A 250449-nucleotide genomic window follows, 5' to 3' on the forward strand; every position below is an offset into this window, starting at 1 on the left:
AGGATGCTCTCAGTTGTGTCCCTGTAGAAAGTTCTTAGGATTTGGAGCCCCATCCCAAACTTCTTCAGCCGTCTGAGGTGAAAGAGGTGCTGGTGTGCTTTTTTCACAACACAGCCGGTATGTACAGACCATGTGAGATCCTTGGTGATGTTTATGCTGAGGAACTTAAAGCTGTTCACCCTCTCAACCCCAGATCCATTGATGTCAATAGGGGTTAGCCTGTCTCCATTCCTCCTGTCGTCCACAATCAGCTCCTTTGTTTTTGTGACCATGAGGGAGAGTTTGTCCTCTTGACACCAGTCAGATGTTGTTCAGACCTCAGATAGAGTCGGCAATCAAATGGTTGAGCATGGTGCGATGAATGTGCTGAGCTGTGTATATCACAATGCAAGAAGCATCGTAGGAAAGCCAGATGAGCTCAGGACAGGGAATTATCATATTGTAGCCATTACTGGGACTTGGTTGCACCCAACAGTCTGAGGGATTTAGAGGAACAAATTTGTAGAGAGATCGCAGACCGTGCCAAGAAACAAAGATGACCTTAATCAGTACCTAGAATTCCCAACGTACGCCTTCTTAACCACAGAGTCAACCTGCGTAGCAGCTTTGAGTGACTTATGGACTCGCACCACAAGATCCCTCTGATCCTCTGCACTGCCAAGAGTCTCACCATTAGTACTATATTCTGCCATCATATTTGACCTACGAAAGTGAACCACCTCACACTTATCTGGGTTGAATTCCATCTTCTACTTCTCAGCCCAGTTTTGCATCCTATCAATGTCTGCTGTAATCTCTGACAGCCCTCCACACTATCCACAACACCTCCAACCTTTGTGTCATCAGCAAATTTACTAACCCATCCCTCCACTTCCTCATCCAGGTCATTTATAAAAATCACAAAGAGTAGGGGTCCCAGAACAGATCCCTGAGGCACACCACTGGTCACCGACCTCCATGAAGAATATGACCTGTCTACAACCACTCTTTGCCCTCTGTGGGCAAGCCAGATCTGGATCCACAAAGCAATCTCCCCTTGGATCCCAGGCCTCCTTACTTTCTCAATAAGCCTTGCATGGTGTACCTTATCAAATCAAATGTTCTTCTGATGTTAGCCTTAAACTAGACTGGTGTTTAATATTGTGGATCTGTAAAAGATAAATCAGTTCTGTTTCAAATCTCATGTCACAGATACTTACTGTCTCTACCACACTCACTCTGTACACTAGAGAGGCCACTCAGTCCGTCTGGTTCCTGCCCATGTTTCTGTTCCATATCAGTATTGTAAAATCTAGCCCTACCGTTCACTTCACCTCTCACTCTCCCCATGATGACAGGTTGCAACTAGTCACTACTCTGCAGGAGAAGAGATTTCCCTTGAATTTCATAGAATCATAGAAATCTAGAGCAGATTACAGGCCCCTCAGCTCACAATGTTGTGCCAATCATGTAACCTACTCCAGAAACTGCCTGGAATTTCCCGACCGCATTGCCCTCTATTTTCCTAAGCTCCATGTACCTGTCTATTGGTAATCATTTTCCAATGTTCTATAGATTCAGGATCAGTTCCTGTGGATTGGAGGGTAGCTAATGTTATCCCACTTTTGAAGAAAGGAGGGAGTGAGAAAACAGGCAATTATAGAAACATAGAAAATAGGTGCAGGAGTAGGCCATTCGGCCCTTCAAGCCTGCACCGCCATTTATTATGATCATGGCTGATCATCCAACTCAGAACACTGCCCCAGCCTTCCCTCCATACCCCCTGACCCCCGTAGCCACAAGGGCCATATCTAACTCCCTCTTAAATATAGCCAATGAACTGGCCTCAACTGTTTCCTGTGGCAGAGAATTCCACAGATTCACCACTCTCTGTGTGAAGAAGTTTTTCCTAATCTCAGTCCTAAAAGGCTTCCCCTCTATCCTCAAACTGTGACCCCTCGTTCTGGACTTCCCCAATATCGGGAACAATCTTCCTGCATCTAGCCTGTCCAATCCCTTTAGGATCTTATACGTTTCAATCAGATCCCCCCTCAATCTTCTAAATTCCAACGAGTACAAGCCCAGTTCATCCATTCTTTCTTCATATGAAAGTCCTGCCATCCCAGGAATCAATCTGGTGAACCTTCTCTGTACTCCCTCTATGGCAAGGATGTCTTTCCTCAGATTAGGGGACCAAAACTGCACACAATACTCCAGGTGTGGTCTCACCAAGGCCTTGTACAACTGCAGTAGTACCTCCCTGCTCCTGTACTCAAATCCTCTCGCTATAAATGCCAGCATACCATTCGCCTTTTTCACTACCTGCTGTACCTGCATGCCCACTTTCAATGACTGGTGTATAATGACACCCAGGTCACGTTGCACCTCCCCTTTTTCTAATCGGCCACCATTCAGATAATAATCTGTTTTCCTATTTTTGCCACCAAAGTGGATAACTTCACATTTATCCACATTAAATTGCATCTGCCATGAATTTGCCCACTCACCCAACCTATCCAAGTCACCCTGCATCCTCTTAGCATCCTCCTCACAGCTAACACTGCCACCCAGCTTCGTGTCATCCGCAAACTTGGAGATGCTGCATTTAATTCCCTCATCCAAGTCATTAATATATATTGTAAACAATTGGGGTCCCAGCACTGAGCCTTGCAGTACCCCACTAGTCACCGCCTGCCATTCTGAAAAGGTCCCGTTTATTCCCACTCTTTGCTTCCTGTCTGCTAACCAATTCTCCACCCACACCAATACCTTACCCCCAATACTGTGTGTTTTAAGTTTGCACACTAATCTCCTGTGTGGGACCTTGTCAAAAGCCTTCTGAAAATCCAAATATACCACATCCACTGGTTCTCCCCTATCCACTCTACTAGTTACATCCTCAAAAAATTCTATGAGATTCGTCAGACATGATTTTCCTTTCACAAATCCATGCTGACTTTGTCCGATCATTTCACCGCTTTCCAAATGTACTGTTATCACATCCTTGATAACTGACTCCAGCAGTTTCCCCACCACCGACGTTAGGCTAACCGGTCTATAATTCCCCGGTTTCTCTCTCCCTCCTTTTTTAAAAAGTGGAGTTACATTAGCCACCCTCCAATCCTCAGGAACTAGTCCAGAATCTAACGAGTTTTGAAAAATTATCACTAATGCATCCACTATTTCTTGGGCTACTTCCTTAAGCACCCTGGGATGCAGACCATCTGGCCCTGGGGATTTATCTGCCTTCAATCCCTTCAATTTACCTAACACCACTTCCCTACTAACATGTATTTCGCTCAGTTCCTCCATCTCACTGGACCCTCTGTCCCCTACTATTTCTGGAAGTTTATTTATGTCCTCCTCAGTGAAGACAGCACCAAAGTAATTATTCAATTGGTCTGCCATGTCCTTGCTACCCATAATCAACTCACCTGTTTCTGCCTGCAGGGGACCTACATTTGTCTTTACCAGTCTTTTCCTTTTTACATATCTATAAAAGCTTTTACAGTCCGTTTTTATGTTGCCTGCCAGTCTTCTCTCATAATCTTTTTTCCCCTTCCTAATCAAGCCCTTTGTCCTCCTCTGCTGAACTCTGAATTTCTCCCAGTCCTCAGGTGAGCCAATTTCTCTGGCTAATTTGTATGCTGCTTCTTTGGAATTGATACTATCCCTAATTTCTCTTGTCAGCCACGGGTGCACTACCTTCCTTGATTTATTCTTTTGCCAAACTGGGATGAACATTTGTTGCAGTTCATCCATGCAACCTTTAAATGCTTGCCATTGCATATCCACCGTCAATCCTTTAAGTGTCATTTGCCAGTCTATCTTAGCTAATTCACGTCTCATACCTTCAAAGTTACCCCTCTTTAAGTTCAGAACCTTTGTTTCTGAATTAACTATGTCACTCTCCATCTTAGTGAAGAATTCCCCAATATTATGGTCACTCTTACCCAAGGGGCCTCTCACAACAAGATTGCTAATTAACCCTTCCTCATTGCTCAAAACCCAGTCCAGAATAGCCTGCTCTCTAGTTGGTTCCTCGACATGTTGGTTCAAAAAACCATCCCGCATACATTCCAAGAAATCCTCTTCCTCAGCACCTTTACCAATTTGGTTCACCCAATCTACATGTAGATTGAAGTCACCCAATATAACTGCTGTTCCTTTATTGCACACATTTCTAATTTCCTGTTTAATACCATCTCTGACCTCACTACTACTGTTAGGTGGCCTGTACACAACTCCCACCAGTGTCTTCTGCCCCTTAGTGTTACGCAGCTCTACCCATATCGATTCCACATCTTCCCGGCTTATGTCCTTCCTTTCTATTGCGTTAATCTCTTCTTTAACCAGCAACGCCACCCCACCTCCCCTTCCTTCATGTCTATCCCTCCTGAATATTGAATATCCCTGAACGTTGAGCTCCCATCCCTGGTCACCCTGGAGCCATGTCTCTGTGATCCCAACTATATCATAATCGTTAATAACAATCTGCACTTTCAATTCATCCACCTTATTACGAATGCTCCTTGCATTGACACACAAAGCCTTCAGGCGCTCTTTTACAACTCTCTTAGCCCTTATACAATTATGCTGAAAAGTGGCCCTTTTTAATGCTTGCCCTGGATTTGTCGGCCTGCCACTTTTACTTTTCTCCATTGTACTTTTTGTTTCTACCCTCACTTTATACCCCTCTGTCTCTCTGCACTGGTTCCCATCCCCCTGTAGTGAACTAACCTCCTCACGCCTAGCCTCTTTAATTTGATTCCCACCCCCCCAGCCGTTCAAGTTTAAAGTCACCTCAGTAGCCCCCGCTAATTTCCCTGCCAGGATATTGGTCCCCCTAGGATTCAAGTACCCCCTAGGATTATAGACCAGTTAGTCTGACATCAGTGGTGGGGAAGATGCTGGAATCAATTGTAAAAGATGTAATAGTTGCACATTTGGATAGCAGTGGCAGGATAGGTCCCAGTCAACATGGATTTACGATGGGAAAATGATGCTTGACTAATCTTCTGGAATTTTTTGAGAACGTAACTATGAAAATGGACATGGGAAAGCCAGTGGATGTAGTGTACCTAGACTTTCGGGAAGCCTTTGATAAGGTCCCACGTAGGAGGTTAGTGTGCAAAATTAGAACAAATGGTATTCGGGGTAGGGTACTGACATGGATAGAAAATTGGTTGGCAGACAGGAAACAAAGAGTAGGGATTAATGTGTCCTTTTCAGGCAGTGACCAGTGGGGTACCGCAAGGCTCGGTGCTGGGACCGCAGCTATTTACAATATACATTAATGATTTAGATGAAGGGATTAAAAGTAACATTAGCAAATTTGCAGATGACACAAATCTGGGTGGCAGTGTGAAATGTGAGCAGGACGTTATGAGAATGCAGGGTGACTTGGACAGGTTGGGTGAGTGGGCAGATGCACGGCGGGTGCAGTTTAATGTGAATAAATGTGAGGTTATCCACTTTGGTGGCAAGAACAGGAAGGCAGATTACTATCTAAATGGTGTTAAGTTAGGAAAAGGGGAAGTACAAGGAGATTGAGGTGTCCTTGTTCATCAGTCACTGAAAGTAAGCATGCAGGTGCAGCAGGCAATGAAGAAAGCTAATGGCATGCTGGCCTTCATAACAAGGGGAATTGAGTATAAGAGCAAAGAGGTCCTTCTGCAATTGTACAGGCCCTGGTGAGACCACACCTGGAATATTGTGTACAGTTTTGGTCTCCAAATTTGTGGAAGGACATTCCAGCTATTGAGGGAGTGTAGCATAGTTTCACAAGGTTAATTCCCGGGATGGTGGGACTGTCATATGTTGAAAGATTGGAGCGACTGGGGTTATATACGCTGGAATTTAGAAGGATGAGAGGGGATCTGATTGAAACGTATAAGGTTATTAAGGGATTGGACACGCTAGAGGCAGGAAACATGTTCTCGATGTTCGGGCAGTCCAGAACCAGAGGCCACAGTTTAAGAATAAGGGGTAGACAATTTAGAACAGAGTTGAGGAAAGACTTTTTCACCCAGAGGGTTGTGGTTCTGTGGATTGCTCTGCCTCAGAAGGCAGTGGAGACCAATTCTCTGGATTCTTTCAAAAAAGAGTTAGATAGAGCTCTTAAATATAGCAGAGTGAAGGGATATGGGGAGAAGGCAGGAACTGGATACTGATTGTGGATGATCAGCCATGATCACAGTGAATGGTGGTTCTGACTCTAAGGGCCGAATGGCCTACTCCTGCACCTATTGTCGATTGTCTAAGAGTATCTTAAAAGACCCTATTGTATCCAGGTCTACCAATGTCTCTGGCTGTGCATTCCACACACCCACCACTCTTTGACATCTCCTGTGCGCCTGCTTACAAGCACCTTAAAACTATGCCCCTCGTGTTAGGCATTTCAGCCCTGGGAAAAAGCCTCTGGCTATCCACACGACCAATATCTCTCATCATCTTATACACCTGCATGAATTCCCTGCATGATTTTCTCCAGGCTGAATAAGACGATGAGCTCCCTGTGTATTTGAAGTTCTTCAGCGCTGTGAAATAATTTAGCTGAACTCCTTTGCTGCTCTTTTCAAAGTTTTCGGTCATTTTCACTAATTTCAAAGGACTGTGCCTCAGACAGCTGGGTTGTTGCAATGCGCCTCTAAAGTCTGACAGCAGACTAGCGAATGATTCTTCGATGGAGCAGAGTCAGAAACCAATGAGATGCCGGCCTGAGTCAGGGCTTTGAGGCTCCAGAGAGAGATGGGGTCTAGAGTTTATGAGGAGGAGGAGGAATCAGACCAGCAGGATGTGTCTACAAATGAAACATTTGGAAACTGATTGATTGAAAAAAAAAGTTGGTTAATTTCTCCAAAATACTGGAAGAAATCAGCAGACCTGGCAACAGATGTGGAGAGGAATAAGTAGATAACATTCAGGCCGAACCCTTTCAGCATGCCTGGACTATGTACTCCTCTGCTTAGTCGCTACCTGAACTGCAGAGTTCCTCCAGCATTTTGTGTGTGTATGTCTCTGTACTTCCAGCAACTGCAGAATCTGTTGTGTTTTATATCTACGTTTGTAAGAGGATTTTACTTTGGCATTTGATACACGTTGATATTGAGTATATTGTTTATGGGAGCCGCTTTCTTCGTTAAAACAGCTGCTGAACAAAAAAAACTTAGGTATGGACATGGAACAGGTGCTTACAGAAACTTGTAATGGCGCCGTGATTACCCATAAATCCCTGCATTAGAAATTTCGCCGAAGCACCGATCAAATGCGCAGGCGTAAAGGTTGTGACGTTTCGAATATCACGCATGCGCGCAGTATGGTGGGCCTAAGTAGATCGGCTGCAGGTAAGAGGGAGTCTCCGGGGGTTAGTAGGGGGTTTCAACACCGACTTCGGGTAGTTGCTGTGACTCCGGACTCCGTGACCCGCAATCCCGGGACAGTCCTGCTCTCTTCCCTCTCTCTCAGCCCCACCATCCGTACACGGGCCCCGGGGAGCTTCCGGCTGATGAGGGAATGGGAACCGATGGGTCTCTCAGACAGAGCTGAGCTCCAGCTGTCTAAATGCAAGGATCGGGAACTCGGAGAAAGGGAACAAAATCTTTTACATCAGCTGTTGTGAAAATCACCTTTGATCTGCCTCCAGTCACAAACAAGAGAAAATCTGCAGAGAGGGCACAGTTTTAAGGTGCTTGGAAGCAGGTACGAAGGAGATGTCAGGGGTGTTGTGTTCTTTATACGTACCGTGGGTTACTAATAACAAACCATATTCTGCAGAATTGAACTTTTATTTAACAGCAACAAAACCACGGTTTACACTGCCATGCTTTTCTATCATTCTTCATTTCTGTTCATGCTCAGAACTCTGTCCAGTCACGTCCTGACACGTGATATCACCACAAGGGGTGAGTTTTTTTAGACCGGGTGGTGAGTGCGTGGAATGGGCTGCGGCAGCTGTGATGAAGCCGAATACAATAGGGTCTTTTAAGAGGCTCCTGGATAGGTACACTTCATGTAGAAAAATACAGGGCTATGGGGAACTCTAGGGAATTTCTGAAGTAAATAATGTTCAGCACAGCGTTGTGGGCCGAAGGGCCTGTATTGTGCTGTATTGTATTGTGTTGTATAAATGGGGAAGTCACTTACCCATGACCTCTGGTTGTCGTCCCACCCAACATCAGTGGAAAAAGCTGCTTGCATTTACCCTATCTATACCCTCATACCTTTTGTACACTTCCAACAAATCCTCAAAGCAATGTATGATTTCCTTGTTTATGCTTAGAGCCTTTTTTAGGTGTATAGGATGATGAGGGGCATTGATCATGTGGATAGCCAGAGGCTTTTCCCAGGGCTGAAATGGCCAACATGAGGGGCGTAGCTTTAAGCTGCTTGGAAATAGGTACCGAGGGGATGGCAGGGGTAAGTTTTTTATACAGAGAGTGGTGGGTGCGTGGAATGCACTGCCTGCAGTGGTGGTCGAGCCAGATACAAGAGGGTCTTTTAACAGCCTCTTAGATAGGTACATGGAGCTTAGAAACATAGAGGTCCATGTGCTAGGGAAATTCCAGGCAGTTTCTAGAGTAAGTTTCATAGTTGGCACATCATTGTGGGCTGAATGGCCTGGAATATGCTGTAGATTTCTATGTTATATGTTGAACTGCGAAATAACTTTGGCTATCCTACAATCCTCTGATAATCCCCCGTCACTAAGGATGATTTAATTATCTCTGCTAGGGCCCCAACAATTTCTGCACTACCTCCCGTAGGGTTCGAGGGAGCACCTTGTCATGCCCTGAAGATTTATCCACCCTAATCTGCCTCAGGATAGCAAACATCTCCTTTTCTTTAATCTGTACAGGTCCCATGATTTTAATGCCACTTTTCCACACTCTCATTGACACTGTGTCCATCTCCTGAGTAAATGAGATGAAAAAAATATTTAAGATCTCCCCCATCTGCTTTGGTTCCACACGTGGATTGCCACTTCAGTCTTCCAGAGGACCAATTTTGTGCCTTGCAATTCTTTTGCTTTTAATCTATCTCCAGAATCCCTGAGGATTATCCTTTATCTCTTCTGTGAGGGGAATCTCATGCTTTCTTTCAACCATCCTGAATTATTTCTTATGTGTCCTCTTGCATTTCTTATACTCCATAAGAACCTACCTGCCTATCCTTGTTATGCAACTCCATTTTGTGCTTCACCAGGTTCTCAATATCACTTGAAAACCAAGAGATACAGTTTCTATCTTTACCTTTTATTCTGACAAGCACATACCCACTTTGTTCTTACAAAATTTTGCTTTGAAGGCCTCAATTTACCAAGCACACCTTTGCCATAAAGCAGCCTGTCCCAGTCCACAGTTGCCAGATGCTGGTGTCATAATTTCAGTGTTGTTCCATGCCCTGAACACATCTGCCTTTCCTACACTGCTCCTTGTATTGAAATGTACAGGGCTCAGCATGTTCACTGCACCATGCTCAACTTTTTCATTCCTGAATTTGTCTGAGGACTGAACAACATCTGTCTCCACAACCTCTCCACTATCTGTTCTGTTATTCAGGGCTCTATTCCCCCTGCAACTTTAGCTTAACCCCCCCCCCCCTTACCCCTACCTCCCACCGTACAGCTCTATCACCCCTTTGGCTTTCCTCTCCCAGATCAATAAAAAGGAGGTGCATACCAGGTACAGGCAGATAGGAACAAATGGAGTACTTATGAAGTACAGGAAATTCAAGTGAACACTTATGAAAGAAATAAAAGAAGGCGTGAGGTTGCCCCAGCAGTCAAAGTGAAGGAGAATCCTCAGGGATTCTGCAGATATATTATGAGTGAAAAGATTGCAAGGGAAAAAATTAATCCTCTGCAAGATCAGAATGGTAATCCATATGAGGAGACAAAATAGATGTGGGAGATTTTTTTTGCATCCATATTTACACAGGAGATGGACACAGAGTCTATAGAAGTGAGGCAAAGCAGCATCAACTTCCTGGACCCTGTACAGATTACAGAGGTGGAGGTGTTTGCTGTCTTAAGGCAAATTAGCGTGGATAAATACCCAGGGCCTGACAAGTTGTTCCCTGGGACTCTGCGGCAGACAAGTGCAGAAATTGTTGGGGCCCATGCGCAGATATTTAAATCAACCTTAGTGACAGGTGAGGTACTGGAGGATTGGAGGACAGCCAATGTTGTTCCGCTGTTCAAGAAAGGCTCTAAAGTAAACTAAGAGATTGTACATTGGTGAGCTTGACATCAGTAGTGGGAAAGCTATTGGAACGTGTGTGCAGGAACCGGATATATACTGTAAGTACTTGGATAGATGTGGACTGATTAAGGATAGACAGCATGGCTTTGTGCACGGTAGGTAATGTCTAACCAATCTTACAGAGCCTTTTGAGGAAGTTGTCAGGAAAGTGGATGAAGGCAAGGCAGTGGATGTTGTCTACATGGACTTTAGCAAGGCACTTGACAAAGTCTCATATGGAAGGTTGGTCAAGAAGGTTCAGTCACTCAGCATTCAGGATGAGATAGTAAATTGGATGAGACACTGGCTTTGTGAGAAGCCAGTGTGTGGTAGCAGATGGTTGCCTCTCTGACTGGAGGCCTGTGACTAGTGGTGTGCCACAGGGATCAGTGCTGGATCTGTTATTGTTTGTCATCTATGTCAGTAATCTGGATGTTAACATGGTTAGCTGGATCAGCAAATTTGTGGCTGACATCAAGATTGGTGGTGTAGTGGACAACGAGGAAGACTATCATGGCTTGCAGTGTGATCTGGACCCGCTGGAAAAATGGTTTGAGAAATGGAAAATGGAATTTAATGCAGACAAGTGTGAAGTGTTGCACTTTGGTAGGACCCACCAGGGTTGGTCTTACACAGTGACTGGTCGGGCACCGAGAAGCATTGTAGAAGAAATGAATCTGAGAATACTGGTCTATATTTCACTGAAAGTGGTATCACAGTTCGATAGGGATGGAAAGAAAGATTTTGGGACATTGGCCTTCATAAACCAAATTACTGAGTACAGGAGATGATGTTATGTTGGTGTTGTACAAGACATTGGTGAGGCCGAATTTGGAGTGTTGGGTCCAGTTTTGGTCACTGTTACGTACCCCGTAACTGGGTTGCCAAACCAGCAGAAATGGATCACTCAGTTGGAGTATGGATTACTGGAACTAAGAAAGTTTTATTAAAGGAATAAGCAACACAGTACCCTAATAGTAAGGATATAAATGCAACAGGTTAGCAATGAATAAACACACATGTACACAGAACTAGGATAATAGGATCAATCAAGCTCTGTCGCAGTCTAGGGGTAAAATGATCAATCACAAGTGACAGAGTTCAATTTAGTTCATTTCGCAGTAATCGCTTTTGTGCCGTTGAAGAGAGAGAGAGAGAGAGAGAGAACGAGAACGAATGAATATTCAAATCGGATTCCAAACAGACCTTCGATATTCCTCGCAGTTAGCTTTCGGGCGAGCCCTTTGTAATGTCTTCTGAGGTCACCGACTGTGACCCCTCCGTTTCAGACACGATCGTTCTTCTGCGGTGAACCTAGCACCCAGGCAAGGGCGGACCCACACACCTGGTTCCCGCCGACCGTAACTTTCCACCCTGTGCGTCTGTGGCTGGTCCCGCGACCAGCCCTCCAAAACTCCCACCGACTTGTGGGGGCGCACCGCTTCCAGGGTCTCGTTACCTCGTGGTGTCGTGAGTGGTGTCTATTGCCTTAGCGAAACTGTCCCTTTTTATCCCCCCTGTTGGGGTATCGCCTGTCCATCAGACTTCAAACAGTTCAGGGTTTCAAAGCAGCCGGTCTTGACAATACTCAGACCGGTGTCTCCTTCCGTTAAACTCTCTCGTCTCTTCATTAACATTTCCAAATGTTGCTCCATTGTCTTACTTATCTCTCCTCCTGAAGACAGGTGGCAGATCAACTGACGATCCCACTGCTGATAGCACAGGACAGTCAACATCTCAGTCTTTGCACACCTTTGTCACATCACCAACCTACAGGAAGATGTAAAAGAGGTTGAAAGAGTTCAGGGAAAGTTCGCAAGGATGTTGCCAGGTCTGGAGGACTTGGGTTATAAGGAAAGATTGAACAGGATGGGGCTTTATTCCTTGGAATGTAAAAGATTGAGGGGAGATTTGATGGAGGTGTGCCAAAATTATGAGGGTTATAGTTAGGGTAAATGCAAGCTGGCTTTTTCCACTGAGATTTGGTGGGACTCCAACCAGAGGCCACGGATTAGGGGTGACGTTGAAACATGAAGGGGAACATGAGGGGAAACTTTTTCACACAGATGGTCATCCAGGTGTGGAATGAGCAGACAGTCCAACTGGTGCGTGCGAGCTCAATTTCAACATGTAAGAGGTTTGTATAGGTACCTGGATGGTAGGGGTACAGGGGTAGACAGTTTAAATAGTTCAACACAAACTAGATGGGCCAAATGGCCTGTTTCTGTGTTGTACTTTTCTATGACTCTGTGACAAGAACATGAAATAATATTAATATTCATTTAATTCCTTTTAACAGCTGTGCAGACCAACCATTCATCTGGGCAGAAGATGTTTTCATGGCTTTAAGACTGTGGCACTTTAAATTGACAGTAGATAAAAGAAAATCCCAGCTCTACGTCAGCAAAGGGGGAAACCCATTCATCTGCTCAGACAGTGGGAATGGATTCAGTCGGTCATCTCAACTGAAGGTACATCAGCAAGTTCACACTGGGACAAGGCCATTCACCTGTTCTGTGTGTGAGAAGGGATTCAGTCAGTCTTCCCACCTGTGGACACTCCATTCAGTTCACATCGAGCAGAGGCTGGTCATCTGCTGAATTTGTGGGGAATGTTTCACTCGGTTATCTGACCTAATGGCTCACCAGCGAGTTCACACCGGGGATCGGCTGTTCGCCTGCTCAGACTGTGGGAAGGGATTCACTAAATCATGTAAACTGAAGGTGCATCAGCGAGTTCACACGGGAGAGAGGCCGTTCACCTGCTCAGACTGTGGGAAGGGATTTACTGTATCGTCTCAGTTACTGAGACACCAGTCAGTTCACACTGGGGAGAGGCCATTCACCTGCTCAGACTGTGGGAAGGGATTCATTCAGTCATCTCATCTGAAAGCACACCAGCGAGTTCACACCAGGGAGAGACCATTCACCTGCTCAGTCTGTGGGAAGGGATTCACTTGCTCAGTTAATCTGAAGGTACATCAGAGAGTTCACACCGGGGAGAGGCCGTTCACCTGCTCAGACTGCGGGAAGGGATTCAAACTGTTCACTCACCTACTGACACATCAGCGAGTTCACACTGGGGAGAGACCATTCACCTGCTCAGTCTGTAGGAAGGGATTCATTCAGTCATCTCAACTGAAGGTACATCAGAGAGTTCACACCAGGGAGAGACCATTCACCTGCTCAGTCTGTGGGAAGGGATTCACTTGCTCATTTAATCTGAAGGTACACCAGCGAGTTCACACTGGGGAGAGGCCGTTCACCTGCTCAGACTGTGGGAAGGGATTCAAACTGTTCGCTCACCTACTGACACATCAGCGAGTTCACACTGGGGAGAGGCCGTTCACCTGCTCAGACTGTGGGAAGGGATTCACTCAGTCATATCAACTGAAGGTACATCAGCGAATTCACACTGGGGTGAGGCCGTTCACCTGCTCAGTGTGTGGGAAGGGATTCACAAAGTCATCTGCTGTACTGAGACACCAGTCAGTTCACACTGGGGAGAGGCCATTCATCTGCTCAGTGTGTGGGAAGGGATTCATAGAGTCATCTCAACTGAAGATACATCAGCGAGTTCACACCGGGGAGAGGCCGTTCACCTGCTCAGACTGTGGGAAGGGATTCACTTGCTCATCTCATCTACTGAGACACCAGTCAGTTCACACTAGGGAGTGACCATTTACTTGCTCAGTCTGTGGGAAGGGATTCAATTGGTCATTTCACCTGCTGACACACAGGGAAATAGCCGTTCACCTGCTCTGTCTGTGGGAAGGGATTCATTACGTCATCTCAACTGAAGGAACATCAGCGAGTCCACACTGGGAAGGGGCTGATCACCTGCTCAGACTGTGGGAAGAAATTCTCTCAGCCAAATCAACCAATTGGGCATCACTGAGTTCACACTGGAGAGAGGCCGTTCACCTACTGTGAATGTGGTGAAGGATTTGTGGTGGACATGGACTGTGCCTTTAAATGAGAGAGAGAGAGAAACTGTCTACAGTACTGCTGCCTGCTTCTTGGTTGCCATGGTGAGAGAGAGGCGGAGTTATGTGATGGACAGTTCGATGTTCACAGTTGCTTCTTGGTTGCCATGGTGAGAGAGACGCGGAGTTATGTGATGGACAGTTCGATGTTCACAGTTGCTTCTTGGTTGCCATGGTGAGAGAGAGGCGGAGTTATGTGATGGACAGTTCGATGTTCACAGTTGCTTCTTGGTTACCATGGTGAGAGAGAGGCGGGGTTATGTGATGGACAGTTCGATGTTCACAGTTGCTTCTTGGTTGCCATGGTGAGAGAGAGGCGGAGTTATGTGATGGACAGTTCGATGTTCACAGTTGCTTCTTGGTTGCCATGGTGAGAGAGAGGCGGAGTTATGTGATGGACAGTTCAATGTTCACAGTTGCTTCTTGGTTGCCATGGTGAGAGAGAGGCGGAGTTATGTGATGGACAGTTCGATGTTCACAGTTGCTTCTTGGTTGCCATGGTGAGAGAGAGGCGGGGTTATGTGATGGACAGTTCGATGTTCACAGTTGCTTCTTGGTTGCCATGGTGAGAGAGAGGCGGAGTTATGTGATGGACAGTTCGATGTTCACAGTTGCTTCTTGGTTGCCATGGTGAGAGAGAGGCGGAGTTATGTGATGGACAGTTCGATGTTCACAGTTGCTTTGTAGCGTGTTTATTTAAGCAAGGTCAGATGACTCTCCCAGAGACACACAGTGGGACACCGGTTACGGCGACCGGTCAGTGAAAGGAGGCCAGTGACAGAGGAGTCACTGGGTGGAACTTTCGAGTGCCCACAAGCGAGGGTTGAGGATCGATCAGGGTAATTGATCAGTGGCTGTCATGGTGTGTGGAAGGGCTGACCCTGTGGAGGCTACCGGTGTGTCTACCCTTGCCTGGGTGGTAGTTTACCCTCGAAGACGGTCTCCTTAGTGATAAGCTGCGTTTGGCTAACTCGAGAGTGGATTTGGAGCCTGACGATGGAAGATCAACGGTACCTGTTTACTCGTTCTTCTCCTAGTGTGGTTTTCACCTTGGATCACAAATACCTTCCTCACACACACCAATTCCGTGGATTGAACTGAACTTCCTTACATTTCCATCGTAAGACTTTAACTCTTGCCACCCAAGCTTTAACGAGTTTGGGAATTGTATTTACACACATATAGATGTGTAACACTGCTGACTTTTGATTTACCTGGTTTAAATTACTATATGAAGTAGTTACTAATAAACAGTGGTTTATAATATCAAAACCAGACTCAAGGTGTGCTCTATTGCAGCTGGTTCATTTAAACTGTTGCTTTTATGTAACATAATTGGGGCCTGCGTCCGGGATATGAAGAAATTGGTTGGGGGCTGAATTGATTGATTAATGATCGATCTGATTGGGGAAATCTCCTTTGATTTGTTTGAGTGGAAGATCAGCAGCAATGGAGGTTGATGGGTTTCTGACAAAGCCAACCCCTGAAGCATTGGATGGCGCAAAGAGGGTTGTGCTGTTGGAAATTGCTCACAAGTTAAAACTTCAGGTGAGCACTAAAATGAGGAAGGCTCAGGTACAGACATTAATAGTGGAGTGTTATGTATCTAAGGAAGTGTTTGATGGAGATGTGTTGGAAATGTTTGCTGAAAGTAAACCTACTGGGGCTGAGCTGCAGCTCCCGTTAGAAAAATTAAAAAGGGAGGCTGAGGATAAGCAAAGACAGCATGAGTTACGACTAAAACAGTCCGAGGCTGAGGAAGCGGACAAACAGAGGGAAGAGGCAGAAAGACAGAGGTGATTCGAGGTGGAGGGATGGCCACAAGGAGGTTCAGTGCCAGATCCTGGTGGCAAGTTTAGTGCCAGTCGAGAAGTTAAGTTGGCACCTCCATTTGATGAAGCAGAAGTTGATAAGTCCTTCTTGCAGTTTGAAAAAGTGGCTCAGAATCGAAGGTGGCTGAAAGACAGCTGGGCTGTTATGTTACAAAGTGTAATTCAGGGGAAAGCCCAGCAAGGGTAGTCTGCCCTAACACTTGAAGAGGCAGCTGATTATGACTCAGTGAAAGAGGCTGTGCTCAAGCCTTATGAGTTGGTTCTGGAGGCTTACAGACAAAAGTTTAGAGATTTGAGGAAATCTGGGAACCAAACGTATGTGGAATTTGCCAGTGAGAAGTTTGTGTACTTCAGTCGTTGGTGTACCTCCGATGGGGTAAATGGGGATGTTCACAACTTGAAAGAGTTGGTTTTGATCGAAGAATTTAAAAGGTGCGACCCTGATGAGATGAAGACGTACCTGGATGAAAAGGATGTTGCCATTTTGCAGGAGGCTGCTAGATTAGCAGATGAGCTTGTTTTGACCCACAAGGTTAAGTTTACCTCGGGTGAGAGCTTCCAAGAGAGTAGCTGGGATGACCAGGGTAAACTAGAAGTGGAAGCTGGGACTAGTGATGAAAGCCTGGAACAGGAGGCAGTCCCAGTTGCCTGGGTTCAGGTTGTTGAAGCATCTGTAAATCCGCAGGATGCTGAGCATTGTGTTGAAGCTCAGTTAAAACCTGAAATGTCTGATTTGGTTGGAAAGGAATTCAGTCCTTTTGTGAAGTCTGGATTGGTTTCAGGACCTTTGACCTTGCTGAGGGAACAGTAGTTTGATGAGAAAGTGCATGTTAGTCTGCTAAATCATGTTTTTGGAATTTGAAAATAAACAAGTTGTTTCCCATGATGGGGGAGTCTAGTACGAGAGGGCATGGCTTAAGGATTGAAGGGCGCCCTTTCAGAACAGAAATGTGAAGAAATTGTTTTAGTCAGAGAGTGGTGAATCTATGGAATTTGTTGCCACGGGCAGCAGTGGAGGCCAAGTCATTGGGTGTATTTAAGGCAGAGATTGATAGGTATCTGAGTAGCCAGGGCATCAAAGGTTATGGTGAGAAGGCAGGGGAGTGGGACTAAATAGGAGAAAATGGATCAGCTCGTGATAAAATGGCGGAGCAGACTCGATGGGCCGAATGGCCCACTTCTGCTCCTTTGTCTTATGGTCTTATGGTCTAAGTTTGTGGTTTTGAGAGACAAGCCTTGGAGACTTCTCAAAACAAAGTGGAGTGTTATTTTGACCAGGGGAGACCATCTGCGGATGTTGTCATGGGAACATATGGAACAAAAGGTCTTGGGGAATGGAACAAATGATTTGTTTGAAATTTGGGTTGAGTATCGATCCAGGGTATTGATAAGTGACTCTCACAAGCAGGCACACAGTGGCAGCGGGTGGAAGCCGTTGCAGAGAAGGGGAGAGGAAGGTTTGAAACAAAGAACAGAGTGACAAAGGGTCACTGTTTGGACTCTCCCAACAGCCCACAAGGGTGGGTTTGGTTATTGATTCCAGTGAATACGAATGTGTGATTGTCACATAGTTTGATCCACTGGAGTGGGTGTTTCTGGTTAGGGGAATAACGTTTGTGAATACCACTTCTGTTTTACCCTTACCTGGGTGTGGTAGTTCAGTGGAAGACGGTACCCCTGTGGCAAATCACTGTTGGAGTTACTTCGTATGTCGTGGAACTGGACAAGTGGCTATCACGTTGTGTGACTGGGGCAACCCTGTGGAATCTACCTGTGTGTGTTACCCTTGCCTGGGTGGTAGTTCCCCCTGAACATGCTACCCCTGTGATAAGCTATCTTTTGGTGATAATCCATACATGGATTCTGGTTGAGTGTCCTGTGGTCACCACTTTGGGATTACCTGTAGCTGAATTCGGGTGTGGTATTGTGGTAACCACTCGTGTCAAAAGGATATTCCGTGAAGATCGCTGTAGGAGATACTTCGTGTGTGGATCTGGGAACGACAGAGATAAAACCTGCAGCTATTTTTATCCTGTTTATCATCGAGGAAAACAATGTAATTGCCTTCTCTCGACATTCACCTTTGGGTTACAAAGGTAGGGCTCTCGGTACCATTGACCTCTGTCTCGGGACTGCCGCAGGTGAAGTTTCGCCGAAGCCTCACTTGAAGTATGTGTCTGATATGAAGAAGGAGCTGCAAGGGCTTATGAGCTGGCTGGGGAGGCGGCTGCCAAGAAGAATCGGAGAAATAAGAAGAGGTGTGACCAGAAAGTGAAGTTCTCCCAACTCCTGCCGGCAGACTGAGTCCTCGTAAGGAATTTGGGATTTCCTGGGAAGCACAGGTTGGCTGATCGCTGGTCGGGCACACCCTATCTGGTGGAGAGTCAGTTGCCCGACTTACCGTTTTCCAAGTGCAGCCCGAGGATGGGAAGGGGCCGGTCAAGATTCTCCATCGGAATCATCTGTCGCCCCTGGGGTGAGATGTACAGATGGAACGGGAGCCCCAGGTGCCGGCTACAACCAGTACTGGGACTCTGCGTCCACGTGGGATGGAGGAAGAGCCCACACCGGGAGAGACGGGCCCGCTCAGAGGAGGATGATGACTCGGACAACTGGTGCATGTGGCTGTTCGCTGAGGCCCCCATGATTGAGGGGGAGGCTCCTGGCCCTTCCCCCACTGGGTTAGACGGGGTAAGGGTGGCTACTGATGGGCTGTCAGGGGTACCACAGGGCGTTGGAGAGGATGATGTGGGGCCCGAGTGAGAGATAGAGGGTTCCGAGGTGCAGAGGGGTTTGGGTGACCGCTCGCAGGAGGGTTCGCCTCATAGTTTCCATGAGTCTCCTGTAATGTCGGAGGTGGAGGAGTTCGAGGAGGGAGTACACAGATCACACAGAAGTAAGGACCCCCCACATAGGTTGGCCTTGATACGCCCAGGGAACAGGGTGTGATCTCCACTGTTTCGGGGAGTTATGTCACTGCTCTCTGCACTTGGGTTGGGCTCTGTGTTTTGCAGGAAGGGTTGGCAAATTATCTGAGTGTCATGAGGACATGACTGAATTCTGTGGGGGGAGAATGTAGGCTCTCATTACCATTAACTGTGGTGTTAGCTGTTCAGGCTAACAGAATGGCTTCTCTGTAATGTCACTTAATGCTGTCATGGGTTTCTGTAGCCGAAATATTTGAGTTAGATTATTTAGATTATGAGGACACTCAATCCTCGTTTATTGTCATTTAGAAATGAATGCATTAAGAAATGATACAATGTTCCTCCAGAGTGATATCACAAAAAAAAAACAGGACAAACCAAAGACTAACACTGGCAAGACCACATAGTTATAACATATAGTTACAGCAGTGCAAAGCAATACCATAATTTGATAAAGAGCAGACCATGGGCACGGTAAAAAAAAAGTCTCTAAGTTCCGATCAACACCGGATAGCAGGCAGCAAAAGGGAGAAACTCTCCCTGCCGTAAACCTCCAGGTGCCGACAACAGCCGATGCATTGGAAGCAACCGACCACAGCCGACTCTGAGTCCGTCCGAAAACTTCGAGACTCCGACCAGTTCCTCCGATACAGCCTCTCCGAGCACCATCCTCTGCCGAGCGCTTCGACCCCACCCCGGCCACCGAGCAACAAGCAAAGCTGAGGATTCCGGGCCTTCTCCTCCGGAGATTCTGGATCACACAGTAGAAGCGGCAGTGAAGAAGGCATTTCGGAAGTTTCTCCAGATGTTCCTCCGAGCTCTCACATCTGTCTCCATCAAATCAGGATTGTGCACAGCACCCTACTTGACAGATTACAGGTATCACCACCGGAGTGGCCGCTGCACACTGCGTCATGCTGCCATCTTCTCCTCCTCCTGCCGATACGGGTGGAACTAATCAATGGAGAATTGTTATGCTATCTTGTATGTCTGAGCTGAGTGGGAGTTCACCATCTTTTTCGGGAGGTGAGCGAGGAGGCCAGACGTGTGAGGAGCGGACAGCGGTTCCAGGGTGACGGATACTGGAAGTCGGCGGTTCGGACGGTGGCCAAGGGCTCGGAGGGTCGTTGTGGATGGAACCGGAGGTGTGAGCTCCAACGTATTAAAACATTATGTGCACAGACTGATAAACTTACTGCTTTGGTGCCTTTAGGTTATGTGTTTCTACTAACCCATCACTAAGAAATAACAAGTTGTAATTACTTACTCGCCTCTGGTGTATTGTCTGATATTTGTGTTGGGAGCGTTACACCGTATTTACACCGAAGTATTGCACTCGTGGCAGGGCGACGGCTGTTCACCCTAGACGAACGGGGGTAAATTGGGGCACAGATGTTACACAAACATCTCTCATCAATTAACCTGAGGATTGAACTGAACTTCCTTACATAACATTGCTAACTTTTGATTTGCCTGGTTTAAGTTACTATATTAAGTAGTTACTAATAAATAGTGGTTTTTAACATTAAAAACAGACTCCAGGTGTGCTCTATTGCTGCTGGTTCATTTAACCCGTCACGGGGTATGTAACAAGCCTCTCCTTCTCTAATGTCAGGATGAATTTTATCATATCAAGATCACTTGCCCTGAAGGGTTCTTTGAACTTAAGTGACCTAATTAATTCATTACAGCACCCAATCCAGAATAGCTGATCCCCAAGAGGGCTCAACCATGAGCTGCTCTAAAAAAGCATCTTGTTGGTATTCTAGGAATTCCTCCTCTTGAGACCAATACCATCCTCATTTTCCTAATCACCTGCATGATAATCCCCCATGTAACATTGCCCTTCTGGCATGCATTTTCTATCTCCCATTGTAATTTGTGGAAAACATACTACTGTTTGGAGGTCTCTATACAATTCCCATCAGGGATTTTTTTTTACATTTGCTGTTCCTTAATCCACCCACAGAGATTCTACACCTTCCAACCCTATGCCACGTCTTTCGAATGATCTTATTTAGTATTTTACCAACAGAGCCACACAACCCCACTACCAGCTTGTTCTTTCAAGAAACATGTAAGTATCTGGGAAACAAGAGGACCTGCAGATGCTAGAAATCTAGAGAAATACACACAAAGTGCTGGAGGAGCTCAGTATGTCAGGCAGCATCTATGGATGGGAATCAACATTTCGGGCCAAGATGCTTCATCGGGACTCTTGATACCCACGTATTTGGAATATCAACAAACAAAGACAATAGAAAGTAGTGTGAAATAGGGAAAACCTTTGACAAAATTTAGTCAAGGCTTAAAAAAAACCTGCCAAACAGAGCTCAATTGTTAACAAATACAACAAAGGCAATAAACACTTTCATCAATACCGACATTGACTTTTTTTAATGAAAATATTTCAATCAGTAAAATTTACAAAGATAAATAAGAACTGAAATGACAACTTTAGAAAAGACTATTTACACTCAAACCCACTTAGATTAACACTACCTTGGACAGATGGAGGAAGAGAAATAACACACTTGAAAAAAAAATCACACAACAGTCAGATAAAACTTCGGAGTATATATTTTCACGAAAACTGAACCGGACTTAACAGTCTGTGTGTATATATGCAATTGTGAGAAGAAATACAGACCAGAAACTTAAATGAGAGGCTAACTCAGAAAAATAAATCATCACTATGGAAGAAAATATTAACCAGTGGAATGAGTACGACCCTCCATGGGAGACATCCCAACGATCTGAGCAGACCAGTTGTTGGCAAGGAAGCATCGAGCACCTGACTGAGAGTTGGAGATCTCTTCCCAGAAACAGAGGGGTTCCTTGCAGAAATACAGGACAAGGTGGTTAAGAAAAATAAGAAAAAAATCAAAACTACGTGCAAACGTTGTACAATACAAACAAACAAGGCAATAAATGCGGGGAATATCGAGGGAAATCAGACACAATCCAACACATTCCAGGATCCTGCAGCAGTTGAACTCAATTTGATTACAATCAAGTGGCAAATATCATTCACCAGAATCTTGCTTTAAAATACAAACTTATGAATGACCTTCATCACTTCATTAAGGCAAAATATATTTGAGCCTGATCCAGTTTTAGAGTCAAAATCTCACAAAGTATATGATAATCAATACATTATTTCAGATAGTATAATCCATAATAACCATCCGGATATAATATTACAGGATAAACAAGCAGGAACAACTCCCTCAATAGATATAACCATTCCCACCACACACATGTACCTCGACCAGTGGAGCACCTCACACCGGGATCTTTTTTTTAAAATTACTTTATTAACAATTTTCAATTTTACAAAGACAAAATGTATTGAAGATAAAACAATACCAAGGAAATACAGTACCAAGTGGAGCACGGACAAAACAAATCAAAAACAGAAAACAAAAAGGCTGCCAGACAATTTACAAGATTACTTAAATAAACTTTCAGAAAAAGAGTGGACACAATAGTAACATCACGGTTTCTCTGCAGCAGAAATGTTTAGGTTATGACTGGAGATAACAGGGTTTTGGAGTGCAGGGCTATCCAGTGACAGAAATGTTCTCTCTTGTGAGCCTGGAAGAGAGATTTTCATGGTCTTTTGCTGGGGAGAGATGAGACGACGCGAATAGAGAGAGTGGGCTCTTTTTTTTTGTTTTCTTTACCAACCCTATAGTCAAAGTCAGAATTATAAAGCTCAATCGTTTAATCACATATTGTGTACTGTTTGTTATTTCAGGGTACTGATTTGTAACAGGGGAGACATCGCACAGCATCCACCCAAACGAGATTTCTTAAGCTTGGCTGGGCTGGGGGGCTATCACCCCCTATATTAAGCTGCTAGCTGAAGCGAGAGTTACATTCGGCAAGATGACTGAGTGAATCGCTTCCACATTCACAGCAGGTGAACAGCCTCTCCCCAGTGTGAACCTGGTAGTGTGTCATAAGGATAGATAACTGAATGAATCCTTTCCCACATTCACAGCAGGTGAACAGCCTCTCCCCAGTGTGAACTCAATGATGCAAATTTGGTTGATTTGGCTGAGAGAATCTCTTCCCAAAGTCTGAGCAGCCGATCAGCCTCTAACCAGTGTGAACTCGCTGGTGTCTCTGCAGCAGAGATGACTGAGTGAATCCCTTACCACACACTGAGCAGGTGAATGGCCACACCCCAGTGTGAACTGACCGGTGTGATTGCAGGTGAGATGACCGAATGAATCCCTTCCCACAGTCTGAGCAGGTGAATGGCCTCTCCCCGGTGTGAACTCGCTGATGTACCTTCAGTTTAGATGAGCAAGTGCATCCCTTCCCACAGACTGGGCAGTTGAATGGCCACTCCCCAGTGTGAACTGACTGGTGTCCCAGTAGCTGAGATGACAAAGTGAATCCCTTCCCACAGTCTGAGCAGGTGAAGGGCCTCTCCCCAGTGTGAACTCGTTGATGTAACTTCAGTTTAGATGAGCAAGTGAATCCCTTCCCGCAGTCCGAGCAGGTGAATGGCTTCTCCCCGGTGTGAACTCGCTGATGTACCTTCAGTGGGGATGAGCAAGTGAATCCCTTCCCACAGTCTGAGCAGGTGAACGGCCTCTCTCCAGTGTGAACTCGTTGATGTAACTTCAGTTTAGATGAGCAAGTGAATCCCTTCCCACAGTCTGAGCAGGTGAACGGCCTCTCTCCAGTGTGAATTCGCTGATGTACCTTCAGTTGGGATGACCGATTGAATCCCTTCCCACAGTCTGAGCAGGTGAATGGCCACTTCCCAGTATGAAATGACTGGTGAGCCATTAGGTCAGATGATCAAGTGAATTCTTCCCCACAAATTCAGCAGCTGACCAGCCTCCGCCCAGTGTGAACTGACTGGTGTGTCCACAGGTGGAAAGACCGACTGATCCCTTCTCACACATGCAACAGGTGAATGGCCTCGTCCAGTGTGAACTTGCTAATGTACCTTCAGTTCAGAAGACCGGCTGAATCCATTCCCTCTGTCTGATCAGGTGAATGGGTTCCCCCCTGTGTAAAATGATGGGAATGCCAGTCGGTCTGATGATCGAGAGAATTCCTCCCCACAGTCTGAGCAGGAAGGATGATCGAGTGAATCCCTTGCTCCACTTCTTAAATATCTGGACAGAGACAGCAAAACTGGCGTGTTGTGTTCGAGATTCCAGTAGACAAATTCCTTGTCATTTTTAACCTGTAAAAAAAAAGATTTACAAAATCTATCAAACGGTGTTGGACAGCCTTTCAGATGAGGTCACTTCAGTTGTCAAGGTGTGATCTGGCATCACACTGTTACAGTGAAGTTCAACCCAAGTTGGCGAGAGAAATCATCTTCTAACAGGGCACAGTGCTGGTATCTGGAATGACCATCAAACTCTCTGATGCTCTTCCTGTCTCTCTAAGAATGGGGCATTTCTGCCATCTCCAATCTGTGACCTGGCACAGTCTGACTCTCTCCATTGGTATTATTCCCTGTTCCCACTGAGCTGCATGGATTCTTGGCCCCACAGTAACTGAAACACTCTCACACAAATAGCCAGCAGTGCATTCCACGCACCCACCACTCTCTGTAAAAAAACTTACCCCTGACATCCCCTCGGTATCTATTAACAAACACCTTAAAACTATGCCCCCTCGTGTTAGCCATTTCAGCCCTGGGAATAAACCTCTGGCTATCCACATGATCAATGCCCTCATCATCTTATACACCAAAAAAGGCTCCAAACATAAACAAGAAATTATACATTGCTTTGAGGATTTGTTAGAAGTATACTAAATTTTGAGGGTATAGATAGAGTAAATGAGAGCAGATTTTTCCACTGAGGTTGGGTGGGATAACAACCAGAGGTCATAGGTAAGTGGGGAAGGATAAAATTTATCGGAAACATTTGGAAAAGCTCTTTACTGAAATGGCCATGAGAGTATGGAATGCAGAAGTGGTGAATATCAGCTCAGTTTCACCATTTAAAAGAAGTTTGTTTGGGAGCCTGGATGGTGGGGGTATGGAGGGCGATGGTCCCAGTGCAGGTAGTTTCATTAGACAGATTAAATGTTTCTTTCAGTGTTGACTAGATGGGCCAAATATCCTGTTTTCTTACTGAACTTCTCAATGTTTCCATCACAGATAAGATGGCCAAACTTGTTTGGAAGGGAAAAGTTGGGAGTGACAACGGAGTAGCAATGGCTGGAGCTTCTGGGAGCAATTCGGGAGCTGAGTGATCGACACATCCCAAAGAAGAGGAAGCATTGGAAAGGCAGGAGGACACAACTGTGGATGAAATGAGAAGCCAAAGCCAAGATAAAAGCCAAGGAGAGGGCAAACAAAAGAGCAAAAAATATTGGGAAGCTTTTAGAAACCAACAGAAAACGACTAAAAAAAAGTTGAATGACCTCGGGGGTGGAATTATGATATTGTAGTCATTTAACAGTCTTGGTTGCAGCCAACAGTCTGAGACATTTGGAGGAACAAAATATCTGGGGCCTCAATATCTCTTGAAAACCAAGGTTCCCTGCACCAGTTACCTTTCAACTTTTATTTTGCAGGCACGTACAATCTCTGCACCATCAAAATTTCACTTCTGAAGGCCTCCCACTTAACCAAGTACTCCTTTGCCAGAAAACGCCTGTCCCAACCCACACTTGTCAGATCCTTTCTGAAACCGTTAAAATTGACCTCTCTCCAAGTTAGAATCTCAACCCATGGTCCAGACCACTATTTTTCCAAATTTACTTTGAATTTCATAGCATTATGATCACTAATTTCTGTCACCAGCCCTGGATCATCAGCTCATTGCACACTTCTACGTCGGGAATTCTACGTACTGATTAAGGGCACATTTGACAAACTCTACCCCATCTAGTCCTTTTACAGTATGGGAGTCCCAGTCAATATGTGGAAAGTTAAAATCATTCACTGAATCAACCTTTGTTTCTTGGCATGGTCTGTGATCTCTCCACAAATTTGTTTCTCTAAATCCCTCAGACTGTTGGGTACAACCAAGTCCCAGTAATGGCTACAATATCATAATTCCCTGTCCTGAGCTCATCTGGCTTTCCTACGATGCTTCTTGCATTGTGATATACACAGCTCAGCACATTCATCGCACCATGCTCAACCATTTGATTGCCGACTCTATCTGAGGTCTGAACAACATCTGACTGGTGTCAAGAAAACAAACTCTCCCTCATGGTCACAAAAACAAAGGAGCTGATTGTGGACGACAGGAGGAATGGAGACAGGCTAACCTCTATTCAGATCAATGGATCTGGGGTTGAGAGGGTGAACAGCTTTAGTTTCCTCAGCATAAACATCACCGAGGATCTCACATGGTCTGTACATACCGGCTGTGTTGTGAAAAGAGCACAACAGCACCTCTTTCACCTCAGACGGCTGAAGAAGTTTGGGATGGGGCCCCAAATCCTAAGAACTTTCTACAGGGACACAACTGAGAGCATCCTGACTGGCTGCATCACTGCCTGGTATGGGAACTGTACTTCCCTTAATCACAGGAACCTGCAGAGAGTGGTGCGGACAGCCCAGCGCATCTGTAGATGTGAACTTCCCACTATTCAGGACATTTACAGAGACAGGTGTGTAAAAAGGGCCCAAAGGATATTGGGGACCCAATTCACCACAACCACAAACTGTTCCTGCTGCTCCCATCCAGGAAACGGTACCACAGCAAAAGGACCAACAGGCTCCGGGACATCATCTTCCACCAGGCCATCAGACTGATTAATTCATGCTGATACAATTGCATTTCTATGTTATATTGACTGTCCTGTGTACAAACTATTTATTATAAATGACTATAAATTACACATTGCACATTTAGACGGAGACATAATGTAAAGATTTCTACTCCTCATGTATATGAAGGATGTATGTAATAAAGTCAGTTCACCCTCCCCACTGTCTGTTCTGTCATTCTGGCTCCCATTCCCCCTACAACTTATTTGAACCACATCACCCTCTCCCCACACTAGCACTAGCGAGCCTCACCACTGGGATATTAGTCCCCTCTCACCCCTTTGACTTTCCTCTGTCAGTGATCCCCCCGACAGTGTCTAAAGTGGGTCCACCTGTTGTTGTGCGGGACGGACACAAGATTACTCTGCGATGGCCATTTCACCTCATTCCCCTTCCCGACTCTCACCCAGTTTCCCGTGTCCCGCACCTGGGGTGTACCTCACCTCTCCTCATCTCACATGGGGGCAGAACAAAGGTGATTTTCTCAACAGCTGATGTCAAAGATTTTGTTCCCTCGGAGGGAAATGGAAATAAATCAGAAACCGGACATTTACTTTGGGATTTGTTCCGCTTTGACGGAGAGATCGACGCCAGGTTGATTCAGCGGGGTAACGCCCTCTCAGCTGGTCCGCCTCTACTATTGGTTGTAACTAGTGATTGACATCGCTTCGCACCAATGGGAATAGCGCAGCTCCTGAATCCTCTTGACAGCGGTGGGGAGGGTCTAGTCACGTGATTAGTAGCCCAGCCGTTAAACCGACAAAGCTCGAGCTCTCCAGCGCGCGGGTGACGTAAGACACGGCGCACGTGAGGGCAGATCTCGGTCTGGGGAGCTCATGTGTGACGTCAGGCGCGTGCGTGCACATGTGTGACGTCACCTGTGGGGGAGCGCTCGTATTTAGAAACACCTGAATGGACGTTTCTGATGATTTCGGTGGGACAACAACATTAATCACGGGTTTCATCACTGAATCCAGTGTTGTGAGATGTAAAGTCCCCTGTTATGTGTCCGGCTGTGCTGTGTTGTTGGTGGAGTGGGCAGCCTGGTGTTTGTCTCGATTCGGGTCACAACGCCAGAATTGCCAGCGGGGTCCACACACAGTGTATTAGTCAACAGAAAACCTCTCGTCCCTGCAGTCTCTGTCTCCTGGTAAACTCAACACCCTGACAATGTGGACCATAGACACCCCTTCCTCTCAGAGTCAGGGGATCACTCAGACAGCTGATCACTGAGAGGAATTATATTTATTGGTCATTAAAGTTCACCCAGATTGGTTTGGACGGATTTGATGTGGAGTTCGGGGTGTCACAGTGAAAGGGCCGGACGGCCGAACTCTCTCCGTTGTCCAAACATCCTTCCAGGTGAGGCGACACTTCACCTGTGAATCTTCCGGGGTCGCCCGTTGTGTCCGCTGCTCCCGATGCGGCCGCCTCGACACTGGTGACACCAGACCCTCCGCAGTTGTGCGGGGTAGGGTTGTTTTTATTGGTGGGGGGGGGGTCGATGTTATTGTTCCCTTTTGTGCGGGAGGGGTGGGTTTTGGGGGTTGATGATCGGGATGCCGTTCTTTCTTATGCGGGGGGTGGGCTGGGAGTTTGATTTTTCTCTCTGATCGACTTTCATGCTCTTTCTTTGTTTCGTGGCTCTGTGGAGGAGAACAAAAACTCAGTTGTTCACGGATATTTGCTTTGACAGTAAATTAACCTTTGAACTATCCGCTCCGAGCGGGACTTCCCGGTGTCCAAACATTTTCATTCCGATTCCCATTCCCGTCCCGACGCGTCAACCCATCGCCTCCTCTTGTGCCAAGGTGAAGCCACCTCAGGGTCCAGGATCAGCACCTTGTATTCCGTCTGAATACTCCCTCCCCAACCCGATGGCATGAATATCGATTTCTCCTTCCTTTGAACAAATCTCCCCCTCACCCCTCCCTCCCACTCCCTCTCTTCCTCTCTGACTTTTCACGTCCTCTCACCTGCTGATCACTTGTCTCTGGGTCCACTGCTCCATCCCTTTCTCCTGTTCTCCACTCTCGTCTCCTATTAGATTCTATTTTCTTCAGCTCTTGACCTTTCCCACCTACCTGGCTTCACCTATCACCTTCCAGCGAGACATTTCCTCTCCCGCCCCGATTTTATTCAGATATTTCCCCCATTGCATTTCAGTCCTGAAGGAGGGTTCAACTGGAAACATCGACTGTTGACTCTTTTCGATAGATGGTGCCCGGCCTGCTGAGTTCCGCCAGCATTTTGTTTGTGTTGCTTTGGATTTTCAGCATCTGCAGACTTTGTCGTGTTTGTGATTTACCTCTCCGTTGTCGCTCCAGCCTCCGGCCACTGGTGGCGCTGCATGGACCTTCGGCCACTGGTGGCGCTGCATCGACCTCCGGCCACTGGTGGCGCTGCATGGACCTCCGGCCACTGGTGGCGCTGCATGGACCTCCGGGCACTGGTGGCGCTGCAGCGAACCACCTGCTAAACGCATGCGCGGTGCCGAATGCAGCTGCCGTTGGCGGTTCTCCTGTTGGGGCGGCGGTGAGTGGGAACAAATCTCGGGTTTGTGTGAATCGGGGCCGGTGGATCGGGAAAGTCCCGGGCCCGGGCTCTGTCTGACGGCTGGAGCAGGGGTGCAGTGACAATCTTTTAGCTGCCGGAGCTGTACGAGGGGTGATTGATAAGTTCGTGGCCTAAGTTAGAAGGCCTGAAGTTTACAGCTGTCGTTACATGTACGTGTAGTTCCGCTCTGTGAGTGATCATGCAGAAAGTTTGAAGTTAATAACTGTTGTGGTATTTCTGTTTCAGATAATTGAAAATTGACTGGTTTTCTAAAATTGACTCCTTCCACCTTAGACCACGAACCTATCAATCACCCCTGGTATGTCACACCCAGTGTGTGTACCTGCTCATTTCATGCACTGGGTAACTTCCTTGTCCCATTCATGTAATGAGCAGGTACACAAATTGGGTGTGACATCGTATATATATGAATAGGGCTTTTTATAATGTCAAGCACTAAACCAAGATGCAAGAAATATATGAATTCCAGAGCTCCACAGAACTTTACAACTCCTCCCTTGGAGGATCAGACACCCTGAGCCGATAGGCTGGTCCTGGACTTATTTCATAATTTACTGGCATAATTTACATATTACTATTTAACTATTTATTACTATATTTCTATTACTATTTATTATTTCCATGACTATTATTTCCAAGGACTGAGAGCACCAACTGGAGAGAACCCTTCTGACTCAGGGTTTCCATTGATTCAGTCAGGAGCAAGTTTGGTGAGTCTCATTTACTCAAACACTGGTCCTTTAGACATTACATATCTGTACAAAGTAAGGTAGGGAATAGTTGTGGTGAGACTGAATGTGCCCAGAAATACCAGTTATGCCTCTGTCAGACCCAGTTGCAATCACTCCAGGTCTGGTAATGTACTGTCAGTATCCCAGCTCTTTAAAGTCACTCACGTTCCCTCAGTGTTTGTTCACTTGAAGAACTTGCATCTTCTGAAGTAGCTTTTGGTCTGTTCTGAGTGTGGAGAGAGAAAGAGGGGTGTTTATATTACTATCTGGCAAAAAGAAATAATTGTTTGAAATTACTTGTTGCAAACTCACTCCCCATACCCTGTGCATTCTCAACCAGATTATTGATTTAGATGACATGTAGCAATGGGTGTAACCCTGCGGAACTCCACGAGGCGTGGGCCTGGACTCCAATAACCAGCCTCCCATCATCACCATCTGCTTCCTCCCATCTAGCTGTTCCCAGACTCTGGGCTCTGTGACAAATCCCAGGTCCCTCCTTTCTCTGCCAGTGTAAAGTCTCAGACCATCCGGTTCTGTAGCACCGTTTGGTGAATTGTAATCATCCTGGTGGATATCTCGGTTACCTGTGACAAAGCCCAGGTCCCTCCTTTCTCTGCCAGTGTAAAGTCTCAGGCCATCCGGTTCTGTAGCACCGTTTGGTGAATTGTAATCATCCTAGTGGATATCTCTGTTACCTGTGCTGAGTGTCAGTCAGCGCTCCAGCTGTATTATTGGCCAATTCTTCCAGAGCGGCTGCTGAATTAATTATTTCCCTGGAATTTCTGGCTCCCCCACAGGAGGGGAAGGCAACCATCCCCAATCCGTTATACGCCTTCGTTGCCTATTCCATTGGGGGTGATCCAGGATTCTCCAGGGTGAGACACGGTCGGCCAAACAGCAGCGACCACTCCAACCCTCGTCCCGCCCTGGAGGACCCGTCCGGTCGGGTGTGGCTCCGTGCCGCTGCCCTGTTCGTTCTCCCGACAGCCAGGGATAGGCCCCGTTTTCCTGATTGATTCCTGGGATGGCAGGACTTTCATATGAGGAAAGACAGGATCAGCTAGGCTTATACTCGTTGGAATTTAGAAGATTGAGGGGGGATCTGATTGAAACGTATAAAATCCTATAGGGATTGGACAGGCTAGATGCAGGAAGATTGTTCCCGATGTTGGGGAAGTCCAGACCGAGGGGTCACAGTTTAACGATAAAGGGGAAGCCTTTTAGGACCGAAATGAGGAAAAACTTCTTCATACAGAGAGTGGTGAATCTGTGGAATTCTCTGCCACAGGAAACAGTTGAGGCCAGTACATTGGCTATATTTAAGAGGGAGTTAGATATGGCCCTTGTGGCTAAAGGGATCGGGGGTATGGAGGGAAGGCAGGTACAGGGCTCTGAGTTGGACGATCAGCCATGATCGTACTGAATGGCAGTGCAGGCTCGAAGGGCCGAATGGCCTACTCTTGCACCTATTTTCTATGTTTCTATGTTTTTCCACAAACCCAGTAAGTTCCATTTACTGGTCCAGGGGTATGATAAGTTTGGTTCTTGGTACAGTCACTACCTCCCACTTGGTAGGGTGCACTCTCACTGTGGTCACACCAATAAGTGGTACTGACCACTGCTGGAGAGGTAACTCGTATCCCCAGCCATAGCCTGGAGGGGACCGACGACTCCGTCCCTCAAAGCAACACCTTCATCAACACAACACGGTGTCTGGCCTTCCAGACCTGGATATGGTGCAATTGATAATGCCACCATTACGGCTACCAGAAAACACCATGACTGAATTTACTTCACTGGTATTCAGGGGCACCACTGACATGGGGTTCGTAGTCTTACCGTGCTGGGGAATTTCGGCACATACCCAACGTGCTTCCCGCTCCACTTGCTTAGCGTAGGTGTGGCAGAGGGACAGGAAAGTGTGAACCTGGGGGCTCCCGAGACAGGGGCAGGTCCCCTTCGGGTCATTAAAGTCAGCATTAGCCAGTACGGTTTTCAGTCCTTATCAGTCCGGCCAGTAACGTGTTTACAGTCCATTCGACGTACCCTCCGGAGCGGCCCTTCCCCCTTCACTGCAGTAGGTGTTGTCAGTGGCACTCGGTACAGTCCTTTCCACCTCGGTCCCAACATCTTCCCATCCCAGTTCTTCAGCAGGACAAAATCTCCAGGCTCGATGGTGGGGTCGTCACCCTTAGGCTGGGTTTCGTCCTCTCGGTAGGCCTGTCGTACCTGGGAACGCAAGCTTTGCAGAGTTTTAGTTAATTTGCACAAGTATTTTCCCATCTCCTCCCCCAAGGTCTGTATATCCAATGTTGCAGGTACGTTCTCAGGGAGGAGCGGCAAACGAGGTCGGGGTCCCCATGGGGTTCTCATCGGCTTCCCGTAGATAATTTCTGCAGGTGACAACCCCGTCTTACTTGATGGCGTGATTCTCATATGGAATAGGGCCAAGGGGAAAACCTCCAACCAGGTCAGTCCAGTTTCTTGTGTCAGTTTGGCCAACTTATCTTTCAAGGTACCATTGGCTCGTTCCACTATGCCGGCTGCTTTCGGATGATGGATGCAGTGGAACTGTGGTTTTATAGCAATTTCTTTACAGATTTCCTCATTTATTTTGGCAACAAAATGTGGCCAATTGTCCGAGCTTATCATTCCTAAACATCCATAGCGAGGAATTAATTCTTTCAGGAATATTTTCACAACGCTCATAGCGGTATTATTAGTTGTAGGAACAGCTTCAGTCCATCTGCTAAATACATCTACTATCACTAAGCAACACTGACAACAGTGTACTCTAGGTAATTCTGTAAAATCAAGTTGTAAACAAGAAAAAGGTCCACGAGGTGAGGAGGTAGTTCTGGAACCACATGGCATCCCCTTTCCAGCATTCATTTCTTTTTACAAATTGAGCATGCTGTGGCTCACTCTTCAGCTAGTTTCTGGAGGTCAGGGTGCCGCCAAGATGGTAATAATGTATTAAGCATTCCCTCCTTGCCCAGGTGTGTACAGTTATGTACATAATCTATCAGAATAGGTGAGAACACAGAGGGAACACAGACCTGTCCTGCAGGGGTCACCCATAAATTGGTCTGAGGTTCAAGGTGGCAACCCATTTGGGACCACAGTTTGCGTTTTCCTTCAGGGGCGTCCCCATGGAACTTATGTATTTCCCCCATGTTTGGCATGCCCATCCTTAGATTTTGTCTAATTGGAGCTTGCTGGGTTCCCGAGGCTACTAAAAGTGTGGGGTTCAGGGCTGTCTGTTCGGCCGCTGCATCAGCCCTAGTATTACCCTTAAATATGTCATCAGATTCCCCAGTGTGGGTTGCATATTTAATAATAACCAAAGCTCGAGGTAACTGTGGAGCGGTGAGTAACTTGTCTGCAAAGGAAGCATTACTAATGGGGTGGCCAAAGGAAGTCAGGAATCCCCAAAGCCCCATAGTCAGTGCATAACGGGAATCTGTGTAAATGTCTGCCCTTTAGTCTGTTGCTAGGATACAGGCACGAGTTATAGCAAACAGCTCAACCTTCTGGGCGGAGACAGCTGCTTCCATTACTTCACTGTCCGTCACTATCACATCGTTTCCCTGCTGGATCCACAAAAGAGCTTCCATCCTCATAGAATGTTGCCTCGGGCTTGAGGGGGTATTGCGGAATGGATGGGAGAGTCTGTCCTTCTTTCACGGTGATCCGGACAGGGGGCAGTTGGTGCGGCCGACTTCATGGCCTGAAATTGCCCAGAGATGGGGTACAACGTCTTGGGTTCAGTCAATATTAAAAGAATGCCTTACCTTCACCTTCAACTCCTTCCAGTATCGGAGTTGGCCGGTGGCCAAGCCTTGTTATTCACCCTCGGTGCTGGAGGCTTGTTTCGTCAGGGTGTAGGCAAGGAACCCGAGGCTCTTTGGCTTGAACCCAGGGAAAACCCTAACGGTGGTATGGGGAACCACCAGTCCTGTCTTTCGCCAAAGGAAATCCGGAACTTCGGCCAGTAATGCACAGTCCTCTCTTCCTTTAACATCTCCAATCACCATGCCTGGGAACTTCTGTCCCTCGAGGGGTGCATAATATTAGCTTTCCTCAGTTGAGCACCCCTTAGGGTCATAGCCCAGGGTCACATGAGGGTTGGCTGCTGGCAGAAGGGGTTCAAATGCAGTGGAGTCCAGATAAAGTGCCCACCACTGAGAGGTCGGAAACTGGGGAAGCTGTTGGTTGTTCGCTAGTCCCAGGGAGACACCCTTGTCCGTGCATAGAATCTCGACTTCCAGCGGACTGAGCAAGTCTCTCCCTGCTGGATTACACCCCAGACTGGTGGTGACTGTAAATGAAACCTCACACTGGAATTCCACCTGCAGTGGCTGGGTACGTGAATACGTATGTTCCGTGCCTTCGAACCCAGACACAGTGATTGTAGCGTCTGATGGCTGGAATCCCTTTTCCAGTACTATTTCCTGATCGAGAGTGGTTGTGGTGGCCCCCGTAAATGGAATTGGAATTGCAGCAACTTGCAATATTTCATTGGGTTTTCCTGAGGGGTGGTACTCACAGCAGGAAGCGTCCTTGCTTGTCAATTTCCAAACAGTTTTTGTCCCTATCTGTCCCTTGGTAGGTTTGTGTTCCCATTTCTGATCCCCAGATAAAGCCCGCTCGCATCCTTCTACCCGCTGAACATATTCAGGTCTAATATTAGTTCCTTTCGGGGTTGATCGGAATTCGAAAGCCGGGTCCCAATAATATGTCAAAGCTCGTCACATTTGATTTTGATCATTGCCAGGCCGATCCATATTATTTGTTTTAATCACGTTGGCTAACTTAGTTGGTAAGCATTGGAGCAGAAAGGCATTAAACTGGGGGGACGGATTTCCATCGTTGAAGGCTTGGTCTCCTGCGAAAGTGCTGCAGCAGGCCAGAAATCGCTCCCAATAGTCTGGTCCCCATTCCCCAGGCTTAGGTTTGCATTCAGGTACTTTAGTGATGTTTACAGGTTGCTGGAGAGCCCTTTCCAAGGCTTGAATAATCTGGTCTGTCTGTTCATTCTCATTATGGTTTTCCACCTGTAACTCCTGATAGGTTTGGTATCTCAATCCTGCTTTCCATTTCTGCCCCTCATCAGCTGAGAGAATCACGTAGCAGAGACCGAATGAATCTTCCCGGCTCACATTATACATTTGTATAGTACTGCGGACATACTGAGCAAACTGTGCAGGCTTTTCTTTTCTATCTGGGGCTGAATCATGATCATTATCATTTCCTGAGGCTTCCAGGGTGCATACACAGGAATCACTGAGGGCTGTCCCTCCTCCTGCTCGTGGATTAGGCAGCATTTGGTTCGGCAATTGTCTTCATGGAGCCATTAACTCTGGGGTTTTATTGGATTCTTCCCTCCCTGTCTCGGAATAATCCTTGGTATTCCCATTCTGGATCTCAGGGCATAGAGAGCCTCCCCTTCCCTGCCGCCGCTGTTTTACCTGAGCAGCCACCGTATCTGAGTACTGGGAGGATTGGGGTTCAGGAGCACTGGGTGCACTTGGCCCTTGGTAAGGTGGGGGGTGCCCACTCCTCATCACGGTCACTGTCCTGACACAGGGTCAGTATGCCAGACATGGGTTCCGGATCCCTTGTTTCCCAAACAGTTTGAACTTCAGACTGACGTTCCTGCCCTTCTCTCCTACCTAGGCCACCCTTGGTTTGCTTATGTTGTTTTTCCTGCTCTCGTTTTCGGTGCCCATCCACCCATTCACGCTCCGCTTTTAGCGTCTCCCAACCTTTGGCGTTCCTTCTGCAGTACATACCTCTATCCCTTTGTCACATGCATTATCCCTCCAGCTTGCTGATCATATACTGTTCCACTTCACATCTACCTTTTCCTTCCACCCCCTTTTCAACAATTTCCACTTCTTTCCACAGTTCTTTCTCCAAATCAGATTGGCTGCTGGTTTACATGAGCTTATATACCAGGTTCTGCACTCCACAGCGGCCACATTTTATTCCCCAATTTCTTATTCAGCCCTGCACTCAACATTCGCAAATCTTTTTTCCTTGTCCGGAAAACTCTCACACAGATTGTGTAGGGCTGCTCCTGGCCTGCTCGTATCAATTGACTGCAGTTGACCCGTGTTCTCTAAGTAATTTACCCGGCACAAAGCCTCCAGCTCAATTAACAATCAGATAAATTCACCCGGCTGGCATCCCCTGATCAATTGATAAACTTACACGGCACGTCTGCCTCCTGCCCACTTTGTAAAATTTAGCCAGTACTGCCTCCTGCCCATTTGGTAAAATTTCTCCCGACAGATTCTTTCCCGATCCCATCAAGGTTATATGATCAGCCTCAGGCGAGGGACCGTACCTCCAAAGGAACTAACGGAGAGCGACAAAAGGTAAAATACCTATTAGGCGCCCAGTCAGTCTCCACAGTCCCCAGAGTGGTCCAGACACTAACTCAGCCCGTCTGCTTGGGTATACTGGGATCCTGTTTGTGACGCCAAATGTTAAAGTTGAATCTGAATAAAACTCGGGAGACCAGCTTCTTATCGTCACCACAGTTTATTGTGCATTCTCCTGCAGGAGTTTGAGACCCAGTTGTCAAAGGGAAGGCACGTAAACACTGCCACCGTCTGACAAGTGGACTGACTTAGGTTACAGCCGTATATTTATACATAGTAAGCCCCATACATTACTTATGGAGGATGGTATTTGAACTGGTACACCCACCAAGTCTGTTGGTGCAAAACTTAATTACTTAGATAAGAGAGTTCACTAAATCAAGGTTTTAATTACATATTGATATATTGTCCAGTCCTTATCAGGTATTCCCTTTGCAAGGCCCTGATTTAATTACAGAGAGATGTTCATTCCTGTCCTTATCGGCGAGTCCTCCTCCCTTTACTCAAATGAGCATACAATGTATAATATTATCAGCTAAAGAGGGTGCAAGGTATAATGTTGTCAGCTCTCAGTGCATCTCTCTGCAAGCTGCAGAGAACCAGTAATGAGCCTGTCTTAGCTAACCGCAGAAGACAGAGTTTACTTCAGTTCAAAAATTCCTATACAGTCCCAGTTATTCTTGCAGCCAGAGGTTACATAGGATCAAAATGATTTTTTAAATATATCCTCAATTCCTCAAGAGGGTTCAGGGGAAATATTTATGTACAATACAGAAACTGGTGTCACCTGTGTGTATTGTGGTGATGCAAAAGTTGCTGGAGAATTTACAAGTGGGAAGAAGTGGAGTGATATTTAGAAATCTGACTTTTTGAAGCGTAATTTAGCAAGCAAACCAAATATGGACAATGTGCAAAAGCTCTGGTGAGAAAATCTTTCATTACCTGTTACAGGCCTGCGACATAGGTTGTGTGAGAGTGCAGATGGGACTCGATCAAACCCAGAGGAAATCAAAGTTCTTATCGACAATGATTTGATAGCTGTTAAAATGAATACCACTCTATATAAAATTCACTGTGCACACTGGGTAAAAAAAAAGCACAATACTAGATTTATGTGCACACTGGTCATTGCAAATTAGGGGGGACATTGGTGGGAAGGTGGGGAGACCTCTAGTGTCCCTGATGCCCTCACCTACAAGATGTACATCCAGCTGCAGCTTGTAACCCTGCAGTTTAAGGAGTTGGAACTTGAAACGGATGAATTCTGGATCATCCAGGAGCTGGAGGGGGTGATAGATATGACATGAAGAGAGGTGAGTTACACCTGAAGTGCAGGACACAGGAAACTTGGTGAGAGTCGGGAAGGGGAATGAGGTTAAATAGCCATTGCAGAGTACTCTTGTGTCCATCCCACACAACAACAGGTGGACCAGTTTAGAAACTGTTGGGGGGATTTACCTGGCAGAGGAAAGTCAAGGGATGATAGGGGATTCGTTCATTAGGGGAACAGAACAACAGGGGACTAATATCCTAGTGGTCAGGCTTGCTAGTGCTATTGTGGGGAGAGGATGATGTGGTTAAAATAAGTTGTTGGGGGAATGGGAGCCAGAATGACAGAACAGATAGTGGAGAGGGTGAATTGAATTGAATTGACTTTTATTACATATATCCTTCATATACATGAGGAGTAGAAATCTTTACATTATGTCTCCAGCTAAATCAGCAATGTGTAATTTATAGTCATTTATAATAAATAGTTTGTACACAGGACAGTCAATATAACATAGAAATGCAATTGTATCAGCATGAATTAATCAGTCTGATGGCCTGGTGGAAGATGATGTCCTGGAGCCTGTTGGTCCTTTTGCTGTGGTACCGTTTCCTGGATGGGAGCAGCAGGAACAGTTTGTGGTTGTGGTGACTCGGGTCCCCAATATCCTTTGGGCCCTTTTTACACTCCTGTCTCGGTAAATGTCCTGAATAGTGGGAAGTTCACATTTACAGATGCGCTGGGCTGTCCGCACCACTCTCTGCAGGTTCCTGTGATTAAGGGAAGTACAGTTCCCATACCAGGCAGTGATGCAGCCAGTCAGGATGCTCTCAGTTGTGTCCCTGTAGAAAGTTCTTAGGATTTGTGGCCCCATCCCAGACTTCTAAAACCGTCTGAGGTGAAAGAGATGCTGTTGTGCTCTTTTCACAACACAGCCGGTATGTACAGACCATGTGAGATCCTCGGTGATGTTTATGCCGAGGAACTTAAAGCTGTTCACCCTCTCAACCCCAGATCCACTGATGTCAATAGGGGTTAGCCTGTCTCCATTCCTCCTGTCGTCCACAATCAGCTCCTTTGCTTTTGTGACAATGAGGGAGAGTTTGTTTTCTTGACACCAGTCGGATGTTGTTCAGACCTCAGACAGAGTCAGCAATCAAATGGTTGAGCATGGTGCGATGAATGTGCTGAGCTGTGTATATCACAATGCAAGAAGCATCGTAGGAAAGCCAGATGAGCTCAGGACAGGGAATTATGATACTGTAGCCATTATTGGGACATGGTTGCACCTAACAGTCTGAGGGATTTAGAGGAACAAATTTGTAGAGAGATGGTAGACCATGCCAAGAAACAAAGGTTGATTCAGTAAGTGATGTTAACTTTCCCTATTTTGACTGGGACTCCCATACTGTAAAAGGACTAGATGGGGTAGAGTTTGTCAAATGTGCCCTTAATCAGTTCATAGAATTCCCAACGTAGAAGTGTGCAATAAGCTGTTAGGAAATATTCCAGGGCTGGTGACAGAAAGTAGTGATCATAATTCCATGAGATTCAAAGTAAATATGGAAAAAGAGAGGTCTGGACCATGGGTTGAGATTCTAAATTGGAGAAGGGTCAATTTTGATGGTATCAGAAAGGATATGACAAGTGTGGTTTGGGGAAAGCTGTTTTCTGGCAAAGGAGTATTTGTAAGTGGGAGGCCTTCAGAAGTGAAATTTTGAAGGTGTTTAGTTTGTATGTGCCTGCCAAAATAAAAGTTGAAAGGTAACCGGTGCAGGGAACCTCGGTTTTCAAGAGATATTGAGGCCCCGGATATTTTGTTCCTCTAAATGCCTCAGACTGTTGGGTGCTACCAAGACTCATTAATGACTACAATATCATAATTCCACCCCCGTGCTCGTCTGACTTTTTTTTTTAGTCGTCTTCTGTTGGTTTCTAAAAGCTTCCCAATAGCTTTTGCTCTTTTGTTTGCCTTCAGTTTGGCTTCCCATTTCAGCCATGGTTGTGGCCTCCTGCCTTTCCAATGCTTCCACTTCTTTGGGATGTATCGATCACTCAGCTCCCGAATTGCTCCCAGAAGCTCCAGCCATTGCTGCTCCATTGTCACTCCTACCTTTTCCCTTCCAGACAAGTTTGTCCATCTTCTCTGTCATAGAAACATGGAGAAGTTCAGTACGGAAACAGGCTATTTGGCCCATCTAGTCAATGCTGAAAAAACATTTAAGGTCTCTACTGCAACTACCTGCACTGGGACTTTCGCCTTCAGACCCCTACCATCCAGGCTCCCATCCAAATTTCTTCTAAATAGTGAAACCGAGCTCATATTCTTCACTTGTGCTGGCATCTCATTCCACACTCTCATGACCATTTCAGGAAAGAGCTTTTCCAAATGTTCCCGTAAAATTTTCACCTTCCCCATTTACCCATGACCTCTGGTTGTCATTCCACCCAACCTCAGTGGGAAAAGCTGCTTGCATTTACCCTATCTATACTGTCATAATTTTGTATACAGTATTTCTGGCAAATCCCCACAGCAATGTATAATTTCCTTGTTTATGTTTAGAGCCTTTTTTAGATATATATGATGATGAGGGGCATTGATCGTGTGGATCGCCAGAAGCTCTTCCCAGGGCTGAAATGGCTAACACGAGGGGGCATAGTTTTAAGGTGCTTGGAAACAGATACCGAGGGGATGTCAGGGGTAAGTTTTTTACACAGAGAGTGGTGGGTGCGTGGAATGCACTGCCGGTTATTGTGTGAGAGTGTTTCAGTTTCTGTGGGGACAGGAACCCATGCAGCTCAGTGGGAACAGGGAATAATACCAATGGAGAGAGGCAAACTGAGCCAGGTCACAGATTGGAGATGGCAGAAATGCCCCATTCTTACAGAGACAGGAAGAGCATCAGAGAGTTTGATGATCATTCCAGATACCAGCACTGTACCCAGTTAGAAAATGATTTCTCTCTCTAACTTGGGTTGAACCTCACTGTAACAGAGTGATGCCAGATCACACCTTGACAGCTCAAGTGATCTCATCTGAAAGGTTGTCCTACACCCATTGATGGATTTTGTAAATCTTTTTACAGGTTAAACACGACAAGGAATTTGTCTACGGGGATCTAGAACACAACACATCAGTTTTGCTGTCTCTGTCGAGGTATTTAATATTTGATATCATTCAATCATCCTTCCCGCTCAGACTGTGGGGAGGTATTCACTCGATCATCGGACCGACTGGCATGCCCGTAATTTTAAACGGGATCCAATTAATCTGCTCAGACAGTGGGAGTGGATTCATGCGGTCATCTCAACTGAAGGTACATCAGCAAGTTCACACTGGGACAAGGCCATTCACCGTTTCTTGGTGTGACAAGGGATTCAGTCAGTCATCCCACCTGTGGACACACCAGTCAGTTCACATTGGGCAGAGGATAGTCATTTGCTCAGTTTGTGAGGAAATTTCACTTGGTTATCTGACCAAGTTCACACTGGAGAGAGGCCGTTCACCTGCTCGGTGTGTGCAAAGGGATTCACTCAGTCACCCACCTACAAGCACACTGGTCAGTTCACACTGGGGAGTGGCCATTCACCTGCTCGTACTGTGGGAAGGGATTCACTTAGTCATCCACCCTAATGTCTCACCAGCAAGTTCACACCGGGGAGTGGTCATTCACCTGCTTGGACTGCGAGCAGGGATTCACTTGCTCATCTAAACTGAAGATACATCAGCGAGTTCACACTGGAGAGAGGCCATTCACCTGCTCAGACTGTGGGAAGGGATTCACTCAGTCATCTGAACTGAAGGTAGATCACAGAGTTCACACTGGGGAGCGGCCGTTCACCTGCACAGACTGTGGGAAGGGATTCACTCAGTCATTTAAACCAAAGGTACATCAGCGAGTTCACAGTGGAGAGAGGCCGTTCACCTGCTCAGATTGTGGGAAGGGATTCACTCAGTCACCCACCTACAAGCACACTGGTCAGTTCACACTGGGGAGTGGCCATTCACCTGCTCAGACTGTGGGAAGGGATTCACTTAGTCATCCACCCTAATGTCTCACCAGCGAGTTCACACCGGGGAATGGTCATTCACCTGCTCAGACTGTGGGAAGGGATTCACTCAGGCATCTGAACTGAAGGTACATCACAGAGTTCACACTGGGGAGAGGCCATTCACCTGCTCAGACTGTGGGAAGGGATTCACTCAGGCATCTGAACTGAAGGTACATCACAGAGTTCACACTGGGGAGAGGCCATTCACCTGTTCAGACTGTGGGAAGGGATTCACTCAGTCATTTAAACTAAAGGTACATCAGCGAGTTCACAGTGGAGAGAGGCCGTTCACCTGCTCAGACTGTGGGAAGGGATTCACTCAGTCAGCCCACCTACAAGCCCACAGGTCAGTTCACACTGGGGAGAGGCCGTTTACCTGCTCGTACTGTGCGGAGGGATTCACATTGTCATCTCAGCTATTGAGACACCAGTCAGTTCACACCAGGGAGTGGCCATTCAACTGCTCAGTCTGTGGGAAGGGATTCACTCGGTCATCCCACCTACTGAGACACCAGTCAATTCACACTGGGGAGAGGCCATTCACCTGCTCAGTCTGTGGGAAGGGATTCACTTGCTCATCTCAACTGAAGGTACATCAGAGAGTTCACACAGGGGAGAGGCCGTTCACCTGCTCGGACTGTGGGAAGGGATTCACTCAGTCATCTGAACTGAATATACATCAAGGAGTTCACACTGTGGAGAGGCCGTTTACCTGCTCAGACTGTGGGAAGGGATTCACACGGTCATCTGAACTGAAGGTACATCAGAGAGTTCACACTGGGGAGAGGCCATTCACCTGTTCAGACTGTGGGAAGGGATTCACTCGATCATCCCACTTACAAACACACCAGCGAGTTCACACTGGAGAAAGGCCGTTCACCTGCTCAGTCTGTGGGAAGAGATTCAGTCAGTCATACAACCTACAGAGTCACCAACGAGTTCACACTGGGGAGCGGCCGTTCATCTGCTCAGAATGTGGGAAGGGATTCACTCGGTCATCCCACCTACAAGCACACCAGCGAGTTCATTCTAGGGAGAGGCCGTTCACCTGCTGAAGCCTGAGTTATACCTCTGCATAGGTTCTACAGTGTAGCCTACGCAGTAGCCCATGCAAGTGGCCTATGCCGTTGTGAGCATTTCTACTTATGCATTCGTGTGTCTTCGTCGCTCTGCCAAAATGCTAGTTGGCTTTGGGCTTTCTATCCCACTGTTTTGAATTGACTCGTGTTGAGCTGGAAATGGTGGCGACTGCTGAGTATATCTTGTTGGAGTCGGAGCTAATAGACGTTGAACAGGAGTTACTTTTATTGAAATTACTGCAACGCAGAGTTTTTCCATTGTGCATTCCACGACGTCCAAACCGGTTTGTCAAAATTTCTTTCCACCAATTTGATGCCATTTGCAAGTCTTCATAGTCTGCCGACAAAGTGTGGTACAAATGTACATATTTTCTGACTTCCTCACTTAATCTCTCCTCGATTAGGTCCATTTTCCAACTTCGAAGCAACAGGAAATGCGCTGCTACCAAGCGGACCAATCACAGATCCTGCGGTCTGCATCGCCGTGACACGTAGTTACGTTTTTGGGAAGGTGCATGTTAGGCTACGGCGTATGTTACGGCCCAGCGTGCCACGTCAAGTATGCGTCTACGCGGAGCCTGCGACGTAGCTTTGATGGAGAAGTACAACTCAGGCTTCAGTATGTTGGAAGGCATTGACTTGGACATCTCAACTACAGAGACACCAGCGAGTTCACACTGGGTAGAGGCCGATCGCTTGCTCAGACTTTGGTAAGAGAATCTCTCAGCAAAATCAACTTAATGTACATCATTGAGTTCACACTGGAGAGAGACCGTTCACCTGCTGTGAATGTGGGAAGCGATTCACTCAGTATTCTAACCTTATGTAACTCTCACTTCAGCTAGCAGCTTAATATAGGGGTTCATAGCCCCCCCGCCCGGCCAAACTTAAGAAATCTTGTTTGGGTGGAGGCTGTGTGATGTGTCCCCTGTTACAAATCAGTACTGTACCCTGAAATAAGAAACAGTCCACAATATGTGATAAAACGATTGAGCTTTATAATTGTGACTTTGACTATGTGGTTAGTGAAGTAAACAAAAAAAAAAGGAAAAACAGTCCACTCTCTCCATTCGCATCTTCTCATCTGTTCCCAGCAAAAGACCATGAAAATCTCTCTTCCAGACTTACAAGGAAGAATGTTTCTGTCATTGGATAGCTCTTCCCCTGAAAACCCTGTTATCTCTAGTTGTAACCTAAACGTTTCCCTTTTTGTGTTTGCTCTGTTCATGACATCCTCGTTAGATATTCATTTTGTCCATGATATTCTTTGCATCATATTGGACATGCGATTAGGAAAGAGGAGTCGGAATGCACGGTAATTATGGGAAAGATTGAAGGGAAGAAAGCAAGAGGAAGACAAATGATGATGGAGACAGCAGCCAGAGAACTGGAAATGAATACAAATGAATTGATCCACTTGACCCGAAACAGGAGTGTGTGGGCCATGGCAGTCAAAGCTCAAACCGGGCACGGCATCTGATGATGATGATAATGAACCTAAACATTGCTGATACAGACAAACCTCAGCAGTGAAACATTACAGAGAGGCCATTACGTTAGCAGTGAAACCTTACAGCATGTTACACTTATGACACACTACCGGGTTCACACTGGGGAGAAAGTTTCAGTAAGCTGCATGCCAGATGTTGCTGAATGCAATTTCAAGAGTGACTGTAGGTGCTGAACTCTGCAATTATTGTTGCTGCTCACCACACCCAGTTCTGCACCCTCGTCACTGGGCATGGGAGGAGTTTCTTCTACATATTCACCTTTAATGGTACTAGTTCTGTGACAAATAAATCAGTTCTATTTTAAACACTGTCTCCGGTACTTAGTGAATTTATAACACACCTAGTGTACAGTAGAGAGTCAACTCAGGCCGGCTGGACCCTGCCAGTGATCCTGTTCCACGACAGTCCTTTCAAATCCTCCCCTGTTGTTCACCCCTGGTTTTCCCTGTGGATGAGTTCCAAATAGTCACCACTCTGTGGGTGAAGAGGTTTCCGTTGAATTTTCTGTGGTCTGAAGTCGTTGAGCTGACTGCAGTTCTTTCTGAGATGTTCTTCACCCCTCAAATCTCTGGGCTGAGGAAGAATGATATTGGGAGTTAACATCCTTATTTTGGGCTCATTTCCACATTGTGGGTCATTTCCCCTGCTTCTAAACGGTTGTTAGAAAACACCACTGTCCTCTAAAGACTGAAAACAGAATGGGAAACCATTAGTTGGATGTTCAACGGAGCAGGTTCAGAAACCAGAGTCGGGTCCGCACAGGACAGAGTTTGGGGCTCTGGACGATGGTTGGGGTAAGAATGTATGATGAAGAGGGAATCAGCAGTGGGGCGTGGCAACAGATGATATTAGAGTAGCAACATTTGGAAGCTGATTGACAGGGAAAATAATTCAGTTGTCAGACTGATGACACAAACAAAACCTGTGGTGAGGTGCCCCATTGGTCAGGGAACATGTGTGTGTGTTTGGAGTGGTTATATCTATTGAGGAAGTTGTTCCTGCTTGTTTATCCTGTAATATTATATCTGGTTGGTTATTATGGATTGTCCTATCTGAAAAAATGTATTGCTTTTCATATAATTTGTAATATTTTAACTGTAAAACTGGATCAGGCTTGAATTTATGGTGCCTTTATGAAGTGATCGAGGGCATTCATGAGTTTGTATTTTAAAGCAAGATTTTTGTGAATGATATTTGCCACTCGATTGTAACTTTGTCAGTAATCAGATTGAGTTAAACTGCTGCAGGATCCTGGAATGTGTTGGATTGTGTCTTGTTCCTTTTGGCATTTTCTGCATTTATTGCCTTGTTTGTTTGTATTTTATGTATTTTTGATTTTTGAATTCTTTTTATTAACCACCTTGTCCTGTATTTCTGCAAGGAACCCCTCTGTTTCTAGGAAGAGGTCTCCAAAACTCAGTCAGGTGCTCGATGCTTCCTTGTCACCATCTCCTCTGCTCAGATCGTTGGGATGTCTCCCATGGACGGTCATACTCGTTCCACTGGTTAATGTTTTCATCCATAGTGATGATTCGTTTTTCTGTTTTGGCCTCTCATTTTGTCTTCTGGTCTGTATTTCTTATCACTATTGCATATACACACACAGGGAGTGCTGAATCCAGTTCAGTTTTGATGAAAATATATACTTAGAAGTTTTATCTGACTGTTGTGTGATTTTTTTTTCATGTATGTTATTTCTCTTCCTCCTTCTGTCCAAGATAGTGTTAATCTAAGTGGGTCTGAGTGTATGTACTCTTTTTTAAAGTTTTCTAAATTTCTTAGTTACCTTTGTAGATTTTACTGATTGAAATGTCACCAAGACATTTTTTTATTTTAAAAACGTCAGTGTCGGTATTGATGAAAGTGTTTATTGCCTTTGTTGTATTTGCTAACTATTGTGCTCTGTTTGGCAGGGTTTTTTTTAACCCTTGAACTAAATTTTGTCAAGGGTTTTCCTTATTTCACACTACTTTCTATTGTTTTTGATTGTTGATATTCCAGATGCGTGGGTATCAAGATTCCCGATGAAGGGTCTTCACCTGAAATGTTGATTCCCATCCATAGATGCTGCCTGACATGCTGAGCTCCTCCAGTACGTTGTGTATTTCTCCAGATTTCTAGCATCCGCAGGTCCTCTTGTTCCCAGATACTTATATATTTGTTGAAAGAACAAGCTAGTAGTGGGGTTGTGTGGCTCTGTTGCTAAAAAAATTAAATAAGATCATTAGAAAGAGGTGGCATAGGGTTGGAAGCTGTAGAATCTCTGTGGGTAGAATTAAGGAAGAGCAAATGTAAAAAAAAATCCCTGATGGGAATTGTGTAGAGACCTCCAAACAGCAGTAAGTCTGTGGTCCACAAATGACAATGGGAGATAGAAAATGTGTGCCAAAAGGGCAATCTTACAATCGTCATGGGGAATTGTCATGCAGATGATTCAGAAAATTAGGATGGTGTTGGTCTCAAGAGGAGGAATTCCTAGAATGCCTACAAGATGCTTTTTTAGAGGAGCTCGTGGTTCAGCCCACTTGGGGATCAGCTATTCTGGATTGGGTGTTGTAATGAACTGGAATTAATTAGGTCACTAAATTCAAAGAACACTTAGGGGCAAGTGATCTGAATATGATCAAATTCACCCTGACATTAGAGAAGCAGAAGCTAAAGTCAGATGTGGAATAATTCGAGAGGCATGAGAGAAAAAAAATGGTCAAAATTGGTTTGAAAAGAACACAGGCAGGGATGAAAACAGAGTAGCAATGGCTGGAATTTCTGGAAGCAATTCAGAAGGCAGAGAATGAACACGTCACAAAGAGGAAGTAGTATTCTGAAGGTAAGGGGACAAAACCGTGGCTGATAAGAGAAACCAAAGACAACATAAAAACCAAAGAGAGGGCATAGAGTGAAGTTAGAGGATTGGGAAGTGTTTAAAAACCAACACAATGCAGTTAAAGTACTTAAGAAGGAAAAGATGGAACACATAGGTGAGCTAGCCAGTAATATTAAAGAGGATACCAATTTTTTCTTCAGGCACATATGGTGTAAAAGAGAGGCGGATGTGGATATCAGACCACTGGGAGATGATGCTGGAGAGGTAGTAATGGGGTGGGGGTGCAAGGTGATGGCAGATGAACTGAACAAGTATTGTATATCACTCTTATCTGTCGAAGACACTGGCAGGAATATGGAATTCCCAGATGTCAGTGGTCAGAATGTATAAAGTTACGTTACTCGGGAGAAGGTTCTTGGGAAACAGAGATGGTCTGAAGATAAATTGGTCACCTGCACCAGATGGTGTTCACCCCAGAGATCTGAAAGAGGTGGCTGAGGAGATGTGGAGGCATTAGCAGTGATCTTTCGAGAATCGTTAAGGAAATTATATCCTAAGAAGTTGTTTTCCTTCACTTCACCCCTCTCCCAGTTTCACCTATCACCTACCACTTCTTCCACCCCTCCAACCCCCACACTTCTTCCTCTGACGTCTCATCTTTTTCCCCCCAGTCCTGATGAAGGGTCTCGGCCCGAAACGTCGACTGTTTACTATTTCCCATATGTGCTGCCCGGCCTCCCGGGTTCCTCCAGTATTTTTTGTATGTGTTGCTTGGATTTCCAGCATCCACAGATTTTCTCCTGTTTTTGATAAAAGCAAAAGTGGGGTCATATAATATAACAAGAAAACAGTGGGAAGTTAGAGAATTGGAAAGCTTTTGTATAACAAACAGGAGACCACCGGGAAAAAAAAAAGTCACTCTGGGGAGACAAGATGAAAAATTAAGGTAAGTGAGCCAATAATATCAAGTATCAAAAGTTGTTCAGATATATAAAGGGTAAAAGTGAGGCAAGAGTTGATATTGTACTGCTGGAAGATGATGCTGCGAGTTAGTAACAGAGCAAAGAAATAGCAGCTGAAGTATTTTGTGCCAATCTTCACTGTGTAAGACACCGGCAGTATAAGACCATAAGACATAGGAGCAGAATTAGGCCATTCAGCCCCATCGAGTCTGCTCCACCGTTCTATCATGGCTGATCCCGGTTCTCACTCAACCCCATACACCTGCCTCCTCAACATATCCTGTAAGGCCCTGACTCATCAGCAAACTATTAGCTTCTGCCTTAAATGTACCCACAGACTTGCCCCCCATCGCCGTCTGTGTCAGAGAATTCCACAGACTCACTGCTCTCTGACTGAATAAAATCCTCCTTAACTACTTGTACAGGTAAGCATATGATGTATGAAAATTGGCACGGCAGAGAAATGGTTAACAATTACGAATCTGTGGGTCTGTTATGTTGTTGGGCGGATTGACCCTTGATATTAGATAAGGGGAGAACAATATATGTGACTCTGGTCTACCGATCATATGCCTCAGAGCAAGCTGAAAGTGCTGATTTGTGTAAAAGTAATTAATCACCTTGTCTCTAAAGAATGTTTTTTTTAACATTGTTTGTTTGTAAGATTAATAGGATGTATTGTCCCTGAAGGAGGCAAAGGCCGGTTGTTACCTGTCACCCGACCATCGACTGGAGGGGGGGGGGGCGATACAGGTATAAAGGTGGGAGAGTGCTTTCTTGGGCCGACCACTCGCCTGGGTCCCAGCTTCGGGCCGAGCAGCCGAACCGGCGCCAAGGACCTCCACCCCAGCCAGTCCACGGTCGATCGCCTGCCTCAGGGACCACGCAGACGTTGCTAAGTATACTCGGAGGTGTAGACTACCAGGGGTTGCTTAAGTTAGCCCTACCTGTTTGTGGTGTAGGTATGTATAATAAAAAGCATTTCTCACAACTCTCTATTTCCTTCTCTGTATTAACAATGAAGCGAGTACTCGGAGGAACTACTGAGTCTGGGTTCATTTGTTCATGTGAAACCAAATAGTCGCAGCATCCACCCGTCACGGTTATTCTTATTGGGTATCAGTTCTGTGAAACAATTGGCAGCGTGGCAGCAGGATACGTGGATTGCCGAAAATGTTTCGCTGGAACAAAGAGGTTGCCCCGGAACAATATCGCATACCTGGCAATGAACACGCTGGTAAAATCTGCAGAGCCGGAGTGTCGAGGTCCGAAATGAAGATCTGGGATCCGCCAACCACCAATACGAGCCTTCGTGGATGATCTGACCATCACTACGGAGCCAGTGCCCAGTGCTGTGTGGATTCTGAAGGGGCTGGAAAGGGTGATGAGGTGGGCAAGGATGTCCTTTAAGCCTGTAAAATCAGGATCTGTAGTGCTGGAGAAGGGGGAGAGCACAGGAGAAATTTCTCTATTGAGGACATTCCAACCCCTACCATCACAGAGAATCCTGTTAAAAGTCTTGGGAGGAGGTTTGATGCAACACTCAGAGACAAGGCAGCAATAAGAAATACCTGTGGGGAGTTTGAACAATGGCTGCAAGAGGTTGACAGGACTGGCCTTCCAGGGCGGATTAAGACATGGATTTACCAGCACGGTATACGACCCAGAATCCTCTGGCCACTGCTTCTCTGAGTTTCCAATTCCCACTGTTGCTGAATTAGAGAGGGTAATCAGCCGGTTCCTGCGAAGATGGCTGGGTTTACCAAGGAACATCAGCAGCATCGCTCTGTACAGGAGTAACTGCAAACCAAGGCTCCTCCTGAAATCCATCGAGGAGGAGTTCAAGGTTTTGTGAGCAAGAGAGGTGCTGCAGTTCCGGGAATCTTCAGATCCACAGGTTGCCGGAGCAAGAGTGGTGGTGAGAACTGGAAGAGAGTGGAGAGCGGAAGCTGCTGTGGAAGAAGCTGAGGCGCGACTGTGTCACAAAGTGCTGGTGGGGGCAGTCGCCAAGGGAAGAGTTGGACTCGGAGGCCTTGAAGTCCCCCAGTTTGACAAAGTACAAGGGAAAGAGTGACGAGAACTGGTCCAGAATGAAGTAAGGGCAGCTGTGGAGGGGGAGAGGACCAGCAGAGCGGTGGCAATGAAACAACAAGGAGCCTGGACCAAATGGGAGCAGGTGATCGAGCGAAAGATCACGTGGAATGATCTCTGGAAGGTGGATTCACACCGCATCAAATTCCTTATCCAGGTTGTTTATAACATTCTTCCTAGCCCGTCCAACCTGCACTGCTGGGGCCTTGCAGAACGACCAGCTTGCCCCCTCTGTGAGAAGACCGGTACGCTGGAGCACATTCTGAGCTGCTGCCCCAAAGCTCTTGCTGATGGCCGTTATCGGTGTCGGCATGACCAGGTCCTCCGGACAGTTGCTGAGACAATCTGCAGCACCCTTACCATCTGCCGGAAAACAAGTCTGGTCAAGAATACCATCTGCTGTGTCAAAGAGGGGGAAAGACCAACAGAACACCAGAAAGCAACCGGGTTGCTCTTCACTGCGCAGGACTGGAGCTAAAAGCAGACCTGGGAAAACAGCTGCAGTTTCCTCCCCACATCACAGAGACTACACTGCGGCCCGACACTGTGTTGTGGTCCGACTCATTGAAGCACGTCCCTATGCTTGGGCTTACCGTGCTGCGGGAAGAACGCATGGAGGGGGTCTACGAGCAGAAAAGAGCCAAGTATGAAGATCTGAAGAACAACTTGCAGAGAAGAGGCTGGAGAGCAGAGTGCTGGCCCGTGGAGGTCGGGTGTCGTGGCTTTGCAGGCCAGTCGCTCTGCAAAGTACACACTGCACTTGGAATCACGGGAGAGAGAAGAAGGAGAGCCATTTCTACCACCATAAATGCGGCAGAGAAAGCGTCAAGATGGCTCTGGATAAAGAGGGCAGATCCGTGTGTTGCTGCTAGGACACAGGCCGGGGTCTGATCAACCCCGGTTGGGTCGCCTGGGCGAGGGTGTATGATGTTGAAAGACCCGAAACACCTGACGACCCCAGGTAACATCACTGATGATGTGCCCGAGCTTAGCATCAGTCAGATGTTTCTGTAAGAAGAAGGTGGGCGGATAATACTGATGGGTTTGCTGCGCTTGCTAACACCCTTGCTGAGCTGGGACCTCCCATAAGCTGGGATGATCGCCCAGATAATACTGGCGAGAAATGGGGAAGTAAGATGGCTAGTCTGTTGCGAGAAATAAATTTTCCATCAAAACAAGGTTCTCATACTGATGACTATTGGCTGCTGGCCACAGCCTTGCGCCAACAGTTGGAAAGGACCCGTGAGGTGGAACAAGAAAGAGATACGTTGAGGGATGACGGATTGCTGTGAAGGAGAGGTGCTCAGTCATGATTGAGGTGGTGAGGACCAGTCAGAATAGGGCGCAGGAAGCTGAGGAGAAGGGAATTCAGATGGCATGTAGGCTAGTGCAAATTAAACATCAGGAGGCGCTCGCCGCCAGAATTATACCCCCGATGCCGTGAAGATAAGATCAATGTTGTTACCCAAGGGAGATCCAGATACCTGGGATGGGGATATATGGTATGATGATAATGATAATGGGTCCTTTGGTGAGGGGGAAACTGCTTTTCCCCCAGAACCATTGTAGGCTCGGCCTGCTGTGATGAATTCTCAAAAGACTGTACCTGGGCAGCCGGGAGTACAGACTCTCGAGTATAATGATAAGGAGCTATCTGAGATGGCTGTCCGTTTTAAGCAAAGGTCTGGGGAGTCGCTAGCGGAATGGTTACTCCGCTTGTGGGATGATAGAGGTGCTGGTATAACCTTTCACAGGTACAGTGGGACTGGGAGACTGCCGCTGAAGGCATTCACCGCTGAAGACAACAGGCCCTGGTCAATAGGATGTCTGGGGACTGGGACGCACAGTGGCGGCAGGGTCGAGATCCCGACCAAGAGGAATTCACCGGAGGGATGTACACGAGATTGGTGCGGTCAGCCGCCCCATCAATTCGGGCTGTGGCTCTTGCATTGTTGGGGCCCTCAGTTCAGGAGGATGTGGAGGACGTGACTAGTGCTTCGGCGAACCTTTCGGACTTGCAGGTGGTTAAACCCCGAGTCCGTTCGACACGGCTAACGAATATTGGAGGGGAAGGTACTAACGGTACCAATGGGACTAGGAAACCCGCCCTGACGCGCAGGGGAGATGTTCGCTACCCTTTTGAAAGCAGGCGTCGGTAAGGAGAAGATTGACGGGGTGCCGACTAGTGTATTGTATGCTATGTATCGTGAGCACATGGAAGCTGGGAAGACGCCGGTGGACCCTCCTGCTCCTCCTGCCTTCTCACTGTACCCATCGTCAGCTGGATTGCAGGACGTAATGAAAAAGGCCATACAGGAGGAGACCGGGAAATGGCGGCCTCCCAAACCCTCCCGGACCTAGTGGGATGACCGGGTTCCCCCGACATATGAGATCCATTCGATGTGGACCCGGGGGCACCGTAGGCGTTATATACCATTATGTCCATTGGGCTAAGGGAAATTATCAACGGACTGTTGCTCTGGTCGATAGTGGGGCAGAACATACTGTGATCCCGGGAGACCCCGATAAGTGGAGGGGACCCGAGTATAATATTGAAGGGATGGGGGGTGGGGGTAGTGCCGTTACTAGGGCCCAGGAAGTAACGGTATGAGTAACGATTGACAAAAACGTCCCGCGTTCTGTGTCTGTCCTAATTGCTGTAACCACCAAGCGTATCTTCGGAATGAATGCGTTACGGGGAATGCAATTGAAGACATCGTTAGGGACCTTTAGTTTTGGGATCCGGAGCATGCGGGTGTCGTCGGGAGGGCAAAGTGGGAGCCCCTGTTTATGCCTCCTCCGACGCAGATAGTGTCGGTTCCACAATACCGGATCCCGGGAGGTCACAAGGAAATGACTGAAACTATTGCCTCCTTGGAGCAAGCTGGGGTTATTCGACCCGCCACGTCCCCGTACAATAGCCCAGTCTGGCTGATAAAGAAGCCAGACAGGTCCTGGCAAATGACTGTTGACTATCGACAATTGAATCGATACTCTTCCCCGTTGAGTTCTGCTGTGCCCGACATAGTGACGCTGGTAGATGATATTCCGGATGATGCAGATGGTCGATGTATGCTGTTATTGATCTGGCCAGCGCCTTCTGTTCGATTCCCTTGGAGGAGGAATCACAGGAGCAGTTGGCTTTCACCTGGAACGGTCGGCAATATCCCTTCACTCGTTTGCCTCAGGGACCTACCTGTCCATAGTCCGACCTCATGCCGCGGGATAGTGGCAGGTGATCTGGAGACCTGCGCACTGCCCCCTAACGTCGGAGTTCACCACTACATCGATGATGTCATGTTACAGGGACCGGACGGGGAGGGTGTCGCAGAGACGCTGCGGTCCCTGTTACAGTGTGTGAGAGAGGGGATGGGGTGTGAGTGAAGATAAGGTGCAAGGTCCCAGTCAATCCGTGACGTTTCTGGGCATCCACTGGCATGCTGGGGAGAGGATTATACCGGAAAAGGTACGAAATAAAATACAAACCACAGCTACTCCCGCTAATAAACAAGAAGTTCAGCGCTTTATGTGGTTATTGGTATATTGGAGAAGACATATTCCCGAATTGACTCTCCCACTGAAACCACTGTACGCGGTCACTCGTAAGAAGAGCAAACTCACATGGGGAGATGAGCAAAAGGAGGCATTCGAGCAGGCCAAAACAGCAGCTGAACAGACTCTTCCCCTTTCACCTCGGGTCCCGGGGGCCCCGTATGAATTACGGGTGTTTGTTCACGATAACGTGGCCGTGTAGAGTCTGTGGCAGCTGCAGAATGGGAGGAGGGTGCCCCTCGGGTTCTGATCACGCACTATACCGGAGGCTGCCGGACGATATACCCCGTTAGAACGACAGCTCCTGGCTTGTTACTGGGCCCTGGTGGAAATGGAGTCCATCACGGGATCAGACTCCACGGTGTTGCGACCTGATTTGCCTATTATGTCCTGGGTGCTCGCCCCAGATGCGAAGATGAGGCAGGGGCGTGCACAGCAGTCATCCATATGGAATTGGAAATGGTATATACAGGACCGGGCCGCTAAAGTATCCGAAGGAGTCAGCCGTCTTCAGGAACAAGTAGCCAGATGACCTATGACAGCGGGAACCGAGGAAGAGAAGGCGGCTCCCCCTCTCGAACCCTCCCCCATTCGATGGGGCCGGCCGTACGAGGAATTGACATCGGGTGAAAAGGCTGGTGCCTGGTTTACGGACGGCTGGAACCGTTGGGTGTGAGAGGGCCAACCGTGGAAGGCCGCTGCCCTGCGACCCTCGGACGATTCTCAGTTAATACAAGAAGGAGAGGACGGATCCAGTCAGCTGCCGGAACTTGTGGCGGTTACCCTGCCCTCTTCCCTCCCCACCAAGGAAATTAGAATATATACCGACTCGTTGGCGGTGGCTAATGGAATGGCTGTCTGTATGGTGAGCTGGCAGATGCACCAGTGGGCAGGTCATAATAAACCTATCTGGGGCAAGGAATATTGGCAGCAGGTATGACAAGAGGTGCGGAGGCGCGATATTTATGTGTATCATGTGAATGCCCACCAGGAGGACATTACGACGCTCCACAATAGTCACGTAGACGGATCGGCTGCGGTATCTGCTATTACAGTGCCTCTAGTTAGATGGGCCCACGAACAGTCCGGCCGTCCCGCGGAGAAGGGGACGCGAGAGTGGGGACAAGACCTTTGACGGTGGATGACTGTCGGACTACTGTGTCGGAATGTCCTATCTGCCAGCAAGTCAAGTCTCGCTCTGTCCCGGGTGGACCTTTCGGCCATATTAAGAGAGGCTCCGTACCCGGCGAAAGTATGTCAGATTGATTACATTGGACCCCTGCCCCCACATAAGAATGATAAATATGTCTTGACAAAGGTGGACACTTATTCTGGATTCCTGTCGGCCAGACCCTTTCCTAGTACCAGTCAGGAGTCCACTATTCCGGGGGTGGAATACCTGTTGTTACGAGCGCTCCCCCACAGGTGACGTCACACAGGCGCACCCACACGCCTGACGTCACACATGGGCTCCCCACACGGGGATCTGCCGTCACGTGCGCGGTGTCTACGTCACCCACGCGCTGGTGAGCTCGAGCTTGGTCGGTTTAACGGCTGGGCTACTAATCACGTGACCAGCCCCGCCCCCACCCCTGTCAACAGAGGATTCAGGAGCTGCGCTATTCCCATTGGTGCGAGGCGATGTCAATCACTGCTTCCAACCAATAGCGGAGGCGGACAAGGCGAGTGGGTGTTACCCCGCTGAATCCGTCTCCCGAACTTTCCGTCACGGCGGGACAACCGTCAAAGTAAATGTCCGCTTTCTGATTTATTTCCATTTCCCTCCGAGGGAAGTTGGGGCGTTTGTGAAGCGTCTCCTGCGGCCGGAGTCTGATGTGTCGCTGAGAGGTAGGAGGAGACCGCTCGGCCCGTCGGTTTGATGCCGGTTCCCCGGGGAGGGAGAGGATGAAGACGGGGAGAGAGGGGGCGGACAGGATGTTTGTCCCGGTGGGGACAGGAGGGGCTCATCTGTGGAAATGTCTGAGCCCACGGTGGTGGCGATTCACCACATTGGGGGGCAAACACCGGCAGACTGTTGCCCTGCAAGCGGGGCCGATGGTCCGGGCAAAGTGACAATTATTTGTGTTTTGTTGAGACTGTACCGGGAATATGGTGTAAAATCCCGCTCCCCACACTAACACGGGTCACACAGACCAAAGAACAAACTGCCGGAGGAACTCAGTGGGTCGGGCAGCATCTGTGGAGGGAAATGGACCGTCAACATTTCGGGCCGAGACCCTCCCTCTGGACTGAGAGTGGACGGGAAATAGTCCGAGAAAAGAGGTGAGGGGTGGGGATGGGGCAAGAGCTGGGGAGTGAGAGGTGGATCCAGGTGAGGGGGAGGTGGGAAGGTGGAAATAGTGACGGGGGTGGGAGGTGAGTGGTTGGGGCAACACGGGGCTGCAGAAGATGGAAATTAATTCCATAGAGGATTAACAAAGAGGTTAGAGAGTATTTGTTATGGAGAGTGCAATGAAGATTCACCAGACTGATCCCTGGAGTGGTGGGGTCATCATATGAAGAAAGATCAAATGTGATAACCCTTTCATTTAGAGAATCGAGGACTGAGAGATGAAGACATTGAAATGCACAACATCATTACCGGTTGAACCAGGGATCCCAGTCTCTGAAAATGGGGGTGGACTGTACGGGACTGAGATGAGGGGAAATGTCTCCATTCTGAGGGTGGTGAATGTCTGTAAATCCCCACCACAGAGGCCGGTGAAGACTCAGTATCGTCCTCACATAAAAAAAAGAGGCCAGCAGATGTGTGGAGACTGAAGGGATCGAGGAAATGAGGATCGGGCAGAAACATGTGGCTGAGATGGGAGAGCAGCCGCCATCTTGGTGATGGTTCGAGGGGCTGAATGGCCACCTCCTGCTGATTCTCACTTGGTGTTTCAGTGTTCCTGTCCAGTGAGCCCGGAGGAATGTGAATAGAAAGTAGAAACATAGAAAAACTGCAGCAGTATAGAGGCCCTTCGGCCCACAATGCTGTGCCGAACATGTTCTTACCTCAGAAATTACCCAGGGTTACCCATAGCCCTCTGTTTTTCTAAGCTCCATGTACCTGTCCAGGAGTCTCTTCGAAGACCCTATTGTCCCATTCCACACACTCACCACTCTCTGTGTAAAAAAACTTACCCCTGACATCTCCTCTGTACCTAATCTCCAGCACCTTAATCCTGTGTCCTCTTGTGGCCACCATTTCAGCCCTGGGAAAAAGCCTCTGACTATCCACACGATCAATGCCTCTCATCATCTTATACACCTTATCAGGTCACCTCTCATCCTCCGTCGGTCCAAGAAGAAAAAGCCGAGTTCACTCAACCTATTCTCATAAGACATGCTCCCCAGACCCGGCAACATCCTTGTATATCCCCTCTGCACCCTTTCTATGGTTTCCACATCCTTCCTGTAACGAAGCGACCAGAATTGAGCATAGTACTTCAAGTGCAGTCTGACCAGAGTCCTACATTACCCTTCGCCTTTTAAATTCAATCCCACGGTTGATTAAGGCCAATGCACCGTATGCCTTCTTAACCACAGAGTCAACCTACGCAGCAGCTTTGAGTGTCCTATGGACTCGGACCCCAAGATTCTCCTGGCGGAGAATCTCACCTGGTCCCTAACACCAGCTCCATAGCAAAGAAAGCCCAGCAGTGTCCTTACTTTCTGTGAAGGCTGAGGAAGGTCCATCTCCCACCCTCCGTCCTCACCACATTCTACAGAGGACGTATTGAGAGCATCCTGAGCAGCTACATCACTGTCTGGTTCGGAAACCATCTCGGATCGCAAGACCCTGCAGTGGATACTGAGGTCAGCTGAGAAGATCATCGGGGTCTCTCTTCCCACCATTGGAGACACTTACACCACACACTGCATCCGTAAAGCAAACAGCATTGTGAAGGACCCCATGCACCCCTCATACAAACTCTTCTCCCTCCTGCCACCTGGCAAAAGGCACCGAAGTTTTCAGGCCCTCACGACCAGTCTATGTAACAGTTTTTTCCCCCCCAAGTATTCAGACTCCTCAATACTCAGAGCCTGGACTGACACCAACCTACTGTCTTGTTTATTATTTATTGTAATGCCTGCACTGTTTTGTGCACCTTATGCAGTCCTCAGTAGGTCTGGAGTCTCGTGTAATTTTGTGTTTTTTTACGTAGTTCAGTGTAATTTTTGTATTGTTCATGTAGCACCATGGTCCTGAAAAACATTGTCTCGTTTTTACTGTGTATGGTACCAGCAGTTATGGTGGAAATGACAATATACAGTGCCTTGACTTGACTCTGATCCTCCGCACTGCCAAGTCTTACCATTAATGCTATATTCTGCCATCATCTTTGACCTAATACAATGAACCAGCTCACACTTATCTGGGTTGAACTCCATTTGCCTCTTCTCAGCCCAGTTTTGCATCCTATCAATATAGATATAGATAGATAGATATACTTTATTAATCCCAAGGGAAATTTGGTTTCGTTACAGCCGCACCAACCAAGAATAGAGCGTAAATATAGCAATACAAAAAACCCCAACAATCAAACACCAAAATGCAAACTATGCCAGATGGAAAATAATTCCAGGACCAGTCTATCGGCTCAGGGTGTCTGACCCTCCACGGGAGGAGCTGCATGTTCGATGGCCACAGGCAGGTACGACCTCCCGTGCTGCCAAGTGTTGTATCACGGTGGAATGTGGCCGAAGTCCAACAGTAAAAAGTTCAATATCCAGTCTGCAAACACATTCCTCAATCATAATATACCCCGGATTGCACTATCCGTTGTTAGCCAGATCAGTAAGCACCGAACTCCTTCATGCTTACCGCTCTCAGTGCACTTCCGGTCAGCCGGAATGGAATTACCCACCGAACTCCTCTTCTCCAAAAGTCTCTGTTGTCTCGACCCGGTCCTCTTTCCTCGACTTTGTGATCCCCCTCTGTGTGTTTTCCTCCGGATTTCAGCTGGGGTGTCCATCGCTCTGTTCGCTAAGCCGGCCGGTGTTTGCTGGTCCGTGAAATATACAGTGCGACCTTGCTTCTGTCTCGCATGTTGGGATGTAACCATTTCCAGTGCTAAAGAAAACCCAAAGAAAACTCTCTCTACCAGCATGTTAGACAGTGTGCAGCTTCGACGTGTTACCGTGAGAAAAAAAATACAAAAAATAACGGAAATTAAAAAGTAAAAGGAATAGATCGGATTGGCTGTACCAGGCTGCATGCACGACTGGTGCATGTGCAAGATATATCTTCAAGCCAACACTTTAGATAAAATTTTAGTATCAAAATTGAGTAAAGAGATAGGTCTATACGAAGAGCATTTAGTAGGATTCATATTCTTTTTGAGAATGAGCAAAATGGAAGCTCCGTAAAAAGACTCTGGTTGTCTTCCTTCCTGTAAGGGTAGAACATAAATGTGGTATAAGCAAGGAGGAAAAAGCCTAATAAAATTCTCCAGAGAATCCACCGGGTCCTGGGGATTTCCCAGAATGCAATTCTCAAATAGCCTGAGCAATTTCATCCTGGGAAATAGGTTGATCCAATTGCCTACGATCATCTAATGAAAGATTAGGAATATTTAATTGATCTAAAAAATTATTCATTGCAATATTATCATTAACAGAGTCAGATCTATACAATTTAGAATAAAATTCTCTAAAAGTTCATTAATTTCAAGGTGGTCAGTTGTCACGTCCCCATTAATTTTATGTATTTCTTTAATTTGCCGCTTGGCTGAAAATGGCTTCAATTGATTAGCCAGTAGCTTACCAGTTTTATCTCCGTGAATATGAAGTTGACTTCTATCTTTTAAAAGTTGGCTTTCAATTGGATATGTTAAAAGAAGATCATATTTAGTTTTAGTTTCAATACGTCTCTTATATGTTTCAGGATCAGGTACAGAAGCATATTTATGGTCCAGTTGCTTTAACTGATTGGCTAATTCATTTCTTTCTTTGTTAGCTTTTCTAATGATGTTTGCAGTATAAGAAATAATTTGACACCGGATGTACGCTTTAAAAGTATCCCATATAATCAGGCTAGACGCCTCTTCCAACGTATTTTCTTCAAAAATAAAGAGTAATTTGATTCTCCATAATTTTTTTAAAAAATCCTCATCGGATAACAGAGTTGAATTAAATCGCCAAAATCTACTCATGGGGATAGGACCAGGAAGATTTAAAGATAGAATTACAGGAGAGTGGTCAGAGATAGCAATCTCTTTATATTCAATTGATCGAACTAATGGAATCATTTGACTATCAATAAAAATAAAGTCAATCCCGGTATAAGAATGATAGACATGAGAGAAAAAAGAATACTCCCTGTCCGTCAGATGAAGAAATCGCCAAGCATCAACTATACCACATTTAGTTAGAAAAGATTGGATAAACAAAGCTGATTTATTAAGTGTGGCTGGTTTAACAAATGAGTGATCAAATACTGGATCTAACCAGCAGTTAAAATCTCCTCCCATCACAAGGGCGTAAGTACACAAATCTAGCAAATATGAAAATAGACGCTCAAAAAATCCTGGATCATCTACATTGGGGGCATAAACATGAGCAAAAACAATCAACTTACTGTCTAAACTCCCTGATACAATAACAAAACGACCATTAGGGTCCGAAACAACTTTATGCTGAATAAAGGGAACTGTAGTATCTACAAAAAATCGAAACTCCACGGGATTTTGCGTTAAACGAAGAGTAGAATTCCTTACCCTTCCACTCAGTAAAAAAAACGTAAGGTATCACAGCTGTGTATGTGTGTTTCTTGTAAAAAAAAATAATGGGTGCTTTCATTTTTTTAATATAAGCAAACACTTTGTTCCTTTTGGTGGGGTGATTCACCCTTTCACATTCAAACTAAACAGGTGAATATTTCGAACCATTTTAAATACCAATCAACATGTAATTAAAAGATCTGGCCATAAGTTATTAAAACTAGAAAGCAAACCGTAAAGTAAGGTATTGAAACAAACAATCATATATTCAACCCAACACAGCTCCCAGAGAGAAATAGGCCCTACCCCCTCCCCTACCCAAAGCGAGAAAGCTGACCAATAGAAGTACCGGCCCCAAAAAATCCTGTTGACAGAAAGAACTCCAGTCCTGCGATGTCATTATGTCCCTACCAACACACAACATAAAAAGTAAAACAACTTAGTATTTGAAAATGTGAAAGGATCAATTTAAACAAATTCAAAGAAAGCTGTATTAAAAGAAAGCCTCAAAAAGGGATAAAATAAAGTAGTATCAAAAAATATATGACAAAAGACAATATATGAACAGCCAAAACGTAACCTTATTTCAAATTCATATTAACAGAAGAAAAAAACTTGATCAAATAAGAAGTATAACAGTTTTAGAATTCATCCTTCAGAAACTCTTTTGCATCTTCAACTGAATTTATTCTTTTTCGCAATCCGTTCTTCAAAACAATACTCAGACGTGCGGGGAACTGAAGAGATGGTTTATACCCTTTATTATAAAATTCCGACATAACTTCTTTATATTTCATGCGATCAGCCAAAACTTCAGGTGAATAGTCTTCCACAAATCTAACCTTGCAATTTTGGAAATCGATCATTCCTTGTCTCCGGGTATGGTGAATTAAAAGGTCCTTCATACGAAATTCATGAAAGACTAGTCTGATCGATCTGGGTTTCGCCACCAAGGACAATGGCTTCAAAGTCAGAGAGCGAGAAGCTCGATCGAGCTTCAGCTCAGATGTGAATAAAGCAGGGAAAATCTGCTTCAGAAAGTTTGCAAAAAACTTCGTAGGGTCAGCGCATTCAATTGATTCTTCAAGACCCAGGATTCGCAAGTTATTTCTCCTATTTTTATTTTCGAGACTGATGATCCTTCTCAGCATTTTATCATTGGATAAAGATAACTCTTTGCAGAGTTTAATTGTATCTTCAGTGTCCTCTTCAAGTATCATTAGCTTCGCAGTATTCTCCTGAATTTGGTTCTCATGCTCAAATAAAGTTCGCTGAATTGTATCCAATTTGCTGTTAAGCCGTTGAAACTCTTCACAGAATTCCTACTTTTGCCGTTTAAGTAAGTCACTGATTGAATCCAAAGTGACTGCGGATTCATCTTCTGTTTCTCTTTCTTTTGCAAACGCTTTGGTTCTTTTCCCAGCCACAGTAAAGCAGTATTGAAGTTTTATAATAAGGTTTCAAAAAAAAAAGACTGGTAGGAGACAATTAAGTAAACAAGGTAGGAGCAATCGAAAAGCGGCCAACAGGGCTCTGACTGCTTCTTATATCTAACATCTGCTTCCTTCTTCCACTTGACGAGTTGCCTCGCGTGTTTCGTCAGCCACGGTTCCCTTTTCCGACCATTTTTTCCTTGCCTCAGTGGGACAAACCTATCCTGAACCCAGCACAAGTGGTCCCTAAACTTCCTCCACATTACTTCTGTGCTTTCACCTTTCAACACCTGTTTCCAATTTACTCTCGCTAGTTCCTGCCTCATCCATTCATAGTTAGCCCTTCTCCAGTTAAGCACTTTCCCATTTTGTCTGTTTTTATCCTTTTCCATAGCTATGCTGAAGCTAAGGGAGTTGTGGTCACTCTCACCAAAATGCTCCCCCACCAAGATGTCTGCCACCTGACCAGGTTCATTACCCAGAACTAGATCCAGTATGGCCTCTCCTCTCGTCGAACGGTCCACATACTGTGTCAGGAATCCTTCTTGAACACACCTGACAAATTCAGCCCCATCTATCCCCCTTGCAGTCAGGAGGTGCCAGTCAATATGAGGGAAGTTGAAATCACCCATAACTACAACCCTGTATTTCCTGCACCATTCTAAAATCTGCCTGCTTATCTGCTCCTCGATGTCCCGAGGGCTATTTGGGGGCCTATAGACCACTCCCGGCACAGTGATTGATCCCTTCCTATTTGTGACTTCCACCCACACCGACTCAGTGGACACCCCCTCTGCAGCGACCTCCCTTCCTACAGCTGTGATACTATCCCTGATCAGTAATGCTACTCCCCCCCTTTTCTACCTCCCATCCTATTCCTTTTAAAACACCTAAACCCCGGTACCTGCATCAGCCAATCCTGCCCTTCCTCCAGCCAAGTTTCAGTAACGGCCACAACATCGTAGTTCCACGTACTGATCCATTTTCTAAGTTCATCCCCTTTATTCCTAATACTCCTGGCATTGAAATAGACACACTTCAACCCCTCGAACTGGCTACATGTATGTTTTGTCCCCTGCCTGCCCTTCCTCAGCAACTCAGAACACATAGCATCATGCCCTTGTCCTTCTACCCTCATCTCTGCACTCACATTCTGATTCCCACCCCCCTGACAAACTAGTTTAAACCCTCCCCAACAGCTCCAGCAAACCTGCCCACCAGGATATTGGTTCCTTTCCAGTTCAGGTGCAGCCCGTCCTTGTTGTACAGGTCAGACCTTCCCCAGAAGAGATCCCAATGCTCCAGAAATCTGAACCCCTGCCCCCTGCACCAACTCTTCAGCCACGCATTCAACTGCCATGACTTCCTGTTCCTACCCTCTCTGTCTCGTGGCACAGGCAGCAATCCTGAGATTACCACCCTTGAGGTCCTGCTTTTTAACTTTTTTCCTAACTCCCAATATTCTTACGCTCCAAAGAATAAAGACCTAATTTGTTCAACCTTTTGCTGTAACTTAGGAGATGAAATCCAGGCAACATTTTAGTAAATCTCCTCTGTACTCTCTCAATTTTATTGACATCTTTCCTATAATTCAGTGATCAGAACTGTATACAATACTCCAAATTTGGCCTTACCAATGCCTTGTACAATTTCAACATTACATCCCAACTCCTATACTCAATGCTCTGATTTATAAAGGCCAGCATACCAAAAGCTTTCTTCACCACCCTATCCAAACGAGACTCCACCTTCAGGGAACTATGCACCATTACTCCTAGATCCCTCTGTTCTACTGCATTCTTCAATGCCCTACCATTTACCATGTATGCCCTATTTTGATCACTCCTACCAAAATGCAGCACCTCACATTTATCAGCATTAAACTCCTTCTGCCATCTTTCAGCCCACTCTTCTAAGTGGTCTAAATCCTGTCTGCAAGCTTTGAAAATATTCTTCATTATCCACAACTCCACCTATCTCAGTATCATCTAATACTTACTCATCCAATTTACCACCCCATCATCCAGATCATTAATATATATGACAAACAACATTGGACCTAGTACAGATCCCTGAGGTTTAGTCATCAGAGACAATTGTGCTGTCCCTCACTTCCCACATCCTACAATCAGAGCACTGGACTGTCCTATCTACTGCCTCCATTACCAACTCCTAAGTTAATCAAAATAATTAAAGAAACATACCCAGCCTTACCTTACTGGGAGCAAGCTCGTCCTCTGCCTCTTCTCGCCGAAACCTCTCGAGCCAAAGCCTCAAAGCTCCACTCCTTCACTGGCCCACTCACTCACTGGCCGCTCCGCTTCAGCTACCCCTCTTTTTACTTGTTTGTTGAGCTTCTCAATTTACAATTGCCCAATCAAATTGCTTGGTCCCCTGACCTTGATTGCCCAATCAGCTGCATTCTGAGCTGTTCAAATTTTGATTGACATGATTGCACAATCCAACTGCCAGAACCTCTCGAGCCAAAGCCTCAAAGCTCCACTCCTTCACTGGCCGCTCTCCACTCCAGTCCATATAAAACTCCAGTCCCAATAAAGGTGAATATGCAGCAGAAGAAACTCCTCCCATGCTCAGTGACCAGGGTGCAGACTGGGTGTGGTGAGCAGCAGCAATAATTGCAGAGTTCAGCACCAACAGTCACTCTCAAAATTGCATTCAGCAACGGTGATGGACAAATATCCAGCAAGCAGCTTATTGAAACATTCCAGTACTATGTCACAAGTGTAACATGCTGTGAGGTTTCACTGCTAATGGAATGGCCTCTCTGCAATGCATCACTGCTGAGGTAACGGTTTCTCTGTAGCAGCAATGTTTAGGTTACGACTAGAGACAACAGGGTTTTGGAACGCAGGGCTATCCAATGAGAGAAATGTTGTTCTTTCTTGGGAGTCTGGAAGAGAGATTTTTGCAGTCTTTTGCCGGGGAGCGATGAGAAGACATGAATGGAGAGATTGGGCCTTTCTTCTTCATTATTTTTTTTACTCGTTCTATAGTCAAAGTAAGAAACTATAAAGCCCAAACGTTTAATCACAGATTATGTACCGTTTGTTTTCTCAGGGTACTGATTTGTAACAGGGAACACATCAAGCAGCATCCACCCAAACAAGATTTCTTAAGACTGGCCGGGCTGGGGGGGGGCTATCACCCCCTATATTAAGCTGCCAGTCAAAGTGAGAGTTACATCAGGTTAGAATACTGAGTGAATCGCTTCCCACATTCACAGCTGTCGAACGGCCTCTCCCCACTGTCAACCCAATGATGCACATTCGGTGCAGAGTGCTCAGAGAATCTCCTCCCAAAGTCTGAGCAGCTGATCGACCTCTACTCGGTGTGAACTCGCTGGTGTTTCTGTAGATTCGATGACCGAGTGAATCCCTTCCCACACACTGAGCAGCTGAATGGCCTCTCCCCTGTGTGAACACGCTGGTGTCTCTGTAGATGAGATGACCGAGTGAATCCCTTCCCACAGTCTCGGCAGGTGAACGGCCTCTCTCCAGTGTGAACTCGCTGGTGCATCAGTAGTTGAGATGACGAAGTGAATCCTTTTCCACAGTCTGAGCAGGTGAACGGCCTCTCTCCAGTGTGAACGTGCTGATGTACCTTCAGTTGATATGACTTAGTGAATCCCTTCCCACAGACTGAGCAGGTGAACGGCCTCTCCCCAGTATGAACTGACTGGTGTGCCTGTAGTTCAGTTGACCAAGTGAATCCCTTCCCACAGACTGAGCAGGTGAACGGCCACTCCCCAGTATGAACTGACCGGTGTGCCTGTAGTTCGGATGCCTGAGTAAATCCTTTCCCACAATCTGAGCAGGTGAACGGCCGCTCCCCACTGTGAACTCGCTCGTGTCTCTGTAGGGTGCATGACTGAGTGAATCCCTTCCCACAGACAGAGCAGGTGTACGGCCGCTCCCCACTGTGAACTCGCTGGTGTGCCATTAGGGCGGATGACTGAGTGAATCCCTTCCCACAGTCTGAGCAGGTGAACGGCCTCTCCCCAGTGTGAACTCGCTGATGTACCTTCAGTTGGGATGAGGAAGTAAATCCCTTCCCACAGTGCAAGCAGGTGAACGGCCTCTCCCCAGTGTGAACTCGCCTATGTGCCTTCAGTTGGGATGAGCAAGTGAATCCCTTCCCACAGTCTGAGCAGGTGAATGGCCGCTCTCCAGTATGAACTCGCTGGTGTACCTTCAGTTCAGATGACTGACTGAATCCCTTCCCGCAGTTCGAGCAGGTGAACGGCCGTTCCCCGGTGTGAACTCGCTGGTGTACCTTCAGTTCAGATGACTGAGTGAATCCCTTCCCGCAGTTTGAGCAGGTGAATGGCCTCTCCCCAGTGTGAACTCGCTGATGTACCATCAGTTGGGATGAGCAAGTGAATCCCTTCCCACACACTGAGCAGGTGAATGGCCTCTCCCCAGTGTGAACTCGCTGATGTACCTTCAGTTTGGATGAGCAAATGAATTCTTTCCCACAGTCTGAGCAGGTGAACGGCCTCTCTCCAGTGTGAACTCGCTGATGTACCTTCAGTTGAGATGACGAAGTGAATCCCTTCCCACAGTCTGAGCAGGTAAACGGCCGCTCTCCAGTGTGAACTCGCTGATGTACCTTCAGTTCAGATGACTGAGTGAATCCTTTCCCACAGTTTGAGCAGGTGAACGGTCTCTCTCCAGTGTGAACAGACGAGTGTACTTGCAGGTGGGATGATCGAGTGAATCCCTTCCCACACACTGAGCAAGTGAATGGCCTCTCCCCAGTGTGAACTCGCTGATGTACCTTCAGTTGGGATGAGCAAGTGAATCCCTTCCCACAGTCTGAGCAGGTGAATGGCCTCTCTCCAGTATGAACTAGCTGATGCACCTTCAGTTGGTATGAGCAAGTGAATCCCTTCCCGCAGTCTGAGCAGATAAACGGCCTCTCCCCGGTGTGAACTCGCTGATGTACCTTCAGGTGGGATGAGCAAGTGAATCTATTCCCACACATTGAGCAGGTGAACGGCCTCTCCCCAGTGTGAACAGACCAGTGTGCTTGTAGGTGGGATGGCCGAGTGAATCGCTTCCCACACACTGTGCAGGTGAATGGCCTCTCCCCAGTGTGAATTCGCTGGTGTCTCTGTAGATGAGATGACCGAGTGAATCTCTTCCCACAGTCTGGGCAGGTGAACGGCCTCTCCCCAGTGTGAACTCGCTGATGTACCTTCAATTGGGATGACAAAGTGAATCCCTTCCCACAGTCGGAGCAGGTGAACGGCCTCTCCCCAGTGTGAACTCGCTGATGTACCTTCAGTTGGGATGACAAAGTGAATCCCTTCCCACAGTCGGAGCAGGTGAATGGCCTCTCCCCAGTGTGTACTGACTGGTGCCTCAGTAGGTGAGATGATTTAGTAAATCCCTTCCCACAGTCCGAGCAGGTGTACAACCTCTCCCTAGTGTGAACTTGCTGGTGAGCCATTAGGTCAGATGACCGAGTGTATTCTTCCCCACAAATTCAGCAGCTGACCAGCCTCTGCCCAGGGTGAACCGACTGGTGTGTCCACAGGTGGGATGACCGACTGAATCCCTTCTCACACACAGAACAGGTGAATGGCCTTGTCCCAGTGTGAACTTGCTGATGTACCTTCAGTTGAGATGACCGACTGAATCCATTCCCACTGACTGAGCAGGTGAACGTGTAGGTCCTTGTGTAAAATGACGGGCGTGCCAGTCTGTCAGATGATCGAGTGAATCCCTCGTCACAGTCCGAGCACAAAGGATGATCAAGTGAATCCCTTGCTCCACTTCTTAAATATCCGGCTAGAGACAGCAAAACTGGCTTGCTGTGTTCGAGATTCCCATAGACAAATTCCTTGTCATTTTTAACCTGTAAAAATATTTACAAAATCCATCAATGGGTGTAAGACAGTATTTCAGATGAGATCACTTGAGTTGTCAAGGTGTGATCTGGCATCACACTATTACAGTGAGGTTCAATCCAAGTTCGAGAGAGAAATCATCTTCTAACTGGGCACAGTGCTGGTATCTAGAATGACCAACATATTCTCTGATACTGTTCCTGTCTCGATAACAATGGGAATTTCTGCCATCTCCAATCTGTGACCTGGCTCAGTTTGACTCTGTCTATTCGTATTATTCCCTGTTCCCACTGAGCTGCATGGATGACTGGTAGGAACTGAAACACTCTCACACAAATAGCTGGCAGTGCATTCCACGCACCCAGCACTCTCTGTGTAAAAAACTTACCCCTGTCATCCCCTCGGTATCTATTTCAAAGCACCTTAAAACTATACCCCCTCGTGTTAGCCATTTCAGCCCTAGGAAAAAACCTCTGGCGATCCACACGATCAATGCCCCTCATCATTTTATACACCTAAAAAAGGCTCTAAACATAAACAAGGAAATTATACATTGCCTTGAGGATTTGTTAAAAGTGTACAAAATTATGACGGTATAGATAGGGTAATTGCAAACAGCTTTTTCCACTGAGGTTGGGTGGGATGATGACCAGAGGTCATGGGTAAGTGGGGAAGGTGAAAATTTAATGGGAACATTTGGAAAATCTCTTTATTGAAATGGTTGTGAGAGTGTGGAATGAGATGCCAGCACAAGTGGTGAATGTGAGCTCGGTTTCACCATTTAAAAGAAGTTCGGATGGGAGCCTGGATGGTAGGGGTATGGAGGGTGTTACATACCTCAAGGAGATGTGATTTTTTTTGTGAGAACAATGTAATGCTCTTTTGGAGGTCACCTGATGTAATTTTCCCGCCGATGTGAGGTCACGTGAGGACATTTTCACCATGGGTATATAAGGGAAGACCTCAGATGACGCAGTTAGTTTTTAGTTTTTAGTTTTCCAGCTAGAACGTGCGTCTGTGTCTCCGTTTCTATTGCGTATTTGTTTTTATGACGCAGTTTCATTTTTAAAACGGCATGTTACGTTCTGTTTGAAGGTACAATAGTGCTGGACTGGAAATTTTTGCTAGATGTGTTGATGTACCTTTTTCCAGCAGTATTGGAGAGTGAAGACTTTTTCGAAGTACAGGACCCGAAGGACTAAGAGAAATCAGGAATGTTTGGCAGCTTAATAAATGATCGACCTTATTGAGTCTTTGTTGAAGGAGTAGCGACCTGCATCGAAGATAACTCATACCAAAAGAGCAAGGTAGTTCATGCAAGGTGCTCTCTAGAATTTATGGTCTGTTGTTTTAAGCCGTTTATTTCCTGCATCATGAATCCTTTGGTCAGAACAAACAGGAAAGTCGTGTCAATGAAGAAGTCCTTCTCCAGAGAAGTCTCTCCCAATTGAATGTATAAATCTGTTGGACTTTCGAATTTACCATTTTAAGAACCGTATTTGACTTTACCACTTTATGTACTGTTTTCACATTTAACGCTTTAAGAACCAGTGCCAAGTGACGATTTGTTGAACGGCTGCATAACTTCCGGTTAAGGTTTTTGTTTGTTTTTATATTGTTTATCCGTGTTTAATAAATGTTTGGTTGTTTTCCTATAACCTGTCTCGATTGATATTCATTGTTGCTGGTTACATAACATAATTTGTGGGGGCTCAGCCAGGAGATGTTCCGATTTTGAGGTTAAGTGCTGATAATTGCCATTCTGATTTGGAAAAGGAAAATACCCGATTTTTTTGAGTTGGATTGGTGTGTGAGTGGTATTCGGCAACAATGAATATTAACGAGTTTATGGACATGCCTGACTCGGTGTCTTTAGTGAATGCAAAAAAACCTGAGGTATTGGAGATTGCGAGGAGGTTGGATATTAAAGGAATTACAAAGAATACCACAAAGGCTTTAATACAAAGAAAATCGCTGAGCATTATATTAATTTGAAAACTTTTGATGATGAGGTGTTAGATAGGTTTCCAATGACTAATCTGGAAATGCAGTTGCACCTTGAACAGTTGACGTTTGAAAGATTTAAAGTGGAAATGGCCAAAAGAGAGGCTAATTAAAAAAGGGCATTTGAAGAAAGGGAAGCTGAAAACCGGAGGAAATTTGAGTTTGAGATGGAGAAATTAAGGATGGGAAATCAGTCTTCTGGTTCTAAGAAACAGTTTATTGCTAGTCGTGAGGTTATTTTGGCTCCTCCATTTAATGAAGCTGAAGTGGACAAATATTTCCAGCATTTCAAAACCGATGCACTGAGTTTAAAGTGGCCGAAAGAGCAATGGCCGCGTGATGTTACAAAGTGTAATTAAAGGCAAGGCACAACAAGCTTATACAGCTTTAAATGCTGAGCAAGCACTGGATTATGATACTGTTAAACAGCATATATTAAAGGCATATGAGTTGGTTCCGGAAGCGTATAGAGAAAGATACAGAAATTTGAAGAAATCTGTGGAAAAAACTTATGTAGAATTTGCCTATGAGAAATCTATGTGTTTTGAGAGATGGGTTTCCTCTAAAAATGTGAATGGGGAGTTTAATACATTAAAAGAGTTGATTTTACTGGAGGAATTTAAAAGAAGCATTCCTGTTGAAGTGAGAACATACTTAAATGAAAGGGACATTGCTACATTGCAGGAGATTGCTAAATTAGCTGATGAATATGCTTTAATTCATAAGAATAAATTTTCTGCAGGTAAAATTTTTAAAAGGAAAAATAGCACAGAGAGTCAATGTAAACCAGAAATTAAACCTGAAGTGAGTGAGAAAAGTAAGGATGAAGGGAGACATGTGAAGGAAAGACATTTTTGGTATTATTTGTAATTATTGTAAGAAACCTGGACATGTAATAGCTAATTGCTTTTGATTGAAAAAGAAAGAGAAAGAAGCCGACCCAGATGCTTGTGTGCAGCATATTGAAACACCTTTAAATTCACAGGGTTTAGAAAACATTAATGAAGATGTGTCAGAGTCTGACCAAGTTAAGAGGGGATATGAAACTTTTATAACAGAAGGATTTGTATCCTTGAAAGAAGGATCTAATTCAGTACCAATAAGAATACTTAGAGATACTAGAGCTTCTCAATCACTAATATTAGACAGTGTGCTAAAATCTGAAGTCTGACTAAAGTCTGACATTGTGAGGTAAATTATATAAGAGGAGTTGGGAGTGCCCTCATGCCAGGACATTTGCATAGAGTAAATTTAAGGTCAGGATTAGTTACAGGGATTGTTAAAGTAGGGCTACAATCCAGTTTAACTGTGAATGATGTTTCTCTTTTGTTATGGAATGATTTAGCATGTGGACAAGTTTTTCCTGAAGTGCATTTGAAAATAAATTCAAATTCTGAGGAACCACAGAGGGAATCTAACACAGATTCTTCCTGTGTTGTAACAAGAGCTATGGCTAAAAAGACTGATGTACAGGATGAGGTTGTTACCCATGACATTTCAACTCAAGATTCGAATTTTGAGGATGTATCAGAAACTTTCTTACCTACGTTATTTGATCAGGATTTTGGTGGTAAGTCTGACCAGGAAGATTTGTCTTTATCTCGGAAGGAGATGATAGCAGAAGAACAAGCTCTTTCAGATAGTGAAATTGAAAAAGTACCAGTGGGATATTATTTTGAAAAGGGACTATTAATGAGAAAGTGGAGAGCACCTACAATTCCTGCTAGTGAGGAATGGGAGGTTAATCATCGGGTAGTAGTTCCTAAAGTTTATCGAAATGAGGTTTTAACTATGGCTCATAGTATTCCTTTGGGTGGTCATCTAGGTGTAAAGAAAACTATGAACAAAGTTTCTAAACATTTTTATTGGCCTAGTTTAAGACAAGGTGTAGCGACATTTTGCAGAACGTCCCATACATGTCAAATTGTGGGTAAACCTAATCAGGTTACTCCAGTGGCCCCACTGCAACCAATTCCAGTACTTGGTGAGCCGTTCTCAAAAATCATTGTAGACTGTGTAGGTCCTTTGCCAAAAACTAAACCTGGACATCAATATTTGTTAACTATTATGTGCACAGCGTCTAGGTTTCCAGAGGCAGTACCTCTTAGGAATATAACAGCCAAAACTGTGACAAAGGGTCTTATAGTTTTTTTTACTTATTTTGGGTTGCCTAAGGAAATACAACCGGATCAAGGTAGTCATTGTATGTCTGGATTGTTTCAGCAAATAGTTTATAAACTGGGAGCAAAACAGATTATCTCATCAGCCTATCATCCAAAATCACAAGGAGCCTTGGAGAGATTTCATTCTACATTAAAAACTATGATTAGGACATATTGTGTGGAAAATGAAAAAGACTGGAATGAAGGTATACATTTACTACTTTTTGCAGTATGAGAGGCAGTACAGGAATCATTAGGTTTTAGTCCTTTTGAACTTGTGGTTGGGCATAGAGTTTGAGGACCTTTGGCCTTGTTGAAAGAACAGTGGATTAATAAAGAGGTACACACTAGTTTGCTAGATTATGTTTTTTTTTAATTTAAAGAAAGATTATATAAAGCTTGTAGCTTGGCAAAGGAAATTTTAAATTAGCTCAAGAGAAGATGAAGACTTGGTATGATAAGGAAGCTAGGATGAGGTCATTTAAGCCTGGAGATAAGGTGTTGGTTCTTTTCCCAGTGCAAACGAACCCATTACAAGCTAAATTTCATGGTCCTTATGAGATTAAATCTAAGGTAAATGATGTAGATTACGTGATAAAAACCCCAGATCGGAGAAAGACAACACAGCTGTGTCATATAAATATGATAAAACCATATTAAGAGAGAGACTGCTGCTATGACTATTGTGATCAATAATGAGTCTGATCTTGATAAAACCTTAAGGGATGATTCATCTGAAACTCATTTTAAACTCAACATTATTTCAGCCACGTTACCAAATTCAAAAATTCTAGAAAATATTTATGGAAAATTAGCTTATTTACAGCCAGAGCAGAGACAGCAGATGAAACAGTTAATTTTTAAATACAGAGATTTATTTCCAGATGTTCCTAGAACAGCCACTGTAGCTACAGTTGATGTAGATGTTGAGATGCAAAACCCATAAAACAACATCCGTATCGAATGAACAGGGAAAAATGTGAACTTGCCAAATAAGAAATTAAGTATATGTTAGAGAATGATATTATTAGACACTCTAATTTGAATTGGAGTTCACTGTGCATTATGGTGCCTAAGCCAGATAATAGTATTAGGTTTTGTACAGATTACAGGAAGGTGAATGCTGTGACAAAAACTGATGCATATCCAATCCCTAGGGTAGATGATTGTGTGGATAAAGTTGGACAAGCCAAATTCCTTACAAAGATTGATTTGTTAAGAGCTTATTGGTGTGTTCCATTGACAGATAGAGGTAGAGAGATTTCAGTATTGGTAACCCCATCTGGGTTATATGAATATAATGTTCTTCCATTTGGGATGAAGAATGCACCAGGTACATTTCAGAGGATGATTAATAGCATGATTCAGGGATTAAAAGATACAGATGCCTATATTGATGATTTAGTTACAGGAAATAATACGTGGAAAGCACATATTACTGCGGTGGGGAAATTATTTGACAGACTTTCAAAAGCTAACTTAACTATTAACTTAGCTAACAGTGAATTTGGTCAGGCCACTGTGACCGTTAAGGAAAAGGGTTAAGGAAATTAAACTTCAATTTAGTAACACAGTTCAATGTTACAGGAGTACAATATTCTGATCACTCATATTAAGGGTAAAGACATTGTGATCACTGATCGTTTATCTAGATGTTAAATGTACAATGAAAAATTGTTTTTATGGAGTGGTATTTTAAAATTTGTAACACTCCTACTGTATATTAGTTTGTAAAGTGCTGAAAGATAAGACTGTATATATTGTGTATGTTGTAAGTTTTATACCTTTGTATAAATTGTTAATTGTTAAAATTTTGTTCTTTGAGAGACCAATATGTTTATTTTGGAGGAAGGTGTTACATACCTCAAGGAGATCTGTGATTCTTTTTTTGTGAGAATGATGTAATGGTCTTCTGGAGGTCACCTGATGTAATTTTCCCGCTGATGTGAGGTCACATGGGGACACGTGCACCACGGGTATATAAGGGAAGACCTCAGTTGACGCAGTTAGATTTTAGTTTTTAGTTTTCCAGCTAGAACGTGCGTCTGTGTCTCCGTCTCTGTTGCATATTTGTTTTTATGACACAGTTTCATTTTTAAAAAGGAGTGTTACTTTCTGTTGCAAGGTACAACAGAGCTGGATTGGCAATTTTTGCTAGATGCACTGATGTACCTTTTTCCAGCAGTACTGGAGAGTGAAAACTTCATCGAAATACAGGATACGAAGGATTAAGAGAAGTTGGGAATGTTCGGCAGTTTAATAAAGGATCGACCTTATTGAGTCTTCGTTGAAGGAGTAGCGACCTGCATCAAAGATAACTCATACCAAAAGAGCAAGGTAGTTCATGCAAGGTGCTCTCTAGAATTGACGGTCAGTTGTCTTAAGCCGTTTATTTCCTGCATCGTGAATCCTTTGGTCAGAACAAACTGGAAAGTCGTGTCAATGAAGAAATCCTTCTCCAGAGAAGTCTCTCCCAATTGAATGTATAAATCTGTCGGACTTTAGAATTTACCATTTTAAGAACCGTATTTGACTTTACCGTTTTAAGAACTATTTTCGCATTTAACGCTTTAAGAACCAGTGCTGAGTGATGATTTGTTGAACGGCTGCATAGCGGTTAACTTTCAGTTAAGGTTTTTGTTTGTTTTTATATTGCTTATCTCTGTTTAATAAATGTTTGGTTGTTTTTATATAACCTGTCTCGATTGATATTCATTGTTGCCAGTTACGTAACAAGGGCAATGGTCCCGGTGCAGGTAGTTGCATTAGACAGCTTAAATGCTATTTCAGCATTGACCAGATGGGCCAAATAGCCTGTTTGTGTACTGAACCTCTCCATGTTTCTATGACAGAGAAGCTGGATAAACATGTTTGGAAGGGAAAAGGTAGGAGTGACAACGGAGCAGCAATGGGAGGAGTTCGGGAGCTGAGTGATCGATACATCCCAAAGAAGTGGAAGCATTGGAAAGGCAGAAGGACACAACCGTGGCTGAAATGAGAAGCCACAGCCAACATAAAAGCCAAAGAAAGGGCAAAAACAGAACAAAAACTATTGGGAAGCTTTTAGAAACCAACAGAAGACGACAAAAAAAAATGTCAAATGAGCTCAGGGCGTGGAATTATGATACTGTAGTCCTGAGCCTTGGTTGTACCACAACAGAGGAACAAAATATCCCGGGCCTCAATATCGCTTGAAAACCAAGTTTCCCTGCACCAGTTACCCTTCAACTTTTATTTTGGCAGGCACATACAAACTCTACACCTTCAAACTTCACTTCTGAAGGCCTCCCACTTACCAAGTACTCCTTTGCCAGAAAACAGCCTGTCCCAAACCACACTTGTCAGATCCTTTCTGAGACCTTCAGAATTGACCCTTCTCCAATTTAGAATCTCAACCCGTGGTCCAGACCGCTTTTTTTCCATTTTTACTTTGAATCTCATGGCATTATGATCACTAATTTATGTCACCAGCCCTGGATCATTTACTAACAGATTATTGGACACTCCTACATCAGGAATTCTGCATACTGAATAAGAGCACATTTGACAAACTCTACCCCATCTAGTCCTTTCACAGTATGGGAGTCCCAGTCAATATATGGAAAATTAAAATCACTTACTGAATCAACCTTTGTTTCTTGGCATTGTCCTTGATCTCTGTAGAAATTTGTTCCTCTAAATCCTTCAGACTATTGGGTGCAACCAAGTCCCAATAATGACTACAATATCATAATTTTCTGTCCTGAGCTCATCTGGATTTCCTACGATGCCTCTTGCATTGTGATATACACAGCTCAGCATATTCATCGCTCCATGCTCAACCATTTGATTGCTGACTCTACCGGAGGTCTGAACAACATCTGACTGGTGTCAAGAAAACAAACTCTCCCTCATTGTCACAAAAACAAAGGAGCAGATTGTGGACAACAGGAGGAATGGAGACAGGCTAAGCCCTATTGACATCAGTGGATCTGGGGTTGAGAGGGTGAACAGCTTTTAAGTTCCTCGGCATAAACATCACCAAGGATCTCACATGGTCTCTACATACCGGCTGTGTTATGAAAAGAGCACACCAGCACTTCCTTCACCTCAGATGGTTGAAGAAGTTTGGGATGGGGCCCCAAATCCTAAGAACTTTCTACTGGAACACAATTGAGAGCATCCTGACTGGCTGCATCACTGCCTGGTATGGGAACTGTACTTCCCTTAATCGCAGGACCCTGCAGAGTGTGGTGTGGACAGCCCAGCTCATCTGTAGATGTGAACTTCCCACTATTCAGGACATTTACAGAGACAGGTGTGTAAAAAGGGCCCAAAGGATATTGGAGACCCAATTCACCACAACCACAAACTGTTCCTGCTGCTACCATCCAGGAAATGGTAACACAGCAAAAGGACCAACAGGCTCCGGGACATCATCTTCCACCAGACCATAAGACTGATTAATTCATGCTGATACAATTGCATTTCCACATTACATTGCCTGTTCTATGTACAAACTATTTATTATAAATTACTATAAATTACACATTGCACATTTAGAGGGAGACGTAATGTAAAGATTACTCCTCCTCATGCATATTAAGGGTGTACTGTATGTAATGAAGTCAATTCAATTCACCCTCTCCACTACTTGTTCTGTCATTCTGGCTCCCATTCCCCCTTCCAATTATTTTAACCACAACACCCCTCTCCCCACACTAGCACTACCAAGCCTTACCACTGGGATATTAGTCCCCTCTTGTTCTTTTGCCCTAACTAGAAACATGGAAAATAAGTGCAGGAGTAGGCCATTTGGCCCTTCGAGCCTGCACCGCCATTCAGTATGATCATGGCTGATCATCCAACTCAGAACCCCGCCCCAGGCTTCCCTCCATACCCCCTGATCCCTTTAGCCACAAGGGCCATATCTAACTCCCTCTTAAATATAGCCAATGAACTGGCCTCAACTGTTTCCTGTGGCAGAGAATTCCACAGATTCACCACTCTCTGTGTGAAGAAGTTTTCTCTCATCTCAGTCCTAAAAGGCTTCCCTTTTATCCTCAAACTGTGACCCCTCGTTCTGGACTTCCCCAACATCGGGAACGATCTTCCAGCATCTAGCCTGTCCAATCCCTTCAGGATGTTATACCTTTCAATAAGATGCCCCCTCAATCTTCTAAATTCCAACGAGTATAAGCCTAGTTGATCTAGTCTTTCATCATGTGAAAGTCCTGCCATCCCAGGAATCAATCTGGTGAACCTTCTTTGTACTCCCTCTATGGCAAGGATGTCTTTCCTCAGATTAGGGGACCAAAACTGCACACAATACTCCAGGTGTGGTCTCACCAAGGCCTTGTACAACTGCAGTAGTACCTCCCTGCTCCTGTACTCGAATTCTCTTGCTATGAATGCCAGCATACCATTCGCCTTTTTCACCGCCTGCTGTACCTGCATGCCCACTTTCAATGACTGGTGTATAATGACACCCAGGTCTCGTTGCACCTCCCCTTTTCCTAATCGGCCACCATTCAGATAATAATCTGTTTTCCTGTTTTTGCCACCAAAGTGGATAACCTCACATTTATCCACATTAAATTACACCTGCCATGAATTTGCCCACTCACCTAACCTATCCAAGTCACCCTGCATCCTCTTAGCATCCTCCTCACAGCTAACACTGTCGCCCAGCTTTGTGTCATCCACAAACTTGGAGATGCTGCATTTAATTCCCTCGTCTAAGTCATTCATATATATTGTAAACAACTGGGGTCCCAGCACTGAGCCTTGTGGTTCCCCACTAGTCACTGCCTGCCATTCTGAAAAGGTCCCGTTTATTCCCACTCTTTTTAAGTAACTAAACCCCTATCACCCCCTTGACTTTCCTCTGCCAGGTAATGCCCCCCAACAGTTTCTAAAGTGGTCCACCTGCTGTTGTGTGGGATGGCCACAAGAGTACTCTGCGATGTCTAGTTAAACTCATTCTCCTTCCTCACTCTGACCCAGTTTCCTGTGTCCTGCACCTTGGGTGTAACTCACCTCTCTTCATTTCATATCCATCACCCCCTCCAACTGCTGGATGATCCAGAATTCATCCATTTCAAGCTGCAACTCCTTAAAGTGCAGGGTTACAAGCTGCAGCTGGATGCACATCTCGTAGGTGAGGGCATCAGGGACACTGGAGGTCTCCCCACCTTCCCACCAATGTACCCTCTAATTTGTAATGACCTGTATACACATAAATCTTGTACTGTCCATATTTTTACCCAGTGACAACATGTGCACAGTGAATTTTATATAGAGAGATATTCATTTTAACAGCTAGCAAATCACTCTCGATAAGAACTTTGATGTGCTCTGGGTTTGATCGAGTTCATCTGCACTCTCACACAACCTCTGTAGCAGGCCTGTAACGGGTAATGAAGGATTTTCTCACCAGAGCTTTTGCACATCATCAATATGTCATTTGCTTGCTAAATTATGCTTCAAAAAGTCAAGATTTCCAAATATCATTCCACTTCTTCCCACTTGTAAATTCTCCAGCAACTTTTGCATCACCACAATACACACAGGTGACACCAGTTTCTGTATTGTACATAAATATTTCCCCTGAACCCTCCCCCAGGTGACTGACGGTGGTGAACTCAGTGATGGCAATGCCAATGAATATGAAGGGAAGGGCAGTAGTCTGTCTCATTGGAGTCTGGCACATTTGTGATGTGAAAGCTACTTGTTGCCCAAGCCAAAGGTCTTTGATATCATTATGTACCCAGAGAGAGTGGGTCAAAACATGTCCCTGTCATTTGGAACCTGATCCTTTTTTGGTATTTCACGAGACTCTGACAAGCATTTGATCCCGGCTAAATGACGAACATTGTCTTTTGTCTCTCTTTTAGCTAGACGTGCAGTACTCCTTAAGTGGAGAGATGAAGTTCCCCGTACCCATGTTCAATGGCTCAGGGATATTATGTCTTCTTTAGATCTTGAAAAGATATTAATAGCAAAAGGATAGTGAGGGATAAAATTGATCCCTTAGAGAATCAGAGTGGATGGGTATGTGTGGAGCCAAAAGAGATGGGGGAGATTTTGAACAATTTCTTTTCTTCGGTGTTCACCAGGGAGAAAGTTATTGAATTGTGTAAGGTAAAGGAAACAAGAAAGGTAGTTATGGAAAGTATAATGATTAAAGAAGAGGAAGTACTGACGCTTTTAAGGAATATAAAAGTGGGTAAGTCTCTGGGTCCGGACAGGATATTTCCTAGGACCTTGAGGGAAGTTAGTGTGGAAATAACAGAGGCTCTGACAGAAATATTTCAAATGTCATTGGAAACGGGGATGGTGCCGGAGGATTGGCGTATTGCTCATGTTGTTCCATTGTTTAAAAAGGGTTCTAAGAGTAAACCTAGCAATTATTGACCTGTGAGTTTGACGTCAGTGGTGGGGAAATTGATGGAAAGTATTCTCAGAGATGGTATATATAATTATCTGGATAGACAGGGTCTGATTAGGAACAGGTAACATGGATTTGTGCATGGAAGGTCATGTTTGACAAATCTTATTGAACTTTTTGATGAGGTTACTAGGAAAGTTGATGAGAGTAAAGCGGTGGATGTTGTCTATATGGACTTCAGTAAGGCCTTTGACAACGTTGCACACGGAAGGTTAGTTAAGAAGATTCAATCGTTAGGCATTAATATCAAAGTAGTAAAATGGATTCAGCAGTGACTTGATGGGAGATGCCAGCAAGTTGTGGTGGATAACTGTGTCTCAGATAGGAGGATGGTGACTAGTGATGTGCCTCAGGGATCTGTACTGGGTCCAATGTTGTTTGTCATATATATTAATGATCTGGATGATGGGGTGGTAAATTGGATTAGTAAGTATGCAGATGATATTAAGATAGGTGGAGTTGTGGATAATGAAGCAGGTTCTCAAAGCTTGCAGAGAGATTTAGACCAGTTAGAAGAGTGGGCTGAAAGATGGCGGATGAAGTTTAATGCTGGTAAATGTGAGGTGCTACATTTTGGTAGGACTAATCAAAATAGGACATACATGGTAAATGGTAGGGCACTGAAGAATGCAGTAGAACAGAGGGATCTAGGAGTAATGGTGCATAGTTCCCTGAAAGTGGAATCCCATGTGGATAGGGTGGTGAAGGAAGCTTTTGGTATGCTGGCATTTACAAATCAGAGCATTGAGTATAGGAGTTGGGATGTAATGTTGAAATTCTATAAGGCATTGCTAAAGCCAAATTTGGAGTATTGTATACAGTTCTGGTCACCGAATTACAGGAAAGATGTCAATAAAACTGGGAGAGTACAGCGGAGATTTACTAAAATGTTGCCTGGGTTTCATCTCCTAAGTTACAGAGAAAGGTTGAACAAGTTAGGTCTTCATTCTTTGGAGCATAGAAGGTTGAGGGGGGACTTGATAGAGGTATTTGAAATTATGAGGGGGATAGATAGATTTAATGTGGATAGGCTTTTTCCATTGAGAGTGAGGGAGATTCAAATAAGAGGACACGAGTTGAGAGTTAAAGGGCAAACGTTTAGGGGTAACATGAGGGGGAACTTCTTTACTCAGAGAGTGGTAGCTGTGTGGAACGAGCTTCCAGCAGAAGTGGTTGAGGCAGGTTCAATGTTTTCATTTAAAGTAAAATTGGACAGCTATATGGACAGGAAAGGAATGGAGGGTTATGGGCTGAGTTCAGGTCGGTGGGACGAGGTGAGAGTAAGAGTTCAGCACAGAGTAGAAGGGCCGAGATGGCCTGATTCCGTGCTGTAATTGTTATAAGCGTATACGGTTACTATTCACTTTTTAATTCAGATATAGAGATCCAAAAGGTGTGGGGACCTTTTCTTGAATATTGACAAGTGTATTTTTTTCTTCCCTTGATAGTCAGATCCTGCATTTCCAGCTTTCTTTGATTCTTTGATTAGGTAGCAGGCTGCTTTTTTTATTAGTGATTTCACTTTTTACCACAATATATAGATCTGGGGTGATAAAAGTTTATCTCAAATGTCCTTTTAAATACTTATATTATAATAGTCGGCTTGGAGTTGGATCGTGGGTGGGTTGGGAGCTTTCCTTTCTAATTTTTCATTTTTAATATGGGTGACTTACTCATTTATTAAGACATGTATTATTGTTATTTTTGTCTGTATTGCAATGATCCCTCTATTTACACTATTGACTTTTTTCTTCCACACTGTTTGTAGAAAACTAAAAAAAATTTTAAAAAACATGACCTCATGGGTAGAAAAGTCCAGAACAAGAGGGGGTGGAACAAGCAACAGACACAAAATGCTGGAGGAACTCAGCAGGCCAGGCAGCATCTATGGAAAAGAGTACTAATGCTGAGTTCCTCCAGCAATTTGTGTGTGTTGCTCGGATTTCCAGCATCTGCAGATTTTCTCTTGTTTGTGACTGGAGGCAGAACAAAGGTGATTTTCACAACAGCTGATGTAAAAGATTTTGTTCCCTTTCTCCGAGTTCCCGATCCTTGCATTTAGACAGCTGGAGCTCAGCTCTGTCTGAGAGACCCATCGGTTCCCATTCCCTCATCAGCCGGAAGCTCCCCGGGGCCCGTGTACGGATGGTGGGGCTGAGAGAGAGGGAAGAGAGCAGGACTGTCCCGGGATTGCGGGTCACGGAGTCCGGAGTCACAGCAACTACCCGAAGTCGGTGTTGAAAACGCCGCCCGGTGAGACCCCCAACCCGGAGACCCCTTCTCACCTCAACCGATCATCCGGGGCCTTTTGTGCCCCGCGCGCTGGTGAGCTCGAGCTTGGTCGGTTTAACGGCTGGGCTACTAATCACGTGACCAGCCCCTCCCCCACCGCTGTCAACAGAGGAGTCAGGCGCTGCTCTATTCCCATTGGTGCGAAGCGATGTCAATCACTGCTTCCAACCAATAGCGGAGGCGGACCTGCCGAGTGGGTGTTACCCCGCTGACACCGTCTCCCGAACTTTCCGTCACGGCGGGACAACCGTCAAAGTAAATGTCCGCTTTCTGATTTATTTCCATTTCCCTCCGAGGGAAGTTGGGGCGTTTGTGAAGCGTCTCCTGCGGCCGGAGTCTGATGTGTCGCTGAGAGGTAGGAGGAGACCGCTCGGCCCGTCGGTTTGATGCCGGTTCCCCGGGGAGGGAGAGGATGAAGACGGTGAGAGAGGGGGCGGACAGGATGTTTGTCCCGGTGGGGACAGGAGGGGCTCATCTGTGGAAATGTCTGAGCCCACGGTGGTGGCGATTCACCACATTGGGGGGCAAACACCGGCAGACTGTTGCCCTGCGAGCGGGGCCAATGGTCCGGGCAAAGTGACAATTATTTGTGTTTTGTTGAGACTGTACCGGGAATATGGTGTAAAATCCCGCTCCCCACACTAACACGGGTCACACAGACCAAAGAACAAACTGCCGGAGGAACTCAGTGGGTCGGGCAGCATCTGTGGAGGGAAATGGACCGTCAACATTTCGGGCCGAGACCCTCCCTCTGGACTGAGAGTGGACGGGAAATAGTCCGAGAAAAGAGGTGAGGGGTGGGGATGGGGCAAGAGCTGGGGAGTGAGAGGTGGATCCAGGTGAGGGGGAGGTGGGAAGGTGGAAATAGTGACGGGGGTGGGAGGTGAGTGGTTGGGGCAACACGGGGCTGCAGAAGATGGAAATTAATTCCATAGAGGATTAACAAAGAGGTTAGAGAGTATTTGTTATGGAGAGTGCAATGAAGATTCACCAGACTGATCCCTGGAGTGGTGGGGTCACCATATGAAGAAAGATCAAATGTGATAACCCTTTCAATCGAGGACTGAGGGGTGAACACATTGAAATGCACAACATCATTACCGGCTGAACCAGGGATCCCAGTCTCTGAAAAAGGGGGTGGACTGTTCGGGACTGAGATGAGGGGAAATGTCTCCATTCCGAGGGTGGTGAATGTCTGTAAATCCCCACCACAGAGGCCAGTGAAGACTCAGTGATCATCCTCACATAAAACAGAGGCCGGCAGATGTGTGGAGACTAAAGGGATCGAGGAAATGAGGATCGGGCAGAGACATGTGGCTGAGATGGGAGAGCAGCCGTCATCTTGTTGATGGTTAGAGGGCTGAATGGCCACCTCCTGCTGTTTCTCTTTCTATTCAAATATTTTTATTGTTACTATCCAAAATTAATAAGAGTACATCGAAGTAACCAATTGTTTCAATTCTCCTGCTGTTTCTCACTTGATGTTTCAGTGTTCCTGTCCAGTGAGGCCGGAGTAAAGCGAATAGAAATTGTTTTCAACATAGAACTGATGTAAATGAAACCTGCACAATTCCTGTGTGGGTCTGATTGTGTGTCTGAGCGGGATGGGAATTGAACTAAAGCTCTGAGAACTCTGTGACCCGGGGGGGGGGCGTGAAGGGAAAGGGACAAGGACGATATGGAGGGAAAAGTTAAAAATGTTGCTGAAATAATACGGGAAATAATGAAATAAAGTGGGAAACGCGTCGGGCAGCGTGTGAGGGGCGAGGAGACGTCACCGGCTCACGTGGGAGACCCTCCACTCGTCACGTGATCCCGTTTTGCCGCAGAGATGCGGCATCTGCAAACACCAGGAATTCTGCAGATGCTGGAAATTCAAGCAACACACATTAAAGTTGCTGCTGGACACAGCAGGCCAGGCAGCAACTCTAGGAAGAGGTACAGTCGACGTTTCGGGCCAAGACCCTTCGTCAGGACCAAATGAAAGAAGAGCTAGTAAGAGATTTGAAAGTGGGAAGTGGAGGGGGAGATCCAAAATGATAGGAGAAGACAGGAGGGGGAGGGATGGAGCCAAGAGGTGGAAAGTTGTTGGCAAAACGGATATGAAAGGATCATGGGACAGGAGGCCTAGGGAGAAGGAAAAGGGGGAGGGGAACTCAGAGGATGGGTAAGGGGTATAGTCAGAGGGACAGAGAGAGAAAAGGAATGTGTGTCTATAAATAAATAAATACCAGATGGGGTACGAGGGGGAGGTGGGGCATTAGCGGAAGTTAGAGAAGTCGATGTTGATGCCATCAGGTTGGAGGCTACCCAGACGGAATATAAGGTGTTGTTCCTCCAACCTGAGTGTGGCTTCATCTTTACAGCAGAGGAGGCCGTGGATAGACATGTCAGAATGGGAATGGGATGTGGAATTAAAATGTGCGGCCACTGGGAGATCCTGCTTTCTCTGGCGGACAGAGCGTAGGTGTTCAGCGAGTCGATCTCCCGGTCTGCGTCGGGTCTCGCCAGTATACAGAAGGTGCTGTGGGAGGAAGTGCAAGGGCATGTGTAGCACTTGTTCCGCTTACAAGGATAAGTACCGGGAGGGATCTCCCAGCCCGCCCGCGCAGCATCCCTGGTTTGGTTCCGAGGCCCCGCCCACCGCGCTGATGACGCGCAGACGACATCGCGCATGCTCAGTACGGGCAGGGCGGTGTTGTTTTCCGTCCTTTGTTGAAGTGAGTCGGCGGTGGGATCGGGATCGGGATCCGGGAACGGATTATTCTCTGCGGGGCAACACCGACAATTTCCATTCGGTGAGTATTGAAGTCGGCCCCGAGCGGGGAGTTCTGATGTTGGGCAGTGAGTCCCTTTAACTTTCTCGAATTCAAACAAGAGAAAATCGGCAGATGCTGGAAATCCGAGCAACTTCCGCAAACTGCTGGAGGAACTCAGCAGGCCCGGCAGCACCCAGGAAAAGAGTACAGTCGCGTTACCGGCCGAAACCCTTCGGCAGGACAGGAGAATGAAAGGTGGGGGTGGGAAAGGGAGAGAGAAACACAAGGTGATCGGTGAAACCTGAAGGGGGAGGGGATGAACTTTCCCGAACTGGCAGCCTCGCCTCGCTTCCTTGACAGAATCTGCCGGGGTCGGTCCGGGTCGTGAGACCTTCACACCGAACCGTCTGAGATGAGCCGCCGCTCAGCCCCTGTTGTTCTGGCCCTGTTAGCAGGATGACATAAAACATATTTCTATAATGTTACTGACCAAGAATCGTATAATTTGTTTTCCGTGTGTTATCTGAATGCACTTGCCTATGATGCTTCTACAAATCAGTGAATTTCTCTACCTGTAACTTCCCGTACTTGCGCACTTGTCAATAAATTCAACAGGACCTGAGAAATCTCAGTGAGATTTGATTAGTGACGATCATCTTGGCAGCTCGGTTGGCCAAATGTAAAGATACAGGACACTGTTAAATGTAAGACGCTGAACAGTGTTGATGATCAGAGGGTTCTTAAAATTCATCGCTCCCTGAAAATGACTGCACAGATTGATCGGGTGCTTAAGAAGCCAAATGGCATGGTTGTCTTTATTAGTCGAGACATTGAGTTCAAAAGTCTGGAAGTTGTGTTGTAGCTTTATAAAACCCTGAGGGTGGCCTCATCTTGGCACAGGAGGAGGCGATGGGTTGACACGTCGAAACGGGTAAAAAAGGAGGGCATCTCCCTCGTCCTGGAATGAAAAGCCTCATACTGAGAGCAGATGCGGCGGAGACGGAGGAATTGTGAGAAGGGGATGGCATTTTTTTCAAGAGACAGGGTGAGAAGAGAAATGGTCCAGGTAGCTGTGAGAGTCTGGTGGCTTATAGTAGACATCAGTAGATAAGCTGTCTCCAGAGATAGAAACAGAAAGATCAAGAAAGGGGAGGGTAGTGTCGGAAATGGACCAGGTAAACTTGAGGGCAGGGTGAAAGTTGGAGGCAAACTTAATGAAGTCAACAAGCTCAGCATGCGTGCAGGAAGCAGCGCCAATGCAGTCGTTGATGTAGCGAAGGAAAAGTTGGGGACAGATACCAGTATAGGTTTGGAACATGGATTGTTCCACAAGGCCAACAAAAAGGCAGGCATAGCTGGGACCCATACGGGTGCCCATGGCTACACCTTTAGTTTGGAGGAAGTGGAAGGAGCCAAAGGAGAAATTATTAAGAGTAAGGACTAATTCTGCTAGACGAAGCAGAGTGGCAGTAGAGGGGAACTGGTTAGGTCTGGAATACAAACAGAAGCGGAGAGCTTTGAGACCTTCCTGGTGGGGATGGAGGTATACACGGACTGGACATCCATGGTGAAAATAAAGCGGTGGGGGCCAGTAAACATAAAATTATCAAACAATTTCAGAGTGTGAGAAGTGTCACGAACATAGGTAGGAAGGGATTGAACAAGAGGGGATAAAATAATGTCGAGGTATGCAGAAATGAGTTCGGTGGGGCAGGAGCAAGCTGAGACAATTGGTCTACCTGGACAGGCAGGTTTGTGGATCTTGGGTAGGAGGTAGAAATGGGAAGTGCAGGGTGTGGGAACCATCACCAACTTTATCTGCTCAGGAGATCTCCCATCCACTGCTATCAACCTTATAGTTTCCACACCCCCCACTTCCTGTTTCTACCTCCTACCCAAGATCCACAAACCTGCCTGTTCTTTTTTAAAGAAAGGGGCTTCCCACCTCCACCATCAACTCTGCTTTCAAATGCATCTCTCCCATTTCACGCACATCTGCTCTCACCCCATCCTCCCACCACACCTCTAGGAATAGGGTTCCCCTTGTCCTCACCTACCACCCCACCAGCCTCCGGGTCTAACATTTAATTCTCCGTAACTTCCGCCATCTCCAATGGGATCCCACCACTAAGCACATCTTTCCCTAACCACCCCCCCCCCAGCTTTCAACAGGGATTGCTCCCTATGCGACTTCCTTGTCCATTCGTCCCCCATCCCTCCCCACCGATCTCCCTCCCGGCACTTATCCTTGTAAGCGGAACAAGTGCTACACGTGCCCTTACACTTCCTCCCTCACTACCATTCAGGGCCCCAGACAGTCCGTCCAGGTGAGGCGACACTTCACCTGTGAGTTGGCTGCGGTAATATACTGCATCCGGTGCCCCGATGTGGCCTTCTATATATTGGTGAGACCCGATGCCGACTGGGAGACCTTTTCGCTGAACACCTACACTCTGTCCGCCAGAGAAAGCAGAATCTCCCAGTGGCCACACATTTTAATTCCATGTCCCATTCTCACTCTGATATGTCTATCCACAGCCTCCTCTACTGTCAAGATGAAGCCACTCTCAGGTTGGAGGAACAACACCTCATATTCCGTCTGGGTAGCCTCCAACCTGATGGCATGAACATTGACTTCTCTAACTTCCGTTAACGCCCTACATCCCCTTCATACCCGATCCGTTATTTATTTACTTTCCAGCTCTTAGCTCCATCCCTCTCCCTCCTGTCTTCTCCTATCATTTCTGATATCCCCCTCCCCCTCCCACTTTCAAATCTCTTACTATCTCTTCTTTCAGTTAGTCCTGATGAAGGGTCTCAGCCCAAAGCGTTCACTGTACCTCTTCCTATAAATGCTGCCTGGCCTGCTGCATTCATCAGCAAATTTTGTGTGTGTTGCTGGCCACTTATTCATTTATTTTCCAGCTATCTGCACTCCTGAAAGATGTATACACTTAACTCTCCCTGCGGAAGATCCCAATCAGCAACCCAGGCGGTCAATTTGCACACATTTAAAATTGTGAATGCCCCTCAGGACAGAGGGATGCATATTTAAAACCGAGATGCAGCAAAATTTCTTTAGCCAAAGTGTGACGAATTTGTGAAATTAGCAGAGTCAGCTGCGGAGGCCCGACTGGGGGTATTTAAGACCAACAGTAGATGGGAAATTAAGATAGGTGAGAGGTGGGAATGGGGCAAGAGCTGGGGAGTGAAAGTGGATCCAGGTGAGGGGCAGGTGGGAAGGTGGAAGTAGTGTTAGGGGTGGGAGAAGAGTCGTGGTGAAAACACGGGTGAGGTTAGACAGTGCAATGACGATTCACCAGACTGATCCCTGGAGTGGTGGGGTCATCATATGAAGAAGGATCAAATGTGATAACCCTTTCATTTAGAGAATCGGGGGCTGAGAGGTGAGCACATTGAAATGCACAACATCATTACCAGTTGAACTAGGGATCCCAGTCTCTGAAAGAGGGGATGTACAGTCTGGGACTGAGATGAATTAAATGAAATTGAATCGGATTTATTTCTTATGTCCTTCATATACGTGAGGAGTAAAAATCTTTATGTTGCATCTCTATCTAATTATGCAATGTGCAATCATAGTTATTTAAAGTAATTTATAATAAATAGAACAGTCAATGCAATATAGAGTACACTCGAGTCAGCGTGAGTTAATCAGTCTGATGGCCTGGTGGAAGAAGCTGTCCAGGAGCCTGTTGGTCCTGGATTTTATGCTGCGGTACCGTTTCCTGGATGGTAGCAGCTGGAACAGACTGTGGTTGGGATGGCTTGGTTTCCCAATGATTCTTCAGGCCCTTTTTACACACCTGGCCTTGTAAATGTCCTGAATAGTGGAAAGTTCACAACTACAAATGCGCTGGCCTCTCTGCATCACTCTCTGCAGAGTTCTGCGATTGAGGGAGGTACAGATCCCATACCAGGCAGTGATGCAGCCAGGCAGGATGCTCTCAATTGTGTCCATGTCAGACTTCTTCAAGCGTCTGAAGTGAAAGAGGCACCGTTGTGCCTTTTTCACCACACAGTCGGTATGTACAGAACAGGTGATGTCCTCAGTGATGTGGATGCCGAGGAACTTAAAGCTGTTCACTTTCTCAACCCGAGATCCAATGATGTCAATAGGGGTTAGCCCATCTCCATTTCTCCCGTAGTCCACAACCAACTCCTTTGTTTTGGCAACATTGAGGGAAAGGTTGTTTTCTTGACTTCTTCCCTGTAGGCCACCTCGTTATTGATTGAGATTAGGCCAATCAATGTAGTGTTGTCAGCAAATTTACTTAGCAGATTGGAGCTGTGGGTGGTGATACAGTCATGAGTATACAGGGAGTTAAAGGGAGGACACAATATGCAGCCCTGAGGGGCACCTGTGTTGGCAATCAGAGGGTTGGAGGTGAGGGAGCCCACTTTTACAACCTGCTGGCAATCTGACAGGAAGTCCAGGATCCAACTGCCCAAGGCAGGGTCAAGGTGAGGGCTCTGAGATTCTTATTGAGCCTGGATGGAGCTATGGTGTTGCATCCTGAACTCTAGTCCAAGAACAGCATTCTCATATCTTCTTCTCCAGATGTGTAAGGACGGTACGTAGAGCTGTGGCTATTGCATCATTTGTCGATCGATTGTTTCAGACTAAACACATTGATGAAGGGAAAGCCATGTGGTGTATATGGATTTCAGCAAAGCATTTGATAAGGTACCCCATGCAAGGCTTACAGAGAAAGTAAGGAGGCATGGGATCTAAGGGGACGTAGCTTTGTGGATCTGGAACTGACTTGCCCACAGAGGGCAAAGAGTGGTTATAGATGACTCATATTCTGCATGGAGGCCGGTGACCAGTGGTGTGCCTCAGGGACCTGTTCTGGGACCCTTACTCTTCGTGATTTTTATAAATGACCTGGATAACGAAGTCGAGAGATGGTTCGTAAATTTGCTGATGACACAAAGGTTGGGCATGTTGTGGACAGTGTGGAGGGCTGTCAGAGGTTACAGCAGGACATTGATAGGAATCAAAACTGGGCTGAGAAGTGGCAGATGGAGTTCATTCCAGATAAGTGTGAGGTGGCTCACTTTGGTAGGTCAAATATGATGGCAGATATAGTATTAATGGTAAGACTCTTGGCATTGTGGAGGATCAGAGGGATCTTGGGGTCCAAGTCCATAGGATGCCCAAAGTAGCTGCGTGGGTTGACTCTGTGGTTAAGAAGGCATGTGGTGCATTGGCCTTCATCAACTGTGGGATTGTTTAAGAGCTGCGATGTAATGTTGCAACTATATAGGACCCTAGTCAGAGCCCACTTGGAGTACTGTGCTCAGTTCTGGTCACCTCACGACAGGAAGGACGTGGAAACCATAGAAAGGGTGTAGAGGAGATTTACAAGTCTGTTGCCTGGATTGGGGAGCATGCCTTAGGAGAATAGGTTGAGTGAATTCGGCCGTTTCTCCTTGGAGCGACGGAGGATGAGAGGTGACCTGATGGAGGTGTACAAGATAATGAGAGGCATTGATCATATGGATAGTGAGAGGCCTTTTCCCAGGGCTGAAATGGCTAGCATGAGAGGGCAGAGTTTTAAGGTGCTTGGAAATAGGTAGAGAGGAGATGTCAGGGGTAAGTTTTTTACGCAGAGAGTGGTGAGTGTGTGGAATGGGCTGCCGGCGACGGTGGTGGAGGCGAAACGATAGCGTCTTTAAAGAGACTCCTGGATTGGTACATGGAGTTTAGGAAAATAGAGAGCTATGGGTAAGCCTAGGTAGTTCTAAGGTAAGGACATTTACGGCACAGCTTTGTGGGCCAAAGGGCCTGTGTTGTGCTGTGGGTTTTCTGTTTCAGGATCCGTACTCGGAGATATAATGTGGTGGCCATTACAGAGACTTGGATGGCTCAGGGTCAGGAAAGGTTACTTCAAGTGCTGGGTTTTAGATGTTTCAGAAAGGACAGGGAGGGAGGCAAAAGAGGTGAGGGTGTGGCACTGTTGATCAGAAATAGTGTCACGGCTGCAGAAAAGGTGGACATCATGGAGGGTTTCCCTACTGAGTCTCTGTGGGTGGAGGTTAGGAACAGGAAGGGGTCAATAACTTGGTGGTTTTTATAGGCCGCCCAATAGTCACGGGGATACCGAGGTGCAGATAGGGAAACAGATCCTGGAAAGGTGTAATAATAACAAAGTTGTCATGATGGGAGATTTTAATTTCCCAAATATTGATTGGCACCTCCCTGGAGCAAGCGGTTTAGATGAGGTGGAGTTTGTTAGGTGTGTTTAAGACGGTTTCTTGACACCATATGTAGATAAGCCTAGAAAAGGAGAGACTGTACTTGATTTGGTATTGGGAAATAAATCTGGTCAGGTGTCCGATCTCTCAGGGCACTTTGGAGATAGTGATCATAATTCTATCTCCTTTACAATAGCATTGAAGAGAGATAGGAACACAGAAGTTAGAAAAGTGTTTAATTGAAGTCAGGGGAATTATGAGGCTGTCAGGCAGGAAATTGGAAGCTTAAATTGGAAACAGATGTTCTCAGGGAAAAGTACGGAAGAAATGTGGCAAATGTTCAGGGGATATCTGTGTGGAGTTCTGCATAGGTATGTTCCAATGAGACAGGGAAGTTATGGTAGGGTACAGGAACTGTGGTGTACAAAGGCTGTAATAAATCTAGTCAAGAAGAAAAGAAAAGATTACAAAAGGTTCAGAGAGCTAGGTAATGCTAGAGATCTAGAAGATTATAAGGCTAACAGGAAGGAGATTAAAAAGGAAATTAGGAGAGCCAGAGGGGCCCATGAGAAGGCCTTGGTGGGCAGGATTAAGGAAAACTCCAAGGTATTCTACAAGGATGTGAAGAGCAAGAGGGTAAGATGTGTAAGAATAGGACCTATCAAGTGTGACAGTGGGGAAGTGTGTATGGAACCGGAGGAAACAGCAGAGGTACTTAGTGAATACTTTACTTCAGTATACACTATGGAAAAAGATCTTGGTGATAGTAGTGATGACTTGCAGCAGACTGTTAAGCTTGAGCATGTAGATATTAAGGGAGAGGATGCGCTGTAGCTTTTGGAAAGCATTAAGTTGGGTGAGTCACCGGGACCGGATGAGATGTACCACAGGCTACTGTGGGAGTCGAGGGAGGAGATTGCTGATCCTCTGGTGATAATCTTTGAATCATCAATGGGGACGAGAGAGGTTCTAGAGGATTGGAGGGTTGCGGATGTTTTTCCTTCATTCAAGAAAGGGAGTAGAGTTAGCCCAGGAAATTATGGACCAGTGAGTTGATGGAGAAGATCCTGAGAGGCAGGATTTATGAACATTTCGAGAGGTATAATATGATTAGGAATTGTCAGCATGGCTTTGTCAAGGGCATGTTGTGCCTTACGAGCCTGATTGAATTTCTTGAGGATCTGACTAAACACATTTGTGAAGGAAGAGCAGTAGATGTAGTGTATATGGATTTCAGTAAGGCATTTGAGAAGGTACCCCATCGCAGGCTTATGGGAAAGTAGGAGGCATGGGATCCAAGGGGACCTTGCTTTGTGGATCCAGAACTGGCTTGCCCACAGAAGGCAAAGAGTGGTTGTAAATGCATCATATTCTGCATAGAGTCCGGTGACCAGTGGTGTGCCTTAGGGATCTGTTCTGGGACCCGTGGTCTTTGTGATTTCAATAAATGACTTGGATGAGGAAGTGGAGGGATGGGTGAGTAAATTTGCTGATGACACAAAGGTTGGGAGTGTTGTGGATAGTGTGGAGGGCTGTCAGAGGTTACAGTGGGATGTTGCAGCTATATAGGACCCTGGTCAGGCCCCACTTGGAGTGCTGTGCTCAGTTCTGGTCACCTCACTACAAGAAGGATGTGGAAACCAATGAAAAGGTGCAGAGGAGATATACAAGGATGTTGCCTGGATTGGGGAGCATGCCTTATGAGAATAGGTTGAGTAAACTCGGTCTTTTCTCCTTGGAGCGACGGAGGTGACCTGATAGAGGTGTACAAGATGATGAGAGGCATTGATCATGTGTATAGTCAGAGGCTTTTTGACAGGGCTGAAATGGTTGCCACAAGAGGACACAGGTTTAAGGTGCTAGAGAGTTCGTACAGAGGAGATGTCAGGGTTAAGTATTTTACTCAGAGTGGTGAGTGTGTGGAATGGGCTGCCGTCAACGGTAGGGTCTTTTAAGAGACTTTTGGATAGGTAAATGGAGCTCAGAAAAATGGAGGGCTATGGGTAAGCCTAGTAATTTCTAAGGTAACGACATGTTTGGCACAGCTTCGTGGGCCGAAGGGCCTGTATTGTGCTGTAGGTTTTCTATGTTTCTAGTCGGCGAACCGTAGGAGGTGCATTTTGGGTGGTATCAAGCTGCTGATCCAGCATCAAGAACAACCCCATACACCTGCCCTCTCGCCATATCCTTTGCCCTGACAAATCAGTAAATTCTGCCATTTCGCCTTAAATATATGCATGAATTTGGCCTCCAGTGCAGCCTGTAGCCAAGCATTCCACAGATCTACTACAGTCTGGCTAAAAATTCTTCTTAACACTGCTCTAAAGGGTACCCCCCTCAATTTTGAGGCTGTGCCCTCTAGTGTTGGATACCCCCACCAAAGGAAAGATACTGGACTTCCACCCTAGCCAGTCCTTTCAACATTTGGTAGGTTTCAATGAGATCCTCCCCCCCCCCCCCACCCCCGCATCCTTCTAAATGCCGGTGAATATTGGCCCAAAGCCGCCAAACACTCCTCAGATGTTAACCCCTTCATTCCTGGAATCATCCTCGTTAATCTCCTCTGTACTCTGCACAATGAATACACATCCTTTCAGAGATATTGAGCCCAAAACCATTGACAATATTCAAAGTGTGGCCTGACTAGTGTCTTATAAAGGCTCGGCATTATCTCAAACAACATTATCTCCTTGTTTTTTATATTTTACTCCCCATCAAATAAAGGGCATTTTATTTGCCTTCTTTACCGCAGATTCAAACTATAAATTAACTTCCTCGGAGTCTTACATGAGGACTCCAAAGTCCCTCTGCAGCTCTGACATTTGAACCTTCTCCCCATTTAGATGATAGTGTGTACTATCATTCTTTGTACTAAAATGCATCATCATACTTTTCCCAACATTGTATTCAATCTGACACATTTTTGCCCATTCTTCCAATTTGTCTAAGTCCAGCTGCAGTCGCATTGTTTCCTCAGCACTACCTACCCCTCCACCTACCCGCATATCATCCGCAACCTTTGCCACAGAGCCATCAATTCTATTATCTAAATCATTGGCAAACAATGTGAAAAGCAGCAGACCGAATACTGACCCCTGTGGTACACCACTAGGCAGCCAACCAGAAAAGGCCTCCTTTATTCCCACTCGATGCCTCCTGCCTGCCAGCCATTCTGCTATCCATGCCAGTGTCTTTCCTGTAATGCCATAGGATTTTACCTTGTTAAGCAGCCTCATGTATGGCACCTCATCAAACGCATTCTGAAAATCCAAGTAAATGACATTATTCTGCTGTTGAAGAAAGGCTGAAAAAAAACCCAGAAGACTATAGACCAGTGCTTCTGACATCAGTAGTGTGGAAGTTATTAGAAGCACTGCATATATAAGTATTTGAAAAGACAGGACTGATGTTGTTTACATACACTTTTGCTAGCATTTAACAATCCCGTGTAGGAGGTTGGTCAAGAAAATTCATTTGCATCACGTTCAACGCAAGGAAGTAAATTGGAGTAGACAATGTTGTTTTGGGAGAAGGTAGACAGTGATGGTAGATGATTATCTCCATTAATTGGGGCTTATGACCAGTGGGGAGCCGCAGGAATGGTAGTTGGGTCTGTTGCTGTTTGCCATCTACATCAATGATTGGGATGATAATGTTTTTAACTTGATAAGCACATTTGCATATGACACCGAGATTGGGGATGTAGTTGACAGAGAGGCAAGTTTTCACAGGTTACAGTGGGATCTGGAACAGCTGGAAATACTGCGCTGACAATGGCAGACGGGATTTAATGCAGGCAAGTGTGAAGTGTTGCACTATGGTAGGTCTTACACAGTAAACAGTAGAGCACTAAAAATTGTGGTGGAACAAAAGGATCTGGGAATACAGGTCCATAATTCATTGAAAGTAGCACCACAGGTAGATCGGGTCGTAAATAAAAGCTTTTGCCAAAGTGACCTTCATAAATTAAATTATCGACTGCAGGAGACAGGATGTTATTTTGAAGTTGTATAAGACATCGATGAGGCTGAATTTAGAGTATTGTGTGTAGTTTTGGTCACCTACCTACGGGAAAGATGCAAGTAAGTTTGAAAGAGTACTGGGAAAAATTTCAAGGATGTTTCTGGAGGACCTGAGTGATAAGGAAAGGTTGAGTAGTTTCAGACTTTAATCCTTGAAACGCTAAAAATTGAGAGGGGATTCGATAGAGCAGTACAACAGGATGATGCGTATAGATAGGTAAATGCAAGCAGGCCTTTTCCACTGAAGTCGGGTGGAACGGCAACCAGAGATCATGCATTATGGGTGAAAGGTGAAAAGTTTTAGGGGGACATGAGTGAAGACGTCTTCAATCAGAGAGCGGAGAGACAGTGGAATGAGCTGCCAATAGAAGTGGTACATGCGAGCACGATTTCGCCTTTGAAAATATGGATGGGGGAATATGGCTACTGTGCAGGTGGGCGGGAACAGGCGGTTTAAATGATTCGGACAAAGCGTCTGTACTGTGTTCTGTTTCAATATGACTCTCTTAACTATGACTCTGTGACTCCTTGATCACAGACAAAGATTTGATTGAGTAAAGATCCGAAATTCATATCAGACTTGAATGATTCACACCTTAATTCCCCAAGAATATTCAACAGTGTGGATGTGTTTTGATGCGGTTTCAAACTGCCCACACACTCCCAGTCGCGGATCTTTCGTAACCAGGGAAAGACAAAATGCTGGAGTAACTCAGCAGGTCTGGGCAATATGTATGCAACTGAATACAACGGGGAATGTTTCAGGCCGAAACTCTTCAGTGGAACTGGAAAGGAAGGGGGAAGAGGCAATATCACTGATTGATTTGGAAAATGTGGGTTGCTTTTCTGTGAGACTCGGAGCTCAGGGTCTGTGTTTAACCAGCTGCCTGCATGTTCTTTAGAACAGGGAGTGGCCTTTCTGCTGAAACCAATTCCAACCGGTTTGACATTTCACTCTCAATCACGTAAACAAACTCACTTTAGTATTCTGGTGTATAATACACTTAAAGTAGTGCCACAGGTAGATTGGGTCATAAAAAAGAGCCTTTTCCAGATTGCCTGCGTAAATTAACGTACTGAATCCTGGAGATGGGGTGTTATTTTGAGGTTGGTGACATTGGTGCGTTTGAATTTGGAGTGTTTACTGTAGTTTTGGTCATCTACCTATAGAAGAGAAATAAATAAGGTTGAAAGAGTACTGGGAAAAGGTGTGGGTTGTTTTTCTGTGATATAACAACCTTAGGGTCTGGTGCAAGCAGCTATCTGGCCCCGCACATTCCACAGAACTGGAGGCAGTTTTTCCTAAAGCAGAACTTTAGGCCATTCTGCTAAAACCATATCCAACTGGTTTGTCGTTTCACTTTCATTCAGGTGTGAAAACATTCACATTATTAGTCTGCTTAACTGCAGGGAAGGTCAGTGAATGTGAAAACTGATATAAAGAACACTACTGGTAGTCTCGAAACCACAACGTTACCAATTACAGTCGATGCCCTGCTTGCTGCGAGTTTCCGGAATTTTATAGTTTTTTCCTTCAGACTCACATTGTCTATAGTTGTTTCTAAAACATTTTTTTCATGATTCCGTAAAAAAATCGGTTTGTGACAGTCACCAGACCAAAAGACACAGGAGCAGAATTCAGCCTGTCGATTCTGCTCCACCATTCCTTCATGGCTGATCTCTGCTCCCACTCAACCCCATATCCTTTAATGCCCTGACTGATCAGGAGACAATCAACTTCCACCTTGAATATACACACAGACTTGTCTGCCAGTAGAGTCTGTGGCAGAACATTCCACAGATTCACTACTCTCTGGCTGAAACAAATCCTTCTTTCATCTTTTCTGAACGGTCGCCCCTCAGTTTGGAGGCTGCGCCCTCTAGATTTTGGATACCCCCACCACAGGAACCATCCTCTCCCACATCCACCCTAGCCAGTCCTTGTAGCAGTTGGTAAGTTTCAATGAGATTCCCCAGCATTTCTCTAAATTCCAGTGAGTACAGGCCCAAAGCTGCCAAATGCTGTTCATACGTTAACCCTTCATTGCTGGAATCAATCATCCTCATGAACCTCCTGTGGTCACTCAACAAAGACAACACGTGCTCTTTGAGATATTGGGCCCAGAACTGTTGGCGACACTTGAAATATGGGCTGACCAGTGTCTCACAGAGACTCAGAATTTTCTCCTTCTTTTATATTCTATTCCCCTTGAAATAAATGACAACATTGCATTTGCCTTCTTTACCACAGACTCAACCTGTAAATTAACCTTGAGTCTTGCCTGAGTTCTCCTGATTCCCTCTGCAACTCTGATGTTTGAACCTTCTCCCCATTTAGCTGATAGTCTGCACTATTGTTCATTTTACCAAAATGCATTATCATACATTTCCCAACACTGTATTCAACCTGCCACTTTTTTGCCTGTTCTTTCAATTTGTCTGAGTTATTGCTTCATCAGCACTACCTATCCCTCCACCTATCTTCCTATCATCCACAAACTTTGCCACAAAGCCAACAATTCCATTATCTACATTATTGACAAACAATGTGAAAAGTAGCGGTCCAAATACAGAACTCTGACGAACATCACTAGTCACCGGCAGCCAACCAGAAAAGGCCCCTTTTATTCCCACTCATTGCCTTCTGCCTGTCAGCTATTCAGCTGATCATACCAGTCTCATTCCAGTAATGCCACAGGATTTTAGCTTGTTAATTAGCCTCATGTGTGGCACCTTATCAAACGCCTTCTGAAAATGCAGGTAAGTTACATTCACTGTCTCCCCGTTGTCCACCCTGCTTGTTACTTCCTTGAAGAACTCTAGCAGATTTATCAGGCAAGATTTTCCTTTCCAGAAACCATGATGATTTTGACATATTTTATCACTAGTCTCGAAGTATCCTGAAACCTAATTCTTAATAATAGGCTCCAACACTTTCCCAACCACTAGCATTAGGCTAACTGGTCTATAATGTCCTTTCTTTTACTGTCCTCGCTCCTTAATGAGCAGAGTGACATTTGCAATCTTCCACTTCTCCGGGTCCTGCCAGAATCAAATGATTCCTGAAAGATCATGACCAATGCATCCGTTATTTCTTCAGCAACCTCTCTCAGGACTCTGGGATGTGGCCCAGTTGACTTATCCACCTTTCGATCTTTGAGTTTGTATTGTACTTCTTTTCTTTGTAATAGCAATGACACTCATTCCTGCTCCCTGACACTCACAGACCTGTGGCACACTGCTAGTGTCTTCCACAGTGAAGACTGATGCAAAGTACCTGTTATGTTCATCTGCCATTTCCTTCTCCTCCATTACTCCATTGCATTTTAAGGACTCTTTATCTCATTATCTCATGTTGTCATTATTTATTGCTATTTATTTTATATTTCCATTTGCACAATTTGGTATCTTCTGCACTCTGGTTGATCTTTCATTGATCCTGTTAGTTACTATTCTATAGATTTGCTGAGTATGCCCACAGGAAAATGATTTTCCATCATTTTCCAGTGTCCAATATCAACTCTCACCTCCCTTTTACTCTTTATATAACTGAATAATCTTCTGGTATCCTGCTTCATGTTATTGGCTAGTCTGCCTTGATGTTTCATCTTCTCCTTTCCTGCAGCTGCTTTGGTTCCCTTTTGTTGGAATTTAAAAGCTTCCCATTCATCAAACTTCCCACTCACGTATGAGAAAGGAGGGGTGAGGGTGATGGGTGGCAAGGGGAGTGGGGTGAGTTGGGAAGGGAGAGGGAGAGAGAGGGATGAAGCGAGCAGGGTTATGGAGAGTGGCGGTGGGGAGCCATGAATGAGTAGCGAGGCAGTGTGTCTGGTCAGAATTATTCATCCACAGTGGCAAGGACGTTAGTTATGGCTGATCACAAGTCACTGAAAAAAATCTATGGTATTAATACGGTTCCCGGTCTCTGTGTCCGACACTGGGCATTGTACTGCACACGGTTCCCAGTCTGCAATCCCACAGCAGGGTTTTTACCAAGCACAATTCCCATTCTCTGTATCCCATTGTGCACCATTTGCTGTGTCCTTCTCCGACACCGGATGTTTTGCCACACATGATTCCCAATCAGGCTATCCCACACCAGGGGTTGTACTGGGCACTGTTCCTGTCTCTGTGTCAAACTGTCAATCTATCAAGTCCCATTGACCATACCTCTGTACCCCACCCACCCATGTACTTATCCAAGTTCCTCAAACAGACATTCTTAAGACCTCAGACAAAGTCAGCAATCAAAAGGCTGTGACTAACATTCTAAGATGCTTGTATTTTAATGCAAGAAGTATGGAAGGCAAGGCAGATGAGCTCAGGGCATGGATCAACACATGGAATAATCATGTTATAGCTCTTAGTTAGACTTAGTTGCAGGAGGGGCAGGATTGCTTGCTCAATATTAAGGGGTTCGGTAGCTGTAGACAGGACAGAGCGGAAAGGATTAAAGGGGAGGGGTCGTGTTACTACTCAGGGAAAATGTCACCACTGTGCTCAGTCAGGACACACAGGAGAACTCGTCCAGTGAGGCTTTCATGGAGGAAATGAAGAATAAAAATGGTATTCCACTTCATTCAGGCCATAGTACAAAGCATCCGATAATCCCTGAGATTTAGAGGACAAACTTGTAGAACTTATCACAGACTGCTACAAGAAACATAATTTGCTATGGTAGGTGATTTAAACTTTTCACATATAGATTGGGACTCCAAAACTGTAAAATGTCTGGATATGATAGAGTTTGTCAGATGTGTTCAGGAAGGTTTCCTTAATCAGTAGGCCAAGTGGTTAAGGCATTGGACTAGCGACCTGAAGATCGCAAGTTCGAGCCCCAGCCGTGGCAACGTGTTGCGTCCTTGAGCAAGGCACTTAATCACACATTGCTCTGCGACAACACTGGTGCCAAGCTGTATTGGTCCTAATGCCCTTCCCTTGGACAACCTTGGTGTCGTGGAGAGGGGAGACTTGCAGCATGGGCAACTGCTGGTCTTCCATACAACCTTGCCCAGGCCTGCGCCCTGGAGAGTGAAGACTTTCCAGGCGCAGATCCAAGGTCTAGCAAGACTAATGGATGCCGATAGGGGATAAGACAGGGGCGATGTAGTAAGTTTCTGTAGGGCAGTGCTTTGCATTGAGTGATCATAATACAATTAATTTCAAAGTAATTATGGATTCATGGGTGCAGATTCTGAACTAGAGATAGGGCAATTTTAATGGTGTCACAAACGATCTGGCAAGTGTGCATTTGGACAGATTGTTTTCTAGCAAGGGTGCACATGGTAAGTGAAATATTGAGAGTACAAAGCTTGTGTGTGTTTTTTTTGTCAGAATTAAAGGTAATTATAGCAGGCTTAGAGAACTTTGGTTCTCAAGAGTTATTGCGGCACTGGTTAAGAAACTAAAAAAGAAGGTGCATCTCAGATATGGGGAGGGTGGAATAAATCAGGTACTTTTGGAGTGTAAGGAATGCAAGAGAGCATAAAGAAAGAACATGAGAGCTACAGTAAGGAATGAGGTTGTCCTAGCAGGCAAAATGAAGGAGAATCCTAGGAGATCTACAGATATGATAAGGGCACAAGGATTGTAAGGAATGAAATTGGTCCTCCTGGAGATCAGGGTAGTAATCTATGTGTGGCCACAAATGGAATATGGGAGATCATAGGAGGGGGGACACAAAATCTAAAAAAGTGAGGCAAAGCAGAACTGAAGCCAGAGATGCTATTTAGTGTACAGAGGAGGGGGTGATTGCAGTCACAAGGCAGGTTAAGATAGATAAATCTCCAGGGCCTGACAAGGTGTCCCCTTGGCTGATGCTTTGCAATCCCATGTAAACAACATCCACTGCCTTGCTGCCTTCAACTTTCCTGACATCCTTTTTGAAAAACTGTATAGGATTGATTGGACATGCTGGTTCTCATTAATCAGGCCATGTCTGTTGAAGTATGTATAAATCCAGTCTCTCAGAATACCATCCAATTACTTTCCCACTGCTGATGTCAGGCTCACCGGCCTATAATTTCCTTGGTTATTTTTAGAGACTTGATTGAACTGCCGAACAACATAGACTATTCTCCATTGCACCGGTTACTCACCTGTCGCTTAGGATGATGCCAATATCTCTGCTAGGACCCTGTAAATTTCTGCATTTGCCTCCATCAGGATCTGAGGGAACACCTTGTCAGGCCCTGTGGATTAATCCATCCTGATCTGGCTCAGGCAGAAAACGACTCTTCCTCTGTAATCAGTGAAAAGCCTCACCCTGGGAACAGATCCAGCAGAGAGGAAGGAACGAAAAAAAATGGAATAGCATTTTTACAGGAGGCAGGGCAGAAAGAGTTATTGTCAAGATAGCCGTGGTAAATTTATAAAAGAGTTTTCTTCCAGAGATCGAGCAATGAGAGAGAGGTTTCAGAAACGGACAATGTGAATCTAAAGATGGGATGAAGTTGGAAGCAACATTGAGGAAATTGATGACCTGATCATGGATATATAAAGCAGCACCAATGCAGTCGTCAATTGAATTGAAATGACTTTATTACTTACATCCTTCATATACATGAGGAGTAAAAATGTTTACATCGCGTCTCTGTCTAAATGTGCAATGAGCAATTTATAGTAATTTATAATAAATATGTACAATAATATAACATAGAAATACAGTTGTGTCCGCATGAATTAAGCAGCCTGATGGCCTGGTGGAAGAAGCTGTCCTGGAGCCTGTTGGTCCTGGCTTTTATGCTGCAGTACCGTTTCCCGGATGGTAGCAGCTGGAATAGTTTGTGGCTGGGGTGATTTGGGTCCCCAATGATCCTTCGGGCCCTTTTTACACACCTGCCTTTTTAAATGTCCTTTATAGTAGGAAGTTCACATCTACAGATGCGCTGGGCTGTCCGCACCACTCTCTGCAGGTTCCTGCGATTAAGGGAAGTACAGTTCCCATACCAGGCAGTGATGCAGCCAGTCAGGATGCTCTCAATTGTGTCCCTGTAGAAAGTTCCTAGGATTTGGGGGCCCATCCCAAACTTCTTCAACCATCTGAGGTGAAAGAGGTGCTGTTGTGCCTTTCTCACCACACAGCCGGTGTATACAGATCACGTCAGATCCTCGGTGATGTTTATACCGAGGAACTTAAAGCAGTTCACCCTATCAACCCCAGATCCACTGATGTCAATAGGGGTTAGCCTGTCTCCATTCCTCCTGTCGTCCACAATCAGCTCCTTTGTTTTTGTGACAATGTAATGAAAGAAACATTATCTGAAAGGGGTTGGAACATGGACTGTTCTACGTAGCCAACAAAAAGCATGGAGAGCTGAGGGCCATGCAGGTGCCAATGGCTAACCCTCAATTCTGGAAATAATGAGAGCAGCCAGAGGAGAACTTGTTAAGGGTGAGGACCAGTTCTGCCAGACGGAGGAGGCTGGTTGGTACTTTCGTGGAGAAAGAAGCAAATATCTTCTTGACAGGGGAATAGACGTGTATAGGTACTGGACATCCAGGGTGAAAATGTGATGGTCAGGGCTTGGGAATTGAAGTTGTTGAGAAAAAAGTATGTTTAAATCTCTCTCTGCCTTCCTTCCAGCTCAATATCATTGTTCCTACTGCAGGGCGACCAAAACCAAGCACAGTGTGGCAACACCAACCTCTTGTGTAACTGTGACGTAACCTCTCAACTCCGATACTCAGTGCCTTTTCCTATGAAGCCAAGTGCATTCTCTATCGAACTGTCTAAATGTTACTCTATTTTAGGGAACTGTATACCTGACATTGGTACGATCGGTGCATCAGAAACCAAACAATGGGATAGAGTGAATACAGGTCAAATTCCTCTCCCACAGTCCCCTCTCAGTTCAAATGCTCTCACACTCGGTATCCCCCCTCTATCCAACTTCTCCCTCTCCCCCCCCCTCCAGATTGACTTATTTAATTAACTTGTGTATATATATATATATTCAGATATATGTACAGAAGATGGGTGTTTCAGGTAAAATAACGGAAACTCTCAAAAACTGATAGCAATTTTATCAAGTAGACATTCAGACTGCAGACACTGCTGAACTTTCTTTTCTATACCATTGTGTTTTTATTGTTTTTCCCCATGTAACAGAAGTATTTAAATACTGTATTAAATTAGCTTTGTTCACAGTTGAATGTGAGTGCGAAATATCAAACCGATTTGTTTGTTTTCCGCACAGAAGCTGCTCCCTGCTCTGAGGAATGTGTGCGAGTTGGAATCTGCCTTGCAAACAGGCAGCAGCTTGTACACAGAAAATCGCGTTGTGAGTCTCACTGAACAGCAACACCGGCCCCTCTCCCATAGCTACTGAATGACCCTGGCCTGATGGTCTGGGATGAAGTTAGAAGAAAATGACATGAAAACATACCCACACTGAGACTGAGCATTCTTGGTGAATTAAGGTGAGAATAATTCAGCTTCTGATATTTATTTCCGATCTTTATTTCCAGTCAACATGTTACCTATGTTTTGGATCAGTGACCAAGAAGATATTCGCAAACAAGAGAAAATGCTGCAGATGCTGGAAATCGGAGAAACACACACAAAATGCTGGAGAAACTCAGCAGGCCAGGCAGTGTCTATGGAGAAGAGTGAACAGTGGACATTTCAGGCTGAAACCCTTCGGCCAGGACTCCTTTCCTAGATGCTGCCTGGCCTGCTGAGTTCCTCCAGCATTTTGTGTGTATTGCAAGAAGTTAATCGCTCTATTTTGTCTCTTCTGTTGGTTGTGGTATTTGTGTTCTTGCATTTTCCTGTCTGCACGGTTGAGATTTTCCACAATTTATGTCAATGTTAAAAACTTCTTGAATCAGGGGTTACGATTTCAAAGCAAGTGTGCGAAAAGCCGTTTTGCCAACACAGCTTCTCTTTCCAAAACTTGTCATTTCAGATGAATGCATGTTGTTTTTCTCATTGTGACTGTGTTTATTGTGGGTATTTCGAGCTGATGTCCTCAACTTCCTTTAGAAGCAAAGACATTGATTCTGTTCAAGGTCTCGACACAGCAGACAGTGGGGGCTGGGGGTGGGTGGAGTTGTGATCAGTTAGAGAAAGCTGCAGGCGGGCATTGTGGAATGAAAGCCATGATTTCACTGCGTGGGGCAGGAGGTTCGATGGGCTGAGTGGCCAATTTCTGCCTGGTATGTTCACAAGAAAAGCTCTGACTACAGAGTTACTGTAAACTAATTTAATGAGTACGGACCAAGGCAAATAACCTGTTGCTGAACAAAAATCAAGGGAAGAGATTGCTGAGCCTCTGGCTAGGATCTTTATATCCTTGTTGTCCACAGGAATGGTACCGGAGGATTGGAGGGAGGTGAATGTTGTCCCCTTGTTCAAAAAAGGTAGTAGGCATAGTCCAGGTAATAATAGACCAGTGAGCCTTACGTCTGTGGTGGGAAAGCTGTCGGAAAAAATTCTTAGAGATAGGACCTGTGGGCATTTAGAGAATCATGGTCTGATCAGGGACAGTCAGCATGGCTTTGTGAAGGGCAGATTATGTCTAACAAGCCTGATAGTTCTTTGAGGAGGTAACCAAGCATATAGATGAGGGTAGTGCAGTGGATGTGATCTATATGGATTTTAGTAAGGCATTTGACAAGGTTCCACACGGTAGGCTTATTCAGAAAGTCAGAAGGCATGGGATCCAGGGAAGTTTGGCCAGGTGGATTCAGAATTGGCTTGCCTGCAGAAGGCAGAGGGTCATGGTGGAGGGAGTACATTCAGATTGAGGGATTGTGACTAGTGGTGTCCCACAAGGATCTGTTCTGGGACCTCTTCTTTTCCTGATTTTTATTAACGACCTGGATGTGGGGGTAGAAGGGTGGGTTGGTAAGTTTGCAGATGACACAAAGGTTGGTGGTGTTGTAGATAGTGTAGAGGATTGTCAAAGATTGCAGAGAGACATTGATAGGATGCAGAAGTGGGCTGAGAAGTGGCAGATGGAGTTCAACCCGAAGAAATGAGAGGTGGTACACTTTGGAAGGACAAACTCCAAGGCAGAGTACAAAGTAAATGGCAGGATACTTGGTAGTGTGGAGGAGCAGAGGGATCTCGGGGTACATGTCCACAGATCCCTGAAAGTTGCTTCACAGGTGGATAGGGTAGTTAAGAAAGCTTATGGGGTGTTAGCTTTCATAAGTCGAGGGATAGAGTTTAAGAGTCGTGATGTAATGATGCAGCTCTATAAAACTCTGGTTAGGCCACACTTGGAGTACTGTATCCAGTTCTGGTGGCCTCACTATAGGAAGGATGTGGAAGCATTGGAAAAGGTACAGAGGAGATTTACCAGGATGCTGCCTGGTTTAGAGAGTATGGATTATGATCAGAGATTAAGGGAGCTAGGACTTTACTCTTTGTAGAGAAGGAGGATGACAGGAGGCATGATAGAGGTGTACAAGATAATAAGAGGAATAGATAGAGTGGATAGCCAGTGCCTCTTCCCCAGGGCACCACTGCTTAGTACAAGAGGGCATGGCTTTAAGGTAATGGGTGGGAAGTTCAAGGGGGATATTAGAGGAAGATATTTCACTCAGAGAGTGGTTGGTGCGTGGAATGCACTGCCTGAGTCAGTGGTGGAGGCAGATACACTAGTGAAGTTTAAGAGACCACTAGACAGGTATATGGAGGAATTTAAGGTAGGGGCTTATCTGGGAGACAGGGTTTGAGGGTTGGCAAACATTGTGGGCTGAAGAGTCTGTACTGTGCTGTACTATTCTATGTTCTATAACTATTGCAGTAATTAAATCATCCAGATCGTTGACAGAGATGATGAGCAATAATGAACTCAGCACTGAACCCCGCTGCACTCCACGAGTCATTGGTCTCCAGTCAGAGAGTCAAACCATCTTCCACCACTTACTGGCTTCTCCCGTGAAACCAATGTCGAAGTCAGTTTGCCACCTCATCCTGAATGCCAAACCCCTGGACCTTCTTGACTAATCTGCCATGTGGGACTCTGCCAAATGTCTTGCTAAATTGTACTAAACTATATATTTTTAATTCAGTAAAGTAACTGCTCTTTTTCCTAGAGCAGTAATTGTCTCGTTGTCCCAGTCTGATAACTGACCAACAACATTCTTGCACGTTATACTTTCGCTGCTCCGGGGAGAAACTAACCATGAAAGTTATGAAATATGAAATTATACAGTTGTGCTGTTGCCCAATGCCCAGTGTCTGAGTCCAGGATCTGATGTCCCCGGGGCTGCTGCAGCACCGTCCACACTGCAAGTGTCCTCTCAGGGCAGTGGAGTGAGTCTGCTTCAAAAAGCCTGGGATATCCCTATGAACACAGCCCCAAATCGGCAATGTCCAGAGTCTGGCTGTGTGGAAAGTGAAATGAAAAAGATGGTTTCCCATCTCCAACGAGCAGAGCAGTGGCATTACTGCCCCACAGCGGCTGTGATTGGGTCCCAGGGATAGGGAATGTGATCTTTGTCTGTCTATCTGCACAGTTTGTTATTGGGGAACGGAGAAGAACATGGGAAGTGGATCTTCAGCCCGATGGACCAATCAGAATTAATCCCCGAAGAGTCATCAGGACGATGTGTCATATCATAGGCATATGTTTCAACATTATTGGCTTTGTGACAGCGGTACAATTCAATATATATGATAATAGAAAGAAACTGTATTACAGTAAGTATCTGTCACTAAAAGTTAAATCAAATAAGTTATGCAAAAATGAATTCAGTGAAGTAGGTTCATGGGTTCCATGTCAATTCAGAAATCAGATGGCAGAGGGAAGGAAACGGTTCCTGACTCGTTGAGTGTGTGCCCTCAATCTCCTGTACCACCTTCCTGGTGATACCAATGAGAAAAGGGCATCTCCTTGGTGAAGCAGATCCCTAATGACTGATGCTGCTGTTTTGAGGCATCGCTCCATGACGATGTCCTGGATGCTATGGAGACCACTGCCCATGATGGAGCTGACTGAATTGACAACATTCCTGACAGTATTTCGGTCCTGTGCAGTAGCTTCTCCACTTACCCCACCCCACCATATCCAGCGGTGTGCAGCCAGTTAGAACAATTTTTACAGTACAGCTGTAGAAATCTGCGAGTCTTTGGTCACATCCCGAATCTCGTCAAAACTCCTAATGAAATATAGTCTTGACGTGCCTTCTTTGTAACTGCATCGATACGTTGGGCACTGGATAGATCCTCAGAGATGTTGACACACAGGAACATGAAGTCGCTCACTTTGTCCACTGCTGACCGATCAATGATGATTGGTGTGTCTGTGCCCTCATCTTACCCGTTCAGAAGTCCACAGTTAGAGTGTTGGTCTTACCGATGTTGAGTACAAGGTTGTTGCTGGAACACCACTCATCTAGGTGATATATCTCACTCTTGTTTGCCTTCTCGCCATCTGAAAATCTGTCAACAATAGCGGTGTCGTTAGCAAATCTGTCACTGGCATTTGAGCTGAGGCGAGCCGCACAGCCATGGCTGCAGAGAGAGTGGAGCAGTGGGCGAAGCACATATCCTTGAGGTGCACCAGTGTTGATTGTCAGCGATGTGCAGGCGTTATTTCCAATCTGCACAGATTGTGCTTTTCCAGTGAGGAAATCCAGGATCCAGTTGCAGAGGGAGGCAGAAAGTCCCAGGGGTTTGAGATTTTTGATCAGAACTATAGGAATAATTGCATTACACGCTGAGCTCTAGTCGAGAAACAAGCCTCGTGATGAGCCGATGAGTTCGCATTGTGACCTATTACGGATACAGGAAAATTGCGATAGGCAGAGCTAACTCTCGTCATCCAAACCTCTCAAAGCATTTCATCACAGTAGTTGTGATTGCTGTGGACGATAGCCTTTAATGCAACTCACACTGCTTTTCCTGGGCACTGGTATAATTGTTAGCCTCTTAAGGGATGTGGAAACTTCCAACTGCAGCGAAAACAACCCCATCTCCGAGACGTTCATAGAATACAACTCCTGTTGTTCTGGGTGGCTGAAATCCCTTGTAACTCTCTGTGACGACTGCATCCACCACATCCTCTCTCTCCCAAAATCGATGGAAACACAAACATTTTCCCACGATGCCCCAGGATTAGTCTCAGTAAGGGTCTCTATAAATGCCATCAGCGTCCCATGATGGGGTGCAGAATGGCGCACTGTAATGCTATTTAAAGACCCAAGTGGGGCTCGGTTTCAGACACCAGTAATGCCATCAGTGTCCCAGGATGGGGCACAGAATGGGACACCAGTAATCAAATTCATTATCTCAGGGGCGAGGTTATGTGGGGCGAGAACCCGTTTGGCTGTGTTACCCAAATTACCAAATTTCCCCGGGATTAATAAAGTATATCTATCTATCTATCGATCTAGCGTTTTGGCTGTGTTATGAGGTCGGTGCATCTGGACCGTTTACTCCTGTCCCTGTTGCAGCCTGTCTGTATAATGTTAATTTGATAAATATCTCAGCAGTTGATCTACAGATATATTTGGACACGCTGCGGCACTGTAATTTTATATCAATGCAGAATGGTGATAATTTGGAACAATTTAACTCATTACTGTCAATTTGTTAATGATGGTGGATTTAAAGTCTGGAAGAAAATGTCGAAGTCTCATGGGTCAATGACAGTGGAAGCAGACAGATCAGTTGTCTTTGCTCCTGCCTCGTGCTTGGAAATGGAGACTGCCATTTTGTGGAACTGTTTTACATCCTCCATTTTGATAGACAAAGTTGCTTTGCTTTCTGTGTTTTAAAATAGGCACAATGATGCTTCAGGTCATCAACTGAACTAGAGATCTTTTCCAAAGAAGTTATTTGTGAGGTGTTCTTTGATATAATATAACATGCAGTTTTGTGAATGCTGGGGATGGTGCCAGCCTGATGTGATTCGAGATGATTACTGAAGAGAACGCATTACGGTTCTCTTCCTAGTTATTCCCCTGCTCTTGATGAATGTATAGAATGGCTTATGATTCACTTTAATCCAACTTGCCAAGAATTTTTAATGACCCCTCTTGGCTTTTGTAATTCCCTTTTTTAGTTATTTTCTGGTGTATTTATACTGCTCATGTGTTCTGTTTGATCCTAACTCTGAAGCTTTACATACATTTCCTTTTCCTTCTTGATCAAGTTTATCACCTCCCGGCTATCTCTAATGTTTTTGAGTCTTTTCATCCCCGTCCTTTCGTTTAACAGGAACATTTGATAAATATCAAATGTTGAATGGTTCACACAGTAATTCCCCAAGAATAGTCCAACAGCGTTTTGACACATTGCAAACTGCCACACACACGTTCCTCACAACTGCTGAAATCAAATGGAACCGGTTCGACAAATCACTCTCAGTCTGATGTGAACAAAGTCACTTTAATATTGTATTGTATGGTCCTGACGAAGGGTCTCGGCCTGAAACGTCGACTGCACCTCTTCCTACAGATGCTGCTTGGCCTGCTGCGTTCACCAGCAACTTTGATGTGTGTTGTTTGTTAATATTGTATTTATCCATTTCTGCTGCAGGGTAGAGTGATAGAACCCTTAACGTGATATAAAGAACATGACCTATGGTCTCGAACCCGTAACGTTACAAGTTACAGTTACTGCCCTGTTTGCTGTGAGTTTACAAAATTTTATTTTTACCTCAGCTCTCATCATCCGCAGTTGCTTTTTTTTAATTCCAAGATTCCTTCAAATAAACCAGTCTGTGCCATTCCCAACTGCGGCATTCTGTAAATTAACTAACATTACCCTCGGGTAGGGAAGCTGCAGTGTTCCCAGTCACAGATCCCACTGAACGTTTAACTGCTGTTGATGTAAGGGTGAGTGCAAGGGGGAGACCGTGAGGGTAAGGGGAAGGGCAGGGTGAGTGTGTGGAAGGTGGAGAGGGGGAAGCTGAAATTGTGTGGGGGAAGTAGAGAGATGGGGAATGAAGGGAGAGGGCAAGAGAGAGGTGGAGTAAGAGAGTGAGATGTGGGGAGGGAAAGAAGGGGAGAGGGACAAAGGGGGGAGTGAGGTGGGGAGAGGGAAAGCAGGGTTAGAGGTCTAGCGCGAGGGGATAGAGAGGGGGAGAAGTACAGCGAGGGAAAGAAAGGGCAGTGAGAGGGATGGATGGATGGTGAGAGGGTAATGGGAAGCGTAGAGAGAGGGGATTGGAATAGGAGAGAGGATGAAGGAAAGAGGCAGAGAGAGAGAGGAGCGAGAGTGTGGAAGGAGTAAATGGTGGGGAGAGTGAGGGAGTGACATAGTAGGAGATAGGGTTAGGGAGAGTAGGAGGGGAAGGTAGAATAAATGTTGTCGATGAGGGGGTGAGTGAGTGGGATGTCGAAGGAGGGGTGTGCAGGAGGCATCGAAGAGGAATGGGTGAGTGAGGGGGGCAGCAAGTAAGGAGGTGTGTGACTAGGTTGACAAGGAGAGAGGGATGAGTGAGATCATCAGTGAGTAGGGAGGGGCGGTGGGCTGTACATTGAGGAGGATTTGTGACCGAGTTGGGCGGCGAGGAAAGACAGGCGAGTGAGAATGACGTCAACGACAGAGCAGCGAGGGAGATGGGATTGGGGCTGAAGGTGTGGGGTGCGGAGGGGTAGGAGGGTGAGCACTAGGGGGGATGATGAGAAAGGACGGCGAGGTTGATGGGTGGTGAGTAGAAGGGGCGAGTTGGGAAGGGTGAGGGAGAGGCAGGGAGAAGAGAGCAGGGTGAAGTGGTGGTGAGGAGGCAAAGACGAGTGAGGGAGGCCAGAATTATTGGATTAAATATTTATCCATCCACAATGTCAGGGATGTTCGTCATGGCTGATCACAAGTCACTGAACAAATCCACCCTGAGATTGTGGTTCCCAGTCTTGGTATTCCACAGCTGGGGTGTTTATTATGTATGTTTCCCAGTCTCCAATCCCACACGGGGGTTTTCCACACAATTCTCGGTCTTTGGATATTATCGTGCACCATTCCTGGTTTCCATATCCCACACCGGCTGCTTTACTGCGAATGATTCCTATTCTCCCTTTCCCACACCGGGAGCTTTACTGTGCACAGTTCCTGATCTCCCTGTCGAACTGTTAATCTGTCCAGATCCATTGACCTGCCCTCCATCCCCTCCCATCCATGTACCTATCCAAGTTTCTCAAATAGATGTTGTTGAGACCTCAGACAGAGTCAGGAATGGAAGGTTAACCATGTTGTGACTTGTGTTCTGAGCTGCTTATATTTCAATGCAACAAGTATTGAAGCAAAGACAGATGAGCTTGGGTCATGGATCAACACATGGAATTATGATATTGTTGCCATTATTGAGACTGGCTTGCAGAGAACTGGCAGCTCGATTTTCTGGGGTTATGTTGTTTTAGACATGACAGAGCATGAGGGATTAAAGGGGTAGGGGTGGCTTCACTACTCAGGGAAAATGTCACGGCAGTGTGCAGTAAGGACAGATGGGGCAACTCATCCAGTGAGGTCTTATGGGTAGATCGGAGAAATTAAAATTGTTTAAACATGTTAATGGGTCTGTCTTATAGACCACCCAAGAGTCTGAGGGATTTACAGGAACAAATTAGTAGACATTACAGAAAATTGCAAGAAACATAATTGGTTATAATTTGATTTTAACCTTCCACATACGGACTGGAACTCTCATACTGTAAATTAAGTAGATGTACTCATGTATTTGACAAATGTCTTCAGAAAAGTTTTGTTAATCAGTACATTGAAGTCCCAAAGACTCAAGTGTGATTCTTGATCTCCCATTAGGGACTGGGACAGGACACATGTAACAGAAGTCTGTGTAGGGAAATTCTTTGCATCGGTGATCATAATGTCATCAGATTCAAAGGAAGTGTGGACAACGATAGCTCTGCTCCAGGGGTTGAGATGCTAAATTGGAGAAAGAACAATTTTGATGTTATGAGAAAGAATCTGACTAGTGTGAATTGGCTATATTCTGACAAATGAATACTTGGTAAATGGGAAACCTTGAAAGATACAATTTGTAGACTTCAATGTATTTATGTGCCTGTCCGAATAAAAGGTAAATATACCAGTTTATCAAGAGAGATTAAGGCCCTGGTATAGAAAAAAAATAGGTGCATAACAGGTGTAGGCAGGTAGAAAAAATGTGAGGTACTTTTGGAGTCGAGGAAATACAGGATAACATTGAGGAAAGAATGGCTATCGGGTGGCATAAGGTTGTCCTAGCAGACAAGGTGAGGGATTATACCGATATTTTAAAAGCAAAAGATTGCAGGGTGCACAATTGATCATCTGGATTATTAGAATGGTAATGTACGCATGGAGCAAAAAAAGATAGAGGAGTTCTTAAGTGGATTTTTGCTTCTGTGTTCACTCAGGAAGAGAATCTATAGAAGTGAGGCAAAGGAGAAGTGAGGCCATGGATGTTATACAGAGTATGGATGAGTAAGTGTTTGGCATATTGGGCAAATTCGAGTGTATATATCCCCAGCGACTAAGAAGTTCAGCCATCGGACCCCAATGGATGCGAATGCAGAAATTACAGGGACGTAGCTGATATGTTTATGTTATGCTCAAAGACAGGGGAAGTACCAGAAGATTGGAGGATAGCTAATTTTGATCTGCTGTTTAAAAAAGGCTCCAAAATTAACCAGGAAATTATAGGCCAGCGTGCCTGACATCAGTTGTGGGAAGACATTGGAAGGACGGGATATTGGAGTATTTAAATAAACAGGACTGATTAAGGATATCCAACATGACTTCATGTGTTCTAGACAATCTTACTGAGTTTTTTGAAGAAGGCACGAGGAATGTTACCAGGAAAGTTGATGAAGGAAAGGCACTGGATATTTTCTAAATGGGCATTTGACAAGGTCCTGCATAGGGTGTTGATTAATAAATTTTATTCTCTTGGTGTTGGGGGTGAGGTAGTAAATGGGAGTAGACGTTGGCATGGAGGAGGAAGGCAAATAGTGGTAGCAGATGGTTGCCGCTCTGACTGGAGACCTGTGACTGGTGGAATTCCGCAGGGATCGGTGCTGACATCCGTTGTTTGTCATCTATATCAATGACCTCGATGATAATTAGATTAACCGGATCAGCAAATTTGTGGGTGACACCAAGGTTTAGGGTGTATTTGACAGCGATTGAAGACTATCAGGGTTTGCAGCGGGATCTGTATCAGGAGGGAAATGTCAGATGGAATTGGATGCAGACCTGTCAGCTGTTGCGCTTCGGTAGGATCAACCAGGATAGGACTACACAGTGAGCAGTAGGGCACTGAGGAGTGCGGTAGAATAAAGGCGTCCGGGAATACAGGTCCACAATCCATTGAAAGTGGCGGCACAACTAAATAAGGTAGTGAAGAAATCTTTGGCACATTGGCCTGCATAAATTAAAGTATTCAGTACAGGAGATTGCATGATTTAAGAGGGTTATGAGGCCTAATTTGGAGTATTGTGTGCAGTTTAATAACCTACCCACAGAAATGGCCTAACGGCCAGGGTCTAACGGCCGCTCCCTGTTCTCAGGAATGTGCCGGGACAGGCAGCTGCTTGCTCACAGACCCTGAGCACTGAGTCTCACAGAACAACAAACCGCACCTTCCAAATCAGTCAATCATCTGCCCGCTTCCCCTTTCCATTCCAGTCCTGATGAAGGGACTCGGTCCGTAATGTCGACTGTTTACACCCATCCATAGAGCTGCCTGACCTGCTGAGTTCCTCCAGTGTTGTGTCTGTTACCATGGTTACGAGAGATCCGTGTGGGGCGGTGGCCGGGGTTATTTGTAAGAAACGATACACCGTATCCACACTATCAGAGTATTCTTCGGGAATTAAGGTGAAATAATTCAGCTTCTGATATTTATTTCCGATCTTTATGTCCAAACGCCGAGTTGTCTGTGCATTGGATCAGCGATCAAGGAGATTTTTGTTTTTTTTAAATCGCTTCTGGCTGTGGTGCCTTTTGTGTTCCAACTGTTTCCTGCTTGCATGATTTACATTTTCCACAGGTTAGGTAAAGATTAAGATCAGTTCTAAAACAATGGCCTCCTGTTTCAAAGCAAGGGTGTGAGAGCTGTACAGCGGACACACATTCCGTTTTCAGAGTTTCTTATTGCAGACGAATACATCTATTGTTCCTGTGTCGATTGTGAGCTATTTGAACTCTTCTCGTTTATCACCAGTGGACGCTAAGTCTTTGATTCTGTCGAAGGCCGAGATTATTGATAAACAGCGGGTTTGAAGTATTACAGGGATGGACATGGGGAATGCATGATGAAATTTTGGATCAGTTCAGCAATGATGTCAGTATCTGCATCAGCAGTTTTGAGGGGCCCGTGTGGTCCGGTTATGCATGTTGGTCCGCTGACCAGAAAAAACTCTGACAATTTAATTAATGTAAGCTGGTATAATGATTGCATTGGAGGGAGATAGGACTTTATTTATGTATTTGAACTGAAAACAAACATTAATTACTTACGCAAACATATCAAAGTTGCTGGTGTACGCAGCAGGCCAGGCAGCATCTTTAGTCCAGCTTTGTGGGTTATTTATGTGCCCCAGCTGCATTAGGGGGTCGGATTTATGACTAACTCGGGGTGCTGGACAGCACGGTATCGGACCGAGAGACACGCTCCCCGTTCCCTGTCAATCCCGGTGCAGACTCCCTGGGGCTCTCGCGCACCAGCTCAGCTCACCGCCCCGCCCACTGCCCGACACGCGCGCTCTCGCGGAGCTCATTACTCTCGCGCTCCCGGGCTCACGATGAGACCATTTGGGAAACCTTGCGCGCCCGTCATCTGTTGTCAGGTGATGTGCGAGTTATTTAGCACCCATTGGAGTCCGAAAATGTCAATTTATGCCTCATCTCAGACTGAACTGTCTGTGCAGCTTAAGCACTCTGATCCAGGTCCATTATCGCTCATCCAGGAAGTCAGACTGTGGTTACCCGGCACCGCACTGAACACCATCCGGTTACGGGATCAGATGTAAGTGGTGTCGCCTATATCAGGGTATAGGTTTTATCTGTTTCCCTGCTGGAGAAAGGGTTAAAGTGACTTTGCTCATTCCATAGTGAGAGTGAATTGGGACGTTACAGGTGGAAACCCTTCGGCAGGACTGGAGAATAAAAGGTGGGGGTGGGAAAGGGAGAGAGAAACACAAGGTGATCGGTGAAACCTGAAGCGGGAGGGGATGAACTTTCCCGAACTGGCGGCCTCGCCTCGCTTCCTTGACAGAATCTGCCGGGGTCGGTCCGAGATGTGAGACCTTCACACCGAACCGTCTGAGATGAGCCGCCGCTCAGCCCCTGTTGTTCTGGTCCTGTTAGCAGGATGACGTAAAACATATTTCTATATTGTTACTGACAGAGAATTGTATAATTTCTGTTCTGTGTGTTATCTGAATGCACCTGCCTGTGATGCTGCTGCAAGTCAATGTTTCTCTGTACCTGTACCTTCCCGTACTTATGCACTTGGCAATAAATTCAACAGGACCTGAGAAATCTCAGTGAGATTTGATTGGTGAAGATCATCTTGGCAGACCTGTAGTTCGAATGTAGAGACAGTACACTGTTAAATGCAAAACCCTGAACAGTGTTGATGATCAGAGGGATTTTAGACTCTAAGTTCATCGCTCCCTGAAAGAGACTGCACAGTTAGATCGGGTGGTTAAGAAGGCAAATGGCGTGGTTGTCCTTATTAGTTGAAGCACTGAGTTGAAAAGTCGGGAAGTTGTGTTGCAGCTTTATAAAACTAGTTAGACCACATCTGGAGTAATTCATACAGTTCTGGTTGCCCCCATTCTAGGAAGGATGTTGGGGCTTTGAAGAGGTTTACCAGGATATTGCCTGGATTAGATCGCATGAGCTATAACGAGAGGCTGGACAAACTTGTGTTGTTTTCTCTGGACACACGCAGGCTGGGGTGAGACTTGATAGACGTTTATAAGTTCATGAGAGACATCTATAGAGTAGATAGACAATATCTTTTTTCCCGGGGTTGAAATATATGAGATAAGAGGCCATGCATTTAAAGTGAGAGTGGGTAGGTTAAAGGAGATGTGAGGGGTAAGTTTGATTTTCCCCCACGGAGTGAGTCACTGGAATTTGTTCCCTGGGGAGACCCTCCGCTCTGATTGCGCAATAATCACTCTGCGCATGCACACAGCCCCCGGAGGGCGGTGGTTATTTCCTGTTCGTTATTGAAGCGGATCGTCTGTGGGATCGGGAGAGGTACAGGGTCCTCCGGGGGAGAGACCACATTTCCATCACTGAGTACTGACACGAGTGTTGACATGGGTGGTCTGATGTTGGGCAGTGTGTCCTGTTAACTTCCCCGACCTGTCGGCCATTTATTCATTATTATCCAGCTATCCGGGCTACTGAAAGATGCATGCATTTCACTTAATTCTCCCGACAGAAGATCCCAATCAGCAATCCAGGCGGTCAAATTCCACACAATTAAAATGGTGAATCAGCCTCAGGATAGAGGGGCGTCTATTTATAACAGAGATACAGACAAAGTCAGAGTGTAGTGAATTTGTGAAATTAGCAGAGGCAGCTGTGGAGCCAGGTCGGGGGTATTTAAGACTGAGAGTAGATGGGAAATTGAGAAGAGAGGTGAGGGGTGGGGATGGGGCAAGAACTGGGGAGTGAGAAGTGGATGCACGTGAGAGGCGAGGTGGGAAGGTGGAGGTAGTGTCAGGGGTGGGATAAGAGTAGGTAGGGGGAAACATGGGGCTGCAGTCGTTGGAAATTAATTCCATAGAGGATTAACAAAGACATTGGAGAGTGCAATGAAGATTCACCAGACTGATCCCTGGAGTGGTGAGTCATCATATGAAGAAAGATCAAATGCGATTACCCTTCCATTTGGAGAATCGAGGACTGAGAGGTGAACACATTAAAATGCACAACATCATTACCGGTTGAACCAGGGATCCCAGTCTCTGAAAAAGGGGGTGGACTGTCCGGGACTGAGATGAGGGGAAATGTCCCCACTCCAAGGGTGGTGAATGTCTGTAAATCCCCACCACAGAGGGTGGTGAAGACTCAGTGATCGTCCTCACGTATAGCAGAGGTCGGCAGATGTGTGGAGATTGAAGGGATGGAGGAAATAAGGATGGGGCAGAAACATGTGTCTGAGACGGGAGAGCAGCCGCCATCTTGTTGATGGTTAGAACGGCTGAATGGGCACACGTACCAAAGATCAGAGAGATCGAATAGACCTGCGAGGTCATCTCAATACACAGAGGTAGTGACTATCTGGAATGACCTGTTCAGTGTTTGCATTGTTGGTTATCTACCTCGGGTTCAGTATTGTCACCGTGTTTGGAAATTCCCATTCACTGTCATCTGTCTGTGAGCAGCTGGAAATTAAAGCAACACTCAAGATGCTGGAGACCTGAAATCAAATCAGAAATTGTTTGTAGCTATTCTGACACGGGGTGTTGGAGCTGAAGCATTAACTTTGTTCCTCTCCACAGATATTCTTTATCTGTAGAGTATTTCTTGTATTTGCAGTTTTTTAGAAGATTTCGTTGGAATGATTGAAGTCTCCTGGGAAATGGACTTGTGTAGGACGCACAATGTAATTCATTCTCTTACCGCACAGAAACAGGGCTTTCGGCCCATCTAATCTGTGCCATTCTCTGCCTGGACCCATCCACGTGCACCCAGACCATAGACATCTATACCTCCCTCATCCATGTACCCACACAAACTTCTCTTCAATACTGCAATTGAACCTGCATCCACATTTGCACCACCTTCTGAGTGAAGGAGTTGGTCCTCAAATTCCCTTTAAATATTTCACTTTTTGTCCTAAATCCATGACCTTACCCAACCTGAAGGCCAAAGGCCTGCACGCATTCACACTATTTCTACCATCGTAGTTTTGTATACCTCTAGCAGGTATTCCCAACCTGGGGTCCACGGATGCCATGGTTAATGGTAGGGGTCCATGGCATAAGAAGGATTGGGAACCCCTGCTAACATCTGCCGTCATTCTGTGCATCAGGGAATCAGTTTATAACAGTTCAAACCTACCCCAGTAACTCAGTTCCTTAAATACCAGCAACATGGTTGCAAAGACAAATGATTTCCGGAAGTATATTGTAGATATTTCTCTGATATTAACCATACCTTTGAAACATTCCGTGTCTGCCAGGGCTCCTGTAGTCTCTGCACTAGCCTGCCATAAGGTCCGAGGTACACCTTCTCAGGCCCAGGGGATTTATACATCCTAATTCATATCAAGACAGCAAGCTCCTGATGTGTAATCCCTATACAATCTATGACTTAACTAACGTTCCTCGTTTCTATATCTAACTCCCAAGTAAATTCAGGCACAGAGTTATCATTAAAGATCTTCCCATCTCTTTCGGCTCCACGCACAGATATATCAGATCATCAGGAGATAGCTTGAGACAGCTATTGGGGCAGTATGGAAAACACAGGTTTTCTGAATAAATTATCCAGCCAGCAAATTTTCTGTTATTCATGGAAATGTGCTTATTCCAGTTTTCGTTTGCAAAGTTCACAAGAGTGATTCTGGAATGAAAGGTTTTAAGTATGAGGGGAATTTGGTGTCCCTGGGTCTGTTCTCAATGGTGGGATGGTGACTCTGGGAACAGGAACCTCAATGAAATCATGAGGTCTGGATGGAGTGGATGGGTTCAAGAAGTTTTTAACAGGAAGGGAATATTGTATCTGAGGTCACAATCTCAACCCATTCAATTGTATCTGGGGAGCTTCCCTGCCATCAATCTGTCCAGTAGCAGGATCTGAATAAAACCTACATCAATGCCTGTGGTTGATTGTAGTTATAAGTTATTTGCAGACACAAGAATATGATGGAATTTTTAAACACTCAATTGAACAGAGAAGGACACTTAATGGTTATCACCACAATGCATTGTGTGATGGACTTTGTAAATATCCTATAGTGACATTTGGAACAGACAAGCGGCATCCAACAGCGTGTTTTGATTTCGGAACAGCTTCTGCACTGCTGGAAGTTCTGTAGGGATGGAACTACCAACAGATTTACTGGATGCACCCCGATACAGGGTTAAAACAGACATTGGAATTTTAGCTTCCCCATTACAAAATGGCCGAGTGTTCTCTGTTCATCTTTGTCATAATGAAGCTCAAAGCATGTCAGGTTGAGTCTGTTATTTCTTATTTCACTTAATTCTCCTGAACCACTTCCTCCATCACCAGGGTAACAGCCCACCAGAGCTGCAAGGAGTTTGGAACATTTCTATTGCTCTCTGGTCACCGCCCCTCAGTGGCCTCTGGAGCCGGTGTGGATGCCCGGATGCCTTGAGCATTCACTGCCTGGAATGTGAATCCTTTGTTGGAATGAAGAAGATAACTAATGAATGTAGGGATTGCATTTATACAAATCTGATTAGAATGTCGCTAACATCTTGCAGTCAGTCAATATTTGTACATCAAAAAGAAGAAAAACCTGTAGTGAGCTTCCAGTGATTTATTTTCAATTTTATATTAAAAGATTTTGTTCTTGTTACACTACGGGAGTTGTGGCGGCGAATTGCTCTGCTCCAGATCCCGCTCAGCAATAACATGGTGAACAAATGTGCTCAATTTACCTGCTGGAGAAAAGTTAAAATATATTCCCAGCTGCTGGTGACCCATAGCCTGGGTTCCCTGCCCAGTTAAAGCATCATCAGGTTCCAGTTCTGTTTGGGATGAGGGAGGTGTTAGTTTTAGAACTGGGAACAGACAAGACACCGCAGCGTATTACCGACTGGGAAGAGTCCTGAGAGTGTTGGTGATTGGACTAAAATCCTGGGATCGGGCTCCAGGATTATGGAACTGGCAGTGTCTGGACTTTGTCTTTGGCTTCGTGCTTCTGCAAATGGGGCTGGATTTTCTTCCTTCTGCAATGAAGCAGAAGTTTCCGGTCGGGTGGGTGGACGTTGGTTGTAAGGCATGAGCTGTAACGAGAGGTAGGACAAACTCTGTGCTGTAGGAGAATGAATTTAAATTGAATGTTCCACACAAGTCCATTTCCCAGGACACTTCGATCATTCCAGTGTAAAACTTGGATTGTTTCTCTAGTGTGGTGCAGGCTGGCCTGAGACTAGGTAGAGGTTTATAAGATTATGAGAAGCATAGGTAGTGTAGATAGACAATAACTTTCTCTCATGGTTGAAATACCTAATGTCAGACAGCTTGCATTTAAGGTGAGGTGGTGTCAAAGAGGATGTGAGAGGTAAGTTTTCCCCCCAACAGAGTGGTGCGACTGGAATGTGCTGCCTGCTGTGGTGGTGGAGGCAGATATATTGGGGATTGGTAAGAGGTGTTTAGATTGTCACGTGAATGTGAGGGAAATGGAAGGATTGTGAACATGGTGCAGGCAGAAATGATTAGTTTAGTTGGACATTTGATTACTAATTTAATTGGTTCAGAACACCATTGTGGGCAGAAGAGCCTGTTCCTGTGCTGTACTGTGCTATGTTCTGTGTCTGTTGTCGAGAGGTTTCGGGGTGACGGAGGCAAAAGAAGAGAGTGGGAACAACAGGCCAGCTGGAGCCCGATGTGGGAAATGTGAGATCACCACTTCTGTCGGAGAAACAGAAACACTGAGTGTGATTAAATGGTGAGGGGCTCAGGTGCAGTGGGTAGGGTGAAGGTCAAAAGTACATTATATTATTCTTCGCTTCCGCCACATCTGTTCCCATCATGTGGCTGTCCTATTTCCACTATTGATGCTGTCCTCACTCATTTCTCCTCCATTTTCCTTCCGTTCCTGCTCACCCCATCTTCCCACCACTATAATAGTGATAGAGTTCCTGTTGTCCTTAATTACCACCCCTTCAGCCTCTGCAACTTCCACCATCTCCAAATAGATCTTACAACTAATCATATCTTTACCTTCCTTGCTACCACCCTGCCTTCTTCCTTCAACAGGGATCACTCCCTCCACAATTCCCTTGTTCATTCATTCCTCCTCACTAATCTCCCTCCACCCACTTATCGCTGCAAGCGGCCTGAGTACTACACCTACCCGTACGCCTCCTCCCTCACCTCCATTCAGAGGCCAAAGCAGTCCTTCCAGGTGAGGCAACATTTCACCTGCGAATCTGCTGCGGTCATCTATTGTGTCCTATGCTTCCGATGCGGCCTCCTTTACATTGGTGAGACCCGCCATAAGTTGGGAGACCGTTTTGTTGAGCATCTCGGTATCATCTACCACAAGGGGGACTTCACAGTGGCCAAACATTTTAATTCTGATTCCCATTCCGATGTCTCGATTTATGACCTCCTTTTGTGCCAAGATCAGACCACCCTCAGAGCGGAGGAGCAACATTTTGTATTCCATCCCACAACCTGATTATATGAATATTGAATTCTCCTTCCAGTAAACAAATCACCCACCCCGCAAACTTCTCTATTCCACACTGTGAACTTTCATTTCTTCTTGCCGGCCTATCATTTCTCCCTGGATCCCTTCCTTCACCTTTCTCCTTTTAACACGTCTCTGATTCTTTCATCTCCAGCCCTTGACCTGTACGACACTTGACTTCACCTATCACCTTCCAGCTCGCCTCTTTTCCCCTACCTGTTTTTATTCAGATATCTTCCTTCTCCTTCCTCAGTAACGAAGAAGGCTCTTTGCCCAAAATGTCGACAGTTTACTCTTTTCCATAGATACTGCCTGATACGCTGAGCTTCTCCAGCATTTTGTGTGTTGCTTTGGATTTCCAGCATTTGCAGGCTTCTCATGTTTAAGTCTGGTAATTACCGTAACAATTATTTAGGCTTTGGTGAGATTGTGCTGGAATATGCTGTAAAATCCCGCTCCCCATACTAACACGGGTTACACAGACCAAACAACAAACTGCCGGCAAAACTCAGTGGTTCAGGCAGCATCTATGGAGGGAAATGGACCGTCAACATTTCGGGCCGAGACGCTCCCTCTGGACTGAGAGTGGACGGGAAATAGTCAGAGAAAAAAGGTGAGGGGTGGGGATGGGGCAAGAGCTGGGGAGTGAGAGGTGGATCCAGGTGAGGGGGGAGGTGGGAAGGTGGAAATAGTAACGGGGGTGGGAAGTGAGTGGTTGGGGCAACACGGGGCTGCCGAAGATGGATTTTAATTCCATGGAGGATTATCAAGGAGATTAGAGAGTATTTGTTTCAGAGATTCAGCAGACTGATCCCTGGAGGACGATGACGATCTCTGATCGTCTTCACATAAAACAGAGGCCGGCAGATGTGTGAAGACCGAGGAAATGAGGATCGGGCAGAAACATGTGGCTGAGATGGGAGAGCAGCCGTCATTTTGTTGATGGTTGGAGGGGCTGAATGGCCACCTCCTGCTGTTTCTCACTTGATGTTTCAGTGTTCCTGTCCAGTGAGGCCGGAGGAATGTAAATAGAAATCAGTGTTTATAAACATAGAAGTTATATGAATGAAACCTGTACAATACCTGTTCAGGTCTGAATTGTGTGTCAGACGAGGTGGGTTGCGGCGAACGATGGAGACGGCGAAGGTACCATAGAAAAATTTAAAATGAAGCTGGTGGAAATATGAAATTACATGTGTAATGCGGCAGGTAGGTCGGGCAGATTGTGGGAACCGAGGAGCTGAGGAACCGGCTCAGACAGGAGACCCTCCACCCATCACGTGATCCAGTTTCTTGCTCCCATTTCAAACGCTGATCTGCTTCCGATTGCTTCCGCGGCCCCGCCGCCGCTCTCACAGTCTCCGGGTGGGCAATGGTTTACTTTCCGTTCTCTGTTGAATCGGATCGCCGTTTGGTCCCGAGGGGAGAACGAGACCGACAATTTCCCATCGATGAGTTCTGAAACCGATCCCGTGGAGGAGGGAACTTTTGTTGGGCAGAGAGTCCCGTTAACTTCCTCGAACTGGCAGCCTCGTCCCGCTTCCTGGACACAACCTGTCATGGTCGGTCCGTGTTATGGGACCGTCACACCGAACCGCCTGAGATGAGCCGCCGCTCAGCCCCGGTTGTTCTGGTCCCAGGAGCGGGATGAGGTGGTGATGCCGAGACTGAACCCATCCGTTCAGTTGTACCTGCAAAACTTTACCCCCATCAGCCGGCCAGGTATCGGATCCAAACTTCACCGAGATCGATACCTGGGGTCGATAATTGTTTTACACTGGAAGCGGCCGTTCGGCTTGTTGTGTTCTTGCAGACTCGAGGGTTAAACAGAGTAATCGCACCCTCGGGACACTGATCCACGTGTATGAGTAGTTTCATCTTTCCCCTTTCAGACAGGACAGTGAGATCCAGATCTCTCACGTCCTCTCGGGGACTGGGAAGTTTATTTCCATCTTTTTTCCTTTGCTATTACTTGCCGAAATGCTTCTCAATATCTGGCCCTATTAATGCGAGAACTAAGTCTTCTATTTTCATCTATCTGGGTTTGTCGGAAATGTGTACACTCCCTCCGGAAGTTCCAAAGGAGCAACCCAGGTGTCTAATATTTCCACTCGATTAAAATGGGGAATCTTTAGTTTGATTTACATGTACAGAAGTAGAGTGAAAACCGTGTCTTCGGTATTATCCATACACATGAATATATTACAGCAGTACATTGAGGTAAAACGATACCAGAGTGTGACAACTCATTCTGGTTACAGAGGAAGTACAGTGCAGTTAGATATGTAGTACAAGGTCACATCGATTTAGACTGTGAGGTCAGGAGTCCACTCATCCCGCTGGGGAACATTCAGTTCGCTTATCACAGCCGAATGGACACCGTCACGGAGCCTGGGTGGTATGTTTCTGTTTTATTTTATCTTCGCCCCAGTGGGAGGGTGAGAAGTGAGAATGTTCAGGTTGTGGGGATCTTTCATTATGTTGGCTGATTTACTGAGGCAGTGGGGAGTGTAGACTGAGTCCATGGAGGGGAAGTTGGTTTCTATGATGTGCTCAGCTGTGTCCACAGTTCTCCGCTATTTCATTCAGTTAAAGGAAGAGCGGTAGCCGTGTGAAGATGTGAAGTACCCGGATGGGATACTCTCTGCGGAACATTGATAAAATGTGTAGAGTGGAAAAGGACATATACCAAAGTTTTTATTGTTTGTTCTGGCTTTGTAATATTGGAATCTGTTATCTAGTAGTGTGTACTATTATTTCAGTATCTGTGTATTACTGGACGACATTCCTTTTCCCACCTGGTTTCATCTGCTCATTCCCTGCTTATCTTGTTCAACCTCTGTCCAGTCTGTATCCCATTGCCGCAATGATATATTTCAGCAATCTCTCTTCTAAACTTTGCCTTCATTGTGAAGTTTTGTTTTGCATCTTTTCCAGGATTGTGTGTTTTTTTTTGTTTGTTTTTTTTTGATAGCTGGAAATACCAGAGGTTTAATTGAATACAGCATGTAGCAGGGTAAAAACAGCCATTTCAATTTTAGTTTCCCCGTTACAAAATGGCTGCAGTGTTAATCTTTGTAATAATGAAACTCTCAGCATCTGATGTTGAGTTTGTTGTTTCCTTTTTCGGTTATTTTCGGTGAGCCACTTCCTCCGTTTCCAGGGTAACAGCCCGTCAGAGCTGCAGCAAGTGTTGTACTTTTTATCACTCTGTGGTCACCGGCTCTCAGCGTAGAGACAGTGGCCTCAGGAGCAAATGTAACAGAGTGACAGTGGGAGGAAAGGATGCTGTGAGCATTGACTGTATGGAATGTATTACACCAAGGTCAGAATGAACTATGAAATAACGAACTGATTGGAGTGGGGTGGTATTTAGATTTTAGCGCGTTGCTGATATTTTGCAATCAGTTACCATCTGTGCATTAAAATGAAGAGGGAGAGAATACTACAGTTGCAGGAAATTTGAAGTAAGATGACGAAAATACTGGAAAAGCTCAGCAGATCGACAGCATCTTGGACAGTTCCAGTTCTGATATTGGGTCTTCCACCATTTCTCCTTTCATAGATGTAAACTGATGTACTGAGTTCTCATAATTTTCTACTTTATAATGTTACATTTTGTTCCTGCTACACTGAGGGGAAACATGGCAGATAGCTGTGCTGGGCAAGATCCCACACAGCAATGGCATTGTGATCAAATGTGCTCAGTTTAGTCGTTGGAAACAAGCTGAAGTGTATCTGCATCCTCTCACAATCTACAGACCGGGGAACCAGCCTGACCACTGGCCACGGCAGAGGGTCATTAGGTTCCAGTTCCATCTCAGTTTGTGAATTGGAAATAGTAGGAACATCACGGCAAATCACCGGCACCAGAGCGTCTTTGTACGGGTGATAATATTGGGCAGGTGACTCTGAGAATATGGAACTGGCAGTATACAGGCTTCAGTCCAGGTTGGTAATTCGACAGCTGGTTTGGAATTTCCTCAGTCTGCAGTGAAGCTGAAGTCTGAGGCGGTTGGACATTGGTTATGGGGAAATTGCCGTCTGCACACCCAGTGGGACATCATACCTCTCAAGTATTCTGGAGGTTTTTGAAGAGCTAACTATGAGGATTGATGAAATAGGGCAGTGATGTTGTTCATCTGAACTTTGGAAATGTCTGTAAGGAGATCCCGCATGGCAGCTGATCTGGAAGGTTTGGTCACATGGGATTCACGGGGAGCTAGCGAGGTGGATTCACACCGGGATCGAGAACAAGAAGCAGAGGGTGATGATTGAAGATGGATTTAGCGAATGGAGGCCTGTGACGAGTGGGATGTGTGTGTCAGTGTCGAGACCTGATTAATTTGTTATTCATGCCATTGATTTGTATAAGAATGTACATGGCACGGTTAGCCAGTTTGATACTAATTTCGGGAGTCTAGCTGATATTGCAACAGGTTACAATGAATTTCCAAGACATCTTGGTTAGTTACGGAAATGGTCTGAGAAATGGTCAGTAGTTTTCAACTTGAACAAGTGAGAGTTGGTGCATTTGGACAGTCAGACCAGGGTGGGACTGGTATAGTGAATGAGAGGGCAAAGAGTGTTGTGGAACAAAAACAAAATTATCATTAATACGCAACACAGACTACAATTCAGGGACGTGTAGTCCTTTCTGAGCCAGACAGAATTATTTGAAAAAGTGAAATTAAAACAAACAGAAGAATCAGAACTGTCGATGTGGGTGCATTAATTTTGGTCAGGCGTTTGATCAGTTCCCCATTGTGGACTCATTCAGAAAGTCAGGAGGCATGGGACACAGGGAAACCTGGCTGCTTGGTTCACAATTGGCTTACTCACAGGAGGCAGATGATTAGAGTGAATTCTGGCCGGAAGGCAGCGGGCAGCCGTGTTCCACAAGGAGGGTCGAAATTTCGGTACAGTTTACAACTATATTTGGAATCTGCAGTTACAGTGCTCCGAGAAATAGGACTGAGGGAAATAACCGATTTAATCTGATCACCCAGCAGCAGCTGGATAATTTGTAAAATTAGATTATGAAGACTAGCAGTCCTCTTTTATTATCATTTAGTAATGCATGCATTAAGAAATGATACAATATTTCCTCCGGTGTGATATCACAAAACACCGGACAGACCAAGACATTATAACATATAGTTACAACAGTGCAACAATACCATAACTTGATGAGGAACAGTCCGCATCTCACGCAGACGGGAGAAGGAAGAAAACTCTCCCTGCCATGCTCCAACACAGTCAACTCTGAGTCTTCAGAAAACCTCGAGCTCCGATCAGCCCTCCGACACCGAGTACCGAGCACCATCTCTATCCGAACGATTCGACCTCAATTATCTTTATTAGAGGTGTACAAAATCATGAGAGGCATTGATCGTGTGGATATTCAGAGGCTTTTTTCCCAGGTCTGAAATTGCTAGCACGAGAGGGCACAGTTTTAAGGTGCTTGGACGCAGATACAGAGAAGATGTCAGGGGTAAGACTTTTACGCAGAGAGTGGTGAGTGCATGGAATGGGCTGCCGGTGGAGATGGTGGAGCCGGCAACGATAGGGTCTTTGAATAGTCTCCTGGATGACTATATGCAGCAGTAGAAAAATAGAGGGCTATGTGTAAAACCCAGGTAGTTCGAATGTAGGGATATGTTCAGCACAGCTTTGTGGGCCGAAGGGCCTGTATTGTGCTGTATGTTTTCTATGTTTCTATGACCACATCTTTCCGAGATTTAACAACTTTTCCATTTATTTGCACTTCTCAAAAATGTGTACAGTACAATTAAACCTCCCCCTGGAAGATCTAAATCAGCAATCCAGGCTGTCTTATATTTCCACACAACTACAGTGGAGAATCGGTTAATTACGCTTTAATTTAAATTTTGCACTCTTATTTAATTTAATACACACACACACACACACACATCTATAAATTTACTTTTTTCGGCTATGATGAATTACATTGTACTGCTGCCGTAAAGATCACACGTTCCAGGACATTGCCGGTGATATTAAACCAGATTCTGACATTGTCAGGGGAGACCCTCCCACCGGTCACGTGATCACACATTACCGCAGATGTGCAGCAGTTGCGGGTGTTACGGGCCTGCGGTTTCGCACTGTGGACTGTTACTTTAAGAGCGCCTGAGTGAGACGGGACTATGACGTCAGTCAGAAGCTTTCACAGTTTGTGCAGATTAAAATAGAGACAGAGAAAGAGAAAGAGAGAAAGAGAGAACGAACGAACGAACGAACGAACAGCTACTCTGGCAGTCTGAGTACGAGTTGGAACTAAGAACTGCCGGGGCAGGATTGCTCCAGATGAGCGTGTCTCAAACATCGTATAATCCATCGGAGTGGGTTCAGGAATGTCCTGTGGGACCACTCGAAGTTAACCCTTGCCTGGGTATATGATGTGGTCACCACTTGAAGACGACATTCCTGTGACAGGTCACTTTGGTGAGATATTTGAGTGGACTTTGGATCGATTCAACGGATAAGATCTTCGACGACGGCTCTTCCGTTTATCTGTGAAATTCGACGTGATCGCCTACTCTCTGCATTTGCCTGGGATTACAGATATCTCTCTCTCTCTCCCATTATTCACTTCGTGGACAACCGAACTTGCATATTTCACCCTCGTAAGACTCTAGCTTTGTTTCCAAGTTTGTTACCTTGGAAGCCACACACATATGTGCCTACGTAACACTGTTAACTTTTGTTTATCCTGCTTAAGTTAAGATATTATAAGTAGTTACTAATAAAGATAGTGGTTTTAACATCAAAACCAGACTCCATTTGTAATCTATTGCTGCTGGTTCGTCACACCGCTTTTTTTCCCAAGTCCCGCCCTCCGCTCTGCTTTACTGAGCCGAGGGAGGGATCGCTGACTGCGGGGTGAAGATATCAAGTTCACATCGGTGAGTATCGAGGCTGGTCCCAAGCGGGGAGGCCTGATCTTGGGCAGTCAGTGCCGTTAACTTCTCCGAATTGGCGGCCTCGCCCCGCTTCCTGGAGCAGAACCTGCCGGCGTCGGTCCGGGTTGTGAGACCTTCACAGAGAACCGTCCGAAATGAGCCTCCGCTCAGTCCCTGTTGTTCTCGTCCTGACGGGCGGGGGAGGAATGAGGCGGTGATGCCGGGACTATACCCATCTTTCATCTTTCATTTTTCGCCCGTTCAGACAAGGCGGTGGCGTCCAGATTAGTCACCTCCTCCCACTGTGGGTGGGCATTTGTTTTTCAGCCCATTTTACCGTTATGACCTGCTGAAGTGCAGCCACTGTTTCCCGATGTATGACCCTATTTACGGGAGATTTGAACCTCTTGCATTCATCTGTGCTTCTCAAAAAATTGTACACACACACACACACACGTCCTTATTGTGGTTCACAGTTTTTCTCTGTTATTATGTATTACTTAGTATTGCTGCCGTAAAGGCAACACATTTTTATGACACGTGCCGGTGATATTGAACCTGATTCTAATATTGACATGAGAGACTCACCAATCCCGTTTACCGCGGAGCTGCAGCATCTGCAGGTTTGTATCCGCTCCCCCACCACCGCTCTCCGCCCACCACAGCGCTGGAGACGCGGAGCTCATACTGCGCATGCTCAGTCTCGATAGTCGGTGGTTTCCTTTCCGTTCAGCGTTGATGCGGATCGTTGGCGGGGAGCCGGGGGAAGATTTACTGTCTGCGGGGGAAGCTCCCATCGGTGAGTATTGAGGCCGGTCCCGAGCGGGAAATCTGACGATGGGTAGTGAGTATCGTTAAGTCACACGGACAGGCGGTTTCGGTCCGGGTTGCTGGCCAAAACTTGCCGGGGTCGATCCTGGTTGTGGGACCTTCACACCGAGCCGCCGGAGATGAGCCTCCGCTCAGCCCCTGTTGCTCTAGTCCTGGGAGCGGGATGAGGCGGGATGCTGGAACTACTCCCATCTGTGGAGTTGTACCCGGGGATCTTTATGTCCATCACCCGGCCCGGTAGCGGATCTAAACTTCACCTGCAGCGATGCCTGGGGTCGACAATTGTTTTACATAGTTCCAGTACACGGGAAGCGGCCATTCGGCCTGTTGTGCTTTTGCAGACAGAGAAGATTAATGGCAGTAACTCCACGTTCGGGGCATCACCCCACGTGTATGAGCAGTTTTATCTTTCACCCGTTGAGACCAGCAGTGACATCCAGATCTGTGACGGCATCTCTTTCTGTCTGGGCATTTTGTTCTTGATTCCATTCCCCTGTTACGACTTGCCGATATTTCCGGGTATGTGACCATATTAATGTGAGAATTAAGCGTATTCCATTTATGTGTGTGTGTGTGTATATATATATATTATCTGAATGGTGGCTGATTAGCAAAAGGGGAGGTGCAACGAGTCCTGGGTGTCATTATACACCAGTCATTGAAAGTGGGCATGCAGGTACAGCAGGCGGTGAAAAAGGCGAATGGTATGCTGGCCTTTATAGCGAGAGGATTCGAATAGTGGAGCAGGGAGGTACTACTGCAGTTGTACAAGGCCTTGGTGAGACCACACCTGGAGTATTGTGTGCAGTTTTGGTCCCCTACTCTGAGGAAAGACTTCCTTGCCATAGAGGGAGTACAAAGAAGGTTCACCAGATTGATTCCTGGTATGGCAGGACTTTCATATGATGAAAGACTGGTTCGCCTAGTCTTATAGTCATTGGAATTTAGAAGATTGAGGGGGCATCTTATTGAAACGTATAAAATCCTACAGGGATTGGACAGGCGAGATGCAGGAAGATTGTTCCCGATGTTGGGGAAGTCCAGAACGAGGGGACACAGTTTGAGGATAAAGGGGAAGCCTTTTAGGACCGAGATTAGGAAAAACTTCTTCAAACAGAGAGTGGTGAATCTGTGGAATTCTCTGCCACAGGAAACAGTTGAGGCCAGTTCATTGGCTATATTTAAGAGGGAGTTAGATGTGGCCCTTGTGGCTAAAGGGATCAGGGGGTATGGAGGGAAGGCTGGGGCGGGGTTCTGAGTTGGATGATCAGCAATGATCATAATAAATGGTGGTGCAGGCTCGAAGGGCCGAATGGCCTACTCCTGCACTTATTTTCTATGTTTCTATATTTCTATGTGGGTTCCTCAATAGTGTGTACACTTTAGTGAAAACTCTCTACAGATGTTCCAGAGGAAAAACTCGTTCTCTCTGATGTTTCCACACAATTAAAGTGGGGAATCGTTTATTCTTGTCATGTACCGAGGTATAGTGAAAACCTGTCTTGCGAACCATCCATAGTAATCAATACATTACAACAGTGCATTGAGGTGATGGAAGGTAAAATAATAACTGAATGTAACAAATCATTATGGTTACAGAGAAAGTGCGGTGCAGGTAGACATATGGTCCAAGGTCACATGGAGTTAGATAGCGAGGTCGACAGTCCATCTTATTAAGCTGTGTCCTATCATACTGGGAACATTCAATTTGATATCACAGCAAAATGGAGGCCATCCTTCAGCCCAGTGGTATGTTTCTGTTTTCTTTTAATCTTCCACCGGATGGGTGGGGAGAGGTGAGAATGTCCAGGTTTGTGGAGAACTTTGATTCTGTTTCCTGTTTTGCTGAGGCAACGGGGAATATAGAGACAGTTCATGGGGGGTGGGGGCGGCCTGTTTCTATGCTGTGCTCAGCTGTGTCCACAGTTCTCTGATGTTTCAACTTCTCATGGGCAGAGCAGCAGCCGTACGAAGGCGGGAAGTATCCAGATCGGATACTTTCCATGACTCATTGATAAAGTTTGGTCAGGGGCAAACGGTATATGCCAAATTTCTTATTGTTTGTTCTAGCTGTGTCATTTTAGGATACCTCACTGATCAGTATCAGCAAACTTTCTTCTGACCTATGTCATCGTTGTAAAGTGCTCTCTTTCACCTTTTACTTCATTTAATTTTCCAGGATTCGTTGTTGTTTTATTATTTTTTTATTTTTTTGTGTGTTTTTGTTGTTGTTTTTTTTTCCTTTGTTAACAAGAACTACCAGAGGTCTAATTGAATACAGCACGAGGCAGGGTAAAAGCAGGCATTACAATTTTAGTTTCCCCGTTACAAAATGGCTGCAGTGTTAATCTTTGTAATAATGAAACTCACAGCATCTGATGTTGAGTTTGTTGTTTCCTTTTTCGGTTATTTTCGGTGAGCCACTTCCTCCGTTTCCAGGGTAACGGCCCGTCAGAGCTGCAGCAAGTGTTGTACTTTTTATCGCTCTGTGGTCACCGGCTCTCAGCGTAGAGACAGTGGCCTCAGGAGCAAATGTAACAGAGTGACAGTGGGAGGAAAGGATGCTGTGAGCATTGACTGTATGGGATGTATTACACCAGGGTCAGGATGAACTGAGAACTAACAAATGGGTTGGGGTGGGGTGGCATTTACTGTTTAGGGTGTTGTTGATATTTTACAATCAGTTACTATCTGTGCATTAAAACGAGGAGGGAGAGAATACTACAGTTGCAGGAAATTCAAAGTAAGGAGGAGAAAATACTGGAAACGCTCAGCAGATAGGCAGCATCTCGAACAGTCTCAGTTCTGAAACTGGGTCTTCCACCATTTGTCCTTTCAGAGATGTAGTCTGATGAACTGAGTTCCCAGCATTTTCCACTTTATAATTTTACATTTTGTTCCTGCTACACTGCAGGAAACATGGCAGCCAGCTGTACTGGGCGAGATCCCACGCAGCAAGAAGATTGAACTGGGATTAGCTGAGACACTGCCGCATATTACCGGCAGCAAAGAGCCCTGGGAGAGTTGGTGCTTGAGATACAATCTTGGGATGGGGGCTCCAGGAATATGGAACTGGTAGTGTTTGGGCTTCGGTCTACGTTGGTGCTTTTACAGATGTGGCTGGATGTTCCTCCTTCCGCAGTGAAGCAGACGTCTCCAGGGGCTGGATATTGGTAGCGTGAGTCTGTCAGTGTGAGATGTGGAAACACCCAATGTGATATGTGGAAAAGATGTGTGAGGCTCTGGGTGTGGGCTGTGACCCTCTGAGGTTGGATCCTGGGATACCACACGTTTTCACCCAGATAAAATGAATCAGGGGATCAGGTTGTCCGGGTTTTTGAGATGTTGAGCGAGTATTTCTGTTCTGTGCTCAGATGTTTGGTTCTGAGGTTCTGAAGTTCTGAAGCAAAGCAGAGAATGAGTTCCCATTCCATCCCTCGCAGGGAGAGGCTGTGATTAATACGCTATTTTGTGTTTGCCCCAGTAGAAATAGACCGGGGTTTCAGAATTCAATTCACTTTTGGAAATTCCCCCTCACTGTCACCTGTCTATCTGCCAGTGGGAGTCAAAGGGAAACTCAAGATGCTGAAGATAGAACAGAACATGGAACAGTACATCACAGGAACAGGCACATCGGCCACAATGGTGTGCCAAACCAGATAAAAAGTAAATCAACCCCCCCCCCAAAAAAAATAATGACACCTACGTACACAATGTCCATATCCTCTCAATCTTCCTCACACCCATGTGCCTACCTAAACATCTCTTAATAGCTTCCAATGTGTTGGCTTCCACCACCATAACAGACAGCGCATTCCAGGCATCCACACCTCTCTGAGTAGAAAAACTTACCCTCACATTTCCTTTGCAACTACTCCCTCACACCTTCATTGCATGTCCTCTGGTATTAGACATTTCTAAACAGTGAAACAATACTCCCCGTCTACTCTATCTATGTCTTTCATAATCTTATAAACCTCCATCCGATCTTCCCTCAGTCCCTACCACTCCATGGAGAACAACCCAAGATTTTCCACTAAAAACTGGATGATGTTTGAATCCATTCTGATGAAAGGTTAGGAAACCGAATTGCTAACTTTTTTCCTCTCCCCACAGCTGTTCCTTACCTGCTGAGCATTTCAGTGATTCCAGTTTATCTGTATTACATTCACCCTGGAACATTTTGTGAGAGTTGACAGAAGAGTAAAGAAAGCACTGCTTTTCCCAGTACATTATCCTGGTACCAATTGTCCTGTTTTCCCCGGAAATGTATTCAGTACAGCTGTTGATAACAAGGTTCACAAGAATAATCTGAAGAATAAGCATTATGCATGTGGAGCATTTGATGGACCTGGGCCTGTGTTTAGTGGGGTTCAGAGGGATGGTGGTTGGGGTTTGGTGTGGGGGGGGTGGAAGTTAGGGCGGGGGTGATTATTTACACCAACTGAATAACAGCAAGTCTGGATGCAGTGGGAATGGAGAGGGTGTCTTGATTAGACGGAGAGTCTGGGATCTGAGAGTGCTGCCTCAGAATAAAGAAGCTTCACTTTAAAACTGAGGTGAGAGCAATTACTTCAGCCAAATGTTGGTTCATCTGTGGAATTTGATGTCACAGAGGGTGGTGGAGGCTATCGTTGGGTATATTCATGTTCTGGATTGCTAAATGGGTTGAGTATTATAGCAGGGAAGCAACAATACAGTGTTGGAAAAATAATCCTTCATGATTGATTATGGAGCAGACTAGAATGACCATTTTACCTAATTCTGCTATGTATTATGACTTGTACCATGACTGAATGATGACCTATCAAAAAAAAAAGAGAAAATCTGCAGTTTCTGGAAATCCGAGTAATGGATGGCATGTTATCACCATTACACAGACCTGACTGTTACAAGGGCAGGATTGGTGTTTGATGCTCCAGGTTTTAGTTGTTTCATAATACATATGGGGGTGGGGGGTGAATGGGGGGGAATTCTCTGTACTAATTAGGGATGGTATCACAGCGACATACACAGAGGACATCAATGTGGGTGAAAGTCAGAAACGGAAAGGGGGCTATCATTCTGGGAGTATTCTATAGGCCTCCCCCAAAGCCACAGGGATAATGAGAGCAGATAACTTGGCAGCGTTGGGAAAGGTGCAAAAGCAACAAGGTTGTTATCATTGTTGACCTCAACTTTCCTGATGTTGATTCCACCTCCTCGCTCCAAAGTGTGTCAATGGGGCAGAATGTGTTGTGTGTCCAGGAAGGATTCTTGACACAGTATGTGGATGGGCTCACTGGAGGAGTTGCCGTACTGTATCTAATATGAGGCAATGATGCTGGTCAGGTGACTGATGTCACAATGGGTGGCCCTTTTGAGACAGTGACCACAACACCCCAACTTTTATCATGGTCATGGACAAGGATAGTAGCAGACCCTACGAGACAGTATTTAATTAGTGGATGGATTGTTACAATGGTATTCGGAGCAACTTTGGGGTGTAAATTGGGAAAACATTTTCAAGGGGAAATACACAATGGAAATGTGAAGGTTGTTTCAGGAACACTTATATACGGTTCCACCCACAGTGAAAGAATGTTTATATAAACAAACTGTGGTCACAAGAGATGAGAACATTTAAGCAAGAGGGAAAAGGAAGCATTATTTAGGTTTAGGAAGCAACATCCAAGCAAGCCTCTAGGAAATTATAAGGTAGCCTGGAAGGAGCTTAAGTAATGACTTAGAGGTCGAAGGAACTTGAGGTGTCCTTGAGAAGCAGGATGAAGGAAAGCCCAAGGCGTTCTACGTGTGGGAAAAGAAGAGGAGGATGAATAGATTGAGGGTAGGACTACACAGGAGCAAGGGAGGAAATGTGCCTGGAGGATGCGGTGATGCGGTGCTTAATGAATGCTTTGCTTCAGAGTTACCAATGAGATAGACAGTGATTGTGACGATAGCAGTTGGGATGTGTAGATGGAGTGAAGAGGCCAAGAGTGAAATGGGCCCAACACAGGAAATTGGGACCAACTCTGTGGGCACTGTGGTCAGCATTGTCTCATTGTGCTGAAGGGTCTGTGTCTGTGCTCTGTTGCTCTCTGGCTCTGTCAATAGGATTCGCCAGATATCACTGGACTGACGTACAGACATGGTGTGGGAGTTGATGTTAACAGGGAATGTTTGTTCCCTAAGCAAACTGCTGCTCTGATACACAGGGTGGCGATACGGTCACATTTTGCAAAGAATCGTACTCTTTCTGACCCACTGTCTGCTTGTTGTATGTAATTCAGGGCATCACCAACAGCTGGAGCTGTCCTGCACCGCGACCAAAGTGTAAACAAGACGACGACAATCGTCAGTCAGAATCAGAATGGCTACAGGTACGTTCACTGGGATCTTTATCATTAAACTTCTGTCCTGTAGCTGCACTTCGAAGGTTCAATCGTTAGGCATTAATATCGAAATAGTAAAATGGATTCAGCAGTGGCTGGATGGGAGATGCCAGAGAGTAGTGGTGGATAACTGTGTGTCAGATTGGAGGACGGTGTGTAGCGGTGTGTCTCAGGGATTGGTAGTGGGTCAAGTGTTGTTTGTCATATATATTAATGGTCTAGATGATGGGGTGGTAAATTGGATTAGTAAGTATGCAAATAATACTAAGATAGGTGGCATTGTGGATAATGAAGTAGATTTTCAAAGCTTGCAGAGAGACTTAGGCCAGTTATAAGACTGGGCTGAAAGATGGCAGATGGAGTTTAATCCTGAAAAATGTGAGGTGCTACATTTTGGTAGGACTAATCAAAATAGGACATACATGGTAAATGGTAGGACATTGCAGAATACAGTAGAACAGAGTGATCTAGGAATAATAGTGCATAGTTCCCTGAAGGTGGAATCTCATGTGGATAGGGTGGTGAAGAAGGCTTTTGGTTTGCTGGCCTTTATTAATCAGAGCATTGAGTATAGGAGTTTGGATGTAACGTTGAAATTGTATAAGGCATTGGTAAGGCCAAGTTTGGAGTATCGTGCACAGTTCTGGTCACCAAATTATAGGAAAGATGTCAATAAAGTTCAGAGAGTATAGAGGAGATTTACTAAAATGTTGCCTGGGTTTCATCTCCTAAGTTACAGAGAAAGGTTGAACAAGTTAGGTCTTTAGTCTTTGGAGCATAGGAGGTTGAGGGAGGACTTGATAGAGGTGTTTACAATTATGAGGGGGATTTATAGAGTTGATGTGGATAGGCTTTTTCCATTGAGAATGGAGGAGATTCAAACAAGAGGACATGAGTTGAGAGTTAAAGGGCAAAAGTTTAGGGGTAACATGAGGGGGAACTTCTTTACTCAGAGTGTGGTAGCTGTGTGGAACGAGCTTCCAGCAGAAGTGGTTGAGGTAGGTTCGATGTTGTCGTTTAAAACAAATTGGATAGATATACGGACAGGAAAGGAATGGAGGGTTATGGGCTGAGTGCAGGTTGGTGGGACTAGGTGAGAGTAAGAGTTCGGCATGGACTAGAAGGGCCGAGATGGCCTGTTTCCGTGCTGTAATTGTTATATGGTTACTAGTTCAGATGAAGAAACTTACACAGGTGCTAACAGGGCAGAGAAAAGTGTCATTGATCCCACTGGTAAAGTGGCTTTGTGTAATTGATCAGTCCAACAGTCCCAGTGCAGGGACCTGACACCAGTAATGGTCGAATGACTTCGTTCACCAGGCAAAGCTCCACCTGAGTGAAAGGAGCCGGAGACCCTGAATCAGTAGGTTGAGAGTGAAACACAAACAGGAATGTGACGGCGGTGTTGTTTGTTACGTAAAAGTCCAGGCTCAGGGCTTGTTGCACATCGGCCTGTTTAGAGGTGAAAGACATCTCCAACTTTTATTTATAAAATTCAGATGAGGGAAATTTTCCAAACTCTGAGGGAAAGTAGATGAGGGAAATTTTCCGAACTCTGTTTTCTGTAACCGAGCCGAGAACATTGCCAGCCTTGGAAATGGCTGAGGATCAGGAGACACTTCATTTTAGATAAACTTGTGGTCTGGTTTGGTGTATCACTGTCTGGTATGGAGGGGCTACTGCACAGGACCGAAAGAAGCTGCAGGAAGTTGTAAATCTGGTCAGCTCCACCTTGGGTATGAATCTACAAAGTACCCAGGACATCTTCAGGGAGCAGTGTCTTAGAAAGGCAGCGTCCATTATGCAGGACCTTCAGCACCCAGGGCATGCCATTTTCTCACCGTTACCATCAGAAAGCAGGTACAGAAGCTTGAAGGCACACACTCAGCGATTGAGGAACAGCTTCTTCCCCTCTACCATCCGATTCCTAAATGGACATTAAATCTCTGGACACTACCTTAGATTTTTTTAATATACAGTCTTTCTGTTTTTGCAAGTTTTTAAAAAATCTATTTAATATTCGTAATTGGTTTACTTGTTTATTTTTTTTTATTCAGTATTATTTTTTTCCCTGCTAGATTATGTATTGCATTGAGCTGCTGCTGCTAAATTAACAAATTTCACGTCACATGCCGGTCATAATAAACCTGATTCTGATTTTGTTTTAATATCCCAATCCATGTCTGGTCTGTGGCCAAATGGTGAAAGTGAGTTCTCAATATTTCCCTCTTGAGATGATCTGCTACCTGAATTTAAATTCCCAGTATCTCTGATGGGAGACCCGGTATAACCAATGACCAACTGTCACTGTCTCCGGTGGGCATTGTGATTGTGCTCAACTCTGTGATTCCAGGTGGAATAAAACAGAGATTACAGCCTGGAAACGAATCCTTTTATTTGTGTTTACAGCCTCCTCTGACTGCGTGCAATTTATACTCATCACCCGCCACGTGAAAAAATGCCCCTTCAGTCCCTTTTAAATTTCTGCCCTCGAGTCTCAGACTCCCCTAACCTGGGAAACATATTATGACTATCCACCCTCTCTGCACCCCTGATTACTTTATGTACGTGTGTAAGGTCACCCTTCAAGCTGCCCTGATCCAGGGCAAACTGTCCCAGCCGAAACATATAACACAAAAACCAAGCAGCTCCATCCAGTAACATACTTGACAATCTTCTCGACAGTCTTTCCAGCTGAATCACATCCATCCTATAGATCAGCAACCGCAAATGAACGCAAAGCTCTCTCGGTGAGACTTTAAGTTTAGCTACGAGAACTGCACGCCAAGACGCTCCCTTTGCCAATGACTTGTATAGTTGTTACATGACAATCATCCTCCAGGTGACGGGATGGGACCCAGGGGACCAGGCATCAAGGCAATGGTCAGTCTGTGACCCAGGGGACAAGACAATGTAAGACAAAGCAAACGGAGAACGTGTGATCTAGAGGATCGGACCATGAGTAATCCAGTGGATTGTTTGTGAGTGACACAGGTGACTGGACAGTTTGTGACCCAGGGAGATTTATGTTTATGAAAGATAATCCCAGTGATAATTCCCCGTATCACCTGATGCTGTTCCATTAATAACCGCTGGTTATCAGTGTGTTCAACTAATGCGTAGTCGGTGATCAGTATTACTGTGTCTATCCAGTTTTTTCCTGGGAGTGGATGTGTCCAGACACCGGCTTATCGGGACGGTCACCTAGCAGGAAGTGTGGTTCTCATTCACTAGCACAGTCCCACTCCAAATCTGGTCAGCCGGAGTCTCGGCTCCATTGCAGGCACCCATTGTGAATCCTTGCTCGAGTATAAATCACTCTAAACCTGCTATTCATCATTTACTTCAGGTGGGAAATTAAATCGGGTACGGAAAGTACTCAAGAGGTTTTTACCAGGCAACTCATTGAGGGAAGATGATCGGGACATGGGAAGCAAGGTACCAAAGCAGGGTCAGATTGAGAGCGACGTCCCAATGGAATGCGGTCCGGCCGCAGCGGAAGTGGAGCAAATTCAGCCCAGAGACAGTGACGTCAGAGACACTGAGCAGAACCCTGGAACTGGTACAAGTGAGGCGACTGTCTGTCAGCCCAGAGACAGTGACGTCAGAGACACTGAGCAGGACCCTGGAACCGGTACAAGTGAGGTGACTGTCTGTCAGCCCAGAGACAGTGACGTCAGAGACACTGATCAGGACCCTGGAACTGGTACAAGTGAGGCGACTGTCTGTCAGCCCAGAAGCTCATTAAACACGGAATTGTCAAGTCCCCAACAGGGAGTGGGTGAGTGAAATATGAGGGTAATGTTTTCGCAGAATGTGGCAGGGAGGAGGGTAAATGTGATTCCTTGTTGGAGGGTTGGTCAGAGAGGGGAAATGTGTGGATGTGGTACATGTGGTGTAGGGGGGCACCCGTTACCGCACTACAGGAAATGTACTACCTGTTCTGATGATATCCAGGATGTGTATCGGAGGAAACGCAGCTATCCGGATAAGAGAGTATTTCCAGGATAACAGTTGTGGGAAACGTATTCACCAGGATGGAGAGAGTATCTCTGGGAAGCGACTATCATTGGCAGTCCCAACATTTATTGCCCATCTTAAACTGCGATGGGTGAGTGGGTGGGACGGTGGGAGAAACAGGTTTCTAGTAAATGTGGTCCTTCTGGTAACGTCATGTCTAGCGCATTGATGGTTCGGTTTTAGTCCAGTGTCAGAGATTAGGATAAAATCCATGTTTCCAGATGAAGGCAGGTGAACACTGAGGTTGTTGACATGACTGGTTTGTTGGGTTGGGTGAGAGCAGTGGAGACAGGTGATATTTGAGTTTGTGACTACATTCACTTTTTATATTTGCAGAGCCAGAGTTTACAATCTCTGACCTCCTGGCACAGGGGGAGGAATATCGACTGTACCAGCTGACAAAGTTCTACAGAGACAGACTTAAACAAGCGATTGAAGAAAAGGTTGAGAGACTCGGTTGGATGTTGACAAAGGAGGGACATTTCAGTAGAGAAGAAAATGAGGTGAGTGTGTTTAGTCTATTGTCACCGAACTGCTGGTATCAGAGGGAATATTGATTAATATTCATCTCCTGCACGTTCTAGGAGTTCTACGTGGCAATGGAGATGTTGATCTCTGATGGTCTCCAGCAGATCTGGTTTCAGCTGTTAAGGTGGGGAGCACTGGGAACTACAGGTTCAGTGTCACCTTTTCCTCTCACACCTGCTGTATTTATCAGTGTGATACACGAGCAGTGGCTGCATATCTGGGCTGTTGAACAGACATTCAGTCTAAAACTAATTTCACGTCTTATCGGGACCGTCAGTCAAATTCACCTCAGCTCATTAATCCAGGATGAATATTAAACTGTCAGATTGTAAATTGGGCCAACTGACTTCACTGTGGTACTTGAGGGAGGGAAACCTACTAACCACAGCTGGTCTAGTCTCCGTCTGAGTTCCTGAACAATGAGTGGCTGACATGTCATCGTCATAGGAAAGTACAGCACAGAAACAGGCTCTTTGGCCCATCTATTCCATGCTGGTCTACTGAAACTGCCTATTGTCACGTACCCCATGACAGGGATAAAGAAACCAACAGAAATGGAAACCACTTTGGAGTCTCGTATTGCTATACACTAATAATATTTATTAGTTACTACGCAATACAGTAATATCAAAGTAAATAAATCACACAGGTTAGCAATGATTATATATTAAAGTAAGTGTGGAATATATATGTATGAAAAACCAAGTTTCTTTAAGTCGAGGGGTAAAAAGATACGGTCTTACGATGTTGAGTAAAGTTCAGTTCAGTTCAGTTCGTGGTATTTAGTTGAGTAGTGATGGGGAGAGAGAGAGAGACAGACTTGAGTCTTCAGGTGAGCTGATGCAGTCGATCTTCTCGTCGTCGTCCGAAATGCTTCACAAGTCACCGACTGTGACTTTAACCAGGGGGACCGGTCTTCTGTGGTGGAGCTATCACCCAGGCGAGGGTGGACACAGAGACAGCTCCCCACCAGTCAACCCCTTTTCCTTCAAACTGGAATAGCAATTTGGATCAATCCGCCTGATCAATCCTCCAAATCCCACTTTCTCTGCAGGCACAGCAATGCTCATTCAGTGTCCAGATCATGTGTCTGAGGTCTGTATCATCTGACCTCCCATTTATTTCACCAGGCTGAGCTTCACCTGTCATTCAAAGAGTCCCCACCCTCCTCTGCAGTGCCTTGTCAAATGCTGGGCTAAAGTCCATTCAGACAACACCCACTTCCTTCCATTCATCAACTTTCCCGGTAACTTCCTGGTCCAACATTCAGATTGGTTAGACAGGAACTACCACGCACAAAGCTGATATCGCATGACATCAAAAATCAATAGGTTGTCCTGAAAGGGCATATATTTGGTAAGCTATTTTACATTATTAGCTAGCCTACCTTCATATTTCATATTCTCTCTACTTATGGCTTTTCGTTGCTTTCTGCTGGTTAGTAAAAGCCTCCCAGTCCTTCTGTTTTCCATTATGTTTTGCTATACTCTATACCCTCTCCTTTGCTTTTGTGCTGCATTGACTTCCTCGTCAGCCACGGTTGATCATCCTGCCTTTGGAATAATTCTTCATATTTGGGATTATCTACCTCTACCTGTGCCTTCTGAATCACTCCCAGAATCTTCATCTATTCCTAGTCATAGTCATAGTCATAGTCATACTTTATTCCTGCTTGGTTGTTGCCTCTTCCAATTTATTTTTGCCCAGCTCCTCTCTCATTTCTCTGTAATTCATTTATTCCAGTGTAAACTGATACATCTAACTTTTACCTTCTCCCTCTCAAACTGCAGTGTCAGTTCTGCTATTTTATGATCACTGCCTCTTAGGGGTTTATTTACCTTAAGCTTCCCAATCAAATCTGGTGCAATACACAACACTGAATCCAGATTTGCCTTTCCTATAGTGGACTCAACCATAGGCTTCTCTCAAAAGCCATCTCATAGGCATTCTATAAATTCCCTCACTTGGGATTCAACACCGACCTGATTTTCCAAAGCTACCTGCATATTGAAATTCCCCATGACTATTTTAACATTGAAATCTTTACATGCCTCTCCTCTCTCCCACTGGAATTTGTATCCCACATCCTGGTTACTGTTCCATCAGGGTCATTTTCTTTCCTACACAGTATCTTAACAACTACACCGTCCAATCTGCTATCACTTCTTTAGAAGCACATTTCATTTTTTATGACAACAGAGTCAACCCAACCCTTTCACCCACCTGCCTCTCCTTTCGATTAAATATTTATCCTTGGATGTGAGCACCCAAATATGATCTTTCAGCCACGATTCAGTGATGCCCACCATCCATTTTTTGCTCCCTCGCTCTCCCTCTCTTCCGTTCTTGTTGTCACATCTTTTTGATGTAATGTTACACATTGATGGATAAGCAAATTAATCACGTTGAATATACTGCAGGGTGTCAGTAGATCCTTATTCTTTCACAATATTGATTTAGAAGTTCCCTCAGCTAGAGTTTCTTTGTTAACGACTGAACCCAGGGAGGATCAGGCAACAGCCCAGTGACTGCATCATTTCTGAAGCTACTGGGACGATGAACAGATATTTTCCTGCACATTCTCCATGTCTGTCTGTATGTCTGCTTCACAGTAAATTTATTACTTTCCTTTTCTAGAAAGTCACTGAACTGACAGAGAAGGGAAACCGGACAGAGAGTTCCAGACTCTTCCTCAGTTTGGTGATGGGTAAAGGCTCCCGGGCCCGGAGGGCGATGTGGGAATCCTTTGTGACATGGAGGACTGAGTTACCGAAGTTGGACAGAATACTGAGGGAAATACAGGAGCTCGGTACGTTAAAAACATGCACTGAACACAAAGGCACATTGAAATAAACATTTTAGTTATTTTAATTATTTTAGCTCTGTTTCCATGGATTCTTTTTATATTTAAACAGGTCCTGATCCACAGGAATACATGAACATCGCCCAAGGGTTATCTGAATTACCCACTCAACTGATAGGTGAGTGATGAAATGCTCAGTTCAAACCACATCTCAAGTGTTAGTCTGTGACTTGGCAAAACCTGGGAATCAAAATTCACCATTAGCCATTCGCTGATCTCTGGATTGAAGTAACAATTCAAAGTATTTCTCTTTGCAGCCTGAATATTCTACATTTTATTTTTCCATTAATCCATCTGTTGGTTCTGCTGAAGCCTTCACTCCAGGTCCTAACGCCCTGGGAATGCCCACACACCCCAGGCAGGCTCCTGATACACTGTACGACCCAGTCCAGGTGACTCTTCTATCTTCAGACCTTTCATCTTCCAAGCCCCTTTTCCTTTGTAATAGCACAACACACAATTCTGTTCACTGGTGTTCATTACTTTTTGTAATTCCGCTAGTGACTTCTATAGAGTTTGTCTGGTATTTCCTTTTCACCCGTTACTGCAGCTACAACATCATTTTTCAGCGGTCCAATATCGAACCTCTCCTGTTTTTTTACTCTTTATATATCTGGGAAAGTTTAAAAAAAATACTTTGGTATCCTTTCTTATATTATTGACCATATGCTTGCATTTGCTGTACATTCATGTATATCTAACATAGTTGCCTTCAACATGACTCAGGTAGTAAATTCCAGGTACCAGAACTCTATGAAAAAAAAAACACTCACTATTGCTGTAAATTTCCCACATCTCATCTTAACCAAATGCCCTCTGATATTAGACACCAGTCTTATGTAAAAAAATAACAAACAAAATACAGGCTGTCGACCCAAATCTTATCTCTCAAACTTGTGTACCTCTGTCAGATCTCTATTCTAACTCCAGAGTAAACAAACCAAGTTTATCAAACCTCCACTTGTAGCACATGCCACCGAATCCAGGCAACACCCTGATAAACCTGTTCTGCACCCTCTCCAATCCTTCTAAAAGCTGGACAATCAGAAGTGAATACAATACTCCAGATGCACCCTAAAATCATAAGACTTAGGAGCAGAATTAAGCCAATCGGCTCAGTGATTTTGCTACGCAAATCCTCTCAACCCCATTATCCCGCCTTCTGTAAATGTTGACGCTCTTCCTAATCAGGAACATATCAACCTGCATTTTAACTATATCCAATGACGTGTCTTCCTCAGCAGTCCATGACAATAATTTCACAGATTCACCGCCCGCCAGCTAAGATGTTTCTCCCAGTGTGCATCCCCGCCAGCGAGGATAATTCCCCACAGTTCCCAAGCATATTAATTTTCTGTATGAGCCTCCCATGTGGGACCTTGTCAAAGACTCTACCAATATACAAGTAGACCTGTGACTAGTGGTGTGCCACAGGGATCAGTGCTGGGTCCATTGTTATTTGTCATCTCTATCAATGATCTGGATGATAATGTCGTAAATTGGATCAGCAAATTTGCTGGCGATACAAATATTGGAGGTGTAGTGGACAGTGAGGAAGGTTTTCAAAGCTTGCAGAGGGACTTGGACCAGCTGGAAAAATGGGCTGAAAAATGGCAGATGGAGTTTAATACAGACAAGTGTGAGGTATTGCACTTTGGAAGGACAAACCAAGATAGAACATACAGGGTAAATGGTAAGGCACTGAGGAGTGCAGTAGAACAGGTATCTGGGAATACAGATACAAAATTCTCTAAAAGTGGCGTCACAGGTAGATAGGGTCGTAAAGACAGCTTTTGGTATATTGGCCTTTATTAATCAAAGTATTGAATATAAGCTGAATTTTATGATGAGGTTGTATAAGGCATTGGTGAGGCCGAATCTCGAGCGTTGTGTTCAGTTTTGGTCAACAAATTACAGGAAGGATATTAATAAGGTCGAAAGAGTGCAGAGAAGGTTTACAAGGATGTTGCTGGGCCTTGAGAAACTCAGTTACAGAGAAAGGTTGAATAGGTTAGGACTTTATTCCCTGGAGCATAGAAGAATGAGGGGAGATTTGATAGAGGTATATAAAATTATGATGGGTATAGATAGAGTGAATGCAAGCAGGCTTTTTCCACCAAGGCAAGGAGAGAACAAAACCAGAGGAGATGGGTTAAGGGTGAGGGGGGAAACGTTTAAAGGGAAAATTAGTGGGGGCTTCTTCACACAGAGTGGCGGGAGTGTGGAATGAGCTGCCAGACGAGGTGGTAAATGCGGGTTCTTTTTTAACATTTAAGAATAAATTGGGCAGATTGCAGACAAGCGTGACGTGTTGCACTTTGGAAAGACCAAGCAGGGCCGGTCTTATACAGTTACCGGGAGGGCACTGAGGAGTGCGGTAGAGCAAAGTGATCTGGGAATACAGGTCCATAATCATTAAAAGCTTTGGATGGGATTTGCGTCTTGACAACTTGATTGAGTTCCTGCAGGATGTGACAAAGGTGATGGATGAAGTTACACATGGATGTTGTTTAGAAACCATAGAAACCATAAAAAAAACTACAGCACAGAAACAGGTCTTTTGGCCCTTCTTGGCTCTGCTGAACCCCAAACCACCTCAAACATTCTCTCTTTCATACTGCCATGGGGCGGAAGATATAAAGACTGAAGGTGTGTACCACCAGCCTCAGGGACAGCTTCAATACTGCATTTATAAGACTACTGAATGGTCACCTACTATGTTATTATTGGCTCTTAATAATATTAAGACAATTATATAATTGTAGCATCGTGCATCCGGTAACTAATAACAACTCACTTAGATAACCACAATATACTCACAGGACAGCAGAAAAAATACCGTTCGGTTATGAACAACAGATAACAGATTATGTAATTCTATTTCAAAACCTGTGGAAAGCAGAAATCTTTCAGTGTAATATTGTCTATCAAAAAACATTTGATTCTCTCCCTCACATGGTTAAGAGAAGTTCCAAATAGATATAAAATTCATCCAATACTTGTGAAATTTCTACAACATCTGATGAATCATTGGCATAAAATAATCGTCCTATTAACAACCACAAAGGGACAACCACCATTATCAAAATTGAGGGATTTTCCAGAGCGACTCACTAAGGCCAGTATGGTTCTGTCTGGCTTTAAACCTGCTCATAATTTACTGAAACGGACAAAAATCAGGTATCAAATCAGGTAAAAATACGAATTATACGTTTGCACAGCTATACATTGATGATTTGAAATTACTTGCTCTTGCATCAGCAAAGCTAAAACAAATATTTCAAATAATGGAACTAACTTCTAAAGATATAAGCATGAACTTTAGACTAGAAAAGTACAGAACATGAAACATAAAGAAAGGTGCAATAGAGCCAGTAGAATATCAAACAGAGCATCAGGGGACAATACAACAGAATATGAAACATATACTTAGGATATCAATAAGCAAAGAAAATAGATAATCGTGTGATAAAGGAAAACCTTCCAACAAAATTTACTTCAAGGCTGAAGAAAATCTGAATTTACATCAAGGATCAAGAAAATCTGCCAAACAGAGCTGAACAGTAAAAATATAACAAAGGTAGTATACACTCACTATGCCCATATTGACGTATAATTTTGGTATAATATCCTGGTCTGAAACAGATCTGGAAAATATGCCAAGAAAAATAAGAACTTAAATGACAGTTTCTAGAAAACGCCATGTGCACTGGATCACACTTAGATTGATATGAATGAGGACAGTATGAGTACGATGAATAACAGATCTAAAAAAATGAGACAACAGCCAGATAAAAATTCTCAGAATCAGGGTTAATATCACAGACACATGTCGTGTAAACTGTTTTTCTGCACCAGCAGCACAATTACAGTAAAGTGTGTGCGGTGAGCGTGTATATATGTGTACAATTGTAGAAATAGATTTGTATCAGCGTGAATTAATCAGTCTGATGTCCTGGTGGAAGAAGCTGTCCGGAGCCTGTTGGTCCTGGCTTTTATGCTGTGGTACCGTTTCCCGGATAGTAGCAGCTGGAACAGGTTGTGGTTGGTGAGACTTGGGTTCAGAATGATCCTTTGGGCCCTTTTTACCCCGTCTCTGAAAAGCCCTGAATAGTGGGAAGTTCACGTCTACAGATGCACTGGGCTGTCCGCACCGCTCTCTGCAGAGCCCTGCGATTGAGAGAAGTACAGTTCCCATTCCATGTAATGATGCAGCCAGTCAGGATGCTCTCAACTGTGGCCCTGTAGAAAATCGTCAGCATTTGGGGGCCCATACCAAACTTCCTCTACCATCTGAGGTGAAAGAGATGCTGTTGTGCTCGTTTCACAACACAGCCGGTGTGTACAGACCATGTGAGATCCTCGGTGATGTTTATGCCAAGGAAATTAAAGCTGTTCACCCTCTCAGCCCCAGATCCATTGATGTCAATAGAGGTTAGCCTGTCTCCATTCCTCTTGTTCTTGCGACATTGCGACCAGCTCCTTTGCTTTTGCGACATTGAGGGAGAAGTTGTTCTCCTGACACCACTGTGTCAGGGTGATGACTTCTATGTAGGCTACCTCGTTATTATTTGAGATTTGGCCAATCCATATAGTATCGTCAGCAAATTTAATTAGCAGATTGGAGCTGTGGGTGGCGACACAGTCATGTGTATACAGAGAGTAAAGGAGGGAGCTTAGGACACAGCCCTGAGGGGCACCTACATCGAGTGTCGGAGGGGCAGAGGTGAGGGAGCCCACTCTTACCGTCTGCTGGCAATCTGACAGGAACTCCACGATCAAGCTGCACAAGGCAGGGTCAAGGCCGAGGTCTCTGAGCTTCTTGTCAAGCCTGGAGGGAATGATGGTGTTGAATACTGAACTGTAGTCCGAGAACAGCATTCTCACATAAGCATCACTCTTCTCCAGATGTTTAGAGGCACTGGCTGTCCACTGTATCTATTCTTCTTAATATCTTATACACCTCTATCATGTCTCTTCTCATCCTCCTCCTCTCCAAAGAGTAAAGCCCTAGCTCCCTTAATCTCTAATCATAATCCATAATCTCTAAACCAGGCAGCATCCTGGTAAATCTCCTCTGTACCCTTTCCAATGCTTCCACATCCTTCCTATAGTGAAGCGACCAGAACTGGACACAGTACTCCAAGTGTGGCCTAACCAGAGTTTTATAGAGCTGCATCATTACATTGCGACTCTTAGACATTATCCCTCGACTTATGAAAGCCAACAACCCATAAGCCTATCTACCTGTGAGGCAACTTTCAGGGATCTGTGGACATGTAACCCCAGATCCCTCTGCTCCTCCACACTACCAAGTATCCTGCCATTTACTTTGTATTCTGTCTTGGAGTTTGTCCTTCCAAAGTGTACCACCTCACACTTCTCCGGGTTGAACTCCATCTGCCACTTCTCAGCCCATTTATGCATCCTATCAATATCTCTCTGCAATCTTCGACAGTCCTCTACACTATCTACAACACCACCAACCTTTGTGTCATCTGCAAACTTGCCAACCCACCCTTCTACCCCCACCTCCAGGTCGTTAATAAAAATCATGAAAATTAGAGGTCCCAGAGCAGATCCTTGTGGGGCACCACTAATCACAACCCTCCAATCTGAATGCACTCCCTCCACCACCACCCTCTGCCTTCTGCAGGCAATCCAATTCTGAATCCACCTGGCCAAACTTCCCTGGATCCCATGCCTTCAGACTTTCTGAATAAGCCTACTGTGTGGAACCTTGTCAAATGCCTTACTAAAATCCATGTAGATCACATCCACTGCACTACCCTCATCTATGTGCCTGGTCACCTCCTCAAAGAACTCAATCAGGCTTGTTAGACACGATCTGCCCTTCACAAAGCCATGCTGACTGTCCCTGATCAGACCATGATTCTCTAAATGCCCATAAATACTATCTCTAAGAATCTTTTCCAACAGCTTTCCCACCACAGACGTAAGGCTCATTGGTCTATAATTACCCGGACTATCCCTACTACCTTTTTTGAACAAAGGGACAACATTCGCCTCCCTCCAGTCCTCTGGTACCATTCCCGTGGACAACGAGGACATAAAGATCCTAGCCAGAGGCTCAGCAATCTCTTCCCCCACCTAATGGAGAAGCCTGCGGAATATTCTGTCTAGCCCAAGGGACTTATCCATCCTAATGTATTTTAACAACTCCAACTCCCCCTCTCCCTTAATATCAACATGCTCCAGAACATCAACCTGACTCATATTGTCCTCACCATCATCAAATTCTCTCTCATTGGTGAAAACTGCAGAGAAGTATTCATTGAGCACCTCACTCATTTCCACAGCTTCCAGGCACATCTTCCCACCTTTATCTAAATGGACCTACCTTCACTCCTGTCATCCTTTTGTTCTTCACATAATTGAAGAATACCCCCGAAGAGATCCCAATGATCCAAGCCCCCTGCTCCCTGCACCAACTCCTCAGCCACGCATTCAACTGCCATCTCCTCCAATTCTTACCATCACTGTCACGTAGCACTGGCAGCAATCCTGAGAACGCCACCCTTGAGGTCCTGTTCTTCAGCCTTCTGCCTAGTTCCCGAAACTCACACTTCAGGACCTCATCCCTCTTCCTGCCTATGTCGTTGGTGCCAACATGTACCACGACTTCTGGTTACTTTCCCTCTCATACCAGGATGTCGTGCACCCGGTCAGAGACATCCCGGACTCTGGCACCCGGGAGACAACAAACCATGCGGCTGTCCTTCTCACGTCCACAAAATCTCCTGTCTGCTCCCCTGACTATAGAGTCTCCAATGACGACAGCTCTCCTCTTCTCCGTCTCACCCTTCTGCACCACAGGGTCAGACTCAGTGCCAGAGGCCCTGCCACCGTGGCTCACACCCGGTCAGTTGTCCCCACCAACAATATCCAGAATGGTGAACATATTATTGAGGGAAATGGCCACAGGGGTGCTCTGCACTGCCTGTCTGCTCACCTTCACTTTCCCCCCTCTGACCGTCACCCAACGACCTGCTTCCGACAGCCTAGGTGTGACTACCTCCCTGTAGCTCTCATCTATGACTGCCTCATTCTCCCTTATGAGTCGAAGGTCATCCAGCTGCTCTAGATTCCTTCCAGATCGCCAAGATCTTGACACACTGTGAGACCGCACAGACCCCTGATAGTGTCCTGAGACACTCTGAGACCTACGCACCCCTGACAACATCCTGTCACGCAGTCAGACCCCACACACCCCTGGCCGGCTCCTGACACGCTGTGAGACCGGACACAAACCTGAGAGGGTCCTGACACACTGTGAGACCCGACACACCACTGGCAGGGTCCGGACACACTGTAAGACCCCACACAACCTGGACTCGGTCCTCACACACTGTGAGACCCCACACACTCCCAAAAGGGTCCAGACACATTGTGATACCTCAAACACCCCTGGCTGGCTCCTGACACACTGTGATACCCCACACACCCCTGACAGGGTCCTGACACACTGTGAGACCCCACACACCCCTGCCAGGGAACTGGCACACTGTGAGACCCCACACACTCCTGACAGGGTCCTGACACACTGTGAGACCCAACACACCCCTGACAGGGTCCTGACGCACTGTGAGACCCTACACCCCTCTGACAGGGTGCTGACACACAGCGAGATCCCACACACACCTGACAGGGTCCTGACACATTGTGGTACCTCAAACACCACTGAGAGGGTCCTGACACACTGTGAGACACCACACATCCCTGAGGGAGACCTGGCACACTGTGAGACCGCACACACACCTGGCCGGCTCCTGACACACTGTGAGACCCCACACACCCCTGACAGGGTGCTGACACACTGTAAGACCCTTCACCCCTCTGACAGGGTGCTGACACACAGCGAGATCCCACACACTCCTGACATGGTCCTGACACACTGTGAGACGCAACATACCCCGGACAGGGTCCTATAGAAAATAGACAAAAGACAATAGGTGCAGGTGTAGGCCATTCGACCCTTCGAGCCTGAACCGCCATTCACTGTGATCATGACTGATCATCCTCAATCAATATCCAGTTCCTGCCTTATCCCCATAACCTTTGATTCCACTATCTTTAAGAGCCCTATCCATCTCTTTCTAAAAAACATCCAGAGACTTGGCCTCCACTGCCTTCTGGGGCAGAGCATTCAAAATATCCACCACTCTCTGAGTGAAAAAGTTTTTCCTCAACTCCGTTCTAAATGGCCTACCCCTTATTCTTAAACTGTGGCCTTTGGTTCTGGACTCACCCATCAGCGGGAACATGCTTCCTGCCTCCAGCATGTCCAATCCCTTAATAATCTTATATGTTTCAATAAGATCCCCTCTCAGGCTTCTAAATTCCAGAGCATACAAGCCCAGTCGCTCCAATCTTTCGACATATGACAGTCCCGCCATCCCGGGAATTAACCTTGTGAACCTACGCTGCACTCCCTCAATAGCAAGAATGTCCTTCCTCAAATTTGGAGACAAAAATTGCACACAGTACTCCAGGTGTGGTCTCACCAGGGCCCTGTACAACTGCAGAAGGACCTTTTTGCTCTTGTACTCAATTCCCCTTGTTATGAAGGCCAGAATGCCATTCGCTTTCTTCACTGCCTGCTGTACTTGCATGCTTACTTTCACACTGATGACACTCTGTGAGACCCCACACACCCCTTACAGGACCCTGACACACTGTGAGACCTCACACACCCCTGACAGGGACCTGACACACTGTGAGACCCCACACACCCCTGACAGGATCCTGACGCACTGTGAGACCCCACACACCCCTGACAGGGTTCTGACACACTGTGAGACCCCACACACCCCTGACAGGGTCCAAGCACTCTGTGAGATCCCCACACCCTTGAAAGGATCTTGACACACGGTGAGACCTGACATACCCCTGACAGTGTCGTGACACACTGTGAGACCCCAAACACACCTGACAGGTTCCTGACAAACTGTGAGACCCCACGCACCCGTGACAGAGTCCTGACGCACTGTGAGACCCCACACACACCTGACAGGACACTGACACACTGTGAGACCCCACACACACCTGACAGGACACTGACACACTGTGAGACCCCAGACACCCCTGACAGGGTACAGAAACACTGTGAGACCCCGAACACCCTGACAGGGTCCTGACAAACTGTGATACACACACACCGCTCACAGGGTCCTGGCACACTGTGAGACTCCACACACCCCTGACAATGTCCTGTCACATTGTCAGACCCCCCACACTACTGACAGGGTTCTGACACACTGTGAGACCCCCCACACACCTGACAGGGTCCTGACACACTGTGAGATGGCACACACACCTGACAGGGTCCTGACACACTGGAAGACGCCACACAGCCCTGACACGGACCTGACACACTGTGAGACCCCACACACCCCTGACAGGACACTGACACACTGTGAGACCGCACACATGCCTGGCAGGCTCTGGAAATGCTGTGAGACCGCACACACCCCTGACACCCTGTGAGACCCCACACATCCCGGACCGGGGCCTGACACACTGTGAGACCCCACACAACCCTGGCAGGGTCCTGACACTCTGTGAGACCCCACACACCACTGGCAGGGACCTGACAAACTGTGAGACCCCACACACACCTGAGAGGACATGACACACTGTGAGACCGCACACATGCCTGGCAGGCTCTGGAAACGCTGTGAGACCGCACAAACCCCTGACAGGGCCCTGACACCCTGTGAGACCCCACACATCCCGGACCGGGGCCTGACACACTGTGAGACCCCACACAACCCTGGCAGGGTCCTGACACTCTGCGAGACCCCACACACCACTGGGAGGGACCTGACAAACTGTGAGACACCACACACCCCTGACAAATTCATGACACACTGTGAGACCCCACACACACCTGAGAGGACATGACACACTGTGAGACACGACACACCCCTGACAGGGTCCTGACACACTGTGGACGCCACGCACACCTGACAGGGTCCTGACACACATTGCGATCCCACACACACCTGGCAGGGTCCTGATACAAATTGCGATCCCACACAACCCTAGCAGGTTCCTGACGCACTCTGAGACCCCACACACCCTGGATAGGGTCCTGACACACTACGAGACCACACACACCCCTGACAAGGTCCAGACACACATTGCGATCCCACACACATCTGAGAGGGTTCTGACACACTGTGAGACCCCCCACACCCCCGACAGGACCCTGACACACTGTGAGACCTCAAGCAACCATGACAGAGTCCTGACACACTGTGAGACCCCACACACCCCTGGAACGGTCCTGACACACTGTGAGACTGCACACTCCCCTGACTGGGCCCTGACACACTGTCAGACCCCACACACCTCTGACGGTGATCTGACACACTGTGAGACCCTACACACACCTGACAGAGTGCTGACACACAGCGAGACCCTACACACCCCTGACAGGGTCCGAACACACTGTGGGATCCCACACACTCCTGACATGGTCCTGACACACTGTGAGACCCCACAGGCCCCAAAAGGGTCCTGACACACTGTCAGACGCCACACACCCCAAAAGGATCCTGACACATTGTGAGACCCCACACACCCAGGATAGGGTCCTGAGAGACTGTGAGATCCGACACACCCCTGAGAGGGTCCTAACACACTGTGGGACCCCACAGGCCCCAAAAGGGTCCTGACACATTGTGAGACGGCACACACGCCTGACAGGGTTCAGAAACACTGTGGCACCCCACTCACACCTGAGGGGTCCTGACACACTGTGAGACGCCACACACCCCAAAAGGGTCCTGACACACTGTGAGACGCCACACACCCCTGACAGGGTCCAGACACACTGTGAGACCCCACACACCCCTAACAGGGTCCTGACACACTGTGAGACCCCACACACTATTGACACGGTCCTCACACACTGTGAGACCCCACAGGGACCTGACGCACTGTGAGACTCCACACACACCAGACAGGGTCCTGACACACTGTGAGACCCCACACACCCTAGATAGGGCCCTGACACACTGCGAGACTCCACACACTCCTGACAGGGTCCTGACACACTGCGAGACCCCACACATCCCAACAGGGTCCTGATACATTGTGAGACACCACACACCCCAAAAGGTTCCTGACACATTGTGACACCCCACACACCCAGGATAGGGTCCTGAGAGACTGTGAGATCCGACACACCCCTGAGAGGGTCCTAACACACTGTGAGACCCCACAGGCCCCAAAAGGGTCCTGACAGATTGTGAGACGGCATACACGCCTTACAGGGTTCTGAAGCACTGTGGGACCCCACACACCCCTGACAGCGCCCTGACACACGGTGGACGCCACACACACACCTGACAGGGTCCTGACACACATTGCGATCCCACACACCCCTGGCAGGGTCCTGATGCATTTTGCGATCCCACACAACCCTGGCAGGGTCCTGACGCACTGTGAGACCCCACAGGCCCCAAAAGGGTCCTGACACACTGTGAGACCCCACACACACCTGGCAGGGTCCAGACACACTGTGAGACCCCAAACAACCCAGGCAGGGTTCTGACACACTGTGAGACCCCACAAACCACTGACAGGGACCTGTCACACTATGAGACCACACACACCCCTGATAGGATCGTGATGCACCACACGACACCACACACACATGAAAGGGTCCTGACACACTGAGAGACCCCACACACCCCTGGAACGGTCCTGACACACTGAGACTGCACACACCCCTGACAGGGCCCTGACACACTGTCAGACCCCACACACCCCTGACAGGGCCCTGACACACTGTCAGACCCTACACACCCCTGACAGGGTGATGACACACAGCGAGACCCTACACACCCCTGACAGGGTCCGGACACACTGTGGGATCCCACACACTCCTGACATGGTCCTGACACACTGTGAGACCCCACAGGCCCCAAAAGGGTCCTGACACACTGTGAGACACCACACACCCCAAAAGGTTCCTGACACATTGTGAGACCCCACACACCCAGGATAGCATCCTGAGAGACTGTGAGATCCGACGCACCCCTGAGAGGGTCCTAACACACTGTGGGACCCCACAGGCCCCAAAAGGGTCCTGACACATTGTGAGATGCCACACATACCTGACAGGGTCCAGACACACTGTGAGACCCTGCACTCCCCTAACAGGGTCGTGACACTCTGTGAGACCCCACGCACTATTGACACGGTCCTGACACACTGTGAGACTCCACACACACCAGACAGGGTCCGGACACACTGTGAGACCCCACAGGCCCCAAAAGGGTCCTGACACATTGTGAGATGCCACACATACCTGACAGGGTCCAGACACACTGTGAGACCCTGCACTCCCCTAACAGGGTCGTGACACTCTGTGAGACCCCACACACTATTGACACGGTCCTGACACACTGTGAGACCCCACAGGGACATGACAGGGACCTGACGCACTGTGAGACTCCACACACACCAGACAGGGTCCAGACACACTGTGAGACCCCACACACCCTAGATAGTGTCCTGACAGACTGTGAGATCCGACACACCCCTGAGAGAGTCCTGACACACTGTGAGACCCCACAGGACCCAAAGGGATCCTGACACACTGTAATACCCCACACACCCCTGACAGGGACTTGACGCACTGTGAGACGTCACACACCCCAAAAGGTTCCTGACACATTGTGAGACCTCACACACCCAGGATAGGGTCCTGAGAGACTGTGAGATCCGACACACCCTGAGAGGGTCCTGACACACTGTGAGACCCCACAGGTCCCAAAAGGGTCCTGACACATTGTGAGACGCCACACACACCTGACAGGGTCCGGACACACTGTGAGACCCCACAGGCCCCAAAAGGGTCCTGACACACTGTAAGACGCCACACACCCCTGACAGGAACTTGACACACTGTGAGACGCCACACACTCCTGACAGCGTCCTGACACACATTGCGATCCCACACACATCTGAGAGTGTTCTGACACACAGTCAGACCCCACACACCCACGACCAGATCCTGACACACTGTGAAACCCCACAAACCACTCACGGTGTCCTGACACACTGTGAAACCCCACACAACCCTGGCAGGGTCCTAACACACTGTGAGAGCCCACACACCACTGACAGCTTCCTGACCCACTGTGGACGACATACACACCTGACAGGGTCGTGACACACACTGCGATCCCACATACCCCTGGCAGGGTCCTGACGCACTGTGAGACCCCACACACCCCTGACAGGGTTCTGACACACACTGCGATCCCACACACATCTGAGAGGGTTCTGACACACTGTGAGACCCCACACACCCCTGACAGGGTCCTGACACATTGTGAGACACCACAAACCCCAAAAGGTTCCTGACACACTGCGAGACCTTACACACCCCTGACAGGGTGCTGACACACAGTGAGACCCTACACACCCCTGACGGGTTCCGGACACGCTGTGGGATCCCACACACTCCTGACATGGTCCTGACACACTGTGAGACCCCACAGGCCCCAAAAGGGTCCTGAAACATTGTGAGACGGCACACATGCCTGATAAGGTTCAGAAACACTGTGGGACCCCAAACACCCCTGACAGCGACCTGACCCACTGTGCACGCCACGCACACCTGACAGGGTCCTGACACACATTGCGATGCCACACAACCCTGGCAGGGTCCTGACACACTGTGAGACCGCACACATCCCTGACGGGGACCTGACGCACTGTGAGTCCCCACAAACCCATGACAGGGTCCTGACCCACTGTGAGACCACACACACAACTGACAGCCAGGTTCCTGACACACTGTGAGACCCACACACCCTGGACAGGGTCCTGACAGACTGTGAGATCCGACACAGCCCTGAGAGGGTCCTGACACACTGTGAGACCCCACAGGCCCCAGAAGGGTCCTGACACACTGTGAGACCCTACATACCCCTGACAGGGTGCTGACACACAGTGAGACCCTACACACCCCTGACAGGTTCCGGATACACTGTGGGATCCCACACACTCCTGACATGGTCCTGACACACTGTGAGACCCCACAGGCCCCAAATGGGTCCTGACACATTGTGAAACGGCACACACGCCTGACAGGGTTCAGAAACACTGTGGGACCCCACTCACACCTGAGGGGTCCTGACACACTGTGAGACCCCACACACCCTAGATAGGGTCTTGACAGACTGTAAGATCCGACACACCCCTGAGAGAGTCCTGACACACTGAGAGACCCCACAGGCCCCAAAAGGGTTCTGACACACTGTGAGACCGCACACACCAGACAGGGTCCGGACACACTGTGAGACCCCACAGGCCGCAAAAGGATCCTGACACACTGTAAGGCCCCACACACCCCTGGCAGGGACTTGACGCACTGTGAGACGCCACACACTCCTGACAGCATCCTGACACACATTGCGATCCCACACACATCTGAGAGTGTTCTGACACACAGTGAGACCCCACACACCCACGACCAGATCCTGATACACTGTGAAACCCCACAAACCACTCACCGTGTCCTGACACACTGTGAAACCCCACACAACCCTGGCAGGGTCCTAACACACTGTGAGACCCCACACATCCATGGAACAGTCCTGACACCCTGTGAGACTGCACACACCCCTGACTGGGCCCTGACACACTGTCAGACCACTCACACCTCTGACGGTGACCTGACACACTGTGAGACCCTACACATCCCTGTCAGGGTGCTGACACACAGCGAGACCCTACACACCCCTGACAGGGTCCGGACACACTGTGGGATCCCACACACTCCTGACATGGTCCTGACACACTGTGAGACCCCACAGGCCCCAAAAGGGTCCTGACACACTGTGAGACCCCACACACCCCTTGACAAGGTCCTGTCATACTGTGAGACCCCACAAACCACTGACAGGGTCCTGACACACTGCGAGACCCCACACACCCCTGGCACGGTCCTGACACACTGTGAGACTGCACACACCCCTGACAGGGCCCTGACACACTGTCAGACCCCACCGCCTCTGACGGGAACCTGACACACTGTGAGACCCAATACACCCCTGACAGGTTGCTGACACAGAGCGAGGCCCTACACACCCCTGACAGGGTCCGGACACACTGTGGGATCCCACACACTCCTGACATGGTCCTGACACACTGTGAGACCCCACAGACCCCAAAAGGGTTCTGACACACTGTGAGACGCCACACATACCTGACAGGGTCCAGACACACTGTGAGACCCCGCACTCCCCTAACAGGGTCGTGACACTCTGTGAGACCCCACACACTATTGACACGGTCCTGACACACTGTGAGACCCCACAGGGACGTGACAGGGACCTGACGCACTGTGAGACTCCACACACACCAGACAGGGTCAGGACACACTGTGCGACCCCACACACCCTAGATAGTGTCCTGACAGACTGTGAGATCCGACACACCCCTGAGAGAGTCCTGACACACTGTGAGACCCCACAGGACCCAAAAGGATCCTGACACACTGTAAGACCCCACACACCCCTGACAGGGACTTGACGCACTGTGAGACGCCACACACTCCTGACAGCGTCCTGACACACATTGCGATCCCACACACATCTGAGAGTGTTCTGACACACAGTGAGACCCCACACAACCACGACCAGATCCTGACACACTGTAAAACCCCGCAAACCACTCACGGTGTCCTGACACACTGTGAAACCCCACACAACCCTGGCAGGGTCCTAACACACTGTGAGACCCCAAACACCACTGACTGGGTCCTGACACGCATTAAGATCCCACACATACCTGAGAGGGTCCAGACACACCGTGAGACCTAACACACCCCTGACAGCGACCTGACACACATTGCGATCCCACACACATTGAAAGGGTCCTGACATACTGTGAGACCCCATACACCCCTGGCAGCGTCCAGACACACTGCGAGACCCCACACACCCCAAAAGGGTCCTGACACATTGTGAGACCCAACACACCCAGGATAGGGTCCTGAGAGACTGTGAGATCCGACACACCCCTCAGAGGGTCCTAAAACACTGTGAGACCCCACAGGCCCCAAAAGGGTCCTGACACATTGTGAGACGGCACACACGTCTGACAGGGTTCAGAAACACTGTGGGACACCAAATACCCCTGAGAGCGACCTGACCCACTGTGCACGCCACGCACACCTGACAGGGTCATGACACACATTGCGATGCCACACAACCCTGGCAGGGTCCTGACACACTGTGAGACCCCACACATCCCTGACGGGGACCTGACGCACTGTGAGTCCCCACACACCCATGACAGGGTCCTGACCCACTGTGAGACCAACACACCCTGGACAGGGTCCTGACACACTGTGAGATCCCACACACCCTGGACAGGGTCCTGACAGACTGTGAGATCCGACACAGCCCTGAGAGGGTCCTGACACACTGTGGGATCCCACACACTCCTGACATGGTCGTGACACACTGTGAGACCCCACAGGCCCCAAAAGGTTCCTGACACATTGTGAGACCCCACACACCCAGGATAGGGTCCTGAGAAACTGTGAGATCCGACACACCCCTCAGAGGGTCCTAACACACTGTGAGACCCCACAGGCCCCAAAAGGGTCCTGACACATTGTGAGACGCCACACATTCCTGACAGGGTCCAGACACACTGTGAGACCCCGCACTCCCCTAACAGGGTCCTGACACACTGTGAGACCTCAAACAACCATGACCGTGTCCTGACACACTGTGAGACCCCAAACAACCCAGGCAGGGTGCTGACACACTGTGAGACCCCACACACCACTAACAGGGACCTGTCACACTGTGAGACCCCACAAACCACTGATAGGGTCCTGACACACTATGAGACCACACACACCCCTGATAGGATCGTGACGCACCACACGACACCACACACACATGAAAGGGTCCTGACACACTGTGAGACCCCACACACCCCTGGAACGGTCCTGACACACTGTGAGACTGCACACACCCCTGACTGGGCCCTGACACACTGTCAGACCACTCACACCTCTGACGGGGACCTGACACACTGTGAGACCCCAAACACCCCTGACAGGGTGCTGACACACAGCGAGACCCTACACACCCCTGACAGGGTCCGGACACACTGTGGGATCCCGCACACTCCTGACATGGTCCTGACACACTGTGAGACCCCACAGGCCCCAAAAGGGTCCTGACACACTGTGAGATGCCACACACCCCAAAAGGATCCTGACACATTGTGAGACCCCACACACCCAGGATAGGGTCCTGAGAGACTGTGAGATCCGACACACCCCTGAGAGGGTCCTAACACACTGTGGGACCCTGCACTCCCCTAACAGGGTCGTGACACTCTGTGAGACCCCATACACTATTGACACGGTCCTGACACACTGTGAGACCCCACAGGGACCTGACGCACTGTGAGACTCCATACACACCAGACAGGGTCCGGACAACTGTGAGACCCCACACACCCTAGATAGTGTCCTGACAGACTGTGAGATCCGACACACCCCTGAGAGAGTCCTGACACACTGTGAGACCGCACAGGACCCAAAAGGATCCTGACACACTGTAAGACCCCACACACCCCTGACAGGGACTTGACGCACTGTGAGACGCCACACACTCCTGACAGCGTCCTGACACACATTGCGATCCCACACACATCTGAGAGTGTTCTGACACACAGTGAGACCCCACACACCCACGACCAGATCCTGACACACTGTAAAACCCCGCAAACCACTCACGGTGTCCTGACACACTGTGAAACCCCACACAACCCTGGCAGGGTCCTAACACACTGTGAGACCCCACACACCACTGACTGGGTCCTGACACGCATTAAGATCCCACACATACCTGAGAGGGTCCAGACACACCGTGAGACCTAACACACCCCTGACAGCGACCTGACACACATTGCGATCCCACACACATTGAAAGGGTTCTGACATACTGTGAGACCCCATACACCCCAAAAGGGTCCTGACACATTGTGAGACCCCACACACCCCAGAATGTTCTTGACACATTGTGAGACACCACACACCCAGGATAGCGTCCTGAGAGACTGTGAGATCCGACACACCCCTGAGAGGGTCCTAAAACACTGTGAAACCCAACAGGCCCCAAAAGGGCCCTTCACATTGTGAGACGGCACACATGCCTGACAGGGTTCAGAAACACTGTGGGACCCCACACACCCCTGACAGCGACCTGACCCACTGTGGACGCCACACACACCTGACAGGGTCCTGACACACATTGCGATCCCACACATCCCTGGCAGGGTCCTGACGCACTGTGAGACACCACACAACCCTGACACAGTCCTGACACACTGTGAGACCCCACACACCCCTGGCACGGTCCTGACACACTGAGACTGCACACACCCCTGACAGGGCCCTGACACACTGTCAGACCCCATACACTTCTGACGGTGACCTGACACACAGCGAGACCCTACACACCCCTGACAGGGTCCGGACACACTGTGAGACCCCACAGGCCCCAAAAGGGTCCTGACACATTGTGAGACACCACACACCCCAAAAGGTTCCTGACACATTGTGAGACCTCACACACCCAGGATAGGGTCCTGAGAGACTGTGAGATCCGACACACCCTGAGGGGGTCCTAACACACTGTGAGACCCCACAGGTCCCAAAAGGGTCTTGACACATTGTGAGACGCCACACACACCAGACAGGGTCCAGACACACTGTGAGACCCCGCACTCCCCTAACAGGGTCCTGACACACTGTGAGACCCCACACACTATTGACACGGTCCTGACACACTGTGAGACCCCACAGGGACCTGACAGCGACCTGACGCACTGTGAGACTCCACACACACCAGACAGGGTCCGGACACACTGTGAGACCCCACAGGTACCTGACAGCGACCTGACGCACTGTGAGACGCCACACACTCCTGACAGCGTCCTGACACACGTTGCGATCCCACACACATCTGAGAGTGTTCTGACACACAGTCAGACCCCACACACCCATGACCAGATCCTGACACACTGTGAAACCCCACACAACCCTGGCAGGGTCCTAACACACTGTGAGAGCCCACACACCACTGACAGCGTCCTGACCCACTGTGGACGCCATACACACCTGACAGGGTCCTGACACACACTGCGATCCCACATACCCCTGGCAGGGTCATGACGCACTGTGAGACCCCACACACCCCTGACAGGGTTCTGACACACATTGCGATCCCACACACATCTGAGAGGGTTCTGACACACTGTGAGACCCACACACCCCTGACAGGGTCCTCACACACTTCGAGACCCCACACACCCCAAAAGGGTCCTGACACATTGTGAGACACCACAAACCCCAAATGGTTCCTGACACACTGTGAGACCTTACACACCCCTGACAGGGTGCTGACACACAGTGAGACCCTACACACCCCTGACAGGTTCCGGACACACTGTGGGATCCCACACACTCCTGACATGGTCCTGACACACTGTGAGACCCCACAGGCCCCAAAAGGGTCCTGACACATTGTGAGACGGCACACATGCCTGATAGGGTTCAGAAACACTGTGGGACCCCAAACACCCCTGACAGCGACCTGACCCACTGTGCACGCCACGCACACCTGACAGGGTCCTGACACACATTGCGATACCACAAAACCCTGGCAGGGTCCTGACACACTATGAGACCGCACACATCCCTGACAGGGCCCTGACACACTGTCAGACCCCATACACTTCTGACGGTGACCTGACACACAGCGAGACCCTACACACCTCTGACAGGGTCCGGACACACTGTGAGACCCCACAGGCCCCAAAAGGGTCCTGACACATTGTGAGACACCACACACCCCAAAAGGTTCCTGACACATTGTGAGACCCCACACACCCAGGATAGGGTCCTGAGAGACTGTGAGATCCGACGCACCCCTGAGAGGGTCCTAACACACTGTGGGACCCCACAGGCCCCAAAAGGGTCCTGACACATTGTGAGATGCCACACATACCTGACAGGGTCCAGACACACTGTGAGACCCCGCACTCCCCTAACAGGGTCCTGACACACTGTGAGACCTCACACACTATTGACACGGTCCTGACACACTGTGAGACCCCACAGGGACCAGACAGGGACCTGACGCACTGTGAGACTCCACACACACCAGACAGGGTCCGGACACACTGTGAGACCCCACAGGCCCTAAAAGGGTCCTGACACACTGTAAGACCCCACACAACCCTGACAGGGACTTGACGCACTGTGAGACGCCACACATTCCTGACAGCGTCCTGACACACATTGTGATCCCACACACATCTGAGAGTGTTCTGACACACAGTCAGACCCCACACACCCACGACCAGATCCTGACACACTGTGAAACCCCACAAACCACTCACGGTGTCCTGACACACTGTGAAACCCCACACAACCCTGGCAGGGTCCTAACACACTGTGAGAGCCCACACACCACTGACAGCGTCCTGACCCACTGTGGACGCCACACACACCTGACAGGGTCCTGACACACACTGCGATCCCACATACCCCCCACACACCCCTGGCAGGGTTCTGACACACATTGCGATCCCACACACATCTGAGAGGGTTCTGACACACTGTGAGACCCCACACACCCCCGACAGGATCCTGACACACTGTGAGACCCCACACACCCCTGACAGGGTCCTGACACACTGTGAGACCCCACAGGGACCAGACAGGGACCTGATGCACTGTGAGACTCCACACACACCAGACAGGGTCCGGACACACTGTGAGACCCCACAGGCCCCAAAAGGGTCCTGACACACTGTAAGACCCCACACAACCCTGACAGGGACTTGACGCACTGTGAGACGCCACACACTCCTGACAGGGTCCTGACACACACTGCGATCCCACATGCCCCTGGCAGGGTCATGACTCACTGTGAGAGCCCACACACCCCTGGCAGGGTCCTGACTCACACTGCGATCCCACATACCCCCCACACAACCCTGGCAGGGTTCTGACACACATTGTGATCCCACACACATCTGAGAGGGTTCTGACACACTGTGAGACCCCACACACCACTGACAGGGTCCTGACACACTTCGAGACCCCACACACCCCAAAAGGGTGCTGACACAGTGTGAGACACCCCAAACCCCAAAAGGTTCCTGACACACTGTGAGACCCTACACACCCCTGACAGGGTGCTGACACACAGTGAGACCCTACACACCCCTGACAGGTTCTGGACACACTGTGGGATCCCACACACTCCTGACATGGTCCTGACACACTGTGACACCCTACAGGCCCCAAAATGGTCCTGACACATTGTGAGACGGCACACACGCCTGACAGGGTTCAGAAACACTGTAGGACCCCAAACACCCCAGAGGGGTCCTGATACACTGTGAGATGCCACACACCCCAAAAGGCTCCTGACACATTGTGAGACACCACACACCCCAAAAGGATCCTGACACATTGTGAGACCTCACACACCCAGGATAGGGTCCTGAGAGACTGTGAGATCCGACACACATCTGACAGGGTCCAGACCCACTGTGAGACCCCGCACTCCTCTAACAGGGTCCTGTCACACTGTGAGACCCCACACACTATTGACACGGTCCTGACACACTGTGAGACCCCACAGGGACCTGACACACTGTGAGACCCCACAGGCCCCAAAAGGATCCTGACACACTGTAAGACCCACACACCCCTGACAGGGACTTGACACACTGTGAGACGCCACACACTCCTGACAGCGTCCTGACACTCATTGCGATCCCAGACAACCCTGGCAGGGTCCTGACGCACTGTGAGAGCCCACACATCCCTGACGGGGACCTGACGCACTGTGAGACCCCACACACCCCTGACAGCGTCCTGACCCACTGTGAGAGCACACACACACCTGACAGCCAGGTTCCTGACACACTGTGAGACCCACACACCCTGGACAGGGTCCTGACAGACTGTGAGATCCGACACAGCCCTGAGAGGGCCCTGACACACTGTGAGACCCCACAGGCCCCAGAAGGGTCCTGACACACTGTGAGACCACACACTCCCCTGACAGGGTTCAGAAACGCTGTGAGACCCCACACACCCCAGAAGGGTCCTGACACACTGTGAGACCACACACACCCCTGACGGGGACCTGACGCACTGTGAGACCCCACACACCCCTGACAGGGTCCTGACCCACTGTGAGACCACACACACACCTGACAGCCAGGTTCCTGACACACTGTGAGACCCACACACCCTGGACAGGGTCCTGACAGACTGTGAGATCCGACACAGCCCTGAGAGGGCCCTGACACACTGTGAGACCCCACAGGCCCCAGAAGGGTCCTGACACACTGTGAGACCACACACTCCCCTGACAGGGTTCAGAAACGCTGTGAGACCCCACACACCCCAGAAGGGTTCTGACACACTGTGAAACCCCACACACCCCTGACAGGGACATGACGCACTGTGAGACGCCACAAACCCCTGACAGGGTCCTGACACACATTGCGATCCCACACCCATCTGTGTCCAGACAACCAGTGAGACCCCACACACACCTGGCAGGGTCCAGGCACACTGTGAGACCCCACACAACCCAGGCAGGGTCCTGACACATTGTGAGACCCCACAAACCCCTGCCCGGCTCCTGACACACTGTGAGACCCCACACAACCCTGACACAGTCCTGACACACTGTGAGACCCCACAGGCCCCAGAAGGGTCCTGACACACTGTGAGACCACACACAACCCTGACAGGGTCCTGACACACACTGCGATCCCACACACCCCTGGCAGGGTCCTGACGCACTATGAGACCCCATACACCCCTGACAGGGTCCTGACACACTGTGAGACCTCTCACACCCCAAAAGGTTCCTGACACATTGTGAGACCCCATACACCCAGGATAGGGTCCTGACAGACTATGAGATCCGACACACCCCTGAGAGGGTCCAAATACACTGTGAGACCCCACAGGCCCCAAAAGGGTCCTGACACATTGTGAGACAGCACACATGCCTGATAGGGTTGAGAAACACTGTGGGACCCAACACACCCCAGAGGGGTCCTGACACATTGTGGACGCCACACACACCTGACAGGGTCCTGACGCACTGTGAGACGCCACACATCCCTGACAGGGACATGACGCACTGTGAGACCCCACACATCCCTGGCACGGTCCTGACACATTGTGAGACCACACACACAACTGACAGACAGGTTCCTGACACACTGTGAGACCCACACACCCTGGATATGGTCCTGACAGACTGTGAGATCCAACACACACCTGAGAGGGTCCTGACACTCTGTGAGATCCCACGTACCCCTGACAGGGCCCCGACACATTGTCAGACCCCACACACCTCTGACGGGGACCTGACACACTGTGAGATTCCACGCACCCCTCACAGTGTCTGGACACACTGTGAGACCCCACAGACTCCTGACATGGTCCTGACACACTGTGAGACCCCACAGGCCCCAAAAGGGTCCTGACACATTATGAGACGGCACACACGCCTGACAGGGTTCAGAAACACTGTGGGACCCCACTCACCCCAGAGGGGTCCTGACACACTGTGAGACGCCACACACCCCAAAAGGGTCCTGACACACTGTGAGACCGCACACACCCGACAGGGTTCAGAAACGCTGTGAGACCCCACACACCCCAGAAGGGACATGACGCACTGTCAGACGCCACATAACCCTGACAGGGTCCTGACACACTGTGAGACCACACACACCCCTGACAGGGTTCAGAAACGCTGTGAGACCCCACACACCCCAGAAGGGACATGACGCACTGTCAGACGCCACACACCCCTGACAGGGACATGATGCACTGTGAGACGCCACATAACCCTGACAGGGTCCTGACACACATTGTGATCCCACACACATCAGTGTCCAGACAACCAGTGAGACCCCACACACCCCGGCACAGCTCCTGACACACTGTGAGACCCCTCCCACCCCTGACAGGCTCCTGAAAACTGTGAGACCCCACACAACCCTGACACAGTCCTGACACACTGTGAGACCCCACACACCCCTGACAGGGCCCTGACACACTGTGAGACTCCACGCACCCCTGGCACGGTCCTGACACACTGTGAGACCCCACGCACCCTTGACAGGGCCCTGACACATTGTCAGACCCCAGACACCTCTGACGGGGACCTGACACACTGTGAGACCCTACACACCCCTGACAGGGTCCGGACACACTGTGAGACCCCACACACTCCTGTAATGGTCCTGACAAACTGTGAGACCCCACATACCCCGGACAGGGTCCTATAGAAAATAGACAAGAGACATTAGATGCAGGAGTAGGCCATTCGACCCTTCGAGCCTGAACCGCCATTCACTGTGATCATCCACAATCAGAATCCAGTTCCTGCCTTATCCACGTAACCTTTAATTCCACTATCTTTAAGAGCTCTATCCATCTCTTTCTAAAAAGCATCCAGAGACTTTGCCTCCACAGCCTTCTGGGGCAGAGCATTCCATATATCCACCACTCTCTGGGTGAAAAAGTTTTTCCTCAACTCCGTTCTAAATGGCCTACCCCTAATTCTTAAACTGTGGCCTCTGGTTCTGGACTCACCCATCAGCAGGAACATGTTTCCTGCCTCCAGCATGTTCAATCCCTTAATAATCTTATATGTTTCAATAAGATCCCCTCTCAGGCTTCTAAATTCCAGAGTATACAGGCCCAGTCGCTCCAATCTTTCGACATATGACAGTCCCGCCATCCCGGGAATTAACCTTGTGAACCTACGCTGCACTCCCTCAATAGCAAGAATGTCCTTCCTCAAATTTGGAGACCAAAACTGCACACAGTACTCCAGGTGTGGTCTCACCAGGGCCCTGTACAGCTGCAGAAGGACTTCTTTGCTCTAATACTCAATTCCCCTTGTTATGAAGGCCAGCATGCCATTAGCTTTCTTCACTGCCTGCTGTACTTGCATGCTTACTTTCACACTGATGACACTCTGTGAGACCCCACACACCCCTTACAGGACCCTGATACACTGTGAGACCCCACACACCCCTGACAGGGACCTGACACAGTGTGAGACCCCACACACCCCTGACAGGGTCCTGACATACTGTGAGACCCCACACACCCCTGACAGGACCCTGACACACTGTGAGACCCTACACACCCCTGACAGGGACCTGACACACTGTGAGACCCCACACACCCCTGACATAGTCCTGACATACTGTGAGACCCCACACACCCCTCACAGGTTCCTGACACACTGTGAGACCCCACACACCCGACAGGGACCTGACACACTGTGAGACACCACACACCCCTGGCAGCGACCTGACGCACTATGAAACGCTACACACCCCTGACAGGGTCCAGACACACATTGCGATCCCACATACATCTGAGAGGGTTCTGACACACTGTGAGACCCCACAGGCCCCAGAAGGGTCCTGACACACTGTGAGACCACACACTCCCCTGACAGGGTTCAGAAACGCTGTGAGACCCCACACACCCCAGAAGGGTCCTGACACACTGTGAAACCCCACACACCCCTGACAGGGACATGACGCACTGTGAGACGCCACAAACCCCTGACAGGGTCCTGACACACATTGCGATCCCACACCCATCTGTGTCCAGACAACCAGTGAGACCCCACACACACCTGGCAGGGTCCAGGCACACTGTGAGACCCCACACAACCCAGGCAGGGTCCTGACACAGTGTGAGACCCCACAAACCCCTGCCCGGCTCCTGACACACTGTGAGACCCCACACAACCCTGACACAGTCCTGACATACTGTGAGACCCCACACACCCCTGACACAGTCCTGACACACTGTGAGACCCCACACACCCCTGACACGGTCCTGACACACTGTGAGACCCCACACAACCCTGACACGGTCCTGACACACTGTGAGACCCCACACAACCCTGACACGGTCCTGATACACTGTGAGACCACACACACCCCTGACAGCGACCTGACACACTGTGAGACGCCACAGACAACTGACAGGGTCCTGACACGCTGTGAGACGCCACACACCCCTGACAAAGCCCTGATACATTGTCAGACGCCACACACCTCTGACGGGGACCTGACACACAGCGAGACCCTACACACCCCTGACAGGGACCTGACACAGTGTGAGACCCCACACACCCCTGACAGCGACCTGACACACTGTGAGACGCCACAGACAACTGACAGGGTCCTGACACGCTGTGAGACGCCACACACCCCTGACAGGTTCCTGACACAGTGTGAGACCCAAACAAACCCTTGACAGGTACCTGACACACTGTGAGACCCCACACACCCCTGACAGGGTCCTGACACACTGTGAGACCCCACAAACCACTGACAGGGTCCTGACACACTGTGAGACCACACACACCCCTGACAGCGACCTGACACACTGTGAGACGCCACAGACAACTGACAGGGTCCTGACACGCTGTGAGACGCCACGCACCCCTGACAAAGCCCTGACACATTGTCAGACGCCACACACCTCTGACGGGGACCTGACACACAGCGAGACCCTACACACCCCTGACAGGGACCTGACACAGTGTGAGACCCCACACACCCCTGACAGGGACCTGACACAGTGTGAGACCCCACACACCCCTGACAGGGACCTGACACAGTGTGAGAACCCACACACCCCTGACAGGGACCTGACACAGTGTGAGACCCAAACAAACCCTTAACAGGTACCTGACACACTGTGAGACCCCATACACCCCTGACAGGGTCCTGACACACATTGCGATCCCACACACCTGTAACAGGACACTGACACACTGTGATACCCCACACACCCCTAACAGGACCCTGACACACTATGAGACGCCACACACCCCTGACAGGGACCTGACACACTGTGAGACCCCGCACACCCCTAACAGGACCCTGACACACTGTGAGACCCCACACACCCCTAACAGGACCCTGACACACTGTGAGACCCCACACACCCCTAACAGGACCCTGACACACTGTGAGACCCCACACACCCGTAACAGGACCCTGACACACTGTGAGACGTCACACACCCCTAACAGGACCCTGACACAGTGTGAGACCCAAACAAACCCTTGACAGGTACCTGACACAGTGTGAGACGCTGCACAGCCCTGACAGGGTCGGGACACGCTGTGAGACCGTACACACCCTGGATAGGGTCCTGACACACTGTGAGACCCGAGACACCCCAAAAGGGTCCTGACACACTGTGAGACCCCACACACCCCTGACAGGTTTATGACACAATGTGAGACTCCACACACACCAGGCAGGGTCCTGACACACTGCAAGACCCCACACACTCTGGATAGGTTCCTGACACACTGTGAGACCCCAAACAACCCAGGCAGGGTTCTGACACACTGTGAGACCCCACAGGCCCCTAACAGGGACCTGTCACACTGTGAGACCCCACAAACCACTGACAGGGTCCTGACACACTGTGAGACCACACACACCCCTGATAGGATCGTGACACACCACACGACACCACACACACATGAAAGGGTCCTGACAAACTGTGAGACCCCACACACCCCTGGAACGGTCCTGACACACTGTGAGACCCCACACACCCCTGACAGGGCCCTGACACACTGTGAGACCCCACACACCTCTGACGGGGACCTGACACACTGTGAGACCCTACACACCCGTGACAGGGTGCTGACACACAGCGAGACCCTACACACCCCTGACAGGATCCGGACACACTGTGGGATCCGGCACACTCCTGACATGGTCCTGACACACTGTGAGACCCCACACCCCCCAAAAGGGTCCTGACCCATTGTGAGATGGCACACACGCCTGACAGAGTTCAGAAACACTGTGGGACCCCACTCACCCCTGAGGGGTCCTGACACACTGTGAGAGCCCACACACCCCTGACAGCGACCTGACCCACGGTGGACGCCACACACACCTGACAGGGTCCTGACACACACTGCAATCCCACACAACCCTGGCAGGCTCCTGACACACTGTGAGACCCCACACACCCTGGATAGGGTCCTGACAGACTGTGAGATCCGACACACCCCTGAAAGGTTCCTAACACACTGAGAGACCCCACAGGCGCCAAAAGGGTCCTGACACACTGTGAGACCACACACACACCTGACAGGGTTCAGAAACACTGCAAGACCCCACACACCCCAGAAGGGTCCTGACACACTGTGAGACTCCACACACCTCTGACGGTGACCTGACACACAGCGAGACCCTACACACCCCTGACAGGGTCCTGACACACTGTGAGACCACACACACCCCCGATAGGATCGTGACACACCACACGACACCACACACATATGAAAGGGTCCTGACAAACTGTGAGACCCCACACACCCCTGGAACGGCCCTGACACACTGTGAGACTGCACACACCCCTGACAGGGCCCTGACACACTGTGAGACCCCACACACCTCTGACGGTGACCTGACACACAGCGAGACCCTACACACCCCTGACAGGGTCCTGACACACTGTGAGACCACACACACCCCCGATAGGATCGTGACACACCACACGACACCACACACACATGAAAGGGTCCTGACACTCTGTGAGACCCCACACACCCCTGGCACGGTCCTGACACACTGTAAGACTGCACACACCCCTGACAGCGTCCTGACACACTGTGAGACCTCAAACAACCCTGACAGCGTCCTGACACACGGTGAGACCACACACACACCTGACGGCGACCTGACACACTGTGAGACACTACACACAACTGACAGGGTCCTGACACACATTGAGATCCCACACACACACTTAGGAGGATCCTGACACACTGTGAGACCGCCCCCCCCCACCCCCGACAGGGTCCTGACACACTGTGAGACCCCACACACTATTGACACGGTCCTGACACACTGTGAGACCCCACAGGGACCTGACAGGGACCTGACGCACTGTGAGACTCCACACACACCAGACAGGGTCCGGACAACTGTGAGACCCCACACACTATTGACAGTGTCCTGACACACTGTGGACCCCGCAGACACCTGACAGGGACCTGACGCACTGTGAGACTCCACACACACCAGACAGGGTCCTGACAACTGTGAGACCCCACACACCCTAGATAGTGTCCTGACAGATTGTGAGAATAGACACACCCCTGAGAGGGTTCTGACACACTGTGAGACGCCACACACCCCAAAAGGGTCCTGACACACTGTGAGACCGCACACACCCGACAGGGTTCAGAAACGCTGTGAGACCCCACACACCCCAGAAGGGACATGACGCACTGTCAGACGCCACATAACCCTGACAGGGTCCTGACACACTGTGAGACCACACACACCCCTGACAGGGTTCAGAAACGCTGTGAGACCCCACACACCCCAGAAGGGACATGACGCACTGTCAGACGCCACACACCCCTGACAGGGACATGACGCACTGTGAGACCCCACACACCCCTTACAGGACCCTGATACACTGTGAGACCCCACACACCCCTGACAGGGACCTGACACAGTGTGAGACCCCACACACCCCTGACAGGACCCTGACACACTGTGAGACCCTACACACCCCTGACAGGACCCTGACACACTGTGAGACCCCACACACCCCTGACAGGATCCTGACACACTGTGAGACCCCACACACCCCTGACATAGTCCTGACACACTGTGAGACCCCACACACCCCTGACATAGTCCTGACATACTGTGAGACTCCACACACCCCTAAGAGGACCCTGACACACGGTGAGACCCCACACACCCCTGACAGAGTCCTGACACACTGTGAGACCCCACACACCCCTGACAGAGTCCTGACACACTGTGAGACCCCACACACCCCTAAGAGGACCCTGACACACTGTGAGACCCCACACACCCCTGACATAGTCCTGACATACTGTGAGACCCCACACACCCCTAAGAGGACCCTGACACACGGTGAGACCCCACACACCCCTGACAGGTTCCTGACACACTGTGAGACCCCACACACCCGACAGGGACCTGACACACTGTGAGACCCCACACACCACTGACAGGGGCCTGACACCCTGCGAGACCCCACACACCCCTGACAGGACCCTGACACACTGTGAGACCCCACACACCCCTGACAGGGACCTGACACACTGTGAGACCCCACACACCCCTGACAAATTCCTGACACACTGTGAGACCCGACACACACCTGAGAGGTTCCCGAAAAACTCTCAGAACCCTCTCACAAGACCCTGACAGGGTCTTGACACACTGCGAGACCCCACGAACCACGCACAGTATCCAGACACACAGTGAAACCCCACACAACCCTGCCAGGGGCCTGACACCCTGTGAGACCCCACACACTCCTGGCAGGGACCTGGCAAACTGTGAGACACCACACACCCCTGACAAATTCCTGACACACTGCGAGACCCCACACACCCCTGACAGCAACCTGACACATTGTGAGATACCACACACACGTGAGAGGGTCCTGACACAGATTGAGATCCCACACACACGTGAGAGGGTCCTGACACACTGTGAGACCCCACACACCCCTGACAGGGTCCTGACAAACTGTGATACCTCACACACACCCGAGAGGGTGATGACGCACTGTGAGACTCCAGCACGCCTAACAGGATCCTAACACACTGGGAGACCCCACACACCCCCAACAAGATCCTGACACACTGTGAGTCCCCACACACTCCCGACAGGGTTTGACACACTGTGAGACCTCAAACAACCCTGTCAGGGTCCTGACACACTGTCAGACCACACACACCCCTGACAGCGAGCTGACACACTGTGAGACGCCACACACAACTGATAGGGACCTGACACACATTGAGATCCCACGCACACCTGAGAGGCTCCTGACACACTGTGAGACACCCCCTGACAGTGTCCAGACACACTCTGAGACCCCACGCACACCTGGCAGGGTCCAGACAAACTGTGAGACCCCACACAACCCAGGCAGGGTCCTGATGCACTGTGAGACCCCACACACCCCTGACAGCGACCTGACATACTGTGAGACCCCACGCACCCCTAAGAGGGTCCTGACACACGGTGAGACCCCACACACCCCAAAAGGATCCTGACGCATTGTGAGATTCCTCCCACCCCCGGAAAAGGGTCCTGACACACTGTGAGACCCCCAAACAAGTCACAGGGTCCTGACACACTGTGAAACACCACAAACCCGTGACAGCGTCCAGACAGACGGTGAGACCCCACACACCCCTGACAGTGCCCTGACGCACGGTGAGACACTGACACACTGTGGGTCCTGACACACTGTGATACCTCAAACAACCCTGAGAGGGTTCTGACACACTGTGAGACACCACACCCCCCGACATGGTTCTGACACACTGTGAGACCACACACACCCCTGACAGGGTCCTGACACACTGTGAGACCCCACACACACCTGACAGGATCCTGACACACTGTGCGACCACACACACCCCTGACAGGGTCCTGACACACTGTGATACCTCAAACAACCCTGAGAGGGTTCTGACACACTGTGACACACCACACCCCCCGACAGGGTTCTGACACACTGTGAGACCACACACACCCCTGACAGGATCCTGACAGACTGTGAGACCCCACACACACCTGACAGGGTGCTGACACACTGTGAGACCCCACACACATCTGAGAGGGTTCTGGCACACTGTGAGACCCCCAAACAAGTCACAGGGTCCTGACACACTGTGAGACCACACACACCCCTGACAGGGTCCTGACACACTGTGAGACCACACACACCCCTGACAGGGTGCTGACACACTGTGAGAACCCACACACCCCTGACAGTGTCCTGACGCACTGTGAGACCCCAGACACTATTGACACAGTCCAGACACACTGTGAGACCACACACACCCCTGACAGGGTCCTGACACACTGTGAGACCACACACACACCTGACAGGGTCCTGACACACTGTGAGACCCTAGACACTATTGACACAGTCCAGACACACTGTGAGACCCCACACACACCTGACAGGGTCCTGACACACTGTGAGACCCCAGACACCCCTGGCACTGTCCAGTCAAACTGTAAAACCCCACACCCCCATGACAGCGTCCTGTCACACTGTGAGACCGCACACATCCCTGGCAGGCTCAGGAAACGCTGTGAGATGCCACACACGCCTGAGAGGGCCCTGACACACTGTGAGACCTCACACAACCCGACAGGGTCCTGACACAGTGTGAGACCCCACACACTCTGACAGGGTCCAGACACACTGTGAGACCACACACACCCCTGACAGGGACCTGCCACACTGTGAGACCTCAGACACTATTGACACAGTCCAGACACACTGTGAGACCCCACACACACCTGACAGGGTGCTGACACACAGTGCGATCCCACACACATCTGAGAGGGTTCTGGCACACTGTGAGACCCCACAAACCACTCAGAGTGTTCTGACACACTGTGAAACACCACACAACCTTGCCAGGGTCCTGACACACTGTGCGACCCCACACACCCCTGACAGGGTCCTGACACACTGTGCGACCCCACACACCCCTGACAAGATCCTGACACACTGTGAGACCTCACACAACCCAGAGGGGTCCTGACACACTGTGCGACCCCACACACCCCTGACAGGGTCCTGACACACTGTGCGACCCCACACACCCCTGACAAGATCCTGACACACTGTGAGACCTCACACAACCCGACAGGGTCCTGACACACTGTGAGACCCCACACACTCTGACAGGGTCCTGACACACAGTGAGACCCCATACGCCCCTGACAGGGACCTGACACATTGTGAGACGCCACACACCCCTAACAACGTCCTGACACACATTGATATCCCACACACTGTTCACACGGTCCTGACACTCTGTGAGACCCCACACACACCTGAAAAGGTCCTGACACACTGTGACACCCCACACACCACTGACAGGGACCTGACACACTGTAAGACCACACACACAACTGACAGACAGGGTCCTGACACACTGTGAGACCCCACACACCCCTAACAGGGTCCTAACACTCTGTGAGACCCCACACACTATTGACACGTTCCTGACACACTGTGAGACCACACACACCCCTGACAGGGACCTGACGCACTGTGAGATTCCACACTCACCTGACAGGGTCCTGACAGACTGTGAGACCACACACACCCTGGATAGCGTCCTGACAGACTGTGAGATGCCACACACCCCTGACAGGGTCCTGACACACATTGCGATCCCACACACATCTGAGAGGGTTCTGACACAGTATGAGACCCCACAAACCACTCACAGTGTCCTGACACACTGTGAAACCCCACATAACCCTGACAGGGTCCTGGCACACTGTCAGTCCTAACACACCCCCCAGAGGATGATGACACACTGTGAGACCCCAGACACCCCTAACAAGATCCTGATGCACTGTGAGACGCCACACGCATGACAGGGTCCGGACACACATTGAGATCCCACACACATCTGAGACAGTCATGATACACTGTGAGACCGCCCCACCCTCCCCGACAGTGTCCAGACAAACTGTGAGACCTCACACACCCCTGGCAGGGTCCAGACACACTGTGAGACCTCACACAACCTAGGTAGGGTCCTGACACACTGTAAGACCCCACACACCCCTGAGAGGGTCCTGACACACGGTGAGATCCCACACACCCCTGACAGGGTTCAGAAGCACTGTGAGACCCCACACACCCGAAAAGGGTCCCGACACACTGTGAGACCCCCAAACAAATCACTGGGTCCTGACACACTGTGAGACCCCCAAACAAATCACTGGGTCCTGACACACAGTGAAACCCCACAAACCCGTGACAGCGTCCTGACAGACTGTGAGAACCCACACACAACTGACAGACAGTGTCCTGTCACACTGTGAGACCCCACACACTCCTGACAGGGACCTGACACACTGTGAGACCCCACACAACCCTGACATGGTCCTGACACACTGTGAGACCCCACACACCCCTGAGAGGGTCCTGACACACTGTAAGACCTCACAGGCACCAAAGGGGACCTGACACACTGTGAGACCGCACACACCCCTGACAGTATCCTGCGCACGGTGAGACCACACACACCTCTGACAGCGACCTGACACACTGTGAGACGCCACACACAACTGACAGGGTCCTGAAACACACTGAGATCCCACACACATCTGAGAGGGTCCTGACACACTGTGAGACCCCCCCTGACAGTGTTCAGACACACTGTGAGACCCCACACACCCCTGTCAATGTCCTGACACACTGTTGGACCCCACACACCTCTGCCAGGGTCCTGACGCACTGTGAGACCCCACACACCCCTAACAGGGTCCTGACACACTGTGAGACCCCACACACCCCTGACAGGGTCCTGACACACTGTGAGACCCCACACACCCCTAACAGGGTCCTGACACACTGTGAGACCCCACACACCCCTGACAGGGTCCTGACACACTGTGAGACCCCACACACCCCTGACAGGATCCTGACACACTGTGAGACCCCACACACCCCTAACAGGGTCCTGACACACTGTGAGACCCCACACACCCCTAACAGGGTCCTGACACACTGTGAGACCCCACACACCCCTGACAGGGTCCTGACACACTGTGAGACCCCACACACCCCTGACAGGATCCTGACACACTGTGAGACCCCACACACCCCTAACAGGGTCCTGACACTCTGTGAGACCCCACACACACCTGAAAAGGTCCTGACACACTGTGACACCCCACACACCACTGACAGGGACCTGACACACTGTAAGACCACACACACAACTGACAGACAGGGTCCTGACACACTGTGAGACCCCACACACCCCTAACAGGGTCCTAACACTCTGTGAGACCCCACACACTATTGACACGTTCCTGACACACTGTGAGACCACACACACCCCTGACAGGGACCTGACGCACTGTGAGATTCCACACTCACCTGACAGGGTCCTGACAGACTGTGAGACCACACACACCCTGGATAGCGTCCTGACAGACTGTGAGATGCCACACACCCCTGACAGGGTCCTGACACACATTGCGATCCCACACACATCTGAGAGGGTTCTGACACAGTATGAGACCCCACAAACCACTCACAGTGTCCTGACACACTGTGAAACCCCACATAACCCTGACAGGGTCCTGGCACACTGTCAGTCCTAACACACCCCCCAGAGGATGATGACACACTGTGAGACCCCAGACACCCCTAACAAGATCCTGATGCACTGTGAGACGCCACACGCATGACAGGGTCCGGACACACATTGAGATCCCACACACATCTGAGACAGTCATGATACACTGTGAGACCGCCCCACCCTCCCCGACAGTGTCCAGACAAACTGTGAGACCTCACACACCCCTGGCAGGGTCCAGACACACTGTGAGACCTCACACAACCTAGGTAGGGTCCTGACACACTGTAAGACCCCACACACCCCTGAGAGGGTCCTGACACACGGTGAGATCCCACACACCCCTGACAGGGTTCAGAAGCACTGTGAGACCCCACACACCCGAAAAGGGTCCCGACACACTGTGAGACCCCCAAACAAATCACTGGGTCCTGACACACTGTGAGACCCCCAAACAAATCACTGGGTCCTGACACACAGTGAAACCCCACAAACCCGTGACAGCGTCCTGACAGACTGTGAGAACCCACACACAACTGACAGACAGTGTCCTGTCACACTGTGAGACCCCACACACTCCTGACAGGGACCTGACACACTGTGAGACCCCACACAACCCTGACATGGTCCTGACACACTGTGAGACCCCACACACCCCTGAGAGGGTCCTGACACACTGTAAGACCTCACAGGCACCAAAGGGGACCTGACACACTGTGAGACCGCACACACCCCTGACAGTATCCTGCGCACGGTGAGACCACACACACCTCTGACAGCGACCTGACACACTGTGAGACGCCACACACAACTGACAGGGTCCTGAAACACACTGAGATCCCACACACATCTGAGAGGGTCCTGACACACTGTGAGACCCCCCCTGACAGTGTTCAGAAACACTGTGAGACCCCACACACCCCAGAGGGGTCCTGACACACTGTTGGACCCCACACACCTCTGCCAGGGTCCTGACGCACTGTGAGACCCCACACACCCCTAACAGGGTCCTGACACACTGTGAGACCCCACACACCCCTGACAGGGTCCTGACACACTGTGAGACCCCACACACCCCTGACAGGATCCTGACACACTGTGAGACCCCACACACCCCTAACAGGGTCCTGACACACTGTGAGACCCCACACACCCCTAACAGGGTCCTGACACACTGTGAGACCCCACACACCCCTGACAGGGTCCTGACACACTGTGAGACCCCACACACCCCTGACAGGATCCTGACACACTGTGAGACCCCACACACCCCTAACAGGGTCCTGACACACTGTGAGACTCCACACACCCCTGACAGCGACCTGACACACTATGGATGCCACACACCTGACAGGGTCCTGACACACATTGCGATGCCACACAACCCTGGCAGGGTCCTAGCACACTGTGAGACTTGACACACCCCTGACGGGGACCTGATGCACTGTGAGACCCCACACACACCTGAAAGGGCTCCTGACGCACTGTGAGACCCGACACACCCCAAAATGGTCCTGACACACTGTGAGATCCAACACACCCCTGACAGTGACCTGACGCACTGTGAGACGCCACACAGCCCTGACAGGGTCCTGACACACATTGCGATCCCATACACACCTGAGAGGTTTCTGACTCACTGTTAGATCCCCCACAACAGCATCCTGACACACTGTGAGACCCCCCACAACCACCACAAGATCCTGACACACTGCGAAACCGCACAAACCACTCACAGTGCCTTGACACACAGTGAAACCCCACACACCCCTGACAGGGACCTGACACACTGTGAGACGCCACAAACCCCTGACAGGGTCCTGACACACATTGCGATCCCACACCCATCTGTGTCCAGACAACCAGTGAGACCCCACACACCCCAGAGGGGTCCTGACACACTGTGAGACCACACACCCCTGACAAGGGCCTGACACACTGCGAGACCCCACACAACCCTGGCAGGGTCCTGACACACTCTGAGACCCCCCACCCCCGGAAAAGGGTCCTGACACACTGTGGAACCCCACAAACCAGTAACAGGGTCCTGACACACTGCAAAACCCCAGAAACCCGTGACAGCGTCCTGACAGACTGTGAGACCCCACACACCCCTGACAGGGTCCTGACACACTGTGAGACCGCACACACCCCTGACAGGGTCCTGACACACTGTGAGACCGCACACACCCCTGACAGTGTCCCGACGCATGGTGAAACACTGACACAGTGTGGGTCCTGACACACTATGATCCCTCAAACAACCCTGAGAGGGTCCTGACACACTGTGAGACCCCACACACCCCTGACAGGCTCTTGATACACTGTGCAACCCCACACACCCCTAACAGTGTCCTGACACACTGTAAGACCCCACACACCCCTGACAGGCTCTTGATACACTGTGCAACCCCACACACCCCTAACAGTGTCCTGACACACTGTAAGACCCCACACACCCCTGACAGGCTCTTGATACACTGTGCAACCCCACACACCCCTAACAGTGTCCTGACACACTGTAAGACCCCACACACCCCTGAGAGGGACCTGACACACTGTGAGACCCCACACACCCCTGACAGGCTCTTGATACACTGTGCAACCCCACACACCCCTAACAGTGTCCTGACACACTGTAAGACCCCACACACCCCTGACAGGCTCTTGATACACTGTGCAACCCCACACACCCCTAACAGTGTCCTGACACACTGTAAGACCCCACACACCCCTGAGAGGGACCTGACACACTGTGAGACCCCACACACCCCTGAGAGGGACCTGACACACTGTGAGACCCCACACACCCCTGACAGGCTCTTGATACACTGTGCAACCCCACACACCCCTAACAGTGTCCTGACACACTGTAAGACCCCACACACCCCTGAGAGGGACCTGACACACTGTGAGACCCCAATTAATGCAATAGCTTTGAGCTAACTCTTGTGTATTTAAATACTGAGTTCTGAGTTGAGGCATGTAACAGTTTGTTCACTGTCTGTTCCCATGGAAGATGTTCAACAGAAACACAAGGAGACTCTGCGGGCACAAACTGAAACACTGAGAGTGAACACGATCCTGATGAGGGAGAAGGTGAAGGTTTTCCAGCTGGTTGATCGATACGCTGAGCTCACGGTCATTTCTACTGTTCGAGATCGGACACTGGTGGAACATGAGCTGCTGGCAAGAGGCAGAGACCACGAGGAGTGGAGAGAGAAACATCTCCGTGGAGAGCTGGAGAAAATCCTGACTGATCAGTTATTCCAGAGCAGCTTTTCCCGGAGTAATTCTAAATCTGGGCGTTCGGCAGCAGTGGCCGGAGTCCCGGGAATCGGGAAAACAACAATGGTACAAAAGATTGTTTATGACTGGGTCACAGGGAAAATATACCAACAATTCCAGTTTGTCTTCAGTTTCAAATTCCGGGATTTAAACTCTATTAACTGCAGAATAAACCTAAAGGAACTCATTCTGGATCAGTATCCTTACTTTGGGAATTTACTGAGAGAGGTCTGGAAGAACCCAGAGGGATTGCTGTTTATATTCGATGGTTTGGATGAATTCAAACACAGAATCGATTTTGCTGACAGTCTGAGAGATACAGAACCCAAGCACCAGTGCCCAGATCCCGAGTGGTGGTGTGAAGTGTCTGACATTGTGTACAGTTTAATCCAGGGCAAGCTGCTCCCAGGGTGTTCAGTGCTGGTGACAACCCGCCCCACTGCATTACATTTATTGGAAAAGGCGGAGATCGGTGTCCGGGCTGAAATCCTGGGATTTGTTGGTGAGGAACGGAAGGAATATTTCATCAGGCATTTTGAAGATCAGACAGTGGCAGCAGCTGTTTTCAAACACGTGAAGGAGAACGAGATCCTGTACACCATGAGCTACAACCCCTCCTACTGCTGGATCCTCGCTCTGGCACTGGGCCCCTTCTTCACACAAAGAGTCAGGGACCCGCAGCGAGTTCCCAAGACCATCACCCAACTGTATTCCTACTATATTTACAACATCCTGAAAAACCACGGCCGTGAGATTGAGAACCCCCGTGATGTGTTACTCAGGGTTGGTCAGATGGCCTTCAGAGGAGTGTCCGAGAGGAAGATTGTGTTTACAGATGGAGATTTGATCAAATACAATCTGCAGCCTTCCCAGTTCCTGTCCGGGTTCCTGATGGAGCTTTTGGAGAGAGAGGATTCTGCCCGGAGCGTAGTGTACACATTCCCACACCTCACCATCCAAGAGTTTGTAGCTGCAGTCGTACAATTCCTGAATCCACATCCCGGGGATATTCTGAGATTCCTCACTGAAGCCCACAGCACGACAGACGGTCGATTTGAGGTATTTCTCCGTTTTGTTGCTGGTCTCTCCAACCCAATGACAGCTCGGGGCCTGGAGGAGATTCTGGGTCCATTTCCTCATCAAACAACCTGCCAGGTGATTGACTGGGTGAAGGAGGAGGTTAAACGTCAGAGTAGAAACACGAGGAGTGAAACTTGTAAAAGGAGCCTCCTGAACACATTGCACTACCTGTTTGAGTCTCAGAATCGTGCACTGGCTCAGGCCGCACTGGGATCTGTGGAAACACTTTCATTCAGTGGAATGACACTGACCCCGATTGACTGCATGGTCCTGTCTCATGTCATCGGACTCTGTGATACAATAAAACACCTCGACCTGGCTGTCTGCCATATTCAGTGTGAAGGAATCCAGCGGTTGGGACCCGGGCTGCACAAGTGCCGGGAGTTGGGGTAACTTGATTTATCTCTCACTCTGAACTGTGAAACTCTTCCATTGTGTTGTTTCAGTGTAAAGGGATTTGGGTAAAACTGTAGTAAATATGATTGTGAAGAATTGTAACAAATGCCATCACCCTTTGTCCTGTGGGATCTCTCTTCCCCATCCCCGTTCCTCCTTTTTCTTCTACCATCTCCCATCGATATTTCCCCATTCACACATCTACCTCACTGTGGGACTTTCTCCCACCTTCATCCCTGCCCCTCCCGACCCTCTCACATCAGTAAAACTTTTCTGACCATCGGGGAATGAGACAGAATATGTGGAGTTTACAGGGTCACACCGACAGACTAAATTACTGACATTCGGTGAATACCCTGGAGCTGGGCACTGAGGGACATTGACAGTGATGGGAACTCCGATCAGTGATTTACTGAAGGGTTTAATGTTTCCTGAAATATCCGAGTGAGAGAAATTCCCTCAGACCCGCGGCTTGAATCACTTTGTGCATCAATTTGTCTGTTTGTGTTTAGACTGAGTGATAATAAACTGGGCGATTCAGGAGTGAAACTGGTGTCTGCGGCTCTGAGGAACCCGGAGTGTAAAATACAGAAACTGGTGTAAGTACCAGACTGTGGGAGATTGTGTTTACAGTCACTGGGTGTCTGACACTGAACATTAATGTGATCAGTAATTGTGTTACTGATAAACACTGGGAATTTGTACCGTCTCCTGTCTCTCTGTGTCCTTCACCCTCACTCTCTCTCATCTCCAGGCTGTGGGATGTCGGTCTCACAGATTCTGGTGCCGAGGATCTCGTCTCCGCTCTCAGTACAAACTCATCACTGACGGAGCTGGAGCTGGGATTAAACTCACTGACAGACCGATCTGTCCCCGCTCTCCGCCGCCTCATACTGACCCTCCCGAGTCTGAAGCGGATCCAGTGAGTGTTTGTGTTAATGTTCAATGCGATAAAATATCAGCGGATCCGCGGGTTTTCTGGTGATATTTGTCTGTGAGTGTTGTCCCCTGTTACTGACACTGTTGTGTAATCTGTTTATTTCATCTTTATTCTCCCATCTGTTTCAGGCTGTGGGACAATCGGTTCAGTGAGACCGGGGAGAAGGAACTGAGATCTCTGCGGGAACCCAGACCCGGACTGACAGTGTCCGTGTGAACATCTGAATGTGTGAACATCCCCGCCCGCGGGATGCCGACAGTTTAGCCGATTCCCCGCCCTCCCCCTTTAACTCCCACCTTCCCCTTACCTTTAATGGCCACGCGCCAGGTTTAATTCCCAACCGTTTTTAACGGAACTAGCTTCAGGCTCGCGCTGTGCGTCGCTCGCTGGTCTCCCGTGGTGACGTATTTCCGCCTCCTGTCCAGCGGCGCTGCTTCTGCCGGATGTGCGGGTTCGAGACCCCGGGGCATGACACAGACAGGAAGAGCCCGGGGGCCGGTGCTCAGTCTGGGACACCGGTGTCCCGGGGTGGGATTATCCCGGGAGTACGTAATGCTGGCTGGCCTGCTGCGTTCACGGGCAACTTTTACGTTTCATGCCGGGGAATTACACAGACAGGAAGGACCCGATGATGGCGGGTTTTTTCTGAGACACCGGCGTGGATAACTTCACTCACATCAACTCTGAACTGATTCCACAACCTACGGACTCACTTTCAAATAATTTACAACTCGTGTCAGTATTATTTAATATTTTATTTGCACAAATTTCCCTTCCTTTGCACGTTGCTTGTTGATTAGTCTTTGTTTTTGTATAGTTTTTCATAAATTCTGCTATATTGATTTATTGTCCTGTAAATGACTGCAATAAAATGAATCTCGGGGTAGTATATGGTGACAAATAAGAACTTTGATAATAAACAACACGCATCAAAGTTGCTGGCGAACGCAGCAGGCCAGGCAGCATCTCTAGGAAGAGGTACAGCCGAGACCCTTCGTCAGGACTAACTGAGGGAAGAGTGAGTAAGAGATTTGAAAGTGGGAGGGGGAGGGGGAGATCCAAAATGATAGGAGAAGACAGGAGGGGGAGGGATGGAGCCAAGAGCTGGACAGGTGATTGGCAAAAGGGGATATGAGAGGATCATGGGACAGGAGGTCCAGGGAGAAGGAAAAGGGTGAGGAGGGGGAACCCAGAGGATGGGCAAGGGGACAAAAAAGGGAAATGATAAATAAAGTCCCATCACACACTCGTGGGGTCAGACACAGCATGAAACTCCCTCTACACCATCCCATCACACACTCCGGGGTCAAACACAGAGTGAATCTCCCACCACACCGTCCCATCACACACTCCCGGGGTCAGACACAGCGTGAATCTCCCACCACACCGTCCCATCACACACTCCCGGGGTCAGACACAGCGTGAATCTCCCACCACACCGTCCCATCACACACTCCCGGGGTCAGACACAGCGTGAATCTCCCACCACACCGTCCCATCACACACTCCCGGGGTCAGACACAGCGTGAATCTCCCACCACACCATCCCATCACACACTCCCGGGGTCAGACACAGCGTGAAGCTCCCTCCACGCCGTTCCATCACACAATCCCAGTGACTCCCTTGTCCATTCGTCCCCCCCACATCCCTTCCCACCTATCTCCCACCCAGCACTAATCCTTGTAAGCGGAACAAGTGCTACACATGCCCTTACACTTCCTCCCTCACCACCATTCAGGGCCCCAGACAGTCCTTCCAGGTGAGGCGAGACTTCACCTGTGAGTCGGCTGGGGTGATATACTGCGTCCGGTGCTCCCGATGTGGCCTTCTATATATTGGCGAGACCCGACGCAGACTGGGAGACCGCTTTGCTGAACAACTAAGCCCTGTCCACCAGAGAAAGCAGGATCTCCCAGTGGCCACACATTTTAATTCCACGTCCCATTCCCATTCTGACATGTCTTTCCACGGCCTCCTCTACTGTAAAGATGAAGCCACACTCAGGTTGGAGGAACAACACCTTATATTCCGTCTGGGTAGCCTCCAACCTGATGGCATGAACATTGACTTCTCTAACTTCAGTTAATGCCCCACCTGTGCTTTGTACCCCATCCCTTATTTATTATTTATTATCATTATTATTTTTCCCCATTTTTTCTCTCCCTTTTTTCTCCCTCTGTCCCTCTCACTATAGTGGGTTCACCTCCCCTTTCTTTTTCCCTAGGCCTCCTGTCCCATGACCCCCCCCCTTCTCCAACTCTGTATACCGTTTGCCAATTAACTGTCCAGCTCTTGGCCCCATTCCTCCCCCTCCCCCTCCCACTTTCCAATCTCTGACTATCTCTTCTTTAAATTAGTCCTGACGAAGGGTCTCGACCCGAAACGTCGACTGTACCTCTTCCTAGAGATGCTGCCTGGCCTGCTGTGTTCACCAGAATTTTTGTGTGTGTTCCTTGGTTAATGTGGCCGCCAGGGATGGAGTGAGACACTGACTTACAATGGTCACAGTCGCACACAGAATCTATGGCGAAGGAACATGCGGTGCCCGTGGATACAATCCCGGGATTGAGTGTGTTATTGATTGTAATAACAGTATTTTAATTTGTGTTTTATATAGTCTTGGGTATTTCATGTATGTTTTAATTCTAATAATTTTGTCATTGAATAAACTAATGTATATATCTCAGATATTCACACATACACATATACATGTGGGTTTTGGGGAGGAGGGGTGAGGGGTTTGGGAGGAAGAGGAGTGACGGGACGAGGAGTGGACTGATGAGACGGTGACCGTGGCGAAGTCATTGACTCAATAGGGGACGAAAAGGGGAGGCGAAAGTTCCTGTCACAAACTGGTGGTGACGTGGATAAGATAGAGTCGGGGTGAGGAGGAATGAAACGACAGGAAGGGAGCGGGAGTGATCTGACCAGGAAGGAGGGAAAGTAATGGGACGAGGTGGGAGGGGATCTGATGGGACGGGAAGGGAGGGGAAGTTGCAGGACCAGGAAAGAGGGGTCTGAAAGGAGAGGGTGGGCAGGAACAGGATGGGGCGTGTGGGGGAAGGGTGGGTGATTTCGATCCTTCACAAATAAGACAGACGGCAAGAAGGAGAGCGCGGACAGGGGAAATGGGGAGCGAGAGGTCGAGACGCGATCTGGGCTGATGGGACGGAGAGTTGAGTGTCTGAACGGAGGGAGAGGGGAGAGACTCACTCAACGAGAGAGGGAAGGGATCGGGTGAAGGAGCGAAATTTCCCATCGGACAACGTTCACCACCCAGGATGTGTTGGATGGCAGGAGAAAGGACAAGGGGACGGAGAGGGGAGGGTGTCAGGAGTGATGGAGTGAGTAGTGGAGAGACTCACAGGGTAACTGAAAGAGAGGGCGATGAGGAGTTGAGATTGAATAAACAGGGAGGGAAGTGAGTGGGAGGTGAGGAAAAGGGTGTGACTATTTCTACGATGCTGGGAGAGCGGTTTCAATGATAACCATCACAAAATGGCCACCAGCCAGGGTGAGACGGGCGGTGATAGAGGGGACAGAGAGCGGAGTGTGTCAGGAGTGACCGGATGCCGCGGGTGGGACAGGGCGACTCGTAACAAGGGAGCTTGAACTGGGGGGTTCCCACGGGGAGGAATGTGACCACGGGAATGTTACCCACCAACCCCCACCCCCAACTCCGTCTCCAAAATCCGGCCTTGATTTTCCTTTCAGGCCGCTCGGCCCGAATCCTTTGGGCTGTCCCGTGGAGCGGGGAACGTGTCGTCACTGGGGCCCGTCAGAGGCCGGAGTGGGCGCCGGTTCGCTGGAGAAGGTGGAGGCGAGGTCCGGCGGTGCGAGCTGGTTAGCGTGGATCACCATCATTCTCTGTGGGTGGGGGAGAGGGAGGGATCAGATTGAGGAGGGGACGGAAGAAAGAGAAGGTGAGGAGAGGAGACGGGATCCACTACCCACTCCCACAGCCTCTCTCTCCCTCCGTCCCTCTCTCCACCCCCTCTGTCCCTCCATCTCTTCCTCCCACCTCTCTCTCCCCCTCCCTATCCTCCTCTCCCCACCCCTTTCATTCCCTTTCTGCCCCCATCTCTCTCTCTTGCTCCCTCCCATCTCTCCCCACCCTCTTTCCATCTCCCCCCATCTCTCCCACCCATGTCCCATCCCCCGCCGCCCACACCCCCCCGGTGCACAGGAAGATCCCACTCACCACCGGAGGCCGCACGGCGCAGCACTCGAGGTTCCTGCAGTTGACGATGGCCGTGAGGACGGACATCACCAGGGAGACCAGGCAGTTCACCAGCAAAATCACCGTCACCCCGCTCACAGACCTCTGCCAGAGGGAGAGAGGGAGACATGGGGTGAGAGAGGGAGAGAGAAGGGCTCGGGCCGGGGAAGAGAGAGACAGAAGAGGGGGGAGAGAGGGTAGGGTCGGGAGCGGGAGTTTGGGGTAGGCGGAGGTGGGAGACCCAGACGGGGAGGAAGAGACTGGGGGGCGATGGGTGAGGAAGAGAGGGGGTGGGTGGGAGAGAGATGGGGAGAAAGAGGAGAGGTGGCACAGAACAGTTGATAAAGGGAGATTCAGACGGGGGGGAGAGAGTGGTGGAAGTCAGAGGGTAGAGAGAGGTGGGAGGGAAATGTGAGAGGCTGGAGATGAGAGAGGTCGGACAGGGAGGGAGAGAAAGGTGCAGAACAGAGGGAGGAGAGACGGAGAGGGGATGAGGGACAGAGAGGGGTGAACGAGGCAGAGGGGAGAGAGGGGGTGAGAGACGGAAAGGGGGAAAGGGGGGTGAAAGACAAAGTTGAGCAGAGAGGAGAGATAGAGTGTGGGAGAGTTGAGAGTGTGAGAGAGAAGAGGGGTAGTTCCGAGGGAGGGGTGAGAGGGGAAGAGATAGTGAGGGGGGGAGTGAAGAGGGAGAGATGGCCGGTAAGAAGGAGGAGGGGAAGAGTTGTTTGGGTATGGGGGTAAAGTCGGGGGAGAGGGAAGGAGCGCGTTGGGTGGGGAGAGAGGGGGAGTGTGGGAGAGGGAGATGTGTTTACAAGTGTTGGGGGGAGTGGAGAGAAATCTCTGGTAACTCCTGTCTCGGGAATGTAGCTTTCTCTTCACGGAACACATCAGGTTTCGGGTGACGGTTCCCTGAAAGTGGGGAGACGGAGAGGGGGTGACAGGGGTGACAGGTTTTGGGTGACGGAGAGGGGGTGACAGTGGTGATGGAACACACCAGGTTTCGGGTGACGGTTCCTTGAAAGTGGGGTGACGGGGAGACGGGGCGGTGAAGGCGGCGTTCGGCATCCCCGCCATCGTCGGATCGGACACCGGGAACAGGAGACCGGAGATCCTGGGGATTTACGGGGATGTCGCCGGGACTGGAGGGACTGAGTTACGGAGAGAGGTCGGGCGGGTTGGGAATTTATTCCCGGGAGTGTCGGGGTGACCTGACAGGGGTGTGTAAAACCACCAGGGGCACAGACAGGGTGAACGAACACAGACATTTCCCCAGGGTCGGGGAATCGAGATCCAGAGGGCGCAGGTTTTAGAGATTTAATAGGGGACTCTGAGGGCAAACTGTTTCACCCAGAGGGTGGCCCGTCTGTGGAAGGAGCTGCCGGGGGAGGGGACGCTACAACCGAGGGGAGGGGGGGTTCTGAGGGAGCTTGGCGTGGAGGGAGGGAGCGCTACCGGGAGGGAGGAAAGCGTCGCGGGAGAGGGGAAGGCCGAGTGGAGATCTCCGGGGGTTGACGGGGGCTGAGGGCTGGTTCGCCAGTGTGTTGGGTGTGCGGGGGGGGGGGGTGCGGAACACTCACCATCCGGCACCCGGTGTAGCAGTACCCGATGCAGGGGAAGACCCGGACGGTCAGCGAGTACAGGATGACGGCGGGAGTGCAGGCGAGAGCGCAGATCACATTCGCGACCAGGCAGGCGATGGTCTGTCGCAGAGAGAGAGAGAGAGAGAGAGAGAGAGAGAGGGAGAGAGAGAGAGAGAGAGATAGACTGAAAACGACAGAGAGAAGGGGGTGGGGAGGGACAGTGATGGGACAGAGAGAGATAACGGACGGGGGGGGGGGATGGACGGAGAGAGAGAGAGAGACTGGAAAGGAGGAGAGCGGCGAGAGGAAGGCAGGAAAACGAAAGGAAGAGCGGATGGGAACAAGGGAGAGAGAGAGAGAGAGAGAGAGAAATTGGAAGGGAGAGGGGGAGAAAGGTGAAAATGGAGAGGAATGAGAGAGTGTGAATGAAGGGAGGAGGGACAGAGAGGGATAAAACCTGAGAGGGGGGAGAGAGAGGTGGAGGGATGAGAGAGGGGAGGGAGGGGGGATGGGATGAAGGGGGGGATGGGATGAGAGGGGGATGCGATAAGGTGGGAGGGGGGATGGGATAAGGGGGAGGGGGGATGGGATGAGGGGGGGGGATGGGATCTTAAAACTATGCCCTCCCCTCGTATTAGCCATTTCAGCCCAGAGAAAAAGATTCTGGTTATCAATATGATCAATGTCTCTCATCACCTTACACACCTGGATCAGGTCACAGAAAATACGTAACAGAAAATGGAAAGTTGTAAGACAAAACGGTTTTGTCAAGGGAATTTTTTGAGAGCTGCAACGGAACTGGTCTATCGGAATGTGTAAGAACTTCGGGTAATTAGAAGTCTACAGCCTAGAGAATAGAAGATGATATTTGTCTGGAAAAGTACTGAGATCTTGAAAGGTATAAATCGGGCATTTTTTTTTCTTCTGTAGTTCGGCAAGGTCTCTTATGCTGGGTTACAACATAAGATTTGAAGATAGAGACAAGGACATGGAGAGAGAGGAAAAAATACCGTTGGCATCTGCGTTTCTATGCAGCACTGTGTTGTATAGAGTTGCACAGTGATTGTGACACATATGTTTCGACTGTACCTCTTCCTAGAGATGCTGCCTGGCCTGCTGCGTTCACCAGCAACTTTGATGTGTGTTGCTTGATATTCCAGCATCTGCAGATTTTTCGTGTTTGCACAGTGATTGGTTGGGAATATTGTTTTGTCTCTTTTTTATATGTATCGTTATTTTTTAGCTTATTCATAATATGAATCCGCTGAAGCAATATCTTTTAACCTGTACTACGTGTACCGTGCCTGCTTTGCGGCACCTTTGCTGCTGAAACAAAAATGCACAAGGGACGAATTTTAAAATATTTTCGTCACGCATTGGTCTAGTCGGCAGGGTTGACCACAATGTTCCAGAAATAGCATGACGTAACCGAAGGGAAGACTGAGTTTAACGTAGTGGAGTGGACGGACAGCAGTCATGGATTGGGAGAACCGGCCAACATATTGCCCGTAAGTTGCCTTCCCGTGAGTTAAAGTGCAGTAATATCAATATCAGGGTATAGTCTCCACTGTGTTAAATAATAATCGGTTTTCTGATCAGGAGACGAGCAAGGATACGGCCTTATTGGACATGCTGTTGAAAATTAATTACAACAGGTATCAGAAGCAGAGCACCGACTGGCTACCCTCACCTCGAAAGTGAGGGCACTAGACCAGCGAAACACCACCTTGACACAATCTGTAAAATAAGCCCTCGAAGGGCTTGACAGAGGTAACAAAATACAGCAAACCGCTCGGACAGCATATTGATGAAACTCCTCTGCTCCCTCGTCAGGGCCTCCATGTCCATCTGCAACTGCAGTCCGCCGTTTAAGGTCAACAACTCGACATCTGACCAGAAAAACGCCTTATGCCTTGTTTGGCTCCTCATTTACTTGGATTGTCATTTCAGAGAGCGATACATTTGCACCACGAGATGCCCCTGTTCGTAAATGATACAACTGTTTACCGCAGGCCTTCAATTAATATTAGAACTCCCAAGTGCAATACCTCACCTCCTAACCTAATTTAAATCCATCTGCCATTTCTCTGCCCATAGCTGCAGGTAACGCGCTACATAACCGGGGTGTACGGGGTTTCAGGGAGGAGCAGCCCCTCTGGTGCGAAGACCTGTCCGACCTTACGGGGCAAGTTTTCCACTTTTGGTCCCAACCAGGTTCAGATAAGGACGAACTTCGGTGTTCTGATCTGTATATTGTGGAATCTGTGGAAGGTTCAGGACGCTGTGTAATTTACCCAATTTATCCCGCACGTTGGAAACGGTTTCTCGGCTGCACAAACTCACTAAGCCCGGTGCAGCTTAACACGCTCATTGCTTCTTGCACTGATTGCTTCTTACATTCGTTGCTTCTTGGTAATATTTCGTCATTGTTGCTGATGATACCAAGCACTGTAGAATATGGCAGTGCAGACGTCATTCAACAATTTGGAGAGCAGCGGTCTGAGTACAAACCCCTGAGTGGGTTTGGAGAGGGGTGATCAGCTCTCAGCGTAATGGAGCTTGTGATGTTTCTGCCAACACGGACTGGGTGGGGCTTTCGGTCAAGAAGTTTAAGCTCCAGTTACAGAGAGGAGTGTTGAATCTCAGCGAGGGTAGTTCACCCACCAGCCTTTGAGGGATGATCGTGTTAACGCCGAGCTGAGACATGTGAACAACATCCTAGCGTACGAGGCATCGTCTTCTCGGTGTGACGAATTGGGTAGAAGGGCAAGATCATGACAGCATCAATGGAACCGTTTGAGCGGAAGGCGAACTGGAAATGATCCCATGTAACCGCGCGATATTTTATACGACCCATTACCACCCGCTCAAAGCACAGAATTACTGTTGAATTCAGAGCCACTGGGCGTTATCATTTAGCCCAGTTATCGTTGTTCTCCTGGGCACCGGAATCATGGCGGCTGCCTTGAAGCTTGAAGAGACAGTGGACTCTTTCGGAGAGATATAAAAGTTGTCTGTTAAGTCTTCTCTTTCCTGGGCCACATGGCCCATTGGCCACTAACTGGGTAAATTGTCCGACTCTGCGGATTTGCTTTGTATTTCCCTCGGTAGTGTCCTCCTCACCTCGGCTGCGGCCAGACAGAGTCCCTGTTCCTCTGGACAAAAGGAGGCTTTTCTTTCATTGTTCAATTGGTCAAATCGTGCATTGAAACGTGCATTCAGCCTACCAGAAATGGAGGCGACGCAGTTATTGACCTGTAGGGTTCATGGGTAATCTGTTCTGGTGTGTGTACCTTGTCACGTGCTCCGCGTGGCCCTGGTGTCACAGAGGAGTCTGCGCATTTTCTGTGCGCACTTCCGCATCTCCTCCCTGTTGCACGCTATCCGCTCTCATGCTTTCTGCAGGTTTGTTACATGGGAACATGAATGTTTAAGGGCAGAGAGATCTGAGAAGGACAGAATTAGCTGGAACAGAGAAGCAGGACATGCTGGCAATTTCTCTGAGCAGTGGAGACAGGATCAAATAGAGTAGTTGCTGGAAATAGCGAATGCTTGCAGGAATGTGAAAATCACGGCAGTCCCGATGATTCGTATTTAAGTACTTCTGGACAGATATTAGAATCTCAGCGGTACACTTTCACTGGCTTTTTATTCTACTTGGGAGCAACGAAATAACCTCGCGCATAAAACAAAAAAAAAAGAAAAAGAAGCACATCCGAAGTTGCTGTTGTTGAGAGAAATTGCGTTTAACACCATCATCCTCTCAGTACGAATCAACAAGCTTCAGACTTGGGCTCTGCACGTCTCTCTGCAACTAGATCCTTAGTTTCCTTAGCGGGAGAACACAGTCAATGCAGATCAGTACAAACGTTCTTCCTCGCTGAGACTTAACCCAAGCACACCAGAACGATGTGTGTTCAGTCGAATGCTGCACAATCTGTCATGTCTGTGTATGTGTATCTAAACATAGCCACAACATCTGTTGATATATTCGCATGTGCTTATGTACTTTTATTGGTAGAATCACAGCTGACGGCGAAAATTGCAAATACTTGTAAAATGTCATAAACCTATATGTATGTGTACATCCCGTGAGCCCTTTTCCCGCTCCCATTTTACCGCAGCTCTGCAGACTCTGCGGGTTTGTTTCCGAGGCCCCGCCCCCAGCTCTGGTGACGTATCAACTACAGTCCCGGCTTTCCTTCAGTTCTGTGTGGAAGCAGGTCGGCGGCGGCGGATCGTCTGCGGGGTCGGGATTGGGAGAGGACCATTACCCCAAGGGTCGGGAATCCGGGAAAGGATCCATTCTCCGACCGTGAAGGCATCAAGTTCTCATTGGTGAGTATTGAAACTGGTCTCAGCGTGCTCGCCTGTTATCGGGTAGTGATTCCCATTCACTTCTCCGTTCTGGCGGCCTCTCCACGCTTGCTGGTGAGAACATACCGGGGTCGGCCCGCGAAGTCGGACTTTCACACCGAGCCGCATGAGGTGAGCCGCCGCTCAACCCCTATTGCTCTGGTCCTAGCAGCGGAATCAGGTGGTGATGCCGGGATTAAACCCATCCGTTGTGATATATTCCGGAAATTTTACTTCAGGAATGTGAAAATCACGGCAGTCCCGATGATTCGTATTTAAGTACTTCTGGACAGATATTAGAATCTCAGCGGTACACTTTCACTGGCTTTTTATTCTACTTGGGAGCAACGAAATAACCTCGCGCATAAAACAAAAAAAAAAGAAAAAGAAGCACATCCGAAGTTGCTGTTGTTGAGAGAAATTGCGTTTAACACCATCATCCTCTCAGTACGAATCAACAAGCTTCAGACTTGGGCTCTGCACGTCTCTCTGCAACTAGATCCTTAGTTTCCTTAGCGGGAGAACACAGTCCATTACTCGCCTCGGTATCGGATCCAACGTTCATATGGATCGATAACTCTTTCACTTAGTTACAGGGCTTAGGAAGCGTCCCTTCGGCTTGTTGTGTTTTTGCTGTCAGTGTTGCTTAAGCAGAGTAATTGCACCTTCGGGACACTGTTCCACGTATACGTTTCACCTTTATCCCGTTCAGACAAGACAGTGAGATCGAGGTCTGTCGCGACCTTTCGTTGTGGGATGACATCGTTTTGTTTTTGTTGTTGAATCCTTTCCACTGTTACGACATGCCGAATCGCAGCCAATATCTATAACCCAAATAATAAGGGAAATAAGCCTTTTCCATTTTTCTGGGTTTCTGAATAATTTGTAAACTTCAGTTAAACATCACTTCAGAATCCGTTTATTATTATCATGTACGGAGATACAGTCAAAATCCTGTCTTAAATACTATTCATTCAGATCAACACATTACAACAGTTCTTCGAGGCAATAATAGGGTATTATAAAGCACTTTTGCTGCAGAGAAAGTGCAGTGTAGTTCGGCATACGGTGCAAGATCAAATGGAGTTATATTCTGAAGTCAGGAGACTACCTTGTCGTAGTGGGATCAATTCAGTTTGCTTCTAACAGCAGCGTGGAAGCGGTCCCTGAGATCTGGTCGATATGTTTTCCATGTTTTCAAGTCTTCAATGTGGGTGAAAGGCGAGAATGCCCAGGGTTATAAGGATCTTAGATAATGCTGTCTGCTTTATCGATGCCAAAGGAAGTGCACGCACAGTTCAGGGAGGGGAGTCTGGCTTCTGCCATGTCCTCAGCTGTGCCCACAGCTTTCTACAGTTTCTAGTAGTCAAGTGTAGAGCAGTAGCCATATGAAGTCGTTATGTATCCCGATGGGATACTTTTTATGGGGTGTTAATAAGGTTTGAGGAGGGGTAAAAAGGATAAGCCAAAGTTATTGTTATTTGATCTACAAACGTAGTTTTGTCATTTTCGTGTTTTTATATCGTATTATGAGCTACTATTTAGTATCTGTGTATTGCTGAATGACCACCAGTGATTGTCCTTGATCCCTCACACACGTTGTTTCATCTCCTCACTCATACACATCTTGTGCAAATTCTATCCAGCCCGTGACTACCTTCCTCAATGTCATATCAGCAATGACTCCTCTATCCTTTCTCTTACCTTGCACCGTTTATCTCGTTGAGCTTCCCAGGAATCGTTTTTTGTTAGCTGGAACTACCAGAGGTTTAATTGAATGCCGCACCTGGTAGGGTAAGAGCTACAAGCTACAAGCCCAGGGTATGACAGAAAACATTCCAGCATGGGTAAAGCAGTAGTTGATAGGCAGGAGACAAGGAGTGGGAATAAAGCGAGCCTTTACTCTTTGGCTGCGGGTGACAAGTTGTGTTTTGCAAGGGTCTGAGACAGGACCGATTCTTTTTAGCTTGTATGTCAATGATCTGGATGATTGGATTGAAGATTGTTGCAATGTTTGCAGACGATATGGAGAGAAGTGGAGGGGCAGGTATTTTTGAGGATGTAGAGAGGTTACAGAAGGACTTAAGAAGATTAGCAGAATTCGCAATGACGTGACGAGTGAAATATAGTGTCGGGAAGGGCATGGTCATGCACTCTGGTAGAAGAAATGAAATGGTTTCCTTTTTTTTTAAATGGAGAGAAAATACAAATAACTGAGACGCAAAGGGGAACTTGAAAGACCTTGTACAGCATTCCCTAAAGGTTAATTTGCAGATTGGGTCTGTGGTGAGGAAGACAAATGCAATGTTAACACTCATTTCAAGAGGACTTGAATATAAAAGCAAGAATATAACGTTGAGACTTCATAAAGCACTGGCGGGGCCTCACTTGGAGTATTACGAACAGTTTTGGGCGGCTTATCTTATATTGGATGTGCTGAAACAGGAGGTGGTTCAAAGGAGGTTCACAAAAATGATCCAGGATTCAGCGGCTTGTTAAATGCGGAGCGTTTGATGACTCTGGGCCAATATTCACTGGAACCCAGAAGACTGAGGGGTGACCTAAGGAAAAACATATCGAGTGATAGATTGGCTGCGGACAGGACGCTTCCTCTGCCGGAGTAGACTAAGGCCTGACGTCACAGCTTCAGAATGGAGGGACGCCCTGTTAGAACGGGGATGAGCCGGAATCTCTTTAGCGAGAGAGTGGTGAATCTGTGGCACCCTTTGCCGTAGGCAGCTGCGGGGGCCGTTTATATGAATATTTGAAATAGTGATCGAAGGATTCTTCATTGGCCAGGGATTAAATGGAGGAAGGTAGAAGATTGGGGCTGAAGAAAAATTGATCAGCTGGGAGTAAATGGTAGGAGCAGACTAGATGTTCCAAATGGCCTAAATCTGCTCCTATATCGATGCTCTTACAGTGTAAAAGCAACTATTACTGTTCTAGAGATTTACTTTTACAAAATTGCTGCAGCGTTATTATTTGTCCCAACGACCCTCGCAGCATGTGAGATTATTTGTTATTTCCATTTAGGGTTATTTTCGGTTCATTATCTTGAATATGTTTCTTGCATTTGTAGCTTTTCAAAACATTGTTTTGAAATGGACTTCGGTAGAATGCTCAGTTGTGATTTATTCCCCTACAGCGCAGAAACAGGTCTCTCAGCCCATCTAGACCGTTAAGTTTTCTGCTTGGGCCATCCACTTGCACCCAAATCACAGCCCTCAATACTTCTCTCATCGATGTACCCGCGCAAACTGCGCTGAAATGCTGCAAATGAACCTGCATCTACCAGTTCCGCTGGGAGCTGATTCCACATTCGCAACACCTTCTGAATGAAGTAGCTCTGATCTGATTCCCCTTAAATATTTCAATTGTCACCCTAAATTCATGACCTTACCAAAACTAAGGGGAAAATACCTTCATGCATTCACTCTATATAGACCGTTATAATACGGTATACCTCTATCAGGGGCTCCCAACCTGACGACAAAGGACCACTCGATTAATGGAGGGGGACCTTGGCGTAAACAAAAGGTTTTGGAACCCCTATCTAACTTGCTGCACCAATCCCTGAGAAGCGAGATTGTCCAGGGCTGTGAGGTTATGCTGGCTGCTTTGCTGAATCAGCGGGAAGTACAGACAGAGTCCATGCAGGGAGGTTTGTTTCTGTGATATGCTCAGCTCTGTCCACAGTTCTCTGCAGTTCTTCGCAGCCATAGGCAGAGCAGTAGCCAAATGAAGACGTGAAGTATCCTCTTATGGTACCTTGATGAAAGTTGGTGCGGGGCAAAGGTCATAAACCAAAGTTCCTATTATTTCTTCTATCTTCGTCATTTTAGGATCTTTCATGCATTACTATGAACTATTAATTCAGTATCCGTGTATTGCTGGAGGAATAACAGTGATTGCCCTTGATCCCTTTACCCCTTGTTTCCATCTTCTCATTCACTCCCAACTTGTTCAACATCTGTCAAGCCACTGTCATTCCACCTTAATATCAACCATCTTGTTCAACCGCTGTCCAGTCTGTATCCCACCACCTCAATGATCTATATCAACCATCTTGTTCAATCACTGTCCAGTCTGTATCCCACCACCTCCACGATATATATCAACCATCTTGTTCAATCGCTGTCCAGTCTGTATCCCACCACCTCAATGATATATATCAACCATCTTGTTCAATCACTGTCCAGTCTGTATCCCACCACCTCCACGATATATATCAACCATCTTGTTCAATCGCTGTCCAGTCTGTATCCCACCACCTCAATGATCTATATCAACCATCTTGTTCAACCTCTGTCCAGTCTGTATCCCAACACCTCCATGATATATATCAACCATCTTGTTCAATTGCTGTCCAGTCTGTATCCCACCACCTCAATGATATATATCAACCATCTTGTTCAATCTCTGTCCAGTCTGTATCCCACCACCTCAATGATATATATCAACCATCTTGTTCAATCACTGTCCAGTCTGTATCCCAACACCTCAATGATATATATCAACCATCTTGTTCAATCGCTGTCCAGTCTGTATCCCACCACCTCAATGATCTATATCAACCATCTTGTTCAATCACTGTCCAGTCTGTATCCCACCACCTCAATGATCTATATCAACCATCTTGTTCAATCTCTGTCCAGTCTGTATCCCAACACCTCCATGATATATATCAACCATCTTGTTCAATCGCTGTCCAGTCTGTATCCCACCACCTCAATGATATATATCAACCATCTTGTTCAATCTCTGTCCAGTCTGTATCCCACCACCTCAATGATATATATCAACCATCTTGTTCAATCACTGTCCAGTCTGTATCCCAACACCTCAATGATCTATATCAACCATCTTGTTCAATCACTGTCCAGTCTGTATCCCACCACCTCAATGATCTATATCAACCATCTTGTTCAATCACTGTCCATACTGTATCCCACCACCTCAATGATATATATCAACCATCTTGTTCAATCACTGTCCAGTCTGTATCCCAACACCTCAATGATATATATCAACCATCTTGTTCAATCGCTGTCCAGTCTGTATCCCACCACCTCAATGATATATATCAACCATCTTGTTCAATCGCTGTCCAGTCTGTATCCCAACACCTCAATGATATATATCAACCATCTTGTTCAATCGCTGTCCAGTCTGTATCCCACCACCTCAATGATCTATATCAACCATCTTGTTCAATCGCTGTCCAGTCTGTATCCCACCACCTCAATGATCTATATCAACCATCTTGTTCAATCTCTGTCCAGTCTGTATCCCATCACCTCAATGATATATATCAACCATCTTGTTCAACCTCTGTCCAGTCTGTATCCCACCACCTCAATGATATATATCAACCATCTTGTTCAATCGCTGTCCAGTCTGTATCCCACCACCTCAATGATCTATATCAACCATCTTGTTCAATCTCTGTTCAGTCTGTATCCCATCACCTCAATGATATATATCAACCATCTTGTTCAACCTCTGTCCAGTCTGTATCCCACCACCTCAATGATATATATCAACCATCTTGTTCAATCTCTGTCCAGTCTGTATCCCACCACCTCAATGATATATATCAACCATCTTGTTCAATCACTGTCCAGTCTGTATCCCAAAACCTCAATGATATATATCAACCATCTTGTTCAATCACTGACCAGTCTGTATCCCGCTATCTCAATGATATATATCAACCATCTTGTTGAATCTCTGTCCAGCCTGTATCCCAACACCTCAATGATATATATCAACCATCTTGTTCAATCTCTGTCCAGTCTGTATCCCACTATCTCAATGATATATATCAACCATCTTGTTCAATCACTGTCCAGCCTGTATCCCACCACCTCAATGATATATATCAACCATCTTGTTCAATCTTCTGTCCAGTCTGTATCCCACTATCTCAATGATATATATCAACCATCTTGTTCAACCTCTGTCCAGCCTGTATCCCATCACCTCAATGATATATATCAACCATCTTGTTCAACCTCTGTCCAGCCTGTATCCCATCACCTCAATGATATATATCAACCATCTTGTTCAACCTCTGTCCAGCCTGTATCCCATCACCTCAATGAGAAATATCAACTATTTTGTTCAACCTCTGTCCAGCCTGTTTCCGATCAGCTCAATTATATAAATCGGCAATCTTGTTTAACCTCTGTCCAGCCTGTATCCCACCACCTCAATGATATATATCAACCACGTTGTTCAATCTGTCAGTCTGTATCCCATCACCTCAATGATATATATCTGTAATATTTCTTCTAACATTTGCTTTCATTGTGATGTATTTTCTTGCCACTTTTACCTCACAGAATCTTCCAGGAACTTTTTTTTTTTTTAACTAGAGCTACCGGTGGGTTAATTGAACGCAGCTCAAGGCAGGGTAAAAGCAGTCATTGCAATTTTTAGTGTCACCGTTACAAATTGGCTGCAGTGATAATTCTTGCCATAATGAAACTCACAGCATGTGATGTTGAGTTTGTTATTTCTCTTTTCGGTTATTTTCAGTTCTTTAACTTTTGGGTGTTTCTTGCATTTGTAGCTTCTTATGATAATACTCTGGAATGATTAAATTCTTCTTGGAAATGGACTTGTGTAGAACGTTCAATTTAGATTCATTCTCTTACAGCGCAGAAAGACGTCTTTCAGCCCATTCGTCCGTGCCATTCCCAGCATGGTCCCATCCACATGCCTCCATACCATACTCTTCCATAGCTCTTTCATCCATATAGATGTAAATAACTATTCTTAAATACTGATCTGCACCGACCACTTCTGCTGGGAGATGTTTCCATGGACCCCTCGTTAATGGTAGTGTTGTATGATATTAAAAAGGCGGGTACCACAGCTGGAATCTCCGCTCATTTTCCTGTGCTCCAGGAAATCAAGTTCTAAACTGTTCAACCAACCCATGCCATCATTTCCTTAACTAGCAGCAACATCTGTGTAATTTCCCCTGGACTCTTTCACGATTATTGAGTTTTTTTTTTCAAGTAACTGATCGGAACTCCACAGAATTCTGCAAATTCGGATACACAGTGTCTTTTACAACTTTAACGTTAACATCCCAAATCCTCTTATTAAGGCCATCTCCTGTGCCTGTGGGCATTTTATATATCTCTGCCAGCATTCGCGCAGTTTCATCACTAGCGTTCCAAATGCACATGGCGAACAAGTTGTCATGCTCTAGACATTTACCTATGCAAATTCACCTCAGGAGAGCAAGCACCTGTTCTGTAAACTGGATACAGTCTATGACTTGACTGGTGTTTCCTCACTTCTATCGTCTTTATATCTTTCTCCCAAGTACGTGCAGACTCAGATAAATCCTTCAAGAATTCCCCCATCTTGTAAGGAAACAACAGATTTTCTCATTTAATTATACGGCCAATAAATAGTTTGTTATTCGTGGAAATGTGCTTATTACTCTGGTTGTTTACAAAGTTTACAAGAATGATTTGTGGAATTAAAAGCTTTATGTATGTAGTGCCTTTGCTGTCTCTGGGGCTGTTCTCAAGCAGGCATGGGGCGCTGGTAGTAGGAACCTCATTGAAACATAGCAGATACTGAAATCTCAATGGGGTGGACGGATGAAAAAGTTTTCATCAGCAGTGGAGTGTAGGAACTGAGAGGATAACCCCACAAGCCATTCAGTTTTATCTGTAAATCTACTCCTCCAACATTTTATCCAGTAGCAGGGTCCGAACCTGGCTGTATTGTCAACTGCAGTTTTATGTTATTTGAAGGTACAGAAATTTGACAGCATTTTGAGTCGCTTAACTAAGCAAAGACAGAGACCTCATAAATATCACCACAATGTAATGCCTTTTCAGAATAATACATTACCGACGTTTGAAGCAGACTGGTCATATTCAACAAAGTGCTTTATTTTGGACCAGCTTCTGCACTGCTGAAAGTTCTGTGGAGCTGCAGTTAACAGCAGATTTACTGGATGCACCTCGACAGGGTTAAAACAACAACTGGCATTTTAGTTTCACCATTACAAAATAGCAGAGTGTTCAGTGTTCGTTGTGGTCATAAGGAAATTCAGAGCATATGAGGTTGAATGTTACTTCCTTTTTCGTTTACTTCTGGTGGGCCTCTTCCTCAATCACCAGGGTAACAGCCCACCAGAACTGCAAGGAGTGTTGAAGATTTTTATCACTCTGTAGTCAGAGCCGTTTAACGGAGAGACAATGGCCTCAGGATTCAGTGTGGATTCGAGGAAGCTTTGAGAATTTTCTGTATGGAATATACGATGTCTGTGTTGAAATACAGAGATGACTAATGAATATTGAGATTGCATTTGGTCAAATCTTTTCAGGATGTCACAAACATCCTGCAATCGGTCAATAGCTGTGAATCAAAAGAAAAGACAAATCTGCTCTACTGAGCTTCCAGGGCTATATTTACTATTAACTGTTAAAACATGTTCTTCCTGTTCCACAACGGGAAATGTGGCGGCTAACTAACCTGGTCTAGATCTCACTTACCAATAGAATAATCAACACGTATGTTCAATTCAGCTGTGGAGACAAGTTGAAACGTATCCACGTCCACGTTGTGACCCAAGGCCTGGAGTTCAACCACAATCTCCGTCCGGGCAAAGGTTGTTCAGGGTCCAGTTCAGACATGAGTTTTTCAGGAGTGTTAGTTTGTCAACCGGGAACAGCTGAGACACTGCAGCACATTGCCTGTAACAAAGAATTCTGGGAGTGCTAGGCCATGGTTGTAATCCTGGGATGGGGATGCCAAGAATATGGAATTTGCAGTGTTTGAGTTTAAAACATAAAAACATAAGAAATAGGAGCAGTAGTAGGCCATCCGGCCCATCCGGCCTACCCCGCTATTCAATAAAATCGTGGCTGATTTGTCCGTAAACTCAACTCCATCTACCTGCCTTTTCCCCATAACCCTTAATTCTTACAATGTTAAATCTATCTAACTGTATATTATACATATTTAGTGAAGAAGCCTCAACTGCTTCCCTGGCGGAGAATTCCACAGATTCACCACTCTGTGGGAAAAAAAAAACAGTTTCTCCTCATCTTCGTTCTGAATCTTCCCCTGAATCTTGAGACAATGTCCCTAGTTCTAGTTTCACCTACCAATGGAAACAACTTTCCTACTTCTACCTTATCTGTCCCTTCCAAGCTTCGCCCGAGTTTATTGCTTCTACTGATGGTGCTGGAGATTCCACCTTCCGCAAGGTAGCAGAAGTTTCGGACAGATGGGTACGGGTTGCGGGGAATCTCTGATTACACCATCCTGTGTGAGACGTGGGGAAGATGTGCGAATCTCTTGGGGGTGGGTTGGGATCCCGTGAGGACGGGTCCTGGGATACCACACAAGTGTAGACACATATATAATGGACCCATCGATCAAGCTGCCCGGGCGTATCAGGTGATGAATTAGTATTTATGTTCTCTGCTCAGATGTTTGGGTCTGTGGCTCATTTAGAAGCAAAGAAGAGAATGAGTTGCCATTCCCTCCACCACAGTGAGTGGCTGTGAGTTAATGGGCTGTTCCGTGTTTGCAGCAGTAAACGTGGGTCCGGGGTTTAGTGTTCAATCCAAGTTTGGAAAGTCCCTCACACTGTCCCCTGTCTGTCAGCTGGTGGGAGTCAAATAGAAACTCGAGAAGGAGAAGCTAAACTCAGAAGTATCCATATTACAGTGGTGTAAATGGAATTACAGAGGCCTGAGAGAGGAATTGGACCGAATTGTTTGGAATTGATCACTTACAGCAGAGCATCAATTTGTGGGAAGTTAAAGGGTCGGTAAGGCTATAAAAACAAACAGAAGGCAACAAAAGTTGTTAAGAAGGTAAAGGAGGAATACTAAAGTAAAAAAGCTAATAATATTAAAGAGGTTACTAAACGTTTATTCAGATACATAAACTGTGAAACAGAGACACGAATTGATATCACAACGCTGGAAAACGATACTGGAGAGGTAGTAAAGGGGGACACGTCATGGCGGACGAACTGAATAAGTATTTTACACCAGTCTTCATGGAGGAAGACACTAGCAGTAAACTGGAAGTTCCAGGTGTCAGGGGGCATGACGTGTGTGAAATTACCATAACTAGAGAGAGGTCTCTTGGGAAACTGAAAGGTCTGAGGTTAGATATATCACCTGGACGAGATGGCGTGTACCCCAGAATTCTAAAAGCGGTGGCTGAAGACATCGTGAGACATTAATAAATTTATTTCAAGAATCACTAGCTTTTGAAATGGTTCCGGAAGAGTGGAAAATTGCAGATGTCACTTCACTCTTCAAGAAAGGAATGGGGCAGAAGGGTGCCAATATGCCAACTTGTCTGAGCTCAGTATTTGGGAAGATATTGCAGTCGATTATTAAGGATGTGGTCTCAAAGGACTGGGAGACCCGTCATAAAATAGGTCATGATCTTGCCGGACAAATCTGACGGAGTTCCGTGAGGAAATAACAAGCATGATAGACAAAGGAGAACCGGTTGATGCTGTGTATTTGGATTTTCAGAAGGTCTTTGTAACGCTGCCACACATAAGGTTGCTTAACAAGCTACGATTCATGGTATTACAAGAAAAATTCTGACCTGTATAAAGCCGTGGTTGATTGTAAAGGGACAAAGCGTGGGAATAAAAGGAACCTTTTCCAGATTGCTCCCGGGTACCAGTGATATTCCACAGGGGTCTGTGTTGGAACAGATTCTTTTCCGTCGTTTGTCAATGATTTGGACGATGGAATTGATGGCTTTGTTGCAAAGTTTGCAGACGGAATGAGGATAGGTGGAGGGGGATGTGGTTTTGAGGAATTAGAATGGCCACAGATTAGGAAACTGGGCAGAGAAATGGAATACAGTGTTGAGAAGTGTATGTTCATGCACTTTGGTAGACGAAATGAAAAGGTTAGTTACTTTCAAAATACAAAAGAAAACTGAAGTGCAAACAGACATGGGGGTCCTAGTGCAAGAATCCCTAAAGATTAATTTGCAGGTTGAGCCTATCGTGAGAAAGGCAAATGCGATATTAGCATCCATCTGAAAAAGAATAGAATATAAAACCAAGGATCGATTGTTGAAACTTGATAAAGCACTGGTGAGGCCGCACTTGGAGCATTGTGAACAGGTTTAGGCCTCTTAACTTCGAAAGGATTGTGCAGAAGCTGTATAGGGTTCAAAGGTCGTTCACGGAACTGACTCCACGACTGAAAGGCTTGTCATATGAACAGCGTTTGATACCTCTGGGCCAGTATTCACTGGAATTCAGAAGAATGAAGAGTGACCTGACTGAAACCGATCGAATGGTGAAAAGACTTGGTAGAGTCGATGTGGAAATGATGGTTCCTCTGCTGGGATAGTCTACGAGCAGATAACACTCCCTCAGAATAGAGGGGCGTCCTTTCAGAACGGGGTGAGCAGGAATGTATTTTGCGAGGGAACATTGAATCTGTGGAAGTTTCTTTCTTTGCCACAGGTAGCTGTGGAGGCCAAATCTTTGTGTATATTTAAGACGGAGGTTATTAGGTTCTTTATTGGTCAGGGTATGAAACTATGTGCTGAGAAGGCAGGAGATTGGGAATGTCAGGAAAATTGGATCAGCAATGAAGAAAGTGCGGAGCAGACTCGAAAGGCCAAATGGCCTAATTCTCCTCCGACATCGTATGGACGAAGGGAGATAGAACATAACATCACGGGATCTTGCTCTTTGGAATCAAATGTTGAAACATTTTCCTGAACCTCCTTTTAACCCTCTCTATTTCTAACGCATCCTTTCTCATGTTAGGGGCCCAAACCTGCGCACAATACTCTAAGTGACGGAGGAAAGGGAGGTTGGCGCACAATAGAAAAAGCTTGGAGACAGTGAGATAGGGAGGATAGGCAGGTGATAGACAAGGGACACGCTCAGTCCGATGGTTTGAGTTGTGTCTATTTTAATGCGAGGAGTATCATGAATAAAGCGGATGAGCTTAGTACATGGATTAACATTTGGAGCTATGATGTTATGGCTATTACAGAGACGTGGATGGTGCAGGGGCAGGGATGGCTACCTCAAGGGCGTGAATTTACATGTTTCAGAAAGGATAGGGAGGGAGACAAAAGAGGTGGGGGCGTGGAACTGCAGATCAGAGAGAGGGTCACGGCTGCAGAAAAGGACGAAGTCATGAAGGGTTGTCTACGGAGTCTCTGTGGGAGGAACTTAGGAATAGGAAGGGGACAATAACTCTACTGGGTGTTTTTATAGACCACCCAATAATAACAGGGAAATGGAGGAGCAGATAGGGAGGCAGATTCTGGAAAGCAAAAATAATAACAGGGTTGTTGTGGGAGATTTTAATTTCCCAAATATTGATTGGCATCTCCCTAGAGTGAGGGGTTTAGATGGGGTAGAGTTTGATCTGTGTGTCCAGGAGGGTTTCTTGACACAGTATGTAGATAAGCCTACACGAGGAGGGGCTGTACTTGATCTGGAATTGGGAAATGGTCTGGTGTCGGGTGTCTCAGTGGGAGAGCATTTTGGAGATAGTGATCACAGTTCTATCTCCTTTACCACAGCATTGGAGAGGGTTGGGAACAGATAATGTTAGAGAAAAGTTTAATTGGAGTAAGGGGAAAAACGAGGCTATCAGGCAAAACTTGGAAGCATAAATTGGAAACAGATGTTCTCAGTGAAATGTACGGAAGAAATGTGGCAAATGTTCAGGGGATATTTGCGTGGGGTTCTGAGTAGGTACATTCCAATGAGACATGGAAAGAATGGTAGGGGACAAGGTGCGTAGTGTACAAAGGCTGTTGTAAATCGAGTCAAGAAGAAAAGAAGAGCTTACGAAAGGTTCCATAAACTTGGTCATGATATGAATATGGAAGATTATAAGGCTAGCAGGTATGAGCTGAAGAATGAAATTCGAAGAGCTAGAAGGGCTATGAGAAGGCCTTGGCAGACAGGATTAAGAAAAACCCCAAGGCATTCTACAAGTATGTGAAGAGCAAGAGGATAAGATGTGAGAGAATAGGACCAATCAATTGTGACAATAGAAATGTGTGTATGGAACCGGAGGAAATAGCAGAGGTAATTAATGAATTCTTTGCTTCAGTATTCACTGTGGAAAAAGATCTTGGAGATTATACGTATGACTTGCAGTGGACTGAAAAGCCTGAGAATATAGATATTAAGAAAGGGGATGTGCTGGAGCTTTTAGAAAGCATCAACTTGGATAAGTCACCGGGTCCGGACGGGATGTATCCCAGGCTACTGTTTGAAGCGAGGGAATGGATTGCTCAGCCTCTTGAAATGGTCTTTGCATCATCAACGAAGACGGGAGAGGTTCCGGAGGTTGGAGGGTTGCGGATGTTGTTCCTTTATTCAAGAAAGGGAGTAGAGATAGACCAGGAAATTATACAACAGTGAGTCTTACCTCAGTGGTTGGTAAGTTGATGGAGAAGATCCTGAGAGGCAGGATTTATGAACATTTGGAGAGGCATAATATGTTTAAGAATAGTCAGCATGGCTTTGTCAAAGGCAGATCGTGCCTTCGGAGCCTGATTGAATTTCCTGAGGGTGTGACTAAACACATTGATTAAGGTAGAGCAGCAGATGTATTGTACATGGATTTTAGCAAGGCATTTGATGAGGTACCCCATGCAAGGCTTATTGAGAAAGTAACGAGACATGAGAACCACGGGGACATTGCTTTGTGGATCGAGAACTGGTTTGTCCACAGAAGGCAAAGGGTGATTGTAGACGGTCATATTCTACATGAAGGCCGGTGACCTGTGATGTGCCTCAGGGATCTGTTCTGGGACACCTACTCTGTGCGATTTTAATGAATGACCTGCATGAGGAAGTGGAGGGATGATAAATTTGCTGATGACACAAAGGTTGGTGGTGTTGTAGATAGTGTGGAGGACTGTCAGAGGTTAGAGCGGGACAGTGATAGGATGCAAAACTGGGCTGAGAAGTGGCAGATATAGTTCAACCCAATAAGTGTGAGGTGGTTCATTTTGGTAGGTCAAATATAATGGAAGAATATTGCATTAATGTTAAGACTCCGGCAGTGTGGAGGATCAGAGTGATCTTGGGGTCTGGAGTCCATAGGTCACTCAAAACTCCGACGCAGGTTGACTCTGTGGTTAAGAAGGCATACCATGCATTGGTCTACATCAATCACGGGATTGAGTTTAAGAGCCGAGAGGTAATGTTGCAGATATACTGGACCCTTGTCAGACCCCACTTGAAGTACTGTGTTCAATTTTAGTCGCCTTACTATGGGAAGGACGTGGATATCATAGAAAGGATGCAGAAGAGAATTACAGGGATGTTGCCTGGATTTGGGAGCACACTTTGTGAGAATAGGTGGAGTGAACTCGGCCTTTTCTCCTTGGAGCGACAGCGGTTGAGCGGTGACCTGATAGAGGTGTATAAGATAATGAGAGGCATTGATCGTGTGGATAGTCAGAGGCTTTTCCCCAGGGCTGAAAGGGCTCGCACGAGAGGGCTTATTTCAAGGTGCTTGGAAGCACATACAGAGGAGATGTCACGGGTAAGGTTTTTACGTAGAGAGTGGTGAGTACGTGGAATGGGCTGCCGGCAGCGGTGGTGGTCGCAGAAACGATAGGGTCTTTTAAGAGATTCCTGGATGGCTACATGGAGCTTAGAAAAATAGAGGGCTTTGGGCAAAGCCGAGGTAGTTCCAAGGTATATGTTCGGCAGAGCTTGGTGGGCCAAAGGGCCTGTACTGTGCTGTATGTTTTCTATGATTCTATATGTTGCATAATCAGGACTTCATAAATTCTCAAGAGTTCATCATTCCTTTTATATTACAGTCCTCTTGAAATGAATGCAGAGATCGCATTTGCTTTCTTCACCACCGGCTCAGCCTGTATATTAATATGTAGGAAACCACACAAACTCTCCCAAGTCTCCTTGCACCTTTTTAAAATTATTTTTGGCCCAGCTTGTCCATTATCTCCACACAACTAAACTGGGAAATGTATTATTATTTTACAGACAATTTCTTCACTGTCTATTACATCCCATCTCGGTATAATCCACTTATTTGCTGCTCTCGTTTGCCATATTTTCATCGGTATTCTCTATCATTACTATCAGTGCCAAGCACCCAGTCGCTTTCCCTGCAGCACCTGGCGAGTCTCAGCCTATATTCAGAGAGACAACCATCTGCAATCTCTGTCTTCTACTTGACCCTACGCACCTTTCCCTTTTGGACCAGCCTTCCATGCAGAATAATTTGATTAGACATGACCTGCCAGTCTGATCAATAAGCCCAGTCTTTCGAAATACTATCAATTCCATTTCGTAAAATACCTTCCAAGGACATACCCAAGACTGATGTCAGGATCGCGTGCATATTGTATCCCTTCGAGCCTTTCTAACACAATTGTGGAAAACCAGCTCTCCTCCCATCTTCTGGCATATCACCCACAGCTCTGTGTATTTTACATGTCTCTGCCAGATTTCGAGCAGTTTCTGCACTGACCTCCCACAGGGTCTGAGGGAACACCTTGTCAGGCCCTGGGGATTTATCCATTCTAATTCAGCAAGCACTTGTTCTGTAATCTGTATACAATCCATAACAAGGCTAACATTTCCAGATTTCTATAGTCTCTGTATCTGTCTCCGAAGTAAATACAGGCAAACAAAAACATTGAAGATCTACCCTATCCCATTCGGTTCCTTGGCTAGATAGCACGCTAATCTTTTTTGACAGTTAATTGGGCAGTAAGAAACAATACATTTGGCTCAATAAACTATTCCGCCACCAAATTGTCTGTATCCATGGAAATGTGCCCATTACAGTTGTTATTTACAAAGTTGAGAAAAGTGATTCTGGAATGAAAACCTTTATGTATGAGGAGCAATTGGTGTCTCTGGGCCTGTTCTCAATGGAGGGGTGGTGACTCTCGGAACAGGAACCTCAATGAAATCCTGAGGTCTAGATAGAGTGAATAGGGTCAACAGTATTCAACAGTAGGGGAGTCTAGTAACTAAGGTCACAATTTCAATCTATTCAATTGTATCTGTGTACCTTCCCTTCCATCATTCTGTCCAGTAGCAGTATCTGAATTGAACCTTTATCAATGCCTGGGGTTGATCATAGATATAAGCTATTTGCAGACACAAGAATATGATGGAACTTTAACCACTTAATCAAACAAAGAAGTAAACTTTATGGTTATCACCACAATCTATTCTGTGATATTTTTTTAAAAATATCCCGTAGTTGCCATTTGGACCGGATAGGTCGCATCAAATAACATGTTTTGATTTTGGAACAGCTTCTGCACTGCAGGAAGTTCTGTAGGGATGGAAATACCAACAGATTTACTGGATACGCCTCGAGATAGGGTTAAAACAGCCACTGAAATTTTAGCTTCCCCATTACAAAATGGCTGAGGGTTCAGTATTCATCTTTGTCATCATGAAACTCAGAGCATGTGAGTTGTTCCTTATTTCCTATTTTCAGTTAGTTCTGCTGATCCACTTCCCCCATCACCAGGGTAACACCCACCAGAGCTGCAAGGAGTGTTGAGCATTTTTATCACTCTCTGGTCACCGCCCCTCAGTGACCTCAGAAACCGGGGTGGATGTCTGGATGCCTTGAGCATTCACTGTACGGAATATATGATGTTTCTATTGCAATAAAGAGATAAAGAATTAATGCAGGGATTGCATTTATGCAAATATCTTCAGAATGTCACAAACATCTTGCAGTCAGCAATATTTGTGATTCACAATGACAAAAACCCGTACTGAGTTTCCAGTGATTTATTTTCAATTTTATATTAAAAGCATTTTCTTATTGTTTCACTATGGGAGATGTGGCGGCGAATTGCATTGATCCAGGTCCCGCTCCGCAATAGGACAATAAACATATGTGCTCAACTCACCTGCTGAAGACAAGTTAAAATATGTTCCCACCCACTGGTGACCCATGGTCCGGGTTCCCCGCCCAGTTAAAGCATCATCAGCTTCTAGGTCTATTATGGGATGGAGAGGAGTGTTAAGTTTAGAACTGGGATTAGACGTCTTGGGAGTGTTGGTGCTTGGGCTATAAGCCTGGGATGGGAACTGGCACAGCGTTCACCTCTGTAATCTGTTCTGTAATCCGTATATAATCTACAAAAAGACTAACTTTTCTGGATTTCTATATTCTCTGTATCTCTCTCCCAAGTAAATACAGACATACAAAAGTCATTGAATATCTACTCCATCCCCTTCGGTTCCTTGTCTAGATACCACGCTGATCTTTTCTAACAGTTAATTCGGCAGTGAGAAATATTTGGCTCAATAAATTATTCCGCCACCAAATTGTCTGTATCCGTGGAAAAGTGCCCATTACAGTTGTTGTTTACAAAGTTCACAAGAGTGATTCTGGAATGAAAAGTTTTATGTATGAGGAGCACTTGGTGTTTCTGGGCCTGTTCTCAATGGAGGGGTGGTGACTCTCGGAACAGGAACCTCAATGAAATCCTGAGGTCTAGATAGAGTGGATAGGGACAAGATGTATTCAACAGTAAGGGAGTCTTGTAACTGATGTCACAATCTCAATCTATTCAATTGTATCTGGGTACCTTCCTTTCCATCATTCTGTCCAATAGCAGCATCTGAATTGAACCTGTATCAATGTCTGGGGTTGATCATAGATATAAGCTATTTGCAGACACAAGAATGTGATGGAATTTTAACCACTTGATGGAACAAAGAAGTAAACTTTATGGTTATCACCACAATGTATTCTGTGATATCTTTTGTAAATATCCCATAGTTGCCATGTGGAGCAGATAGGCCGCATCCTACAATGTGTTTTGATTTTGGAACTAGCTTCTGTACTGCTGGAAGTTTTGTAGAGGTGGAAATACCAACAGATTTACTGGATGCACCTCGAGATAGGGTTAAAACAGCCACTGGAATTTCAGCTTCCCCATTACAAAATGACTGAGAGCTCAGTATTCATCTTTGTCATAATGAAACTTGGAGCATGTGAGTTGTTCCTTATTTCCTATTTTCAGTTAGTTCTGCTGAACCACTTCCCCCATCACCAGGGCAACACCCACCAGAACTGCAAGGGGTGTTGAACATTTTTATCACTCTCTGGTCACCGCCCCTCAGCGGAGAGACAGTGACCTCAGGAGTCCGAGTGGATGCAAGGATGCCTTGAGCATTCACTGTCTGGAGTTTATATTGCAATAAAGAGATAACAAATGAATGTAGGGATTGCATTTATGCAAATCTCTTCCGGATGCCACAAACAACTTGCAGTCAGTAATGTTTGTGCATCAAAAACACAACAACCTGTACTGAGTTTCCAGTGATTTATTTTCATTTTTATATTAAAGGAATTTTCTTATTGTTTCACTGTGGGAGATGTGGCGGCGAATTGCACTGATCCAGGTCGCGCTCCGCAATAAGATAATAAACATATGTGCTCAACGTACCTGCTGGAGACAAGTTAAGATATATTGCCAGGCGCTGCTGACGCACGGCCCGGGTTCCCCGCCCGGTTAAAGCATCATCAGATTCCAGTTCTGTTATGGGATGGAGGGGAGTGTGAGTTTCAGAACTGGGATTAGACGAGACACTGCTGAATATTACCAGCAGGAAAGAGTCCTGGGAGTGTTGTTGCTTGGGCTATAATCCTAGAATGGGACTCCAGGATTACGGAACTGGTACTGTTCTCCACAGAGATATTACAACTAAACATATCTTTACCTTCCTCGCTCGCACCCCGCCTCCTTCTTTCAACAGGGACCACTCTCTCAACAATTCCCTTGTTCATTCATCCCTCCTCTCTAATCTCTCTCCAGTCACTGATCCCTGCAAGCGGCCTGAGTGCTACACCTACCCGGACACCCCCTCCCTCACCTCCATTCAGACACAAAACAGTCCTTCCAGGTGAGGCAACACTTCACCTGCGAATCTGCTGGGGTCACCTATTGTGTCCCGTGCTCCCGATGCGGCCTTATTTACATTGGTGAGACCCGCCACAAATTGGGAGACCGTTTTGTTGAGCATCTCTGTATCATCTGCCACAAGGGGGACTTCGCAGTGGCCGAACATTTTAATTCTGATTCCCATTCCGACGTCTCGATCGATGGCCTCCTCTTGTGCCGAGATGAGACCGTCCTCGGGGTGGAGGAGCAGCACCTTATATTCAGTCTGGGTTCCCTCCAACCCGACTGAATTATCCTTCCAGTAAACAAATACCCCCCACCCACTTCTCTATTCCCCACTCTGAACTTTCATTTCTGCTCACCAGCCTATTACTTCCCCCTGGGTCCCCTCTTTCCCTTTCTCCCATTGCCAAATCTCCTATTCTTTATTCTCCAGCCCTTGACCTGTCCATCACTTGACCTCGCCGATCACCTTCCAGCTCACCTCGTTCCCCTCCCCGACCTTTTTATTCAGATCACTTCCCCTCCTCCTCAGGAATGAAAAAAGGCTCGTGGCCCAAAATGTTGACTGTTTATTCTTTTCCATAGATACTGCCTGTTATGCTGAGTTCCTCCAGCATTTTGTGTGTATTGTTTGGATTTCCAGCGTTTGCAAGCTTTCTCGCGTTTAAATATGGTAATTACCGTAACAATTATGTAGGCTTTGTTCAGATTTTACCTCCGTCACCCGGCCCGGAATCGGATCCAAACTTCACCATGATCGATGCCTGGTGTCGATAGTAGTTTTACATAACTCCAGCCCACCGGAAGCGGCCGTTCGGTCTGTTGTGTTCTTGCAGACACGAGGGTTAAACAGAGAAATCGCACCCTCGGGACACTGAATCACGTGTATGAGTAGTTTCATCTTTCCCCGTTCAGACAGGACAGTGAGATCCAAATCTCTCACGTCCTCTCGGGGGACTGGGAAGTTTATTTCCATCTCTTTCCATGACTACATCTTGCCAAAATGCTGACAGTGTTTTCTGATAAGTGTCCCTAGTAATGAGAGAATTATGTCTTGTTCATTTATCCGGGTTTCTCGGAATTGTGTACATTCCCTCCAGAATTTCCGAAGGAGCAACCCGGGCTGTCTAATATTCCCACATGAATAAAATGGGGAATCTTTATTTTGTTTTACATGTACAGAGGTACAGTGAAAATCGTTTCTTCGGTATTAACCACACAGATCAATACATTACAGCAGTACATTGAGGTAAAACGATACCAGAGTGTGACAACTCATTCTGGTTACAGAGAAAGTGCAGTGCCGGTAGATATGTGGTGCAAGGTCAGATCGATTTAGACTGTGAGCTCCATCTCATCCCGCTGGGGAACATTCAGTTCGCTTATCACAGCCGAATGGACACCATCCCTGAGCCTGGGTGGTATGTTTCTGTTTTATTTTATCTTCGCCCCAGTGGGAGGGTGAGAAGTGAGAATGTTCGAGGTTGTGGTGATCTTTCATTATGTTGGCTGCTTTACTGAGGCGGTGGGAAGTGTAGACTGAGTCCATGGAGGGGAGGTTGGTTTCTGTGATGTGCTCAGCTGTGTCCACAATTCTCCGCTACTTCATTCCGTTAAAGGAAGAGCAGTAGCCGTGTGAAGATGTGAAGTACCGGGATGGGATACTTTCTGCGGTGAATTGATAAAGTGTGTGAAGTAGAAAAGGGCATACACCAAAGTTCTTATTGTTTGTTCTGGCTTTGTTATATTGGAATCTGTTATCTACTAGTGCGTACTATTATTTCAGGATCTGCGTATTGCTGGAGGACCATCAGAGATCGGCCATGATACCCTTCTCCCATCTGGCTCCATCTACTCACCCCCTGCCCAACTGGTTCAACCTCTGTCCAGCCTGCATCCCATCACCTCAGTGACATATATCAACCATCTTGTTCAACCGCTGTCCAGCCTGTATCCTACAACCTCAATGATATATATCGACCGTCTTGCTCAATCTCTGCCCAGCCTGCATCCCATCACCTCAGTGACATTTATCAACAATCTTGTTCAACCTCTCTCCAGCCTGTATCCCACCACCTCAGTGATATATATCAACCATTTTGTTCCACCTCTGTCCAGCCTGTGTCCTACAACCTGAGTGAAAAAATATCAACCTTCTTGTTCAATCTCTGTCCAGCCTGTACCCTACCACATCAATGATAAATATCTACCATCTTGTTCAACATCTGCCCAGCCTGTATCCCATTGCCGCAATGATACATTTCAGGAATCTCTCTTTCAAACTTTGCCATCATTGTGAATTTTTTTTTGGCATCTTTTCCAGGATTTTTTTTTTGATAGTTAGGACTACCAGAGGTTTAATTCAACACAGCACGTGGCAGGGTAAAAGTAGCCATTTCAATTTTAGATTCACTGTTACAAACTGGATGCCGTGTTAATCTTTGACAGAATGGAACTCATAGAATCTGATGTTGGGTTTATTATTTTCTTTTTCTGTTTTTTTTTTGCAGTGAGCCACGTCCTCCGTTTCCAGGGTAACAGCCCGTCAGAGCTGCAGCAAGTGTTGCACTTTTTATCGCTCTGTGGTCACCGCCTCTCAGCGTAGAGACAGTGGCCCCAGGAGCAAATGTAACAGAGTGACAGTGGGAGGAAAGGATGCTGTGAGTATTGACTGTATGGGATGTATTACACCAGGGTCAGAATGAACTCAGAACTAGCAAATGGTTTGGGGTGGGGTGGCATTTACAGTTTAGGGTGTTGCTGATATTTTACAATCAGGTACTATCTGTGCATTAAAATGAAGAGGGAGAGAATACTACAGTTGCAGGAAATTTAAAGTAAGGAGGAGAAAATACTGGAAACGCTCAGCAGCTCGGCAGCACCTTGCACAGTCTCATTTCTGAAACTGGGTCTCCCACCATTTGTCCTTTCAGAGATGTAGTCTGATCTACTGAGTTCCCAGCATTTTCTACTTTATAATTTTACATTTTATTCCTGCTACACTGCAGGAAACATGGCAGCCAGCTATGCCGGGCGAGATCCCACACAGCAAGAAGATTGTAATCAAATGTGTTTGGTTTAGCTGCTGGGGACAGGTTGAAGTGTATCCGCATCCTCCATACAGACCGGGGAACCAGCCGGAGCCCCGGCCCCGGCAGAGGGTCATGAGGTTCCAGTTCCACCTTAGTTTGTGAATCGGAAATGGCAGGAACACCCACAGCAAATCGCCGGCATCAAAGCGTCTTTGTATGGGTGATAATATTGGGCTGGTGACTCTGATGATATGGAACTGGCAGTATACGGGCTTCAGTCCAGGTTGGTAATTCGACAGCCGGGATCGGAATTTTCTCAGTCCGCAGTGAACCTGAAGTCTCGGGCGGTTGGACATGGGTTATGGGGAAATCACCGTCTCCACTGCCCAACAGGACAACATATCTGTCAAGTATTTTTGGAGATTATTTAAGAGTTAACTAGGGAGTTTGGTGAATTAGGCCAGTGATGTTGTTCTTCTGAACTTTGGTAAAGTCCGTAGCAAGATCCCACATGGCAGCTGATCTGGAAGGTTCGGTCACGTTGGATTCACGGGGAGCTGGCGAGGTGGATTCACACTGGGCTCGAGAACAGGAAGCAGAGGGAGATGTTTGAAGCTGGTTTTAGCGAATGGAGGCCTGTGACGAGTGGGATGTGTGTGTCAGTGTAGAGACCTCTAAAATTCATTATTCATGCCATTGATTTGTATGTATGGCACGATTAGCAAGTTTGAATTGAATTGAACTAAATAGAATTGATTTCTTACATCCTTCACATACTTGAGGATTAAAAATCTTTACATTATGTCTCGGTCGAAATGTGCAACGTGCAATCAAATTAATTTATAATAATTTGTAGTAAATTGAACAGTCCATACAATATAGAGTATACTCAAATCAGCGTGAATTAATTAGTCTGATGGCCTGGTAGAAGAAGCTGTCCCGGAGCCTGCTGGTCCTTGGGAATTGGGATATAAACCGTTTTCTTTTTTACAGTCTAAAGGCCACTGCTAGGTTTTCCAGATCTGCTGGCAAATTGCATGCAACACTTTTACATCATCACCTTTGAAAGTTTTAAACAATTCAACTGGACTCCTGTCACATCCTGTAGCCTTATTATTAGCAACGTTTTCTATCGCCCATTCGACTTCACTTTCCAGAATGTCCGGCCCTATATCGTCGAGGGAGTCACGGCAGGTGTCTTCCTGTTGGGATATTTCCTGTACAATTCTTCAGTATATTTCTGCCATCTCTTTTTGATGTCTTCTGCTGTAAGGGCTTCTTTGTCTTTTACTATAGTTATTTTTGCATGAAATGTTCCTTTGATTTCTCTAATCGTCTTGAATAGATCTCTTGTTTTTCTTTTTCCAATTCTGTTGGATTCTTCAGCTTCTTTGCATTGCTCCTTTAAGTATGTTTCCTTACTTCTCCTTTCTATCTTATTGAACGTTGTGTTTATTTGGAGGTGTTTGTTTCAATCTCCATTGTCCTTTACTTCTCTTCTTTTCGCTGCTCAGCTTCCACAGGAATCTATTTTGCTTTCCTGATCTTTTTTTTGTTTGCAATACTTTTTGTTGGCACCTCTTGTGAAATGCTCCTTGCTTCTCTCCATAGCTCTTCTGGTTTTCCCTCTACCGGCTTTAATCCATGAATCTGTTCTTCACCTCCACTGCTTATTTTTGAGGGATGCTATCACCATCAAACTTTGCTGGTACGTTGGTTTTCCTGGCACTCTTCAGTTTCATTCTGAATATTGCAATATTGCAGCTAATGGTCTGAGATTGTCGTAGGACAGAGGGACCGAGGAGTCTAAGTGCACAGTTCGCTCAAGGCGGTGACACGGGGTGGTGAAGAGATGTTTACCACGCCGTCCTTCAACAGTTAGGGTGCTGAGTGCAGGAGTTAGGACATTATTTAATTTATTTTGTTTATTGAGATACAGTGAGACACGCTGCTCATTTAGTCCCCCAATTTGATCCTAGTCTTGTTACAGGGCAATTTACAATGACCAACTAACCATTAAGACGGTTGGGGGTTGGGGTAGCCGGATCACCTGGAGGAAACCCATGCGATCACGGCGAGAACCTGCAAACTCTGATTGGCAACGGCGGGAATTGCAACTGGGTCGTTCGAACTGTAACGACTTGTGTTACCACTATGGGGCCGTTGTATAATTCATTGGTGAGACTGTGTTTGCAGTATGAAGTATAGTTCTAGCCGCTATATGTTTGAAAAGGCTTGGTTAAAGTGGAAAGAGTACAGAGAAGACTTGCGAGTGTGCTGTCCCAGTCCTCAGTGCTGGAGGGAGGATGGCCACTCTATGACTTTACTCCCTGGAATGTAGGAGACTGAGCAGCGACCTCACAAAGTGTTTTAAATTTGAAGGGCAGAGTAACTGACTCACTCTGTTTTATTTGTGTAATTCAGATCATCGCCAGCAGGTGGTGCTTTCTTCCACCCGGACGGCAGACAAGCAGCCGACAATCAACCAACTCAGTCAGAGTCAGAATGTACACAGGTATGTTCACTGGGCTCCTTCTCATTAAAACTCTGTCATCATGGTACACGCGTAGTCAAATGATCAATAGTTCAGAGGAATAAAGGTAGGCGCTAAATGGGCGCAGAAAAACTGTCATCATTGATCCTACTGGTAAAGCGACCTTGAGCACTGGAACAATTCACCAGGCCCAGCGTGGGGAATCACTCTGTGCAAATCTTCACCTGAGTGAAGGGGAAGGAGCTCCTGAAAATACAGTCGGTGTGGGTGAAACTCAGAGAGGAATACAACAGCGGGCAATGTAACAGTCCAGGCAGCAGACAGCCGGTGAAAGAAACAGATGTTTCTTTAGGAAGGGCAATGCTGAATTCTTCCCGGATTTTCAGGTTGTTGCTCAAAGGAGATGAGGGAAGTTTCCCGGTGTCTGTTTTCTGTTGTCGAGTTAAAGAATGTTATATTGTGGGAGAACAGGCTGGGTGCGGGGGGCAATGAACAGGAGAAATTTTAAACAGGGAATCTGGGAGAGGCTACCGAGGCAATGAATGTCCTTGGTGAATAAGGTTAAAGTAAATCAAGAGGGTAAGTAGAGAGGGCAACGCACGCAATGATGGAGGAGCTCACAGGTCAGGCAGCACCTATAGAGGGAAATGAACAATAGACGTTCTGGGTTGAGGAATCTTCAGCGGAGACTTTGTACATTGAGTTCAGTGTTGTCTTGGACACATAAAATAGAGAAGGACTGGAGGAGCATTCTTCTGGGCGAAGGTCTGTGACCAGTAGTCTCCGCAAGGATCACTGGCTCGCTATGCGTCATATGTGATGTAAGTAACTTATTACTCAAAATAATTCTATATATAGAAACACATAGGCGGACTGATTCGTTGATTTACAGACTCGGCGGAGTTGTGTAAATTGGGACTGTTGTCAAAATGTTCAGCATCCAATTAGAAATATGAACGGAGAGACACCAAGTACAGATAGTTCGGGCAAATGCGAGGATTTGAACCTTGGGAGGTCAAGTTCCCGAACGAAGTGTGCAGTGAATGCTGGGGCGATTAGGAAGGCTGATGTATGGACCGGTCTTGTGATGGATGTGCATAGCTTCCTGAAAGTGACAACATAACTGGCAGCGTGCTAAGGACGGGTTGAGGTGTGAGTATGTATTTTTTAAAGTTGTTCTGTAACTGGATAAACTTTGGTTAAGAGACAGTCTCGGTAATGTGCACAAATATGGTAGCCATATCATGAGAATAATGTGGAGGGTCTGGCGAGGGTGCAGACGAGTTTCATCACGATTACAGAATATAATCAGTTACCCAGATTACAGGATATTGGCTGCCAGGAGAGGTCGAACAAACCTGGATTGCTTTTTTGGAGTGTCGGAGTCTGAGGCCTTATCTCAGAGAATTTCATAAATTTACGAGAGGCACAGCACACTTCGATAGTCTGTGACTCAGTGCAAATATCAAGCACTGGAGTGAATAGGTTTAAGGTGAGGGGGTAAAGTTTAAAGGAGATTTAGGACGCATGTTTTCCACAGAGAGCGATCGGTGTCTGGAATGAGCAGCCGAGGGAGGGACTGGAAACAGATACTCAGCAGCATCTGAGAGGCGTTTGAACTCATGAGTAGGCCGGGAACGGAGGGATATTGACCATGTTCCTGAAGATGGGATTGGTTTAAATTGGCATCGTGTCCGCATACACATGGTACACTCTACTATTTTATGCTCTGTGACTGACTACAGATCTGAACTCCGCAATCTCCACCTTCCTGTCAAATTGTGAGGATCACCAACTGTTCCTGTTGACGAGATTCTACATGGAGCGACTGGAGCAGGCGATTGAGGAGGGTGTGGAGGGAGTCGGCTTCATGTTAATGGCCGAGGATCACTTCACCGGGCGAGACTATCACGTAAGTGGGAGGGATATAGACTAACTGTAGATTCTACTGAATCAATCACGGACCGACAGAACGGGCGCAACGGCACCTCTGGGATATTAAAATCCTGCAATGCTTGTGGTGAGCATCAGGAAAAGAATTTTGGTTTTCAGAAACACTGAACCTTCATTTACCAATATAAGCCTCTGTCCAATTTTCTGAACACATTCACTTTTAGACAGGTTAGGATACAGACAATGATTGAGAGCTGATTTTAGTGCTGTGATACTTGACGGACATTGCAAGTAGACAGAGAACCACTTTACACCATTCAGTCTGACATCACATCATGTTCCCAATGCTCGACCTTAACGGCCATTCACCAGAATCTTTTCATTACCCGCGGGCTTCCCACAAATCTAATATATACTGATTTATTTCTCAGATCATTCTCGAGTCAACCTTCAACCCCATCGTCAATTGAACAGGCAGTGCTGAATATCGTCTCTCTTTTCAACAACTGACGCTCTTGCTTTCGATCAATATCCCAACATGCCTTATGGTTCAGTTACCTTCTGTTTCTTGTCACTGTTCCATTTGGAGTCTCTAATTGCTACAGCATATACTGTTAACACTGGGAACTGCAAAATAATACGATTGAAAATAGTCCAAGAACTGCAGCTAACACGGAATTACCAAGAAACTCCTTTCTAATGGTCCTCGTGTTACTGGGGCGCATTCACCTATAGCTTCGTATATATAATTATCTGGATAGACAGGGTATGATTAGGGACAGTCAACATGGATTTGTGCGTGGAAGGTCATGTTTGACAAATCTTACTGAATTTTTTGAAGAGGTTGCTAGGAAAGTTGATGGGGTAAAGCGGTGGATATTGTCTATATGGACTTCAGTTAGGCCTTTGACAAAGTTCCACACGGAAGGTTAGTTAGGAAGGTTCAATCGGCAGGTATTAATATCTAAGTAGTAAAATAGATTCAGCAGTGGCTAGATGGGAGATGCCAGAGAGCAGTGGTGGATAGCTATTTGTCAGATTGGAGGCTGGTGTCCAGTGATGTGCCTCAGGGACCTGTACTAGGCCCAATGTTGTTTGTCATATATATTAATGATCTGGATGATGGGGTGGTAAATTGGATCAGTAAGTATGCAGATGATACTAAGATTGGTGGAGCAGTAGATAATGAAGTAGGTTTTCAAAGCTTGCAGAGAGATTTGGGCCAGTTAGAAGAGTGGGCTGAAAGCTGGCAGATGGAGTTTAATGCTGATAAATGTGAGGTGCTACATTTTGGTAGGACTAATCAAAATAGGACATACATGGTAAATGATAGGGCATTGAAGAATGCAGTAGAACAGAGAGATCTATGAATAATGGTGCATAGTTTCCTGAAGTTGGAATCTCATGTTGATAGGGTGGTGAAGAAAACTTTTGGTATGCTGGCCTTTGTAAATCAGAGCATTGAGTATAGGAGTCGGGATGTAATGTTGAAATTGTACAAGGCATTGGTAAGGCCAAATTTGGAGTATTGTGTACAGTTCTGGTCACCGAATTATCTCAACAAAATTGAAAGAGTACTAGAATGTTGCCTGGGTTTCATCTCCTAGGTTACAGAGAAAGGTTGAACAAGTTGGGTCTTTATTCTTTGGAGCGTAGAAGGTTGAGGGGGGACGTGATAGAGGTATTTAAAATTATGAGGGCGATAGATAGAGTTGACGTGGATAGGCTTTTTTTCCATTGAGAGTGGAGGAGAGTCAAACAAGAGGACATGAGTTGAGAGTTAAAGGGCAAAAGTTTAGGAGTAACAGGAGGGGGAACTTCTTTACTCAGAGAGTGGTAGCTGTGTGGAACGAGCTTCCAGCAGAAGTGGTTGTCATTTAAAGTTAAATTGGATAGCTATTCGGAGAGGAAAAGAATGGAGGATAATGGACTGAGTGCAGGTCGGTGGGACTAGGTGAGAGTAAGAGTTCGGCACGGACTAGAAGGTACGAGATGACCTGTTTCCTTGCTGTAATTGTTATATAGTTATATGCTTACCAGACTGAATTTTAGTGAAGAGCCACACGTTATTCCTATCCCTAACATTCCACATGAGACAGCTTGTCATAGTTTGACTTAGCCATAGTCATCGAACTCTACAGTACAACAACAGGCTCTTCGGCCCATCAAGTCCACACTGACCTATTATATGTCAAGTCGCATTGATCTGCACACCGATTAGATGCATCCATACCCCTCTCATTCATGTACTTATCCAACTTGTTTTTAAATGTTCAAATCGAATGCAAATGTACCACTTCCGACGGCAGCTCGTTCCGGACTCTCACCAGCTTCAGAGGAAGAAGTTCTCCCTCAAATTTTCTTTCATCTTTCCTCCTTGATCCATGACCTCTAATTCCGGTCTCACCCAACCTCAGTAACAGATGCCTGTTTGCATCTACTTTATCTGTACAATTTATAAACTTTTTTCCCTCTATCACATCTCTTCTGGTCCTCCTACACTCTATGACAGTCCTAACCTATTCAAACTTTCCCTATATCTCAGGCCCTCAAGTCCTGACAAAACCTTGTATTGTTTTTCTGCACTCGTTCAATCATATTGATATCGTTCCGAGAGGTAGGTGCTCCCATTGCTCCCAATTAGTCCCTGCAAGATCAAATTTGACATAGTATTCCAACTTCTGTCTTCAATACTTTGATTTATGAAATCCCATATTCTAAAGTTTTTAGCAGGACATCTACCTTTGACAAAACTTTTAAGAAATTTTGCATCGGTATTCCCTGATACCTTGTTTTTACCGCACCGCTCAATGCCCAACCAGTCAATGTCTTAATGTTATCGTGGCTTGGCCTCAAATAGTGCACACTTCACACTTGTCTTCATTAAATTCTATCTGCCAAACTCCATTCCACTTCTTTCCAGCTGTTCCAGGTCCCGCTGCAAGCTCTGATAAACTTCCTCGCCATTAATACGTTGATGTCATCCACAGATTTGCTGACTCTGTGTACCACATTGTCATCCAGAGCATTTATATACAGTATATGACATACAACACCAGGTCCAGTACAGATCCCTGAAGCACACCACTGGTCTAAGACCGCCAGTAAGTCAAGCAAATTTCTACACGAATCCAATATCTAAACTAACTTACTACCATGTCATGAATGCCAAGCAATTTAATCTTATTGACCAGGCTGCCATGGAGGACCTTGTCAAAGGCCTCGCTGAAGTCCATGTATACAACATACACTCACTTGCCTTCATTACTCGTTTAGTAACGTCATCGAGAAACCATAAGACTGGTTAGACAGGATATACCAGGTACAAATCAGTGTTGACTATCCCTAATGAATCCTTACCCATCCAAATACTCATATCCAGTCCTTCAGAATACCTGCCAATAACTTTACCATCACTGGTGTTAGGCTCATCAACCTGTAATTCCCTGGCTTTTTCTTACAGCCTTTTCAAACACCAGAACAACATTATCTACCCTCCAATACTTCCACATCTGACGTTCTAAATATCTTTACTGGAGCACCTGCAATCTCTGCACTCACCTCAGACAATTACGAAGGAAAACCTTGGGGATTTACCCCCCTAATCTGACTCAAGACAGAAACCACCTCCTCCTCTGTAATCTGTATAGAGTCCATGATCTCACTGCTGTTTTGCCTCACTCTAAAGACGCTGGTATGTCTCCTGAGTAAATATAATTGCAAAAAATCAATTTTAAATCTCCCCCACCTACTTCGGCTTCATGCACAAATGCCCACTCTGAACTTCAAGAGGACCAATTTAGTCCGTTGGTATATTTTTGTTCCAAATATATTTCATGAAGGATTTGGGGATCTGTTTTCCCTTGTCTGCTAGAGCAAACTCATGCCGTACTTTCACCCTCTTGATTTCCTACTTTAGTAACTCTTGCATTTCTTGTACTCATCAAGTACCTCATTTGATCCTTCGAGCCTATACTTGTGATGTGCTCAGGGCCTTGATATCTCTAAAAAAACAATGTTCTCTAAACGAAGGTACCCCTGCCTTTTATTCTGTCAGGAACTTTCAAACTCTGTACTTGTGGTCATTTATGCATTTGAACTCTGTACTCTCAAAATATCAGTTTTGGAGGGTTCACACTTACCAAGCACATCTGTACCAGAAGACAACCAGTCCCAATCCACTTTCATCAGATCCTTTCTGGTACCATTAAAATTGGCCTTTCTCCAAATTAGAATCTTAACCCGAGGACCAGACCTATCCTTTTCCATAATGATATTTAAACTAATGGCATTATGATCACCAGATCCAAAGTGTTCTCCTGCACACACCTCTGCCGCTTGCCCTGTCTTGTTCCCTAATAGTAATTCCAGAATGCGCTCTCTCCAGTTGTGACCTGAGTATATTGATTACAGAAACTTCCCTGGACACGTTTGACCTGCACTATCCCATCCAGCCCTTTAACCCAGTGAGTCAGTCAATAAATGGAAAGTCAATTGTCTACCATCAGAATCTTATGTTTCTTGTTTCTGTGATCTCCCTGCACGTTTGTTCTTCTAAACCCCATTGATTATTGGGTGCTCTATAATATAATCCAACTAACATGGTCATCCCTTTCTTATTCCGTAGTTTCACCTATGTAGTCTCATTGGACCAGCTGTCCAGTTTGTCCTGTCTGAGCAATGCAGTGACATTTTCTCTGACTAGTTATGCCACCCGTCCCTCTGTAATCCCTCCCACTCTATCGAATCGTGTCTAATGCAACGGAACACTGGAATGCTGAGCTGTTAATCCTGCACCTCCTCCAACCAAATCACAACAATGGTTACAATGCTGTAATTCAATGTGCTGATCCTCATGCTAGGCTGATCTGTCTTTCATACAGTACTCCTTGCATTGAAATAATACGTAGTTTGGGAAAAACGATTCTCATCCTTTAGTTTCCCGACTTTGTATGTTGGCTTAACAACATCTTTCCCACACAACCACTCCACCATCCATGCTGGTTCCTCACCCCCTGCAACTCAAGTTTAACACCTCCCCCTCCCCATGCAGCGCTAACAACCCTTCCCACAGGGGTATCAGTCTGCCTCCAGTTCGGGTGTAAAACGATCACAGGTGTCCAGGCCACAACTTCCTTGGAAGAGAGCCCAAACATCCAAACATCTGAAGCCCTCGGTCATGCACCATCTCATCAGCCAGACGTTGAACTGTATTATCGTCCTATTTCAGTCCTCCCCAGCATGGGGCACGGGTAGCAATCTTAAGAACACAACCCTGGAGTTCCTGCACTTCAGTTTAGCATCTAACTCCATGAACTCACTTTGCAGGACCTCATCACACTTACTACTCTTGTCATTGGTACCAACGTGGACCATGACCTCTGGCTGCTCACACTGCCCTTAAGAAAGTTTCAGACTCGAACTGAGATATCCCTGATACACCATCCAGAAATATTGTTCTCGTCAACAGAATCTCCAGTCTGTTTTCCTAACCGCGGAATTCCCCCTGTTAGTTCAGCTCACGCTTCTCACTCGTTCTGAGTCACAAAACCAAACTCGGTATCAGAGGCTTAATGACCGTGGCTTTCCTCTGCTAGGTCATACCCCGAAACAGAAATCTGTATACCTGTTACAGAGGAGTTTCCTGCAGTGGCTGCCTCTCAGTTACCTGTGTCCTGCGCCTTAGGTATAGCTCCATCCCTGTATAGCCTGTCAGTCAACCTCTCATCCTCTTGAATGATCCTGGGTTCAACCAGCTCCAGTTCCAATTCCTGATCACAGTCTGTAAGAAGCTGCAGCTGGATGCAATTCCTGAAGGTGTAGTTATCTGGGACACTGGCGGTCTCCCTGCCTTGCTACACGCAGTATGAAGAGCATTCCACTATCCTGCCTGGTATTCTCACTGTTCTAACCGTGAAAAGGAAGGGAAAATACTATCCAAAATCTACCTAAAGCCTCCACCTTGCCTCACTGAACCTTCTCTGACACAAAGCCTCAACTCCCCACTCTATCCCTGGCTCACTCACACTGTGTCTACTCCACTTAAAACTTGCCAAGCGGATGTTTCCCGACAATCTGTGGCGTTGAGAAGGACATGACTGACCCCGCTCACTTCTTTTAAATTCTTTCCCCCACTATGAACACTTCAATGGCTGTTAGTGATTTGCGGCGAGCAGAATGCACTGGGTCAGTCCATGTTCAGGGTAGATTTGTACCCATCCCTCCGCTCCTCGATATATTCCCCATTGTTCATTACAGAGCGTGACTGAGCTGGCGGAGAAGGGAAACCGAGCGGGCGCTTCCAAACTCCTCCTGGATCTGGTGATGGAGAAGGGCTCCGGGGCCCGGAGGGTGATGTGGGAATCCTTTGTGAAACTACACCACCATTTACCGAAGCTGAGCGGAATATTGAATGAAATACGGGAACGTGGTACGGTGAACAATACACTGTGTGTTACAGATGTAAATGCTGATGAATTTACAGTATTACACAGACCAGACTTCATGCAGGTTAATCTGTTGAACAGGTGACAGCCAGTTCGCCTACATGGACACTGAGCGGGGTGTATCTGAAGTGCCGGTGCATCTGAAGGGTAAGAGATGGAACGGAAATCTCAAAGTCTTTATTTCACTCTGACAGTCTGAATACCTGTATTTAGAGGCCGGTTTAGAGACTGCCAGAGTCGGGAAGACAGGTTTTTGTTGCTGTGGCTGAAGGACAGAAAGCGATTTTCATTTGCCACAACACCCGACACCTTCCGGGTCTCAGGCTGTGCACCCAGAGGCCTCTACGAGTTTGATAAACAGACATTCCAGTCAGTCAGAGATGAAACCACGGCGTTCCCCTTTCTGTAGGGCCGAATATCCTGGGATCTGACAAAACTGAAGGCAAACCATTCCCATTGGAACATCCAACTTCAACAAGGGAAATCTCATACCTCCGATCCAAAGCGAAGCCGAGAGTTGTTGTTATTCCTCCAAAGCCCACAAGACGTAGCAGCAGAATTAGGCCATTCAGCCCATCAGTCTGCTCCGCCATTCCATCATGGCTAATCCCAGATCCCAGTCAGCCCCATACACCTGCCCTCTCGCCATATCCTTTGATGCCCTGACCGATCAGGAACTTCTGCCTTAAATATACCCATGGACTCGGCCTCCACTGCAGTCTGTGACAGAGCATTCCACAGATTCAGTACTCTCTAGCTAAAACGAAATCCTCCTTACCTGTTTTAAAGCATCGCCCTTCAATTTTGAGGCTGTGCCCTCTAGTTCTGGATATCCACCCTGTCTGGTCCTTTCAACATTTGGTAGGTTTCAAACACATTCCCTCGTATTCCTCAAAATTCCAGTGAGTATAGGCCCAAAGTTGCCAAAACTCACCTCATATGTTAACCCCTTCATTCCCAGAATCATCCTCTTGAATCTCCTCTGGACCCTCTCTAATGACAACACATCTTTTCAGAGGTATGGGACACAAAACTGTTGACAATACTCCAACTGCGGCAAAAAATACCGTCTTGTAAAGGCTCAGCATTTATATTAGATGCATCATCGAACATTTACAACACTCTATTCCATCTGCCACTTTTTGCCCATTCTTCCAATTTGTCTCAGTCCTGTTGCAATCGCACTACCTACCCCTGCACCTATCTCTGTATCATCCTCAAACTTTCATTCCATCGTCTACATCATTGACAAACAATCTGAAAGCCAGTGGTCCCAATACTGATCCCTGTGGAACAGCACCAGTCAATGGCAGCCGACCAGAAAAGGCCCCTTTTATTCCCACTCGCTGCCTGTCAGTAATTCCGCGACACATGCCAGTATCTTTCCTGTGACACCATAGATTTTTATCTGGTTAAGCAGACTCATGTGCAGCACCCTATCAAATGCCTTCTGAAATTCCAAGTAAATGCCATCCACTGACTCCTTTGTCCACCCTGCTTCTGACTTCCTCGATGAATTCTAACAAAACCCACGCTAACTTACTTTGTCATTAGTCTCCAAGTACCTTGAAATCTCAACCTTAATAGGAGACTCCAACTCTTTCCCAATCACTGAGGTTTGGCTAACTGGCCTATAATTTTCTTTCTTTTGCCCTCTTCCCTTCTTAAAGAGTAGAGGTACAATTGCAATCTTCCAGTCCTCCAGGACCATGCCCGAATCAAGTGATTCTTCAAAGTTCATGACCAATGCATCCGTCAACTCTTCAGCATCCTCTCTCATGACTGTGGGATGTAGTCCATCTGGCACAGGTGACTTTGCACCTTAAGAGCTTTCAGTATGCCGAGAACTTTTTAATTTGTAATAGAATGGCACTCACTCCTGCTGCCTGTCACTCGCAGACCACTTCACGCTGCTAGCGTCTTGCACAGGGAAGATATATGTAAAGTACACATTAAGTTATTCTGCCATTTGTTTGTCCACCATTACTATGTCACCAACATCATTTTCCAGTGTTCCAGTATCAACTCTCACTTCCTTCTTGCTGTTTATATAACTGAAAAAAAGTGTTTAGTGTTTATTATCCTGCTTTATATTATTGGCTTTTCTGCCCTCATATTTCATCTTTCCCCTTCTTATAGCTTTTTTAGTTGCCTTTTGTTGGATTTTAAAAGTTTTCTATTCATCCAACTTTCCCTCACGTTTGTTGTCTTGTATGCCCTTTCCTTGGCTTTTATGTAGTCTTTAAATTCCTTTGTCAACTATGGTGGCCTATACGTGCCACTTGAGAACCTCTGCCTCTGTAGCCCATATCTATCCTGCAACTTGTGACCTGTTCCCGGAAGCATCAGCCATCTCAGCTCTGCCGTCATCTCCACTGGTATCCTTCTCCAATCTACCTGGGTAAGCTTCTCTCTCGTGCCTCTGTAATTCCCTTTATTCCATTGCGATACTGATACTGCAAGTTATGCTTCTCCCTCTCAAACTGCAGAATCAATTCATTCATTCATTCAAATGATGATCACTACCTCTTAAGGGTTCTTTTACATTAAGCTCCCTCATAGGATCAGGGTTATTGCACAACACCCAATCAAAGATAGCCCTTCCCTGAGTATTGCTAAGCACAAACTGCTCTAAAACGCTAACTCATCGGTATTCAGTAAAATCCCTCTCTTGCGATCCAACTCCTGAAGTTTGTTTGATTTTCTTATTCCGCGTGCATATTGAAGTCCCCCATTACAATTGCGTCATCACATTTATTACATGCCTTTTCCAGCTCCCTTTGCAATCTCAACCCCACACCTTCGCTACTATTTGCAGGGCAATAAAGGATTCCCATAAATCTTTTTTTTTTAACCGTTGCGGATTCTTATGTCCACCCACAAAGATTCAACATTCTCTGACCCTATGCCATCACTTTTCTAAAGATGTGATTCTATCTCGAACCAACACAGCTACAATACCACCGCCTATGCCTTCCTGCCTGTCCTTTCGACAAGACGTACATCCTGTACCGTTAAGCTCCCAACTGTGGTCTTCTTTCAGCCACAACTCAGTGATGCCCACAACATCATTCCAACCAATCTCTAATTGCGCCAAGCGTTCGTCCAGCCTATTCCGAACGCTGCGCGCATTTAAATACAATGCGTTCAGTCCTGCATCTGCGCCCTTTTGAATTTTGTCTATGTGGTACAATTTAACACTTTGCTCTGTCTGTATGTGAACCCAGTCATTGGCTTGTCCTTCCTTACATTCATGTTACACCCATCGTCTACTTGTAAACCTGCTGGTTCATCCACAACTCTATCGTCCGAGTTCCAATCCCCCTGACATTTTAGCTTAAAACACTCCCAACAGCTCCAGTAAATCTGCCCGTAAGAATATTGGTCCTCATCGGATTCACGTGCAACGCGTCCCTTTTGTACAGGTCTTACCTGCCCCAGAAGTGGTCCCAATTATCCAGAAATCTGAATCACTGCCCCCTGCTCCAAAACCTCAACCACACATTTCTCTGCCACCTCATTCTATTCCTATTTCCACTGTCGGGTGGCACAGGCAGCTGTCCTGAGATGACTACTTTTGAGGTCCTGCTTCTCAGCTTTTTTTTTCTAGCTCCATATGTTCTGTTTTCCAGACCTCCTCCCTTTTCTCTTCCTATGTCGTCGGTACGAACGTTTGCCCCGACCTCTGGCTGCTCAACATCCTTTCTCGGGATATTGTGGATGTGTCCAGAAACATTTCGGACAATGGCACCTGAGAGGCGAAGACCATCGGTGTTTCCATTTTCTGTCCACAGAATCACCTACCTATAGACTCCCTTATTACCGCTGCCATTCTCTTCAGCTTCCGGCTGTTCCGCGCATCACTGAGGAATTGCCTGAGTTCATGTACCAGCTCCTCGGAGATGAAGAGACTGTAGACTAGTGTGGGGCGTGTTACATCATTACTGGCTCAGCCTGGAAAGGGAAACAGAAATTATGTTACTTTTCTGTGGCTTAGTGCTGACAGTTTAATCCTAAAGGAGTGTCAAGAACATGGGGTCCATTGTGAGAAAAGTAAATGTCAGTAGAGCAAGTAAATTGCTCCCCACCCCCCCCCCCCCCCGCCAGTGTTACCCTCTGCAGTGCAGAGTGGAGCCTTAACAGCGAATCAGATCAGAAATGTTTCTGGGCCATCGTTCATTTTCAGACACTCTGTCTCTGATCTCCGGATTTCACCCAAACAATGTCTTTAACAAGTTTTTTTTTATTAAAGAATATATGTAGTACTCTCCATGTTCATCAGACCAGGCATTGATAACCTATTTCTATCTCTCCTAAGATGTTCGACAGAAACACAAGGAGACTCTGCGGGCACAAACTGAAACACTGAGAGTGAACACGATCCTGATGACGGAGAAGGTGAAGGTTTTCCAGCTGGTTGATCGATACGCTGAGCTCACGGTCATTTCTACTGTTCGAGATCGGACACTGGTGGAACATGAGCTGCTGGCAAGAGGCAGGGACCATGAGGAGTGGAGAGAGAAATATCTCCGGGGAGAGCTGGAAAAAATTCGGACTGACCAGTTGTTCCAGAGGAGTTTTGTTCAAAACTTTAAAAAATCTGTCTTTGGAAACAAAACAGGTATGTTCGCAGCAGTGGCCGGAGTCCCGGGAATCGGGAAAACAACAATGGTACAAAAGATTGTTTATGACTGGGCCACAGGGGAAATCTACCAACAATTCCAGTTTGTCTTCAGTTTCAAATTCCGGGATTTAAACTCCATTAACTGTAAGATAAACCTGAGAGAACTGATTCTGGATCAGTATCCATACTTTGGGAATTTACTGAGAGAGGTCTGGAAGAATCCCGAGGGATTGCTGTTTATATTCGATGGTTTGGATGAATTCAAACACAGAATCGATTTTGCTGACAGTCGCAGAGATACAGAACCCAAACACCAGTGCCCAGATCCTGAGTGGTGGTGTGAAGTGTCTGACATTGTGTGCAGTTTAATCCAGGGCAAGCTGCTCCCAGGGTGTTCAGTGCTGGTGACCACACGTCCCACAGCGTTACATTTATTGGAAAAGGCGGATATCAATGTCCGGGCTGAAATCCTGGGATTTGTTGATGAGGAACGGAAGGAATATTTCATCAGACATTTTGAAGATCAGACAGTGGCAGCAGCTGTTTTCAAACACGTGGAGGAGAACGAGATCCTGTACACCATGAGCTACAACCCCTCCTACTGCTGGATCCTCGCTCTGGCGCTCGGCCCCTTCTTCACACAAAGAGTCAGGGACCCGCAGCGAGTTCCCAAGACCATCACCCAACTATATTGCTACTATATTTACAACATCCTGAAAAACCACGGCCGTGAGATTGAGAACCCCCGTGATGTGTTTCTCAGGGTTGGTCAGATGGCCTTCAGAGGGGTGTCCCAGAGGAAGATTGTGTTTACAGATGGAGATTTGATCAACTACAATCTGCAGCCTTCGCAGTTCCTGTCCGGATTCCTGTTGGAGCTTTTGGAGAGAGAGGATTCTGCCCGGAGCATGGTGTACACATTCCCACACCTCACCATCCAAGAGTTTGTAGCTGCTATCGCACAATTCCTGACTCTACATCCCGGGAATATCCTGAAATTCCTCACTGAAGCCCACAATACGACAGACGGTCGATTTGATATATTTCTCCGTTTTATTGCTGGTCTGTCCTCCCCAATGACAGCTAGGGGCCTGGAGGAGTTTCTGGGCCCATTTCCTCATGAAACAACCTGCCGGGTGATTGACTGGGTGAAGGAGGAGGTTACACGCCAGAGTGGAAACACATGGAGTGGAGTTGGTAGAAGGAGCCTCCTGAACACATTGCACTACCTGTTTGAGTCTCAGAATCGTGGACTGGCTCAGGCCGCACTGGGATCAGTGGAAACACTTTCATTCAGTGGAATGACACTGACTCCGATTGACTGCACGGTCCTGTCTCATGTCATCGTACCCTGTGATACAATAAAACACCTCAACCTGGGGAACTGCCACATTCAGTGTGAAGGAATCCAGCGGCTGGGACCCGGGCTGCACAAGTGCCAGGATTTGAGGTAACTCTGAACTGTGAAATTGTTCCATTGTGTTGTTTCAATGCAAAGTGTTTTGGGTTAAACTGCGATAAATTAGACTGTGAAGAATTGTGATAAATGCCAGGGAATCGTCAGTAATTCCCCAAGGACAGGAGGGTTCTGCGGTTCCTTGTGAAGGGATGTTGGAAACTTCATCAGATCAGTGAACAACGGCCATTGGTTTAATGGTAGTAAATCACAGGAATGGCTGTGTTTCTCCCTGCCTCTGACACGTCCATTGACAATGTTCCTGATCACTGTTACTGACACCCAGACCAACATTGACAGCAAAAGGTGGGTCAGAGATTCACACCCCCTTCCCAGTGAGGGATAAGAGACCGTCAGCAGACTGTCCAGTGAGAATGAAAGAAATACCATTGTGAGATTGTCCTACCCTGCCCTTCCCCGTGTGTGACTATCACCATCAGCCCACCTGAATGACTTTGTTTACTCCCAGATACCCAGACTGCATGGGCACATCTCCTCTCCTAATTATGATCCTAGGTTCAGACCCATCCCTCCTGTACAATCTATTGCTGCATCCTCTCCTCTTGTAGGATCATCGTTTCCCCCTCGGGCCCTCCTGTGGGACCTCTCATCCACATTCCCCTTCCTTTCTTGGGGATCTCTTCCCCATACCCATTCCTCCTGCGGGCTCTCTCATCCCTATAACCCTTCCTTTCTTCGGTTTCTCTCTTCATCACCCTTCCGCCTTGTGGATCCCTGTTCCCCATCCCCTTTTCTCCTGTCCGATCTCTCTTCCCCTTCCCCCTTCCTCATGTGGGATCTCCCTCTCTCATCCCACTTCTTCCTGCAGGTTCGGTTTTCCTATCCCTTTCCCTCAGGTGGGACTTCCATTTACAAATCTTCCTCACTGTGGGACTTTTTCCCATCCTTCATCCCTGCCCCTCCCGACCCTCTCACATCATGAACACGTTTCTAACCATCGGGGAATGAGACAGAAAATGTGGAGTTTACAGGGTCACACCGACAGACTAAATTACTGACATTTGGTGAATATCCTGGAGCTGGGCAGTGAGGGACATTGACAGTGATGGGAACTCCGATCAGAGATTTACTGAAGGGTTTAGTCTTTCCTGAAATATCCGAGTGAGAGAAATTCCCTCAGACCCGCGGTTTGAATCACTTTGTTCATCAAGTTGTCTGTTTGTGTTTAGACTTGGGAGGAATAAACTGGGAGATTCAGGAGTGAAACTGGTGTCTGCGGCTCTGAGGAACCCGGAGTGTAAAATACAGAAACTCGGGTAAGTACCAGACTATGGGAGATTGTGTTTACAGTCACTGGGTGTCTGACACTGAACATTAATGTGATCAGCAATTGTGTTATGATGAACACTGGGTATTTGTACCGTCTCCTGTCTCTCTGTGTCCTTCACCCTCACTCTCTCTTATCTCCAGGCTGTTCAAGGTCGGTCTCACAGATTCTGGTGCCGAGGATCTCGCCTCCGCTCTCACTACAAACTCATCACTGACGGAGCTGGACCTGAGTGGTAATAAACTGGGAGATTCAGGAGTGAAACTGGTGTCTGCGGCTCTGAGGAACCCGGAGTGTAAAATACAGAAACTGGTGTAAGTACCAGACTGTGGGAGATTGTGTTTACAGTCACTGGGTGTCTGACACTGAATATTAATGTGATCAGTAATTGTGTTACTGATAAACACTGGGGATTTGTACCGTCTCCTGTCTCTCTGTGTCCTTCACCCTCACTCTCTCTCATCTCCAGGCTGAGGGATGTCGGTCTCACAGATTCTGGTGCCGAGGATCTCGCCTCCGCTCTCAGTACAAACCCATCACTGACGGAGCTGAACATGAGTGGTAATAAACTGGGAGATTCAGGAGTGAAACTGGTGTCTGCGGCTCTGAGGAACCCGGAGTGTAAAATACAGAAACTGTGGTAAGTACCAGACTGTGGGAGATTGTGTTTACAGTCACTGGGTGTCTGACACTGAACATAATGTGATCAGTAATTGAGTTACTGATAAACACTGGGGATTTGTACCGTCTCCAGTCTCTCTGTGTCCTTCACCCTCACTCTCTCTCATCTCCAGGCTGTTCAACGTCGGTCTGACAGATTCTGGTGTCGAGGATCTCGTCTGCGCTCTCAGTACAAACCCATCACTGACAGTACTGGACCTGGGACCAAACTCACTCACAGATCGATCTGTCCCCGCTCTCCGCCGCCTCATACTGACCCTCCCGAATCTGGAGCAAATCGAGTGAGTGTTTGTGTCAATGTTCAATGTGATAAAATATCAGCGGATCTGCGGGTTTTCTGGTGGTATTTGTCTGTGAGTGTTGTTGAAACATTAACCCCAGTCCCCTGCGACTGACACTGTTGTGTAATCTGTTTATTTCAATTTTATTCTTCCATCTATTTCAGGCTGGTTAACAATCTGTTCAGTGAGACTGGGAGGAAGGAACTGAGATCTCTGCAGGAAACCAGACCCGGACTGACAGTGACCGTGTGAACATCCCCGCCCGCGGAATGGGATCATTTTGGCCGATTGTCCGCCCTCCCCTTTAACTCCCACCCTCCCCTTACCTTTAATGTCCACTGCCAGGTTTAATTCCCAACAGTTCTAACGGAACTGGCTCCAGTCTCACGCTCTGTGACATCAGAAGCACTCCCGCTGTGATGTATTTCTGCCTGTTGTACAGCGGCACAGCTTCCGCCGGATGTGCTGGTTCATGCCCACCTCCCTGCCCCCCCCAGACACGTGAGACGCCGGAGAATTGCACAAATAGGAAGAGCCCGGGGGACGGGGCTCAGTCTGGGACGCCGGTGTCCCGGGGTGGGATTATCCCGGGAGAGAATCCTTTTGCTCCCTTTGCTGAGGACGGTGCATTCGGCAGTCTGGCCGATATAATGATGTTAAATTGGCAAATACCTCGGCAGTGACCCTGGATCTGCAGCGATCTCAGACACGGCCCTGAAGTGTGATTTTATAATCATCGGTTCCCCAATGCAGAGTGACAGTGAGAAACGGGACTGGTTATTCAACCGGTCACTCGTTGTCGCCGGTCAGTTAATTGTGTGTGACTGTGAGTGAGTCGGGAGCAGCTTATTTATTCCCGCACGTCAGCAGCTCACACATTGTTTAATTTACATTTGTCATGATGAAATCAATAAACCGCTGTCACTTCCTGTCTTGGTGTCGGACTTGAGTTTTATTTGAGGTTTCTGCCCTGTGCACTGCAACAGTGTGTCGGAGCTCCTCACACTAACACAGTAGCATCTCAGCTCCAGGCAGAGGGAGGTCGGACTGGCAGAGTCTGGGTGGCAAGGATCGCATCTCCACCTAATCTCCATCCTGGCTAACTGATCCCCTCTTGCCACCACGCAGACAGTTAAAATCGACGATAATATCGACGTTAATCTACGGAGGTCGCGAGTACGAGAGGGATAAGGGATGGATACCAATGTTAAACACGGAGTAAAGATCCCTCCACACTGTCCATCCCACACTCCCGGGGTCAGGCACGGAGTGAAGCTCTCTCCGAACTGTCCAATCTCACCCTCTGCGGTGGAGCAGTAGCCCAGGATGAAATTGAAGATGAGGATAATTTTGCAAAAACGAAACCACACCCCTTACCGTCCTCTCTCACTGTCGGCACTCCTAACGGGACCCATCTCTTACCGTTCACTCACACAGACCTTGCTGTCAACCAAACGCCACCTTTTCCTATTCATTCCCACCATTTGCACTCGCAATAGACGCCACCCCTTCCCATTCACTCCCAATGGGACCCAGCCCTTCCCATTCACTCCCACCATCTGCCTCCCAATGGGACCCTTCCAGTTCATTTCCAGCTGGAATGGGGTCTTGAAAATCCTCGGGAACGCCGGAATTCTGTATTTGACTGAACTCGTCACGGGGTTTACGAAATTTGACGAGAACGCCGATGGGTTTATTTGTTACACGGAAAGTCCAGGGTCGTGTGAATGTTGACGGCTTTGTAACATTGATGATGATTTATCTCTAGTCGGAGACAGTGGATACGATCAGACTGAAGGACCTTCGACACTCCTTCCTGAACATGGCATGGTGGGGGGGGGGGGGCTGTGAGAGAGGTTTATAGTTTTCTTGTCCCCACGCCGGGTGATTCATTGCTCCCGGTTCCCGGTGTCCACATAGCACACAGGAAGTTATACAGGACACAGTTACCGGTCTCCATATCCCAAACTGGGAATTTTGCCAGACACGGTTCCCGATCTCTGTCTCCACACTGAGAGTTTTACCGCGCACGGTGTAGGGTCTCTGTACCGACACCGGGAATATTACCACACAAGTTTCCTGGTGTCTGCATCCTCTTCTCTCCACGACACTTGGAGTAATAGCGCACAGGATCCGAAGATGAGGATGTCGTTATGACTTTGTTCATAATAGTCCTTGCATTAAAATAGACACATTTAAAACCATCGGTCTGAGCGCGTCCCTTCTCTATCACCTGCCTACGCTCCTTCTCACACTGTATACAATCTTACTCTACTTGTGAGCCAACCGCTTCTCCCTCTGTCTCTTCATTTCGGTTCCCACCCCCAGAAATTCTAGTTTAAGCTCTCCGGAATACCCTTAGCAAACCTCGCCGCTAGGATATTGGTCCCCTCTGGGATTCAAGTGCAACCCGTCCCTTTGTACAGGTCACTCCTGCCCCAGAAGAGGTCCCAATGATCCAGAAATCTGAATCCCTGCCCCCTGTCCCAATCCCTCAGCCACGCATTTATCCTCCACCTCATTCTATTCTAATACTCACTGTCGTGTGGCACGGACGGTAATCCCGAGAATTCTACCTTTGAGGTCCTACTTCTCAACTTCCTTCCTAACTCCCTGTAATCAGTGTTCAGGACCTCCTCCTTTTTCTTACCTATGTCATTGGTACCAATATGTACCACGGCCTCCGGCTGTTCACCTCCCCACTTCAGAGTATTGTGGACACGATCAGAAACATCCCGGACCCTGGCCCCTGGGAGGCAAACCACGATCCGAGTTTCTTTCCTGCGTCCACATAATTGCCGGTCTGACCCCCTAACTGTAGAGTCTCCTATCACTGTTGCCATCCTCTTCCTTTAAAGAGGAATAAGCTGGAACGGGGTCTTACACTGGCCAGGCGTTCCTCTTGATCTTAATGGTTCGAAACCCTGTTGCTCGTTTCAATTGTTTGTATGATTTTTATGTTTTCCTCTTGCACATTGAGCGTTTTCCTTTGATTGTTATCTTTGATCTTTATTTGTCTTTAATTGGGTTCTTTCGAGTTTCTTACTTTGTGACGACCTGTGAGCAAGCAAATCTCAAGGCTGTACAATGTATACATTCATTGAAATGAATTCAATTGAATTAACTTTATGTCTTAGATCCTTCACATATATAAGGAATAAAAATCTTTACGTTACGTCTCCATCTAAATGTGCAATGTGCAATCACAATAAATGTACTTGAATCTTGTATCTTGAATCTTTCCCTAGATTTTGTTAGTGGTCCACCCCATCACATTCCTTGGCCAATATTTTAGCTGTGTTCGATAGGTTTTCCATGGCAGACCGATTCATTCCTCTAAACAAGCTACCATCAGCACGAGAGGGTGCACAAAATCCGTATATGTGGTTTTCCACTGATATTGTTTCGAACAGAGGTCGCCCATTCACCTCCACGTTCTCCCAAGCTGTTTCCAAGTTGATTGGTGCGACCTTTCATCGGGGTCCCATACTCCGACTAATGGACAGACTATGAGAATGAACCATTCAGAGCGAACCATTGGCTGCCTCTTGTAGTGACCATTTAATCTGAGCCGCGTTCTCCCATAATTTCCTTCACCTTCCGTCATTGGGTATGACTCCGTTCAAATGTCAAATTTGAGTTTCACCCCACTCTGATCAGGAGGTCGTGGTTAATGTTCCGGCAGCAGAACAATTTGTTCAGAAGTGCAAATAAGACCTAAAACGCTCCAGAGTTTTCTGTTCCGCCCGGAAACAAGCCAGCGGCAACCGGAAGAGACGTCTGGGTCCCTCTTTCTATATGAGTCAGCGGGTCTGGCCTTCAAACTAAACATCCTCTACTCCAACTAGCATGGTGCAAAATAGCTACTCTCTTTATGGGTCCCATCAAAGTCTTCGGAAAATTAACCTGGTAACATGCAGGTTACAAATTCCTCGTTCTATGCGACTTCATCCCACCTTTCATTTATCCCCTTGGCCCAATTCCCACGCCCGACCAAGGATCGTAGACGGAGATTCCATAGACTGCTTGCTTCACGGACATTAAGGGGATATCTAACATAGTTGAGACTGGAAGGTTTACGGCCAGGAGGAACAATGTTGTGTTCATTCCAGGGATATTGTGGATCGTGGCGTTATTTCGGAATACCATCGTGTTCAACCAGCTAGTCCTGGAGGGAAGGAATTTTGTCAGACGATGTGCACTTCTATGGAGTATTCAGCCGGCTCTGCTTTTTTGCTGCTTTTTGTATCCCCTTCGTTTTATTAACTATCACTAAAATGCATTGTAACACTTCGGAGTTTTATGTGTTAGAGTTGGCTCTTCTCTAGTTTATATTAAAGTTGAATTGTCATCGGGTACTTCCCATTAATCCTCCTCGAGACCTTGCAGGTATCCAATTTAGTATCCTTGGACGAGTGTTTCTTATCAGAATGATAACTTGTAAGCTTTTCAGAAGTCGGGGATTTTAATTAGCTGGGCCGGATTCCTTGGTGACCTGGAGCGTATTTAAGGGAGCCGTGCTAACCTGCCCGGGCTCGGGAATCCTCATCTTTGTCCAGTGAAGTTAAAGCCGAGTTATTCCCAGTTATCCCGGACCTTGTATGTTCTACTGTTTGGTTTCGTCTCTCTTGTTATCAAAATGCTTAGTTTTGTTTAACCCTTCCGTGTCTCCGTGTGATCCTGCAATTGAGTCCGAAGATTCAGCGTGACACAGAGGAGAAGGTGAGAAAGTAAGAAAGACCATAGAATAGAAAGAGAGGGATCGAACGAAGAACGGCATAAAGCTGGTCAGAGGGGAGTGGAAGTGAAATGGAATCTGTTTTAGCAGCTTCTTACCTTGTGTCCTCATGGACCGGGTATTCCAAATACCAACTCCACCGCTCTTTCCATGCCTCTTTTGGGACTCCATCCTCTATCCTACGTCCACCTCTTCAACTTTATATCCGGTGTCTCCTCCCGTCTTTCGTCCCTCAGTTTTCCTTCTATCTCCTTCCGTCTCCATCATGCTCCGACTTCCGGTTCCGGCTGTTACCCGGTGGAGCACTTCCGCTGGACTGGGCGCTGTTCACGGGAGAGCTCGAACAATTAAAATATCTCACAAATCGCCCTAGGCCACGGCATTAAGACATACGGAATGGCAGAACTAACTCCAGGGTGTTTACTGTGGGATACGACAGCGTACTGAGAAGCACACTATTTCTGAAGAGTAGTGTAACCTGCGCCGAATAAAAAAGTCAGTCAAAACCCAATGAATGCCCGTCTAGAATTTGCTGTAATGCACAAGGTACATTTTTTATAACCTCATCCGATGACAACTGATTCGCAAATCATTCGTGTGTACATTGCACCCTGGAAATCAACTCCCGGATACCTGTTATTCCACAAGTAAATTTCCTGAACACTTCAATTCAACCCAGGTCTCTAATTCCCTCCCAATTATCCTCAGATGCCATAGGCATTGTGATTCTGGCGATATGCATCCTCCCTATGCTAATGCTGGAGATGTCCTGAGTGTGACCGCAGGCGCCATCAGTCATTTGTAAACCACACAGTCCGATGTTGCTAGCGACTTTAACCAGGTGCCCGACCTGCTGAGTTCCTCCAGCGTGTTCTGAGTGCTGCTTTGACCCCAGCATCTGCAGATTATTTTGTGCTTACCAAGTTAAGGGCTTTCCTGTTTAAATTCTGTCAGCTTGTTGAAATTGCCACGAGAGGTGAGAACACATCAGCACTGACTTACACCAACAACCCTGGTGCCAGAAAAATCTGCCATCCGGCTTTACGTCGGATTTTCTGACTACGTGTCTGTCATACTAATTCCTGCCTACCGACTGCGGATTAAACGAGTTAAACCAGTTCAAAGGGAAATCGAGACCCTACGCGAAGGAGCAACCTCGGCATTGTTGTAGTCTTGAATACAAGGGCTGCGACGTGTTCTGGGAAGCAACTATCTATGAGCATCACACTAACATCAATCGATGTGTTAGATCTGTGACTGTATACGCAGGGCCGTGCATTGAGGACATCACGGTTATTAAGCACAAATATTTGAGGGCGAAACGGAAGCCATGGCTGACAGCAGAAGTCGGGCACAGCTGAGAAATTCCTACTACAACGGGTCCTTCCCACTTTTCCTGTCGCTGAACACAGTCCACTGATATTCCCGTAGTCTCCGCACTCCATTCCGTCCAGGATGCTGTTTATCGCCTTCAGCTCGGACTTCAATACGATCTTCCCTCGGATGCTCGTATGTAATCTGTCAATGTTGTGGCTCGACACATCTCTGAGCAACTGGATCCTTGACTTCTTGACATGAGAGCCACAGTCAGTCCGTGTAGGCAGATACATCTCCAGCACCATTACGCTGAGTACCGGCTCCCCCAGGACTGCGCGCTCAGCTCGCTGATGTTCACGTTGCTGGCGCATAACTGCATTGCAAGATCGAGTTCTATCCGAATCACCTAGCTCGCCATACTTGGCCACATCAACTACGACAACGACACGGCGTACAGGGAGGAGGGAGAGCGGCTGATGGACAGGAAGACTTGAGTCTCAAGGTGGACGTCCAAGGAGGTGATTCTGGCCTTTAAGAAAATGCAGGCTGACGGCGTCGCACTGCACATACACGACTCGGCCGTGGAGAGAGTTCGGAGTACCGGGTTTCTGGGTGAACACGTACGGACGATCTCACCTGGTTCCTCAACACCACGTCTGTGGTCACGAAAGCGCAGTAACGCCATTTCCCTCGGGGGTCTGAGACTACTGAGGCTCACCTTCCCCCATTCTTACCAATGTTCGTACGAGCACCATAACGTGTCTCTATACCAGCTGCATCACCATCTGGTACAGGCATTGCAAAACATCTGACCGCAAGTCAGTACCAAGGATTGCCAAGAGATCTGAGAGGAGAGCTGCGTATGCAAGGCCTGTAAATGATCCCTGTCGTCCGTCCTTTAAACTCGCACCACCAGGCAGGAGGTAACGCAGCATCAGTCCAAGGACTGTTACAATAGATCATCACGCATGAAGCACCAGTAGCGCATACTATATTGTTTTTTTTTTGTAACTTGTGTTGCAAATGCACCTTACTATTTGTTAATTCTCTAGTGGTAACTTGATGTGTAATATGTGTGAATTACGTGCACTGTGCTGTGCGCTTTGGTCAGGAGGAAAGTTGTTTCTTTCGGTGGTATACATATCTACCGCTGAATGACAATAAACTGAACTTGAATGTAAACTTTTCACATGTATAAACCTTTATATTGTGTCGAAAATTCACCCTTCAATTCACTGCATGGTAGCTGTTATTGTATAAATAAGTCATGCAAATCGCACGATCGGAGGTCAGCCTGTAACTCAATCCCTAGTTCCTGTTAATTTATGTTGTCATCTTTCGAACATATCTGTTGGATTCCGGACGACAGTTCAACTTCGGCTATCTGATATTCTGCATATTATCCATTCACCACAGCCCGTGGGCCGCCCCGATCAGATTCCAGACGATAACCTGTTATTCTTTCTGTAAGCTAGCCCACGATGAAACTATTCACGGGTAGTTCGTTCTCATGGCATCTGTGAATCGATACATGGTCTCCCCTGTCCGAACTCCACGGTGAAACTCATTCCCAATGATCTGACATTTCTGAGTCTGATATTCTAGGGATACATCCTGCTTGATCCCCGAGAACAGATTTCTTTTTAAAGCGCAGACATGGATGTCTGTTATTCTATATATAATGCCCGTTCACAGTTTAATCCTCAACGGGTCTCCGCCTTACCCGTAGCCATATCCCTGTGCCAACTTGTACAGGATGAGTGTCCGGGTCATCAGGAATATCGTGAGCATGATGTGCAGGAGGTTCAGGAGCAGGGAAATGGATGTCAAAAGGAAAGCAGCATTCAGAATAATGTGATCCAGATCTGTTTGCCGTCAGTAAATAGTGGTGGTCCGCTGGGGTCGGGATTGAAATCAACGATTTGGATGGAAGAATGGATAGCTTGGTGACCAACTTTGCAGTTGATATGAAGGTAGGTTAGAGCAAAGCAGGTGTCTGCAGAAGGACTTGGAGGGATTTGGAGAACAGGCGATGAAGTAGCAGATGAAATACAGGTAGATGTCTGAGGGGAGATTTGCAGAGGTATGCCAAATGACAAACATAAAAAAAATTAGTCCTGACGAAGGGTCTCGGCCCGGAACGTTGACTGTACTTCTTCCTATAGATGCTTCCTGGCCTGCTGCGATCCACCAGCATTTTGCGCATACCAAATAACAAGGCGAATGGAGAGTGTAAATGCAAGCAGGCTTTCTCCACTGATGTTGGGCGAGAATACAGCGAGAGATTAGAGGTGAAGGGTGAAATGTGAAATGTTTAAGGGAAACATGAGGGGAAACATCCTCACCCAGAGGGTCGTCAGAGTGTAGACAGTGCTGCCAACGCAAACGTTAATTGAGATTTCGGTTTCAATCTTTAAGAGATGATTGGATATGTACACGGATGAGATGGAGATGGATGCCCACGGTCCAGGTGCAGGTCGATAGCAGTAGGCAGTTTAAATAATTCCTCACGGAACTGGCGGACTGGAGACCCTGTTTCTGTGCAGTGGTTCACTGTGGTTGTCTGACTGTATGCCTGTGTTAGAACCTTAGTGTCTCACAGCACCGGCCAGTCTAGAGGGTCGTTGATACTGTTCGAAGCCTCCGTCCTTGCACACACTGAAGCTTGAAGACTGAGTGAAATGGATGGTTACAGAATGAGAAGATGGAAGTGGAGGTGTGAGATGATAAAGGGAGTATCACACTACAGGAATATACCTTCACTCCTTCAGTAAGGAGGTAAAGACGGTAGTTCCGGGCTGGAGGTGGCTGTGACAGTGGTCCCTGTTCAGTGAACAAATCTGTTGTTTCATCCGTGGTAATGGGGATCATTAACTCCGATACTATACAACAAAGGGGTCATTTAATCCGAATCCTATCCTCAGTCAGAGACTGGAGGTGAGAAACCATGGCAATCTTTAGAGGATTGGCGTTGTGAAGACATCGTATTTTAATTGTATTGAATATTAACTAGTGGACGATATATAACTTTCTGCGTCTCTTTGTCTTGGAATCGAAAGGCTTTATTAAATGTTGCATGATTGCAATTACAGATGCTTATTAACTATTGAACAAGTAAGAGCATGTCATTTTCTGCGATATTTTGAAAATATGGATGCATTGCGTATTTAAAATATAGCGCGAGGTTTAGACATAAGTGAGTTCAATTGAAAGAGAGAGAGAGAGGTTACGGCCATGAATATCTTTATGTGAGAAGAGTGTTACTTTAGTTTGTGTTGGGGGCGGAATGATTAAATTAATTTTCCTTTTCACCATACACGTGACAAAAAATTGTGTCACTTTCTGAGAAGTGATTTCCAGGAACTGATGCGAAATTCGCGGGCTGCATATCTTTCCGAAATTCTCTGAAGTTTAAGTGTATGTGAGCCTCAGCTCTCCACATCTCACTCTCCTAAACTCTTTAGAAGACGTGCTGAGGCCTGTTGCTTTGGAAGTTGTTTATTCTGTATTCTCCAATTGCCTGCGATGGTTTGGAAGGGCGACAAGTTTGAGCCCGGATGTTGGCTTTGCCCTCGCGGCGTTTTTAGTTTGTATTGTTCTGTATGTTTCATTTATTATTGATTTCACAGGGAGACACGTATTTCACACCGCCCATGTGGATTGAGAGTTAGCTGGATCGAAGTATGACCGTATCTACACCCGATACGATAAAACCGCGATTCAGAGGTCAATTGGCATTACGATAAATTGGTGTGTACTAGAATTGGCATTTTGGAAGGCTAGTTATTTTAATGAGCAGCAGAAGCTGCTGCTGAACACTTTGAAATGCTGGTTTTAAGTTGTAGGGCTCCATGGAAAAGATGCTTTGAAGTCATTGCAGCATCCGCCCTATAACATGTAAGTGGGAGGTCAGTTTAGATAACGTGGCAGTGCAGTCAATAGCTCAGCGATCTGCTTACATCGTCAGCCCTAATTCCGTAAACTATCCAGCTGCTGCTGGGTGGTCAGATTAAATCAGTTATTTCCCTCAGTCCTATTTCTCGGAGCACTGTAACTGCAGAGTTCCAGTAAAGTGTACCGAAATTTCAGTACCGAGTGTACCGAGTTCCAGTAAAGTGTACCGAAATTTCTACTCTCCTTGCGGCACACGGCTGCCCGCTGTCTTCCAGCCAGAGTTCACACTAATCATCTACCTTCTGTGAGTCAACCAGCCAGGTTTCCCTGGATCCCATGCCTCCTGAGTTTCTGAACGAGTCCACTAGGGGAACAGGTCAAATGCCTGACCAAAATTAATACACTCACATCCACTGTTCAGATTCTTCTGTTTGTTTTATTTTCACTTTTTCAAATAATCCAGTCCGACTCATAAAGGGCAATTTGCCCCTCAAAAGCCATGTTGTCTGTCCGTAATCAGACTACATTTCTGCAAATGCTCGTAAATTCTCTCTTCAGTAATCCGCTCCAAAAGTTTACCCACTACTGATGTAAGACTCGCTGGTCTATAATTCCAAGGAGTATCCCTATTATCTTTCGTCAACAAAGGAATAACATCCCCCCCCCCCAAGTCTTCTAGTTCTCCTTCCGTGGCCAGAGAAGATACAAATATTCCGTCCCAAAGCTAAACAACATCTTTGCTCGCTTTCTCAAATTACCTGGACTATATCCCTCCGGCACCGGGGAATCAACTATCATAATGTATTCCAAGTTCCCAGCGCAGTATCTTTCTGAGCTTCGGCATGTTTGGCGTATCTGTCTTTTGACGCTGTGTTCACATTCATCAATGTGTTCAGTAAGGAGCTTCACTGCCTCCTTGGACTCCAGACGCAAGTCTTCCTCCTTTCCGTCTGATCTGCCCACTCTCTCCAGTCTCCTCCTGTTCTTCACAGTGCAACTCGCCAAGGACTTCTCGAGTCCCGTTCTAACTCTTCTAAGTCCATTGTTATTCTTTTCCTCTCTACATTGTGACTCGCCATGACCCGACCTGATCCTTTTTTCCAAAACGTAAGTATCTTTCTTTCTTCCTCTTGATGAGGTGTTCCAAATTTCTTGTCTTCCAGAGTTACTTTACGCTATTATTCTTCCCCTGCGTCAATGAGACAAGCCTCTTCGGAACCCCAACCAGTCTCCACTTATTTGTTGCTCATTTCCCTGAGTGCATCATTTCCCAGTGTACGTTCCCAAGTTCCTGCCAGGTCGCACCATAATCGCAGACCCCCAATTCAATACATCCCGTGCAAGGTAAATGTCGGGAAGTTCTGCCCTATCGCTCTGAAATGCTGACCCACGGAAAGATCTGTCACCTGACCCGTTTCCTTTTCTAATATTAGATCCGGTTTGGACTGTTCGCTAGTCTGTTTTTCTTTTTATAGTGACGTGAATCCTTCCTGCACACAATTGCCGAATTCTGTCATACCTAAAACCTTTTACTCTGGGCAGGTGCCAAAGAATATTACGGAAGTTTCAGTTACCCGTGCCAATAACATGACACATGTCCAAATTCCGCTTCCCGATCGGTTCCTCACTGTTCCCGTTGCGTTTCCTTTTGTTAGCCTGTTGGACGGCTGTACAGGATACTCCAAATGGGGTGATCGCGCCCTTCATGTTTCTGTGTTCGTCGCACAGTCTACTAACGCTCCCTTTCTGCAGCTGCGATAGCTACCCCGGTTTGCCATCGCACTCCTTTTGCGCTCTTTTAGAAACATAGAAAACCTACAGCACAATACAGTCTCCTCGGCCCACAAAGTTGTGCCGAACATGTCCCTACCTTAAAAATTACTAGGGTTACCCATAGCTCCCTGTTTTTCTAAGCTGCCTGTACCTATCCAAAAGTCTCTTTACAGACCCATCGTATCAGCCTCCACCACCGCTGCTGGCAGACCATTTCACGCACTCACCACTCTCGGCGTAAAAAAATCCCTACCTCCTCTGTACCTACTCCCAAGCACCTTAATCCTGTGCCCTCTAGCGGCAGAGATTTTTGCTCTGTGAAAAAGCCCCTGACTATCCAAACGATCAATGCCTCTCATCATCTTATACACCTCTGTCAGGTCACCTCTCATCCTCCGTCACTCCAAGGAGAAAAGGACGAGTTCAATCAACCCTTTTTCAAATGGCATGCTCCCTAATCCAGACAACATCCTTGTAAATCTCCTCTGCACCCTTTCTATGATTTCCTCATCCTTCCTGTAGTGATGCGACCAGAACTGAGCACAGTACTCCAAGTGTGGTCTGACCAGGGACCTACGTAGCTGCAACATTATCCCTCGGCTCCTAAATTCAATTCCACGATTGATGAAGGCCAATACACCGTATACCTTCTTAACCACAGAGTCAACCTGCGCAGCTGCTTTGAGCGTCCTATGGACTCGGACTCCAAGATTCCTCTGATCCTCCACACTGCCAAGCGTCTTAAAATTAATACTATATTCTGCCATCATATTTTACCTACGAAATAGCCGGCCGTGTCCATTTTGAAACATCTAAAACCGAGAACGTCCTGAAGCCATTCCTGCCTTTGTGACAGTTGAGTGTCTGTGTCTATTTCAACCATTGTAACAATCACGCCAGCAGCATTGAACAATTGCATTGCAGCATACTTGTTTGAAGTTAGCGGTCTTCCGCCATTTCTGCAATTTGCTGATGTCCAGGCATATGATTGTTTAAATGTATGACATGCTTGCCAACCCTGTTCATTGTGAAACGGCTTTATTTGAAAGCTCCGCTGAATTGCCATTGGAGGCGGGTGTTATCTACACAGATGGCCATTTAATGTAAACACATACACCATTCCATTCCTCAGCTCTTCTCTGAATTTCCTCTGTGTCAGTGTATAGATACAAGTATTGGTGCACACGCTGAGCAATAGCAACATTAACCCAAATTGCTGTAGGATGTATACCGGGGAACTCAAATATCTGTCCTGGTAAAAATAGTTTTGCAGTTGCCATTTCAGGGAATGGGCTACATAGGGCATCCAAAATAATATGAAATTAGCTGATATAGAAAACAACAAAATCATCGATTTTCTGCGTTTTTCCACCTCGGCATCTTTCTGATTGTCGCTGCTGTGCCGAAGCCTTCTGCGGACTCGATTTGCCACAACGATATGTCTTACGGTTAACCCGTTAAACACCAGCATTAAGCCGATTGGTAGCAACGGTTTTAAAATACTGTCTAGTAATTCGTATCCTCTCCACACGGGTGAAGTAACGTATTCATATGAGCCGGTGCACCGCCACGGCGTGTTGTCAATGATGACGTAAGGTTCAACGACAAAGTAAGCCGGGGCACATCTCCCGCAGCTCACTATAACCACGGTCACGATAGCCACCGTTGCTGTTCTCTCGGTGCAGTATCGGTCCCGCAGCTTTCGGCAACATATTGCGATGAAGCGATCGAAGGTAAAACTGACCGTGAACCAAACAGAACAGTCCGTCATTATGAGCCGAAATACAAGTGTCAGAGCGCATACAGGAGTGATGAGCAGGGATCTGGAATAAATGTAGATATTGTTGGTCTGTTCCACTAAAGCAACAACGATAACCACCATCAGATCCGCTGTTGCCATTCCAACCAGGTAACGGGTGATGCATTTGGAGAGTCCGCATTTTCCCCGAGAAAGGATCACAATCGCTGTTAAGTTAACTGCAAGAAATTTGGAAACAAAATAGAAATATGGTCAGTTCCCTGAATGCCCCCATTCTACCGATGCTACGCAGGATATGGTCTGTTTGGAAGTAGAAAGCGGGAATCCAGTGTGTACGGGCTCGATCGCTACACGCCGGCTGGAGGACAATGACGGATGTGAGTGTCGGTGGATTGGCGACCTTCCTAAAGTTTACAGCGAGGCATCCGAGTTCCGCGACTCACGTACCGGTGAGCAGTCGATCGCTCCTGTAAACAACACCATTTCCATTATTAGAGGTGAAATAGCTGAAGGGATTGTTTGGAGCGGTGTCAAAGTGGAGTCAAGGAGATATGAAGCACGACTTCTCATTTACTGACTTACAGAAGAACAGACCTACGTGTCGAACATCGACTGGACCGTCATTTAAAAAAGCTGCCATGTTGTTATAAGGTCGAAATGTCTGCACCGACAGAGACTCGGACCTAGAAAACCAGAGACCAGCATCACTTCAGAAAGCCTAGCGAGGTGAAATTGTGAAATTGTGAAACAGTGACAATATCGACACCGACTTAATTGACAAAGGAAGAAAACACTGCGATCGAAGTATGGAAAATGAAAATAAAACAATCAAATGGCTGAATCCTCCATTCGGGAAGCACGTTTCAGCCGACGGTCGCATCCGTGCTCAGTAACAGTGCGGATCCCGCAGCAGAGTAACAGCAAGACGACGGCACCGTACATAAAGTAACCAGCTCCGGCATCTTACCGGGGACACCAACCGCTACAAGTGTGGGATAGAAAATGGCCGCGATGTGGTAAATCGCCGGATATCCCATATTCCGTCAGAAGCAGCGTTCAGTTGTACGGAGCGTTTCAGCTGTTCAGATGGACTGGGGATCGGTTTAGCAGACTTTTATTGAGGTGAGAGCAATTCCACTGAGGCAATTAGCGTGGCTATCACGTCAGGGACATTAGCGACAACCAACTGCACAAACACTTACGTTAAAGTATTTTTACTCACTGTCCCCGTGTCATGAATTTGATTCTTTAAGGGATATTGCAAACTCTTTACTTCAAAACAAAATATGACGCAGGTTTACAAAGTTACTTTCCATGAGACCTGGCTTCAGCTATTTACATGGGGTATTTTTACATCTGTGTTGCTTTTAAGGTAGGCATTTATCATGAAGTCATTTATTTTGTAACATTTGACAAAGCACATTCGCTTCTGAAATTGAGGGAAGGTGTTTGTTCTGGCAGGTGAAATGGAGAACGCACCTTTATTACAGGGAAACATTCGCTCATTCTTTTCTTTCGCTCGTTCCAGTCATTTCTGCGGTTTGAATGATGGAAATCACAGTGACAGCTGATATGTGTTACAATAAAATACACTGCACTTATACTCCTCCAAACAATTTAAAAGATCCGCAGCGATATTCCAGAGACCTGCGATCAAAAAGGGAGCGTGTCTTCGGGAAGTTAGCGAGGGCTGTGGACAGTTTGAAGAGCAATGTTTTCCAGCGCACACATGGGCCGTTCGGCAGGAACCTGATCTCTGCCAGTCAATGACTTGACCCTGCCACACCCGTGATGTGCGATGCAGTCTATTTAACTTTAAAGATATTCTCAAACCTGCCACAATTCTACTACTGTTTCTCTATCCATTCTCTGTTTGAACAAATATAGCAAGTAAAATCTCTGAACAATCCGCAGGTTCCGAGGCTGTTCTACTATTTACCATTAAGTTTTCTTTTTTTTTTCCTGATTTACTGTTAGGTATATTACCTTTCGAGCGTCACTATAAGTATGTGCAGAACAGCGGATGTGGTCGAGCTCACTTGTCAATCACCCTTCCTTCTGCTCTTGCAGTGCACCGCTCCGTGCCTATTGTACCGAATGCGTACCGA

The 250449-nt window shown here is 47.1% G+C and overlaps 3 protein-coding genes across 9 annotated transcripts; 2 read left to right on the top strand and 1 right to left on the bottom strand.

Moving 5' to 3' along the window:
• The first annotated feature begins 29218 nt into the window (after positions 1–29218).
• LOC140207471 (uncharacterized) lies at positions 29219–46073 on the top strand. 5 transcript variants are annotated; one of them, XR_011888565.1, is made up of 4 exons: positions 29220–29267; positions 29949–30019; positions 40789–40859; positions 43239–46073. XR_011888565.1 is itself a non-coding variant. In XM_072275988.1 (3 exons), exon 3 carries the CDS (start codon positions 41755–41757, stop codon positions 42808–42810), a length of 1056 nt encoding a protein of 351 aa, XP_072132089.1. In that variant the 5' UTR covers positions 29220–29267; positions 29949–30019; positions 40789–41754; the 3' UTR covers positions 42811–46069. The 5 variants fall into 5 exon arrangements, 2 of the variants coding, with proteins under 2 accessions (XP_072132090.1, XP_072132089.1); XR_011888566.1 differs by having other exon boundaries at positions 45727–46073; XR_011888564.1 differs by having other exon boundaries at positions 40789–43544; positions 45727–46067.
• Positions 46074–58236: 12163 nt separating this feature from the next.
• Positions 58237–74948, bottom strand: LOC140208366 (uncharacterized). Of its 3 annotated transcripts, none has more exons than XM_072276973.1 (3): positions 73834–74948; positions 64147–67812; positions 58237–58851 (listed from the first exon to the last, which is right to left on the bottom strand). In XM_072276973.1, exon 2 carries the CDS (start codon positions 67402–67404, stop codon positions 65275–65277), a length of 2130 nt encoding a protein of 709 aa, XP_072133074.1. In that variant the 5' UTR covers positions 67405–67812; positions 73834–74948; the 3' UTR covers positions 58237–58851; positions 64147–65274. The 3 variants fall into 3 exon arrangements, with proteins under 3 accessions (XP_072133074.1, XP_072133073.1, XP_072133075.1); XM_072276972.1 differs by having other exon boundaries at positions 59545–67812; XM_072276974.1 differs by lacking the exon at positions 58237–58851 and adding an exon at positions 58865–59170.
• An 8971-nt stretch (positions 74949–83919) lies between these two features.
• LOC140207807 (uncharacterized) lies at positions 83920–235775 on the top strand. Its single transcript, XM_072276370.1, has 25 exons — positions 83920–84489; positions 102893–103115; positions 135039–135128; positions 138490–138921; positions 139497–139663; positions 142326–142497; positions 142604–142669; positions 180892–182629; positions 183149–183235; positions 183391–183558; positions 183705–183789; positions 183936–184121; positions 187292–187420; positions 190976–191073; positions 193567–193714; positions 218122–218212; positions 219937–220103; positions 226343–226514; positions 226612–226677; positions 230849–232604; positions 233801–233887; positions 234042–234212; positions 234368–234538; positions 234693–234860; positions 235025–235775. The coding sequence occupies exons 3-25, from the start codon at positions 135119–135121 to the stop codon at positions 235110–235112; spliced, it is 6423 nt and encodes a 2140-aa protein (XP_072132471.1). The 5' UTR covers positions 83920–84489; positions 102893–103115; positions 135039–135118; the 3' UTR covers positions 235113–235775.
• Positions 235776–250449: the final 14674 nt, after the last annotated feature.

Source organism: Mobula birostris, chromosome 13, assembly GCF_030028105.1.
Source record: "Mobula birostris isolate sMobBir1 chromosome 13, sMobBir1.hap1, whole genome shotgun sequence".
NCBI lineage: Eukaryota > Metazoa > Chordata > Chondrichthyes > Myliobatiformes > Myliobatidae > Mobula > Mobula birostris.

Excerpts from the sequence above, each read along its gene's own strand:
- LOC140207807 (XM_072276370.1), top strand. Across the intron at positions 139,664-142,325 it reads TCAGTAGAGAAGAAAATGAG|AAAGTCACTGAACTGACAGA; the intron begins GTGAGTGTGTTT and ends TTCCTTTTCTAG. Across the intron at positions 187,421-190,975 it reads AGGTCCGGCGGTGCGAGCTG|GAGACGAGCAAGGATACGGC; the intron begins GTTAGCGTGGAT and ends TTTTCTGATCAG.
- LOC140207471 (XM_072275989.1), top strand. The coding sequence starts at position 41,755 with ATGTCTCACCAGCGAGTTCACACCGGGGAATGGTCATTCACCTGCTCA.
- LOC140208366 (XM_072276973.1), bottom strand. The coding sequence starts at position 67,404 with ATGGCTCACCAGCAAGTTCACACTAGGGAGAGGTTGTACACCTGCTCG.